Below are 280,755 nucleotides of genomic sequence, written 5' to 3'. Positions count from 1 at the left end.
TGGTCAGGACTGGGGCGGGGCCGGCGAGGGCAAGGAGTGGTCAGGACCCGGGTGGGGGGCCGGCAAGGGCGTGGTCAGGACCGGGGTGGGCGTGGTCAGTACCGGGGCGGGGCCGACGAGGACGTGGTCAGGATCAGGTCGGGGAGGGCGTGGTCAGGACGGGCAGGGGGTGGTCAGGACCCGGGTGGGGGCCGGCGAGGGCGTGGTCAGGGTCGGGGCGGGGCCTGCGAGGGCGTGGCCAGGACGGGGGCGGGGCAGGCGAGGGCGTGGTCAGGACCTGGGCGGGGCCGGCGAGTGCAGGGCGTGGTCGGACGCGGGTGGGGGCCGGCGAGGGCGTGGTCAGGACGGGGTCGGGGCCGGCGAGTGCAGGGGCGTGGTCAGGACCCGGGGGGCTGGCGAGGGCGTGGTCAGGACGGGGCGGGGGCGGGGCCGGCGAGGACAACGCTGGCGGATTCGGGGCGTGGCCACGCGAGTGGGCGTGGCTGTGGCGGGGCGGGGCCTTGCGGCGGGGCGGGGCCTGTGAGGCTGGGCTAGCGGGGATTTCGGGTGTAATGTTGCTACGCTTCTCTCTTAGGAGTGTAAATCAGCCTTTTCCATTACTTGAGGGACCCCCGGGTTCCTCTCATGTCCTTAGTGACGTTTGGTACCTTTGCCGAATGTCGGGAGTTCCGTGCGCAGCCGGCGTTGTCATCCCGGCTTCTCAGGAGGCTGGAGGGGAAGAGCTGAGGCCGAGCACTGGAGCCCGAGTCCAACCCTGCACAAAAGGAGAAAAGAGGCGATGGCAAACAGAGCTCTGTGGCCATTGGGAGAGTGGGATGAAACCTGAAACCACTTCTCTGGAGTGGGGATTTCATGTCTCGCCTCAATTCCGCACCTTTGCTTCTGGGACACAGTTCTGCAGTCCTGTGTGTCCCCTCCTGTGTTGTCCTATGGTGCAGCCCCAGCCTCTCTCGCCCTGCTCCTGCCAGGTCCGTCCCTTGGTGTGTATTTCTCTGTCTGGACGGCTGGCATTCCATTCTGGCCTGTACACAGAGACGAGCACAGCATCTTTTCCCAAATGATCTTTGAGGCACATTTCCTTTAACAAAGAAAGCATTTTCTCTTACCAAGGGTTTTTTTTTATCTCTCACTTCTTTCATAGAGTTGTTCTGTTTGTGATTTTGTCTTGAGGGGGGCCGGAGTCCTGGGGCTTGAACCTGGCCTGGGCACTGTCCTTGGACACCTTTTGCTCAAGGCCAGCGCTCCACCGCTTGATCCACAACACCACTTTCAGCCTTTTCTGAGCACCTGGCACCCAGGAATTAAACGCAGGGATTCGTGCATGCTAGGCGAGCGTTCTACCACTAGGCCACACTACCAGCCCCTACCCCTGAGCTTCTTTTGCTTAAGGCTCGCACTCTGCCACTTGAGCCACAGGGCCACTTCTGGCTCTTTCTGTGTCTGTGGTACTGAGGAATGGAACCCAGGGCTTCATGCATGCTAGGCAAGCACTCTACCACTAGGCCACATTTCCAGCCTCACTTCCTAGAACCTCTGAGAGCCGACTTTAAGCTAACCAATGTGACCCCCCCCATTACGTCCCCACAAATGGCTAGGCTCCAGGATGGACAGTGGAACTCTTTGCAGGGACCCTCAGGGACTGCCTGGCCTACAAGACTTTCTGTTGTTTAAGCCAAACGGTATTTCTGGACACTGCAAAGAGAAAGGCACTTACAGAGTTCCTAATCTTTTGTCTTTTATTTTATAATTTCTCACTAAATTGGAGTTCCCTAAGCAGGTGCTCTAACAGACGGTAATTCCTTCGGGAAGGCCAGAGAGATGTACCATTCAACTATTAATGATGACAGCCACACCATGGAATCCTTACGTAGCTGACAAGAACATTTCAAGGGAGATCTGGATTCTTTTTAAAGTGTAAATACCTGCTTAGAAAAGAATCATCTCAGGGGCATCAATGTGTGAGAAGTAATGCACCTACTACCTGGCAAATGTAACTGTAACCCTTCTAGACATCACCCCGACAATAAAAAAGAAAAGAATTCTCCCTGTTTGATTGCCTATATGATCCCTTATTAGTACTTGTGACTTGTATTTGGCATAAACATTAAGTTGGAGAGCTTTAGGTAATAAATTTCTAGAGAAAATCTAGTCTATGATTTCAAACTTTCTGAAACCACAAAACCTCCAACTGGTATTTTTCTTCTCTCAAAAAAAAAACTCACTAGAGCTAGATGCTACAGGCTCATACCTGTTATCCTGCCTACTTGGGAGACTAAGATCTGAGGATCACTCTACGAAGACAGCCAGTAAAGCAAAGGGAGAGAGTAACGTCTGTGAGACTCTTGTCTCCAATTAACTGCCCCAAATGCCCGAAGTGGAGCTGTAGTTCAAATGGTAGAGCACTAGCCTTGAGCAAAAGCAGCCAAGGGACAGTGCCCAGGCCCTGAGTTCAAGCTCCAGGATCAGAAAAAGAAAAGAAATGAAGGGCCAGGAGTTTGGCCTTAGTGGTAGAGTGTTCGCCTAGCATGCAAGAAGATCCAGGTTCAATTCCTTGGCACCACATTCACAGGAAAAGCTGGAAGTGGTGCTGTGGCTCAAGTGGCAGAGCTCTAGCCTTGAGAAAGTCCAAGGACAGTGCTCAGGCCCTGAGTTCAAGACACAGTACTGACAAAAAAAGAAATAAAGAAAGAAAAAGAAATGAAAAGATATTCATCAGAAGCCAATCAAAGGCAACCAGATGTGGAAAGCATGGTGGAAGTTTCTTGTGCTGTGAACTCTAGGTTTAATACTCAGATCACCCTCAGGACACTGAGAGTCTTTAGTGTGGGTGACAGTTTCATGGCCATGTTTCTGCATCTCACTGGAGTGTCTTTCTCTGAGAACTCCAGCCTATATAATTAATGTGTGCCTAGAATTTCCAAATTAATTGCAGAAGGTCTAGGGGTGGGAGAGTCATTTGTTTTATATTACATCAGATATTAAACTCATATTTCATCTATATAGTCCTTTGGGTTTAGAGGCAATTTCTCAGAGACATCTGGCTCGTGGGTATAAAACAGTCTTCCAGGGCCGGGAGTTTGGCCTAGGGGTAGAGTGTTTGCCTGGCATGCAGGAAGCCCTGGGTTCAATGCCTCAGAACCACATATATAGAAATAGCTGTAAGTGGTGCTGTGGCTCAAGCGGTAGAGCTCCAGCCTTGAGAAAGTCCAAGGACTGTGCTCAGGCCCTGAGTTCAAGCCCCAGGACTGGCAAAAACAAAACAACGGTGTTCCAGTTACATCTCTATTCCTGTTTGAGAATCTAATAATATCTGGGGGGAGGAATTTTAAGTTATTCTGTATTTTCCAGTTGATCTTATTTCCAATTTTTGCCCGTGGTAGAAGAGCATCAGATCCCTCACCAGGCACCCATGCTGGTACACAGAAAGTCACTTCTGGGATCCCAGCCCAGCAGCTTGGGAGGCAGAAACACAGGAGATGGCCACCAGAGGTCAGTCCAGCATACCGAAACCCAGTGAGAACTGTGGGATGGCGCAGGAGAGGGAGGGATTCAGAAACAACTGGCTCATGCCTGCCCTGCTAGCTATTGAGGAGGCTGAGATCCAAGGATCAAGGTTCAAAGTCCGTGAGCCTCCTATCTCGTGAGCCACGAGAAAGACAGAAGTGGTGCTATAGCTCGTTGTGGTAGAGTGCCAGACTGGAGCAAAAGCAGCTCAGGGACTACTCCCAGGACCAGCAAAAAAATAAAATTAAATAATAAAGTAAAATAAAATCAGCAAATGAGCAATTTAAACAGTAGACCTTAAAAACTTGCTTTTTACTGATTTTCTCTTATTTATTGGTGGGTCATGGGGCTTGAATTCTGGGCCTGGGCGTTGTCCCTGAGCTCTTCGGCTCAAGGCTACCACCCTACCTCTTGAGCCACAGCCCCACTTTCCTTTTTCTAGTGATTAATTGGAGGTAAGAGTCTCAAGATCTTTAGTGCCTGGGCTGGCTTAGAACCTCGATCGTCAGATCTCAGCCTCCTGAGTAGCTAGGATGACAGGCGTGAGCCACCACGCCCCCTCGTTTTTACTTTCTAGCCAGGGTCTCAGGTTTTTTGGCCTGGGACTGGACTCAAGCCGTAATCTTCCCACCGATTCCTCCAGTGTAGCTGCGACGTCCAGCACACACCACCACTTTCAACCAGCCCTTGAACTGAAACCCTCCTGCCAGCTACCTTCTGAGTGACTGGAGTCGTAGCTGTGAGCTGCCTGGCACAGTGCAGGCCTCACCCTGCATGCAGTTCAACTTATGATCGCCAGATGTGGCTCAAGGAACAGCTTTTAGAAGCACCACGTCTAGAGTTGATTCTTGGCCAAAGCAAAACAAAACAACAAGAAATTTTCTAATTTTCCTGCATGGAAATTAGAACATTCTTGTTGTGGCGTGTCAGGAAACATACCAGCAAAAGCCCTGCAGATGGACAAAAACGTTCACTCATGCATCTAGACTCTCAGTCTTAAATATGTTCCATTTCCAAAACCTTAAGCTAAATGGAAGAATCCTTTCCTCATGAAAACTGTTACGATGTTTTTTTGCTGAGATGTGGTCTCGCTCTCTGGTGCTGGCTGGCCAGAACTCACTGTGTGGCCCTGTCTTACCTGTCCCTCCCGATAATAATTACACTTTGATATGACCCATAGGGCTTTTCATTTGTTTGTATGGCTCTGTGTGCGTGTGTGCGTGTTTGTGTTTGTGTGTGTGTGTGTGTGTGTGTGTGTGTGCTAGATCAGGGGCTTGAATTCAAGGCCTGGTGTTCTTGCTTGGCTTTTCCATTCACAGCTGGTGCTCTATGCCAGATCACCACTTCTGGCATCGGCTAGTTGACTGGTAAGAAAGAGTCTCATGGACTTCGTTGCCTGAGCTGGATTCCAACTGCGATCCTCAGACTCCAGCCTCATACAGAGATGTAGCTCTTACCCACCATTGGCCTGGGAACAGATTTTCATCTCTTGCTTGTTTTTAGGTCTGAGAGCAGGACTCGAATTCGGTCCCAGTCACTTTCCTTCCCTGGCTAGCACTCCATCCAGGAAGCCACACATTCTACTCCCGGATTCTCATCTTCCGTTCATCTGGAAGAGTCAGGTTTCCACTGAACCCAGAAAGAAGACAACTTACTCAACAGGTTGACATGTCTTCGTGACAATCTTCCAGCAAGCAGGGCTCAGAGGGATCTCTTGGAAATTTTATTTATGTGAGAGGCAGATGTAGCGCTGCTGGCTATGACCTAATTTAGTCCGATGTTTCTGATCTAAAAGAAAAAAAGTCCAGTGACCTACAAAGCAATCATTTCCTTCAGTTTCTAGGGAAACGAGGTCACTATTTCTAGCACTTATTTTATTCCTGATCTCTTAGCTTTGAGCTGTGTCATGGATTTCTTTGGAGAAGATAGCTGGGTGATTTGGAGGAAAAAGCCGGAAATGGAAGTCAAGCCCCACGGGATGAGTCTATTTCCGCCCCATGGGCTGCTATCTTAGGATCAAAAGTGAAGCTGGGCACGGTGGCTCACGCCCGTCACCCCAGCTACTCGGGAGGCTGAGAGCCGAGGAAAGTCGGTGAGATGCTTATCTCCTGTGATGCACCAGAAAGCCACAAGTGGAGCTGTGGCTCAAGGGGTAGAGCGCTAGCCTTGAGCACATAAGCTCAGAGACAGCACTCGGGCCTTGAGTTCAAGCTCCAGGACTGGCATAAAAACAAGAACAACATGGCACCTTTTCACAGCCACAGAACACAAGTCAGTCATTTTAGTAAACGTCTCAGGAGAGTTTCTGCAAAGGTGGCCATCTTGTGACGACCTCTGTTCTTTCTGCCTGCTGTCAGGCCCCACTGTGCTCTGTGACTGACCCCTTCAACAAGGCTTGGTTCCCCAGGGTAGCGGAGCAGGGGGCTGGGAGGAGAGACAGGGGAGGGGGAGGTAAACAGCCTTCAGAAGGCTTGATCGGTTTCTAAAAGGGTAGGATTGATTCCTCAGTGCGTTTGGGCCGCTGCATCGAACCAAAATTAATAGCAAAAAAGAATAAATGGAATAGAAATAACAGAAGTATAAAACAATAAGTAGTCATGATGGAAAAATAACTGCATAAAATTCGATAGGTCTGACAATATCGACTTTTCCTTTTTCTTTCAAGGGACGATTACGAAATCAACCGTCACAGAATGACAAAGTCTAATGATTCTTTTGAAACTCTGTTCCGGTAACCAGTGGGACTGGCCTCTGTACGTGACACCACACACGCACACACACACACCCCTGCACACGTTCATACAGTTCATGCAGACAGCAAAGGTAGTAGGGGTGAGCCCACCTTGACCTTTGTGGCTTTTCAATTTTACTTTTTAGCCAACTCCATAAGAGCGTCTAGTTCCCACGCTTAGACTAGAAACAAATGGAAGGCTGCTTTGATTTCTAGAATGACAGGCGTTCTGGAACACGCACAGAGTATCTGCAGTGAGAAATGATGCCTCTCGGATGCCATCCCCGGGTGGATTTTAAGTTTTAAAATAGTTCCTGGCATGGCTGTGACAGCAGACCCACAGCTTTCAAGAAAGACAGCAGATAAAGAGATCAGGAAGTTCTTTTTAAAGAGAAAAATCAAGAAGTCGAGGAGTTAAAGCTTGGAAGCAGAGGAGACACCCTGTGAGGAGGCAGTGTCGTCCTTACAGTTTTCCAGGACACAGAGGCCAGTGGTGATGTCTGTCCCTCTGGCAGCCAGGAATGGGCACCAACTCACTTGTGTCGGGGCCTGAGTTTGACAGCTATGGGGGAGGGGGCTTTCCATACAGCCTCTGTCCAGCTGGGACAAAGGGGACCAGAGGGGACACCGTGGGGGCTGTGATTGAGTGTGTGCTCACCACAGTCCTGGCATTGACTGAGGGCCAAACACTGGGGAGACAGGAGAGAGGAGACCTAAGAGGGGGAGAGGAGAGAAGAGAGAGCAGAGATTGTGGTGCTATCATTCAGAAATTATTGATGCTACCATTCCATCAGAGCCAGAAAGAGACACTTTGTATTACTTTATCTCCCTTATTTATACTTATTTTAACTATTTCCTCTGTGTTATAATTGGTGCTTCAACCCTCAAACATAATTTGGAACCTCAAGAAGAAAAGGCTCTATTCTTTTTTTTTTTTGATCAGTCCTGGGGCTTGAACCCTGGGCCTGAGCTCTTCAGCTCAAGGCTACCGCCCTACCCCTGGAGCCACGCCTTACTTCCTGTTTTCTAGTGGTTAATGGGAGATAAGAGTCTTTTGGCTGTGCCCAGGCTGGCTTTGAACCATGAGCCTCAGATCCCAGCCTCCTGGGACCCCAGCTAAGATGACAGGCCAGAGCCTGTTACCTGAGAGAACTTTCCCATCTGCCATTTGTGAATTTTCTCAGGAGGAGTCAGCGATGCCAGGCTTTCCCCTGCCAGTCTCCACCTGTTTGTTCAGGTCCCCCGCAGCTTCTGAGGAGGCGAGTGTGTCCTCACAGCGTGGAGCCTGTGACCCTGAGGAAGTAGCTCTTTCTGCTTGATGCCTTACCGTGACTCGGGGATGGAATTCCAGGTCAGGCACTTGGTAATGATGAGTAGGCCTTGGAGATGCAGCTCCAGGTTTCTGCCCTCAGTCCTCCGCCTGCCAGCTGATAGACCGAGGGGACAGGTACATCCAGCCTGCGTGGAAAAGCTGCAGAGGCTCAGCCAGCATGGGAGAGACAAGACAGACAGATGCCGGACAGCCCTGTGCAGAGTGGGGAAGGAAGGGAGAGGTGTGGATGGAATTCACAGTTGTTTCATAGTTTGGAGACGAATCGCAAACAGCGCCTGCTTCGTTTAAAAAATGTAGGAGCCGGGCACAGGGGCTCACACCTGTCACCCTAGCTACTCAGGAGGTTGAGATCTGAGGATGGAGGTTTAAAGCCAGCCTGGGCACAAAAGAACCTGAGACTTTTATCTCCAATTAATCACCAGAAAATGGGAAGCGGGGCTCTGGCTCAAGGTAGGGCGGTAGCCTTGAGCTGAAGAGCTCAGGGACAACGCCCAGGCCCAGAGTTCAAGCCCCATGACTGACAAAAAGAAAAGAAAATGTCGTAGGACTGCTCAGGCCCCTGGTGTGTGTGGCCCACCCGTGGTGGAATCCCAGCAGCCGAGGGGAAGGCCTCCCCTCCTCCTGCCAAGACGTACGAGGGACCAGGGTGGCATCGGCCACCAGTGTGTCAGAGAACAACGGCCGGCACCCATCAGCTTCTTCCTTCCTGGTTCTTTCTGGAAGTTACTGGCCCACCGTCAGCCTGGTTTAGAACCCACGGAGAACTTGAGGCATCAATTCTTCCCAAGGCCACCTTCAACGCCAGACGCCGGTGGCTCACGCTTGTGATCCTAACTACTCAGGAGGATCACGGTTCAAAGCCAGCCTGGGAAGGAACGTTTGTGAGACTCTTACAATCAATAACCTACCGAAAACCTGGAAGTGAAGTGGTACAGCGCCAGTCATGAACAAGAAAAGCTCAGGGACAGCACTCAGGCCTTGAGGTCAAGCCCCCGGGGCTGGCACCAGAAGCAAAACAAAACAAAACAAAAAGTGGACTCGGAAAAGAACACCACCTTTTGGTTTTGTGTTTTGGAATGTTGCCTTCTTCCTTGATTTAATGCTTCCCTTCCTTTAAACACAGGGAGCTTAATTAGGTGTGCTTTTTTTTTTTTTTGGAAGCCCAGCTCAAAATAGGAGCAATTAAATCCATTAAGTCTATTTGAGGCGAGCCCTACACCTTATGGAAAATCCTACAGCGCCCGAAACCTGGTTCCCAGCAACCTCAGCGGCACTGCCAGGGTCTGCCCACCCCGACTTTCTGCCTTCTTGAAGGGCTTATCCTCCCCCTCCCTCCCGCATTTCCCTGCAAAGCAAGGATGGAGACAGACGAAAGCAATAGACAGACATACAGATGGATAATGACCAACAGATGACAGCAGGTAGAATAGATGAAAAATGACAATAGATAATGAACATATGGTGATAGATCACAGACACATGAACAGAGACCGATGATAGACAGACAGAGGAACTGACAGTCAACAAATGGAGATGGTATATATCTTTTTCCCAAGTAATATTTTTGCCTTAAACTTTACTTTCTAACATTAACATAAAAGCAGCAGCTTTCAGCTAATACATGCACGTTTGGTGGATGGATTTCATTTGTCGCCAACCTTCTGGGTTCTTTCTATGTCACTTTTGCCTTTTATCAGCAGCACAGGATTGATTTAGCCTTAGCGTAACTGCTGATAGGTTTGCATCTGGTTTGCCGTTTCATTCTTTTCTTGTTTTGAGTTGTCTTCCTGGCTCACAGTTTTGTTTCCTTCCTTTTCTTTATTTATTTTGAATTGAGTACAATTTCGGGTTAGGTATTTGTCCTATTTTGGGTTAGGTATTTGTCCTATTTTGGGTTAGTGGTTTGCCTGTGCAGATTTTTCTTTTCTTTTTGCCAGTCCTGGGGCTTGAACTCAGGCCTGAGCACTGTCCTTGGGCTTTCCTCAAGGTTAGAGCTTGAGCCACAGCACCACTTCCAGCTTTTTCTTGTGATACTGAGGAACGGAACCCGGGTTTTCATGCGTGCTACACAAACACTCTACCACGAGGCCAAACTCCTGGCCCCAGCTTCAGCTTTTTCTGAGTAGTTTATTAGAGATAAAAGTCTCACAGACTTTCTGCCTGGGCTGGCTTTGAACTGTGATCCTCAGATCTCAGCTTCCTGAGTAGCTAGGATTATAGGCATGAGCCACCAGCACCCATCTTGTATAGATTTTTTAAAATATTATTATTCTATAGGTAGTAGAATAATAATGACAATAAATAACATGTAAGTATATGTTATAAATATTAATTATATATAAATATAGCAAATAATAAAAACGTACTGCAGTCCAGGGTGGTTGTTATTCTGTTACTGCTTTTCAGAGGTTGACCTTGGCACACTTCAAATGTGTCTAGCCTCCTCCTATCTTCTGCTACAGTTTCGTATCTTATTCCTTCACCCATTCTAGATTTCACAAAGCATTTTTAAGCAGAGACAATGTTCATGTACTCATGCCCTCCAGTTCCCCCTTGCATTTCTATGTTTCCGTGAGTTTGTATGAACTAATTTCCCCTTAGCCTGCCTAGTTCAGTCTACTGGTGACAGAGTCTCTCATACGTCACTTGAGGCCTTCGTGGCCTTCTGACGGTCAACGTATCTTTAAATAATTAATCATTCTGTCGTGTTATTGTTCCATGTTTTTTTTTCAGTCCTGGGGTTTGAACCCATGGCTTCAAGCTTGCTGAACAGTCCTCTACCACCTGACCTATACCCTCAGTCCTTTTTTTTTTTTTTTTTGCTTTAAGCTGTTTTTCTCAAAGTCTCTTGTAATCCCAAGTATCGGGGAGTCCAGCAGTGAGCTACCATGCCTGGTCACTGTTGTTTTCCTTTCTCCCTTCCTCCCCCTCTCCCTCCTGCTCCCTCCTCCCTCCCTCTCTCCCTCCCTTCCCCTTCCTCCACTGCCCTTCCCCGAGGTGTTTCACTTGGTGCCTGTGAACAGGGATGGTGTATCTTTTTATGGGAGGCTAAGGGCTCACGGAGTGCTAACTGCAGTCAGGTCAAGGATCATTTTCACTTTTTCACAGCATTCTGCTTTTCTTAGGTTGTCCTCGTCCTTTTCTCCTCTCTTTCTCTGTCACGTTTCTCCCTGTGTATGGGAAATTGCTTCCCCCCTGACCTTGCTGCTATTTGATTTCACTTCACACTGTGCTTGGAGTGTATTTTGTGATGGAGCAAATATTTTACATGAATACCAAAGATTAGAAGGTAAATTTTATCTGTTCCGGACTATGTGAAACAGACCACTTGACTTTTAATTTAACAGGGATTGAATAAATATTTTAACTGTAGACCACCTGAACAGTTTGCATTCATAAACTGTAAGTCACAGGCCAGACTGGAGGCCCAGAAACAAAGAATAATCCAGAATAATATTTCTTTTTGTTAGTTTTTTTGTGCCTGACCTGGGGGTTGAACTCAGGGCCTGAGCGCTGTTCCTGAGCTTTTGTGCTCAATGCCAGCACTCTACCACTTGAGCCACAGCGCCACGTCTAGCTGTTGTCTTAGTGCCTTGGAGGGTTTTCCTGCTCAGGGCTGGCTTTGAACTGTGATCCTCCTACCTCAGCCTCCTGGGTAGTTAGGATTGCAGGGCTGAACCACTGCTGTCTGGCACTCGTGGATACGCAAACACTGCAAAGCCCCTGCCAGGTCCCATGGTGGAGAGACCGAGACTTGACAGCTCGTGGCGGGTTTGATTTCATGCATTTGATTTGTTCCTGCTCCTTTCCTAATTTCCCATCATCTTTCTAATGAGAAAAAAAAAATCCCCTTTGAAAGAAAAGAAAAAAAAAACTCACCAAGTAACAGTCTTTACTGAGCCAAAAAACAATCTCACCGCATAGCCCTGATTGATTAAATCCTCTGAATGCTACATTTACTAAGTTACCTCTGGGAAGCAGCCAGACCGGGGTGGAGGGAGAGAAAGAGAGAGAATAATATACATGGTTATTAAGCGCTGTGACAGATGGCTGCAGAAGTAGGCTTCACTTTTCCCCCCATGGCTCTGCCTCTGCTTTTTGGGGAATTCATATTCTCATTCTCTCTCTCTCTTCTCTAGCTGTCTGCAGACCCTAAAAGGATATTCTGGAAGCATTCCAATGCAGCAAAAAGCAAAGCAGGCCTGGTTGTACTCCCAGGAAGAGACCTCAAGCCATCCATTTCTGCAGCCAGGTACCACGGACGTCATTCTGGAACCCTGTCAGGGCAATCCTAAAGCGATGCAGGCATAAAGGTCTGAGGAACTGCTTTGCAATGCCATGTCCGATTTGTGCTTTGAGGCTGTGCTGTTTCCTTTCCCGCATGCACCTGACTCAGGTAGCCCCATGTTGCCTTTTACAGGATGGATCTAATGTCATTGTTAGCTCCTTCCACGTGTATCCTGATGCCGCCCCATGCCAGGAAGGGGAATGGGAGTTTGAACATGACGCCGCAACGACGGGGATATGAATAGCTGTGCTTTGCCTCTGGGCCACCAGCTGTTCATTCTGCCCAAGCCCAAGACTGGCAAACAAACAAACAAACAAACAACAACAACAAAAAAGAAAAAAATGAAAGAAAAAAAAGGGGCTAGTGGTAGAGTGCTTGCCTAGCATGCATAAAGACCCGGGTTCGATTCCTCAGTACCATATACATAGAAAAAATCCATAACTGGTGTTGAGGCTCAAGTGGTAGAGCTCTAGCCTTGAGAAAGACCAAGCCTTGCTCAGGCTCTGAGCTCAAGCCCAGGGCTGGCAAAAAAAAAAAAAAAAAAAAAGTAAAGAAAAAAAAATTTAAAAGGAAACAGGTTTCTCCCCCACTCCCAAGGAGATTTTTCTATATCCTGGCACAAAAACTGCTCATTTCTAACAAAAATCAAGAGAAAGAGAGAGAGAGAGAGAGAGAGAGAGAGAGAGAGAGAGAGAGAGAGAGAGAGGGACTCTCTTCCACTGTAAACACAGACTTCTGCTAACTTATTTTCTTCTCATTCCAGCTTACACAGAAACCAACTTGCTGAATCAATTTTTTAAAAATACCTCAGTGGAGGCTGCTAAGAAATGGGATTCGTGTCTATCTCCTAAGGTGGAAGACTTGGCTAATCATGCCACAGCCCACAGTACTTAGTACCCCCTGAGAATTTGTCCCCAGGCCAGCCAACCAATCAGGGGCTGGAATGGGCTTCAGGAAGAGGATCGACCCTTGTCAGAGACTAGCCCATGGGGCCGGGAGTTTGGCCTAGTGGTTTAGCTTAGCATGCACAAAGACCGGGGTTTGATTCCTCGGTACCGCATACATAGAAAGAAGCCAGAAGTGGTGCTGAGGCTCAAGTGGTAGAGCTCTAGCCTTGAGAAAGCCCAAGGACAGTGCCCAGGCCCTGAGTTCAAGCCCAGGACTGGTGAGTGCGCACACACACACACAAAATCCAGCCTAGGAGGGGACGCGGCCATGGACACACCCCCAGGCCAGCTTCTGGAGTGAGGTGGGGCTAGACTCTGGTATCCTTTAAATCTGTACAGCTGCATGGAGAAAAGACGGGCACTGAGATCGCCACACCCTTCTACATGAACGGGTGAACGGATTCAAAGAGCTGTCTGTCTGTGTTCAGGCATCTTGTGGAATTCCCATTTTCTGAAGGTCAATAACCTGAGCGTGGCCACCAGAAATAGAAGCATGAGTCAGAGCACACTAGTTCCCTCTTGCACCAGCCAAGTAAGACATCACCAAATGTGGTTGTACAAAGGGTACGTTGCCATGGCCAAAGACAGAGGCCCTGGAGAGCAGGGAGCCCGGCCTACACCCCGAGGGGGAAGTGGCATCTCCTGCGTGTATAGCTTGTACACTTCCTGGTGTACTTCACTGTTGAGAAGTCCAGGACTGACACCGAGGCAGGGGAGACCCTGCCAGGGTGGACAAAGCCTGGGTCTTATTACAGAACAGCTGCGATTTCACGAACGACGTCAAAGGGTCTTATATTTAGAAGCGGTGCATGAGTCTCTGCTGGCAGCCTCCAGAGGAGTGAGGGCTCCGTGGCACAGTGTGCCCACCAGGGGTACACACTGGTAACGCCAGCCACCCCGGAGGCTGAGATCTGAGGACTGAAGTTTGAAGGCTGCCCAGGTAGAAAAGTCTCTGTGATTTTTACCTCCAAGGAGCCCGCAAAAAAGCCAGAAATAGAGCTGTGGTTCAAGTGGAACAGGGCCAGCCTTGAGTAGAAAAAAAAAAAAAACCCAAAGCCAGCGAGAACAGGCATCCCAGAACTGGCATAAAAACAAACAAACTTGAAAATATCTACCCACTACTGCCTGGCCCAATACTGTACATAAAAAGAATTAGGAATGTGCAGGCTATGTTGACTCTAAGCTGAAATGAATGCTGCTGGAGGTGTGGCCAAAAGAATAAAAACCCTAAAACACCAAAGGAGGAGGAGGAGGAGGAGGAGGAGGAGGAGGAGGAGGAGGAGGAGGAGGAAAGAAGAAGAGAAAAGAAATCAGTCTCTTTCCCCTCAACTCCAAAGCAAGATTCCCTACACTTGACTTTTAGAAAAACCTCTGAGGTGTGTGTGCTGCTGTTGGGGCTTGAACTCAGGGTCTGGGTGATGCCCCCTTAGCTTTCTCACTTGAGCCATGTCTCCATGTCCAGATTTTGCTGGTTAAAGAGAAAAGGAACACCAAAGGAAGAGATTAAAAGTCAGGAGAGTGGTAAACAAAGGCAGCCGTGGTTCTCTCTGGAGACCACGGGGAAATGAACTCTACAATGTGTGGGTTGTAATGGAAGGGGAGAACACGGAGAGAGTGAGGAAGGGGTGACACTGACCCAAAAGGGGTGACAATTGACTTTTGTACCTGTAACACCTATACATCACCTTTATAATAATTTTTTAAAAACCAAAAGAGAATGTTGGGCGCCAGTGGCTCCCGCCTGCTGTCCCAGCTACACAGGAGGCTGAGACCTGAGGATCGAGGTTCAAAGCCAGCCCAGGCACTAAAGTCCGTGAGACACATCTCCAATTAACCACCAGAAAATCAGAAGTGGCACTGTGGATCAAGAGGTAGGGTGGTAGCCTTGAGCTGAAGAGCTCAGGGACAGCGCCAAAGCCCAAAGTTCAAGTCCCATAACCGACAAAAATCAATTCACAGATTATCTAGGCGTGTGTGTGTGTGTGTGTGTGTGTGTGTGTGTGTGTGTGTGTGAGAGAGAGAGAGAGAGAGAGAGAGAGAGAGAGAGAGAGAGAGAGAGAGAGAGAGAGAGAGGTAACAGTGAATGTTGGTGTATCACTGGGAGAGCAATCAGCCAATTAGGAACCACAAGTCTTCAGTTGGTATGTAATTGACAATGGATGTGTTTACACTAATGTGCTCATCATGATAAAAAAAATCAGCAATAGCAATTTTAAAATAGACCTAATGAGAACTTAAAAAAAATCTGGCCCAGGAGTTAGACCTAGTGGTAGAATGTTTGCCGAGCATGCGTGAAGACCCAGCCAGGTTCGATTCCTCGGTACCATGTACATACAAGAAGCCAGAAATGGTGCTGTGGCTCAAGTGGCAGAGTGCTAGCCTTGAGAAAAAAGCCCAAGGACAGTGTTCAGGCCCTGAGTTCAAGCCCCAAGACTGGCAAAAAAAAAAACCCAAAACACACAAACAAAAAAAAACCCTCTTAGTCTGACCAAGTTATATCTTTAGCCATCGGGAAACTTCAAATGGAAAACAGTTCTGAGATTCTATAGTGAATGTGGACAGAGCTCCACTTCCACTCTGGGCTAGCAGGGAGATTTACCAGGGTGTATGTGGGGCGGGGGAGGTGAGAGGATTTGGTCTCAAGAGTCTGCAGAGCAGAAGGGAGCTTGGTGGGGGCAGAGGGGCCACAGCCCATTTGAACACGTGCTACCCATTGGTCAGGAGGGTGTGTTGGTATCAGAGCTAGGGAGAAATAGAAGGGGGGTGTTTAGAGGACAGGCCGAGGGAGAGCAGGGTCGAGGGGTGATTTCTACTCCAGGAGGAGAGAAAGGCCTTGGCAGGCTGGCCTGTTAGGTATAGGAGTCATGACCCTAAAAGACACCAAAGGTGGGCTTCTTTATTAAGCAAGTAAAATCCCCGTGATGCAAAATATGGTTTCAAATAGTAGCATCGTGTTCTTAATTTTCTATCAGCCATCCCTGTACCATCCAAACCTGATGCATTCCAGGCTGGAACTCTTTCGAGTGTGACAAGAAGAAGGAATGCATGACTATTTCTAAGATCTGAAATAGCTGAGGCTGTTTCTTAAAAATCTGCGAAATTAGAACAGCATTCCTCTTCTGCCCCCACAAAGCACAAATACAGAAAGTAGGTTTCTGTCTCAAAATCTTTTCCTCTGGAAATAGCTTCCTCTCTGGCTTATCATGCTAACTTTTTTAATTTTATTTTTTGCACATCTTTTTTTTTTTTCTAGAAATGAGGTGACAGCAGAATGGATCGCAAAGGAAGGAGGATAAGAGACTGGAGATCCACTAGATTCTAGATAGCTCCAGCCCAGAAGATGCAGGGCTGGCGTTGTCAAACTCTACGCCAATGAACTGTTTTGATGACCAGTGAGGTAAATTAAACCTACATCAACTCTGTTTAAAAACAAAACAAAAAGCTGGGTGACCGTGGCTCACGCTGTCACCCCAGCTACTCAGGAGGCTGAGATCTGAGCGTCGTGGTGGAAGCAAAGAAGTCCCTGTGTGACTCTTACCTCCAGTGAACCACCAGAAAACCAGAGGTGGTGCTGTGGTTCAAGTGGTAGAGCGCCAGCCTCGAGCTCAAAGGCCCAGGGACAGCGCCCAGGCCTGGAGTTCAAGCCTCGTACCTGACAGTGGTCTTGAGCTGCGTGGAACCCAGCTCTGTTCCGTCACGCCGGAATTGTGTAATGATGGCTCCGGGGCACTTCTGCTTCCTGGGGAGGTGGACGCCCCACGTGGGGCCGCCTCATCCCCACCAGACCACGAATCCACTGCTCAGGCGGGGGCCACGGCCGCACAGTCCTCCTGCCACGCCCACCAGCTCTTCCACACCGCACACCAGGCTGACTCACGGAGAAGAACAGGGAACTGCATGGTGGCAGGACAGCCTGGCACACAGCCACACCCCTTCACACTCACACACACACACACACACACACACACACACACACACACACTCCTCCGCTGCCATGGTAAACAAACCTGAGGAACAAGGCTATCAAGATGGGGGCAGCAAGCTGGGCGCCTGTCATCCTAGCTACTCAGGAGGCTGAGATCTGAGGATCTTGGTTCAAAGCCAAGCCGGGCTCTAAAGTCCATGAGACTCTTATCTCCAATTAACCTCTAGAAGATGGGAAGTGGCGCTGTGGCTCCAGGGAGAAGGTGGTAGCCTTGAGCTGAAGAGCTCAGGGACAGCACCCAGGCCCAGAGTTCAAGTCCTACCACTACGAAAAAAAGAAAAAAGATGAGGGCAACAAACAAAAGCAAATATTTCAACAGGGAGAGATAAGGGACAATAAAAGAAAGTCATTTATGGCTTGATGGCTCTGGTAACACCCTCATGAACTCGGGCCGCAGGCATGCTGGGCAGGCCCTCTGCCACTTGCACACCCTAACTGGCTCTGTTTGCGATATCATTTCATTCCATGCCTGAGCCAGCACGGACTGTGATCCACCTATACGCTACTCCAAGCTGCTGGAGCACAGGTGACTGTGCTTGTACAGGTCACTGGAATGGCAGGCAGGTGCCACCACTCAGTCACTGGTTGAGATGGGCTCTCCCGACCTTTGTGGGCTGGCCGGCCTTGAACCTGGATCCTCCCATCTCCATCTCCCCAGGAGCTAGGATTGCAGGTATGAGCCACCGCGGTGGACAGCCTTGCGTTACTCTTTCCGGGATTCATCACTTGCCACTATGCCGACGTGAGTTTCCTCCGTCGTTCCACAGCAGTCCCTTCTGGTCCCAGTGGCTGAAGGTCACCTCTGCGGGGAATGCTGTTCTGAAGTGGAAACACCCGGGGAGCTTCTCTCCTGAAGCTCCTGAGGGCCCGGGAACAGTGTCACCGCTCCGGCCATCTGCTCCGGCACGGCTTGGCACGCTGCCCCCGGAGCTGCAGGATGAGCCCAAAATAGACCTTGGCAGCCATGTGAAGCTCCCGGCCCCGGGCCAACGCCCCGTCCGAGCACCTGTGCCCTGCACCACGGGCGAGACTCAGGCCCCCGGCTCAGGCCCCTTGATGCCTTCCGAACGCCGTGTGCGAGCAGAACTACAGAGTCAAGCCTAGAGATGGACAGAATCCCCGGGGAGGGGAGGCCTCCAGTGTCCCTTCTCCTCTGATCTTGCCACAGACCCCAGGAAGACAGGCTTCTGTGAGGCTCAGAGCTCAGGGGGCAGAGAGAGGACCCCAGAGAGGACCAGTAGCACCTTTATTATTGGAACTGCCTCAACTACTGCAGACCAGAAGCCATACTACACGCTAAATACCAAGACAGTGACAGGAGGAAAACACCGGGAGAGAGAAAGGGAAGGGAAATACTGTCCAAAAGAAATGCCCTCTTTTTTTTTTTTTTTTGGCCAGTCTTGAGTCTTGAACTCGGGGCCTGAACACTGTCCTTGGTCTTTCTCAAGGTTAGAGCTCCACCACTTGAGCCACAGCACCATTTCTGGCTTTTTCCTATGTATGTGGTACCAAGGAATCGAACCTGGGTCTTCGTGCATGCTAGGCAAGCACTCTACCACTAGGCCAAACTCCCAGCCCCAAGAAATGCCCTCTTTACTATGCTGGGGTTGTGTGCAGAATTGGCCACAGACAGCGAAGCCATTAGCTCTGTGTGTGTGTGTGTGTGTGTGTGTGTGTGTGTGTGTGTGTGTGTGTGTGTGTGTGTGATTTAACCCAGTACAGTATCTTTGTGTCAGGGAGTGAAAAGCCAAACTCAAGCATAGCCAGGAATTAGAAGGGTCAGATCCCTCTCTTCACCCATGTAAAAACCAATTGAAAGGGCATCACAGACCTTAACTCTGAACAGGAGCCCAGTTGCTCAAGAAATGAGGGCAAAATTTGACAAATGGAACCGCATTGAATTAAAAAGCTTCCGCCCAGCAAAGGGAACCATGAAGCAACATTATAGAAAAGGCAAGGGGGAGGCTTGCCAGCCATGCATCAGACAGAGGATTCATAGTTCAATATCCAGAATACAGGAGAGCTCAACGAACAGCGCCAGAAGAAGGAATTACACGATGAGTAAACGAGGACGTTAATGGAACCGATATTTCACAAAAAGTGGCAGATATGAACACTCATCCTCAGTCATGCTGAAAGGCAAATGGAAATGAGATTCCATCTCACCCCCAGCGAGAACAGCCATGGTGCAGAAAATAAACAACAAATGCTGGTGAAACAGGTGGAGGGCAAGAGGAGGAGGAGGAGGAGGAGGAGGAGGAGGAGGAGGAGGAGGAGGAGGAGGAGGAGGAGAAGTCGTCCTGGCACTTGGTTAAGGGAATGTAAATTAATGCAGCCACTATGGAAATCGGTATGGAAGATCTCAGATGACCCCGCTCCTGGGCTTGAATCGGAACCAATGCTAATCAGAGAACAATAGCAGATCTGCACAGCCATGGGTAAAGCTGCACTCGTCAGAGCATCTAAATTTTGGGAGCATCCCAAGTGCCCATCAACCGATGAAGGGAAGATGAAAATTTGGTGTGTGTGCGTGTGCGCACATGAAAACACACACACACACACACACACACACACACACACACACACACACACACACACACGAGCCACACCGCGCCACAGGGAAGAATGAAATGACCTCATTTCAGGAAAACCAATGGAGCAGGCAATCGTCAGGTCAAGCAAAGGAAGAGTTAGAGACAAATCTGCATGTTTGCTCTCACGTGCAAAATCTGGACCTAAACATGAACAAGCAGAAACAAATAAAAGCAGATGGCATACCTTTATAACAACAACAAAATGCATGAAAAAGAAAACCAGAAGGCATGAGGAGGAAAGGTGAAAAGGAGAAGGTATTAGGGGCAAATACGACTGATGTACTTTATACAAGAAAATAGAATAAGGAAGCCCATTAAAAATGGGGGGGGACGGTTTGGGGAGGGGCAAGAGATAAGAAAGACTAATGGAGGGGTGTTTCTTTTGGCCAGTCATAGGGCTTGCCCTTGGGGCCTGGGTGCTGCCCAGAGCTCTTTTGCTTAAGACTAGTGCTCTATCGCTTTATGACACAGCACCACTTCAAGTTTTCTGGTAGAGATGAGAGTTTCAGGGACTCTCCTGCCCAGGCTGGTTTTGAACCACGAGCCTCCTGAGGAGCTGGGATTACAGGGCACCACCAGGGCCTGGTGAGGGGGTGGATTTAATCAGAGCATTTTATATGCATACTAAAATTCAATACCTTTGTGTGATTAACATGTGCTAATAAAATACCATAACCAATAGACATAGGAGAGGAAAATTACTGAAAACCTATTATATTCTTACTAGTAAAAAATTTACTTAAAATAATATTCTTAAAAATTTTTTTTCCTGTCCTAGGGCTTGAACTCAGAGCCTGGGGCTTTTTCAAGGTTAGAGCTCTACCACTTGAGCCTCAATACCACTTCCAGCTTTTTCTGTGTATGTGGTACCCAGGAATCAAACCCAGGGCTTCATGCGTGTTAGGCAAGCACTCTACCACTAGGCCAAACTCCCGGCCTCAAAATAATATTCTTGCTATATACCACTGACTCATGTCTAGCTACGCGGGAGGCCGAGAGCTGAGGACCAGGGTTTTAAAGCCAGCCCAGGCGGAACAGGTCTGTGAGACTCTTATCACCAAGTAACCATCAGAAAACCACAAGCGGAGCTGTGTGTGGTGAGAGTGGTAGAGCGACAGCCTTGAGGGAGAAAGCTCCATGGTCAAGCCCTAGGACCAGCACCAAAACTTGCTACTTAGAAAGAAAGAAATCAGGGGAGGTGGCCTAGTGGTAGAGGGCTCACCTAGCATGCGCGGAGCCCTGGGTTCGATTCCTTAGTACCACATGCACAGAAAAAGCTGGAAGTGGTGCTGAGGCTCAAGTGGTAGAGCTCTAGCCTTGAGGAAAAGCAGCTCAGGGGCAGCACCCAGCTCAGGGACAGCGCCCAGGCACTGAGTTCAAGCCCCCAGACTGGTGATAGATAGATAGATAGATAGATAGATAGATAGATAGATAGATAGATAAACAAACTACTTAGAATGCAAATCAAAGTTCCCGTGTGACTTTCTTCCTCCGTGTCTGCCAAGGGGAGCCAGTGTTGGGGCGACAGCTCTCCCCGTCCCGACGCTCAGCAGGCTGGAGTGAGGCCTGGCCACATTCTCTCGTCTGTCCAGGGGTGTCAGGAGTGTCCTGAGTCTCAGCAAGTTGGGGTTCCGGGGTCACCTGCAGGATGGTTCTCGGCTGGTTTCCCCCCTCAGGAGCCTGCAGCAGTTGCTGGGCTCGTCTCAGTCCCTGCCTGTCTCCTCCTCCCAGTTCCAGTCCCCGGTTCCAGGACTGCCCCCCAACCCACTGCACACAGCCCCCTGCCAACCCCGGTGCCCCCAGCACCCCCGCCAAAGCCTTGCCAGCTTAGATGGCTCCTCTCTAATTATTCTCATTAAGTTATCACCACACCTCCTACCTCCCTCTGTGCCCCACTGCACGGTGTGGGTCCTGGGGTCTGCACCGCGTGGGTCCTGCTCCCCCCCCTTCTCGAGGTTGCTCAGGAAGGCACATGGCTAGCCCTGTCGGGGAGCTTGTGTCTGAGCTCACACCTCTGCAAGGCTGTCAAATAATCAGGACTTTCTGTGCTTGCTTCTGTTTCATTTGGACCAAAACAGAAGTTTGGGCTGTCAATCAAGACACAATGAAGTTTTATTCCCTTGGGCTGAGTGGCTACATTATGTGTTGTTTTTTTAATCCTAGGGGTTGTTTGTTGTTGTTTATTTTTTGGTCCCGGGGATTGCACCCCGGGGCTTTGAGCATTTTACACAGGGCTCCACCACTTGAGCCCTCCCTCTTCCCAGCCCTGGGGTTTTCCATCTTGTGTAGGAAGACAGGGTCTCCCCACAGCTGGCTGGGAGCATAGGGTCTGACTGCGAGCCGACTCGGGAAGGGATGGAGTCGCCTTTCCCGTCCAGACACTGCTCTCTCCATCACCGAGGCGTCCCTGCTTAACTGTGCAATTACTCTTCCACACTAACCCTCGCCTGGGGCCCTGCCTCTGCACGCTGCGTGGAGGAAATTAATATCTTCCCAGTGGCTTACCCTTTGCCTGAACTTTCTGCCTTCCAGAAATAGAGCCTGGCTCTGGCCAGCTCAGTCCGTGCGCAGCCACGGCGCACAGGGCCCAGCCAGAGCCTGCTGGAAGCACATGCGGGGCCAGAGCTCAGGCCAGCACCCAGCACAGAGTCCTGGGCCAGGGAGCCCTGCAAGCCAGTAGTGAACAGAGCGGGAATGCGGGGCACAGCCAGCTCGGTGGGGAGCTACGGCTCTGATTTAGGGGTGCTGGCTCAGCCTTCCACCATCCCCTCAGCAAGCTTCCACGCACCAAGTCCACCTCACCATGTGTGGGTGTACACAGGGATGTGACCACAACGAGACCAAACCACTGCTACGTCAGAGCTTAGGCAAAGGCCAGCGACATACCAAAGACCAACAAATTCAGTGCCAGAAAAAAAAATGGCTATTTACAAGAAAGGCCAAGGGGAGAGGGGGGGCCTAGCTCATTCATGCAGAAGTAAGCTTGTAAGCTGATGTGAGATAGGCCAGGATCGACCTGGGACCTGGGCACAGAGGCGGAGGAGAGTATTTCCCAGTCTTTGTGTTCCAATCTGCAAGAGTATCCGATGGGTTTTACAGAGACTTTTCTGCTATGACAGGTGCACACAGAAGCTCAGGGTGGGCTACCAGCTTCCCACTTAGTTGGATAATACAGAGAAACACCAGAACATGTCCACTTCAGAAAACGAGCCCGGCCTCAGTGGCTCACGCCTGCAGTGCCAGCTGTTCAAGAGGCTGAGATCTGAGGATCAAGGTTTGAAGCCAGCATGGACAGGAAAGGCTGAGAGACTCTTAATCCCCAACAAACCAGCACACACACACACACAGAACACAGAACACAGAGAGAAAAGCAGTGTTTCACAGGTTAGCCAATCATTTACTCCTGCTGTCTGTGAGAACACAGCCACCATGCTGTTATTTAGAATCAGTTGGTCCTGTCACCTCCCCTCCCCTCCCCTCCCCCCCCCCCCCCCCCCCCCCCGTGGATCTGTAAGGACGCAGAGTCACTGGAAATGTCCATGGATATAAACAGACTTTAGTGCCTTCTCCATCCAACCACTAGGTGAAGGGTCTCTGTTTATATAGCTGTGGCTTCACCTAAGCCTCCAGCTGACATGAAACACCCCATAAATGATTCACCCAGCAATGATTTGAGGGCAGTTCACAAAGCCATGGTTGTGGAAAATAAACTAGTGTGCCAAGATTCTGCTGACAAAAGAAGTAAGACTCCCCTTTCTGCATAAAATACACACACTCCTTGAGCACACTTCTGGAACATTCTCTACCGAGAAGGGTTTTATATCCTGATGACTAATGAGCTTATTCACTGTACTCATAAATTGATTTGTTGGATTGAAGCCACTCTCTTTAGACAACTACTTACAGGCGATAAAAAAAAGAGAAACACTTTTAAAAAAGAAAAAAGAAAAAGATCTGACAGTGTGGGACTTCTGATTCCCACTCTAGTTTACCTTTCTCTTTCAGTTCTGGCTTTGATGCCATTGGTATTTTAAAAAGATTAAAATCAGTAGAAGTTAAAATGATGGTTCACCCCTCATCCTCCCACGGAATCAGAATTTTAAAAATCAACACAATTACATCGTCAATTAGTACAACCTGACCTGGTACCCTTGAGTTCTATATCCGTGGATTCAAAATATTTTTTTAACATATGACACATCAGCACATATTTTTCCTTTTTCCTTGTTGATGTTTCTCAACAACACAATGTGATAATTATTTACATAGCACTTATGTTTGTCATACGCTAGAAATGATACAGAGATCATTTAGAGTACACAGGAGGATGCAAAGAGTTTATATGCAGATTCTGTACCATTTTTATTAGCCAGTCCTGGGCTTGAGCTCAGGGCCCGAGCACTGTCCTTGGGTTTTCTCAAGGCCAGAGCTCTACCACTTGAGCCTCAGCACCACTTGTGGCTTTTTCTGTGTATGTGGTTCTGAGGAATTGAACCCGGGTCTTGGTGCATGCTAGGCAAGCACTCTACCACTAGGCCATGCTCCCCACCCTACCCTGCCACTTTTGGGGAGGTTCTTACACACCACTGCACTTCCATCTGTTGGGAGGGGTTCCTGGAACCATTCTCATGCACACCAAGGGATGGTGATGAGAAAGGCAACAGGCAGACCACTGTGGCTCAGGTCTGCCATCCCAGCTACAGCCAAGACTGAGGTGTGAGGATTGGGAAGGAAGCCAGCCCAAACAGACAAACCCCAAACACCCTTCTCTTCAACTAACCAGCAAAAAGCCAGAAATGGAGATGTGGCTCTCGAGGTTGAGCAGCAGCCACGAGGGGAAAAAGCTAAGAAAGAGCTGGAGGCTCTTGAGTTGAAGCTCCAGTAGTGGCACGCGTGTACACGCATGTGCATGTGACACCTGCTACCGACACAATCGTGACGCCGAGCAAATCTCTGTGCCCCTGAATACCGTTTTCCGTATCCGTCGTCAGGTTGGTAGTTCTCTCCCATCTGTGGCATTCTGAAAGCCCCGACTCACCCTTAGCTGCATACTGAACACAGCTGGAGAGCTTTACAAAAACCACCCTGATTTCTAGGCCCCTGCCCCAGGGGTGATGAGATTCTAACATATGCTTCCAGCTTCTCCAAGAGATTCCGGTGTATGGCCAAGGTGAGAAGCCCTCTTCTAGACCATTCCACGGTCTTCTTGAAGAGCTGTGGCCACCAGCGGCACCAAGGCAAACACCTCGCTGGCTGCCATGAGAAAGGAGATTTTCTCACTGGTGTTCCCCCTCCATCTGGCACTTGACATATTACCAGGAAAGCTGCCGCTGCTCGGGCCATAATATTTTTGGTACCGAATTCTCACCGCCAATGAGTTGCCTGAAATCAGTTCAGCCATTTTATTAATTATCTATTTTATTTTTATTATCATTATTTCTTGTTTTGAGATGTTCAACACTGTACGTAAAGAAGTGGGGAAGGAGAGGCACTCAGGCGCTGGCTCAATCATCTCTCTCTCTCCTTATGTAAGAACCCATTCTTCTGTTCAACGAGCACATGTGCTCTCACACCAAACGCACTGCAGAGCAGAGGGGAATGGAACCTTAGTGATGAACTGATTTTGAAATAAAAGCCATTATCGGCTGAACTTTCTATGGCTTGATAAATCTAAGCAGTGTTTGTGGCACTTTTGATGGTTAAGTTGGCCTGTCTCTTTGAACCTTTTTATTCGGGGAGAAGGGGGGCTTTGTGGTGGAATTCCGTGATTCACAACCCAGGCCTCCTGTCACCTAATCACACACCCTGTGCCAGCCCTCCTCTCCCGGGCCAGGGCGTTGCTTCTCACCTTGCTTACGTCTCCCTACTTGCCTTTCGCTGTGTGAGCTCTGACACAGAACCAACCATGGCTGAGGTCTCCGAAAGTTATTTTGCTTCTCCCTGCCAACTTCCACTCATCACAGGCTTCTAAAAATACATACCAGTAGAATTCAAAAGCGGGACAGAAATGAAGCCATGGACGTTGAACTGCTTCACTCCTCTTTTCCTCCAGGCATTTCAAAATTAGGATTACATTTCAAAAAGACTAAGAAAATATTTCCTGATGAACCAAACTAAAGGAGACCTTCATTCTCTTCAGAGACGTATTTTCCTGTATCTGCTCAGAGGGCCCTTAGTGTAAAGGAGAAGCAGGAGGAGAAGGAGGAGGAGGGAGAGAGGGGAGAAGAGGAGAGAGAGGGGGGAGAGAGAGAGAGAGAGAGAGAGAGAGAGAGAGAGAGAGAGAGAGAGAGAGAGAGAGAGAGAGAGAGATCTATTCTAAATGGCTCTACACCCCATATTTTGTGTCTATTCTTTTTTTTTTTTTTTTTTTTGCCAGTCCTGGGCTTGAGCTCAGGGCCTGAGCACTGTCCTTGGACTTTCTCAAGGCTAGAGCTCTACCACTTGAGCCTCAGCACCACTTCCGGCTTTTTTCTATGTATGTGGTACCGAGGAATCGAACCCGGGTCTCTGTTCATGCTAGGCAAGCACTCTACCACTGGGCCACACTCCCGGCCATTTTGTGTCTATTCTAAATGGCTTCCCACCCCGTATTTCCTACACATGGTTGTATATTATCCTTCTTGACTCTGAGCCAAGTCAACCTTTCCTGCAAGCTCTTCCTGTAGTAATTTCCCACAGTAATGTGGGTTTGGATGGCTCTCAGTTAATCCCATGACTGGATAACACGGGCTTCCTACCCCCTCTGGCCTCGGTGACACTGGCCCGGGGTTGGGAAGAAGCCACCGTTATCAAGGTCCTGGCTGGCGGTGTCTTCCCAGGGTCAGTCGCCAGCTCTTCTCTGGGGCTTTATTTCCCCTCTAGGACTCAGGCTTTGTGAAGCCCCTGGCAGCAGGGACTGGCCGGGCTTTCCAGAGTGAATGGAGTGATGCACACGTGTGTGTGTGTGTGTGTGTGTGTGTGTGTGCGTGTCTGTGGGGATGGCTGAGGGAGGCCGGCCTGCAGGCTTGTCTTGCAGCTGTGTACAAGCGAGGCACAGCGAGGCAGTGGCTTGTGGGTTATGGTCTTAAGACAATTTCCTTCTACTCCGGGAAATTCTCGTCTTTGCTCTTGAGCCCTGGGCTCACACTTGAGGTGTGGCTGTCTGCTTTGTGGCTACCACGTGGTGACCTCTTCTACTGCGGATTTCCATTGTGAGCCCAAAGCATCCGGGCTGAGCAACCACGGATGGAAACTTCTAGAACCATGAGCAAAAACCAAACCTTTTCCCTCCCCATGTTGATTATCTTTGAGTATTGAATCACCATAGCCCAATGCTCACACAAACACATCTTTAACAATCCTCTAAAGCTTTTAAATACGTTTCTTTTTGGTTTAGTTTTTCAACCTTTAATAATAAATACACACACAAATCTGGCTTTCCAATATCTCTGGAAAAACAACATTTAACAAGGGGAGATTCACAGGCTGACCTGGAACACAACGATCTGGTTGAGTCACGCTTGCCACCCTCCTTGTTCCCCCCCAGCCCCCTCCCTTATTCCCCCCCACCCCCCCTCCCAGTCTAAGGGATTGAACTCAGGGCCTGGACACTGTCCTCGAGTGCTTTACCACTTGAGCCACAGCACCACTTCCAGCTTTTTCTGTGTATGTGGTACCAAGGAATCGAACCTAGAGCTTCACGCACGTGAGGCGAGCACTCTACCACTAGGCCACGCTCCCAGCCCAACCTCCCTAGTTCTTCCAAGCACTGGAGCCAGGAATCCCTGAGCCAACCCAGTCGTCTGCACCCTGACCCTGACCCCTGCCTGCCAGGCATCTCTTCCACTCCTCATGGGACTCCATCTCCATATACTTGATAACAGACACTGGGGTTCGTCTGGCTCCGCCCATGACCTCAAATCTGAGTCACGCATGCATGCATCACTGGGGTCTACTCTGGGGCAGTGGGAGTCTGCAGAGGCCCCCCTGCAGGGCAGCCTGTGAGGCTCTGGGCAGCTGCTGCTGTGGCCACAGAATAACCCACGCTCACCATCCTGCCAGACTCAGCTTCAACGTCCAGTGCCCACCGGCGCTAACCACAGGAGTCCAGCCCACAGGAGTCCAGCTGCCATCAGCAACCATCAGGGAGAGGTACGCCAGCCTCCTGAGCGGGACGTCACGTCTCCAAGCCAGGCGGTATGACAGGGGGATCGCTGTCCCTCTCTGGTCATGCCTCCCGCCCTCTATTGATTAGGAGTCTAAGCTGCATTCTAGACCAACTTTCCTTAGGACCCCATATTGAAAGTCTGTCACCCGGGCCTGGGCCGCCCCACCCACACAACAAGGTTCAGCAGCCTCAGATATTAGAGGACTAAAACCACGTTAGCAGACTGACGAACGCAATTAAAATAGGCCACGAAACCTCTGGTCCAGCTACAAGTTCTACTGAGAGAGGGGTGCAAACGCGGGCACAAAAGTCACACTCTGTTCCGTGTGGGGGTGACCAGCCACAACCAGAGGACCTGGTGAGGAAGGAGGGAGGGAGGAGTCCCTGACGTACCGCACAGGAACAGGCCTGGGGTCCGGCTGGACTAGGTAATGCTCGTCCTGCTTCTCTTTTCTTTCTTTTTGACTGTTTTCGCTTCCTGGCACCTGAGCCAGTTTTGTCTATGAGATTAGGGTTCTGTCGGGGCTCTGGGTGGCCCCTCGGCTTGTGAGTTGGGGTTTCCAAGGCAAGCCCACACTCAGTTTGTGCCAGGTTTTAAACAGGGCATTGCCAGCCAGAGTGGCACGCGCCACGGCAGGGCGTGAAGCGTCTGACTCGCCCCATATGGCTGCAGCTATAAGGGGTTTGTCATTTACTAAATTGGGCCAAGTTGGAAACCTTCAAACCTGAGTTCTAATTCTAGCCTTTCTTCTAAATAGCTCCCTTCCACACCCGGGCCTCCGCAGGCTCAGCTGGGAGAGGCTGAGCGCATCCCCCACTCCAGCACTGCTCAGCCCCTGGTTTGTTTCAGAGGAGACGACAGAAGCAAAGGAGGAGTCACTGGTGTTTCCAGGACTCGCTGGGCCCAGGAGCCAGTGCTTGCCTCACATGCATGAAGGCCCAGGCTTGAGTCCTCTGTACCATATACACAGAAAACCCAGAAGTGAGGCTGTGGTGGTAGAGATCTAGCCTTGAGAAAAGTCAAGGACAGTGCTCAGGCCCTGAGTTCAAGACCCCGGACGGGCAAAAGAAAAAAAACAACAAGGCAAGCGAGAGCCAGGGCCTGGTGAAGCAAAGACCCTGGGCAGAAATCCAGGCCTGCCTCTAACTTGTCCCCAGCACTCTTAGTGAGCATGCTCAGAGCCTTCTCCAGCAGCGGGCCCGGGCCAGGCAGCGCCTGTCCTGGTCATCTCGTTATCTACCCATCCCTGCCTCCGCCTCCCCGCACTCCATCCTAATTCTGATGTGGTTAGAGTAAACTGCAGGCTACAGGATGCTTCCCCAAGCACGTCAGTCTGTCACTCGCTCACTTGCTCCTGCCCAATAGTTGCTTATCTATCTTTCTACTGCTCCAGCCACGGCCTATGGCAGACACATACCTGGGCAACCCAGATCCCTGTCAAGAGCCACGGCATCTCCACGCCCCAGGGGCAGCCATAGGCCTGCCAGCTGACCTTGAACCAGACCTTACCACTTCATCCATGCCTCCAGTCCCAAGACCTTTAGCTTTGATCCTAGGATATCCCAAACTTTGGTGGTCACTGACACCCCTCCACCACCGACACACACACACACTTTTATTTTCCTGATTTATCTTGGGTCCCTAGAGGTGTAGCACAGATACAAGAGGAAATTTATATTGAGTGAATGACCTTTCCAAAATAGGAACTATTTGGGGCGCTGTGTATGCAAATGACCCCCTGTCTGACAGAGATGTGGGAAAGAGAAAGTCCCGTCATCCATGCCTGGGGGACCAGGGCTTGGCAGCTTGCGTGGCCTGGGCAAACACCAGCTGCCATCATTCGGTCCTGTTTCTGCCACCTTGGTAAGGCCTTCTTCAGCTAGTGTCCAGTGAGCTGTGACGCAGAGTGGTGGGGGTTGCATGGCTCGTCCTGGGTCAGAAGCTCTTAAAAATGGACACTGCAGGGGCTGGGAGTTTGGCCTAGTGCTTGCCTAGCATGCACAAAGACCCAGGTTCGATTCCTTGGTGCCACATACAAGAAAAAAGCCAGAGGTGGTGCTGAGGCTCAAGTGGTAGAGCTCTAGCCTTGAGAAAGTCCAAAGAAAGTGCTCAGGCCTGGAGCCCAAGCCCAGGACTGGCAAAAAAAAAAAAAGGACACTGCAAACACTTGGACGGGAGGCCCCAGGGCCTCAGAGGACCACTGAGATTCTCAGGGTCTAACCCCATTGTTGCTTCTCCTTCAAAAGAATCGTTCTCATGGAGACCATTTTGGAAGGCAGCTGTTTTGGAAGCCAGGCCCTGCTTCTTCCTCAGCCCCACAGAGACTGTTTCAGCTGCACCGAGGCTCAAGGTACGATGTGAAACGGCGCTTGCCCACAGCTTCCCCTTTCCTGAGCAGACATGACTGAATTAAGAAAAGGTTGTGGCGAAAGAAATAAAGAGAAGTCAGCAAAGCTTTCCCAGGAAAGCTCCTTCCTGCAATCTGCCCCTTCTCCTCTGACAGGCTCCCAGGCCTTCTCTTCAGAGGATGGCAGTGGAAACAGCAAAGGAAAGGGACTGGGAAAGGAAGAACGGAAGAGAGGCTGAAGCCCAGCCCAGCTCACCTGGGCAGGCCTTGGAAAACCCAGGAATGGAAGGGCGAGAGACAAGTCAAGAGACTTTTTGGAGTGGGTTGATGCTATCATGGATGGAACAAATAAAAGTACCAGAAGAAATTTTCTTAGAAGGAAATGACATCTTCAACACTTGATTCATGGAAAGAACCAAGAGTTCAGTTCAAATGGAAATGCCTGAAACCAACTAACAAAAGTCAGTTTTTTGGCCAAGTATGTGGTTCAGGCCCGAGAGCACTTGGGAGGCAGAGACAGGAGGGGCATTAGTTTGAGGTCCACCTCAAAGGCAACCCAGTGCGGACGTGAACATGGACCCCCTCTTGCCATGATAACCCACACCCAAGACATCTCAGCCTCCATCACCTGGGCCTTCCGTCTCTTCACGGCAGCCGAGGGGACCTGTGGAACACATCCAGGGCCACCAAAGGGCCACGTCACTCCCTGGCTCCCATAAAACTTCCATCGTGACCTTCAACTTTTGCTCACTTCCTCCACTTCTACCTGTTCTCTCTCCTCTCCTCACATCATCAACACGATGTCACTTCCTGCCTCCAGCCAACAAGCCCTCGCTCGATGAGTGACAAGCCGCTGAGCCACAGAACGCGCCCTACCCCACGGATCTGGTTCTAATCCAATATCCCGGGACACACTGATGTGTCCTCCTCCCACAAGGCACAGTTTCCTCACAAATGAGGGCTACACCGTCCTCCCCTCATCAGATTTCAAACACCTCCAGAGCCCAGGACCATGTCCACCTTCTGTCTTCTCTAGAATGGCCTGCACGACGCCTTACATAGAGCTTTAATGCAGCTGTTGACTCTGCTTTGCTGTTCCTACACTGTTAAACTGCATCTTTGTATTCCCACACCAGCAAGGGAGAGAGTGGGATGGGGCCAGAGAAAAGTTAAAGAAAAGAAAGGGAAGATGAAATGGGAAACCATGGAGGGGACAGGAAACAAGAGGTAGTAAGAAATGGAATGACAACCTTACGTTAAGCTCAATGAAAAGGATTTAAAGCCCCAGTTATTTAAAACTGGTTTAATTGTTTTTTCTCTGCCCTTTTCTCTCCACTGTAAATCGCATTTGGTGACTTCTGTTTAGAAGTGTCTTGCTAAAAGCCGCTGGGTCTAACAGTGTGTCCTTTAGCCAGGTGTGTTCTCAGGGTATGTGGATGGCTTTTGCTCCTCTCTCCAGTGGGTATGCTGTTTCTGTCCATTAACTGGTATCGACGATCCATCATCATTCTATTCTACCTGACTCAGAGCATAAGCAGACTTCCAACCTGTGTACCGAGAAATACTCAGCTCAACCAAATGATGCTGACTTGGTAAGTGGAGAATAGCTGGGTCTGAGACAGATACACCTATCTCAGGTAGAAATGAGGAAAGCACGGGTGCCTGGGGGCAGAGGGAACCACAGCCTCAAGGAAGGTAAATTTGTAGGAGGGGTGAGAGTGAAGAAAGGCCCGCAGGGAAATACCTACTTTCTGAAATGTGGAAATATGGGCCTGGTATTCCCTCAGTCAGAGATCAGTGTGCAGGAGTGGGACTGAATTCCCACCGTGGCCCTCTGTGTCCTAAGAGATCCCTTCCTGTCGAGACAAGGTCCTTGGGTCCATGCTCAGCACTCAATCATTTCTCCTCAAGTGCTCTAACACAGACGAGATCCTCTCAGTGGGACCTGAGGAACAGAATTCTGCTTCCCAGACTAGAAACTGCCACGCTCTGTCCTTTCTTCTTGTTGATCTTCGTCTGGGCACCCCACTAATTCAGAACAAGAAGTCTTCCTTGGCCGTGTGGCAGCTATTTAAATACTTAAAAGCCATCCTCCTGGCCTTTGCTTTCCAACTTGGACCCAGCCACTTCCTCTCACTGTGTACACCACAGGCAGGTAACACAACACATACCCTTCTTGTCAAGGCGGGCCACTCTCCCGCTAATCAGGGTCCATCTTAAAAATGGATCCCAAACCTAGCCTGGATCTACTTGCTGCGGTCTGAGTTTCTCTTCTGACAATGGGGGAGGTCGGTTTACAATAGCTATTCTCAAGCCAGGCACTAGTGGCTCACACCTAAAATCCCAGCTAGCAGGAGGCTGAGATCTGAGGATCAAGGTTTGAAAGTAGCAGAGAAATCTGAGACTCTTATCTCTAACTACCTACCAAAAAGCTGGAAGTAGAGCTGTGGCTCAAGCAGTACCGCGCCAGCCTTGATCAAACAAGCTCAGGGAGTTTGAGCAATATCTATAGCTCATCTCCCCCAACCCGGGCACTCTGAATAAGTGACAAAGCACAACCAGTGATAGTTGTTGAACAAACTGATGACTCAGATTTTTAACTTTGTTCCACACACACACACAAAGTACTCACATGGCGCAACCCAGAGATATCAGTTCTGTTTTTTCCAGTTGCTACGCCTTCTGCCGGTTGCTTCATTCAGTCAGTGTGGCCTGGGTCATCCCCAGCTCTCCTGCTTTATCTCTACAATGTAGCCATCTGTTCCAAAACTCCCACAGCATAACCACAGAAAGATTAGACCTTCTCTGGGGTGTTCTTTTTTTCCTCAAAGTATCTCCTTGTGGCAAGGCTCTAACAACCTCTCAGCCCAGACCCATTCCCAGGTCTCGCAGAGCAGGGCGACAATGGCTGGACCACTGCTGACACATCTTGCCCTGGAATTCTGGTGTAGCAATAGGGGTCCATGCTTTCGTCCTCTGCTTTACACCTGTTCCAGGCCATTACTGGCCTCCAATCAACTTCTACGTCTAAGGGAGGAAGACAAAGAACTCTCTCTGTTGTTGGATGACAAATATGTTTTTTGTATTTTGTTTTGTCAGTCCTGGGTCTTGAACTCAGGGCCTGAGCACTGTCCTTGAGCTTTCTCAAGGCTGGAGCTCTACCACTTGAGCCACAGCACCACTTCCGGCTTTTTCTATGTATGTGGCACCAAGGAATCGAACCCAGGGCTTCGTGCATGCTAGGGGAGCACTTTAACCACTAGGCCACACTCGGGGCCCCACGTTTGTCTTTATTAGTATGCTGTTTAAAAATGCAGTGTCAGGAAACTGGTTGGGTGGATGACTCTATGAAGACCCATCAGGGCGCAGAGAAGAGGCTACCCTCTGGAGGAAAGCAGTGTCTCAGGTCGGTCTGCAATGGGCCTATTTAATCTGAATGATGCCAAGGAGGACCTCATGTCTGTCTTCCACTTAGTTGTGGGTAGACCTTAGTCGTTTCAAACTCTGTTCAAAACAGTCAAGGAAACCTCACTATTAGTTTTATTGCAAGTGTTTTTTAAAAAAAAGTTCAGAGCCAGGCGTGGTGACTCACGCCTGTCATCCTAGCTACTCAGGAGGCTGAGATCTGAGGATCCAGGTTCAAAGCCAGCCCGGGCACAAAAGGACCTGAGACTTTTACCTCCAATTAACCTCTAGAAAACGGGAAGTGGGACTTGGCTCAAGGGTGGGGTGGTAGCCTTGAGCTAAAGAGCTCAGGGACAGCGCCCAGGCTGAGTTCAAGCCCCATGACCCACAACAATAACAAAAGTTCAGTTAAAGGTTGGCACTTCCAATGAACCCCTTCGAGCTGTAATTTCCTCAAATTCTAAAACAGAGGAGATTCAAGTACCCAGCCTCGCGGGCTGTGGTGAGGACTAAGCAATGAGAAGACCAATACCCAGGCTGCCCGGTACTACCGCGATGAGTACAACAGGAAGCACTCACTCTACCCACCACAGCGAGGACAGTGCTAACAGCCCCGCTGTGCCAGCCTTCTTGCAGTGCTGTGTGACAGGACCAAAGCCCTGAGACGGAGCTGCTTCCCGCCTGGGAGCTCCAGGGGACAAGGCAGGGTGTCACCACAACCAGGCAGTCAAGGATCTTGCTTCTGCCTTCACTCTGAGCAAGTGAGCTGCTTCCCAAGTCTGGCTGTCCACTCCTGGTACAGGATGGCTGTCCGTGCCAGACAGAGGAAAAGGAAATCGTTCTTCCTTAAAAAAAGGAAAATACTTTACCTACAAACCTTCCAATTTCCCTTTGTGTCGGTCCTGAGGCTAGAATTCGGAGCCGAGTGCTGTCACTTGAGCTACACAGCTCCTCTTCCAGCTTTTTTGCTGGTTCACTGGAGCGGCTCCTGGACTTCTCTGCCCCGGGCCAGCTTCAAACCTCGATCCTCAGATCTCAGCCTCCTGAGTAGCTAGAGAACAGGGTGAGACACCAGGACCCATCTTAAGAATGTGGATTCTTGGGACCGGGAGTTTGGCCTAGTGGTTAAAGTGCTTGCCTAGCATGCATGAAGACCCAGGTTCGATTCCTCGGTACCACATACGTAGAAAAAAGCCGGATGTGGTGCTGAGGCTCAAGTGGCAGAGCTCTAACCTTGAGAAAGTCCAAGGACAGTGCTCAGGCCCTGAGCTCAAGCCCAGGACTGGCAAAAAAAAAAGGTGGATTCTTAAAATTCCATATGTGCCTCATATTAACCATTTTCTCCAAAAGAAACCTAACTCTGGTGCATTTGCCTTTCATCTCTGCATAGCAGGAAAACCTGGAAATGAAAGTCAGACAGGGGTAGGAGAGGGGTGGCCCAGGGTTCACTTTGTCAACACTGTCAGATGTAGTCCTGGCAATGCAGTGGGACAGGCCATTGTTTTTCTCCAGGTTTGTCAGGTAGAGACACCTTGACTGAAGCTGTTAGTTTTCTATTGGGGTCACTTTAATTTCACACATGGCCTGTATTCCCTGGTACTTGGGTTAATTTGTAAGATTGCCCTACATTTCCTTTCAGAGAGCAGCTATTTGAAGGTACTTTGTCACCAGGGCACAAATACCTTCTCCGCTAATTAAGGAAGACTTGAAGACAGGAAGGAGCCAGGAGGGCAGCCTCTGAGTCACCCCAACACAACCGACCCTGGGGATCCAAAGGAAGAGAGAAGATAAAAGTCAGGCTGCCTCCAAGCTGTAGGAAAGCATTGGAACATGGCTTCTGTCTGACCCCAAAATAAGTTTTTCTACAAATGAAATATGTTCACTCACAGGAAAAAAAACCCAAGCACCTCTGAGCTTTTTTCTTTCCCCAAATGCCTGTGGTGTCACAGCAAATCTCGGCTCTCATGCCCCAAAACACCTCTTCCCGTTGGCAAAGAAAGACCAAAGCTAGCTAACTTTAGGGTCTAACCGTTGGCATGCAATTAAAACTATATTTATGATGGACCTTGGAGGAGAGTAATTTATTGATGGCTCAATTACAATCATTGCAAACACACACCTGTTTCCACAGATTGGGAACTGGCTGTGTTCAACCAGGGACCATGGAACCCCACCACCTGGTACAACCACTTTCAAAATCCATCACACAAGATGACGCAGCTTGCTAGCTCTTCAGCATTAGTCCAAAATGCTCTGGGCTTCCATACATTAGCGTGGGTACTGAGGGGAGGTTATTTGATCAATGGAAGCCATGAGTGAGAATGGCTTATCTTCTTAAAAGGATAACAACTCTACCGGGGTTCTCGTTCAGCCTGAGTATTTTTGGTTTGCTTTGCTTTGGGTTTCTTGCAGTCTAGAACAGAGGGGAGTCCACCCAGGCTGGTTGATTTTTCTGCCGTGGCTTTTCTGGAATACAGTAGAGGAAAGCCTGCCTGGTGTTTAAATACTGACAGAAGAGACTTCCGTGAGGTGGCTGCAGGGACAGGTGCCATTGGCCCCAGGAAAACAGGGGGCAATGACTGCCAAATTGGTCTTGTCTGTACTTTCCTCTACCCTTTTCCAACCTAGTCAGAGTAAATCCCCTCCACCAACACACACACACACACACACACACACACACACACACACACACACACACAACTAAAAGCATGTTTTGCAGCCAGCTCTATTTCAACATTGCATGTGGATGGCACTTTTTTCCTCTTAAACTTTTTGTTCTGATGTAGGAAAAAGATCAGAAAACCTACTACTAGAATGCAGTGGTAGAGTGCTTGCCTAGCCTGCATGAATCCCTGGGTTCCATTCCTCAGTACCACACATACATAAAAGGCTGGAAGTGGTGCTGTGGCTCAAGGGGCAGAGCTCTAGCCTTGAGCAAAAGCAGCTCAGGGGCAGTACCTAGGTACGGAGTTCAAGCTCTGGGACTGGAGCGGGGGGAGAAAGAGAGAGGAAACAGAAAGGAGAGAGGAAGAGAGAGGGAGGTAGAGAGGGATGGAGGGAGGGAGGGAAGATGCAGTGCTTAATATTCGTTTCTATTGCACCTGAATCATGTCTTTGCAGTTTGAGACAACCTGTGGCTGTGTTGACATCTTTCTTCTTCTGCTTCTTGCCTTCACCACACAGCACAAGCACAAAAGGACACACACGGGACTTCCAACCCCAGAGGTTGGACCCATCCCTCGGGAGGGAACGTGGATGGCTAGACCCTGAGCACCCATCCTGAACACACACAGGCACCCTCGGCCTCCATCTTCCCTACCCACTGTCTCACTCCCCACTACGTGACAGCATCCACTGCCTGACTGCTTTGCTTGTTTGGAAATGTCTTCATGTCCAGGTCACAACGTAACCACACTTTCAGAAAAACAGGGCTGGGGTTAGGACCAAGCTTTGGTATAAAAAGGGATGTATCACGTGGGGTCAAAACTGGAGCGAAACGCCTGGCCCTTCCAAATTCAGTGTGTCTACACAAGCTGATATTTGCGTTGGTGTTTGGAAATGGGCCTCAGATCTATTTATGTCTGTTGACCTAAATGAAGCCTGGGTTCCCACATGGACAGACAGACAGCCACAAGGGCTCCGGCAAAAGCCAGGCTCTTGGCTCAGAGGACGTCTGGAGCAGACTAGCAGTTCTAGGAGACCTAGGGACAGCTTACTGGATGGGGGGAAGTGATTTTGGAGAAGGGGTGTATCAATATACACCCAACCGCCCAGGGAGGTATCTGTGTCCCAGGACCTGCAAAGCTACCCCTAACCCAGGAATGTTGTCACCTGGAAACGGTCCCCAGGAGTGCAGTATTTCTAGGCTCCCTTCCTGATCCCCTTTCCCTACTCTCTGTCCTCTAACTCTGCGTTCTCTCTGTAATGTGAACTGTGGGTCTCAACCAGTTGGCCCTGCACAAAACATCTACCACTGGCTTGCTGGCGTGGAATCCTGAGACTCTCCCATACAGAAGTGGTGGTCTCCACAACTCTGCCCAGTCGGGTACCAGACGAAGCTGCTGTCTTGGGTCTGTCCAGGCTCTGGCTCTGGCCTGACATGGGTTGCTACTGTAGGAGGGCAGAATGCATGGAGAAGGCACTGGCGCCCAGGCAGGCAGGCCAGCATGGGCTCCACCAGGTCTGCCACCCTGCTGTACTGTGAGGCTGGGGGCTGCATCAGAGGACCCTCGGTGTCCACGCAAGGCCTGGGGAGTGGGCACTCCCTCGGACAGCTTTGTGGAATTGATGCCACACAATAGCATTCTGTCCCTGCCTCCCTGGTCAGAATGGCTGCCATTCATTGTTCTCGTCATCAAGAAAACAAACAAGGTCCAGCAAGGATGCGGACATTAACGTGGAGGCTCCCCACAAAGCTGAAAGTCAACCGCCACAGGCCTGCCTGCCTCTCCTGGGCACACCCCAGAGGAACGCACGCAGCCCACAAGAGGAGACACCCACAGGCCCGTGCTTACAGATGAACCACGAAAACCAGCCTTGACAGAATCAACTGCTGAACACACAAAGTAATGTGGTGTACGGGCACCACAGGGACTGTTCAGCCAAGCAGGAGAATCAACACAACGGGAGACCATCCCGCTGGACAGAACAAGCCAGGCTCGGACCAATGTCCCACCGAATCTCTCACAGGCACAAGCAGGGGCCAGCATGGCTCACGCTTTCAATCCAGCTACTCGGGAGGCTGAGATCGGAGGGTTGGGGTCCCACGGCAGGGAAAAGTCTACAAGACTCTCATGTCCAATGAACCAGCAAAAAGTTAGACGTGGAGCTAAGGCTCAAGTGGTCGAGCACCAACCTTGAATGAAAAAGCTAGGAAAGAACTCCAAGGCCCCGAGTTCAAGCCCCAAGGTGGGCACACACATCAGAAGGAAAGAATGGTAGCATTAGAGAGCGGCTTGTCTGGGGGTGGGTAACAGGAGAGGGCACGGGGTTAACACCAAGTACCCCATACTCGTAGATGAAAACAGGATAAGGAAACCTGCTCAAACTGGTGCAAGGGAATGAGTGCGTGACCAGGGTACACGGAATGGATAACGTAAGCAGCACCACGACACGACCCACTGGTTACAACCAATCCACACCAATGAAAACAGAAACAAAGATAACGAAGCGACTGGCCAAAATGCAGGTCAGCTCCCTGGCTAGAAAGCAGGGGTCTAGGCCACGGGAGCTTCACTGGCCACGGCATTGCCTCCAGCTCACCTTGCTTTCGTCGGTGTGACGCTCCCCCATCCCACCCTTCCACAGAATTTGGTGGCACATCAGTTAATGATCTCTCATACCATTTAGCAGCTCTCCAGGGGCTCTGTCTGCCTTCTACGCCTCCGAGGCTGTCTTTGCTTCCGTTTTAGGGTCTTCTTTTCCACCACACTGGATGCAGTAGGCTCGTTGGTCCACGGCACAACACTGGAAGCGCTCGTGGGCAGTCGGGAAAGAAGAGCCCGGTGCCATTCCTTCTCCTCCTCCACACACACACTTGTTCCTTTCAGCCCAAGGCAGAGAAAGCTCTCAGGAACAGGAGCAACGCAAACCGTGTTTCTTCGGGGAAAGCCACAGAAGTGACCCACCACTCAACAGATGCCTCGCCATCGCCTACACACTCAGCACATGCTGTCCTGCCAGTCTTTTGTTTAAACAGAGGTTTTTATTAAAATCAGGGCTTCTGAGGAACACACAAACGGCACCTGGACTCAGCTGGGATTCTTCATTTGCAAGCAACAGAAGCTGGCATGAGCTACCTTAGGAGGAAAGAGGGATGGGGTAGGGGATACTGGCAGGGGAACAGCTGGAGAATGGATTCTCCTGCTTACACTTCCCTGTAGTCGGGGTGGCACTTTTTATTGATCGAGGACCTCACAAATACTTGGCCGGGGCTGGCTTTGAACCACAAGCCTCCTGCTCTCGGCTGCCAGATTAGAAAGGAGCCGATATTTGTCTAGAGTCCCTGACTCCCCCGACTCATCAGCGCACTCGCCCATGGCCTGTTTCCCTGTCCAGTTTCCTCTCCTGAGAGCTGTGCAGGGCCCCCCAGGCAGCTCCCAGAAGTTTCAGTAACAGAACATGTCGTCAATAGCCAGAGCTCCCCTGCTTTCCTTCCCCTCACCCAGGATGCAGACCCCACACCTCCTTGCAGCCAGCCAGGCCTGGCAGCACCCTTGCCAGTCCCAGAGCCACCCTGGCATAGCGCAGGCGCCCTCGCCAGTCTCGGAGCCGCCCTGGAGTTCCGACTCTGCTGCCCACCCTGGGCCTCCAAAAGCCCACAAGGCTGCTCCTTCCTGCCCCTGGGCCTGGAGTCATCGCCCTGCTGCTGCACCCCCACGCTGCGCCAGCGTACACTGCAGCTCCTCCCTGGGAGATCTGCGCCACCGGGAGGGCACTGGGACGCCGCCGACTCTAGCACTCTCTCCACCAAGTCTTGTGGAACGCGCTTTGCTGCTTCTGAAGGCAGTGTGTGCTCTTCCGAGCTAGTCATCACACAGGAAGTTGATGTGAAAATCGACAATGTGCCGCTCACACTTGCAGTCCTAGCTCAGTTACTCAGGGGGCTGAGATCTCAGGGTCCTGGTTCAAAGCCAGCCTGGGCAGACAAATCCGAGATACTCTTTGCTTCAGTTAACCAACCAAAAAGCTCAAGTGGTAGAGCGTGAAAAAGTTAAGGACAACACCCAGGGCCCCGAGTTCAAGCCCCAGCCCTAATGTGCATACACACACACATATATTTTACAAGTCTTGGTCACCTGACAATGTCCTCAAGGTCTGGCAGTGGTGAGCAAGCACCCGCTCTCCAGCCATCGAGGCCTGCCTGAGTGTCCAGCCTGCACGTGGGTGCATGGCCTTGGCCCCTCCCCTTGGCATGGGTGTGCCTGGCCTCCAGGCTGGCCTGCTTGGGCGAAGTAGCCAGAGCCCCGCACGTGGGCAGAGGAAGCACGGAGCACCGATGTTCCTGGCAGGTTTCTGGTCAGCTACCCTGTCCTGCCATCTTCAAGGCAGGAGGCTTTCCCATCATGGCCTCACTGCTGTGCTGGGAAAAGGGCATGGACTTACCTGCAAGTGCAAGGGGCACGAACTTGGTTGTTAGTGTGCTGTCACATTTCAAACACCGTACACCCCATCTTCTGAACATCAAACGCAGACGATGACTGGACTGGTCTTGTGCACTTCGAGAGCATCGAGGGCAGCGGGAGGAGTTGCAGCAATAAAACCAGAAGCTGCTCTCGGGAGGATCAGGGATTCTGTTCTGTGGAAACACGCTTCCCACAGGCAGCAAGAGACAGAATCGGCTTCCCTGGGCAGCCGTGGAGAGACCCCCCCAGGGTGAAGTTTGGGAGGCTGCACACAGCCCTCAGCCAGGGCATGCTATTTCAGGACTGGTCCTAAACGGTATTACAGAATTATTAGGATCTTATGGCCTGGCTGGGCATGATTCCGAATTCCAAAGGAAGCTTTTCCAATTCTAAGTTCATCTTTCCAAGTCTTTCAGGAAAGTGTGTCAACTTTGTTTCAAATACCAGAAGTACTTTTCCTTTTTATAATCTAGATTTCAGAAAATAAACATTTAACTTTCTTTCTTTTTTCTTTTGCCGGTCCTGGGGCATGAACCTATAGGCCTGCGTGCTGTCCTTGAACCTCTTTGTGCTCAAGGGTAGAGCTCTACTCTTTGAGCCCTGGCTCTACTTCTGGCTTTTTCTGAGTAGTTTATTGGAGATGAAGCGTCTCAGGATCTTTCCTGCCCTGGCTGGCTTCAAACAGTGATCCTTCAGGCCTCAGCCTCCTGAGTAGCTAGGATTACAGGCATGAGCCACCAGCGTCTGGCAACATTTTTGATTAAGTATAAAATAATCTCATTGTAGATAAAAGTTCATGTAAAGGTTAAAAGCCAAATAAATCTAGTGTTGAAAGTATTTTAATGATCTATTTTTTTACCACCAAAGATAATAGCTTCTATATTTATTAGGAAATTGTGTTCTGTCTACTCTCCATAGCCCTAAAGTGTTTTATTTATGCTTCATAAAAGTCTCATGAGAGAAATGTCCTCATTAATTATGAAATTGTAGCTTAGCAAAGTTAACTAGCTCAAGGGGCTGAAGGCAAGGCTCAGGTAGTAGAGCACCAGCCAGTAAGCTGGTATTAACAGTCAGCCAAAAGAAAACCCATCTCTATTCCCTGACATTCCATCTGTCAGTTCCCTCTTCTAAAGCCAAATATTTTTGTGCTGTGTTCTCAACACTCCCTTTGACCTCATTTATTACATCTAATTGAATGAACCAATAAAAACACGCGTGCAACTTCAGAATTCTAGGGAAAAAAGCCCACCACAGTGTTCACGAGTTGCCTGAGGAAAGTCAAAAGACATCAGCACTTAGTCCTTCAATCCCAGCTCACTGGCAAGGTCATGCTGACTGAACTCAAGGACGGTGGAGAGGAAGCACGGACTGGGGTTCTGAACAGGTAAGTGATCACCACAGCCAAACCATTCGCCAGCCATGGGATAACCAGGGGCATTGACCCCATGTGTGTCACGCCCGTGTTGCTAGGCAACTGGTGAACCAAACAAATGCGATCACAATTATTTAAAGTGTGCTACCATCTGACCGGTCTAATTTGAGCAGCTTCCAAGGGCTATGACTAGAAAATGGTTTTACCATTGAAATTTCATTTCATTAAACACGAGTGCTCTATGCTTTTGGGCTCAGCCAATCAGGTAAATAATAGTATCTTCGGAAGAGCCTCTCTCTCCTCCTCTCTACAAAAATGTCCATACATAAATTAGCATATATAACAAATGCAATGTTTGTGCAGGCCACTGTATAGTATGTATCAAATGGTGGCATAGGACTGAAAGAGAAATTAAACACACATTTCCTTTAGCTACTTTGTGATATCAGACCATTCCTAGAGACAGGTGTTATCTTGAAAGCCATTGAATATAAAGTCCTATACACAGAAGTGAATAAAAACCATAAAAGGTGGACTTTGACCAGGAATACAACCCAAGTGGATTTTCCTAGTAATGGGAGGAATTATGCAAAGTCTTACTTACCTCACTCTACCCTGGGCCATCCAGGATGGTTTATTTGAGCTCCCACAGCAATTCATCACAAACACTCTGCTCTGTTGTGCAAAAGAAAGACAATGTCACACCCCACTGACTACCACAGGAGTGCCTCGGTCACCTCTGAGTCTCAGGACAACTGTAAAGCTACACTTTTTTTCTTTCTTTCTTTCTTTTCTTTTTTTTGGTGCTAGTCCTGGGGCTTGAAGTCAGGACCTGGGCACTGTCTCTGAGCCACAGCTCCACTTCTGACTTTTCTGGTACTTAATTGGAGGTAAAGAGTCTGGCGGACTTCTCTACCTGGCTTTGAACTGCAATCCCCAGATCTCTGCCTGCTGAGTCACAGAGATTATGGGCTGAGTCACTGGAGCCTAACAAAGCTATACTTTTCTAATCTGTTAATAAAGCATAACAGAATTATAGGAAGAATAACCATGCAAGATAACCTCGGATCAGCTCTCATTCATAAAATCAGAGCTATCTTACATTTTGGTAGTGGGACCAAAGCACAGCTTAAAATGAGAAAGACAGACCACTGTCCCATTTCAAACATACACCAATGCTGGATAAAAATACAAGGTAGAAAAATGAATGGCACAGCTGAGCATGAAAGAAAAGAAAATCCCCTTAAGTTCCAAAAAGGGAAAGGGAATTCGATGCCTGAGAAGAACCCAGTGTTTGAGGAGGGTGGGGGGAATGATGTCTTCCTGGCGGGAGCTGTGTGTGCATCTAGCACCTTGAGACCCCGTTCGACACGAGTGATCTCAGGACCCCTGCAAAGACTGGTCTTTGCGGCCAGCTTTGCTAAGCCAGGTTCTTAAGATCCTGTCTCAAAACAAACCCCCAAAAGGTTGGGACCTGAGTCAAGTGGTAGAGCCCCTCCAACGTGAGACCGTGAGTTCAGGCCCAGTACTGGAGTGGGAACCACTGTACCCTAGAAGACAATACACTTACAGGAGTACTAAGTTAACACCCTGGAAGCTATTTTATAAGGCAAAATAGGAAGAAGTATATTGTAGCGATGGGAAGTTAGGTTTCTCATTGGCAGAGAGAAGTAAAACAGCTCAGGCGACAAGGTCACTAGCTGACAGGCCAGTAGCAACTAGGTAAGCCAGGCAGAGGAAATACAGGATGAGCCCAGAGCACCTGGTATTGGGGTGGAGCCACAAACAAAAGGCAAATAACCCAGGGCCCTTCACCTGCTAACTGCATATGCTCTTCTGCGCCTGTCCCGCGCTCAGTCAGTGGACAGCGTCAGGACCTGACCAGACCACGAGGCTAGACAGACTGGTGTGGACCCAGCTTTTTTGGTACTTCACTGAGGAGTCTTGGACTGAAGATAAGAGTCTCAGGCTGGCTTTGAACCAGGACCCTCAGATCTCAGCCTCCTGAATAACTAGGATTTGACCAAATTTTCAACTTTTTAAGGCAGGAAGTTTATTGCTTACCTTTTGGAATCAAACATAAACTGAACATATGAGGAATATCAACTAAACTGATACAATGACATAAAGCTGGGAAAATCTTACTTTCACAATAATCATCTATAATAAACATATAAAGTAACATGAACAGCCTGGAATCAATGATCCATTATTTCACTTCCCCTCCAAAGCCTCAAATTTCTCAACCATCACCATTCTATCCAACCGCTGGGGGAGGGGGAGAGGGGCGACCTACTTGGAGAAATGAAGCTCCCTGAGGGCCATTTTCTTGTTCAGACCCTTAGTATAATATGCCTTTCCTTATGGGATTGGTAGGCCAAGTATCTGTAGTGGTGGTGGGACGAGGACCCCACCCCCACCCCCACCCCCACCCCCATCCCCTCAGCCAGCCCTCAACACAAAAGGTCAGCACAAAGACAGATGCAAACTCACCAGGGAAACTCAAATACTTGATTTACAAGTACTAGCAACGATGATATAAAACTTACCTTCACCAGAATGCACTTATTATTACACAGCTCTGAAAGCCCAACATTAAAAAGATGGCAGCAGCTATCCCATCTTCAGTTCCTATGGTGTTTATCAGGAGAACAATATTAAATCATAAACAAGCCAGATCCCCCCAACCGCCCACCCCCAGTACTAGGGTTTGAACTTGGGGCCTGGGCACTGTCCCTGAACCTCTTTGTGTTCAAGGGTGGCGCTCTACCACCCGAGCCACAGCTTTTACTTCCAGTTTTTTCAAAGTAGTTTGTTGGAGATAAGAGACTCGACTTTCCTGCCCGGCTGGCTTCAAATCACAACCCTCAGCTCTTAGCCTCCTGAGGAGCTAGGATTACAGGTGTGAGGCACTAGCACCCAGCTAAACCAGATCTTCTTACTAACAAATGTTCTCTTAAAGCCTATTTGGCTAGAAGTTTTCAAATAGGTAACTTCTTTTAAAAGGCATCAAAAAGTTCACTATTTAAAATTACATTGACCGAGTTCATAGAAATGGAGGACAAATGTAACAGAGGTGCTCACGGGACAGTGTGGAAAATAAACTCTAAGTCCTGAGTGGAAAAGGGGAGGGAAAAACTGAGCACAAAGAAAGAAGTGACGCTGCACCTTTACCTAATTTTTGTGACCATAATCTCTCTGCACATCAGCTTTGTAATAATAATTAAAAAACACAAAAGAAAAGTAAGAATACACTTAAATTTGATGCAAATTTACTTTTATTAAACCTTACAATGAATGTTGTGGCATATCACTTTCCATTGTGTGACAATTTCTTGGCTGGCATCTGAATACAGTACTTCTTGAAATACACACAATGGGAACTGACAACAGGGAGAGAAACTAGGTGCTTAGTGATACATGGGGGGAGGGGAAGGGGAAGGAAAAAAAAGACAAGAGGAAAAAAAAGAAAAAGATGACCGCCAATTAAAGTTCCTCAGTATCTAGCTCCAAAATTGTTAGTGCTGCTGTTACTGCGTAGTAGAAGAATATGTCATTTAGCCCCTGCAATTCCGAGGAAAGGAGTTCTGAGGGGTAGCCCGCCTATCGATCCAGCCTAGGGCTTTTGCTGAGCAAAAGGTTCTGCAGGGCTACTTTTCCTAGTACAACCTAAACCATTTTCCCAAGTAACCGTAAGTGGGGGTTCTAAAATATGACAAGTGAAGGCAAACGGATGAAATTATCTTTGCTGATTTGGGCTTACTTTGGGGCAGATGTAAGGGAAAGGAAAATGAACATATTTGAATCTATAATCCATGTGGTCTTTAGAAAGCACATGGGCATTTGGATGGCATGACCCATTTCCTTTACAGAAATGATCAAGACTGTGGAACACGTGCCATCCAGAGAGGCCCAGACATGACTTTTATTTATTTTTTTGTAGAAATGCAATCAAAACGTTCACAGTAACTCTAGCCAATCCTCCCATGCTAGGATGAACAGTTTGAGCTCAAGTGAGTATAATCAGCTCATCTAATTGACTCATGTTTGGCTTCTAAAAACACTGAAGTGTCTCCAATTCTGAGAGAACTTTCCAAGGAAGGACCAAAGAGCATCTGGTGTCCCAATTATTAATCAACTTCCTCTAACATAAACCACGGGTGATTCTGAGCTACTGATCTGGCTGATTTCCCATGGGCTCCCACCCGATGGCATCTGTGGATAGGGCAGATGACAGGAAGAACCCGACCCCGTTAGACCTCCAGCACTGCAGGGGTCAAGCTGAGGACTAGCCCTTCTGATTTTCTGCTGAGTGATGGGAAAATGCTATGGAGAGAAATCCTTACTGGAGGTTCTAAAACTGCATGCTTCAAGTTTCCCTGTGGATCAGGTAAAAAGGAAGGGCGAGTGTTAACTCACTGACAAACGCCACCGTCACCTTGCACCCTCGAGCTGAGATCAACCCAGGTGAACTTTAATTAAAAAAAAAAAAAAAAGTAGCTCATGCGTATGTAACTCTTAGACCACCAAGTTAGAGGCAGATAACTTAAAACAGTCATGTTTGATGTTTCTAGAGTAGAGTATATGTCTAAATTGCAAATTAAAGTACTCAATATATGTAAGAGATGAAATCATTTAATTTGCCCATAGCAAAATCTTTTCATCAGAAGGTTGGAAAGCACCCACCGGTAAAGTAATCCATTTTATTCCAACGGTGAAATGCATAACCTAGTAAAATGAGGAAGGACACCTTTTAAAAGTTCAGTTACTTAAGCAAAAAGTCTGCTGTTGAGTATTTACTGCTCTTCATCACAATTCCACATGACTCTGTCGCAGCCAAGACTTGAACTGGCTCGACAGCAACCTCAGAACAAAAGCCAACACAAACCCAGTGAGCTCCAGACTGCCACCCTCGCTGGGGCCCAGGGAGTGTGCACGGGGCTGTGTCCTCACAAGTCCAGCAAGACATCGCAGGGCAAACATGCCACCACAACGGAAGTTCTGAAGAACAATAAAGTGTTGCATGACAACTACCTGACTTTTTTTTTTTTTTTTTTTGGTACTGTTCAGTTATCTTTTCCTAAGTTAAAAGAGCCCTTTCTGTGGCATTAGCAAATATGTGAAGGGAGAAAAGGGATGGGAGGAGGGAGTCAAGAGGAGGAGGGAGAGAGGGCAGGAAAACAGGAAAAGAAGCTCTCAGTACAAGAACAGAAAGCGCGGTGTTTAACTAGGGCGACAATAACTGAGACCAAAGTAATTCATGCAAGTACCTCAAAGGTATAGGTCAGCTCGGAGAGGGAGAGAGCACTGCGTGGGCACTGCTGTGTGCCATGGCGGGCGGGGACACCTGGCGTGGTTCCAGAGACTGGGCCACCGACACGCTTCAGCAATTTTCCTAACTAAAACTGAGCAGCCGTCCAAAGACCGAGTATTTCAACGTGGCTCTGTGATGTAAGCTGTGTGACAGGTAACTCTGAGGTTAAATTGAAGCAAGCTCTCTACACCTAACCACTCGGCGGGTGATCACAAGAAGACAGGCGCTGGCGGCTGCCGCTGCCACCAGAGCAGCCCATCCGGGGGTAGGCATTCCTTCCCCACCCCAGACCACCAGGACAGATCTGCTCTGCACCCGGGCCAGTGAGTTACCATGCTTTCCCAAATTTAGCACACAAACATTTCTATAGGTTTAGAAAAAGAAATCTCATATGTAGGGGGAAATTAAAACACTGGGGGGAAAAATAAAAGGCTTGAGCTCAGATAAGCAAATCCTCATGTTCGAAGAGTACTTTCACGGTGAGAACTTCGTAAGGAACGCAAGAAACCAGGGGTTCCAGTGAAGCTGACAACTGCTGCATAGGGATTATGCTAACACACAACAGTCAAGTTTAAGCCAGTGCATAGAAAAGATAAAGCACTTACGGTAACTGCAAATGGTAATGAGTTCATAAAGTTTCTATGAGCTAGCACGGGTCTGCACAGGGAAACCGTGGTAGAAATGGTGAGGAAACAAAGTAGAAACGGGCGAAGCTTGGAGAAGAGAAGGAATAAGCAGGGAGAAAAGGACTTTCAATCTGTATAAAATTCACAAACTTGTAGAGTATAAAGACACCACTTAAACCCAGTGAACTCTGTCCCAAATACCAACCACGAACAAAACCAGAATGGATGAAGCCTTTGGCAGACAGTTTTAGAAATCTGAATAGGACGTTACATTTTTCAATAATTCACAAACAATATATTATAGGGTGTATTTATATTAAATACTGGGAAGCCAATCCTGTGAGTGTGACGCTTGCGACGCGTTGACCAGTGAGAGCACAGCGCTCTTCGTGGCCCAGTGAATGCTGGTATCGCCCCTCCGCGCCGCCCCCTCCGCACCCCCCCCCCCCCCCCCCCGGCACTATCATCTGTGAAGCGAAACAAAGGTCTCGAGCTTCTCCGGGATGTGCCCTTTGTAGTATATCCTGTGGTTCACGATGACGCGCGCGGCCAGGCACTGCAGCGTGGTGTGGTTGATGGGCTGGATCAGGTTCTTGGCCATCTCCTTCTCGTCCAGCAGGTCGCTGGCCGTCTGCTTGTGCAGGTTGGTGGCGTCGAAGTGTGCACCCGACTTGATGAGGAGGTTCATGATGTCCGGGTGGTTGTTGCTGGCGGCGATGTGCAGGGGACTGTTGTCGTCGGAGTCCCGGACGTTCACGTCGGCACCACACTCGATCAGGATGGCCGTCACCTGCAGCGACGGGAACTTGCACACAGGGTACCGCCCCACGCACGTGGTGTTCTTGTCCACAGCCAGGTGGAGAGGGCTGAAGCTGTTCTTTCCCCGGGGGTGCAGCTTGAGGAACCTGTAGATGGTCTGCTTCTTGAAGTGGTCCTGCTCCAGGGTGCAGGGGACCTTGTCCAGCAGGCAGATGAGGTGCAGGATGATGGACAGGGCCTTGTTCAGCTGCAGAGGGTCGGCCGGGCACTGAGTCTGCTTGATGGCACGCTCAATCTCCAGGACGCTCTTGCACAGGATGCCCATGAGGTCGTCAAAGGTGACCGTGGTGCCCAGCAGGCCCTTGGCCCTGTCCTGCAGCATGAAGGAGAAGAGCTCGGCGAACGACAGCAGGCTGCTGGCCGTCATGGGGCTCAGCGGGTCCAGGTTGCTCTGCTGCATGTCCAGGGCGTACTTCCACAGGTTGATGCACCGCTTGAAGTTCCCCGAGTCGGCGTACACGGCGCCCCGGTACCTGATGTAGTAGGAGGTGTCGGGGTGCGAGGGCCCCAGGATGCGCTCCCGGATGAGCAGCGCCTGCATCCGCATCTCGTCGGGGTCGGCGATGAGGCCCTCCAGCTCCTCGGCGGTGCTCACCTCCTTGGCGTAGTCGTAGGCCATGATCAGTGTCGGCGGCGCGGGCTTGCTGATGACGTTAGTCCTGTCGCTGTAGCGCATGGCCATGGCCTTCTTCCAGTACTTCAGGGCCCCCAGGAGGTCTCTCTTCTTGTCCACAAACGTGGCTCCCAGGAGCTCCAGGGCGTTGATCCGCTCCGTCTTGCTCGTCTGGGCGTGGTGTGTCAGGAAGTCCACGATGTTCGTGTGGCCGGTCACGCTCGCCGAGAGGAGGGGGGTCATGCCGTAGCCGTCCTTCTCCATCTTGGCACAGTACATGAGAAGCATCTTCATGATGTCCAAGCTTCCCGACTCTGCACAGTCGTGCAACGCAGTATTACCTTAGAGAGAGGGGAGAGAGCAGACACGGTGAGAGCTCCCACAAGAAGGACGAATGTGACAAACACGTGGGTGGCTCTGTATGACATGTCCTTTCACAACCACCCTCTGCCCCCCCCCCAGCCACTCCACGTTCCTGCGCCCTGTCCTGCGCCCCCCACGGCAGGGCTGGCTGCCCTGGAGCACAGGGAGATGGCGTTTCAGCTCCATGAATGACCAGCACGTCACTGCCTGTGGGCAGAGAACCACGCCGCCTCTGAGAGCTACACGTCTGGGGCCTGCTTCCACAGCGAGTGTTTTGGACACGGTGGTGGAGAAGCATTAACGGGGCAGGCCGACCCTGGCTGGGGACCTGGAGCACACACTCAGGGTACCGGGGTAAATGGAAGTCCTGAAAGGACAGGAGGCGGATGGCAGTCCACAGCAACAGAGCCCACCAGGGCAGAAACTCCCCACGCACTGTGAACCTGCACACCAGGAAGGCTCATGGCCGGGCTGGGAGAACCACGGTGGTGGCTCTGGGGTGGTGGCTCAACAGAGCTGTGTGCCAACACACTTCCAACCCAACTGCTCCAAACAAACCTACTTTATCCAGCTCTGCCATATCTACAAGGCCATTATGGCTATTCTCAATGCTAGTCTCACCTAGAGTTTCAAAGATCAAGGCAAAGCAGTATATAAGATACCCAAGCCAGGGACCGGGAGTGTGGCCTAGTGGTAGAGGGCTTGCCTAGCATGCACAAAGACCCGGGTTCAATTCTTTGGTACCACATATATAGAAAAAATGCCAGACGTGGTGCTGAGGCTCAAGTGATAGAGCCTTGAGAAAGCCCATGGACAGTGCTCAGGCCCTGAGTTCAAGCCCCAGGAAAAGGCAAAAAGGAAAAAAAAAAAAAAGAAGCTATCCAAGCCAGAATGTCACTGATGTCACCTGTTCACAGCCATCTTGATTAACAACCACACCAAGTGTATTTTAAAACCAGTTTGAATCAAGACTCTCACTGCTACCATTTTCTCTACATGTATTCTTTTCAGAGTAACAAAATCCAGCAAAAGAATGCAACAGATGTCAATTTTAAGATTCATTCAATTTCTGATTCTCTTGAGAAAAGGAATATGTGTATCCTGAATAAATCCACAGATGGGGGCTGGGGTGAAGACCTTCACACCCAGCAATGACAAGCCTAAAATAAACGCCCTCCAACAACAACCAGGCAAGTTGGGTGTGGCGGCTCACAGCGAAGGCCTCACACTCAAGAGGCCGGGCCTGGAGGAAGGGCCACTTTGAATTTAGCCCTGGACATGTTAAGGCCGTCACAAAAAATAAGCAATTTTACTAAGTACACTGGCTCATGCCTACAAGTTCTGCTACTAAAGAGGTAGAAATTAGAAGGATTATGGCTCAAGGTCAGCCCAGACAAAAGGCATGAGACGTCATGTCATGTCATGTCATGTCATGTTATGTCATCTCAAGCAATGAGCTGGGTGTGGTGGTACACGCCTGCGATCCCACTCATCCTGGAGGCACAGGAGGAAGAAAAACACAACAAACTCTACAAGCAATCACTAACACAAAGAAGGGTTTGGGGCAGGGCTCATGTGGTAGAGTGTCTGCTAACCAAGTGTAAAGCCCTGCGTTCAAACAGAAGCAAATATATCTCCATACTTCTCTTTTTTGTGTTGTTGTTGATGGTTGTGGGACTTGAACTCTGGGCCTGGGTGCTGTCTCTGGGCAATTCAGCTCAAGGCTAGAGCTCTACCCCTTGAGTCACAGTGCTTGGCTTCTTTTTTCTGTCAGGCCAGTTCTCAGGGCATGGGCACTGTCCTTGAGCTTTCTCAAGGCTAGAGCTCTACCACTTGACCCTCAGCACTACTTCCAGCTTTTTTCTATATGTGGTACCAAGGAATCGAACCGGGTCTTCATACATGCTCACTCAAATCACAGGAGGAGCTGTGACTGTCACCCTCTCACATCACAGCAGGGGCTGTGACTGTCACCCACTCACATCACAGCAGGGGCTGTGACCGTCACCCTCTCACATCACAGCAGGGGCTGTGACCGTCACCCACTCACATCACAGCAGGGGCTGTGACCGTCACCCACTCACATCACAGCAGGGGCTGTGACCGTCACCCACTCACATCACAGCAGGGGCTGTGACTGTCACCCACTCACATCACAGCAGGGGCTCTGTCACCCACTCACATCACAGCAGGGGCTGTGACCGTCACCCACTCACAGCACAGCAGGGGCTGTGACCGTTACCCACACATCACAGCAGGGGCTGTGACCGTCACCCTCTCACATCACAGCAGGGGCTCTGACTGTCACCCACTCACATCACAGCAGGGGCTCTGACTGTCACCCACTCACATCACAGCAGGGGCTGTGACTGTCACCCACTCACATCACAGCAGGGGCTGTGACTGTCACCCACTCACATCACAGCAGGGGCTGTGACTGTCACCCACTCACATCACAGCAGGGGCTGTGACTGTCACCCACTCACATCACAGCAGGGGCTGTGACTGTCACCCACACATCACAGCAGGGGCTGTGACTGTCACCCTCTCACATCACAGCAGGGGCTGTGACTGTCACCCACTCACATCACAGCAGGGGCTGTGACTGTCACCCACTCACATCACAGCAGGGGCTGTGGCTGTCACCCACTCACATCATAGCAGGGGCTCTGACTGTCACCCACTCACATCACAGCAGGGGCTGTGACTGTCACCCTCTCACATCACAGCAGGGGCTGTGACTGTCACCCACTTACATCAGAGGGGCTGTGACTGTCACCCACTCACATCACAGCAGGGGCTGTGACTGTCACCCATTCACATCACAGCAGGGGCTGTGACTGTCACCCACTCACATCACAGCAGGGGCTGTGACTGTCACCCATTCACATCACAGCAGGGGCTGTGACTGTCACAAACACACACAAGCACATCACAGCAGGAGGCTGCGACTGTCACACGTATCACAGAAGGACCTTCAACATAGCACTGTGAGTAGATGGACCTGGCAAAGTGGCTAAAACCAACCAGGAACAAGTTTAAGTTCTTAAAAGCCCTCAGCACACAGGGAATTATCTGATCATTTCAATAAAACAAAAATGTCTTCATAAGGACCATAAAACACCGGTTATAATTTGTTTTCCGAGCAATAAAATGTCAACAGATTTTGCTCTATAGAAACTCTTCCCATTGTGTGCCTGTTTTGTCTAAGTCTATTAAAGCTGTGTCTCTCAAACTTTCCTGCAGGAGAATCACCAAGGGATCAAGGTAAAATGAGGGCTCTTCTGACTTGGCTTCGTGGGGTATTCCAATTGATGTCTGTCTGACGCTGATCTCCAACAAACAAGAGGAAAAATTGGTCTCGTTTGTCACACAAATGTACACTGCAAGCTAACATGACTAATTACAGCATCAAGTGACGTAAAGCCAAGTTCACAGGGCGGTCACAGCCCCGCCACATACAATCCAGCGGTGAAACGCCACCACTTCCCTTTCCTCTAGGTTTAAACACATGCCAAAGCAGGGACAGGGTGTGCATTACAAACTACATATAGTTTCAGCCATGGAAAACTCACATAGTAAATGTTATTAGTCAATCTCATTGCTTGTTCTTAACTATGTTAGTATTGTAACATTTGATTATTGTAATAAATAAGTGATCTATAGCCAATATGAAATCCAATCAGCCTGCTAAATAAAATCCAAACTACTATCACCCATACTGTGCAAGCAAAAACCAATCCTGGCATGGAATATATCATATATCTGATAAAGGACCTATATTCTGAATATATGGGCAAGGTTTTATTATTATTATTATTTTTGCGAGTCTTGAGGCTTGAATTCGGAGCCTGGGCTCTGCTTCTGAGCAACTTCTGCTCAAGGCTAGCACACTACCATTTGAGGCACAGTGCCACTTTCGGCCTTTTCTGAGTAGTTTATTGGAAATAAAGAGTCTCAAGGACTTGGCTGCCAAGGCTGGCTTTGAACTATGATGCTCAAATCTCAGCCACCTGAGTAGCTAGGATTATAGGCCTTGAGCCTCTGGTGCCCAGCTGTAAGTTTGTTTTAAAAAAGAAAAAATGTGGGCTGGGATGTAGCTCAGTGACAAAGTGCTTGTCAAGCAAATGAAATGTCCTGTATTCAATCCCCAGTACCAAAAAAGTAAAGACAATGAAGAAAGAAAGAAAGAAAGAAAGAAAGAAAGAAAGAAAGAAAGAAAGAAAGGAAGGAAGGAAGAAAGACAATGTCTCAAACACACAAATGGCCATTAAGTTCATGAGTTAAAGTACATGAACGTATGCTAAAATAATGAGCCACTGGAGAAACAAGAATAAGCAGTACAATGAGGGCCGGGAGTGTGGCCTAGTGATAGAAGTGCTGGCCTAGCCTGCACAAAGCCCTGGGTTTGATTCCTCAGTACCACATACACAGAAAAAGCTGGAAGTGGTGCAGTGGCTCAAGTGGAGGGTGCTAGGCTTGAGAAAGCTCAAGGATAGTGCCCAGGCCCTGAGTTCAAGCACCAGGACTGGTAAAAAGAAGAAAAGGAGGAGGAGAAAGCAGCTCATTGAGATGGCCAGCACAGCATACACTTCCTAAGATGACCAGATGGAAAAGAATGAGTGCTGACCAGGAGAAGCGGGGACACTCCTGTCCCACTGGCACCAATGCAGGTGTACAGCTGCAGTGCAAGCTTGGTGGTTACCACGTGACTCAGCAAAACTCCACGCCTGGACTGACCGCACTGATGGATAGACATGTATGTCTAAGAGGAAAGCATGCATCTCCAGAATTTTCATGTTCAAGGCCACAACAGCATTACTCCTAGAAGCTAAAAAGGAGAAGCTGTCGAACCCATCAGCTGCTGAGTATATAAAAGTAGAACATCCACACAAAGAAATTCAACAATAAAGGGGATACAGGCTACCACTGAATGCACCCCGACACCCTGCGTGAGTATCATGGCCATTTAGAATGTGGTGCTCATGTCCAGAGACCAGGCTGCAGGGCCAGATCTGCTCTGGACACCGATCTGGACTAGGGAGGAGGAAGATGTCAAGTCTCCTCGCACTCGCCTTTCTTGGCCACTATTACTCAGAGACCCAAAGGAGGAGAAGGCAGGTGTTGGAGTCTGACTGACATGGTGGCTGCTTTCCTGAGGGTCTCCCGCCAGCTCGCGCGCCAGCGTCCCTCAGGAGCAGACTCACGAGGGCGCCAGGGGTTCCTCCTTCTTTCTGACCAAGAAGTGTAATAAGCCACTGAACTCAGTGAGAGAGGCCCACAGGCACTGAATGGTCAGTAAAGAAGGCTAAACTTCTATCTTAAGGTCCAGTACCCAAGTACCACTACTCACCCTAGCAGCTCAGCCGAGAGGACGCACAGCGTGGACTCCCAGGGAGAGAGAGGAGCGACTGACTGCCTTAGCCACAGTTAAGTTAGTTACCATTCTGCTACTGCTTACCTTACCAATCAACTATAGCCAGAGTCCATGAGGATGAGGACACAGGAATATGCCAGAAGATACAAGAAGAAAAAGAGCACAGGAGCAACTCCAATCAATTCAATTAGTCATCTACTTAAGCATTTTTTTTTTCTTTTTTTTTTGCCAGTCCTGGGCTTGAGCTCAGGGCCTGAGTCCCTTCCTTGGACTTTCTCAAAGCTAGAGCTCTACCACTTGAGCCTCAGCACCACTTCCAGCTTTTTCTGTGTATGTGGAACCGAGGAATTGAACCCAGGTCTTCGTGCATGCCAGGCGAGCACTCTACCACTAAGTTTTAATGACCTTTATTTCTTTTGTTGTTATGTTCCTTATGTGGTACCAAGGAAGTGAAGGCAGGGAGGGCCTCATCTCATGCGTGATAGACAGCATTCCATCACTGAGCCACCACACTCCCAGCTGCTGGTGAAGCAGTACTCAATCAATGTATCAGGTCTACCAGATCCATCCCGAAGGACGCCAGATAGGAAGCCCCTCCTCCTTCTCTTCACTCTCACCCAGGCAGAGTACTTAATGCTGAGAAATGTCCTCAAGTCCTCTTCCCACCCCCACCTTGATTCATTATCTTCATAACAACAGGTCCTACATTTGAGAAACTGAAATATACCCATCTCTTAAAATGCCTGTACTGTAGAAGAGAAATATCAGCACGCCTTTTGCTCTGGGCTCTGGATCACTTGAAAAAAAAAAAAAAATCAAAAGGAAGCCAGGAGTTTGGCCTAGTGGTAGAGTGCTTGCCTAGCATGCACAAAAACCCAGATTCAATTCCTTGGTACCACATACATAGAAAAGGCCAGAAGTGGTGCTGTGGCTCAAGAGGTAGAGTGCTAGCCTTAAGAAAGCCCAAGCTCAAGCCCCAGGACAGGCAAAAAAAAGAAAAAAAATCAAAAGGAGGGGTGAAAGCTGATTTCACCATTTGGCAGGTTATAAAAATTGAATAGACAATTCTCTACAGTTACATACATTTGAAAATTTCCATAACAAAAAGGTAAAAACAACTGCCCTGATCAGCTGTCATTCAAATCTTTTTAATGTTAACTACTCCTGTCACAAACCTACACAAGATTTTTCTGAACCCCTACAAAGTTCAACCCAAAATTCTACTCATTTTTTGACAATTTGTATCTTGTTATTTCAAATCTTGATCTATCTATTGCTAGAGAAAAGACTACAAAGCAGAGTGATTGGCATCAAGGAGCTAAGGAGCTTAGAACCATTTTTCTGACAGTGAATTCATTCTTCCAACAAGCTCAGTTACTAAAGGCCACTGAGGGCCAGTACACTTCCCAGTGCAAAGGGCAAACACCAGACCCCCTGGCCTCAGAGATCAGTGAGGTACAAGGCAGATGAGTTTCTCCAAAGAAAAAAAAGGCGGGGCCAGGCATGGCGGCTCATATCTGTCATCCTAGCTACTCAGGAGGCTTGAATCTGAGGATCACAGTTCAAAGCCAGCCCAGGCACTAAAGTCTGTGAGACTCTTATCTTCAATGAACCACCAGAAAACTGGAAGTGGTGCTGGAGCACTAGCCTAGAGCTGAAGAGCTCAGGGATAGCACCCAAGCCTAGATAGAGTTCAAGCCCCATGACTGACCAAAACAAAACCAAAACCAAAAACCCATTAAAGGCCAGTTACTGTTCTGGTGAAAAATGTTGCTGGCTTCCCACTGCCCGGCGAATAAAGTTAAAATTATTTTCCCTATAATTCAACAACCTTTGCAGTGCACCCTGACTGCCCTCTGGTCCTCATGTGCCTACTCACCACTCCTGGACTGCCAAGAATCACTTCCCGTGCACTTCCCGCAGAGCCATTCCCTAAGCCCACAAAGCCTGTCAGTTGGACCTTTCTGCAGGTCCAACTCCAATACTCCTTTCAAGAAACACTTTCCTTAGCCTGGCTCACGCCTGTCATCCTAGCTACTCAGGAGGCTGAGATCTGAGGAGCCCGGGCACAAAAGGACCTGAGACTCCTATCTCCATCTAACCTCTAGAAAACGGGAAGTGCGGCTTGGCTCAAGGGTAGGGTGGTAGGTAGCCTTGCGCTGAAGAGCTCAGGGACTGTGCCCAGGCTGTACAAGCCCCATGACCCACAAAAAAGAAAAGAAAAGAAGAAACACTTTCCACTTCCTCCATGAAGCATTCCTAGGCTGTCCACCCCCTGATGTCCTTCCTTGAGCAGTAGCTGTCAATGCAACCCCCTGTGCCTCCTGCTCCCCAAAGCATTCAACACCAGGGCCGCCGAGAATGACAGCATTCATTACTTCATTGCTTGGAATCTCTGACTGACCTGTGCAGCATCACAGAATGTCTCCTAGGCCCAATCTCTTGATCCCAGCCCAGAAAGCTGATGGCCTTAAGCTACAGACAGACCCATGGGAAGCCAGCCAGCTTCAGAGCTCCCAGCAGCAGGTAGGCGCGAGGGATGAAGGCTTCGTCAACTTCATGGCAGCCCTGACCTGCAAAGTCCAATATAGAACCTCCACAAACCACCGAAGAATCAGGGGTGATGTGACCCTGGGGTGCTGGGGCTTCCCGTCTAAACAGGAGTCAACACTGACCTCACAAAGCAAGTGCTATGCTAAACCAGAGAAAGTTTTCTTGCACATCTCAAGGATATTCTCCCTTTCTGGAAAGCTTCGGGAAGGCAGAAAGCCATTGTCATCTTACACAGTATGCGGTGAAGGACAAAGTATTCCCAGTACCAAGCAGAAGAAAGCACTATTGTTGCACTTATCCTAAAAGCATCTACTTATAAACCCGTCTCTTGTCTTACTCATCTTTGTCTATCTCACAGCCTGGCATGCCGAAGGACTCAGGAAATGCTCTCAATTAATGAATGAATTCCACTCTAGGTTAAGACATGTTCGAAATGCCTTTGTCCTGTTAAAAAGTAATGGGAAGAGGTTAAATAGTATGTTCAATTATCAACTGGTGTTAAAAAGTAATGGAATATAGAAGTTACATGCATTTTACACTTAAACAGACCATGCAAAATCCACAGGCACTTCTTTCAGGACCATTTATTTCAATGGATGACACAGAAGACACCTTAAGAGGGGCCAAGAGTGTGGCGTAGGTGTAGAGTGCTTGCCCAGCACACGCAAAGACCCGGGTTCGATTCCTTGGTACCACATACATAGAAAAAGCCGGAAGTGGTGATGTGGCTCAAGTGGCAGAGCATTAGCCTTAAGCAAAAAGTATCTAAGGACAGTGCCCATGCCCTGCGTTCAAGCCCCAAGGACTGGCAAAAAAAAAAAAAGGATGAAAAAAAATCTTGTTTGCTGCAATATTAGATACTTTTTCTGCCCCAGTTTCAAAGGCTTCTTGATTACTCCACACCGCCTCCTCCAAAGATCCCCAAGGTCAATCATATAACCATCATCCAAGAATCAAGGCTAAGATCAGAGTGGAGGAGTGCACAAGGACTTGAACCGGCCCCAACATTCACAAAAGGCACTGGTACTGCACAAACCACGCGTCCAGAGCATCTGTGCACAGAGACCTCCAACACCAAAGCGTGAGGACAATTTGTACTCTACGCGTACTTGTTTTTGTGAAAGACGTACGTGAGACACCGATAAGGAGGAAATAGAACTAGGACCTGGAACCGGCAGGCCATTTGGCAGGGGGAGTACCGACACCAGGGCTAAGATGAGGGTGGTGAGGACGACAGTCCTCCGGGCAGCTAAAGGTCATCACCGTAGTGCAGGCTCTTAGGGGAGCGCTGACACGACAGCTACGGCTCCCACTGTCTGCTCACAGAGCTCACACTGCACAGCTCTGGAAAACAGAAGGGAAGCAGTACCACTGGTCATTCCTCCAGTGACCTAAAAGTTTAAAACATACTCCAGGTTGTGGTATCAGGAGTGTGGCCTAGTGGTAGAGTGCTTGCCCAGCATGCACGAAGACTCAGGTTCGATTCCTCAGTGCCACAGACATTGAAAAAGCCGGAAGTGGTGCTGAGGCTCAAGAGGTAGAGCTCTAGCCTTGAGAAAACCCAAGGACAGTGCTCAGGCCCTGAGCTCAAGCCCCGAGACTGGCCAAGAAAAAAACAAAAACAACAACAACAAAAAAAGCATACCCCCTGTTTCACTCCAACACGTGAATTTATCAACACTGTAGGCTCAAGTGGTAGTGTACTAGCTTTAAACAAAAAAGTCCAGGGATGAGGCCCAAGCACTGAGTTCAAGGGACAGGCCCAGCAAAACAAAAAACAAGCAAAAAAACACAACAAAACTAAAAGTATGCAGCTGGGTACAAAAGTCCATAAGACCCCTATCTCCAATGAACGACCAGAAAACCGGAAGTGGCACTGTGGCTCAAAGTGGTAGAGCAGTACACTTGAGCTGGAGAACTCAGGGACAGCGCCCAGGTCCAGAGTTCAAAGCCCATGACCGACCAAAACAACAAAACACTAACTTCAGTACATATGCTAAATACAAAAGCGCCTCATACTGTGTGGTTGACTCTGAACAGCAGATATGTATCACTTTGATTCATCAACTCCAAATACAGCCACTCTCATGCAAGTGTGCAGTTCACACATCAAGAACATTCACAAGAGGCACCCGTGGCTCACGCCTCTATCCTAGTTACTCAGGAGGCTGAGATCTGAGGATCAGGGTTCAAAGCCAGCCCCAGCTCCAAGGACCATGAGACTCATCTCTCTCCAATTAATCACTACACGCCAGAAGTGGCACCGTGGCTCAAAGTGACAGAGTGCTAGCCTTGAGCTGAAGAGCTTAGAGACAGCATCCTGGCCCATAGTTCAAGCCCTATAACCAACAAGAAAGAATTAAGAATGTCCACAGCTGCACTGAGTCCATCAACAGAGGCTAGATAACTGTACACTCCCGGAGACACCGCACAGCCACACAAGAATGAGGCAGCAATTGCACCAGGGCTGAGAAACACCCGCAAAAGTTAGGAATGAAAAAACAGGACAGCTGGGCACCCGTGGCTAGGTGGCAGTTACTCAGGAGGCTGAGATCTAAGAATCGTGGTTCTAAGCCAGCCAGAACGGAATGTCTGGGAGACTTTTACCTGCAGTTAGCTACTTTTTTTTTTTTGGGGGGGGGGGGGTCATACGGCTTGAACTTTGCCTGGGCGCAGCTCTGTCCCTGAGCTCTTCAGCTCAAGGCTACCGCCCAACCTTGACCCAAGCCCCACTTCCCATTTTCTAGAGGTTAACTGGAGATAAGAGTCTGAGGTCCTTGTATGCCTGGGCTGGCTTTGAACCTTGATCCTCAGATCTAGGATGATAGGTGTGAGTCATCTCGCTGGCTCAGCCCACTTAACTATTTTTTTTAAAAGAAAGAAGCCAGTAGAGGTGGCTCACACCTGTAATCCTAGCTATTCAGGAGGTGAGAGCCAGCCCAGCACTAAGACACTAAAGTCTGTGAGACTCACAAATTAACCACCAGAAAACTGGAAGTGGAGCTCTGGCTCAAGGGGCAGAGCTACAGCCTTGAGCTGTAGCTCAAGGACACAGTGTCCAGGCCCATAGTTCAAGTCCGACCAACAACAACAAAAAAAGTAAAATAAAAAGAAGGAAGGAAGGAGTGAAAGAGCTGAAATGGAGCTGCTGTGGCTCAAGTGACAGAAGAGTGCCAGCCTTGAGCAAAAAAAGTTCAGAGACAGTACCCAAGCCCTAAACTAAGTTCAAGCCCCAGGACGTACACCAAAAAAGTTTACAAAAATAAAGCCGGGTGCGGTGGCTCACACCTGTAATCCTAGCTACTCAGGAGGCTGAGATCTAAGGCTCAAGGTTCAAAACCAGCCTGGGCACAAAAGGACCCAAGACTCTCATCTCCAATTAACCTCTAGAAAATGGGAAGTGGGGCTTGGCTCAAGGGTAGAGCTGAAGAGCTCAGGGACAGCGTCTAGGCAGAGTACAAGCCCCATGACCCACACAAAAAATAAATAAATAAAAAATAAAAATAAAACACAACAGGATACATCAGAAAACAGGGAGGGAGAGAAGGGGATGCAACACCCGTGCATATATCTGTAGATTATGAGGACAACAGAGAGGTCCCGTGATCTAAAAACTTAAGAGTCAAAAGGCTTATTATTTGTGGCCAGGAATGTGGTGAGGTGGTAGAGTGCTTGCCAAGCATGCACAAAGCCCTGAGTTTGATTCCTCAGTACTATATACACATAAAAAGCCGGAAATGGTCCTGTTGCTCAAGTGGTAGACCTGTAGCCTTGAGAAAGTCCAAGGACAGTGCTCAAGCCCCGAGTTTAAGCCCTAGGACTGGGCAAAAAAAAAAAAGGGGGGGGGGGCGTATTTTCATTGTAAAAACATAAACCAATTCATAACACAATTATAGGCCAAGCTCTTGTTGATTAAAAAGTCTTTACACTGTTTCCAGTCAACAAACCCACAATGACTTTACTAGTCTTTGTTTGGTTCTGCAGATTTGAAGCAGTTTTTACAAATCTGTTTTCTGTCTTGCTACAGTTAGTTGGTACAGGTTCTACATAAAAGGATTTTCTTTCTATTGGCCACAAAAATGAGGACTCAGGGACCAGATGTGGTCCTTTCCAGTGGCATGAAATCCTTTACAGCCAGTTGGGTCCACCCTTCCCTCACAGAGTGACAGAACGAGACAGTGACTCACTGAACAGAGTAGTTCTATTCCACAGCTGTTCTTAAACAAAAGAAAAAGAAACTTAAGAAAAATGTATACATAGGGCTGAGAATGTGGCCTAGTGTTAGTGCTTGCCTAGCCTGCAGGAAGCCTTGAGTTCGATTCCTCTCTACCACATTAGCAGAAAAAGCCAGAAGTGGTGCTGCAGCTTGAACGCTAGCAAAAGAAGCTCAAGGACAGCACCCAGGCCCTGAGTTCAAACCCCAGACTTGGGGGGTGGGGGTGGGGAGAAGAGATGAAAACATTTCATTGTATTCTGTACTCTCAGATGGATTAAATGATACCCCAAAGGTTCAGATCAACAACTACCAGCAAGACTCTGGAAATTGGGGAATGAATTCCCAGGAGTCTGAAGTTGCTCTGAATAAGAGAGAAAATGGAGGCTTATGAGGGTCTTTTGAGCATCAATGAGTCACAGAGAAACTGGAGCAGTTACCTTGTCAGAACACTCTATCATAGCCAATATTCTCGCGTACCCATCTTCCTGAAGGTAAGTGGTGGTCACTTTGTTTTTTTTTTTTTAAAAAAAAATGAGAAAGCAAGCAGCCAAACTCACCTTTAACACTTTTCCTATTCACATCTGCCCCCTTTTCTAGTAAATACTGGGCGATCTCCTTATGTCCCTTGTAACACGAAATCATCAGGCATGTGTGCCCATGCCGGTTTGACACTTCCAGATCGGCTTTGTGCTCTACCAGGTACTTGACGATCTCCAGGTGGCCGTCGAAGCAGGCGGCCCGGAGGGGAGTGGAGTTGGTGAGGGTCGTGTTGTTGACGGCCGCCCCGTGGTTCAGCAGGGACTGGACCACCTTCAGGTGTCCGGCGGCGGAGGCGGCCCACAGCGGCGGCGCGCCCTCGATGGTCTCCCCGTCGAAGTTGACGGAGCCCCCGATCTCGATGGCGGCGCTGCACTGCTCCAGCAGGAACTCCACCATGTCCAGGTGGCCGTACCTGGCGGCCATCAGCAGGGGCGTGGCCCCGTTGGTCTTCTCCGAGATCAGGGAGGAAACCTCCTCCTTGGACCTGCTGGCCAGCAGCTTGGTGAGGAGCCGGAGCTTGCCATCCCGCGCGGCGTTGAACACGGCGGTCTTCAGATCCATGGAGGGCCGGTTCCCAGGCGCTGCTGGAGGAGCTGCCCTTCGAGACGAGGCGTCGCGCGCGACCCCCCGGAGCCGAGGTCCCTCGCTGGTCAGTCCCCGCGCCCCGAGACGGTCATCCAAGCACGGAGAGCGGGTCGCGTCCTAGCGCATGCCGGCAGCCGAGCTGGAGGGAGGAGGGCCGGGTCAGGGCCGCGCACGCGGGCCGGGGGGCCGGGGCGGGGGTCCGCGGGGCCGGGGGGACGGAGACGGGGTCCGCGGAGACCGGGACGGGGCCGGGGACGGGGCCGGGGACCCGGCCGGGGTCCGCGGGGATGGGGACGGGGCCGGGGTCCGCGGGGATGGGGACGGGGCCGGGGTCCGCGGAGGCCGGGGCTGGGGCCGGGGTCCGCGGGTCCGGGGCCCCACCGCCGCCGCCGCCGCCGCCGAGCACCGGGACGGCGGGAGGCTGAGCCGCCAGGCCGGGGGCCGCCCGCGCTCCTGGCCGCAGCTTTGTTCCGGGGCCGGGGGAGACGGCGCGGCCCGGGACGCGAGGCGGCCGGGAACAAAAAGGTCGCAGGCCTCGGGGTCCCCGCCGCCCGCCCGCGGCTGCCCGCGGCTGCCCGGAAGCCGAGCCGCGGCCTTCGCCCCGCCGCCGGCTCCTGGCCCGGGCCCCGGCCCTCAGCCGCCGCCCGCCCGCCGCCCGCCCCAGGCCCGGCCCGCCCCGGCCGCCGCCCGCCCGCCCCGGCCGCCCCGCCACCCCGAGCCGCCGCCCGGGCCCCCGGACGCCCCTACCTGCCCGGGTCCGGTCTTCCCGCCGCCGCCGCCGCCTCAAATGGAAGCCGGGGTCGCCGCCGCCGCCGCCCGGGCCGCGCCGCTCCGCCCGCCGCGCCGCGCCGCCATGCCCCGCGCCCACCGGAATGGAGCCGCCGGCCGCTCGCCCCGCCCCGCCCCGCCGAGCTGACTCCCCGCCCTCCCAGTCGGCTCGGGCTGCAGCGGCCGCCGCGCCGGATGGTGTAATGGGCTGCGGGCCGGGGGCCGGACCAGCCAGAGCGCCGCTTCACATCACTGACGCGGCAGCCGCGCCATTGGGCCGGGGCAGGGCGGCGGCCGCCGCGAGCAACCGCCTAGGGGCGGGACGGACGCCGGGGCCGGGGCGGGGCGCGGAGGAGGGGCGGGGCCGCGCCGCGCCTGCCACCACGCGCCTGCGTGCGGCGGGCAGGGGGGCGGGGCGCCGTGGGAGGGGCGGGGCCGCGCCTGCCCAAACGTGCGCCAGCGTGCGGCGGGCAGGGGGGCGGGGCGCCGTGGGAGGGGCGGGGCCGCGCCGCGCCTGCCCAAACGTGCGCCAGCGTGCGGCGGGCAGGGGGGGCGGGGCGCCGTGGGAGGGGCGGGGCCGCGCCGCGCGCCGAGGAGAACGCGCCTGCGCGGGAAGGGGGGTGGGCGGAGTCTCGGCTAGCCCTGGGCGGGGCCGGAGGCTGCGGGGTCTCAGCCCGGAGCCCGACGCTCCCGCCCTCCACGCGTGCTCGGGTCGACACCGCGGGAGAAGCCGGGCCCGGGGCCGGCCCTGGGCCTCCTCCCGAGTGGTTCACTGGAGACCAGAGACTCACGGGCGTCCCCGCCCGGGCTGGCTTCGAACCCGGGGCCTCGGATCTCAGCCTCCCCCGCGGCCTGCGCCGCTGAACCTGGCTTACAGTCAGCCTCCGAGGTTACTGAGAGCAGGGGGAGGCCCTGGCCCTCCCGGAGCCTGGAGGAGGGGGGCGAGGCCCTGCCCATCGGGGAGGAGGGGGGGAGGCCCTGCCCATCGGGGAGGAGGGGGGAGGCCCTGCCCATGGGGAGGAGAGGGGGGAGGCCCTGCCCATGGGGAGGAGAGGGGGGAGGCCCTGCCCATGGAGAGGAGAGGGGGGAGGCCCTGCCCATGGAGAGGAGAGGGGGGAGGCCCTGCCCATCGGGGAGGAGGGGGGAGGCCCTGCCCATGGGGAGGAGAGGGGGGAGGCCCTGCCCATGGAGAGGAGAGGGGGGAGGCCCTGCCCATGGGGAGGAGAGGGGGGAGGCCCTGCCCATGGGGAGGAGAGGGGGGAGGCCCTGCCCATGGAGAGGAGAGGGTGGAGGCCCTGCCCATGGAGAGGAGAGGGGGGAGGCCCTGCCCATCGGGGAGGAGGGGGGAGGCCCTGCCCATGGAGAGGAGAGGGGGGAGGCCCTGCCCATGGAGAGGAGAGGGGGGAGGCCCTGCCCATGGGGAGGAGAGGGGGGAGGCCCTGCCCATCGGGGAGGAGGGGGGAGGCCCTGCCCATGGAGAGGAGAGGGGGGAGGCCCTGCCCATGGAGAGGAGAGGGGGGAGGCCCTGCCCATGGAGAGGAGAGGGGGGAGGCCCTGCCCATCGGGGAGGAGGGGGGAGGCCCTGCCCATGGAGAGGAGAGGGGGGAGGCCCTGCCCATGGGGAGGAGAGGGGGGAGGCCCTGCCCATGGGGAGGAGGGGGGAGGAGGGGGAGGAAGAGGAAGAAGAAGATGGGGGGAAGGAGAGGGAGATGGGAGGGAGATGGGGGAGGGACAGGAAGGAGGAAGGGGGGAGAGGGAGACGGGCAGTGCACAGGAAAACCAGCCCTAGGCCCTGACCTGGGACCCGGTAATGTCTTCTTCACAGGGCTCCACCTCAGGCCCTTTCTGGAGGTTAAGGACAGGCGAAGGTCCCCCAGGACCTGGATTCAAAGCACACACCCCGTCCCCGCTTCTGCTGCTTCTGCTCAGGACTAGAGCTCTGCCGCCTGAGCCACAGCACCACTTCCGGCATGTTCCACCCGTGTGCCAGGCACCCAGGCCTTCGTGCAGGCTGGGCCGGGCCCACTACGGAGTTGGGAGAATTGCTTGAGGAAGTTTACTAACCTGGTTGCAGCCCAGTGCGTCTCAAGGTGAATGAGGGACTCTGGTCTGAGGTTTCTGAGCTCCATCCAGCTGGAGAAGGGAGCAACGGGAGGCTTCTAATCCACCTGGCAGCCTGAACTGAGAGGGGAATGCCCACTGCCCACCTTGCTGGGAACTAGGGCATTTCTAGGCCTCACCCGACCTTGGGCAGAGGCCCTCAGACACCACGGCAAAGCTGATGTTAGGTAGCAAGACCTAAACACCAGAGTGCTCTTCTGGGGCTTGGCCCTGCGGGGAGCTTTCTTTGGTTGCCTTCCCTGTCCACATCAGTCCCTTGCAAAGCTGCTGTCGGGCAAAGGGATATAAGGATCTAGCACTGTCCTGGCATGGGTAAGACCATGGGTTCAGTCCCCAGCACTGGAAACTAAACTAACAAAACACAAGGCTGCCATCCCACACACCCAACACAACTGTGTCCACTCCAGAGCTCCAGCCACTGCCGCCCTCCTCCTCAGATGGAGCTGTGTCCGCACCTTTCAGGTGTTCATGGCGGTAGAATCCTCAAGGCATCCATCCTCCATCCATCCTTCATCCTCCATTCTCTTGGAGGAACCCACTGGGCCCTGGCACCCTAGAGTCCTAGCCCCAGCTTCACCTCCTTTCCAGTGTCACCCAAGGACTATGTTAGCTGACTCCTGCTTTCCCCATTGGTCAGCTCTTCCGATGTTTTCAGGCCCCACCTGCTACTGTGGCTTCCTCCAGAAACCACTTCCCTCATCAGGCCCCCCACTCCAATCCCGGCTGCTTCTCCTGGCTTCTTTTCTCCTGCCCCCATTGGGGTCTTCTGGCTTAGCTTGTCCTTGGACCCAGGTGGGAGGGATCACCCTCATGACTTCCTTGCCAGAGTCAACCATAAGCATGGTCCCCATAAACATGTTCCCTGGAACCCTGCACTTCTTGTGCCTGAAGTGGCTCTGCAGCTGGCATTATTCTCTGTAACTCGGGTACTAAAGTCATATGACGAGTTCCAGCCTCTCTTCCTGCCACACACACCCAGTGGCCTGCCATCCTGACAATGCAGTCACGAGTTGTAGTGATTAGTTGATGGGGAGGAGCCCTGAGGGTCACTGATGAGTTCAGGACTCGTGTGGAACGGCTGACTGGGGCACGCAGTCTCTGCTGTAGATGCCAGGGCCTGTGAGAGGCTGAGATTGGATCATCTCAGGAGCAGCTGGCAGATGGGAACTTGAAGCTGAGCACCTCTCTGGGTCTGTACTGTATGGCCTCAGTACAGTATGCTAAGACATTTTATTTGGACCAACTCGGTGTATTATTTTAATTCACTTTATCAAGTGTTTTACTATACCCTTTAGAAATCCAGTCCCTGGGCACTGGAAAGATTCCCATCTTGTCTAAATCTCTACTGAAAGTAGCCCTCTGATTGGTCATTCATTCCTGAGACATCTTTTGTCTCCAGATAACCTCTAGAAAATGGAAACTGAGGCTTGGCTCAAGGGTAGGGCAGTAGCCTTGAGCTGAAGAGCTCAGGGACAGCACCTAGACCCAGAACTCAAGCCCTGTGACCCACAAAAAGAAAGAAAGAAATCCATACTAGATGTATAGCATAACACTGTGGCAATGTGCATACATGAATGAAATGTCACCCCAACTTTTAGGCATGATGACCTGTGGGTTTACGACCTGGTCCCTCGGTGATGACTGTTGTTATTCTTGATGAGGTGATGATCACCTCTGTGACGACGTATGGAGAAGGTAAAGAATGAAGAAGAGTCCTCCACAGATGCCGCAAACAAAACCCATCCCCCTTCCTCCCTGCCAAGGTTTGTTTAGAATTATAGAATCTCACCAATAAGAAAAGGCCAGCCAGGTCTCACCCCCACCTAGGTTATTTTTATTTAGTTGTTTTGCTGGTCCTGAGGCTTGATCTCGGGGTCTGAGCACTGTCCTCGAGCCTCTCTGTGCTCAGGGCTAGCGCTCTACCACTTGAGCCACACAGCACCACTTCTGGCTTTTTCTGAGTAATTTATCAGAGATAGGAGTCTCGCAAACTTTTTTGCCTGGGCTGGCTTTGAACCACAGTCCTCAGATCTCAGCCTCCTGAGTAGCTAGGATGACAGGTCTGCGCCACCAGTGCCTGGCTAGGTAATCTCTTAATATTAGAAACCCAGGCTATAGAAGAGACCTAATGTGGGCACACTGTCTACCCCATGAGAGATGCCCTAGAGGAATCTGGCAATGGCAGCTGCATTGTTGACACCTTGGAGATCACTTTCCCCACACACTCTCCTAAGAGGGGAGCCGGGGTCAAGGTCAAGGTATGTAATAGGCAGGAGGAATTGCCTTTATTCTTGTGAACTGTAGCAAACAGGGGCCTTGACTGAAGAGAGAGATTCATTCACGTTGTTATCCCCCCCACTGGCCAGAGATAACGTTGGTAACAAAGGAGAAAAGGGTGGTGAGATGAGGACCGGGGAGACACTTCCAGAGTTCCCGTGGACTTTCTGCTCAGGGCAGGGTCACACGTCTTGCAGTGAGCACACAGTGTTCCCTTCTTACCCACTGGGTCCCGTGGATGCAGTGGTGGCGGCAGTCACTGCAGGGAAAGGGAGAGTCCAGCATGCCAGTGAGAATCCCACCGGGGTAGCCACACAGAAGGAGCCACAAGTCCAGTTTCCGGCCCCAGGAGATAAGGGGTGGATACCATTTATCCAAAGCCTCCTGTGTGGGAGACACCACCCGTGTGTTTGTACAAATGTTGTCTCACTGCGCTCTCAAGGCGAATCATTTGGCTGGAGGATCTTGCGGCTCTGTTTTGAAGTGGACGAAACAGGATTGTCAACAGTTCCAAGGAGACGTGCCCCAGCTGAAGCTTTCTGTGTCAGTCCTTGGTCTGTGAAAACAGGGTGTCACTTGCAGGGCTTCTGGAAAATGTATTACGATTGGCTAGGTGGTCTCTTTTAAAATCAATAATCTTTCTTATAGTAGCCTTTAAGACAACCTCAAATTTATTCAGATGCAAGAGATACCACCACCATTCCTTTTGGTACTGGCCACACCTGTCATTCTAGCTCCTCAGGAGGCTGAGCTACGTGAGGACCATGGGTTCAAAGCCAGCCCAGGTAGGAAAATCCATGAGGTTCTTATTTCCAATTAATCAGCAAAAGGTAGGAGGTGGAGGTGCGGCCTCAACAGTAGAGCAAAAACGTCAAGGCAAGTCCCACGACCGACAAAAAGAAAAAAGAAAATGCCAAGGGAAGAGGGTGAGGTCCCGAGCCCACACTCACACCGCAATTTTACTCTCTCGTGCATCATGGGCTTCTCCAAGAGCACATTCTCTTCCGGTTACATCTTTCCTCAACCTTGTCCTTCTCCATGGCAGATAACCCAGTGGCTAACACACCAGGAGTGAGCACACGGATCCTCTCAGGCAGAACACTGTCTCGGAAGTGCGTTTCTTGTCTCCTTCCATATAGACTGTTGTGTCTTATACACAGAGTCCTTAAAGATCCTTTCTACTTGCGTGGAGAAGCCGCTGCTCTCTTCCTCTAAGGCATTGATGGTCTGCAGTGCCAGGGGCGTCCGGGCACGGGGCAGCGCTTTGTTGAGGGGACGCATGGGTATGACCGAGTTGTACTTGTGCTGCCGGTTCACCGAGTTCATCAGGGACGTGTAGAACTGGAAGTTGCACCACGTATCCCTTAAAAAGTTCTCTGTCAACAGCAGGATGGTCCACGCGGACCCGTTCACCGCATCGTCCAGATTCTGCAGGTGCTGGCGGCCACAGGGCATCTCGGCGAAGATGATGCCAGGCTTGATGCCAAAGTCATTCTGTAGCAGCTCCAGGACCCGGAGGGCCTCGTCTGTGTCGTCCTCTGCGTGCAAGATCACGAACTTGAGGAACACGTCGGCGTCCTCTGCTTCCTCTTCTGGCACCTTCTCCTTTGCTGCCTCCACTCCATCCTGTTCTCTAGTGAGCCCCTCTGTCTGACTGCCACACCCTGCGCCATCGCCCAAGGAGACAGCTTCACCTCTCCCGGATTCTGACTGGTGATGGCCTCCTGTGGTCTCCACACTGTGGCTTTTATGCCAAGACAGAGAAAGAGGGCAGGCATCTATTTTAGACTTTCCAACACCCATTGTAAGCATCCAGAGGCACAAGAAGGAGGCTTTATCTGCTTCTCAGCAGTTCCTTTCCAATCTAAAAAGGCGAAATCACAACAGAGGAGAATCTTGTTAATAATCAAAACATCGAGAATGAAACCTCAGCCCAGTGCTGGTAGCTCGCGCCTGCCATCCTAGCCACTCAGGAAGCTGAGATCTGAGCACCAGACTTGGGAGCCAGCCCGGCAGGGGAGTCTATGAGACTCATCTCCAATTAAGCTGTGGCTCAAAGTGCTAGAGAGCTAGCTTTGAGCACAAAAACTCAGCGACAGTGCACAGGCTCTGAGTTCAAGCCCTAGACTTCCCCATTTCTGGCCCCCTCCTGCAAAATTAAACCTTACTGGTAAGCAGGGATGGGAGAGGAAAACTCTCTATGCATGTGGATATGTAGATATAATTTTCCCATCAAATGGCTAGCACAGAAACGGAAGATAGGAAAGGTCACATGGTGTCTAGGATTCGTTGGCTCAGAGTTGCTGGTTTGTCTGGGGTCAGGTCAGCTGTTGGGGGAACCAATCTAGAAGAAAGTATAGTTAGTATGTGAGAATAATGAGAAATGCTTTTTTTAAAAAAAAAAAACTGGTCATCTTAGAAATACTGAAGGAAATATATGTATTCATCTGGAAGAGAATCTGACATGCTGAGTTTAGAAGCAAAATCTAGAAAGCAAGACTTCATTTTCTCTAGTAAAACCAGTGAAGAGTGCAGTCATCTCCTTTCATTCTTGTGGGGGTTTTTTGTTGTCTTTGTCAGTTGTGGGGCTTGACAACTGGGTCTGGGTGCTATCCCTGAGCTCTTTTGCTCAAAGCTATCACACGACCATTTTGAGCCACAGTGCCACTTCTGGTTTGTGAGTGGCTGATTGGAGAGAAAAGAGTCTCCCAAGGACTTTTCTGTCCTGGCTAGCTTCGAGCCTCGATCCTCAGATCTCAGCCTCCTGAGTAGTTTTGATGACAGGCATGAACCACCGATGCCTGGCACATCATTCTCCCCCCCCCCCAAGTCCTGGGGCTTGAACTCAGGGCCTGAGCACTGTCCTTGGGCTTTCTTCAAGGCTAGCACTCTACCATTTGAGCTACAACACCATTTCTGACTTTTCTATGTATGTGGTACTGAGGAATCAAACCTAGACAAGCACTCTACCACTAGAAATCCTAAATTTAGACTAGAAGGATTAGAGTTCAGCTACAAAAGTATTCCACGGGACCGGGAGTTTGGCCTAGTGGTTAAAGTGCCTGCCTAGCATTCATGAAGACCCGGGTTCGATTCCTCGGTACCACAGACATAGAAAAAAAAAAAGCCGGAAGTGGTGCTGAGGCTCAAGTGGTAGAGCTCTAGCCTTGAGAAAGTCCAAGGACAGTGCTCAGGCCCTGGGCTCAAGCCCAGGACTGGCAAAAAAAAAAAAAAAAAAAAAAAAAGTATTCCACATGAAATTAATTTAACTAATTTCAGTATTACTAATAATTCCTTCCCAATAGCTACTTTCAAGGGAAAATGTTTTCATCAAATGATAGAAAAGCTGTAATATCGATTTCATATGTTCAAATATGGGCCAGTATTATGTTAGTGTTTTATTCACTAGCCAGTGGTCTTGCTTTCCACACCGTATCCAGTACTTCTCAGTTAAACTGGTGTGTCAAGCTAGACTAAGCCAACTTTTTCTTGGTGGTACTGGGATTGGAACTCAGGGCCTCATGCTGGCTTGGCTGGTTCACTATTGCTTGAGCCATTACTACAGCCTGACTTTTTTTGGGGGGGGGGGGGCTGGTTATTATGGAGATGGAGTCTTTGGGGATTTGTTTTTTTCGGCCTGGGTTGGCTTTGAACCAAGGTCATCTTTCCTGTCTGATCACCACCCTCTGGTGACAGATGTCTGTAAAATCAACAATCGCTTCCTGGTATTTTTGCTGTCTTTGGTTGTTGTTCCTAACTAGGGCTTGCTGGGAAGTTGTGCTACAAGACAAGCAGCTGGCTTTAATGCTGTAAAGGAGGTGATTCATGGATGGTTAGGTGCATGGATGGTGCAGGTGCTTTGTTCAGAATGTCAGGTGACTCTGGAAGCCTCTGATGGGCCCTGTGCAGCGGGGAGCACTTTACATTCGCAGGTGTGGGGGAGTGGCGTAATTTCCAAAGACATCCAGATATCAGAGAGAGGAAACTTGTTAGGATTGCTTTGCACTGGGCATAAACACCAGCAGGCAGTGAGGAAGTGGCTGAAATGTTTTGGTCTAAGCCTGGGGACACAAGCTAACAGTTGCAAGAAGTACAAGAAACACAGAAACATCACAGCCCCCTACCTAGTCCTTCTCGTGTGTGTGTGTGTGTGTGTGTGTGTGTGTGTGTGTGTGTGTGTGTGTGTGCCGGTCCTAGGGCCTGACTGTCATCAAGGTCAGCACTCTACCACTTAGAGCCACAGCGCCACTTCCAGTTTTCTGGTAGTGAAATGGAGATAAGAGTCTCATGGATTTACAGCCCAGGCTGGTTTTGAACCACAATCCTCAGATCCCAGGCTCCTGAGCAGCTAGGATGACAGTGTGAGCCACCAGTGTCCAGCTGTTCATTTCTTATATTTCATTTACAAGTGAAAGCTCTATCACGGTATGGAGGCACAGGAATCCACGGAAGATCTGTGCACACAGGGTCCAGGAGGGTGCATGCATATACTGGGGAGTCCACGGGAGGCCTCAAGATGCAGCCCCCACAGACCAAGGTCTCCTGAACTGTAGAGCAGCTGTGAGGCCCACGAGCAGAAGGGAGGTCAAGACAGGACAGTAAGTAACTCCAGAGACGGAAGGTTTGGCTTTCATGACTCTGATGAGAAGCCACCAGGTTCCAAAGGAGACAGAAAGCCTGGATGTGGCAGAGGGAAAAAACCAAAAAAACAACACCATTATTTCAAGGAAAGATGGGGAGGGGAAAGGGTTCTCTCTCCATCCACATAATTTGTATGTGTGTACGGGTTGTGCTGGGACTTGAACTCGGGCCTACAGGCTGTCCTTGAGCTTCTTTGGCTCAAGGCTAGTGCTCTATCACTTGACTCACATTCTCCACTTCCAGATTCGGTAGTTTATTGGAGCCATTTGGTAGCTGAGAACCCTGACCTGAGCCCCAGGAGAAGGCGGTACAAGAGAATCTGGTAACCTGGGAGTGAAGAGAAGGAAGAAGAGCAGAGGGACAATGGGGAAGCCCTCAGGTGTGGGAGATGCTTAGGAAAGGCGAGCTGTGTACGTGGACTCGAGTCACAGTGGAGAGGCTCGGAGGCTGGTGTTTCAAAGAGCTTTGTAAAAAAACATAGCAAAGGAACTGGGGAGGGGGCCTGTGGGTAATGGACGTCCCTTCGGGGGGCTAAAGGGGATATGCATATATTTAAAAATTATTATTAGTTGGTTTTGGGGGCAGGTAGGTCACGGCCTGGGCTGTCCTGGAGCTCTTCAGCTCAAGGCTAGCTCTCTACCTCTTTGAGCCACAGCTCTACTTCCAGTTGTAGGTGCTTAATTGAAGAACCTCATGAACTTTCCTGCTTGGGCTGGCTTCGAACTGCCATCCTCAGATCTCAGCCTACTGAGTAGGTAGGATTACAGGCGTGAGCCACGGGTGCCCTACTTAAAAGGTGATATTTAATAGCACGTATTTGTAAAAATACTGTGAGAAATTTGTTAACTGTTTGTGAGAAATACTATGAGGAACAGGTGACCACAGATGAGAATCGTGACTTGTATTTCCAACCCCACTTCGAACGTAACAGTAACGTTGGCGTGCTTCAAATGTCTTTAAGTTATTACGTCTTTTGTCCTTGCTCAGCTGGTTTTTTTTTGTAGGCGAGACATAAAATGGAATTGCTCGACTATCATCACATCTGACATCCTTGAGTGTTCAAAATGCAGGAATTGCCAGGTGCCATCCTCGCTACTCAGGAGGCTGAGATGATGGATCAAAGCTTGAAGACAGCTCAGGTCAGAATGTCCTGAGACTCATATCTCTAATTCATTACCCAAACACCAAGAGTGGAGCTGTGGCTCAAGAGGTAGAGTAATAGTGTTGAGCAAAAAATGTCAGGGACAGCTGCCACACCTGAGTTCAAGCCCCCAAGACCAGCACCCACACAGGAAAATAATAATGGCCTAGTGGCAGAATGCTCGCCTAGCATGTATGAAGCCCTGGGTTCGATTCTCCAATACTGTGTACACAGAAAAAGCCGGAAGTGTTGCTATGGCTCAAGTGGTAGAACACTGGCCTTGAGTAAAAATGTCCAAGGACAGTGCCCGGGCCCTAAGTTAAAGCCCCAGATCTGGCAAAATAATAATGATGATGATGATGATGGGGGCTGGGAGTTTGGCCTAGTGGTAGAGTGCTTGCCTAGCATGCACGAAGACCCGGGTTCGATTCCTCGGTACCACATATATAGAAAAAAGCCAGAATTGGTGCTGAGGCTCAAGTGGTAGAGCTCTAGCCTTGAGAAAATCCAAGGACAGTGCTCAGGCCCTGAGCTCAAGCCCAGGACTGGCAAAAAATAAATAAATAAATAATAATAATAATAATAATGATGATGATGATGAAACTGGAGATGTCCTAATACCAAAATGTACCTCATGGCTGCCAGCAAAGGTTATTTTTCTATCCAAATTAGCTTTGGACAAGAAGCCAAACGGAAGTCAAAGCAAAACCACCAAGCCTGCCCCATGCCGGGGCTGGGAGCCATTAAGACCTTGGGGTGTGTGGTGAGGGTTGGCTTTCCAGCGCTTTGGGGAGCTGAGGAAGGTGGGGAGGCAGAGCTGGCCTGGGCCTCAGAAAAAGAAAAAAGCAAAGGAAAAGGAAGGCAACCATCCTCATCATCATCATATCCTCAACCCCATATCTGAAAAGGAACTAGCCTCCCACTTAGAACGGGGGCAGTGCCAGGCTCCACACGCACAGCCAGGGTAAGGCACCAGGCGAGGCCTGGCCCCAGGCTGGTGGATTTGGGGCTCTGGGCCCGGGGCTGGCACCCAGCCCTCCCCACCCCCCTTCCCCAGCTTGCCTGGCTTCAGCCCGGGCCTGTCTTCCGTCTAGGGCTCCAGGCCTCCCACCACGAGTCTGGTGTCCAGAGTCAGGTGTCCAGAGCAAGGACGGCGCTGGCCGCCTGGTCCCCAGCGTGGGGGCCTAGCAGTGTCCCCTGGGGACCCTACCGCGTGGCACAGTGGCACAGGCCTGGTACAGGAGGAAGCCTGGCCCAGGCCTGGGGGCGGGGAGCGGGTTTGGGGAACCTGAGCAGGCCTCCCAGGCCTCACTTCCCCCTTTTGACTTCCCTCCCTCCCCACCGGGGGGCTCTCCACCTCCAGGCCCTGCTCCCTCCCGCCAAATCCACACTGGAAGTGAAACCGAGGCAGGCTGAGAATCACAAAGACAGCCAAGGCTGGAGCGCGGCCTAGTGGTAGAGTGCTTGCCTAGCATGCACCAAGACGCAGGTTCGATTCCTCAGTACCACATACATAGAAAAGCTGGAAGTGGTGCTGAGGCTCAAATGGTAGAGCTTCAAAGTCCAAAGTCCAAGGACAGCGCCCAGGCCCTGAGCTCAGTACTGGTTAAAAAAAAAAAAAATGTAGTGGTGATCATTAGTAATTGCCAGCACCATGGCAGACCACGGTCACTTCTAAATTGCTGTTTTCCCACTAAATGGAAAAACAAGGACTGAAAAATCCTTGTATGTTCCTCTAGAATTTGGAGTCTTGAAGCAATCCAGGAGATAAAAATGCCACCTTTGCTCTTAAAAGGACTTTTTTTTTTCCTGACTATTCTGGGGATTGCAAGGCAAATACTGTATCATTTGAGTCGGCCCAAGAATGTGCTTTTCAACTTCGGGTAAGAGGTAAGGAGACCCGTCTCCCTGAACCAGTGACTTAGCCACTCACTGGCCCAGCCTTGGTGTCACAGATCTGCAAACACCCTGGACACTTGTCCATTGGGTTTCAACATCTGTGCTCTGTTATTCTCTCACAGCGCTGTCCTGTCTCCTCCTCCTCCTGGGGTCAGCATGGGATTATATTAGTACATCCTCCCGTCCCTGTCTGTGTCACTAACAGTTTTAAGAACCACATGAACGGAAGACCCAGTGAGAACCTGAACACTGAAGGACGATCAAGAGACGAGAAAGGGGACTGATAAGAAGTACAGCAATTCAATGCTCACATATGAGGCACGAATCCTAAGGGTTGTATCAACATTTCACCCATTACACTAGGGTTGCCTTGGTGTGGAAATAGCTAAGCAAGTCTTTTGTGCAAGGTCACGCAAGCACGGTTTAACGTAGCAGAACTCCAAGTCAGAGCACTGAACCAGCTCAGACACAGGTCTTCCCTTGAAGGAGACAGCTCAGCTGTGAACGTTTGTGTTCAAGCTCTGCTAGCTGCTGTCCACCTTGGGAAGAACTCTGGGGACTCGGGGCTTGCCCAGCACCTCGCCCAGGAGAGGAGGTATCCGATACATCCGTGCACTCCTGCCAGCTCCCTGCCACTTCTGCAGAGCTGTGTCCGGGAACCAGACCGTCTCACCAACTGAGCTGTGAAACGGAAGGAAAAGGTGACTCAGTCAGTACCACACCAGCCACAAAGTTAACCTATTTGAGAATGTAGAGGCCTGGGGGCGGGCGTGGGGGGGAACAGGTCTGCCCTTCCACTTGTTCTCTGCATCACTCAGATCACACCCCTCCCCTCACAGAACCCTAGGAATGCCCAACAACCCAGGCCCCACAGAGACGAGGGAGGTCAGTCTGCGCAAAGATTCTGTGTTTATTCTTCAAGAAATTGATCGGTGCAAACCCGTGGAACCAGCTTTTTGAAGGGAAATTTCCTTTTCTTTCAAAATTAAGTAAAAAAAGAAATTCCTTGAGTTGTTTATATATTAATTTGTTTAATTTCTGAAAACAAGTCATAGGGTCTGCTTTGTCCTATATAACTACAAATGTTACATTTACAAACAGAAACAAAAAACGGAGAGTGCAGATTGAATGGTTAAAGAATAAAATTCCTTCTCAGTCCTGTTGTTTCAAGCTGATCAATAAGCCTGGCTGAAAGTTGTGAACCACAAACCATTTCTTCAATAGAAAAAAAAGAATAGATTATTCGCAAAGTAATGCCTCAAAACTTACCACCACCAGGTTGAAATTTTAGTATAAACTTGGATATCAAGTCACTTTCCATTATTTTCTCTACCTTAAAAATATATACAACTATGGTATTCAAACATGTATGCTAGGTCATTGTGTCCAGGCATAAATACCTGGGAAATTCACACTTCTGCAACAAGTTATGGAAGGATAACAGAAACAGAAACTGCCTGAGACCCTGTAGCTTAGCACTGATGTGCACATAGCTGCTTTCCAATCTGTGTGGACACGGAGGAGGAGTGGCCTGTCCACGTGTGACCAAAGCTTCCACACCTCAACACGCTCCTCACTATTATTGAAATAGTCTAATGTCATGAAGTTTTTAGAGGCACAGTAAGATATGGGCACTGTCTCGACCAACTCAGCTCTTTAATGATAGAAGTATGTCACCACAGTGGAGTCTGTAGGCAACCAGAAAAGAACCTTTTACAAATCCCTTGTCTGTCAATCACATGGATGCCAGGATTTTAAACTTCCTCATCTATCACATAAGGCCTCTCAGAAAGCTGCAGGGCAATTTCAATACAGGAGTCCCAGAGATAAAACCTACAATATCTTACTCTGTTCTTCATGACCCATTAACAAAGGGTGGTTAAGGAACAGCTCTTTGAAAGCGGTGAAAACATATTTGTTCACCCTTGCATCCTGGGACATCTCAAATTAGCAAGCATGACAATTTCAATTCATTCTGCTCTACCATGCAAAGGGGTGTAGGGGTGTGTGTGTGTATAACACAGCCTAGAACTGAGAGTTAACTTCTAGTCAGTAGAGTTCAGTGACTAGAATTGCTGCTCAAATGATATCGACTTCCATCGTCTCATATTCTATTCTGGAGTATCTAGAACAAGATCTTGTCTCAATCAAGTCAATTTGCACCAGCTGTTAACATACAAACAGTCTAAACCCTACAGGGTACAGAATATGAACTATTTCATACTCACTCAGTGAAGTACAATGAGATTATCAAATAGGTAAACATACACACAGCATTCTAACTTCTGGAAAAAAATCACTTTAGGCTGCAGAAACGAAATGAGCAAACACAGAAAACCAACTGAATGTTCAGTGCCTCCCAGCCACACCAAAGTGTGGCACTTTCCAGACCAATGTCACAATCACTGACTCGAGTAAATGACAAGAGCAAGAGCCGGCAAAATGACATGCCACACTCCTTTTCTTTGCAAAATCACCGGACACATCCTGAGTGTGATTAACCCAGAAAAACTTAATCGGTATACTTGCTATAAGAGTCTGAGAATTAAGGTCTATATAAACTCTACGAAGCTATTTTCTGTGTGGTAAGAATGCTTGTATAAAAGACAAACAAAATCCCAAACACGCTGCTAGTTACAAATTATAGAGTAAACCCCAACAAAGATTGGGCATTTTCTAAAGTACTGAGAAATAAATTATAACATGATATATCAATTAATATTGTATCAATATCAGTGAACATTTCTATGGTAAATTCTTCTCTCCCATTAAAAATAAGCAGTGAAGACTAGGGCTTGGGCTAGTTAGATCACATTTGCTTTTCTTAAAAACACAACTTTATTCACTATAAACCATTAAAAGGCAGATTTCTTCCTCCATAACACATGTAGACATCTAAGGCTTTCAAAATAGCAACTACCTATAAGAAAAGTATGTTTAAATGGTTAAAAGGAATCAGAAGATCAAAGTGTAGTGTGTGAAGAGCGGATATAAACAACCAAGAAAAAAGCAGACCCTGCTGTGGCGCACTCAACGTGAAGAGTCCCGTCAGGTCCCAGAGTGCTTCCCCCGCCCCGAGTTAGAGAGGTGTCCTCCTCCACGCGTGGGACTCCGGGCTGCCATCTCCCCGGAGGAGGGTGGGTCTGAATGCTGCCGCCAGTGTCAGATTGGAGGACAGCCTCTCACCATGGCCACGGCCTCCCCGCCCGCTCTGAGTTAGGATCCCACGCGGGTGGTGGTGGTTCTCTTGTCGGAGAAAAAGCTTTTGAGCAGGAACACCTGCCCGACGCTGACCACCAGCAGGACGAGGGCCTCTCCCACTGACCAGCAGGCCACTCGCGTGTTCAGATCCTCCGCTCGGCTTCGGCCCTGGGCCTCCCTCAGTCGGAAATGAGTCTGGTAGTCGGTGACAGACTTCAGAGCTTCATGAATGGAGACACAGGCCGACTCCATCTAAGCAGGAACGCCAAAGTCAGTGTGCTTGCTACTTCACGCGGCCCCTATCGAGCCGCTCACCTTCTCATTTGACCTCACTCACCCACGCCAGCTCTCCTGCAGGGCAATCACGCCCTTCCCACCCAGAGAAACCCACGAAGGCTCAGGCTCGGGTGAACTTATACACAACAGCCCGCTAACAGAGGGTGGATCTGACCAAAGCACGCACGCATATATAAGCACACGTGGACCTATGACGACAGCACCTCTTTGGAGAATTAATACGTGCTAACATTTAAAAGGGAAAGGATAATAGCCTGAAGGAAAAACCGTCTCACAAAGTAAAATGTGGTCACCCAACACTCTAAAGACAACATTTTTAAAAACAAGAGCAATTAGGGGCCCAGGAGCGTGGCCTAGTGGCAGAGTGCTGGCCTAGCATGCACAAAGACCTGGGTTTAGTTTCTCAGTACCACAGACACAGAAAAAGCATGCTGTGACTCAAATGGTAGACCTCTAGCTTTGATAAAGATCAAAGACAGTGCCCAGGTCCTGAGTTCAAGCCCCAGGACTGGAAAAAACAAAACACTACAAAAAAACAAAAACAACAACAACAACAACAAAAAAACCCACAAAAGCAACTAAATACACCCTGCTAATGCCTACATTTCAATTCAGGCACATGAGTTGAGGCTGCTATATATTCTTTGTGTGTGTGGGGGGGGTGGGGGTCGTGGTGCTTGAACTCGGCCTGGGCACTGTCCCTGAGCTCTTCAGCTCAAGGTTACCACTCTACCCTTGAGCCAAGCCCCACTTCCCATTTTCTAGAGGTTAACTGGAGATAAGAGTCTCAGGTCCTTTTTGTGCCTGGGCTGTCTTTGAACCTGGATCCTCAGATCTCAGCCTCCTGAGTAGCTGGGATGACAGGCGTGAGCCCGTGCCAGTGAGGCTGCTACACATTCTTAAAATGCCTCTAACATCTGGACCTTAGCCAAGAGACAGCTGGAAACTGGAAACACTGACGGCTGTAGGAAGTAGGTGACAATTTCTTTAAAAGCATGGTTTGCGTATCTTTTAGATATGATCCTAGGAATTCTTGGTATTAAGGGCTGTATTTGGACTGGAAATAAAGCAGCCCTTCTTATCATTTGAGCAGTTCATGCTCAGAGGTTGTAAAGTTCTTTTTCTTTTTAACCTTTCCTCAAAATCAAACTCAATTTACCTTCTACAACTCTTTCCACTGGGTGACTTACTACTACTCTTCAATACTTTACCTGTAGTTAGAGCCAGTTACTCAAACAGTGCAAGCAAGACCACAGTGCACAAGCTCACAGCAATTCGGGCATGCCGTGGCCGGGGACGCCCACCACCAATGTCCTAACGAAGTCAGCGGCATCCGGGCATCCCAGAAACCCTTCACCACACTCCAACTCTGAGCCCTCCTAAGCTTCTCAAAAACACCACCAACATTTCTATCTGGTCACCACTGTGTCCCCTGCTGGAGCCTGCAGGGACAGGGTCTGGGGAAGGAGGGGCAAGGCCACTGGGAACAGGAGAAGTTGATTAACAATGATCTCCTCTTACACTCCTGTGCACTCAGAAGGACACACAATGCTTTCTTTCCCTTCCCTTTAATACATCAAAACACAAACCTAACCCACTTTATTTACCTACTTACCTGGGTAAGAGCATTGGCTTGGTTTTCATTGGGAAATAAAGGTGGGTCTTCTCCAACTTGGAAGTCAAAATATACAGTTTTGTGTGTGAAAGTAGAGAACTCATTGCTGAAGCAAAACTTGTACGTCCCATTTCTGGAGGCTGTGAAGGTAAAGCTATCGTACTGTTTCTTCATCTCCTTGTACAACACTTTGCCATCGGGGTCTTCCAGTCGACAGTCTACATCATAGTGACCACCAGTGATGACCTGTGAGGGGGAGATTGCTGGATCTCACTGTGTGAGAAGACAACCAAAGTTCCCATGACTACAGCAAAGAAGCTGTGGACATAAGCCTTTACCCATCACACTTCCACATTTTTTTGATGTTCTGATTTCAGCTTAACTTAAGCCTTTATAAAACTGGGGCACCTTTCTCCTGACAGGAGACGGGGCTGTTCACTCACTTCAAAACAATGGATGTGGGAAGTGGCACTGTGGCTCCATGGGTAGGGCTGTAGCTTTGAGCTGAAGAGCTCAGGGACAACACCCAGCCCCATGACCAAACCAAACCAAACCAAACAAAAACCAACAAAAGCCACCCAAAACAAATAGTTAATTCTATCACTTAGTGTAGAAAGTTAATATAATATTGACTCTGCATCTATTAGTAGAACAAAAAGCTGAACTTTGGACATCAAAGGAAGAGTTGTTACTTATGTGACCTTTTGTCACTTTGAGGGAGGTGACTGAGCTATGTTACAAGATCACTTCAATGATTAAATGAAATGTAATTGCAGGCCTGGAGAACTGTATAATTATGGAAACCCACGCAAATGTTGGCATTCCTGGGGACTGAGTGCTCTTCCAGAATCAACTCAGACATCAAAGCCTCTGCTGGCTAAATCTCCTGCGGTGACCCCTCCCTGCTGTGCACTTAACATTATATGACCCTGTCTGGGAAAGGTCCCTGGGGTCAAAGTCTTACTTTAAGGGAGGCAGGAAGGAGTTAAACTCAGGACTTCATGCTGAATCTGCTGCTCTTCAGTATGGTGGCTTGGGGTCTAACCTATGAAAGCCCGCTTCACCAGTACAAGAGGAATAAAAACTCTACTTCACAGGAACTTTTCTGACAACAGTTGAAACATTTGGTATACTGTATGTACACAGCAGATACCTTTTTTTTTTTTAGCACAATGCCTCACATGTAAGAATTCAAATGTTTACTAAATGCAACAAAGAAAGATTGATTTATGTGGTACATGAAGATTTGTGCATGTCCTAACCATGAACTTACGCAACCCAACTTAGCTTCCTTCCCTTGTCAGCCAGTTTTAGCCCAATCAACACCAAACCCTGCTTTTACCTAGCACAGTCTCCAATCCTTCCTTTTGTCCCTTCCCTACTGATACCATTCTAGTGTAAACCACTAGACCTCCTGCAGGGACACCAAAGCAGTCTTCTCTACTCAAGTCCTCCATACACCCTCAGGGCACTCTGTCCACCCTCTACCTACATAAATCACCATCAATCCAGAATATTCTTGCGCTCACTCCCACCGTGGGCGCCTCCCGGCTCCACTACCAAGGTGCTTACAATTCATCCTTGAAAGTCCAATTGAAAATGAACCAGGGGCTCATGCCTGGGAATGAGACCTGAGGACTGTGGCTCAAAGGCAACCTGGGCACAGTCTATACACTGTTATTTCCAATGAACAAGCAAAAACCCAGAAATGGAGCTGTGGCTCAAGTGGCAGAGCACTAGCCAGGGACAGTGCCCAGGCCCCAGGACCAACACAAAATAAAAAATCATCGACATTTAAAGAGAGTTCATAGTTCCCTCAGATGAGATCACATCCCCTGGTACTAGTCACAGCACAGCTCTCATGCCTGAGTAGGTACTAGTCAACAGTCAAGTACATCAGCAGTGGACGGGTGGGGATGGGATCTGGGTTGAGAAGATGGCACCCTTCCCCACTTCCATCACTTCCGGTCACCAGCACCCAAGGGACACAGTCATGCTAAATGCACAAGAAAACGGAAAATCCACATTCTGAAGATGATGATGACGACTTTTTTTTTTTAAGACAATGCCCAAATTGAGAGAACTTCCTTCATTTGCCAGAACTTTAACTCTACCAACCATCAGAAAACTTGAAGGTGAGCTGATGGAGAATGGTCACGATCCACTGCACTTATAAACTGACACACTGAAAACGCCTTTCTAGGAATACTTACAAAACACAAAGTTTAGAGAAATGGAAACGTAATGTAGTAACACTTCTATCTGATTACAGCACAGGCACGGTTCACAGTACAAAGAGCTCCGCCCTGAGCACAGCCGACCAGGAAGGAAGACGGAAAATGGAAAGAAAAACTGAGATGGCGCTAGCTAGACAGCGTGGTCGGATTATCGTGGTCACAGGTGTGGGTTACAGTCCTGAAGGGCTGGGCTGGGCCTGGCCATCGAGCAGGAGCAACTTTTGGAAGACTCTCGTGTTTCCTTAAAACTTAATAGGCTTTCAAATGAAAGGAGAGAACTAACGCGCCTGCCCTAAGGGCTAGGTCTGCGGAAAACCTAGCCTGTCCCGGTGGATGGCTGCTGCCTCCAGGGGATTCTCCAGTCAGCCCCTCCGACCCGGCCCCAGCCATCAGTCCCCGCCCCCGTCCCAGGCCCCGCCCCTCCCTGAGTCCGAACCCTAGGCCCCTCCCCTCCCGGAGCCTCAGGCCCCTCCCCTCTCGGAGCCCCCAGCCCCTCCCCTGCTGGAGCCCCAGGCCCCGCCCCCGCCCCAGGCCCCTCCCCTCCCGGAGCCCCCAGGCCCCGCCCCCGTCCCAGGCTCCGCCCCTTCCCTGAGCGCGAGCCCCAGGCCCCGCCCCCGTCCCAGGCCCCGCCCCTCGCACCGTCCGGCCCTTCATCCCTCCCCCCGTTTCCCCCCCCTGCCCCCGGCCCTCACTCAGCCCCGCCGCCCGCAGGCACCTGGAACTCCAGCGTGCACTTGGTGCCCTGGACCACGTCCTCGTAGAAGCACTGCTTGGCGTTGTCCGGCAGCTCGAAGGTGATCTCGGAGGCGCCGCCGGGGCCCGGCAGCAGCAGCGGCAGCAGCAGCAGCAGCAGCAGCAGCGGCGGCGCGAGCGGCCCGCAGCCCCAACGGCTCCCGGCGGGCGCCCCGCGCGGCGCCGCCCCAGGCCTCGGCATTCCCGGGCGGCGGCGGCCTCCACCGGGCGGCGCGGGGTCACCGCAGGCCTCGGTCGCCGGCGAGGTCGCACGCGACGGCCGCCCCGAGCCTCGCGGGGGTGCGGCAGAGAGCGAGGCGCCCCGAGCCCCCGGACAGGGCCTCCCCGAGGCCAGCGTCCAGGAAGCAGCGGCCGCGGAGCCGAGGCAGCGCCGGCTGAGGAGCCGCGGAGCGAGCCGAGCGGCCGGAAGTAGGGGTGAGCGCTGGCACGGAAGGGGCGGGGCCTGGGGCACCTGCTCCAGTCACCCGGATGTGGACTTCCCAAGGTGGGGGGGGAGGCGTCGGAGTGAGTACGTGGAAGCTCGGGAGGCGTCGGCTGAGCGGGGACCTCAGGGGGCGCCAGAGGCGTGGCTGGCGTGATGGCGTGGGGCGGGGCCCTGGAGGGGGCGGGGCTTCTCCGACTTCCCCGGGCCGGCGAGATGGCGTGGGCGGGGCGGGGCCCGAGGTCTGCGGGCTGGGCGGGGCCGGGCCCGGAGTTCTGTGGGGTGGGCGGGGCGCGGTGGGGCGGGGCCTTGCGGGGCGGGGCCCGGAGCCTGTGGAGTGGGCGGAGCTGGAGTCCTGTGGGAGGGGCGGGGCCTAGTGAGGCGGGGCCCGGAGTCCTACGGTGGGGCGAGGCCTGACGGGGCGGGGCCCGGAGTCCCATGGGCGGGGCCCGGGGTCGTGTGGGCGGGGCCTGGTGGGGCGAGGTCCGGAGTCCCGCGAGTTGGGCGGGGCCCGAGTCCTGTGGGAGGGGCGGGGCCTAGTGAGGCAGGCCCCGGAGTCCTGCGGTGGGGCGGGGCCTGGCGGGGCCCGGAGTCCTGTAGGCGGGGCGGGGCCTGCGGGGCGGGGCCGGAGTCTTGGGTCGGGGCGGGGCCGAGTCCTGTGGGAGGGGCGGGGCCTAGTGAGGCAGGCCCCGGAGTCCTGCGGTGGGGCGGGGCCTGGCGGGGCCCGGAGTCCTGTAGGCGGGGCGGGGCCTGCGGGGCGGGGCCGAGTCCTGTGGGAGGGGCGGGGCCTAGTGAGGCGGGGCCTGGAGTACTGCGGTGGGGCGGGGCCTGGTGGGGCGGGGCCCGAGTCCTGTGGGCGGGGCGGGGTCCGAGTTCTGAGGGCGGGGCCTGGCGGGGCGGGGCGGGGCGCCGTGGGGTTCGCCAGCCGGTGGGGCCTGTGGAAGCTTGGAGTTTGAGAGGAGAGCTCATTTTACCGGGAGAATGAGTCCCGGGTAGCCGGGCTTGGCCGGCACTGCCATGTGCACACTCACGGGTTCTGGGAGCAGGCTTCGGGGGTTCTAATCCCCGCTCTACCACTCGCTGGCCCGGGACTGGCCTGGAAGTGAGGGTAGATCCGACCCGCGCCCGGTGTCGTTATCTGGAGCAGCACCTCGAGCCAGTGGCCGGTGGCAGGCGTCCCCTGCGCTCCTCCTATGAAAACGAGCACCTGAGCCGGGCGCCGTGGCTCCCGCCCGTTACCCCGGCTGCTCGAGATCCGAGGGTCGCGGCTCGAGGCCGGCGTGCGGTCCTCGGGTGATTGAAGAAGAAACCCCGGAACGTTGGGATACGTGGCATGCTGGATGTTGCCGTGTCCCCGCAGCCGTCTTCCTCGGCGGGAACGTGTCCAGTGGGCGTGTCGGCCCCTGCCCTGCCGCCCCCCGAGATCTGCGCGTGCCTGCAGGAAGTCGAGCACCCCACCCCACCCACCCGACCCTGGCTGCTCACTCGAGGAGACCACAGAAGGTCCGGAGCCACCTCCCAGGGGCCCGTCCGGAACTCTGGGAGTAAGTCGTGGGATGGCGGCTTTGGTCAGCCTGCTCATCTCTGGTCATTATGGAGTTGAGTCCAGGATATAGGTCTGGTATCCTAGGGTAGGGTTTGGGGAGTGTGTTTTTAAATTGTTTATTTATTTATTTTCCCAGTCCTGGGCTTGAGCTCAGGGCCTGAGCACTGTCCTTGGACTTTCTCAAGGCTAGAGCTCTACCACTTGAGCCTCAGCACCACTTCCGGCTTTTTTCTATGTATGTGGTACCAAGGAATCCAACCTGGGCCTTTATGCATGCTAGGCAAGCACTCTACCACCTACTAGGCCAAACTCCCGGCCCCTTAATTTTATTTTTTTTTGTTTTTTTGTTTGTTTTCTTTTTGGTCATGGGTCTTGAAGTCTGGGTGAAATCTGCTTTTTTGCTCAAGACTGGCCCTCTACCACTTTGAGTCACAGCTCCACTTTTGGCTTCTTGGTGGTTAACTGGAGATAAGAGTCTCAGGGTCTTTTCTACTTGGGTCGATTTTGAACCTCGATCCTCAGATCTCAGCCTCCTGAGTAGCTAGGATGACAGACATGAGCCACCAGTGCCCAGTGTGTGAGGTGATGTTTTAAACCTACATTTGGGGGCGGGGGGAGCCTTCATGTTTTACAAAAAGGAAATTTAAGATGGTAACGGCAAACACCTCCATTCCTCAGAAGAACCTCTCCTACCCCGGGGGAGCTCAGAGGAGGAGGTCAGCCAGCAGGAGGCCTTGGGCACAGCTTAGGCTCTCACCTAGCCTGCTGTCTCCTCTCCCTCTCCACCCTGATACCAGGTGACCACCAGGTGGTGCTATTCTCCTTGTAATGTGTCTGTGCGGGTTGCAGAAATTCCCATGTGTCCCTGAGGGAGGCTTGGTTAGCCTGGAGCAGGAAGAGAAGGTGATGGATCCTAAGTGCATGCTGACAGCTGTACCAGCGGGAAATCACATTCAGGAGTCTGTACTTAGGCAAGGCAGAGCCTCTGAAGAATCTTTTGGGTTTTTTGCCAGTCCTGGGGCTTGAACTCAGGGCCTGAGCACTGTCCTTGGGCTTTCCTCAAGGCTAATGATCTACCACTTGAGCCACAGCACTTCCAGCCTTTTTTTTTCTATGTCTGTGGCACTGAGGAATAGAACTGGGTCTTCAGGCATGCTAGGCAAGCACGCTACCACTAGGCCAAACTCCTGGCCCCCTCTGAAGAATCTCAACAGTGGAAGAGCCTACTTGGCATTCTGCAGTGGAAAGAGGCCTCTGACAGCCCAAAGAAGGCCAAGAGAGAGAAGAGCCAGTATGGAATCGAGGAGATCGGAGGAAAACCATTACACTGACTCACATAAGCGGTAGTGGTGTCCAGAAATAAAGATGCTTGGCTGGAGTGCAATCCTCAGATCTCAAACTCCTGAGTCGCTAGGACGACAGAGGTGGGGGCACTGGCACCTGCCTCCATTGCCTTTTATAATGATCAGGTCTACATTTATTAGGGAACGTTCTTGGCGATACTCGCAGCTCCACTAAATTCCACTCAAGGCAGCAGGAAGCCAGGTTTTATTCAGTCATCGCCACAAGTGCTCCTCAACCACCTGAACCACGTCTCTTCTTCCATCTTACTAAGGACAGGTATGTTTTAACTGCACAGGAAAGTCGCAACACCTGTGTCCAAACATCATGTGGTTTGAAAACATTTTCCTCCTCCACCAAGAACGTTCAGAATCCATTTCCATTCGCATCCTCTGTGTTGTGTGGTGTGAGTTAGTCAATTCCTGCGGTCCTTTGTGTTGTTCGCCTTCCCTACCCCGGCCCTGTATTTCACTCCATTAGTGTTCACATCCTGCTTCCTCTCCAAGCCGACCTGAAGTGTACAGCACGGCTCTCAGCACTCTTCAGAAGAGACAGACAGACTCTCAAAAGCCAGGGAGTAGTCAAGGCCTCGTCGTGGATTTCATGTTCTCTGGTTCTCCAGGACTGAAACGAGTCCTCACATCACCCTTGCCTTGTCAGCCTTCTAATTTGTCCCAGTTGCTGTTCCAGGCCTGCATGTGCGCAGGCGATCCAGGAATTAAGTCTGGGTTGGATTCTTAGCAGCCACGGACGGGGCTTGGAACTACATGCTGTGTTTTGAGGAGAGAAGCGTGAAGATCTGAATGTGCCTGCATGTCACGTTATCATCCGGTGCTGCTATAGCTTGGGTCTGGAATACCCTCAGTGATTCCCCAGGTTGGTGCTATCAGAAGGTGGTAGAATCCTGAAGAGTGAGGCCTTTTGGGGTGGAAGAGGAAAGACATAACAGGTCGTCTTTAGCCACTGGGGGCTGAAGTGGAAGGGCATAGCGGCAGACATTTAGGTAATTAGAAGGTGAAGAGGTGAGGAGAGGAGAGGTCTTTAGGTCATTGAGGAGGTGAAGAGGAAAGGTATAAGGAAAGGTCTTTAGGTCATTGAGGTGAAGTGGTGAGGAGAGGAGAGGTCTTTAGGTCATTGAGGAGGTGGAGAGGAGAGGAGAGGTCTTTAGGTCATTGAGGAGGTGGAGAGGAGAGGAGAGGTCTTTAGGTCATTGAGGAGGTGAAGAGGAGAGGAGAGGTCTTTAGGTCATTGAGGAGGTGAAGAGGAGAGGAGAGGTCTTTGGGTCACTAAGGGCTGCCTTTGCAGGAGAGCGAGCACCTCCTTCCTCTTCCTTAGTCCTCCCCTTTCTGACCATCAAGGGAATGGTGTTTCTCTATGGTGTGCTTCTGCCATATTGTTTTTGCTCACCGCAGTCTCAGAACAGTAGACCCAACACTCTCAGGCTGGACTTGCCAAAGCAGATCTTTTCCTCTCTGTAAGGTGATTGGAGACAGAAACTAGAAGGGCAGCTCTCCTGCCTCCCTCTCCTGGAGATCACGGTGGGCGGCCACAGACAGGAGGTGGGCTATGTGACCATTTCCTGCCGTGGGCTGAGGGCCTTACGTCCTGGGGTTTGAACACAATTTCCCTCCCCTTGAATCATTTGACAGCACTTTTTCTTTTCTTTTTTAATTACAGTGTTTCTAGAACATTGTAACCTGCCACTGGAAGAGTCAGATTTCTTTGGTTGCAAGTAACAGAAACTCTGATTCCTTCAAATTGGCACTCAAGATTCAATTTCAAATTATCCAGAGCAGAAACAGTAGCCAGAAAGTATGTCCCAAGTGGTGAAGTGCCTTCCTCGCAAGTGTTAAGCCCTGAATTGAAACCCTTGGTACCTTAAAAAAAAAGATACGCTCTCAGAATTGATCCCACTGTACACATTTGCTTTGAGAATTCCCATTAGAAACTGGAAAAGAAGGAAGTGGTGCTGTGGCTCAAGGGGTAGGGGGGTGGCTTTGAGCTGAAGAACTCAGGGACAGCACCCAGGCCCAGAGTTCAAGTCCCATGACTCACAAAAAAGAAACAAACAAACAAACTGGAAAAGAGGCAAAAGTAGATAAAAAGAAAACAGAGAGATCATGCTTAAAGGGGAAAATGGGAAAGAGTGATCTCACGAGCACTCTCAAAACAGAAACCCTGCGTGTTCTCTTCATGGAACTCTGGTCTAGAAAATGGTATGTGGCATTTGGCATTACTTTGCTTTCCCTAAGCCCTCACATAAGGATACTTTATACTTGCTTATGAAAAGAACCTTTCTGAGGCCGAAATGTAAGAAAAAACTGCAGTAGGGTGCAGAAAATCAAGTTCTTTTTAAGGAACTAGGCCACAGTATGAAGTCCTGTCACAAACTATGACAGGAGCTGCAGAAACAGCAGTGGAAAATAATTCACATTTCTTTTACAACACTATATATATAGTATGTAGTATATGGTATGGTATCTAGTATGATATCTACCAGTATAATTCTGTATATTTCACATTTGTGTTTATACTTGAGCTCTAATATCTGCGTATGAGAGAGAAACATGAACTTTGTTTTCCTCAGCCTGACTTAGTTTACTTACTATGATGATTTCCAGGTCTGTCTATTTTCCTACAAATGATATAATACTTTTTTTTTTTTTTTGCCAGTCCTGTGGCTTGAGCTCAGGGCCTGAGCACTGTCCTTGGGCTTTCTCAAGGCAGGCACTCTACCACTTGAGCCACAGCACCACTTCTGGCTTTTTATATGTATGTGGGGTGCTGAGAAATCGAACCCAGGTCTTCGTGCATGCTAGGCAAGCACTCTTAACACTAGGCCAAACTCCCAGCCCCAACATCTAAGTTTTTGATTTTAAATATTTGTACAGCCGGGCAGGCATGATGGCTCATGCCTGTAATCCTAAGTATTGGGGAGGTGGAGATCTGAGGATCAAGATTCAAAGCCAGCTTGGGCAATAAAGTCCGTGAGACCTGAAGTGGGAATGTGGCTCAGGGGGTAGGGCAGTAGCCTTGAGCTGAAGGGCTCAGGGACAGCACCCAGGCCCAGAGTTCAAGTCCCACAACCAAAACAAGAAAAAAAAAGAACGGAGATGGTTGTGTAACCATCTATGTGCCAAAACAAGTATTTCTTTTGGCACCACAGAACTGCATTACCACTGTCTCCTAAAAGTAGCCTGTGGCTCTGTGTGACTCAAACTGAGGGTCTCTGGAAGGACAGCACCAGAACACAGGGCAGTGAGGCATGCACAGTGGTGGGGTCCGAGCTTCCTGGCGCCCCTCTGCCCCTCCTCATTGGCAGCAGGAAGGCAGCACAGGAAATGCAAGAACAGAAGTGGGTGAGGGGAGATGAGCTGAGGCTGGGCCCAGGAGAGGCAGGCCAGATGCAGGGGACATCTGTTGTGTAATCACCACCCCTGCCCCCGGCGGGGCTGTGTGTGTCCCCATGCCAGGTTGCACAAGGGGCGGTCTCCAGCCTGTTTTCACATGTGCCATGTCAGTAAACACACAGCCCACGGGGACACAGCCGGCGGGCCACTCAGCCGGAGCTCATGAGCGCAGTCCCAGCCCTTCCCTCTCAGGGCCTGAATTGGCAGCAACTCCCAGGGCGTGACACTTGTCACACCCCAGACAGGCCCCTCAGGGGACAAAAAAAAGTTAGGCTGGGAGCAAGCAGGGTAAAGGACTGTCAGGATGTGGATACCAAAAGCCCAGCAGTGGGGTTGGAGGCGTGGCTCAGCTGGTAGAACGCCAGCCAATGAGTGGAAGCATCAGGAACCGAGTTCAAGTACCGGCCTCAGACAAAAAAATAAAAAGGAAAGCACACTGCCAACTGTCGGAAAGGGTGACGTGCTTTTGAGATTTGTCTCCTGACCATGGCTCCCTTTGGTCATATTTATCCATAATTAAGCAATCTACCAAACATACTCAGTGTGGTGGATAGTCTGGGAAGAATTATCTGGGAACCTGTGAGAAATGGGTAGTCTTTCTTTTTAAATTTTCATGCATATATATGTATGTATATATTACATACATGTGAGTGTGTATATCTATCTATCTATATCTATATCTATACACATATACACATATAGCCAGTCCTGGGCTTGAAGTCAGTGTGTGAGCACTGTCCTTGGACTTTCTCAAGGCTAGAGCCCTACCACGTGAACCACAGCACCACTTCTGGCTTTCTCTACGTATGTGGTACTGAGGAATGGAACCCAGGTCTTGGTGAATGACAGGCAAGTACTCTACCACTAGGCCACACTCCCGGCCCCCGTTTTCCTCTTTTTAAAAGTAATATTTTTTTTATTATGTTTAAGTAGCTGTACAGAGGAGTTGCTGTTCAGCCAAGCAGTTTATGAATACGTCTTGATCTGTGTCACCCTTTCATTCTCAATTCTCTAACCCCAAATTATACTTGCTAAATCAGAACCTTGGGGTTGGAGCCCAGGCATCTGTGGGTGTGGCTTTGTTTTGCAGCACCAGGGGTTGAGTCCAGAGCTTTGGACTTGCCAGGCCAGCGCCGGCCCACGTGAGCCATGCTGATCCTTCTCCCTGGTTTTCCAGGGTGGTCTCGAAGTTTGCCTATGATTGGCCTCGTACTGGGATCCTCCTGCCTCTGCCTCCCGAAGATCTGGAGCGTGGTGAGCGTGTTTTAGCAAGCCTTCCAGATGACTCTTGGCCATACCTAGCCACCCCCTGTCATCTGTTCTTCTGAGCCAGGGTGACGTGGTGGCCCTGGAGAGAGCGGCCGTGAGACGCGGTGTCTGGGCAGTGACCAGAGGTCCTCAGGCAGCAGAGCTGAGCGGCGTTCGTGGGCATGCACACGGAGGGTGGAAAGCACTGGCCGTGCTCTCGTCTCTCACGTGTGTGATCCATGCCTGGGCATTTGCTGGGAAACTGTACACCAGGGAAGAGATGGAGTGGTTCACATAACCGAGCCAGAACAAGTTGTTTGTGGTGGGGGGGGAGCGGGGCTGAATCCCTTCCCTGGTGGCAGACCACTGTCTCACTCCGAATATTTTGAGAGCTCACACTGGCTCTTACTCATGCTCTGTTACAGGCGCTTGGCTCTGGGTCTGCTTTATTATAACTGACACGAATGTTTGGAGAATGAGAAAATGAATGAAACAGTTTCTCCCCCCCCCGCCCCCCTTGAGCTGTGTATAGCTGTGTATATTAGGTTTACACCACTCCAGGAGAAAATCCATGCTTCTCCCTGACAGCCAGCGAGAGATTCCAATCCTGCTGCTGCATCTCTCTGTCGTGTACATGTGTGTGTGTGTGTGTGTGTGTGTGTGTGTTGATCCTGATCCTGGAACTTGAACTCAGGACCTGCGCACTTCCCTAACACGCTACCACGTGAGCCACCAGCTCCACTTCTGACTCACTGGTGGTGAGTTGAAGGTCAGAGTCTCCGACTTTTCTGCCCTAGCTGGCTCCAAACTGGTCCTCATGTCTCAGCCTCCTGAGTGTCTCCTCATACGAATTTACAGAATGCCCACCACGCCTGCCAAATCTCTTCTGCCTGTGTTGTGCCAAGATTGTTCCATGTTCTGGGAATGACCCCCTCCCCGCCTTGTTTAGGGCCCATGGACTTGAACCCCAGGTGGTAACAGCTTGGTGCTCAGTGGTTAGACATCTGAGCTCTGATTCGACCAGTGGTTTGAGTTAAATAGCCAATTAGGTAATTGTACTTTCCCTATAAAAGCAGTGTAAAGTTCTTGCTCAGGGCCTTTTCAGCGTTGCCGGCTGCTGGTACACGGATGCCCGAGTCTAGACTCGTAAATAAAACGACCCCTGCTTTTTAGCTTTGACTGTGGCCTCTGGTGGTCTTTTCGGGGTTCTAGGAATTCGGGTACAACACCTGTAAGGGAACCTATTTACACATTATGGCAATTTGGCCTTTTTTTCTCCCTTTCATATGCTATCATACAAAATAATCTTTGGCAGGAAGCATGGCCGAGTGGTAGAGTGCCTGCCTAGCATGCATGAAGCCGAGGGTTCGATTCCTTGGTAGCACATACACAGAAAAAGGCAGAAGTGGTGCTGTGGCTCAAGTGGTAGAGCCGTAGCCTTGAGAAAGCCCAAGGACAGTGCTCAGGCCCTGAGCTCAAGCCCAAGAACTGGCAAAAGAAAAAAAAAAGTAATCTTAGCCAGCGTGGTGTCTCGCGTCTGTCATCCTAGCTACTCAGGAGGCTGAGGTCTAAGGATCAAGGTTCAAAGCCAGCCCAGGCACAAAAGGACCTGAGACTCTTGATCTTCAATTAACCTCTAGAAAATGGGAAGCGGGGCTTGGCTCAAGGTTAGAGTAGTAGCCTTGAGCTGAAGAGTTTAAGGACAGCGCCCAGGCCCCGGGGTAAGGTAGTCTCCTTGAGCTGAAGAGCTCAGGAACTACGCCCCAGGCCAAGTTCAAGCCCCATGACCCACAAAAGAAACCAACAAACAAGAAAGTACTCTTAAAAGGCTGTGAGCACCAGAGATGAAGTTGGAGAGCGGAGTCACTATTCTTGTGGGATGTGTTGTAACAAGGTCTTAACACCCAGAAGCAGCTCTTTGAGAGATGCCGGGGTTTCTCCAACATCTGTTTCCCATCCCAGTCTGTCACACACAGAGCGTTTGGTAGAAGAGTCCCCATTCTCCCCCTCCCACTGGGACGTCACAGAGGTCGTTAGTGACTGCAGACCCTGTTCTGTGCCCTCAACTTCCCTCATGCACTCAGTAAAGTGTGGGCTCGAACCGGTGGAGGCAGGAAGACCTTGAGTTTATTTCAGCAGCCTGTTGAGGGCGGTGACAGCACAGCTGCCATTCTGTCCCCGACAGGACCCAGCAGGGACTGACTGTTTTCTGGCTGAATTGGAAAAGGCTTCTTTCACAATCAGATCTCAAGCTGTTAAGGACAGGACCTGGGGAAAAAAATCAAACAGCTTGGAGATGAAGCAAACCCATCGGCCTGTTGGTTAAGCCTGACAGAGGAGGAGCTTTAGAGAAGAGCACTGGATGGTTTGTTTTTTTAATCCTTTAAACACCAGAGAAACAAGATGATTAGTTGTGAGGACTAGAAAGAGAGTCCCTCACTTGTAAGTGAAATCCCATCGTACCAGGAGAGCATGCAACCTTGCTAAGTGGTCAGCTCACCCGTCAAGAGTAAGAACTCTTGAATCATGAGTTATTTTGCCTCTCCTTTGAACATTTGAACCACTCCTCATCTGGGTTTATAATCCGCGTTCCATGATTCGTTATATAATAAATACATACTGAATATTTGCTGTCGTCATGCTCAGTACGGAGGTGAAGAAGGAATTCCAAGTTTAGCTACAGACTGCGACACACCAACCAGCAATCATAACAGGATGTAAACCGTGCTCTCTTCTCCCCTTTTTTTTGGGGGGGGTGGTCATGGGGCTTGAACTAGGCTAGGGCGCTGTCCCTGAGCTCTTTATCTCAAGGCCAGCGCCCAGTTCCCTACTCTCACTTTTATCTTTATGCTGGGCAAACATGGCTGCTGTCCTTTCCTTTATTAAATAACTGCCCCATGAGCTGGACATAGCCCAGTGGCAAAGCGCTTGCCTAGCAAGTGCAGTATCTTGGGTTTGTTCCTCAGTACCAAAAAAGAGAACACACACACACACACACACACACACACACACACACACACCAGTGTTTTTTGTTTGTTTGTTTTGTCTAGAACGAACAGAATTTTTTGAGCCAGGCACCTGTCGCTAATGCCGTAATCCCAGCTACTCCTGGGTCTGAGATCTGAAAGTCATGGTTCAAAGCCAGCCTGGCAGGAAAATCCCCACAAGACTCTTACCCACAATGAACCACCAGAAAACCAGAAGTGGCACTGTGGCTCAACATGGTAAAGCACTAGCTGAAGAACTCGGGGACGGCACCCAGGCCCAGTTCAAGTCCCATGACTGACAAAAGACATAAATGAATAAACAGAGATCTGTGGGAGGATTGACTACCCGTGAAGTCATGGAGAAGGGACAGGAATCTCATGTTAGGTTGGGAAACGGCAAAAGATACAGCCAGAGGGCATGGTAAGAGCTTAGTGATAATGGACACGGGATTTGAGTTTGTCTGCAGGAAAAGCAGCGCGTGCAGAGTTCTTGTGCCTCCCTGCATGGCATCCTGTGGCTGGGGGTTAATCTACCTTATCTGTAGAAAGTCAAACTTGATCTGTGGTTCAGTAGCAGTGGACTGATAATTGAATTATTTTCCCAAGAGTAACCAAAGACAGTGGTTCGCAGATAAGCAAAAACCAAACAAGGGACAAAACAGGCCAATTGCTTTTCTTTTTCCTTGGAGATTACCAAATTGCTTAAGAATAAAATACCTTCCCAAAACACCACTGCGCCTGCATCTACCAACTTTTTACTCTGTCCTGGAGTCTCCTTATCCCTGGGCTCCTAAAGAAACATTGTAACCACGATAATTTGAAGGCCTGGGACTTTTAAACCTAAGCGGTAGTAGGCCGTTCCTCTCCTACCCAATCTCCGCTGGTGTGAGTTTGTTGGCGTTGGCAATCGTCCCCAGTGATTTTCCAGAAATGCCACCACAGCCTTTTAACGATTTGCCAAGGATGGATGCCAAGACCAAAAGCTCAACTGTGGCAAGGGCCAACTGATGCACATGTTTTCCCTTCACGACTCCCCAGCCATTACAAGAAGAGGTGCAGTCAAAACTCACAGGCACTCGTCAACCACAGAACTGTGAGGGTACAAAGGGTGTCGTCATTTCCATCACACGAGCACAGGCGGGGAGCACTTCTCCGCGAGTCTCATCTCTGGTGGGACCTCTGCCAGTGTGTCCATTTGTGAGGCATTCCACAGACATGTCCCAGTTGTCCCCATCCCCATCTTGGCGGTTTTGAGATCTCCCATTTCAGCTAGATGGGGACAGTGGTAGAATGCTTCTAAACAGAAGCCCTGTTGCTCCCATGTGAGTTTCTTTTTACTTCCTCCCCCACCCCCCCTTTTTTTTTTCAAAAGGTCTACGTTACAGTTTGAATGGGTCTCCCAAAACCCATGTGTGGGAAACTTAATCCATGAATAGAACACTGTTCTATTGGTGTGTGTGTGTGTGTGTGTGTGTGTGTGTGTGTGTGTGTGTGTGTGTGTGTGTGTGTCTATGCCACTCCTAGAGCTTAAACTTGGCCTGGACGCTGTCCCTGAGTTTTTTCCCTCAAGGCTAGCACTCTACACTTAAGCTACCTCTCCATTTCTGCCGATTTTCATGGTTTGTTGGAGATGAGAGTCTCTTAGACTTTCTTGCCTAGCCTGCCTTTGAACCAGGATGCTCAGATTTCAGATCTCTGCCTCCTGAGTAGCTAGGATGACAGGCGTGAGCCAGCCAGCTTAGGCGGGACCCTGAAAACGAGCTTTCTATCCCCAGGGCTCTGTCCGTACCTGTGTACCTAGTATCAAAGTACCCATGGGTACCTGCCACGATCCCCACCCATGTGGACTGTTTTCCAGACCAAAAGGATGAATTTGAGCCTCTTCCTCAAAGTCTCTTGCTCTCCACACAAAAGTTCTCGCGTTGATCCCGCCTCCAGAAGGGTGAGGAGTAAATTCCCTCCTTTTTATAATTTACTCAGCCTGTGGTAGCCTGCTGGAAAATAAATTACCAATGAAGACCACATCTGTCCAGCCTTTAAAGGAACTCCTGGAGACCCTTGATCAAATAATTCTCTGGTCCTCAGTCTGTGCCCTGCTGCTCTTGACTTGAGCAGAATTTTTGTTTTTTACTCCACAACAGAGGAGAATTAATTCCTTGGGTTTCTTCCAGATTGTTCTGTCCGCTCAACCAGCATTAGCCAACTCATTTTCCAAGAAGAAGCTGTTTTAACATCCCCTCGCCAGCATGTGGAGCCATTGCCAGTCTCTTTCAGTGCCTAAATATTGGTCGTTGATAAGTAATGATTTAAAAAAAAAAAATGACAGAGTTCTTTCAAAGCCTGTTACCAGAGGCTCACGCCTGTCATTCTAGCTATTCACGAGGCTGAAATCTGAGGACCACCCAGCCCAGGTGGGAAAGTTTGTGAGGCTCTTGTCTCCACTAAACTATCAAAAAAGGCCAGAAATGGCTCTGTGGCTCAAGTGGTAGAGTGCTTAGCCTTGAGCAAAAGCAGCTCTGAGTTCAAGCCCCAATACTGGCACACACACACACACACACACACACAAGGCTCTTTCAAATGATACGTGAAATTTGTGAAACCCGAAGTTACCATATGTACTTACTATATGTACTTACTTTGTAAGTAAAGAGTATGTGCTGGAGGCAGATTCTGTAGTCTCTCTGTTCCACAGATCGGAAAAGATTACCTTGGTGATGAGATCCTTGAAGAAATAGCTGTGGGCTTGGTTTTTAAAGAATTTTTTTTTCCAGCCTGATATTTCTAGTTTCTAATCCAGTGCCTTGGCACAAGGATTAAGGTTTAATAAGAAACAGCTATGTGGGAGGTTCTGCTTTGTGCACATTCACAGCCTTCCTAGAGGGCTTTCATGTACCAGGCCCTGGTCTAGGTGCTGCAGGGCAGTGTCTCAGCCTCCCTATTTCTTTCTGTCTTTCTTTCTTTCTTGCCAGACCTGGGCTTGAGCTCAGGGCCTGGACACTGTCCTTGGGCTTTCTCAAGGCTAGAGCACTTGAGCCACAGCACCGCTTCCTGCTTTCTCTATGTATGTGGTACCGAGGAATTGACCCCGGGTCTTTGTGCATGCTAGGCAAGCACTCTACCGCTAGGCCATGCTCCCAGCTTGTCTCAGCCCCTTTTTATAACTTGACACCCAACAGAAATGACGTAGCGAATAAAGGGAGGTTTGTTTCGGCTCCGTTATGGAGTTTCCATCTAGAATCAGGTCCCCTGGGTTTGGACCGCATGGCAGAGTGTGTGTTGAATGAATGCCTCCATGTCGACCCAGAAAGCACAGGGGGGACTGGCAGGGGTCCCTTGGACCTCTCCTGGCCTCGGTCTTCCGACGGCCCAAGATCTTTCTTCACAACCCACTTTCTTTTGATTTCTTTTGTGCCAGTCCTGAGGCTTGAACTCAGGACCTGGGCACTGGCCCTGGGTGTTTTGGGTTTTTTTGCTTTTACTCATGGCTAGTGCTCTAACACTTAAGCCACAGCTCCTCTTTAGATTTTCTGGTGGTTCATTGGAGATAAATCTCACAGACTTTCCTGCCTGGCTGGCTTTGAACCGGGATCCTCTGATCTCGGCCTCCTGGGATAACAGGCGTGAGCCACCAGTGCTACACCACCCCACCTGTATTAATCCATGGCACCTCCCAATGTCAGCAGCTGGAGATGAAACCACAGCATACAGACCTGTGGGGTCAGTACCCCACATTCAAACCAAGGCCTGCCTCCGCTCGCTGGAAAACATGTCTTACGGGTGTAAGGCATGGATGATGTTACAATCCATATTTTGCAGATGACAAAACTGAAGTCTCAGGAATCTTTAGTAATTTACTCAAGGTCTTACTGCAAGGAATAAAAATCAGTGTCAGATGTTATTGCTTTTAATGTCTTTCAATATAACTGCATGCCAGTCAAGTACTAGTATCTCATTCCTATCATACGAGTGCCTCGGGAAGCTGAGATCTGGGGATTGTGGTTCAAAGCCATCCTGGCAGAAAAGTCCATGAGACTCTTATCTCCAATTATCTGCTAAAAATGTCTGGGAATAAAGTTGTGGCATAAGTGGTAGAGCACTGGCTGTGAGCACAAAGGCTCAGGGATAGCACCCAGGCTCTAGGTTCAAGCCCTAGGGCCAGTACAAAAGAAAAATATCAGAAACACGTGACACTGTGGGTATAAACCACCAGTTCTAAGCTGAAGTTATTTCCACAGTGTACTTTTCTTGTTTTTGAGAGGATGAAGGATTCTGAAGGATTCGATGTGTCTTTTTTTTTTTTTTGCCAGTCCTGGGCTTGAGCTCAGGGCCTGAGCACTGTCCTTGGACTTTCTCAAGGCTAGAGCTCTACCACTTGAGCCTCAGCACCACTTCTGGCTTTTTTCTATGTATGTGGTACCGAGGAATCGAACCTGAGTCTTTGTGCATGCTAGGCAGGCACTCTACCACTAGGCCAAACTCCCGGCCCTCGATGTGTCATTTCTTGAAGGATACTTGATGTGACATCGGTTACTTTTCTGGCTGAAAGGCTGTGGCCACACTGTGAGGTCTGGGATGGAAGAAAAATCAGGCCGAGCATTATTCTGCGGGTGTGAGGATGAAAATTCATCGGTGAAGGTCAGAAAGGCAAAGCAGAGGGAGATGGAGGCAGAGGCTGGGCTGGGCTAGCCAAGACCACTGACTCCCCACAGTGCAGCTGGGCACAGCCGGCCACACAGTGGCGTCGAGGGAAACAGCCTGCCGTGAGCAGCCACAGAGCAATCGAGAAAGACAAACATGTGCATCGTGGACAAACAAGCCAGGGCGAAACGTGGCCCCTGCTCAGAGAACAAACACTGCAGAGACAGATGGCTTCCAGCTGGGGCAAGCAGGAAATGCCAGCCTCCGAACTGGCCGTGTTGTCACCCGGAGATTAGGAGGAAGCTCTTGTCTTCGTGGAGGAGACTGTGGAGACGCAGGGATTGCACTGGCACTTCTTCCCAGTCCATTAAACACGGGCTCCCCGCTGGCCGGCGGGGGGCCCATCTGCATTTGGCCGGAACATGACTGCAATTGTACAAGCAGCAAATGTGACAGGCAAATGCCCCGAGGGAGGACGTGGGCTCTATGTGACCATCGTCCCCGTCTGACTCCCCTGTGTATGCCACGCAGCTTCTCGCATATTACCTAATGCCATCGAGCCATCCGAGAGGCTGTATCACCATCCGCACGTGGAAGATGAGGAGGGCGAGGCACTGAACCAGAGTTACATCCTGCTCAGGTATCGTTCCCAGCGCTGTGGAGGTTGGAGGAGGTGAAGTTGGAAGAACTCTGTGTTCTGTTGTGCAAAGGAAAAAAAATCTCCCTCCCTGGGCTGAGGCCTGGGAGTGTGGCCTAGTGCTAGGGTGCTTGCCTAGCATGCACAAAGATCCAGGTTCGATTCCTCGGTACCAAATAAATACATGAAACGGGGGGATTGTAAGTCAAACATTGTACACATCACACAGTGCCCGGTAGAGGGGCAGAACACAGAACGTTCTTCCTTCGCTCCTGTCCCTCTGAGAGGCTGGGCACACAGGCCGGGCCTGTGCACGTCGAGTTCAGATGCGTCTTTCATTTGAGGTTTGCTGAGTCCACACAGAGAGAACCCACAAGTTTAGATGGCCGATAACGTGATTATCAATGGCCACCCGTTAACGCTTCCTTGTAAAAGTCTTACATGGCTTTTCTTTTTTCTGTGATCTTTAAGTAGTGGTGCAAACACTGGCTAGCATCCATAACCAGAGCTCTCACCTGGTACACTTCAGGCACGTGCAGACAGGTATGGCAGTCTCTTAGCCAGATGGTTTGCTCACCACATGGGGGGAATGCACTCCACGGATTGGCCGGGAAGGCCTGGATTCTGGACCCCAGTGACAAGTGGTGTTTGTTTTAGTTGCTCGAAGCATTGGAAGCATTGGAATTATTATTATTTTTTTAAGACCTCACCCTCCTGCTCTCCACAGTTTCTTTCAACCAGACCAACAGAACTCTTTTTGTTGTTGTTTTAAAGTAAAACTCAGTTCTGGACCGCTCAGTACATGATTTTCTTTCATCTCAGCCAAAGTTTGTGGTAATGATCCTTTACCAGAGTTTGAAACCCCACCTATCTGCTGGCACAGATGGGAGACTGGAATTTTCCACAGAGTGAGGAGTCAGCAGTGTTTTGCAGAGGAAGAATCCCTGGTGGTTCAGGGCACCCACCAGGTCTCTCCACGTGCACCATTCATTCCCCAGGCCAGGCCAGGTTGTCATGGCAACCATCTCTCACACCTCCACACCGCAGAAGGATGTTTGCTTGCTTAAGTTTTACAAATATTTTACACTGAAACCCAAGTAGAGGAGAGTGAAGATTTCTCAATTTCACTTACATTTAAAAAAAAAAAGAAAGAAATCGCAAGTATGGCATTGCATCAAACCAGTTTTGTTGTGTTTTAGACATGGCTGTGAGTACCAGGCTCTGGGGAGATAGGACTTGAGTGTGTGTTTGATAAACAGCATGAGGTATGGCTGTGTTTCAATCAACTGTCTGCATTTATTTGCACGAGATTAAAGAAAACCTCAAACCCTGCCCAGGGCACAGAGGATTTTATGTTTTACTTGTATTTCACAATCAGTTAAAGTAAAAAAAAAATTAATGTTCTTTAAAGGGAGGGGATTTATTTCCAATCTTAGCTCCAAGTAGGTATGGGACAGCTGAGATTTCATGTTGATAATAATAATAAAAACAGATCTTTTTTTACCCACTTAAAAACAAATTCTCAAGGAATCACTAGATTATTTATATCATTTGAGCATTAAAGTCACACAATTTGGAAGAAAACTTATTGGGATGTTCCTAAGAAAATTTATGAAGCAGGAGAAATTTCTCTTTGGTGTACCCCAAAAATAAACAGATAAATCTCTCCTTTCTGTCCTCCTCCTTCACCTTAAGCAGGTTACCCTGTCCTCTGTACACTGCCTGCTTACCTGAAACCAAACACTCTTCCCTACAGAACTAAACATGGACCAGTCATAACACAGGCAGCTCAGGCTCAAAGATGATTCCTGATTTTAAGAGTGAGGAAAAAAAGCCGCCTGTCACCCCAGCTACTCAGGAGGCTGAGATATGAGAATCACAGTTCACAGCCAGCAGAAAAGGCCACGAGACTTCTCCAGTGAACCACCAGAAAGCCATAAATTGTGCTGTCTGTGGCTTAGAGTGGTAGAGTGCTAGCCTTGAGTGAAAGAGCTCAGGACAGCGCCCAGGTCCTAAATTCAAACCAAGAGAGGGGGGGGGGGGGAAGGGAGGAGAGGGGGGAGGGGGAGGAAAGGAGAGAAGGACGGAGGTTAAGGAAAGGATGTGTCTCCTTTTTACAAGCCTTTGTGATGTCTTTCCTCATTGAAATAGTTTGGGGATTGTGTGTGTGTGTGTGTGTGTGTGTGTGTGTGTGTGGTTTTCTTTGGGATGTCAAAAAAAACTAAGCAGCGCTGGCCTGCAGGCTTGTGGGCCTGACACGTCTCCTAGAGGACCGACTCCCCAGACGTGTACCCCAACTATTCTGAAAAACCCCTTCGTGGGGGACTGTCGCCAGGTCCGCTTTTCCACCCATACCTGTGGCCTTCAGCAAATACTGCTCCAAACCACGCCTGCCAACGTTTGTGTAGACATGGTTCACCTAGGGGAGAAGTTGGGTATAGACAAACTCCATTGGCAGGGCTCTGAAAACAGGGCCTGAGCACTGTCCTGGGACTTTCTCAAGGCTAGAGCTCTACCACTTGAGCCTCAGCACCACTTCTGGCTTTTTTCTATGTATGTGGTACTGAGGAATCGAACCTGGGTCTTCATGCATGCTAGGCAAGCACTTTAACCACTAGGCCACACTCCCGGCCCCTCTTTTTGTCTTTTTAATAGCCAAGCTATCCTTTACCATAATTGGTCTTCCTGTGTCCCTTTTTGGGAATTCTCTCGTTCAAGTGTGCCTCCCAGCACCAGCGTCCCCTTTGAGGCGGCCCTTCATGTGAGGGCCCCGACTCGGTGACCCTCAGGACCTCCGCTTCCAGTCTTGCTGTGCATTTCTTCCCGCCCTGCCCCTCCGGAGACTCCTGTCCTCCCACAGTGTCCAAACGCGGGTTTCCAGAGCGATCGTCTCTTCCATTCCCCTTCCAAACCCCGGCTCGCCACGCATTATCTCGCCCTGGAAATGCTTCTCTGAAACCTCACCAGGTTTTGGTCCTGTCTTGCTTTTAGGTCCAAGTTCACCACGGTGAACGCCATCATCTAGGCTCACTGGCTGCCGCTCGACCACCCGAGCCACGCCCCCCCCCCCCCCCCCCCCCCGACTTCACCGGTTTCACACGGGGGCTGAGAGCTGACTGGTTCCTCGCCAGTGTCTCTGTGGACGGTCTGGTGGTGTTTCCAGCCTCACGGGCTCACGACCTCCTTGGCATCGGTCACTGAGCTCCACGCCAGAAGCCTGGAAGGTTGGCTACCTCGAGGTTTGTGGCATGCTCACATCCTGATGATGTGCTAGACCTAGGAGGGGACTGCAAGGTCTCAATAGCTAGATGCATCAAACCCTACAAAGGGATGCTCATGGAAATGAACAAGATGGAAGAAAAGAGGTTTTTTTATTGTACGGTTTATGGTTCTTTTTCTCCCCCCCCACTTTGATTTATTCCTTTCTATCCATGTTTTTGATTTCCGTACCCTTGGTCTGGTGTCTAAGTGTATCTGGTCTGGGGAGGGGAGGGGAAAGCACAGAAATGGTGAACCAGGTCAGCAGGGAGACCCACTCACGCTACAGTGCTGGAAGTGAACTATCCTGTCATCCTTCCGTGTTTTCTCCCCACACGGCGTGGACAGTCAGCCAGTGTGGAAGGAGAAAGGGGAGGGAGGACAGCCAGTCTAATTGGTGATCAAGTCAGATTTCCCCCACCAGTTTCTCTGGAGCCAACCCCTGCCCTTCTGTGTCCTGGGCTCTGCAGACAGTGCTCAGGAGCACAGGCCTGAACAAGACGGAGGCACAGCCTGCAGGAGTGCACAGAAGAACAGTGAGACACAAACCGTCCTGCAGTCAGATCAGAACCACAAGCTTCAAATGCCCGCAAAGGTTTTCTCTGCCAGCTTCGGGGATAATAATGTTAGGGCAGGAATAAAACAAATGAGAACACCACGTCCCGGTGGTGAATCTCAGTCCAGAAATCCAAGCGGAAGGGCGCCTCCGTCACACGGGATATCCAGGGGTTAGTGAGATACTGGGTAGCTTTCTGTGACCTTCAGGGTCATATTTTACCTGCTGGCTGGCTAGGGCAGAAATCATGTCGTCTAGAAACGTGGCTAAGCCAGGCACTGGTGGTTCACGCCTGGAATCCTAGCTACGCAGGAGGCTGAGTTCTGAGGATTGTGATTCAAAGCCAGCCAGGGAAGGAAAGTCCACGAGGCTCTCATCTCCAGTGAACCACCAGAAAACTGTAAGTGGTACTGTGGTTCAAAACAGTAGAGTGTTAGCCTTGAGCAAAAGAACTCAGAGACAGGGGCCAGGGGAGCGTGGCCTAGTGGTAGAGTGCTTGTCTAGCATGCATGAAGACCTGGGTTCGATTCCTTGGTATCACATACTCAGAAAAGGCTGGAAATGGCACTGGGGCTCAAGTGGCAGAGCGCTAGCCTTGAGCAAAATGTGTCCAAGGCCAGTGCCCAGGCCCTGAGTTCAAGCCCCAGTACAAAAACAAAAGGACACCAGAGTTGCATGCTCCTGTCACCAGAGGACTGCCCACTGCAGAGAACTGAATCTCCACCCAGCTGTGCTCTTGTTTATCTCCCAGGAAAGGCTGACCCCAAAGGCACCTCCTCAGACGAAGTAGCGCGGGGGGGAGGGATTGCAGCTACCCACCCAGAGTGTCGCCATATGACCTCTCACGCCTTCACAGCTACTTCTCCTGCTCTCTGACACCCGAATGGCCACCATGACTGGAATACAAGGGAGGGAGAAGCTTCGGGAAGGCTGGTTGTCTCAGCAGACAACATCGGATGCAAACAGGATCTGGGTGATTCCTGGCAGGCAGGAAGCTCACTGGCGGTGGCCGGCTCATCTCTAAGCTCCCTTCATTCCTGTTGAAGCTTGCTGGGGATTACAGCCCCAAGCTCCTTTCATTCTCCAGAGCGGTCCACGGATGTTTCTCACCCCCGGCACCCACGGGGGGATTTCCATGGAGGAGCCGTTTCGCGGTGCCGTTGAGCCACAGAGCCACTTCTGGCTTTCTGATGACTAATTGGAGATAAGAGTTTCACAGACTCTTCTGCCCAAGTTAGCTTCGAACCCCAATCTTCAGATCGCAGCGTCCAGAGTAACTAAAATTGCAGGCTTGAGCCACTAGCGCCAGCTGGACTAAAGGTTTTAAGTGTCTTGATTTACCAGAGTGCTATGTTCAGTGATCCTTTCGGGGAAAAAGGGGTGGGGGATGGACTAATGGTAGAGTGCTTGCCTAGCACACTCGAAGACCTGGGTTCAATTCCTCAGAACCACATACATAGAAAGAAAAAGCCAGAAGTGGTGCTGAGGCTCCAGTGGTAGAGCTCTAGCCTTGAGAAAGTCCAAGGACAGTGCTCAGGCCCTGAGTTCAAGGCCAGGACTCAGGGGTGGGGGGTGGGGAGAGACTCTCATCTCCAATTAATCAGTGAAATGGTCAGGGACAGCAGCTAGGTCATGAGTTCAAGCCCCAGGACCAGAACACCCCCCCCCCCCAAGAAAAAGCTACTGAGATCCCAGCCTTCCTCCACCTCCTTTGGCCTCACAGTCACCATGAGAGGAACAGAACCCCAACACTGGCTCCCACTGGGACGACCTGGGCTGCCAGTGCCCGGGTGACCCACCCAGCAACCTCGGGCTGAGGCCTGTAGCCGTGAGCCCAAATCAACCTTTCCACCCCGTGGGTTGGGTGTCAGGGGATGAGAAGCCAAGACTCCACGCATACGCGCACCCGTCCCTCCCCCCACTCAGTGCCCACGAAGCTTCGATGGCACCGACTTCAAAGCCTTGGGCGCTGGACAGGGCAGTGCCCTCCCCCGAGGTCCACTTCCGTGTCTGTGCCCCTGCACTTATGTGTCCATGTGTGCTGGTCTCATTTCACCTCGGGGAACCCTGGTGTGAGCCCAGGTCTTTCACAATCCATGTCCAGAAGGCCTCTTGTGAACTCTTGCTGGCATTGCTGCAGACCTGAGGGGCGTCAGGGGTCACTCAGACTCCTCATGGCTCAGGGGCTTCTTTGCCTGAGGCCTGGGAAATCCAACACCTGGCCCTGAAAAAGGACCACAGCTCCAAAAAAAGGGAGTAAGCTTTCCTCTTTACTGTAGTGTGTGTGTGTGTGTGTGTGTGTGTGTGTGTGTGTGTGTGTGTGTGTGTGTGTTTGCGATCCCAGGAACCTATGATCCCATTCACAATTGACAACTAGAACACAAGAACCCCAGCGTGGGAGAGGCTGAGACAGGAGGATTGCAAATCGCAGGCCAGACTGCCTTAGCCACAGAATTTCCTTTACACTTTTCTGAGTCCTCTGGATTTTTGTCTTTTTCAGGCCTGTCCTCGTATTCAGAGAGAAGGTAAGGTAAGGCGAGGCTTCAATGTCCTGTGTAAAGGGACCGGGGCAGCCCCCCCCCCACCCGCACACCCTGGAGTCCCCTGGGCGCCTGTCAGGTCTCAGGCTGATATCTGTTATCCATCAATCCTCTCCAGTGGAGTTGCCCTTTTGCGTTTCCTTTCTATCCTCCTGCTTTAACCAGAAAGGAAAGATAAGAAGTAAATGGAGATTCCTTTCCCAAACCAGCTCTGCAGCTTGCCCTCTGTCTCTGGGCACAGAACAAGGACCCCGGGCTCCTCTGTCTCTGGGACTCTCCCTGCAAGGCCCTGCCAGGAAGCTAGAAGGATCCCTGTGGGCAGACGCTGGGGCCGGCCCTGTGGAGGTCCCCAAGGCAGCTTAGGGAAGCGGCTCGAGTCCAAGCTCATCACAGACCGTGCACCACCCTCCCCTGTGTACAGCAGTGGCTCCAGTGGTAAAAGGGCCTGCCTGCTAAGCCTAAGGCCCTGAGTTCAAATCCTCTGCGCACCAGTGGATGTCCTGGGAATGTATAACGAAAAGTCAGTAGATACTTGAATGGATGCACTTTATTCTATACAACATATACCTCAACAACAGAAAAAAAATGAAATATTGGTAATACTGACAGGGAAATTGAAGTTCTAGACTTTCTGAAAACCAGCAGTGTCTGGTTTATAGGCTCACATGCCCAAAGCTGGGCATGGTGACATAAGCCTGATGCCCCAGGCCTTAGGAAACCTGAAGAAGTGGAATCACAAGTTCAAGGCCAACCTGGACCAAAGCAATAACAAGAACAAACACACACTACGCTCGTCCCTGCTTCTTATTCTTCAGCCAGCACGCATCCACTTACCTGTCACTTAATGAGAACCTAACACATGGCTGGCTTCTTCTAGACACTGCAAATACGGCTGGGACTAAATAGGCAAAAAACGCCTATGAAACAAGATCCCCTGAACTCTTCGTCTTCGTAAGATTGGGGAAAGACAGATACAAAGCAACCTAACTAGTTCATCAAATGGGAGAAAAATCAGAAGGAATGGGCCGGAGGCAAGGTTCAAGTAGTGGAGCAAGAGAGCCGCGTTGAAGAGTGCAAGGCCTTCCCTGAGATCGAGTCCCAGTAATGGCAAAAAAAAAAAAAAATGAGCCTGGATGGGGCCGGGAGTTTGGCTTAGTGGTAGAGTGCTTGCCTAGCATGCGTGAAGATGCATTAATAAAGGTGAAATACAGTGAGGCCAGGTCATGAGCACTTTTTTGTGCTTGAACTCGGGGCCTGGGCGCGGTCCCCGAGCTCTTTAGCTCAAGGCTACAGCTTTACCACTCTGAGCCACAGCGCCACTTCCTGTTTTCTGGTGGTTCATTAGAGACAGAAGTCTCCTGGACTTTCCTGCCCAGGCTGGCTTTGAACCGTGATCCTCAGATCTCAGCCTCCCGAGCACATGTCTTTTTGGACAGTGTGGTCCCTTTCCCTGTACTCTCCCCGGTTTTCCCTTCCCGTCCCTACCCATGAGTTGTACAGTTCATTTTCCACAGTGAGTGCCACTGCTGCATTTACCCTTTGTCCCTCCGTTTCTGTGTCCCCAGGGAAGTGACTTTTGAGGAGAAGTGGGTGAGAGGGTGAGCTATGCATATATCCCAGAAAAAGCCGGTGAAATCGGAGAGCAGATGGAAATGTTCCAACGAGGGAGGTTTCCCAGTCTCCTGTCAGCAACCAGGAGGCCAAAGCTGGTCAAGGGCAGAGCCTGGAGACAAGAGAGGGGAGAGGGGACTGTAAGGGTGGGGTGGGGTCTCGTGGAAAGCCACTGAGGGTTATATTAATTACAGTTGAGCTAGAGGGACTGACTTTCTTTACTGGAGAACTAAGAAGAGGGCAGAAAAAATTGTGTGTATTTGTGCAATCTATGTCATCACTGTGGCCCCTGTAGACAATCTGAGTTTGCAATTCTTGTCATAGTTTACCCGAATGTCACAATGCAGAATAAAATATTTGCCTGTTTCTACCCAGTTAGGCAAGTCCAACCACGTAAGCTCACCTGCGGTCATCTTAGTTGACTTTCTGTCCTAGCAGCAAAATTTCCGTCACACGAACGCTTTCATCCATGTTCATTAGCTTCATTAGAGACAGAGAGAGAAAATAAAGGTTTACACTCAGCCAAGAGGCTAAGGAAGTCTCGTTAGCTCAGTGACACGGATGTAGCCTGAAGAGTTTGATATTTGATTTGGGAAAGAAAAGAACACTGGGCCAGAAATAAGTCTGGCAGGTGCAGTTTGAACCAAAGCAAACGAAACAAGGTAGAATCACCTAAAGCCAGTCAGTCTAAGTTGGCTTCAAAATGAATTTTCCTACTCTCCAGTAGTAACAACAACTGGCATTGGTGTGACTCGTTTGGAGAGCTAGCTGAGGTTGAGATCCATGTGCCATCTTGGATATAGGCCTTCTGGAATTCATGGCGCTTTGAAATACCTGGAGTGGGCGATGGTTTGGCCCCCAAAAGTCTAAAGAACGTGATCCAGAAGACTCAGATCTTTCTGTTCCTTCCTCTGGAAGTAGGAAGAAGGTATGCAAGACATTTTATTATAAAGTGAACATTAATAGGAGCTCACTCTGAAACCAGCAGATAGAACATTCAGGGGCAGGCTGGGAGGGGGGGAGGCATCTGGATTTTCTGAAGTTTTGAGAGATTCTGGATTATAATTTCTTGAGACCGGGCCCTGTAGAAACACCAGTGGGCACAGACAGAAATCAGCCAAGGGCATCAAGGAAATATCAGGTCAGCCAGGTAGGAAACATTAGATAATAACTACCTCGCCTCAGCCAGTTCCACAAGGAGAAATAAGCATAGGCACATGTTTATACCCCACATGTCCAGAAAAACCCCAAATCACTTCTGATTCCAAACCCCAGGAATTATAAACATCTCACCTTGTCAAAAACACTCCAGACTGTTCATAAGCAGGACATTGGAGAATCACACAATTCAGGTACCTCTGCTACCAAGTTTAGAAAAACCCTCAGCCGGGCTCTCAAGAGGCTGAGATCTGAGGATTGTGGTTCAAAGCCAGTGTGGGCAGGAAAGTCCGGGAGACGCTTATCTCCATTGAACCACCACAAAACTGGACTTGTCTCTGTGGCTTAAGTGGTAAGAGTGCTAGCCTTGAGCTGAAGAGTCAGGGACAGGGTCCAGGCCCAAGGGCCTGCAAAACAATTATTAAAAATAAAATAAAATACTGTTTCTTCCAGTAATGCAATGAATAGTAAATTATCTTTTGTGTGTGGGGGGGGAGGTGGATAATACTCTTTAGAGAAAGCAAATAGAACTCTCCACATTCTAGGACAGGCTTTGTGATGCTCTCTGCACCCCTCTCTTCCCAGTACCCCAAAGGGTCAACCCTCGTCTTCGGAGTGGTGGTGTCCAGGGGGCTAATACTGAATTCTTCCAGAAAATGAACCCAGACTCCCCAGAGAGGGCACGGGGCCAGCAGTGAGAGGCCCCGCGGGGTTGGGGCATGTGCCTGTCCTCAGAGGAGTGAGCCTTCTATTAATTACAATAAAAATATATGAAGAAAAAGAACGGTAAGACATATTGAAATGCTGGAGTGTGTGTGACCTGGGACTTGAACTTAGAGCCTCATGCACTTGCTCTTCTTTTTCTTGCTCAAGCTGGCACTGTACCACTGGAGTCACATCTCAGGTTCTAGATTTTTGTCCATTAAACAGAGATGAGTCTTGAGTTTGTTTACCTGGGATCTTCAGCGCTCAGCCTCCTGTGTTGTCAGGATTACAGGCCTGAGCTGTCAGACCTACCTGGTGTTTGTGTGTGTGTGTGTGTGTGTGTGTGTGTGTGTGTGTGTGTGTGTGTGTGTCTGCACACTGGTACTGGGACTTAAATTCTGGGCCTGGTACTCTTGTTTGCTTTTTTTTGTGCAAGGCTGGCACTCTACCCCTTGCCCACATATGATTTCCTCTCTCCAGTTTCATATTTCTTAGCAGCACTTACGTGATGCATTGATCTTGGGGGGCCAGGGGGAGGGGTGGGGACTTTGACCTTCTTACTCATTCCTCCTTCTCCACGCCAGCACCTGATGCTTAGCAACAACTATGTGTGGAATAAATGAAGGGAAAAGGAAAACAAGGACAGACAAATACAGTTGCAGAACATTCCATGAGTCTAAGAAGGAAATAACAACTTTTGGTTTAAAAAAAAAACCCACAAAACCCGGTGAAAGAAAATGGAAATGTCAAAATCCTTCAATAATATTTTTTTAAAAGAAGATTTATCTCCTCATTGACTGTGAGTAGTCAGGGTCAGTCATTAAAGTCATTTGCCGTCTCTTATTTCCTGTGCTTAACATTGCATGTAGGGTTAAGGAGATATTTAACAGACACATGTTGAATAAAAGACGGATGAATAATGAATGAATAGATCAATGTGAGAGTCCCTGATAAACCCCAGCTGAGAACAAAGAGGCTTTTAGACATTCAATTTGCCCAAGATAAAATAGAAAGCAAGGAGGAAAACAACAACAAACAACCCCCCCCCTTTTTTTTGCCAGTCCTGGGCTTGAGCTCAGGGCCTGAGCACTGTCCTTGGGCTTTCTCAAGGCTAGAACTCTACCACTTGAGCCTCAGCACCACTTCCGGCTTTTTTCTATGTATGTGGTACCAAGGAATCGAACCCGGGTCTTCATGCATGCTAGGCAAGCACTCTACCACTGGCCCATGTTCCTGGCCCCAGAAATCCATTTGGATTCCAAAAATGTACCCTTCAAAGACCAAGTTGTTTTGATACAGAGGTATTGTGCATGCCCATACATCTTTGCTTCGATAGTTTTCAGACTCGGGTAGAGAATGAACAGAATGATGTCCTGAGCTGTTCCACGAGTTTTCACTGGTTTTTATGAGAGCCATCACTGCCAACTCTTGAGTGGACAAAGCTCCCCCCACATCCTGTCCCTCTCTTGCTCCCCCACCCCCGCTCCCTCAAGAGCCCAGGGGTTTCCTTGCTCACCTGGAAACAGGGTTCAGATACACCACTGGTCAAGCTCTTTAGAGATGAGTATGGATTTATTGTAAAAATAACCATCATAAATTCAGTACCCATGGTTGCATTTTGGTGGTAGTGGCTGTGGGGCTTGAACTCAAGGCCTGGGGACTGTCTCTGAGCTTTTGTGTGCTCTACCACAGCTCCACTTTCAGATAAGAGTCTCATAGACTCCCTGCCCAGGCTGTCTTTTAACTGTGCTCACCAGATCTCAGCCTCCCGAGTAGCTAGGATGTCGGGTGTGAGCAGCCAGAGCTGGCTTATGTACAATTTAAAAAAAAAATATGTCCTTAACTGTAAAATAACTACAATAAATTCACTACCTGTTACTCCATCTTTCAGTGCACTTGTCAATGTCTTGTGTAAGAACCACTAGGTTCGAGATTTGAAGCCAGCTCAGGCAGAAAATCCATGAGATTTCCTCTCCCATTAACTAGCAAAACACAGTGGTGGAGTCACAGCTCAAGCAGCAAAGCACCAGCCAAGCAAATTCCAGTAGCACCAAAAATCAATGAATAAGAACAGGCCCTCAGCCGGCAGCCTGGGAGAATCCTGGCTGGTCAGCTCCAGGCCAGCTTGTTTGGCGAAGCACACAGTCCTGGACAAAGAGAAGGCCAGCCAGGGCTGGGGGTGGGGGGTCATCTTATCTTGCCAGAAGTTGAAGCCACACATCTCAGAATGCACTGTACCTTTCAAGTGCTCGGAATGTTCTGGAGTGTTCCGTGTTCCGGAGAAAGCCTGTTGTTTCCATCCATACCACAGTTTTGGAGGTGACCAGAGACTGCACTGGGGGGGTGTGGGGAGGGAGAAGTAATTCTTTTGGTGGAAAGAGGAAAAAAGGATAGGTGAATGGATGACGAGGTATTGTTCTGTGATCATTAGGCCGTGTGTGTGTGTGTGTGTGTGTGTGTGTCTGTGTGTGTGTGTGTGTATGGGTCTGTGTCTGTGTGTTTATCTATGTGGCTGTGTGCGCGTGTATGTGTGTGTCCTGGGGCTTGAACTCGGGGTGGCACTGTCCCTGCTTTTGCTCAAAGCTAGCACTCTACCAGTTGAGCCACAGCTCCACGTCTGGATTTGTTGTTTCTGGTAGTTGTAGTGAAGAGTCTCGTAGACTCTCCAGGCTGGCTTTGAACTGTGATTCTCAGCCAGCAGCCTCCGGAGTCTCTAGGTCTTAAAGGTGGGAGCCCCCAGTCTCTCACTGACCCTTGAGGGGCTTTCTCCTTCCCTCACATCCACCCCTCCTGGCTCTGCCCTTCACACCGCCTGCTCTCCACAGTAAAGGCCAAACGAGAACCTGGCCTCCATAGGCTGGGGTGAGATGGGGAAGTCCCACCAAGGAGCTGTGCCAGTTTCTAGAACTGAAGCCGCAATGGACGAAGACGTCTGAATGGATGGACTTCAGAGCACGCCACTTGTATTTGCCACGCTCGTGGTTCTGGATCACCGTCCCGGCAGAGAACCTGCACACACAGTTGAGAACATCTTGTTGCAAGGTGAGATACACGGAACCACGAGTTGAGAGGCCGAATAGGAAAGGCCATACTGGAAAGCCAGGGAGAGCATGGACTCCAGTCACAAAGACCCGAAGCTTCGCAAATACACTGAGCACTGTTAGAAAACTCAGCCACGAGAGAGCAAGAGAAAAGACGAGAAAAACAACACCAACAACTCAGATCACCCCCACGGAGAGCTGAAGTGGGACGCCACGTTGACGAGAGGAGAGCCAGGGGCCAGGAGACACAGCACAGAAGGCCTGGAATAATGGCGTCTGAGCTCATCTGACCCCAGAATAATAGAGTCAGCGCAGGGGTCAGGGTCAAAGAAACTGGAGAGTCTCCCAAGTTCAAGGCACAAGACTGACAGGTCCAGTAACCTGTCAATCCAAGCCCCTGCCCGGCCTCTAGCAGTTCTCTAGCTCTCTACCCCTTGAGCCACAGCACCACTTCCCGTTTTCTGGTGGTTAATTGGAGACAAGAGTCTCAGAGACTTTTTGTGCCCGGGCTGGCTTTGAAACACGATCCTCGGGTCTCAGCCTCCTGAGCAGCTAGGATTATAGGTGTGAGCTACCTGCACCTGGCTTACTTTCATTTCTCTAGGAAGAGATTCCTTTCCCCTTTCCAGATTACACAGGAAATGAGGAAGCACCGGAGATGCTGAGAAAGTGATCCTCTTTGTGCTGGATTTGCCCTTGGTAGGTAGTCATGGGTGCATGGCTTCAGTCTGCCTGGTCTGGGAAAGGATCCTGCATGATGCAGATGCTGGAGGCCCTGAGGTCGGGAGACCAGCCTCCCAGTCTTTCCAACTGCTGCTAGGAGGTAAAGAGCCAGTCACACTCCACCCCCAGCCAAAGAAAAACTACGTCTTTCCTCCTTAATCACCATCCGCAAATGCATCTAGAAGCTTGCCTCTGTTCTCAACTCCGCAATCAGAAAACCAAACCAGAAACAAGACCTGGCAGAAGCTGTGTCCTAGAGCAGCTAACTTTACCCCTGAGGCAAAAGAACACCACGAACTTCTCAGAACATCTGAATTCCTGTGGGGGAAACACTACAAAGAGAACCCAAGTTCAAAGCAGAAACAAGACATAAATGAGTATCTTCTTTTTTTTCTCGTTAATTGCCCTGCTACAAACTCAGTAGAGCAAGGGTTGGGAGGGACCCAAGGACTTAAAGAGCTGTGGAGTATATACAACTAGTCCTTGCAAAGAGAATGTGGGCCTGGTTCACACCTGCCATCCGAGCTACTCAGAAGCTGAGGCTTGAGACTCCGTGGTGGAGTGCTACCTTTGAGCCCAAAAGCTTAGGGACAGCCACACAGGCCCTGAGTTCAAGCCCCAGGACAGGCATGCATGCAAGTATGCAAGTACACACACACACACACACACACACAAAACCTGTGAATGCTTTGGAGTTCTTACCAGCGGAGGCAACAGGCTCTGGGTTGAGCCTCTGGCTCTTCAAACCACACCTGTCACATAATCTATGCACGCAGAAGAAACTACGATTTATTTGGTGTTTTATCGTATTCCTCAGAGAGACAATTTCAAATTGTGTTCAAATCCAGGTTTATTAAAATCACGTATTTGGCAATTTTGGCAGCAGTAAACAGTTTTTGATGGTGGAATATATACCAGATGTGAGTCTACATTTTGGTTTGCAGGAGATTTGGTTCCGTGTAACATTTCTCACGACCAAGTAGCAAATCACCTCAAGTTTCTCTACTCAGCGTAGTGGAAGAACTTGTAACATAAGGTTAGTAAAATAAAAATAAAAATTAAAAAAGCACAGTTGCAAAAAAAAAAGCCTCTTCAAATATTAAGAACATACAAAGTACATTAAAGACATTTAGTCCTCTGGGTATCAGAACAGGCATTTGATGTCTGCGGGTTTTTATTTTTAATTATTGCTAATTACAGTTCATTGAAATCCCCAATATTGTTCCAATAGAATTAAAGGGCAGAACAAGGAGAGATACTCTGTGTGTATTGGGGGGCGGGTTGCTTAAAAATCCCAGGTTTTTGTCCTCAGTGGAATGGGCTCTGCTTGCACACTTAGCACCTTCCATGAGCATTGGTGCTGGATCCACGCACTGGCTGATTGAAATGTCTTCTCGGACAGTCCACGGCTGGAGGTCAGCAAGCCTGAGTGCAGAAGCTGGCAGGGAGGCAGGGAGGTTGGTGTCTTTCAGTTGTTCTCCAGTGAGCCTGAAGTTTGCTGGAAGGAAAAAAAAAAAAGGAAGAAAGCCGGGTGAGAATGTTCAGCTCAAGGTATTTCAGCGTGTTCTCGGCCGTCTTATCTAGCACGTGTGAGAAGAGATCCCCAAATAACATCCAGCCTGGAGCCTCACACCTGCCATCCTAGCTACTCAGGAGGCTGAGGGCTAAGGACCATGATTCCAAGCCAGCCTGGAGAAGAAAGTCTGCGAGTCTCTAATTAACCAGCAGAAAGAGCCAGGGATGTGCTGTCATTCAAGTGGTAAACATCAGCCTTGAGCAAGAGAGCTGAGACAGGCCCTGAGTTCAAGTCCCAGGACCGGCGTGCATGCGCGCACACACACACGCGCACATATACACACACAATTCAAATATCTAGAACAATAAAATTCACGTAACACAAAAGCAATGCATGCAGGGTGATGCTGCCAGTCTGCAAGATAGTTACACCCGGGGGAGAAATACGAGAACTCACAAAGCGGGTCCTGACTCCGAACTTGCTGTGGAAAGTCATGGTGACTCTGTTTCTGTGTCCGGTTCTTTGGTCAAAGGCGTGGCAGGTGTCGAAGGGGGGGCTGTACAGGTGGAGGCTCACGGCCGGCTCGGTGTGGCTGACGTTTTCCACGCGGTGCAGGCCAATGGAATCTGCACAGGGATGGAGGTGGAGGACACGCGTGTGCCTTCCCCACACGGAATCAACACCCGCGCGAGGAGGAAGTGAACAAATTAAACGCCAGCCGGGCCCTGGCATCCCTGCTACACTTGAAGTTGAGATCTAAGGATGGAGGTTCAAAGCCACCCCAAGCAAGAAAGTCCTAAGTCGCCTCCTGTCTTATCTCCAGCGAACCAGCAAAAAGCCGGAAGGGGGGATGTGGCTCAAGTGGTATAACGCCTACAGTGAGTGAAAAAGCTGGGGAACAGCCCCCCCTTCGGGTCCAGAGAGTTCAAGTCCCAGTCCTGGCACAGAAAACAAACACCAAAACAACAACTGAAAACCTTCAGAAGAAGAGCTTCAAACCCCTCTCATTCGTCTCCCCTTTCTCCTAGGGAGAATGAGACAGGTGAAAACAAGGCGAAACAGCAGGAAGGTACCCGCCAATGACAAGGTTCATCTCCCCCCGTCCTTTAGTTACAACCAGAGCTCCTTCCTCCAGGCAGGAGCGGGAAGCGGGATTTTTATCAGCTCCAGAAAAAAAAAAAGATTCCCAGAGATATTGTCATTGAAAAAAAATCCGCCATGGAAGGGCTTTCTTTGTCCCACCAGACAGACGGGGGTTTGAACTCAGGGTCTGGATGCTGACCCCGAGCTTTGTTGGTCAAGACTAGTGCTGTGTCACGTGAGCCACAGCTCCGTGTCCAGCTTTTTTTTTTAGGTTGTTCACTGGAGATAAGAGTTCTCCCGGGGCTGGCTTTGAACTGTGCCTCCTGAGTAGCTGGGATGACAGGCCCCCGTGTCGCAGGGGATGCCCCAAGGGAGGGCTCTGTCTGACGGTCACCAACCTCACGGGCCCTTTCTGGCCAGCCACATGTTTGTCCCTGGATTTCACACATTATCCTGGCCAAGGCAGTGGAGCCTTCCAGATAAGATGAACAGGGCCAGGAGTGTGGCCTAGTGGTAGAGTGCTTGCCTAGCATGCATGAAGACCCAGGTTCGATTCCTCCGTACCACATATGTAGAAAAAAGCCAGAAGTGGTGCTGAGGCTCAAGTAGTAGAGCTCTAGCCTTAAGAAAGTCCAAGAACAGTGCTCAGGCCCTGAGTTCAAGTCCAGGACTGGCAAAAAAAAAAAAAAAAAAAAGAAAAATGGCAGCGCCACCTTGGAAAAGAGACTGGGGCACAGGCATTGCAGAAGACGTTAGAAACCTATGGTGAACAGCACATACAGAGAGAGAGAGAGAGAGAGAGAGGGAGAGGGAGAGAGAGAGAGAGACAGAGAGAGAGAGAGACAGAGAGAGAGAGAGGGAGAGAGAGAGCGCACAACCAAAGGGACCAGAACATCAAAAGCACATTTAGAAAATAAAAACCTACAAACAGAAGGGCAGAAAAAGCGGAGGCGAAGTGGACAACCAAAGTACAAACAAAGAACCAGGAAAGGGGAGGGGAAACAAAATCTCAAAGAGTGATTGTTCAGGAAGCTGGATGTGTAAACAACCCTAAAGGATAACCCAGGACGATTCCCCTGGATTGAAGCTCACAGCTGTCCGGGCAGAAAGAAGTCACCAAGGGCAGCGCCCGTGGGTCAATCCCCAACGGGCCACAGCACTCAGGCACGGCCCGGGGAAGGATAAAGGGGCCCCAGAAATGACAATTATAGGAAGAAAAAAATAGCATTCAGAGAAAGGTTTAAGAGTCAGGGAGGCGGTGGACTTGCACTAAGAACAATGGGACAGGACGAGGTGGCTCACGCCTGTCGTCATCCCAGGAGGCTGAGCGCTGAGGATGGCAGTTCAAGGCCAGCCTGAGCAGGAAAGTCCGTGGAATACCGATCTCCAATGAACCACCAGAAAACCAGAAACCTCTCCTTCCCCTCGCTCCCCACCTCCCTCCCTCCTTTCCTGGCGAGTCTCAAACTCCTATCCCAGCAGGAGGAAGCAAAGGGGAAGAAGGCGTGGAGAGAATGGAGTAAAGCCCTGGTTTAGAGATTAAACCAGTCTCAAGGAAGCCGTCAGGAGGGTCGGGGATAGCTGGGTGCCTATGGCTCACACCCGTCAACCTAACCACTCAGGAAGCTGAGATCTGAGGCTCCTGGGTTCGAAGCCAACCTGGGCAGGAAAGTCTGTCAAACTCTTATCTCCACTAAACTACAGAAGAAAAAAAAAAAGTTGGAAGTGGAGCTGTGGCTCCAGCCCAGGCTGTGAGTTCAAGCCTCAGTGCTAGAAGAATAAGGAGGGAGGTGGGGAATGTGCTTACTTCTCAAGAAAGACTGACTCCAGCTGGAAGTCATTGTTCTAAACACTTGCTGGCTGTCCTGTGTATGGTACAGACGACAAACCTGTCCTGGTAAACTTGCTATGCCTTGTATAGAATAACCGTCAAATATTTGAGAAAATGGATTACATTCCCCGCTGCATACGAAGCGAACAGCCTTGCCTTATGCTAATGGAGGAGAAGAAAAATCTTCTATACAATCTGACCTTTGTAAGTGTCTTGCATTCCTAAACTAATAACCCAGTGAATGGAGGCCACGCATTCAGGCCAATACTAGAGTGGAAGGTATAGGAAGGAACGTATTTCTCAGGCTTTGCCAGACAAAGCTCAGCAATACTTTATATTTTATTTAAGCCAGCTAACATCCTGATTAAGAGCGTGTGTGCACAGCCACGTGGTCAAGTTCAAGTGCTGGATGGCACTGAAAACCTTGGACAGGTTACTCATTTTCCCTCCATGTTGGCCGGCTCATCTGCCAATGAGAAGTGAGGCTGCTTTATCTTCCTATGTTACAATGAGACTTTCTGGAAAGTTCTGTGCCTTTTAGAAATATAGAATTGAATTCCTTGCCTCTCCTGGGGGTGGACTTGGCTGTCTTGCAATGCATTTAGGAGAAAGAACAAATTCTTGGAACAAAATCTACACTTCACCGTCCAACCATAGACTGTAAATTCCCCTTGAGAAAAGTTGTAGGTCTGCCGTATGCATCTCAGAAAAACCAGTGCTAGCTAATCATTTATTTCTAGAACATTCCTTTCCATGTTCTCATGTTTCCACCATCTTTCTGCTGGCAGATGACTCAGTGAGGGACATTCTTACTCTTTCTGACTGTTCTAAGTTTTGACCGGTACAGGACTTTTTAATTTGTACCAATCCAAGGGCTTGCACTCAAGGGCCTGGCTGCTATTTACTGAGCTTTTATTATTATTATTATTATTATCATCATCATCATCATCATCATCCTGGAGGCTAATGCTATATCACTTAAGCCACAGCTCTGGCGATAAGAATCTCATGGTCTTTCCTACCCGGGCTGGCTTTGAACCTCAATCCTCAGATCTCAGCCTCCTGAGTAGCCAGGATGACAGGCGTGGGACTTTCTAAGGAGATGATCACTTATGTGCATACGTTTTCAGTCAGGGACCCCCAACCCAGCTATAAGGACTTCCCAAGCCAACCTCCCACTGCCCCTCCATCACAAGGCCCCTTCGGCCATTCCAGACCACCCAGAGAGTAAGCAGCGTCTCTAATATTCCTCCCCCACACAGGACCGGCTCCTACCATTGATGTAGGCGCACTGGTTTTCCCTCAGCGTTCTCTCGGACTTCTTGGTCATCTCATTGGACTTTTTGTCAGGCCAGGCGAATAACGTCTCCTTGAGATTTCCCTGCAGCATCTTCAGGAAGCAGTGGGAGTCCGTGTGGTCATGGATGCTGCTGTACACACAAACACACACGACAGCCAGGGGGCGTCAGTGGTCATCTCAACACCTGACACCCGGACAAGGTCAACCCCTCCTGCCCCACCCTGCCCCCTCCCAGACCTAGATCTGTTTCTGATGGATTAAAAAAAATATCAGTGGGGCCGGGAGTTTGGCCTAGTGGTTAAAGTGCTTGCCTAGCATGCATGAAGACCCGGGTTCGATTCCTCGGTACCACATACCTAGAAAAAAGCCGGAAATGGTGCTGAGGCTCAAGTGGTAGAGCTCTAGCCTTGAGAAAGTCCAAGGACAGTGCTCAGGCCCTGAGCTCAAGCCCAGGACTGGCAAAAAAAAAAATCAGTTTACAATTGAACACTGTCCAGGAAACAGCAATAGAAGACTCCATCACTGGTATTGAGGCATAGCTGGAAGGGGCAGAGAGGGGTGGTGTATAGCTAGAATCCAGGCTCTCAGAGGGGGAGGCAGGAAGACCCAGACTTCAAGGACAACCTGTGCTACAAAGGGAGACCGGACGGAGAAAGCGGAAAACCCTGAATCTGGGTGCCGGTGGCTCTTGTCTGTTGTCATACCTATTACTCAGGAGGCTGAGATCTGAGGATCAGGGTTTGAAGCCAGCCTGGGCAAGAAAGTACCTGAGACACTTAGCTCTATTTAAGAACCAAAAAAGAAAAAAAAAAGTTGGAGGTGAAGCTGTGGCTAAAGCACTAGCCTTGAGCCAGAAAGCCCAGGGACAGTGCTCAACCCTGAGTTCAAGACCCAGGACTCGGAAAAAAAGAAAAAGTCTAAAACCAGGTTCCAGTGACTCACGTCTGGGACCTTAGCAACCCCGTAGGATAAGATCTGAGGACCGAGGCTCAAATCCAGTCCAGGCAGTGAAGTCCTCAAGACTCAAAACCCAAAACCCAAAAGCTGGGTCTGTAATCCTAGCTCCTCAAGAGACTGAGATTTGAAGATAGAGGTTCAAAGCCAGCCAGGGTAGGAAAAGTCTGTGAGGCTCTTATATCCAACAAATCTCCAGAACACCTGAAGTGGCACTGGAGCTCTGCGTGGTAGAGTGCTAGCCTTGGCCAATAGAGCTCAGGGATGGTGCCCAGGCCCTGAATTCAAGCCCCACAACTGTCAATACACACAAAGGAAGTAATACTAGCATTTAAAAAAAATCGCCATTCTCAAGAAGGAAGAAAGATCTGATTAAAAAAAAAAGAAATAACCATATTCATTTGGTAACAAGACATGAAACTGATATGTGAAGAATCAGTACGGGGCTAAGTGCCTTCCAGGTAAAGAAGCTGAACAACTTGAAGCAGAAACCATTTTTCTTTTGAATTTGTGAAGTGTTTTTCCAGCTCCCAGTCCTGCTGGGTTGTTCTTTGGTCTCACAACTGTTTACACACCTCATACCACAGAGGTCGGGTTGAAGCACTATTAAAACACAAAGTTTAACCTCAGATCAACAGGTTAAAGGAAGGTGGTTTCTTGATTTAGCACTCCCTTTCAGGCTTGGTGTTATTTAATTTTTTCCATATATTTTTGTTGTAATAGAAGGGTTACATTATATTCACCTGATGGAAGGTGTATTACTTCACATACATTGATACCCTTTCTCATGTCTTGGTCCCCATTTCCTTCTCCCCACCCTCGCCCCTCATCTTGTCTTTCCCCCCTTCCCTATCTGATTTCAAATACGCATATATACGATATATCAGATAACAAGGTGGAATGCTGTAACAATATGAGATAGCCAAGGGACAGAAAAAGAGATGACATAGTACATTAAGGACAACTTTTGTTTCTATATCCTGGAGGTCCTTTCATTTAGCATCTATCTGGCCTTATGTATCTAGGTTTTGTTCTATTGTAAATCTCTGCTAGGAGAGTCCAAGGTTTCTACTGATTATGACGAATGAGAGAAACCATTGAGCCTATGTTCCTTTGAGTCTGGCTTACTTCACTTAATATGATTTTTTTCTAAGTCTTTCCATTTCCTCACAAATGGGGCACAGGCTTGGTTTTAAGACACCAGTTCATGCCCGAAACCCCTATACTGGGATTACAGGGACAGTGTGACTAAAGTATTGTAAACTGTGATTGGTTGGTCTTTGCAAGATTAAGACGTTTGTCTTTTGCTGACTCTGGTACTCTACCCAGTACCTGAATGGGGCTTGGAGCATTTCTCAGTTGTGGGCTCCTTGGTCCCAGGTTTGATTCCAAAACAAAACAAAATGCAACAACAACAATAAAAAAATCAAAAGAAATATTTTGAGTGAACAGATATTTTACCTTCCATGCCCTTCACCCCAACACAGAATCATCAGATTAAATTTCCCATTTCCTTGATCCACAAGATTTCGGGTATACCTAAACAAACAAAAAAGCAAAAATATACCACATATACAACATATTCAGTAGGCTGAATCTAACTAAAAACAGAATTGCTAAAAAAAAAAAGAGTGTTACAAAGTACCACTTATATGTGAATGTTAATATTTCTACCTCTAAGCCACTTTGGATGTGGTTTTCTAAGTAGAAATCTAGCCCTAATATAAACAATTTCTCCCAGTTGATTTTTGACCCTTCTGAATTTTCTGGCTGTTTTGTTTTGTTTGCTGATCTCTGACAGATGACAAACTCTTTCTCTGTTCAATTCTCTACCATTATAAAAGTCCACTGCTCGGTTTTAATTAATGGCCTGGAAAGGTAACAGAAATCAAAACAAACTCTAGTTCTTCATGTTCATCAATCTCAGGCTGATAAAAAAAAGTAACTTTCTTACAGATGATATTTTTTAAGTAAATGACTGCCCTTGTAGAAGAATGTTGCTATTGTTGAGGGCTTTTTTTTTTTTTTCTCCTTTTCCTTCCAAGAGCTAAAGTAGGACTTGAGAAACCAGATTTCACCAAATAGCTGCTTTAGAGGTCTTCATTTTTACCACTACAGCTTCAGCACAGCGCATTCAGAGTGACTGGCACTGAAAAGTTCCACACAAACAAGCTGGAGGTTAGCCTGAGTACTGGAACAAAGACGAATCAGACCGGAATGCTAAACCTGCCCCTGCAGGGACCAATCATTGAAAAACTACACAAAAACCCCAAAGCAAAACAACCACCCAAACTTGGGGAAAGAGTGCATGTGCGTGTGTGCGAGTGTGTGCATGTGTGATCACTTCAAAAGGTTAACTGCTCTCATGTGTGGAAGTCTGGTCATGCTAATACCATCTTAGACTTCCTGTGCAAGGACAGCGGACCCAAGGCACTCTGCAATGCTCCTCCATTTTGGCCACCTGGGCAGGGCATCTGGCTTGTCCCTTCCCTCCCCGTCCCCCCCGCCTCTCGCCCCCAGGCTCAGGGCCAAGGGCCTGGGGGAGCGTGACTCTTGAGAGACTTGCTTAGTAAGTCCTTTTCAGCGATTAGATTAGTCGATTAGTCTTCCTACCTCTGCAGTTCTTTGTGACCTCGCCAGGGGCTAGCCACACAGCCTTGTAAATCACAGTACAGGGGTATCTCCGCCAGGAGCCTATGGCTTGCTTTTTAGCCTGGTCTTGCACACTGCTAAGCACCTACTGGGTGCCCCAACTGGGAACAGAATTCATCCCTGCACACTCCTTCTCCCCCCAATGCTTGACTCAGGACCAGACTTCCACTTGCTTGGAAAAGAGACTGAGTCTGTTAAGGAAGAAGAATTCAAGGTCCCTGGAAATGCTTATTGTGAAGATGAGTCTACGTGGCTCCTTTCCCTGGGCCAAGGCCTAGCGCAGTCAGAGGTAGCACTATGACAAACTCTCAAGTGGTGACACTTTGGGGTGGCACCCCACCTCGCCTCTCTGTCCATCTACTTGTGAAACGCAGAGGATGGAGGCGCTGGGAGGTAGGCACACCAGGGTCCCAGCTGATCAGGAGGCTCAGGTCTGAGGATCATGTGTGGTTAGAAGTTAGCCAAGGAGGAAGTTCACTGGAGACTGTCATCTCCAATTCCTCGGTAAAAAGCTGGAACTGGAGCCGAGGCTCCATGATCCAGCGTCAGTCTTGAGTGAAGAAGCTAAAGCACATCACTCAGGCTTGGAGTTCAAGCTCCAGGACTGGGACACACACACAGACACACAGACATATAGACACAGACATACACAGACACACATGCATGCACGTAGACACAGACAGACACACACACATGCACATAAACACAGACACACAGACACACACAACATATGGACACCTACACACAGAGACACACACGCATGCACATCGACACAGACACACACACATGCATGCACATAGACACACGCACAGACACACAGACACAGACACACAGACATGCATGCACATAGACACACACATGGACACAGCCACACACGGACACACGCACATGCATGCACATAGACACACAGACACAGACAGATACACATGCATGCACGCAGACACACACATAGACACAGACACACACATGCATGCACATAGACACACTCACAGACACAGACACACATGCATGCACGCAGACACACAGACACAGGCTCACAGACATGGACACACACATAGACACAGACGCACACACACTAGGCACATCAGCAAGCCTGCAAGCTGGCGTGGCTTCACCGACAGCCACGGGGACAGGGTGGGGACCTGGACAGCGAGCCCAGGCAGATCCTGGGGCGGGGTGGGGGCCCCGCGGGGTCCGGGCCGGATCCCCCCTCCCCCCCCCCGGCCCCGCCGACACGTCCCCCGCCCGGCTCCGCCCCGGCGCGGGCCCCTCCGGGCGGGGAGCCAGGGTGGTGGGGGTAGGGGGTCGGGGAGCGGGTACGGGGAGGAGCGGGGCCGGAGATTGGAGCCGGGGAGCGGGGCTGGGGAGCGGGGCCGGGGTAGGGGGGGAGCGGGGCCGGGGAGGAGCGGGGCCGGGAGCGGGGCCGGGGGGTAGCGGGGCCGGGGAGGAGCGGGGCCCCCGCCGCCCCGCCGCACCTGTACGGGTCGAAGGCGGCGTAGGGCGCCCACTCGGCGGGGTCGCCCTCGTAGGCCTCCAGCACGGCCTGCACCTCCTCCACGTTGACCTCGTCGCCCGCGAAGAGCCGGTGCAGGGCGCCCACCAGCTCGGCCAGCGTGCGCGGCTTGCGCTCCGCCGTGCGCTCCATCCCCGCGCGCCCCGAGGACGCGCAGCCGCCGCTCGCTCGCCGCGGCGGCCGGGACAGCGGCGCGGCGCCCGCCCGGCTCTATTTAAGCCGGCCGCGCCGGGGGCGGCGGGGGCCGGGGGCCGGGGACAGGGGCCGGGGCGGGGCGGGGGCCGGGGACAGGGGCGGGGGCCGGGGCAGAGGAGGGGGCCGGGGCCGAGGGCGGGGCGGGGGCCTGGTCCGCGCGTGGCCCCGCCCGCTTCGCGGGCCCCGCCGCCCCCGGATCCCGAGCCGCCCGCCGGGCCCCGCTCCCACGGCGCGTGCCCGCTGCCCCTGCCTAGGTCCCGGCGCGTCCGCACGGGGCGACGAGGGGACGCACGGAACGGGGGCTGAGGAGGGGACTCCTCCTCCAGGAGCCTGCGGGGCTGCAACCACCACCCACCGTGCCGCCGAGAACCGCGCACGCGGGAACAAAGGGGCCTCGAGCGGGCTCCACGCGAGCACCCGCGGCCCCGCCCCCCGCCGGCCCGGCCCCGCCTCCTGCCCCGCCCCCAAGAGACCGCACGCCCGCAGCCCCGGACAGGCCCCGCCCCCAAGAGACCGCACGCCCGCAGCCCCGGACAGGCCCCGCCCCCCGGCCCCGCCCCCAAGAGACCGCACGCCCGCAGCCCCGGACAGGCCCCGCCCCCCGGCCCCGCCCCCAAGAGGCCGCACGCCCGCGCCCCCCGACAGGCCCCGCCCCCCGGCCCGGCCCCGCCCCCAAGAGGCCGCACGCCCGCAGCCCCGGACCAGGCCCCGCCCGGCGTCCCCAGCCCTCCACTGAACAGGGTTCCCGCGCCCGCCCCGCGCCCGCAGGTCAGGCGGCAGCGGGAGCTTCGTTCAGTCCCGCCTGCCGCCTTGGCCCGAGGGAGCCCGGGAAGGCCGGGAGGACGAGGCCCCCAGGCGCGGGCCGCCTGCCGGGCGTGGCCTCCCTCCCTCTTCTCCAGCCTGCAGACTCGCATGGCCCCTGGAGGCTCGTGCGGAGCCAAGCCGGGAGCTAAGTGGCTTGCAGTGTTATGTGTGCACACGCGCACACTCGTGTGCGCCCTCGTGCACACACGGACACACACGCACAGAGGCACAGGCACACAGACACACACACGCTACGCCAGGGTGTCCTTCTGAAGTCGCTTTGCTTCCAGTATTTGGATTTCATCCCGAGTTCCCAAAAAGGCAATGCTGTGGCCTTTGTGTCCTACTCATCCTGCTCTTTCTGCCTATTATCACGGTGGTGGTGACTGTTTTCTCCTTGGACAGCAGTCCCCCTACCCACAGGGCTGGGACGGCCGGCCGGCGTGCCCTCTGCTTGTGCTGCTGAGCATGAGAACTTGTGCGATCTTGCAGAACACCGAGCCGGGCTGGCGCTCTGTCTTCTGACAATTCATGTTCTGCTTCAGTCCCTCCGCGTGCTCCTCAAACATCTTCGAGTCGGCCATATGCATCGTGTTGGCTTTTGCTCTCGGCCTGTTCCCCAGGCCGCATTTCCTCCGTCATCTCTGTAGATGTGCTTCCACCTCTCTCCCACGTCACATGCCAAGCTCGGCCTCTCCCGGCTATTGCACCCCCAGCACAGTGCTTCAGGAACGTCTCGGGCACATAGTTCAAGCCCTAGAGGTCCTGTGCCTGCAGGGCGCTCCCCCCTCCCCAGAACTCTCTTAACCAAGTGCCAGCTGATAGGTCTGCCCCCTTTGCCTTTTTCTTATTCTCACTGCGCCTCCTCCACTTCTCCAAGCCTTCCTACTGTGGCTGGATGGCTTCGCTGGCTTCCTTCTCTGGACTCCATGGCTCCAGCTTTTTTCCAGCCAAAGCATTCGACTACTTTTCCCTCGCCACCAATTTTCACTAATTCTGATTTCTCTACTCAGCAGGGTTTTGTCAGCTTGGTAATAAAGTTGCCTGAGTTTCGGATCTAAGCTACTTAATTTAAAAAGTCATCCTTTACTACTTGCCACGTTGAATGCATCACTTTTTATTTTCTGCACACCACATCTATTCTTTTGCTTCAGCAAAATGTTGCCTTCCGCTACGATTCTAGGTCATTTCAGTGTGTGGCTTTCCTCTTAGAGGAGCAGTGCCTATTGCCAAAGCTTTTTGAGCAGCAATGACTATCTCTCACTAAGTTACTCACTGTCTTCTCACAAGGCACTGGCAGTGCTCATGTGAATCACCCTGCCAGGCAGAACTTCTGGAACAGGCTCCATTTAATTTCAGAGTCTGGGGGTGTCTCGCTGGTGTTGCCTAGGTGGCTTTGAACTCTGCTTACCTTGGCCTCGCCAGTGGCTGAGATGGCCAGATATGGGCCACTGTGCTAGCTGTCATTTCCATCCCTGCCTAGCACAGAGTGCTTTGTGCTTGCCAGGAACTCACGCTATCTTTCTTTCTTTTTGTGGGTCATGAATTCGGCCTGGATGCTGTCCCTGAGCTCTTCAGCCCTACCCCTGGGCCTGGCCATTGTCCTCTTCAGCTCAAGGCTACCGCCTTATCCTTGAGCTCCACTTTTTGTTTTCTAGAGGTTAACTGGAGGTAAGAGTCTTAGGTGCTTTTGTGCTCCCCAGCTGGCTTTGAACCTTGATCTCAGATTTCTGCCTCCTGAGTATCTAGGATTACAGGCATGAGCCACCATGCCCCGCCAGGCTACTTCTTTTAATTAATCTTTTTTTTTTTTTTTTTTTTTTGCTAGTTCTAGGGCTTGAACCCAGGGGCTGGGCACTATCCTTGGACACTTTTTTAAAAAAATTTATTTACATTGATTTTTTACATCATATTTCAAATGTCATGTTTAACCAACAGGTAGTCAAGAAGGGTTTCTTGGCCGGGAGTTTGGCCTAGTGGTTAAAGTGCTTGCCTAGCATGCACGAAGACCCAGGTTAAATTCCTGGGTACCACATACATACAAAAAAAAAGCCGGAAGTGGTGCTGAGGCTCAAGTGGTAGAGCTCTAGCCTTGAGAAAGTCCAAGGACAGTGCTCAGGCCCTGAGCTCAAGCCCAGGACTGGCAAAAAAAAAAAAAAAAGAAAAAAAAGGTTTCTCTATGTACAATCACATAGATTTTGGATCTAATAAACATATATTAAGGATACCATGCGCCTTTTGTTCCTTAGGTCTTGACTTGTCTCACTCAACATGATTCGCTCTAGATTCATCCACTTCCCTGCAAATGCCATTATTTTATCTTGTCTGTTGGCTATGTAGAAGTCCACTGTGTATATAGACCACATTTTCTGTATCCATTCATCTGCAGCAGGGCATCTGGATTGTTTCCATCGCCTGGCTATTGTGAATAGTGCAGAGATGAACATAGCTGAGCAGGTGTCTTTATCATATCCTGGGTCATGCTGTTCAGGATAGATGCCCAGAAGTGGTATGGCAGGACCATAGGGAAGGTCTATTTTCAGTTCTTTAAGGAACCTCCACACTGCTTTCCAGAGTGACTGATCTAGTTTACAATCCCACCAGCAGTGCAGTAGGGTTCCTTTTTCTCCACAACCCCGCCAGCATTTGTCGTTGTCTGAGTTCAGAATGTTGGCCATTCTAATTGGGGTAAGGTGGTATCTTAGGGTTGTTTTTATTTACATTTCCTTCATGATCATGGATGATGAGCATTTTCTCATGTCTGTCTGCCATTTTAACCTCTTCTTTGGCAAAGTCTCTCTTTAGCTCCCTTGCCCATTTAGTGAGTGGTTTGTTGGGTTTTGGGGGGATTAGTTTGAGTTCCCTGTAGATATGGCTATTAAGCATTTGCCTGATATATTATTGGTAAATATCTTTCTCCAGCTGGTTGGCTGCCTTGGATACTTCTTGCTCAAGGGTGGTAGCACGTTTAACTTTTTCTGTGTATGTGGTACTGAGGACTCCAACCCAGAGTTTCATGCATGCTAGACAAGCACACTACCACCAGGCTAAATTCCTGACCCCCAGGACACATTTTTTTGTTATTGTTGTTGGTCATGGGGCTTGAGCTCTGTCCCTGGGCTCTTCAGTTCAAGGTTACCACCCTAACCCTTGAGCCACAGTGCCACTTCTGCTTTTCTTGGTGGTTAATTGGAGATAAGTCTCATGGATTTTAGTTGCCCGGGTTTGAACTGCGATCCTCAGATCTCAGCTTCCTGAGTAGCTAGGATTACAGGTGTGAGCCACCACGCCTGGCCCAGGACACATTTGTTAAGAGCACTATACTATGAGCCAGAAACTGCGCACACAATTGAGTTCCCCAAGGTTTTAAGTCATTGTCCTCAGGTTGCAGTCTGTTTGGGGCAGGCTGGGATAAGTCTGGCATTCTATGCCACACACATGCCGACTGTATACAACAAGCAAGGAAGAAATGCAAAGCAGAGGAAGGTGGGAGAGGAGGTTATTTCAGAGGAGCTCAGCAGGCACCTTCTGCAAGTCATGTCTGCGCAGAGACTGGGTGTTGACGGAGCATTCCCGGGTCCCTTTATCTTTGAGTCAGAGAACAGCTCGACATGGATGTACTGGCAGCGTGTGAAGTGGGAACAGGGTATGGCTCAGCTCTAGCAGATAAGCAGGACTGGTTTTACTCTCACCTGCAGAATGCTGGCATGCGTTGTTAGTCAGACTCGCCTCCACCCTCAGTGTGTGTGCATGCCTGGCTGGGGCGGTGTTAATGTAGTGGGGTTGCTGCAGGAATCCCCAGGACGGAGTTAGCCCACGGACACAGGTAAGCTGAGGAAGGAACATGGTGTGGACTGGGAAATACAACTGTCAGAACTAGGCCAGGTGAAGTCTTTGAGTGTCTTTCTCTGTTTCTGCCTGGCTGGTCAAAGCCTTAGCACAGCTATAATCCCCAAGCAATGAAGCAGCTGCAGCAAAGACTCATTTTTCTTCTCCTTCAACATCTAATGCTTTCTTACTTTGGGTTACACCTAAGTAAATCAGTGCCAATGGCTACATAATCTAAGGCATACATTTAGTTCTGTCATCTGATAAGAAAAAGTGACATACAAAGTCCATTTAGGGTTAAACAAGCCCTAGAAATCAGACTCCACTAGCTCTAATCTTATCTTGATCACAGATAAACACTCTTAACTTACTGTATGCCTAAAATCTGGTGAGGCCTTGATGAAATCTTTACATACTTTTTAAAGCCAGGAGTAGGATCTCCTGTGCTGTAGAAGTAGGATCTTTACATAGAGTAAGGGAAAACATGACATTACTGACATCAAGGCTATTAGGGAAAGAAATCAGGTATACGTATTTAGTTAACCAGACTTAATAAGCTACTAAGTTGTTAAGATGAGCATAATGAGTTTTTGATTGTGCAGAGATGGTGAAAATTCTACTATTAAAATATTAGTTCCTGGGGCCTGGAATTTGGCCTAGCATGCACAAAGACCCTGGTTTGACTCCTCGTACCACATACATAGAAAAAACTCCAGAGGCGGTGTTGTGGCTCAAGTGGTAGAGCTCTAGCCTTGAGAATGCCCCACGACAGTGCCCAGGCCCTGCGTTCAAGGCTCAGGACTGGCAAAAAAAAAAAAAAATTAGCTCCAAACATAAATTCAACCTAGATCCAAGTCTTCTCCCCCCCCCCCCCCCCCGTAATTGCTATTTGACTTTTTCTGTGCTGGTTGTGGGGCTTCAACTCCTGAGATCAAGGCGCTGTCCGTCAGCTTTTCTGCTCAAGGCAAGTCGTCGACCACTTGAACCACAGCTTCATTTCTGGCTTTTTTTTTTTTTTTGCCAGTCCTGGGGCTTGAGCTCAGGGCCTGAGCAGTCCTTGGGTTTTCTCAAAGTTAGAGCCCTACCACTTAAACCACAGGCCCACTTCTAGCTTTTTGTGTATGTGGTACTGTGGAATCAAACCTGGGTCTCAGTGAACGCTAGGCAGACACCCGACCTCTAGCTAAACTTTGGGCCCTATTTCTGGCTTTTATAGTGGTTAAGTGGGGACAAGGAGGTTCATGGACTTTTCTGTCTGGCCTGGCTTTGAACTGCGATCCTCAGGTCTCAGCCCCCTGAGTAGCTCACACCCAGTGGTACCCAGCAACTTATTTTTGTTGACCTAATACTGAACCATTGAGTCAGTCAATATTAGTCTGCTGGCTCTGTTAACTGAACACCCAGGGACACAGACAGAAATTGCACGCAACAGCCATTGCTTGAATGTGAAGTTTCACTGGGCGTCTTCCAGTGCTAACTCAGCAGTGAAGACCAGTCACAAGGCCCACTCCAGGTCAAAGGAATGGGAGTCTGGTTCTAGTCCTCAACTGGTGAATTCTACTGCATGCCTCTGACCCTGTGTGGACATTCCATTCAATTGACGGGAATGCGTTTTTCTGTTTATGGTGGCAGGGTCTTGCTACGTAGCCAAGGGTGTCCTCAAACTCTGAATCTTCCTGACACAAGCCTTCCAAGGGCTGACATGACAGGCATGGAGAGGCTTCCTAAAAGGTACAGCGGAAGGAATACACCACAGATGCAAGCATCAGTGAAAATGCTGTCAGCGGGACATCAGTTGTAGAAGTCTTCTCTTACCAAACGGCCAAGCCTTTCCCGTGGGCTGTGCTGCCCCCTACTGGGCTATGTGAGGGACTGAGCCAGCAGAGGCCAACACAACTTGTTCACACAGGGAACAATAAACCCTCATGCTCCACAAATCAAAGTTCTAACAAACGCGCCAGTAAGTAAACATTTAGTAGGAACAACAACAAAAAAGCCCAATAGGATACTAACCGTGCCATTCTGAGCACTGATTAGACCTTGCTGCAGGTTCCCTGTTGTAATTAACCTGAGGCATCTGGTTCAGCAGTGGTGACGGGGAGGGAGACGGGGCTAACTGGAGAGCCAGTCCTTTGCAATCAGTGCACCAGCATCTAAGTGGAAGCCTTGGCAGATGCGTGTGAGTGCTTCCTATCCATCCGGTCTCTCACAGGCATGGAAACATTCTGGAGCCATTTTCTCTGAAAACCATCTCAAGGTTGCAGCAAGTAGCTTCACCCCCACGCCTGAGACTTGCAGTAGTGCAGAACCAGTTTGCCGTCACTGCCGAAACACTGCAAGAAGAAAGACTCAATACGTTAAACTCACCTTTGTTATTCTTTAGGAAGTCAGTATTTCCTACTTCTGGATCCTATGAAGAAATGCCCCGTGCCCCAAGTACTTGTGTAGATAGAATGCCCATGTTGTAAGGCCACTTCTGCAAAACCTGTCCGTTTCTTTTAATTTTTGTTTTTGATTATGTTTAACTAGTTGCGCAAAGGTACAAAGCAGTTTAGATCCATCTTGACTGGCATTCATGCCTTTCAACTTCTTATCCAGTACATGCCTGTTTCTGCCACATGCTATCAGTTATTTCAGTGCTGACTTTAACTAGACTTGGGTATGAGTGGCTGGCTGGTTCTGACCACAGTGTAGGTCACAACAGAGCTCTGGCCATTTGCACACCCTACTGACTGCTGCCAGGAAGGCACAGAGGGTAGAATCAAGTTCTCTGAATGTAGTTTCCCTCAATTTTGTCGAGGCAGATCTGCAATGCAGACAGGAACAGCGCAGAGAAACACAGAGGGGAAGAAAACTACTCTCTGAGAATTACACTTTGCTTCTTCGATCACAATAGAATTTAAGTTCCTGCTATGTTCAGCAGGCTTGAGATACAGCTGTGGCCTTGCCCACAGCTGTGACAATCAAGCTCTTAAGTGACAATTGACTACACACCAGTCCCCACACTGCTCAGATCTGCACCCCTAGGGCAATCACCGTTGTTGCTCACCTCATACAGGGTTCCAACTTCCTGGTCTGGGGAAGGAGCGAAGGACTGATTCACATAAATAAACTACAAGAAAGAAAAACAAAACAAGGGGGCTCATTTTTAACAGTAACCAATGAATTTTCATTTTCTGGGTGCCAATTCTGCAATTTCGAACTCTTAGCTTTGGGATGAGTTTCCATTTGTTGCTCCTCACAGAAAAAAAGGATGCCTAACACATTCCCCCTTGCAGATGAGTTCACTGTCTGTCCTGGGTTTTTGCTTGCTGCAAGATGCAGAAATGATGTCCGAAATGGTGACCCATCTGCTGGTGGAAGCCAGCCATCAAAGGGACCTGAACACGCTGGCGCTCTCAAAATATACCACAACACACCCACATCTGTTCGGCAAGTTTTCTCTCTTACGTTCACCCAACAGAATCAGTCAGAGCAAGTTCCTGTTGTTTAATGGTACATGACTATGTGAGCTTTCAAGCTCCTGTAGTCAAATGCCAGAAGCCAGGCTACAGGCACTCAGAATCTTAACCCTTATGACACAGCTGCCTTGGAGTGTTTCCCATTTACTCCAACACTGAGTGCGAGGCGCACTCTCACATCTCTGGCAGAACTGCCCACCTCAGGACCAATGGATCAAAGGCCAAGGCTGAAGGTGGGCGCTAGTGCCTCACACCTGTGATCCTGGCTACTCAGGGGCTGAGATGAGAGGACTGAGGTTGTTCAAAGCCAGTTACCGCCAATGAAGCACCAGAAAACCGGAAATAGGGCTGTGGCTCAAAGTGGCAGAGGGCGAGCCTTGAGCCGAAGAGCTCAGGGACAGCGCCCAGGCCCTGAGTTCAGACTTCAAGCCCTACCCCCCCCACACCCACACGTGGGAACTGCAGTCAATCAAAGCCACATTTGGGGCAGTTTTTAGCAGGGTGCACCTCCATTTCCCCACTGCGAGACAGGAAGGGCCCAACAGGGTGTCTTTCTGCCCCTGACAGCTGCCGGGAGTGCCCTGGCGGGGCCATCACCACCGGTTCTGCACCCACTGTGTAGGCTCCCCATTAGGTACTGGTTTCCGCCGGTCACTCCTCCTCTCCGGGGAGCACGGCTGTCGCCCCGGGGTCGTACCAGCTGTTCCGAAGCCACGAGTTTAAGGAACTTTTTGATAAAGTCGGTGAGGCCCTGAACCGTCCGGGTTCGCTCCACCGCCCACTTCTTGGTTTTCATTATCGGGGTGTCACCCACAGCCTTCAGCAGGACGTCAACTGCGACAGGGAGAAATCACTGGCGGCGTGATCTTGTGTGGACGCATCTCCACGAGGCGTGTTTACAGACTCGGACAGACCATCAGGGCCCAGATAACCACGGGACCCGGCCCGGGGGTGACCGGGGACCCAGCCAACCCCCCCCCCCCCCCGCGAGCAGCCGGGCGGCCCGAGGCACACGTGGGGCTCCGCGACCTGCCGGCCGCCGCCCGGGACGCTCCCGCCCTGCTCCGCCCCGCTCCGCCGCGCTCCCGGCTCCGCCCCGGCCCCGCTCACTCTTCTTCTTGGCGTCGCCCATCGGCTCCTCCGTCCCTGGGGAGACGGCCGCGGAGGAAGGGGGGTCCGGGGTGGCCGGCTCCGGGGAGACCTCGGCGGGGCCCTCGCCGCCCGCCGCCGCGGCGGGGGGAAGCAGCGGCAGCACCCTCTGCGGCTCTCCAGCCATCTTGCCGGCAGCCGGAAGTCGGGGCGGAAGTGGCGGCAGGGGGCGGGCTTTCGCGCGAGGGAGCGTCGCCCGGAAGCGGCAGCGGCGGTGGGAGGGCGGCCCCGAGCGGCCGGGTCCGATCTGTCCCGCCCCGCGGAACGTCGGCAGGACGAGCAGGGTCCGCGCCGCGTGTGCGGGACGGCTCCCCTCACACTCGGGAGGGTGGGCTAGGCCGGGGAGTGTCTCCCTCCGGCTTCCGCGTCGGGCCCTCCCAGGCTCCGCCCCTTGGCTCGGGACCGCGCACGTGCGTGCGTCCTGCCGGCTGCGTGCGCGCGCGCGCGCGCGCGGGGCCGGCGTCGGAGCCTCGCTAGGGCGAGATGCCGCGGCCCGCCCCGCCCCTCGGCTCGGGGCCGCGCGCGTGCGTGCGTGCGTGAGCGTGCGTGCGTGCGCGCGCGTGCGCGAGGGGGCGGGCGGGGAAGGCTCGCCGGCGACGTCCCGAGGCCCGGCCCGCGCCGTCCCCGCCCCGGCCCCCCCAGGCCGGCCAGACCCAGCCATGATCAAGGCGATCCTCATCTTCAACAACCACGGCAAGCCGCGGCTCTCCAAGTTCTACCAGCCCTACGTGAGTGCCGGGGGCCGCGGCGGGCCGGGGCCGCCCGCGCCCGAGGGCCGCGGGGCTTCCTCACGCCGCCCGCCCGCCCCGCCGGCCGCGCCCGCCCCGCGCCGCCCGCCCCGCCTCGCTCCCGGCTGTCCCGGGACCCGGCGGGGCCCGGCGGACTCCCAGAGTTGGGGCTCTGGCTTCCGGCTCGGGGGCTCCCCGCTCCTCCCCCGGCCCTCAGCCGTGGCTCGCCCTCTCCCCGGGGCTGCGCTCCCCGCCCCGGCGGACCGCAGCAGGGGGAGCCGTTTTGACAGGTGGCGGAGCCCAGCTCGCAGGCCTCCCCCGGGCACCCGCGAGGACGGGTTCGGGGGCCGGGGTCTGGGGATTGGGGTCTGGGGCCGGGATCTGGGGACCTGGGTCTGGGGGCCGGGGCCGGGGTCTGGGGATCGGGGTCTGGGGTCGGGGTCTGGGGACCTGGGTCTGGGGGCCGGGGCCGGGGTCTGGGGATCGGGGTCTGGGGTCGGGGTCTGGGGACCTGGGTCTGGGGGCCGGGGCCGGGGTCTGGGGATCGGGGTCTGGGTCTGGGGGCCGGGGTCTGGGGATCGGGGTCTGGGGGCCGGGGTCGGGGTCTGGGGGCCGGGGTCTGGGGATCGGGGTCTGGGGGCCGGGGTCGGGGTCTGGGGATCGGGGTCTGGGGGCCGGGGTTGGGGTCGGGGTCTGGGGGCCGAGGTCTGGGTGTGGAGGCCGGGGTCGGGGTCTGGGGGCAGGGGTCGGGGTCTGGGGACCTGGGTCTGGGGATCGGGGTCTGGGTCTGGGGGCCGGGGCCGGGGTCTGGGGATCGGGGTCTGGGGGCCGGGGTTGGGGTCGGGGTCTGGGGATCGGGGTCTGGGTCTGGGGGCCGGGGCCGGGGTCTGGGGATCGGGGTCTGGGGGCCGGGGTTGGGGTCGGGGTCTGGGGATCGGGGTCTGGGGGCCGAGGTCTGGGTGTGGAGGCCGGGGTCGGGGTCTGGGGACCTGGGTCTGGGGATCGGGATCTGGGGGCCGAGGTCTGGGTCTGGAGATCGGGGTCGGGGTCTGGGGACCTGGGTCTGGGGACCGGGGTCGGGGTCTGGGGACCTGGGTCTGGGGATCGGGATCTGGGGGCCGAGGTCTGGGTCTGGAGATCGGGGTCGGGGTCTGGGGACCTGGGTCTGGGGACCGGGGTCGGGGTCTGGGGACCTGGGTCTGGGGATCGGGGTCTGGGGGCCGAGGTCTGGGTCTGGAGGTCGGGGTCGGGGTCTGGGGACCTGGGTCTGGGGGCCGGGGTCGGGGTCTGGGGACCTGGGTCTGGGGGCCGGGGTCGGGGTCTGGGGACCTGGGTCTGGGGGCCAGGGCTGGACCTCCCGAGACAACGGCTCGGCCCCTCCCCAGACTCACACCGGCCCCAGTTGGTCCCCAGATGCACATTTAGAAATTAGGCGAGGAAAATGTCACTGACAGAACCGAGAATGTGGTCCCTGTGCAAGGCGTTGGTTAAGGAGAGAGCCCTTTCAGTTCTGGAAGATTTCACGGACAAGGACGTCTCATTGTGCCATTCCCACACTTTGCATGTGGTAAAGCGCAGTCAGACTCACCCCTCCAGCTCTCTCACGACTGTTTGCAGGTCTCCTCCTCCTCCTTTCACACCTGCATGTGGAATCAGAAGTGAATAATCTCCGGCTAATTGACCTCTTCTTGTTTGGTTTCCTTTGTGGAGACTGTCATACCACTAGTGCAGAGCTTTTGTTTAGCATAAACACTCATGTTGTGCTGAAAATTCCGCATCATTCCTACTTCAGACTAAAATTAGTTGATTTTTTTTTTTTTTTTTTGGTGGGTCATGGGGCTTGAACTCAGCCTAGGCGCTATCTCTGAGCTCTTCAACTCAAGACTGACGCCCTACCCTTAAGCTAAGCCCCACTTCCCATTTTCTAGAGGTTAATTGGAGGTAAGAGTCTCAGGTCCTTTGGTGCCTGGGCTGGCTTTGAACCTTGGTCCTCAGATGTCAGCTCCCTGAGTAGCTAGGATGACGGGAGTGAGCCTCCATGCCCAGCTAGTTGATTCGTGTGTGTGTGTGTGTGTGTGTGTGTGTGTGCGCGCGCGCGCGCGTGTGTGCGCACACATATGCCAGTACTAGGATTTGAACTCGGCCTCGACACTGTCCCATAACTTTAACTCAAAGCTGGTGCTCTACATCTTTTGGCTGATTTTGCTGGTTAATTGGACTTTTCTGCCTAGACTGGTTTTGAACCTCAATCCTTAGATCACAGACTCCTGAGTAGCTAGGATTTAAGAGGTGGAGTCACTGTAGCTAGGACTTGAGAGGTGGAGTCACTCTATCCGGGTAGTTGATTTTTTTTTTTTTTTGCAATGAAAAATTAATGCCATTAACATTACATTGCCTGCCCGTTTGCTTAAACTATGTTACCTGCCTTTTAAATTTTTTCTAGTGGTCATTTTCCTAGCCAGACAAATTTATGTCTAGCAGTGAAATAAAAATTTGAAGATTCATTTTCTTACATCTAAATTGAGTAAACAGACACCCCGAATAGAAGGTTTCTTAGAATATAACACTATCAGTCTTGTGTAGCTTTTAACTCTCTAGTGCATTAGGGGTTTACTTTGGAAATCTAGAATATCTTTGTCCTGTCAGACAGTGGGGGCAGAAGTAGCTTTTGCGTCCAGCCTCAGTAACAGGTCAGGTCGGGAGCAGGCCTGCCTGATGGTCCCTGGCATGGAATGAGAAGGTACAGAAAGAAGGGGTGCCTGGCTGTGTCTGTGTGTGTCCACTGGATGGTTCTACTACCTGTCCCTCAGGAATAATTGCATGAGGGCTGCTGTCCCTTTGTCACTTGGTCTGTGTGTTTCCTTCCTGACCCCCCCCTCCCCAGGTGCTGGCTGGGGGGCCCAAATGCCCCCTCCTGCTCTTGTGGCAGGAAGGAGTGGTCACCACAGATGAGGGTCGTAGGACAGTAGAGCATACTGGTCGTTAGTTGTAAATGTGGGAAAATAAGGCAGGGCCATAAGGAGTGAGGGTGACACTTGAAAATAGAGGGCAGTCACCTGTCAACCGGAGTGAAGTGAGACTGTCCAGGAGGAGCCATGCTGGCAGAGAGATCTGTGCACCTGGAAAGCACTGGCGGCCGGCCCGTAGAGCTTTGGGCTGTGGGAAAGAGGGCGGAGTGAGGTCTGCAGAGATCATCCAACGTCATCTTTTGTCTTGGCTGCCCCTTTCCCTTTCTATGCTTATCCTTTCACAGTGTGTGGCTCCCCAGCTTGAGGGAAGGTGTAATTTAGGCATATTGTGGCCCCCCAGCCATCGGCAGACAGTGTTGAATGGAGAATACTGTTTAAGGAGTCCCTGCCCAGTGCGTTTATTTAGGATCTGGACTTCCTCACGTTCCTTCTGTCAGTTAGAATTCCCTTTCACCCCCACCGGCTGGGCGGAGGTACAGGAAGGAAGCTGCTGCTGGAGCGGCTTCTCTCCTTCCTTGAGGGAAGCCCAGCATGCCACGTCTGCTCTCAGCACGAGGGACAGCTCCGAGGCTCACTGATGACGCAATACGGAAGGGTGTGGCTGGCCTGGCAGGATGCTGAGGTTTGAGTCCAGCGGTAGGGTAGCTGTAGGGTAGCAGCTGGCGCTGGCAAATACGGAGGGCTCTGTTCTCAGCAGGTTTCCCTTCCTGCTCGGTTTTCATTTGAATTTGTCCTCCACCTGCCGTGCATATGCTTGTCTCTGTCCTCTAATAACACAGGCCTTCGTTTCATGTCCTGAGGGGCCTGTGCCCCCTAGCTGTGATCACGTGTGAGATAAGGGACTCAACTACACTGAAGTCTGGTGGGCCAGGCTCAGTGACTCATGCTTGTCATCCTGGGTGTTTGGGATGCTGCAATTCAAGGCCAACACGAGTGACAGGTTAGCGTGGCTACCATCTCCAGGTGCCTACCTGGGGTCTCAGCTCTGGTAGGCCACTGTCCAGGCTGGACCAGGACCCTGAAGGATAGCCTAGAAGTCGAGAAGGGCTGGAGGTCTGGCTCAGGCAGCAGCCAAGTGCGAGGCCCCCACTTCAAACCTCAAGAGGCCCAAAACTAGGAAAACAAAAAGGATTTGTAGCTGGAGGGACTCTGTGAGCCCCGGCCTGGCCTTCCATGTCCTTGAACTCTCATTGCAGAGTGCAAGTACCTTTCAGTTGAGGCTTAGCCACAGCAACTTGGCACCAGTAATCTTCTTTTAATGTTTTCCTGGCAATATTTGTATATTATTGAGACATTTTGTAAGTCACATCCTTTTTTATATGGCTGCCAAATAAGAAAGCAAACCCTTGGGTTATATTTTCTGTGTAATTAGTGGACTCTAACCTGTACTTGGGTGAGTCACTGTAATAAAGGGGAAATGTTCATTTTATATGACCTTAGTTCTTTCCGAAGATAGAAAATGTTCTGTGTATATGCATGCATGCAGATGCTCCACATGTATATAAAATGTGGGCAGGAAAATTTCCAAGCTGTAAAATACGTTTGTTTCCTCACTTTCCATAGACACTGTGTCTGCTTATTAAGTTTTTTGGTCAACCCTAGGAAGCAAGCCCTAGGCAGACTCTTGACATTGTTCTTTACGTAAAAATAAATTTGGGCATAAAGCCAGACACTGGCGGCCTGTGCTTGTAATCCTAGCTACTCAGGAGACTGAGATCTGAGGAGAGAGGGTCTACGCCAGACCAGACAGGAAATTCTGTGAGACTCCTGTCTCCCATTAACCAGCAAAAAAGCGAAAAAGCGGAATTGTGGCTCACACTGTATAGCACTAGTCTTGAGCACAAAAGCTAAAGGGTAATGCTCAGGCCCAAGTTGAAGTCCCAGGATGGGTATACTCTCTATCGCCCCCCCCCCCCGCCCCCGGTTCCATCCACCCATGTAGTTTCCCAGGTCTTCAGGCTCTAGCACTCAGGGAAAGGATTGCACTTGGTGTCTGGGGACGGTGGCACAGTGCTGGAAGAGCCTGGAGGAGCTGTGCCGTGGCTCATGTCTCTCAGTAATGTGCTTTTTTTTTTAGTAATGTCTGAGGCTCCCCGGCCCACCTCTGTTACTGGACCCTCCTTGCTGCAGCCAGATGGCTGCACAAGCCCCGAGCTATCTCTGTGTTCTCTTTGGACGCGCTGTGTCCTCTGGGTCAGGAGGAAAAGACTTTTCCAGTGTTCCAGGCCCCTGGATTGTGCCAGCTCAGGGGCCAGTGTATCCCCAATGCTCAGATCTTCCCATCTCCTGCCACCATGGGTACGGTGGCACTGAGGTCATGGATTCTTTCCAAGTCCCCAGCAGCAGCTCTGTGACACGGACCTTCTCCCCGGTCCCCACCAGGCAGCTTTCCAGCAGGGGACAGAAGGACCTGAGTACACAGACGGAGAGGAGATTGGCTCCTGGCCTCGTTGACCTTGGGGTGTGGCGAGTGGAGCACTGTGCTGGGGAGCAAAGGCAGGGCTGGGCCCCAGCATTACCATCACTTCCCCAGAGCCCCGCTTCCTGAATGCTTTGTCCCCTCCAGTCCCACCCTGGGAGTCAGATTGCACCAGGGAGCTGTCCTGCATCAGCAGACTTGACTTTCTCAGTCTTCCTTTGATTAAAAGTGTGAGGTCCTCTTCCCATATCGATTTTCATTTGTTCTTAAATGTAACATCATTATTATTACGTGCCTTACAGCGAGCTTACCATTTCACAAGTCAGGTAATGAGGACAATTCTTTCTGGACAAGCTCACCCCTTCGTTTGCTTTGACTTTCATTTTTAAGTGTATTTTTATGCTTCTGTCTGTGGGGTTCAGTCTGATGTTTTGATCTGTTACCTTTACATTCAGTCAGGCTGGTGAGCATCTCTGTCAGCTGACCGATTCTCTGTTGCCATCCTCACAGCCTGTCCTTCCCTCGCGTCTTCAGCTCTGGTTCTGTCCATCGCAGCACGCGAGGCTGGATTGATCTGCCAGTGCTACAAGGTTTCTCGTGGGAAATAACTTCCCCGAGCACTCCTGGAAGCCACTTTTCCTTTGACGTTTTATTTTGGTAGATTAGAATTTTTTCTTTTCTTTCTTTTTTTAATTAACCACTCATTTACTACTTTGCTGACTGTCTAAAGTATTTCACTGCCTTCTACCATTTTACGTTGCCTTCCTGAAAGAGTGGTTTCTAGAGTCATGAGTAGAACAGTGGTAGCCAGCTCCACAGCCTGTTCTCTGGGCTTGTTTCGGTGGAACCAGAAACTCCTTGAGAAAAAGTCACGGGAGGTGGATTTCACAAGACTCTGCATATCTGAGAAGCCTTGTCACTTAAGGCATTGATTGCTTTACAGAATTCAAGGTCAGAAATAAATGGTGTATATGATTCATCAATTTTTGAGGGGCGGGAGCTTGAGTTTTGTAAAGTAGAAATAATTAACTTATTGTCATGGCAACATGTTGTTTTTCCCCCTCCCCTTTTAATGAAAAACGTTGGGCTTTGCTTCGTGGTTTGAGTCCCTTCTCCACAGGCTCCGTCTGCTAGATGGCGTGCACTTCACTTCGTGTTATTTCCAGGAGTCGGGGCTGCCGGGGCCTTGGTAACGTCTCTGCACCACTCCTTTCCTCCACAGAGTGAAGACACACAGCAGCAGATCATCAGGGAGACCTTCCATCTGGTGTCCAAGAGAGACGAGAATGTCTGCAATTTCCTGGAAGGAGGCCTGTAAGTGAGCCTTCCCTGCACACCATGCGGCCCCTGGAGCAGGTGCCGCGAGGGCCACCCACCAGCAAACAGTTTTTACATCTGCGCAGTCTCTCTAGAAGTGCGGTGCAAACCAGATGTTACAGGAAAGAGTGAGGTGCCAGGGCGTCTGCCTTTCAAAACCAGCCCTTAGTCCTTCCCTTTCCTTCTAGAAATTCATTTGTGGGCCGGGAGTTTGGCCTAGTGGTAAGAGTGCCTGCCTAGCATGCATGAAGACCCAGGTTCGATTCCTCTGTACCGCATACATAGAAAAAGCCAGAAGTGGTGCGGTGGCTCAGGGTAGAACACTAGCCTTGAGGAAAGCCCAAGGACAGTGCTCAGGCCCTGAGCTCAAACCCAGTACTGGCAAAAAAAAAAAAAAAAAGAAAATTCATTTGCATTTACTAGCATAGAAAAGGTATAACCTGAAATATTGCTGATGAGATCACCCTTTGTGTTGTGGCATGTCACTTATTATTATTATTATTATTATTATTATTATTATTATTTTGGTGTGAGGGGGCTGCCGTGGGGCTTGAACTCTGGGCCTGGGTGTTGTCCCTGAGCTCTTCAGCTCAGGACTGCAGCCCTACCCTTTGAGCCATAGGGCCTCTTCTGGTTTTGATTTTCTGATGATTAATTGGAGATAAGAGTCCCATGGACTTTAGTGCCTTTAGTACTAGGCTGGCTTTGAGCCATGATCCTCAGATCTCAGCCTCCTGAGTAGCTAGGATGACAGGCGTGAGCCACCACGCCTGGCTTTGCCCACCATTTCAAACAGCCTTACCGATAGGCACATCTGAAGCCACCTCATTCTTCAGAATAACTGAGTGGTATTCACTAGTGTGAATGTTCATAAAAATTCAGATCATGTAATTTGAACTATAAAGTGAGAAATATCTGAAATTCCAATTTTTGACAGCTAATAAAACTCAAAAAAAGAGAAAAAAAATTCAGATCATGTGCTTTTTTTTTTTTTTTGGCCAGTCCTGTGGCTTGAGCTCAGGGCCTGAGCACTGTTGTTGGGCTTTCTCAAGGCAGGCCCTCTACCACTTGAGCCACAGCACCACTTCTGGCTTTTTATATGTATGTGGGGTGCTGAGGAATCGAACCCGGGTCTTCGTGCATGCTAGGCAAGCACTCTTACCACTAGGCCAAACTCCCAGCCCCTCGTGTCCTTTATTTTATTATTACAAATATGGCTTACCTGATTTATAAATGTATTATCAATCAGGATTCAGCTTATAGCTTGTTATTTTTTTGCGTGCCAGTTCTGGAACTTGCACTCAGGGCCTAACTGCTGTCCTTGAGCTTCTTTTTGCTCATGGCTAGCTCTCTTCTACTTGAACTACAGTTTCATTTCTTACTTTTTTGGTGGTTAATTGGAGATAAGAGTCTCATGGACTTTCTGCCCAGGCTAGCTTTGAACCTTGATCCTCAGATCTCGGCCTCCTGAGCAGCTAGGCTAGGGTGGCAGGTGTGAGCCACCAGTGGCTGGCAGCTTTTTCTATTTTTAAAGTGAATACATAAGATTATCTGTAATTAGTTTGCCAGGTAGGAGAAAAACTTTTAAATTAATGGTTTTAGCTGAAGCAAGTTTGTTTTCTAATGTTTTCATAAATTTCCCCATTTATGTAGTCAATATACTCAATAAGACATATCCTTAGAGGAAATTCAAACTAAATATTAGCTACACTTTGTGACTAATCACAGGTCAGTCAGAGAACCCTAGACTTGCTGTATTCTAATGTCTGTGATGCTCATTATGAATTTCACTGACCATAGGTTTCTTTGTTTGTGTAGAAATTTCACTTGCAGTTTTTCCCTTTGATTGGCAATGCTGGGGCTTGAACTTACAGCCTTAGACTTGCTAGGCAGGTGCTCCTCCATTACTTGAGTTTGTTTACATTCTTTTAGTAACATTCAGGACTACTTGGCAGTCGTTAGTTGTTAGAAGCTTAGTCTCTTCTTCCTTGGGATTTGAACTTCGTGCACTTGCTGGGCAGTTTTTTTTTTTTTTTTTTTTTTACCCCTTTAGCCCCGCTCCTGGCTTCCTCTAGTTTGTTTTTCAGTAGGACTTGCACTAGACCCTGCTTAGCCTTAGACTCTGGTCTTTTTACTTCTGGAAAACTGGGATGCTGGGTTTGTAAGCATGTGCCACCACACCACCGCTTTTTCTTTTTCCTTTCCTTTTTTTTTTTTTTAATGAAAGCAAAAAATACAAATGTAAATCACTGTTTGGAGGAAGTGAAATCTGTTGTTTGTTCCATTTCAGGAAACAATTGTATCTGTAGTCATAAACATAACCTCTTTGAAAAGTGCACACAGGCGCTTTTCGAGGAAAGCCTCTTCTAGAAGTGTCTGGCATAGCAGGAGTTCTTAATCTTTATTTTTTTTTTTGCTTTTGCTCTTAGATGACGTAGAGTAGTGTACATTTAGAGAAATTGTTTCTGCAGAACTTGTAAGTTGAGCATTGTGCTTACTGCATAAGAAATGTTGTACATAGTTCAAGGGCTAGAATGCCAGCCACAAGAAAACACATCCAGTATGGCCACGCATAAGCCCTGTACCAGTGCAGAGGGCAGGTCGGGGAGAGGGGTACTGTTTGGATTATTTAAGTAGCCCTCATATTAAATTATGTTAGTTAGCATTAAGGAATCTTAGGAGGAGGTGAATTTGTTATCTGTAAACTTAATTATGATATGCCTAAACTTCATTTAGGAAACGAGATGTCGGAAATGATTCCTAAGTTACTGTTTTCAAATGTTGAAATCCAGTCAGCATGAAGTATTTCACGAATGAGTTGACCATCAGTGCAGCTTTCTTTTTGTTTGAGTTGCAAAATGATGTGCTTTTGCAGGAGACCTCCATTGTGAATTTATCGAAAACTTAAGAAATATCCTTTTTTCTTTTCTTTTTCTAGTTGGTAATCAGTGTTAAGCTGTGTCACTTTGTGTGGCCTGTGGAGTTTACACCCAGTAAGCGCTTATGACACCTGTGACCTGACTTCTGCCTGTTTCTCTGACTGTTTACTAATCTTCCCTTGTTCACTGGCCTTTCTTTTCCTTGAAAGTTTGTACTTGTTCGTGATTGGTTGTTATATTAACCAGACGTGCCCTCTTAAGTTTTCCCACTTCTTAGACACGCATCCGAGTCCCATCCTTTCTTACGTGCCGTTGAAGTGGCCGGCCTTTCAAGGGGTTCCTGTCCTGGTCTGATCCTCTGTAGCACATTTCACCACCTGGTAATCCACTAGTTTGTGTGCTCCGTGCTCCTTAGACACTGTCAGTGCTGGGACATAGTAGTCACTCAGTGAACAACTAGTGAGTAAGTGAACTACGCTGCGTGCTTGCTGTGTTGTGATCTGCGTTGCGTGGCAGGTTGGCTCACCGAGCACTTTGCCTTCACACGTTAACATTTGTCTGGTGAGGGGTTTTGAACATGCTGGGCGTTTACTTGAGCCAGTGCGTATGTTTTCTGTTCCCAGTGACGTTCCAGTGGCTTTGTTTTGTCACGTAGGTTAATTGGAGGCTCTGACAACAAGCTGATATACAGACACTATGCAACGCTGTATTTTGTCTTCTGTGTGGATTCCTCAGAAAGCGAACTTGGCATTCTAGACCTCATTCAGGTAAGTGAACGTCACTTATTATCTTTTGCAGTGATTATCATTATTATTTTTGAACGTTTATGTCTTAAGTGTTTCTCTCTGTCTTACGGTCTCTGTCTGTCTGTCTGTCTCTCTTGATATTGCTAGGGATAGAGTTTAGGCTTGACCTTACTAGGAAAATATTCTGTCACTTGAGCCAGGCCACTACACCTGAAATTTTCTAACGTGCTGTCAGTTCCTTGGTACTACACACACAGAAAAGGCTGGAAGTGGCACTGTGGCGCAGGAGGTAAAGCACTAGCCTTGAGGAAGCCTAAGGACAGTGCCCAGGACCTGAGTTCAAGCCTTAGGACTGGCCCCCCCAAAAAAGAACCCAGTGTCCCATAGGAGATTAGAGGGGTGTTTAGGTAGCATTCCATGGCTGCGATGAAATACCCGACACGGGTCAGGTTACGTGGGGCCCTGTGGCTCATCCTGGCAGGAGGGCATGGCAGACAAGGTCCCTCTCTGGGAGGAGTCTGGCGGTTGGGAGACCTGTCCCCAGCAGCCTGCTTCTTCCCACAGTCCCCACATCTTAGTTTCCTAGCAACCCGGCCGTGTATATCTGTACGCCTGGGGACTGTAGGAAGGGAGACTCCTGGAGATGTGTGCTTTGGGGTATTGGTGTGAGTCACTGTGAGAGTGCATGGAGCCTCATGAGCGTGTCAGTGCTCACGTCCACACCTGAGCAGGCCTCTCTCTTTCCCGAAGAGCTTTCATGATGTTCCTTGGCCTCTAGGTCAGCAATCAGGACAGTTTTCATCTTCCGTTTTCCTTTTTTTGGGGGGGGATGGGCATAGTGCCACTTCCAATTTTCTAGTGGTTAATTGGACATAAGAGTCTCTCTCAGTCTTCAGTGCCTGGGCTGGCTTTGAACCGCGATTCTCATCATTTTAGTTTCCCCAACTCCCAACCTCCACTTATCCCTGAACGTCTTCCCTGTCTACAGCTCAGCTGCTAGGCGATTCTATCTAAATATTGCCCGTGTATTGACGACACTCAGCCCAGACCTCCGCTCTGTATTGCTTATCTGATGACCTTGCTGGACATTTCCACTTAGTGTCTGTGTCCAGAGACCTCAGCCGGAAGGGGTGCCAGCTGAAAGTCGGGCATCTGTCGAACAGCTCACGTGGGGCCTTGGTCCCTGCCTGTCCCTTCTGCTGCTGTTTCATCAGGCAGCTGTCAGACTCTAGTGAGGGCTGATTTTCTTGATTCATTCATCCTCTGGTTATGAGACAGACAACTTTTATGTAAAAAGTGAAAGTGGAAAGTTAACAATGAAGAATTTAGATCAAAACTTTCTGGTCTTTTATCTTCTTCGGAGAATAGACCAAGAAAACATCAACAGTTATTTAGTACATAATTTTGATATTTTAAGTAAGAAAACTGATACCACTCACAGTAACTGACTGCTTACGTATTCATGAAATGATTTAGTGTTCCCAAAGCAAGATTTTGTATCTTGTGTTAACTCTGGGAAAAGCATTATTAGTAAATTCTATGTGTTATCCAGTTGAATAATCTGCTTTTGTTTTTTTTTCTTTTCTTTTTGGTCTGTTGTCGGACTTGAACTCAGGATCTAGGCTCTGTCTCCTGGGTTTTCTCTTGGTTTAAGGCTAGCACTCTACCACATGAGCCACAACAACACCTCTGTTCCCCCCCCCCCCCCGCCCCCAGTCCTGGGGCCTGAGCACTGTCCTTGGGCTTTCTCAAGGCTAGAGCTCTACCACTTGAGCCTCAGCACCACTTCCGGCTTTTTTATATGTGTGTGGTACCAAGGAATCGAACCCGGGTCTTCGTGCATGCTAGGCAGGCACTCTACCACTAGGCCACACTCCCGGTCCCACCTGGCCTCTTTCTTTCATTTGCTGTGTTGGGGTGGTAGAGGCTCAGAGCAAATATAAAAGCTAGCTTCTTAGAGTAGTCCTTCCTGTTGAAGCATGCCCTTGTTGGAAGTGTTCAAATATTTACAGAGTAAAACAAGCAGCTCATTAGCCATTGATGTTGGGCTGTGTGAGTTATTTATGAGCAATCGTATCACTCTTGGTGGGTTCATTATGCCACACGAATAGTGGAGGCATAAAGGTTTGCTGGGAATTTTCAAAGCTGTTAGAGTTTTTGCCACCACTTAATGAGAAAAGAGACCTCACGTTGTGTTAGCATGGATAAACGAAACTCCCTCCATCAGTGTTGGACAAGTTCTGTGAGAGTGGATGCTGTCCACTTCAGTGCAGTACCAACCAGGTCATTTCATCTTCTAGGGACCTGTGATTTTTTTCACGTGTGAAGTATGTGTGTTTCGTACACACTACCTGTGGCTCTCATGAGGTTGTTAGAAAGTCCAGGGAACTACAGCACCGTAGTATCTTGTAGTTAAAACTGTCCAGGCTAATCTGGGCACGGTGACTCATGCCTGTCGTCCTAGCTACTCAGGAGGCTTAGATCTGAGGATCAAGGTTCAAAACCAGCCAGGGCACAAAAGGACCTGAGACTCCTATCTCCGTTTAACCTCTGGAAAATGGGAAGTGGGGCTTGGCTCAAGGGTAGGGTGGTAGCCTAGAGCTGAAGAGCTCAGGGACAATGCCCAGGCCCAGAATTCAAGCCCCATGACCCACAAAAACAAAAGAAAGAAGAGAAAACAGGGCCATCTAGGCTCTGCGTGTACCAGGCCTATGACTCTGCCACTGGGAGAGCAGTTGTGAACATTAGTGAACGACGTGCAGCCGGGTGCCCACTGCCTCTCTTGCCACCCTGTCTAGGCAGATCTGGAATGACATGGTTGAGGCTAGACCAGGCAGGAAATCTCTCTAGGCTCTTCCAAAATACCCAGCAGAAAGCATGGCTGGAGGTGTGACTGAAGGGGGGTAAGAGTGCCAGCTTAGCAAGCTCCAAGTCCTGAATTCACACCCCCGTCTTCTTCCCCATCAAAAGAAATGACGTTGTACGTGACCCCGTGACTGAGTCCTTGACACGCTGCACTGGATAAAGAAGTCCTTGTGTCTTGCTAACTAATTTTTAGACGCCTGTGCATCTTCTACTTTCTCGTGTGCTGACTTGGGATAGACTGTATGCCGTGACAGGTGCGTGCGATAGGAAGTCGATTTAATGGGGGAGAGCGTAAAGGCTAGGAAGAGCTGTACAGGAGAAAAGAATACTGAAGTGCTCTCCTTTGTGGCCCAGGAGCATGTGGTGCGCTCTAGGGGACGTGCCATGGCGCTGGGTGGCAGGTGAGGCCACGTGAGGCCACGTGAAGTGAGGAGTGGACTTGGATGTGTGTGTGTTTTCTTATTCTTGTGTTTGTTTTTGTGCCACTATCGGAAATGGAACTCAGGGCTTTGCACTGTTTGGATTTTTTTGCTCAAGACTGGTGCTGTACCCCGTAAGCCACCCTTCAACATTAATTAATTAAGTTTTGGTTTGTGCCTTTTTATTCATTCATACAGTCACTTGTCTTCCGGTTTGTTGAAACAGTACGTTAGACAACACTTGCCACAATCATGTGGCAAGCAAACTCCAGCCCCACATTCATCGGAAGGGCACTCTTGCCGAAGACGACTAATTCTGCCATTTTCATCCACCTCGTAGTATTTCAAGACAGCCAGTTTACCCTTCTTTCTCTTCTGCTTGTTCTTCTTGGGAGTGGTGTAAGACTTGTTCTTCCTTTTCTTAGCACCACCCCAAAGTCTCAACACTAAATGAAGAGTGGACTCCTTTTGAATGTTGTAATCAGATAAGGTCGCCCATCTTCCAGCCGCTTACCAGCAAAGATCAGGAGGAATTCCATGCTTATCTTGGATCTTGGCCTTTCCATTTTCTGTAGAGTCCAAGGGCCTCGAGTACGCGGGTCTTCCCCAAAGGGGTTTTGATAAAGATCTGCATTCTGGCGGTGGGCCCACCGCTGGTGGAGGGTCGGAAACAAAGCTACTCTCCCTCTCCATATTTTATTTTGAAGTACTTGCATTGATAAGACTTTCTCAAATTCTAACTTTTCTCTCAAATTAATAAAAGAAAGTTCAAGGATCATGGTAACTTGTAAGTTTTCTTAAGCTATTCAGACACCTTTATCCGCGTCGTCTGTGTTCTTTCTTGCACTGTCATGGACGCTGAGTGTTGCTGTGGGGCTCTGAATGTGTGTATGTCTCACACGCCACCAGCTCCTGGCAGAGAACACAGGCCTCATTTGCGCAGCTCATCTTGGTGGCAGCTCGTCTCCCTCAGCTCTGCTGGTGTAGCCCGTCAGTAAGTTTCCATTGTTGGTTTGAGCTGAAGCGCGGTGACTCCAGAACGTCTTGCTGGTAACTCAACATACATTTTAGGTCTCTTGGAATATTATTCATCATCTTAAGTTATGTACTGAAGACCCATCCTGTTTTACCCCTTCTGAATCCACTGACCGGTACACATTCCTGGACACCAAGCTTGACTTGTCCTGAGCTTTAATACAAGTTCCTAAAGCATTCTTTTGGCTCCTCCCACAGGGAAGGAGTCCTGTTTATATGTACAGGTGGCACTTTTCTGATTCCCTGTATACTTATTTTTTGAATAGTCATACACTTTGATAATTATTAAATGATTTTAGCGAGTTAAATGTCATTTATTTCCCACTAGGCTTCGAATCTTGAAGCTGGAGATGAAATCATTAGGCTTATAGCCTTGTTAGTTCCTCAAGTAGGCACTAGTGACCAGGTCACTTAGGTTAGAGTTGGTTTTTTACGTGAAGCACAGAGGGTGCTGTTTGCACATTGCACCCAGGTCTTGTCTTTCTCTTTGGAACATTATGATAGTCTTAGTGGGCTTCATGTTAATTACCATTTGTGGTTCAGATTAGGGTGGGAGGCCATGACTGCAGACAGCGTACAACACACAGAGCTGTTAAAGGCCTGGCATTGTTAGGTGTTTCTCCAGTGCCTTCCCGGATTGGCATGGCCTGCACGTTTTCACTTTAGCAGACAGGGCGATTACTTGTAGGTGTTGGGGTTGACACTCATGGAAATTACCGCACACACCGTCAGAGTATGTACTGTGCTGAGGTTCACCTGGTGCATGTGTGTGTGCAGCCCATGCAGGCCGGCGGTACGAGCTCCCCCAGCCCACGAGCGCCCTTCCCAGCCGGGTGGGTGCTCAGGCAGGGGACGATGCCGTGAGTGCTTCTCAGGCTGCTGCCCCCTTTTCCACGAATCACGTTTAGGGTATTCAGTATGTATTGGCTGCCTCACATGTACTGAGGCTTGAATTCAAGGTAGCCTATTCTTTTTTTTTTTTTTGCCAGTCCTGGGCTTGAGCTCAGGGCCTGAGCACTGTCCTTGGACTTTCTCAAGGCTAGAGCTCTACCTCCTGAGCCTCAGCACCACTTCTGGCTTTTTTCTATGTATGTGGTACCAAGGAATCAAACCTGGGTCTTCGTGCATGCTAGGCAAGCACTCTACCACTAGGCCAAACTCCTGGCCAGATATCCTATTCTTGAGTGGCTTTCTTGCTTATAGCGGATGCTCCATCACTTGAGCCATGCCTCCAGTCTGGTTTTTTTTGGGCCAGTCCTGGGGGTTGAACTCAGGGCCTGAGCCACTGTCCTTGAGCTTCTCAAGCACTCTACTACTTCTCCCACCACTTCTGGCTTTTTCTGTGTATATGGTACCAAGGAATCAAACCTGGAGCTTCACGCATGCTAGGGAAGTACTCCAGCCCTGAGCCACGCTTCTAGCCCCCTGTATTTTTTTTTAATAAATAATAGTACTAATAAGACTTTCTAGTCTTAGTTGTTTGTTTTATAGACTTACAAATTTAAAAGTAGTTTCTGGGGACCGGGAGTTTGGCCTAGTGGTAGAGTGCTTGCCTAGCATGCATGAAGACCCGGGTTCGATTCCTCGGTACCACATACATAGCAAAAAGCCAGAAGTGGTGCTGAGGCTCAAGTGGTAGAGTGCTAGCCTTGAGAAAATCTAAGGACAGTGCTCAGGCCCTGAGCTCAAGCCCAGGACTGGCAAAAAAAAAAAAAAAAAAAAAAAAGTAGTTTCTGCTCATTCTTTTTGCGTTTCTAATTTGGTTTTTAAGCAGGTAATGCAATAGGGAAGGTTCGATACAGTTAACACTTAGCTGACTTTAAATAGTAAATTAGAATGTACTCACACGGGCCTCATAAGCATTTTCTTGTCCTTTCTTTCCCCAGGTGTTTGTGGAGACATTGGACAAGTGTTTTGAGAACGTGTGCGAGCTGGACTTGATATTCCATGTGGACAAGGTATGGTTTCCATATTGTCTCATCGTGTGAGCCTCTTTCAGAGGAAACACTAGTTTGTACTTGTCCGAGCAGCGAAGGCCTTCCTCAGTCCTGGCCCTTTGCTCCTTCTATATGGCTGAAAGCGCACTCTGCCGTCCAGCGCGGCGGGGGCGCTGGCCCAGGAGAGGGCTCTGGGGAGGGGTCCTGGGGAAGGGGCGTGGGGAGGATCCGAGGCTAGTTCACAGTAAGAAAAGGGCGGCCCTGGTGACAGATGCAGAGTAGAGTCGCATTGTTGAAGTGTCCTGGCGTGGAGGAGCACTGGGCCCTGGGCTCAACGGGGAAGCAGTCCCCCTGTTTCCCCTGCCAGCAGTCCCGAGGAGAAGGCCTCCTGTGTCTCTGCTTCTCAGCCGTTGACCTGGGCCTCCAAGGCTGACTTAGACCAAGCAGTACCTGAGACAGAAACGTGGCAGACCTCACGACACAGCCATGGCAGTGAACTCCCCTCTGTGTGTGTCTGTGTGTGTGTGTGCTTCTTCCTCAGGTTCACAACATTCTTGCCGAGATGGTGATGGGGGGGATGGTGCTGGAGACCAACATGAACGAGATTGTCACGCAGATCGACGCGCAGAACAAACTGGAGAAGTCGGAGGTGAGCAGGGCAGGGCTCCGGGTCGGGGCGGCCCTCTCGTGACATGCAGCTCTCACTGTTGGTCCTCCAGAGTCACCGTCCACTTTACGTCCTAGACTGCGCACCCTTAGCCTGACTGAGCCCCGTGGCTACTGCCCTCCAGGTGGTACTTGTGCACGATTCTCCATCAGCCGCCACCACCCCGCCCTCAGCAGCCGCAGTGCTGGCCCGCAAGCCTCCCTAGAGTAGAAGCAGCCAGGTAGAGAGCCTGGATCCCTCATCCAGGAATACTCTTGTATTTGGTATTGGAAGTCATAGTGCAGATCAGGAAACGATGCGTATAATTACCAGGGCAGACTCGGGACATTCGGTTGGTCTAAGGTAAAGACAGCTCTAAAAGGACCCAGTATTAACTCACAGCAGGTGAGCTCCGAAAACGTGTCATTCTGTGGAGGCTCACAGGGTCGGTGTGACACAGTTTCAGGCTATGGCTCATTCTGTGATCGGGGCGCGAGAGAGTCAGAGTCACAGGAAGACACTTTGCCGTTTTGTGTTTTAAAGTAAAGCGGCCCTGCTGTTCTCCCTGGCTGGATTTGCTGTTAATTTCCCACAGGGGGGGCTTGTAGCGGTGCTGAGCCTAAACGCAGGACTTGTGAAAGCAGTGTGTATGTCTTCTATGCCCTAGAGCCCATTCTTAGAAATCATAAAGTAGGTCTGCAGAGAAAATTGCACAGGGCAAGGAAAAGGCCTCGGCATATTGTGTAGTATCGTGACTTGCAGAATGCCATTTAGCTAGTGAAAAATACAGTTCTCGCAGTCTTAAAAACAGTGCTTTAGAATGTGTGTGGATTGTTCAACATTCCACTACAAAACTGTGTGGTTATAGGTTATTATTACTGTTTTTTTTTTTTTTGCCAGTCCTGGGGCTTGAACTCAGGGCCTGAGCACTGTCCTTGGGCTTTTTCAAGGCTAGAGCTCTACCACTTGAGCCACAGCACCATTTCTGGCTTTTTTTCTATGTATGTGGTACCAAGGAACTGAACCCAGAGCTTCACATGCCTCTACCACTAGGCCACACTCCTGGCCCCTAGGTTTTGTTTTGTCGTTGTTGTTGTTTTTTAAGCAAAGGGATAAATAGTGACATAAGTAGTAATACCTGGCGAAAATGTGTGCGTGGCCCTTGCTAATCATCTGTGAAGTCTTCTGATCATAGGCTCAGATTTACCAGGTTCCCAAACCTGGCCTCTGTGCTTTAGTGGCCTTCTTTCCTGTTTGCTACTCAGCATGGCTCTTTTGCGGAAGTCGGGAGAGGCCTAGAACAAATGCATTGCCTCCATTTCCTTTTTGATGGTCCAATAAAACTGGACTTACCAGATACGTTTTCTTAGCTATAAAAAGAGTTATATAAAATTGTCATAACATAAAAAGGCCTTTCCCAGCCGGGTGCTGGTGGCTCACACTTGTAATCCTAGCTACTCAGGAGGCTGAGATCTGAGGATCACATTTCAAAGCCAGCCGGGGCAGGAAAGTCCTTGTGAGAGACTGAGACTCTTCTCTCTAATGAACCACCAGGAGACCAGAAGCAGCGCTGTGGCCCAAAGTGGTAGAGCATGTTAGCCTTGAGTGAAAGAGCTCAGGAATAGTGCCCAGGCAGGCCCTGAGTTCAAGCCCTATGACTGACCAAAACAAAAAGTCCTTTCACTTTCATAGAAATAATCCTGCCAAAATCATTTACTGGTTAGAGTAATGGTCACCCACTGGTCATCTTTTAACTTATAAAGATAGTTACTATCTGTGAAATCGGAGGCATTTTTCTATGTGTTCTTGATCTGTATAGGTATATTTTAATCCTGATCAGAACACACAATTATATGTGTATCATCCAGGATTCCGTACCTGTGGTATGTCCGAGTATTTGAATTAGGAGGTAGGATTTGAGTCAAGAGTGAAGCCATCTAGTCCTCCTCACAGTTGAAGAAGCAATATGGAATGGTTTTTTTTGACTTCCTGTAAAATTTTAGCTTTCTTTTTGTATTTTATATATGTTTGGAAGGCGACCAGCTTCTAAACACAGTGAAGTGTGTTAAGTTGCCATTTACTTCTGATTTCTAAGTTACATTAGCTAGTTCAGTCTGTTAGGTCTGATTTGATTCTGTGGGCTAATCCAGAATTATTTGAGAGTGAAGTGTAAACTAAATTTCAGTTGAACTTTATTGTAAAGCAAACACTTCACAGAAATTAATAAAATTATGCCAGTCACTGTAATCCTACTCAGAAGGCTGAGATGAGGGTAATAGCTTAAAGCCACCCTGGCAGGAAGGTCTGATAGATGCTTATATCCAGTCTGGAGGCGTGGTGTAAGCGCAGAATAGTACTGTGAGTGAAAAAGGCTGAGCAAGAGCCCAGGGCCCTGACTTTTAAGCCCTGGTACCAGGAATAATAATAATAATAATAATAATAATAATAATAATTGTGATTGTGACGGTAGGTGAAAAGAACTGCTGATGTTATTTTTAAATTCACCTAAGCATTGTTTTAGAAGTAACATTTATCTTATTAAAATATAAGCCTGAATAGAGTTAAAGCCTGAGTGTAACTAGATGGTAGTGTTGGCTTACAGACAGTAAGTACATAGACACTGAAGCTAGGTGGACACGTGAGGACCCACCTGCCAGGCTGTGAAAGGGAGGAGGGGCCGTGCTATGCTCTGTCTGTTCTGATAGAACATGGTTTGTGGTAACCCTGGGAGAGGAGGGTTGGAGCGGGGAGGAGGGTGGGCGTAGGGGAAGAGGGAAGGGGTGTGGGGGGAGGGGCTGGCTGGAGGCTGTCTGATGTGTGTATCTCATTTTGTTCTTAAGATGACTTTAGCCTGGGTGTAGTGACTACTGTTTCAGTCCTTTTTGTTCCTGAAATCCTGATCTTTCTAGCTCTTTCCGTTCTTCTCTCTTACAGACCTTTATCTTTCAGTCTCCCAGACAGGACAGGTAGACAAGGTATTGCTGACTTTGAGACAAATGTACTTTAACAAAGGGAAAGCAAAATGATGTCAAAGGCAATTAATTATTTAGGCCAGACTCAAAAATTCTTTGTGTTCCTGACCCATTATAGTCCCTGTAGCCTCTTTTCCATTCTAGTTCCTCCTTGTAGCTCCTCCATGTTCTATTGGACTTAGTGTACCTTACCAGTGTGCCATTGACGCCATGTTTGTTCTGTTTTGTCTGCCTGCATTGTAAAAGGGAAGTTCAGTTTTTTTGTTTTTGTTTTGTTTTGTTTTTACAAAAAATCATTGTCTACAAATTTCATTTGTAGAAATGACAATTTACTTTGTAAACAAAAATCGAAAGTTTGAGCTTCACATCCCAAAACTATTCTCAACTTTGAACTCTCATAAATCTTTTCCCTTCATGTCTAAGTTAGAATTCTAACATGACATTGCTTGCTAAGTTTTAAAAATTAAAAGCTAAATGTTTTATTAGAGTTTCATGCACAAAACAGGAAGCAGTGAGGATTTAGAATATTTCTAGTGCAATTCCAAAGTCTTAACAGACTCATTCAACATTTTTGGCCTTAGGTGTCTTTAAACGGTCTTTACCAACAGCTAAAATCTCTACAACTCAAGCGTGAACACAGTGCTCTGAACATAGAAGTGATTACATTTCCCTGGCCAGCCTTCCAGTCGTTAAATGTGTCATAACCGCAATGCGGTATTACGCATGGCCAAGCATGCTGGCAAATAGTGAAAGTGTATTCAGTCGACTCCTAGATTTGCAAAACTAAGTTTTATTTGTTGATTTTTGCCACATTTTTCACACCATAAAATTAGTAGCAAATTCTTCTTTAGTGTCAGGTAGATGAAATTATTTCAGGAATGAAAGAAAAGGCCTCTAAGCCTCCTATTGAAAATGGCCAGATGAACATAATTTATTGAGTACACAAACAAACGAACATGCTTTTAAAGGCAGCCGGAGGGCGCCCTGGCCAGAAGTGCCACTCCTGGTGGCACTACGGAAATAGTGTTATTCTCTCAGTGCTGGAGAAGTAACAACCCAGGAAACTTCCAGTAACTTATTCTGACGTTACGGGGAACAGATGTAGCCAGCGAGCCACTTGTGGTCCCCGTTTCCTTGCTCTCTGGTTCTCTTGCTTGAGCTCTGCGGTTTCTGTGTCCCAGCATTCATATGAAACTGCTGTCTGGGAGCAAAGAAACCAGCGGGCACGTGGGTTTTTCAACTCCATTCCTAAAAGTCTTAATTGGCTTTAGACAGCCACTGCTGTCACCACGACAGTGATTTCCTGTGTATTTCCACAGGAAAAGGGGCCCTGAGGTTTGGACACGGGGTGGCTGTCCTCTGAGATGTGCACACTCACTGTGTGTGGCTGGGGTCACCGTAATGCCCAAAACTTGGTGTTACACATTTGTAAATATTGTCTCCTTCTGTATCATCTACCCAGGCAGACTGTACTAGAAATCAACAGTCTAAATAGTCTATAAAATCAACCCGTTATTTGACATTCTGATTTTGGTAAAATGGCTTATAAAATACTACAGTTCTCACTCACCGAGACTTCTATCTCCCTTTCCATTGGGTTTATAATTGTAGCCACAAAGCACTGTTTTAAAGCTGAGACCTCTGCCCCCCCAGCCCCCACTATCAAGCTCAGGTGAGCTTCCAGTCCTCCTGAGTTCTGGGATTACAGGCGTGTGTCCCCACACGTGACCTAAACCTCCAGACCAAAAGTTAGGCTGCCTCACATTCAGAAACTGTCTTACTAAAAACCATACATTTAAAACCTGCCATTATTTTGTTAATGATTTTGAGTCTGAACCCATTCGATACTGTGTTTCCTAAATGTTGCTATTATTTCACTTCGCTGTCAGGTCAAAATTCTGAATGTGCAGATAGCACCTTCCAGCAGGAAGGATGGAGGAAGGTTTTAGTTTGCACAAATCATTTCCACTACCATCTTACGCTGTACAGTCAGGCGTGAGGACACACTTGAAGATGGTAGGAGATTCTCTGTCCCGGGGTGGGGGGTGAATGCCGCCATGACAGACGCCCGTCTCTCTGGGGGAAGAAGCCACTGCATGAGGAAAGGACCAGGGTCTTGTAGCGGTGCCGCTGCTTCAGTTTTGCCTGCACATATTTCGTTTATTTTTGGGTCTGGCAACTTAAAAACAAAATCCAAAACAAATCATATCCATCCATTACTATCCTTGTGATTCAAGTGCTTGGAATTTCCGAGAGTATGTCTGTAGAAGTCTTCTATCTGTTTGGCCTCATTTGGTCCTTCAGACTTCATTTTGTTTTCTTTCTCTTAATTCTGTTCGTTTAATCTCATGGGAGAGAAAACATGACCATCCTTTACCAGCCGTGCTCCATTCTCACGTAGGCCACCCTCCCTGCTTTGGGCCCGCGGGTCTGTTTTTGCGGGCGGAGTCGCTGCAGTCTAGCTGCGAGGTGGTGATGAGTCTTCTGTAGATGGAAACAAGTTATTTCTCCAGTGGACTTCCGGTCTCAGCCACGCGAACACACCACGAACCTTTGGGAACTAACTAAGCTGTAGTGCCAGGCATGTCTTGGTGTTACATTTGGGAGTTGTGTAAGCACAGCTAACTCTCATTTCTATACATTTTAGTAGAAAAAGTTTTCTTTTTAACTTTTTTAGTAAAAATGAGCTTTTTGTTTTACATATCTCATACTGAAAAAAAAAACCTGTGGAAAGCATTTTATACCTCTCTATGAACGAACAGATTTCCTAATGGCAAAATCATAGAAGTGTTTCAGACTTTATTGAAAATCTGGAAGTGAAATCAGTGAACCGTTCTGCTGTGGACTGCCTGAGTAACATCCAGTCTTTTTTATTTTTTTAAGCCATAATTTTTCTGTGTGCACATCGATAATTCATCCAAGCAGCTGCTTACTGACCAGTAAATTTTATACTGTTTTTTTTTTTAATATTCTACAGAATCTGACTTCTCACAATGTCAGCTTCACTAAAACTCCAAATGCATATCTTAATTTGTGAATTCCTCCTCCCTGACACAAAAGCCTGGCCCGAGCTTGAGAAATAATTTGCTTCCCCACTCCCCCTGCGTGCTAAGCATCTCTGCCCTGCATGTCTGTGCTTGCTGCGTGTGCTTAGGAGGCCGTAGATTGTCGCCCCAGAGCTTCTGCATCGACACAGGCTCACCGCGTGGTTGGCGCACACACGCGGCTTCAGTCAGCGGCCCTGTCGTTGACTTCGTGTGTCTTTGTTAGCAGCCGCAGTCAACACCATCCATGGACACAGACCCTAATCTAGTGAGCGTTCACAGGGGGCGTTTTCATTCCCCCTCGCTTTCTTTAGTTGAGTCTCACTACGTGTGGTACAGAGAATTTAATCTCATGGAGGATAAAACGTGACTCCACGGCATTTAGTTTAAAATGACGTTAACTCTCTAAATGTCAACCATAGAACCCAGCAGGACAGAAACATGATTCTCTCAATAATAAAATTCTTGAAGAGTTTGTGGATTTTAAGGTAATGGTACTTCCCTGTGTCCACTTGTGGTCTGTACCCTCTGTGGAGATTCCAAGGTGAAAGCAGTGTCCCAGTCTTCTGGTAAACGAGCCGAACCACCACTCCCCGCTCCTCCGCCAGCATGGTGCTGGGCCCAGGCTGTCTGCCTTGGGTGAGATAACGTGGGTTCACCAGGCAGACAGCAGGCTCTCTGGAGAAAGGTGGCAGCTCTTTGCACTCCATCCTCTGCTCCTTAGCCACCCTAAAGTTTGGTAGCCAGAACGTTAACTTGCAGTGATCAAATTGCAGATCCTTTGAACAACACTCAGGCTACACTGAATCACACATTGACTGTTGCTTCACTAAAACTCCACGTGGGTTGTCACTTCTGTGTCTTCCAGGGGAGTGGCGGGGAGGCGGGGCCCAGCATAAGCTCCGTGGCTCCGGGTAGCTGACACTGTCAGGTCAATTCACAGACAGCCCTAGCCGGGTCTGGAGTGCTCTGTCCATGGTCATCCTTCCGTGGTCACCCTTTCTCTTGCCTGTGGGGACCATGCCTAATATTAATCCTGTTCTACTAATTTCTGTTTCCAATTCTGAATTGATAACCCATGGCTCTTATTTCATTGCTTAACAATGTTTGTGTCCTTTATTCAGCAAATAGTTTACACTGGCCTATTTTGTATCAGTCAAGATTTTTCTCAGGTAACAGCTTTATTATTATTATTATTATTATTATTATTATTATTTCAATGAAAGAGTAGAGTTACTTAAGAGGAAAGACAAATGATCAAAAGGGACTTTAAAAACTTATTAGTTCTAATTTCATGGATATTTACCTGGGTATATGTAATTTTGAGCAGAGTGGAAGGGTTGTTTTTATTACCTGTCCACTTTTATGCATGATGAAGCCACTGAGCCCAGAAGTGTTGATTGGCTTTGCTTTTAGTGTACAACCTGAATGAACTCTGTGAATCCCATTAGCCAGTGAATAAGACCGTAAGCCTGAAGGCCATTGATGAAACTCAGAAAAATGACGTGTGAATTTTTTTTTTTTTTGCCAGTCCTGGGCTTGAGCTCAGGGCCTGAGCACTGTCCTTGGACTTTCTCAAGGCTAGAGCTCTACCACTTGAGCCTCAGCACCACTTCCGGCTTTTTTCTATGCATGTGGTACCGAGGAATCGAACCAAGGTCCTCGTGCATGCTAGGCAAGCACTCTACCACTAGGCCAAACTCCCGGGCCTTTACTTTGTACAATCTAATTTGAATATATCTTGCTGAGTCTACTTTATGTAGCAAACATTTTTAGTCATTAGATTTTTTTACTACTGCCCCAAAGAGTTGGAATGATCTTAAAGGTTCATCTGTAGGCAAAATTCTCCTTGTTCAGTTGTGGCTTCATTTAAAACCGTTTTGCTTTCTTGTTTTTGTTTTTTAATATTCTAGAAGTGTCTGAGAAAACTTTAGTAGAGCCCCTTTAATACTGACAGTAGTTGGTTTGTTTGGAAATGTCTTAAGAGGCGAGCCCTGAATAAAGAAACTGAACATTACTTTTAATTTGCATATCAATACATATTAAAAAGAAATGCCATTGCAAAATTAACAGTCGTCATGATTATTGCAAGAGATGTTTCATAAGGAAGCTAATCTACATTATGTCAGCTAAATTAAGATACAGGTAAACGTTGAGCTCTGAATATGACATGTTGAAGCTACACATTAATTTGTACTTAAACCTTGGCATTGTTTTCCTTGCATGTGTTCACTGTATTTTTTTAATGTCAGCCGTTTTCCCTTCATAGAATAGTATTTCAAAGTAGCCATCACATCCAAGTAGCAAATCACCCCTGACCCCTGAGTTTGTCCTGTCTTGGTCCTTGTTTTCCACTGTGTGTTTTCTTGATGATGGATGGCCTGAGTTGTGCATTGTCTTTTTCTCTCGTTTACTTTTGCATACAGGCTGGCTTGGCGGGTGCTCCAGCCCGTGCCGTATCTGCTGTAAAGAACATGAATCTTCCAGAGATCCCGAGAAACATTAACATTGGTGACATCAGTATAAAAGTGCCAAACCTGCCCTCTTTTAAATAAAATATTAAAAAGACCACTCCCAGGTAAAACCCAGGGGAAAAGTCATCTAAGTTTACCATGCAGTTGTTTACCAAAAATAGAGGAGGCGAGTCTTAACTTTTGCTCTTGGATTTAAGTCAAGGTACTGTATAGAAGTTGTGTAAAATCAGTATGGAAGTTCATTGTTGGTTTTCTTGCTCAGTGATTTTAAAGAAACTGAATAGTTAGTGTGTGTGTGTGTGTGTGTGTGTGTGTGTGTGTGTGTGTGTGTGATTTCTTTCTTTAGAAAATACTGCATTTCTATGCCCACCTACGGCATGCCCATATGTATCGGCTATTACAGTGTTTCCAAAAGTGAGATACTACTTTAATATATACAACCCAGAACGTTGGTGTTTTGTATGGATCACAGGTAGAGCAGTCTCTTAATTCTTTCTACCATTTGTCACAATTGTTATTTAAAGAACCAAGTCTGTATTGCATGAAAACATTATGACCTTTTCCTCTTAGTTGAAATAAACTCCAAGATAACTGGACTTTGGAGACATCTTTCTGTTGCCCCAAGATCTTCGTTAGCAATAAGTTTTTTTTTTTATAACCCTCTGATTCAACAAAGTAAATAAAAGTCTATTTTATCGCTGTTAGGCAGCCGTTATTGTTGATTTATTTAATTTATATTCGTGCTTTTCACTCATTCTGAAGTTCAGTTAGGTCTGTTGTATCGTACGATCTCTGCAATGGGCAAGGAAATACCCCTTCCGGAAATGTATGGGAAGGAAGGTTAAGGTCTTTCTAGTCTTTATGTCAGCGGCAAGTTTGTACCTGATAGTTGGAGTAGGAGACATTCTGGGGAGGAAGGGGTTGCATTGCCAGATGGGTATTCTGCTCAGGCCACACATGGGGTCCCTTTGGCTCTGGTTACTTTGGAGGCGGGGTTCCTTTTGTTTCAAGGGCTGGTTCTGCCTGGACTCCGTGTCCTTCTGAACATTCCCTTCACACACTGGAACTGTTGAAGCTCTTGAGCTGTGGGTTGTACGACGACCCCTCAGCACGGCTCACACCTCCTCCGTGGCCGAGCCAGCTCTGCATGTTGTTATGTGGACATGAGAGTCATGATAGTTTCCATGGAAAAGCTGTTTCAGTTTCTGGAGGCAGGACTCGTAGTCATTATGTTTATAGCCCCCTTTGTAGTGTATCTTCTACTTCCTGGAGTTTATTTTTACGGGTGCTTTCATGTTCCTTTGAGAGTAGAGGGGGCGCCATGGCCCCCTCAGCACTGTTGATCGGAATTGGTACAAATATGTCAAACTTGGTTTCACGCATGTACACATGATTTTCACACGCTGTCCCTTGGCCTAACCCCACCTCTCCATCTCAGTGCCTTCCATTACCCACCCCATCCCCAGGGCCTGGCCCTACATGTGAGGCCTGGCCTTCCCCACCCCCCATGGAACCCCTCCTGTGGGACGTCCAGAATCAGGGATGCCAGTTACACTGCGTGTTAGAGGGGAAAGAACTGAACAGCTGTTGAATGTGGAAAGACCTTGCCTTTTCCGAGAGCCTTTGAACTTAGTTCAGTCGGCCCTCACGTGTACATTAAATCGGGTGGCCGTGGAGTTAGACCTGGAGTAGGCCTTGAGACAGCAGAGCTTAGCAACTGTGCAGTTTTGGATGTTGGATGTCGAATGGCTCAAATGGGAGAGCCCTGGTCTCTTTAAGTTCAATCCTCAGGACGACCAGAAGAAAAGGAAGGAGGCAACTTTGTGCAAAACAATTCCAAGCTATGTTTTCATAGAAGCAGGTGAAGTCACTTCCCAGCCCTGAAGAACAAGCTACACAGCGCCTCTGAGCAGAGGCGCTACTGATGAGACAGTAGCAGTAGGGGAACTGAGTGTTTATAAGTATTTTTGCAACTTTTCTGTACATTTAAAATGAATTATAAAAGTTTTAAAACATTTTAAGGGAAACTTTGTTTTGTTGTGGTACTGGATATTGAACAAGGACTTTCATGTACTGGCTCATGCCCCTCTCCTGAGCTACACCCACTACCCCCAATTTTAAAATATTTAAAAATTAGAATAAAATACATGTGTATAGTATGAATTTCTTCTTATTGCCGTCTATCCATACCTCCAACTCTCCTACCCATTTATCTCTCTCTATATATACTATGCATAAAGAAATAGCAGTAATTCTCTCCTCCTTTTAATGCATTGTTAAGACAGTGCGATTTGTGATGAGTTTTTTGAACTGCTGGAATGACTTTTAATGTGGGATTTCTATCAACATGTTAAACTTATTGTGTTACTTAAACAAGGAACTTGGAAGGAGACACCAGCCATCAAGAATAAATTTACTAGTTATAAGAACCAGCCTCCTGTTGGATTTTATACAGACATGCAGGGCTCAACAAAGGTGTTTGCAAAATGACAGCAATCCATCAGAACATCTCAGTGCAGTGATAACGTGCGTTGTGTATATTACGATGACCCAGTGCACACAGAGTGCCTCAGTTGTGTGATTGGCAATCTCTCGACACAGCCCTCACCGGGAAGAGGGTACACCATTGCTCTTCACAAAACAGCAGAGCCCAGTTTGTAACCTCTGAGAGGACCCCCTAACAAATGAGTGAGGGAAACAAACAGGAAGACTGGCTCCCCGGAATGAAACACCAGGGGCTGGGGTGTGGAGACCATGCCAGGTGCCAGCAATGTATTCTTGTTTCTTTTCAAGCTAATAAAATTTTCATTCCCATGTTGTGGCATTTATAACTGATCGAAGTAATCATCTCAAGAGGCCTTGCACTAAGTATTTTTCCCCAAGAGAGGGGAGGGTCAGCTTTGTGTTCTCTTTCCTGAATCCGTCTAGGGCTCTGCCCTGGCCTGGCAGAGGTCGAGAACTCTACATGAACGTATGAGCCCCCTGGGCCACGCGATATGGCTGTTGGTCCTAGCTTGGTTTTCAGCCCTGAATTCTCTCCTGCCACCTGTCGTCTTCCTCCCGCTGACCTTCCTTCCTGACCGCACAGGAGCTCCCATCTCCCCAGACACCACGTCTCCGGGATTTGTCAAGGGCCCCTCGGCTGGCCCGGCTTCTGGACAACTGTCCTTCCACTTTCATCCTCACGCACAGGTGTTCAGGCACTGACACTTGGCAGATTCTTGCTGTTATTGCTCTTTAAGGCCCTTTCAGGATAAGGGCTGGGCAAGCTTGCAATTTAAACCTTATGGATTTGACTAGCTGGCTTATGAACTTAAGTCTTTGGGTGATGACTGCTGTCCAAACGCAGCTTCCTGCCCGCAGAAAAAGAAGTTTCCAGAAACATTCAGACATCCATCCACAAAATAGCACACTGTTGACGATCCAGGGGAGAGACCAAGAAACGTGTGGATTATACTTCCTTCTGCATGGATTTTCTTCACACAGTTCAGAGATGGCACAGCATTGATTGAAGTATTGGGAGAAAGGCAGAAAACCAGCCCTGCTTTCAGGGGTCTCCAACCTTGGGCAGGAGGAAGATGCACTGTGCAGAAGACACACTACCTTGACCACTCATCTGTGGACACCGGCCTGGAGTCTACATGCATCAGCTACCCGCTGCTACCACGTCCGGCCTCAGGCCCAAAGCAACAGCGACAGCACTTGTGGGCTCTAAGCTTATTATCTCGTGTGTGTTGCAGTGAGAAAGAGAACTGACACAACCATTGACACCCACCAACGGGAAGACGGTTTTCCTGCTTTGGGATTTGGGGCATAAACAAAAGGTGTATTTCCTGGAGCTGATACAGCAGCTGACCCGGAAAGTTTATTAGACGTGAATGATGCCAACCCAGGGACAAGGAATTCCGGTGCAGTGATTCAGGTGTGAGCAGTCCGGTGGATGAGAGAGGTCTTGAATGAGTTATCGTGAGTTATTGTGCTGCTGTAGGCCAGGAATGATCTTGGATCTTGGCCTGACTGGGTGTGGGGTCCATTTAGGAGCACTGGGGAGAGAGAATATTAGAGATTTTGGCGGTAAAGCTGATAAAACTTGGCAATTGATTCAATGTTGCTCAGAGCAACTCCTCTAATGAGTGTCTAGAAAATGAGGCCAAGAAAGGCGTGTCTGCAGAGAAGAGCCAGAGAAGGAGCCGAGGAGGGCCGAGTCCCCGATCTGACAGGACCAGTCCCTCAGAGGCGTGGGGCACAGCAAGACGTTGACTCGAGGGTGTCACACCACAGGGCGGCTTGAATGGCAATGACAAGAAAACAGACAAATAGTTGGGCACAGGAGGACGTGAGACCCTTTATTTTCTGCAAGTACAGACCTGAGCATGCCTGATGGGAAGGCAGGTTACACAGGAGGAGAGGGAAGAGTCCGATTGGTGAGTACTCTTGAGAGGTGCAGGAAAACGTGAGAGAACAAGAACCATGCTGTAAATCAGAAGGATCTGGAAATGATGGGCCTGGAAAGTCGACTTGGCTCGCGTCCCGGCTGTGGTGTTCTCTGGCCTTCTGCCGGTTTAGTGGTGATAGGAGCCACACTGATTCAGACCTCGGTCCTCAGATCTCAGCCTCCTGGAGTGGCAGGGATTCTAGTGTGAGACACTGGCTCCACGCTGGGCATGTCCTTTTCTTGAGTTTAGAACAGGAGATCAGAAAAATGTGCTTTTGGAATAATGGCAGGGAAAGAGAGAAAGCACTTAGGGTGTATATGAAACTCACAGTGCTGTTTTTATAAAAAGAGGTCTTACCACGACTTTGAACCAGTGGCTTCTCCACCCTGGCATTTTGTTAGATGCATTTTCCTAATGAGCTTTCTTCCCTTGAATGCGTTGTTGTTTTTTAATGTTGAAAATGGTCTATATTTTTATCAACATGTGTACACACAGTTTAAAAAAAAAATCAAACAAGGGGCTGGGAGTCTGGCCTAGCGGTAGAGTCCTTGCCTAGCATGCCTGAAGACCCAGGTTCAATTCCTTGGTACCACATACATAGAAAAAAGCCGGAAGTGGTGCTGAGGCTCAAGTGGTAGAGCTCTAGCCTTGAGAAAGTCCAAGGTCAGTGCTCAGGCCTTGAGTTCAAGCCCCAGGACTGGCAATAAAAGAAGAGAGAGAGAGAGAGAGAGAGAGAGAGAGAGAGAGAGAGAGAGAGAGAGAGAGAAATCAAACTAAAAAGCTTATAATAGAAAACAGACATTCCCCACAATACCCAGTCTGTGTGGTTTTTTTTCTTCTTCTTCTATTTCTTCTGGTTGTAATTTTATTTTCTCAACTGTATGTGTATTTATGCTATTTTTTATTTGTCAAGTGTTTCCCTTACAGTTCCCTTTTATGCCACCATGTTTAATTGCACACCATTCACTGCTAAGTGAACAGAATAACCATGTTTCTGTTCTTTACATTAAATTATGGTTATTGGTTGCCTTGTTTTTTTTCCCATTTGTTTGTATTCGTTTTGTAATTTTCTTCAATGGCTCCAGGAGGGCTTTCAGAGTCACAGCAGTTCAGCAGAATGGATAATCTACCACCAGGCCAGGGCTTCATTTTAATAAATGAAATGCATACATACTCTTATTAATCTCCATCCATTGAATAAGTCTCATTATTCTACCTTTATATATCCACATCATATTTACCCTCATTCCCTGTGAAGTTTCTTACACACTCTTGTCCTTATTCATCCTTGTGGGATCTTGTTTTTAATTTGTTTCCATCGTTGCTATTATGTTGTTATGGGTCAACCAGAGTTTCTCGACATATCTCAAAGGTGGACTTGAACTCATGATCCTCTTGCACATTCCATTAATATCATAACTCAGAGCAGAATCCAAACAATCTTGTGGCTGGATGGAAATGAAACTCTTAAAACGCATGCACAGCTTTTCCTTTCTCCTGGGGTTACCAAATCACCTTGTTTTTAAATTTAATTAATTATAAACAAAAGCATGGCATTCTGTAATCCTTAATCACCCTTCTAAATAAACAGGTGACCAAAGTGTTTTTATTAAAAGTCAAAGCGATTCCTTTGAGTTTATGTCACTAAGTGTAGAGTTACAAGAAGAAACGAGTTGATGTTTTCTAAACGACTACCTAGAGAAGCTTGCTTTCTTGCATTTTTCTTTCAATTTTTTTAATAAGTGCTTTTCATACATGTGATTCCCATGCCAGATTGTGTGCAGAATACCACAGGGGAGAAAACACTCGTGGCCTTAGATTCTTTTTTTTAAAAACTGTTTTGATCATACCTGTGCATGCACCGCCAAACTCTTCCGTATTGATTTACAGAGTTGATTTTCACTGTAAGCACATTTGCAGGCTGACACAAATCAGGTGACACACCACGGGGCATTGCAGGGGAATCATTTTAACTCCATTGCCCACCGCAGAGGCCCCGGCTGGACCTCACGGGGCTGTGAGGAAGCTGGACTCGTGGCTGCTGGGCCCCGTGTGTCTTGTATAAAACTGCACGCTGAGCTCCCAGTGAAAATTGCTGGCCTGTCACTCAGCGTGGAGAGGGGTGAAAATGAGGACTAAGCACCAAGCACTGATGGTGCTAGAGGAGTTCTAGAGCCCGTGGCGTCCATGGGTGGAATCCACACAGGCTGTACATGGAAGCCAGCACAAAGCCCTCCACTTCTGCTGCCTCCTGCAGTCAGAGGCAGAGCCACTCTCCCTGGAGCCCAATGGCTTCCCTGCATCATGGCTGTAGAGAAAGGAGCCCTGGCCAGGTCCTGTGTGGAGAGACAGAGACAGCAACAGAGGGTGAGCCAGGGGCCGGCGGCTCGCGCCTGTCATCCTAGCTACTCAGGAGGCTGAGATCCGAGGACTGCAGTTCAAAGCCAGCCTGGATGGGAAAGTCCATGAGACCCTGATCTCCAGTTAACCACCAGAAAACCAGAAGTGGTGCTGTGGCTCAAAGGGTAGAGCGCTAGCCTTGAGCTGGGGAGCTCAGGGACAACGCCCAGGCCCTGAGTTCAAGCCCCACAAACAGTCATTAAAAACATAAGCCTAACTTTCTCTAACTGGAAAAGAGCTCAAATGACAAACCTCAGAAGAACTCAAGATGTTTTAATACAAATAAAACCCTCAAGGGCAAAACGCATAGGCTTAAACAGATCCCAGCCACAAATGTGATTTGTGAGGATGGAAGGAAATGTGAGAATGGGCAAGAAATACATCCAGACAGACACGTAACCATCTTGAGACACAACCTTTCCCATAGTGCCTTCAAAGGCCACTGCGTGAGTGAAAGATTGACTGGAGGCCGAGGGCAGGGAGTGAAAATGTGCTTAACCTAACCGCAAATCAGGAAATAGAAATGAAAACCTGAATTCAGTCTCGCCCAGACTCTCCGCCATGATGTCAAATAGCAATGAAAGCTGGCAGACTGGCTCTTCTTCTTGCAGGGAAAGTTTTCAGTTTTTCACTGTTGAATCTGATGTGAAATGTGGGGTTTTCATCAGTATCTGTGGACATATATATGTTAAGGAAGTCAAAATGGATAGAAGTAAATATATATATATATATATATGCATATATGACAACCAAGGTTGGTTGTCATTGTTGTTGATGGTTGTCTTTTTTTTCTACGCCTCTGGGTCTTTAAGAAAGGGCTGTGTGTGTGTGTGTGTGTGTGTGTGTGTGTGTGTGTGTGTGTGTGTGTGTTGATGTGTCTTTCAGAACTCTACCACGAAGAAGCTAAGAGTGTCAGCCTCCAGGATCAGCTGTGCTGGGAGTGAACCCTCGGGCCTTCTGTCTCCCTCAGTCCGCCTCCCCTCGAGTGGGCGCCCTCTGGAAGCTGCCGTGTTACACGCTTGCCTCTGGGCCTGCAGAGAGACAGGTGACAGACAGGTCAGGTGACAGTTCAGTTAAATAGCCACAAAGCTCACTGTCCCCCCCCCCAAAAAAAACACAAACACAGAAACTGAAAACTGTTTTCTTGAACAACCATTCCTTGGATCGCTGCCCGATCCGGGCTAATTTCCACAATTATGAAATGGGTTCTTTCTGGACATTTTTTTTCCTCCCCAGTGTTCACATTAATTCTCTGGAAACAAAACAAAAACCCCTCCGAGGTCCTGCCAGGTGGTGGCGGCTGGTGGCTGGACTGGGTGGGGGGGGCTGGTGAGGGCTGGCCGCTCCCTGGGCCCCTGCTCTGGGTTTTTTCTAGTTTTTGGTTTTTCTCTGATTTTGTGGAACTGGACTTGATTACTTCCTGAGGGCCTAAGTCCTCCTCCCAGCCTCCTCCTCCTCTTCCCAGTCCTCCTCCCAGCCTCCTCCTCCTCCCAGTCCTCCTCTTTCCAGCCATCCTCCTCCCAGTCCTCCTTCTCCTCCCAGCCTCCTCCTCCCAGTCCTCCTCCTCTTCCTCCCAGTCCTCCTCCTCCCAGCCATCCGACACAGGGGAGGGGACACAGGAAGGATCACAGGGTGGACAAGGAGAGGGGACACAGGAGGACTCGGAGGGGCCAAGGGGAGGACACGGGGACATGGAAGGGGACACGGGAGGGGACTTGGGGAGGACCAAAGCTCAGGAGCAGCGCTCAGGCCCCAAGTCCGGGCCCCAGGCCCCACCCCAACAAACAAAAACTGCAGTAGAGGCGTATGCTCAAGAGAATTGTCCAGTGTACAGGAAAATTGCTTTGTATGACATTTCTGCTGAAGAAATAAGAGGCAGTAAGGACTTCTGTTGCTGTGGGGTACTACTGTTCTCTTAGCACCGTGATGCTTTTTAAGTTTTGATCAGTTGCAGGGATTGAACTCTGGGCCTGTCCCTGTCCCTGAGTTCTTCAGCTCAAGGCTACCACCCTACCCTTGAGCCAGAGCCCCACTTCCGGTTTTCTGGTGGTTAATTGAAGAGTCTTAAGATCTTTAGTGCCCAGGCTGGCTTTGAACCTTGATCCTCAGATCTCAGCCTCCTGAGTAGCTAGGATTTCAGGCGTGAGCCCCACGCCAGGCTTGATGGATACTGTTTAGTATTCCACTGGGATATTTTCCTTGCCCAGTTTCCTGACCTTTACCTCGTTTGCTCATGATGCTGAGTCTCTTGCAGTTGTTCTGTGATTAGGCCAGCAGAATCCCGTTCTGATCACCTTGACACCAAACCCTGGCCAAAGGATAAGATTAAAAAAAAAGATCTCCAGCCCTTTGAGTTTTATTTCTATTTTGTATATGATTTGTGTATATTATATTTATGCATTTATATTTTATATATTATTTATATTTATTATATTTTTGAGTTTGTCAACCCATAACTGGGAAGATGGAGTCATCCTTTTATTTTTTTGGTGGTAATACTTACTAGTGTTTAAACTCGGAGCTTTGTGCTCACTGGATGGGCACTCTGCCAGCTGAGCCACACCCCAGTGGTTAAGCAAAATGTAGTGAAAAATACAGCAGGAGCTGTAAAAAAAAAGATAAGTTTATATATGTGTGTATGTCTGCTTTATTTAAAGCTACTTTAAGGTTTTACAGCCAGATGGGCTGTGAACTCCTTGGATCCACTATTTTCTTCTTCCCTTGTTTGTTGCAGCAAAACAATTAGGAACAAAAAGGTGGCTTCTGCCCTTTCGTTTACAAACGAACAAGGCTGTTCTCCCACCAGAGAAGGTGAAATCACGGAAAGCCCTCAGGAAAGAGCTCCATGGAGGACAGTGCCTCTGGACTGGAAGATTTCTTCCATGGCTTTCTTAGGCACGGCTTGGGAGCAGGGTTTAGTTTTCCTGGAACAACACAGATTTTTTTTTTTCCTTTCATGATTTGTAGCCACAAATCGGTGTGTAGTGTAATGATAGCACTGAAGTGTCCAAACTAGCCCAGGGGACAATTTTGTGTTAATGTTAGGTCCTGAGCTAGACTCCAAGCTTCACCCTGAGGTAACCACTCACGCCTCTCAGAGGGACCCATTTCACAGGACTCCACATTGCCTGGGTGGACTTGTGAGTGGACACGGACAGCACCCACCCTGGGCCCACTCTGTCCCCCCTCCCTCCTCCTCCTCCTCCCCCTCCTCCCCCCCTTCCATCCACTCCACCTCCAGGCTCCGTTACAGAAGCTTTACCAGGTAAAACACCTCTGAGACCTTGCAGGTTTTCCCTCGAGGAATCTATGGTTTCTGAACAAAACAAAGAAAAAGCAAGCAGCTCCGCGTCCCTCTCTCCTCCCTCCTGCACTTTCCTTCTGGTTTTCCTCCACACACAGGTACGTGCCCTTCCCTTTCCTCCTTCTAGTACTTTCCCTGTCCTTGTCCCCTCCCCTGCCTGGCTGCTTCCACCAGGCAGGCCTCCTGGAGAGCAGGGAGCCAGGACCGTGTGGGAGCTATTGGAATGGCTGAACTGTACACATGGGGCTTGGTAAAGCCGCCGCCCTCGGAGCTGGTGGGGAAGAGTTTGGGGAGGCCAGCGGCAGAGCAGGGACTGGGTTGACACTTGGGGGGTTCTGATTCTGAGATCAGAATGAAAACTAAGGAACAGGCTTGCAGGGGCCGGGGAGGGGGTCCCAGGGAAAGCATCCGTGCTTTCTACTTGGGCTGTCACTTGTGCGGTGGATTTCTCCAGATGAGGCTGTGAGGGCCCAGTCCTGGGGTCTCCCCAACAAGCCTTCCCTCTTCCACGCCCGCCTCGGGACTCTGTCCTGTATGATCTTTAAAGTCGCTAGGAAGAATCTGACCTCCTCACCAGTGGGCAGACGACGAGAGGGAACTGACCCAGAGGGGCACACACACTCCCTTCACAGGTAAAGAACGCGATTGTGTGGTCCTGTCGTGTTCTGCAGGTGACCAGCTCCTCTCAGGCCGCCCTCCACCTTTACACTATTTTGTTTTGTGTCACCTCCGTGCATGCGTGTGTTTCTGAAAGACTCAACTAATTGCTGGCACAGGGGACTCTCTCACCTGTAATTGAAGCCACACAGGAGGCTGAGATCCGGGGATTGTTATTCAAACCCAGCCTGGGTAAGAAAGTCTGTGAGACTCTTATCTCCAGTGAACCCCCAAAAGCCAGAAGTGATGGCTCAGTGGTAGAGTACTAGCTTGGGTACTGTGCCCAGGCACCCCCCCCCTCTCTCTGCCAATATTTGGGCCAGAATACATTTCTTGCTTTCACAATTTTCTACTGACCTTAGAAATAGAGAGGAAAAAAAAAATCACACCATCAATGGCACATGCCACGGCACCCTAAAGCAGTGACCAGTGGTGACCCCAGGGTAAAGACAGACAGCTGACCTGGCCTGGAGTCCTCTGGAGCCATGGAACTTGCTGGGGATTGTGGTTCTCTCTGTGCGGGGCCACATGCATGTGCCAGGAAAAGAGCCCAGAGGTTGTAGCAAGATGGTGCCAGTGGCCCCATCAGAGCCCTGGTCACAGTCAAGTCAGCTGGCATCTTGATTCTCAGCCGTCCCAGCTTCTGGAACTGCGGACCTCCGTGTCTGACTTTGAGCCACCCGTTGATTGTCCTTTACTATGGCAGTTCCCTTCCAAGCCTCCCTTCTGGAAAAGTCTCTGTGTGGCAGGTACTCTTTCCATCACCACGAAGCTAAGCATGGAAGCAGTGTCACCCTCAAAAAGCACAGTGTCCCCGGCTACACCAACCTGAGCTGTGAATCCCACACAACCTTCCAGTAATAGCAGGACCTAACCGCTTACCTCTGTGTCTCAGTTTCCTCATCTGTAAAACAGAAAAAAGAAGTGATCTCTAGTTCAGAGCCTGGTGAGAGTTCAAGGAAGGAACTTCTGGAGGGTGTGTAGAAGGGGTCTGTGACTCCAATGCCTCATGGTCGAGCCTGTCAATCTTCCTCTCGCTCTTTATAGCGTGAACCATGTTGGCTGGCAGTGACATTGATTCTGTGTCTCAAAAGGATATTCTTCATCAGACGAAAGAAATCCCTGTGGCTGGGAGCGTGGCCTAGGGGTAGAGGGCTCGCCTAGCACGCACGAAGCCCTGGGTTCCATTCCTCTGTACCACACACACAGAAAAAGCCAGAGTTGGTGCTGTGGCTCAAGTGGCAGAGTGCTAGCCTTGAGCAAAAGAAAGGGCCAGGGACAAAGCCTTGAGTTCAAGCCCCAGGACTGGCAAGAAGAAAGGAAGAAAGAAAGAAAGAAAGAAAGAAAGAAAGAAAGAAAGAAAGAAAGAAAGAAAGAAAGAAAGAAGGGAAGGAAGAAGGGAAGGAAGGAAGGAGGAAAAGAAGGAAGAAGGAAAAGGAAGGAAGGAGAAAAAAGAAAGGATGGGAGGAAGGAAAAGATAAAGAAAACGAAGGAAGAGAAAGAAAGAGAAAAAAGAAAAGGCGGAATGAAAGAAAGTCCTTACAATTACAGAGGAACGAGTTAGACTAAAAGGCACCTGTTGGGCCGGGAGCGGCCTGGTGGTCGAGTGCTCGCCTAGCAGAGGCAGCATCTGAGACGAAGTGAGCTCCGGGGAGACAGGTGCGGTTTCCAGGAGTCTGGCTGTGAACAAGAGTGAGATGTCCGTGAGAGGCTGGGGTCGGGGGATGGGTTCAGCGACAAGAAGCTAGGGGTGGTGTGACCGCCTTTCCCTCCTTCCCCTTTCCCCTCGCAGTGACTGGACATGAGTGACACATCTCGTAAGCGCAGCTCTGCCGGGGACGGACGCACAGACCAGGGCTCCCCCGAGAAAAGCAGCCAGATTGGACAGAAGCAACTGGTAGGGCACGGGAATCCTGTCACTGCCCAGCCCTGGGGCTTTTTCACCTGGGAATGTGTGAGCCATGGGTGGGCTTGGGGCCTGGGGGGGGGGTCTCCCCTCCTCAGCCAGCACTGCCTCCCCTGGCTTCCTCTTCGCTTCTTAGATTTCTTTGGCCTTCACCACAGTGTTTTTTTTTTTTATTATTTTTCCAGCCCTGGGGCTTGAACTCAGGGCCTGGGCGCTGTTCCTGAGCTCCTGTGGTGCTAAGGAATGGAACCCAGGGCTTCGGGCAGACTAGGCGAGCACTCTTCCACTAGGCCACCTTCCCAGACTCACCGCAGTGCTCTGTGGAACAAAATCTTACTCCTGGAGTTGAATATTGAAAAGAAAGCACATGTGTGTGGTGTTTATTTCGCTTTATACTATGTCATGGTTTGAAAACTGTGAATTCATCAACTGATCGAATTCATTTTACAAAAAAGAGAAACTTGGGCTTCAAGAAGAAGAAATGTGCCCAGTGTCTGGGCTCACGCCCGTCCTCTTAGCCACCCAGGAGGCTGAGGTCTGAGGACTCTGGTTTCAAGCCAGCCAGGGCAGGGACATTCCCATGAAATTCTCGTCTCCAATTAACTACCAATAAACTGGAAGTGGAGCTGAGGCTCAGGTGGTAGAGCTTCGAGGGAAAAAGCTCAGGGACAGCAATGAGTCCCTGAGCTCAAGCCTCAGTACTGGCACAAAAAGAAAGGACAGATGTAATTTAAGAAAATTTTCATCACTATTTTTTTTATTTCTCTGTGCAAAACCAATGTCTTTATAAAAGCTCCAGGCTAAAATAACATAGAATGAATAACACTTTTTTTTTTTTTGCCAGTCCTGGGCTTGAGCTCAGGGCCTGAGCACTGTCCTTGGACTTTCTCAAGGCTAGAGCTCTACCACTTGAGCCTCAGCACCACTTCTGGCTTTTTTCTATGTATGTGGTACCGAGGAATCAAACCCGGGTCTTTGTGCATGCTAGGCAAGCACTTTAACCACTAGGCCACACTCCCGGCCCCACATGGTTTTTATTATTAAAACTTTCTGATCACTTTTTCCTGTCTACAGCAACAAATAGAGCGCCAGCTCAAGTGCTTAGCCTTCCAAAACCCAGGCCCCCAGGTGGCAGACTTCAACCCCGAAACTCGGCAGCTGAAGAAGAAAGCCCGCATGTCAAAGATGAACGAATACTTTGCCGTGAAGTACAAGTAAGATCACAACTTATTATATCTGATGTTGCTGCCTTCCAACAGACATCCGTTTCTTGCGTTTTCAAGCCAAGTAATTGTAGATTTCTTCTTCCTAAGACCTCCATATACCTCTTTTGAAATAAAACAGCCCCCCATGTGAAAGTTAGCAACTTTAAGAAATAGCCTCACCTGGGCACTGGTGGCTCACGCCTGTCATCCTAGCTACTCAGGGGGCTGAGATCTGAGGATGGTGGTTCAAAGCCAGTACTGGCAGAAAAGTCCCCGTGTGAGACTCTTATCTCCTATGAACCACCAGAAAACTGGAAGCGGTGCGGTGGCTCAAAATGGTAGAGCATTAGACTTGAGCTGAAGAGCTCAGGGACAGCGCCCAGGCCTTGAGTTCAAGCCCCAAGACTGGGAAAAGAAGAAGAAAATAGAAACAGGCTAGCTTCCCACACTAGGAATTGAATCGAAAGAAAGAAAGGTCCCCTCTGGTTTTGAGTACTAGCTTTTCAGTGAGTGTAATCAAGATGTGTCATTAGAAAGAGAACTAACCTGGCAAGGAAGTTGAACATTCAGCGAGCCCTGCATTTTCAAGTGGTGCTCGTCAGAAGCTCCTGCTAAAGCAGTGAAAGACAACGAAAAAGTGACACCACTCAGTCCTGAAGGACGACTTCCAAATGGATTGCTTTTGAAGCAGTGGTGTAACTCGTGTGTGTCTTTTTGTACCCCAAGACACGTTGTAGAGGAGGACAGACAAAGCGGGGGCTCCGAAGAAAGGTCTAGACTCTGGTGGGGGTCTCTGGCCTGGAGTATTTACCATCACTCAGCGTTCACAAGGTCCTTGCCTGTGTCCCCCCAACACACTGGTGACACGCAGACACAAAGGACAGAAGGGCCACCTCAGACTTAGCAAAACTTCCCTCCCTCCCTCCCTCCCTCCCTCCTTTCCTTTTCTTGATCATGGGGTTTGAACTCAGGGCCTGGGCTCTGTCCCTGAGCTCTTCAGCTCGAGGCCAGCATCAACGCCTTGTGCCACAGCTCCAGGTGCAGCTTTTCTGTGGTTCACTGGAGGTGAGCCCCGCGGGCGGGCGTCGTCCTCAGATGCCAGCCTCCAGAGCAGCCAGCCTGGCCTGTGTCTCTCCTGTGTCGTAGCTGTTTTTATTGTTATTGGAGGGTGGCGGCCCACCCAGGCGTGGGGAGGGGAGGCCAGCCGGTCCTTCTGGTGGTCTCACTGCCGTCCTTGGCGTGGCAGGGTGCTGAGGAAGTACGACAAGGGCGGGCGGCTGGTGTGCAACGCGGAGGACCTGTGCGACTGCCTGGAGAGGAGTTGCCTGGGATGCTTCTACCCCTGCCCCCGCTGCAACTCCACCAAGTGCGGCCCCGAGTGCCGCTGCAGCCGCCGCTGGGTGTACGACGCCATCGTCACCGAGGCCGGCCAGGTCATCAGTGCCCTGCCCTTCCCTGTGCCCGACTAGGCCCGGCGTGTGGCTCCAGGTGGACCCAGGGACCCTGGTCCCAGCTGTGTGTGAGGGGCGTGGGGGTGGATTTCTAGAACTGGGGGGGGCAGAAGGGTTTTTCTTTCATGGTTGGGAGGCCCTGGAAGGGTGTGGTGGGGCTGAACTCCAGGCTGGATAGCCGGGTGCTCTACCCCTTGAGCCACGTCACTAGCCAGGAGCTTTTTCTTCTGTAGAACAGGGAACAGGCAGTGAGTCTTCCAATGGGAGCCGTGTCTAGCACCAAGGCAGAACTGCAATTTGATTAAAATGCAAACAACCTTGTGACTTGGCGGTGTGTATCCTTGGCTTCAACTCCGTGTGTGTGTGTGTGTGTGTGTGTGTGTGTGTGTGTGTGTGTGTGTGTGTGTGCATGCGCTGGTCTTGGGACTTGACCGCCTTGAATTCAGGCATACTGGGTGCTGTCTGTTGCTGAGCTCAGTCTCCGGCACTCAACTTGTTTCTTTGGAGCCAAACTGTGTGCTCGGGGTCTCGGGTTCAAGGCTTTTAGCCATCGCCTGGTCTCGGGCACTCTGTCCTCAAGTCTTCAGTCCAAGGGCAGCACAGCGTGTGGCCCCATCGCCTGTCCACCTCCCTGCCGCTTGCGGTCTTCAGGGCATTGTTTGTTTTGTTCCATCCACAACCACCTAGCTCCGCCTCTGAACTAGTGCAAACGCTCGCACTGTCCCTTCCACACCCTGTGTAGTGTTAAACGCACAGAAATACAGTTACCGTTCGTTGGTCTTGTGTCCTGCTCTTGTGTTGAACCAAACTCTCAATTCTAGAAGTATTTTTGCAGATCACTGGAACTTTTTCCCCCATAGGTGAAATAAATCTCTTGCAAATAGGAACAGGCTGACGTTTTCCTTCCAGCCTGAACGCCTCCTGTGTCCTTTATTCCCCGGATGGCAATGCGAGGTTCTTGAAAGGGGAGTGAAACCTAGAAGCCTCAGTGAATTCGCTCTCCAGCTCCGGGAGAAGCTAAAGGAGGCAGTGGTGGTTGGACTCAGCCATCACAGTGAATGCTCGCTCGCTCGCGTGTAGAAATGGGGCCAGGTAACTTGAAGGGCTGGGTGGGATTGGGTGAGATGGAGGAAAATGAAGGAAGGGGTGATGCGGATTGAGGCACAGTGTCCTTTAAAAAAAATGGGGGTTTTGGGGCCTGGAGCATGGCCTCGTGGTAGAGTGCTCACCCAGCATGCACAAAGCCCTGGGTTCGACTCCTCAGTACCACATACACGAAAAAGCTGGAAGTGGCGCTGTGGCTCAAGTGGCACAGCACTAGCCTTCAGCAAAATGTGTCCAAGGACAGTGCCTGGACCCTCAGTTCAAGGCCCAGGGCTGGCCTAAATAAATAAATAAATGGACATGTTGAATTGAAACCCCTTTGTGCAACTACTTAAAGATAATTAAAAAAACAAACAAATTTAACACATACATTCCCCAGTTCACTCAGAAAGCAGAGAGGCATCTGGGGATAATTGCAGCAAATGGATTTCCAGCTGACTGCCCCAGGAGCGCGTCTCTACCCAGTGCAGCCCCTGAGAGGGAAACGGAACGCCACCTCGTACCATTTGTAGTTGAAATGGCTTTGCCTTGTGGGGAAGAAGGGCAGACAAATCCCAGAGAGAAGAAAGACGAGCGAGCGAGCGAGCGGGCAAAGTGAGGCAGCCATGCCTGGCTCCAGATCCAGAATCCCACTGAATGATTTCCCATCAAGAACGGGGCAGCTGACTGGCAGGAACGTCTCATTTGTGCAAGATTTCTACACATGCCTGAAAGACGATGCAATGACCTGCTCTCCTAGAACCGGCCTAGCCAGGGAAGTGCATGGTTCTGTTGCCTCCTGCTGGCCATTTGTGTGTATTTTAGGTCTTGCACAGGACAACACAACCAATTTTCAAATAGATTAAAGAGAAAAACAAACATCCACAAACCCACCACCCAGGAGGTCCTGAGTTCAAAACATGGTATTGAAATATAAAAGAGATAACACAATGAGACCCCCGCCCTTGTTTGGAATAGTTTCTCAAAACGTCACGTCCCTATTTTGAGTCAGTTTGTGACAGAATTTTCGATGCAGTAAGTAAAGGTGCTTTTGTTTTGGCTGTCTTTTGAACATCAACACGGCAACTTAAAAGATACATTAACCTAGGGCTCAAGCCTGTCACCCTAGCTGCTCAGGAAGTTTGAGATCTGAGGTTTGTGGTTCAAAGCCATCTGGAGCAATAAGAGACTCTCTTCTCCAGTGAAGAACCACCACAAAACAGGAAGAGGTGTTGTGGCTCAAGTGGTAGAGCGCTAGCCTTGAGTGGAAGAGGTCAGGGACAGTGCCCAAAACCAGAGTTCAAGCCCCACCACCAACCACGGGGGGGGGGGGGGAGAAAGATACGCTTAGCTTAGAAATAACATTTATAGGGGCCAGGAATGTGGCCTAGTGGTAGAGTGCTTGCCTAGCATGCACGAAGACCCGGGTTTGATTCCAAGGATCTGAGTTCAAGGCCCAGGACAGGCAAAAAAAAAAAAATTAAAAAATAGAAACCGAAGACATAAAACATATAAAAAGGCATATGCAGATAGACATATATCCAGATGGAATGTCCGGCTTGGACGGTGGCTGTTGGTCTGTCCGTGGTGAAGGAACCCAGCTTGGGATATTTCACATCCCCACAGCAAAGCTTCCCATCCAGACAGGTCCCCAGACCCTCTGCTCACCTGTCTCCCTGTGTATGTGCATGTGTGTGTGTGTGCATATGGGTGTGCATGCATGTCTCCCTGTGTATGTGCATGTGTGTGCATATGGGTGTGCATGCATGTCTCCCTGTGTATGTGCACGTGTGTGTGTGTGCATATGGGTGTGCATGCATGTTTCCCTGTGTATGTGCACGTGTGTGTGCATATGGGTGTGCATGCATGTCTCCTGTGTATGTGCATGTGTGTATGTGTGCATATGGGTGTGCATGCATGTTTCCCTGTGTATGTGCACGTGTGTGTGCATATGGGTGTGCATGCATGTCTCCCTGTGTATGTGCATATGTGTGTGTGCATATGGGTGTGCATGCATGTCTCCTGTGTATGTGCCCGTGTGTGTGTGCATATGGGTGTGCATGCATGTCTCCTGTGTATGTGCATGTGTGTGTGTGTGCATATGGGTGTGCATGCATGTCTTCCTGTGTATGTGCACGCGTGTGTGTGCATATGGGTGTGCATGCATGTCTTCCTGTGTATGTGCACGCGTGTGTGTGCATATGGGTGTGCATGCATGTTTCCCTGTGTATGTGCACGTGTGTGTGTGCATATGGGTGTGCATGCATGTCTCCTGTGTATGTGCACGCGTGTGTGTGCATATGGGTGTGCATGCATGTCTCCCTGTGTATGTGCACGTGTGTGTGTGCATATGGGTGTGCATGCATGTCTTCCTGTGTATGTGCACGCGTGTGTGTGCATATGGGTGTGCATGCATGTCTCCCTGTGTATGTGCACGCGTGTGTGCATATGGGTGTGCATGCATGTCTCCTGTGTATGTGCACGTGTGTGTGTGCATATGGGTGTGCATGCATGTCTCCTGTGTATGTGCATGTGTGTGTGCCTATGGGTGTGCATGCATGTTTGCATGTAGACGTGTGCACACACACACACACACACACACACACTCCAAGCCGCTCACGCCGCTCTTTCCACTCAAGGCTGGCGACTTCCAGCTTCTCGGAGGTCCATGGGAGGAAAGAGCCCGTCTGAGCGCCCCGCCCAGCTGGGATCAACCCGGGGTCCTCAGCTCCGCGGGGCGGGGCCGCCGCGCCGCCTCAGGGGCCTTCGTGGGCTCGTGGCGCGGGCGGCGGACGCGGGCTCCGGACGGGCGCCGGGCGGAAGCTCACCGTCCGCGCGGCCCGCGCTTCCGGGCGCGGCGGGGCCGCTCCGCACCGGGCGGAACGCTTGGCGGCCGGAACGCGCGGAGGCCGGAACGCTGGGCGGCCGGAACGCTGGGCGGCCGGAACGCGCGGAGGCCGGAACGCTGGGCGGCCGGAACGCGCGGAGGCCGGAACGCTGAGCGGCCGGAACGCTGGGCGGCCGGAACGCTGGGCGGCCGGAACGCGCGGAGGCCGGAACGCTGGGCGGCCGGAACGCGCGGCAGCCGGAACGCTGGGCGGCGGAACGCGCGGAGGCCGGAACGCTGGGCGGCGGAACGCGCGGAGGCCGGAACGCTGGGCGGCCGGAACGCGTCGCGTCCACAGCGCGCGCTGGGCCTCGCGGGCTTCCGTCGCCGCGGCCGCGCTGGGCGGGGCGAAGGCGGAGCTTCGAGATGGCGGCGCCCGCGGCCCCGGTGCTGAGGGAGAGCGTCAGGTAGGGAAGCGTCAGGTGGGGAAGCGTCAGGTGGGGAAGCGTCAGGTGGGGAAGCGTCAGGTGGGGAAGCGTCAGGTGGCGGCGGACCCGGGGGGCGGACGGCGGGGCGGGCCGAGCTGACCGTCCAGCCCGGCCGCCCGCGGACCCAGCACAGCCCGGGCCCGGCCTGGGGAGGAGCCCGGGGCGGAGCGACGCGAGCGCGGGGTCGTTATCGCTGAGTGGACCTTCCGCTCCTCCTCCCCTCTTCCTCCCCTCTTCCTCCTCTCCTTCTCCTCCTCCCCCCTCCTTCTCCCCCTTCTCCTCCTCCTCCCCTCCTCCTCCTCCTCCTCCCCCTCCTCCTCCCCCTCCTCCTCCCCCTCCTCCTCCCCCTCCTCCTTCTTCTCCTCCCCTTTCCCTCCTCCTCTCCTCCTCCTCCCCTTCTCCTCCTCCTCCTCCTCTCCTCCTTCTTCTCTTCTCCTCCTTCCCTCCTCCTCCTCCTCTTCTCCTCCTCCTTCTCCTCCTCCTCCTCCTCTTCTCCTCCTCCTCCTCCTCCTCTTCTCCTCCTCCTCCTCCCCTTTCCCTCCTTCTCCTCCTCCCTTTTCCCTCCTCCTCCTCCTCCTCCTCCTCCTCCCCCCCCTCCTCCTTCTCCTCCTCCTCCTCCTCCCCTTTCCCTCCTCCTCCCCTCCTCCTCCTCCTCTCCTCCTCCATCTCTTCCTCCCCCCCTTCTCCCCTCCATCTCCTCCTCCTCCTCTTCCTCCTCTTCCCCCTCCCCCCTTCCTCTTCCTCCTCCTTCTCTTCCCCCTCCTCCTCCCCTCGTTGTTGTTGTTATGTTCATCTTCTTGCTATTCTGGCTATTATTCTCGTGTCTGGGCTTGAACTTGAACTCAGGTCCTGGGCCCTGGCTCAAGGTCCACCACCCGTGCCCCGGGCCACTGAGGGCCTCCCTCCGCCGCTGCTGCCGCCGCCACCGGGCCTTTGCTCTTCCATCCAACACCAGAGACGAGTTCCCCCAGCCTGTTGACCTGAGTGCTTTAGTGCAGGAAATTCTGAGGCGACCGGGTTCTTTCTTCTGCTCTCCGCGGAGCAGCTAGACTGACTCCAGACTCACCCAGAACAAGTGCAAAGCTGATTTTACAGCGCCGTCTTTCCCGTTTGTCTAGCATGAAGAGAGCAGTGTCGCTGATAAATGAAATCGACATAGGAAGATTTCCACGGCTGCTTACCCGAATTCTGCAAAAACTTCACCTGAAGGTTGGTATCTTTGCGTCCCTGTTGTTGGTCACAGTTCCTTCTGACTTCTCTGAAATCTTGGACGATTGGGTAATGTCCCCCGGTCTTAACCCCACCAGCCTCAGAGCAAATGTGTGTGTGTGTGACCGTTTGCTTGTCTGCCAAGAAAATCTTGAGAAAAAGATTTTCTCTCCTGACCTCTGTTGGAGAGGGGGTGGGAGGAGAGGCTTTTCAGGCCTGCAGTGGATGTCGGGTACCCACCCAGCCTGTGCTCTCTGTCTGTCGGGTTGTCTCCTCAGGACAAGCAGAGCCCATGGCACCTGCGGTAGGCAGATTGGTGAAGAAGAAAGAATGTGGCCGTCACACTCTGCGCCACCAGCTCAGTGCTTTGATTTTGCCAAATTTGATCAATTAGAGGCACAGGGTGTCTGTTTTTGTCTGAACTGTTGCTTGTAGTTCCTGGTGGGACTCAACAGAAAAAAATGAGCAGCTTAGGCTGAGTATACGCGTGGCGTCCTCTGAGCTGCTTCTTCCTGGCTGACTTGCTGTGGTAATGATTTTTTTTGTTGTGTGTGTGTGTGCACGTGTGCACATGTACGCTTTGATTGCTGCTGGCATGTAATACCCAGGGTTTTTTTTTTAAGTGGCCTGAATTGTCTTACCAAAAATGGAGGGGGCTTAGACCGACTCCATAGCGGAGAACCTAGAAGCGAGTGACTGCTGTTAAGGCACAGGCAGCCAGAGTGCCTCTGTGCCTAGCTCCAGAGAGGAGAAAGTCCTGCACCCAAGGTTTGCAGGCGATGTGTCCACGTGTCCCCGTAAGTCTGGCCTTACCACGGCAGACTAGATGAAGGTGGGGATGGAAGGGAAGAATTAGGAAATTCAGACTCAACAGACACAGATTTTAAAAATGAAGGTGAGGGGCCGGGTGTTTGGCCTCGTGGTAGAGTGCTTGCCTAGCATCCGTGAACATCTAGGTTTGATTCCTTAGCAGCACATACTTAGAAAAAGCCAGAAGTGGTGCTGGGGCTCAAGTGGTAGAGCTCTAGTCTTGAGAAAGCCCAAAGTTAGTGCCCAAGCCCTGAGATCAAGCCCAGGACTGGCAAATAAAATAAAATAAAAAAATAAAAATGAAGGTGAAAAAAACCATTGGCGTGTTGGTATTTTCCCAGGGTGCAGCAGCTCAGACCTCAGGAGAAGGCATCATGGGAAACCAGCTGGGTGCAGTTTGGAATGCAGGCCATGCCTTTTAGAATCATATCAACACTTCCCTTTTGTCACCATGGAGTCAGCTTTCCCTTCACGTTCTCATGTCCTTTACCACTGGCCCCGTTTTCGCCAAGGGTTTACGGCGGGTACCCGGGCGGGCGCTGATGTGCTGCTCTTTGTGATTGCAGGCCGAGAGCAGCTTTAGCGAGGAGGAGGAGGAAAAGCTGCAAGCTGCGTTTTCTCTCGAGAAGCAAGATCTTCACCTGGTTCTTGAAACGATAGCATTTATTTTAGAGCAGGTATTTTTATGGCCTCAACTTTCCCGACTGTGGTTTGTCACATGTTGTGTTGGTATGGTACCATTAGCACGGTGGTTTTGAGTGTGGAATAGAGGCTGTGACTCCATTTTTATGAAGATTCTCAGCATAGTAAAACATTCACATACATCATTTTTTTTTGCTCATTATTGGATTCTGCAAAAAAGGCAGTTAGTAAAGATTTGACCTTATGATCTGACACTTCGACACGGGACCGTCGTGAGTTCATTGGCAGAAACACATTTTGTAGACGAGATCGAGGCAGCGGTTTGGGTGGAGTATCTTACTAGGAGAGGTGATAAGCTGTCCCAGTCCTTAGTTACTGACTGTCCCTCTGCATCTTCTCTCTCCTCACACCAAGGCCATGGGAGGCCCCAGCCTTGGCTGTGCCTGGGCTCCCTGCGTGGCTGCCACCCTCAGCCCTCAGCGTGGGAGATGTAGACTCAGCAGGGGTGGTTGCTGCAGGGCAAGACAGCCTGTGAACGTAGCCAGGGGACGTCATCCCGAGCTTCCCTTTGGACGTAGCTTGTTGGGCAGGTGTGTGGGTCACCAGAGTCACGCTCCCGGCACGTTAGTAAACGCCAGTCTTCATCAGATAACGCAAGTGTTACAGAGGCTTTCAGAATTTTAAGAATTTTCAGAATTTTCCTAAGCCATGTACACCGGCCATCCAGTGATTATGGTTGTCGTTTTCTTTTCTGCAGGGTGTCTAAAGTCCCACCAGTTCACCCCAGCACGTTTTTTTGCGTTAGTTATTTTTCAGGTAGAGTCTCACACTTAGAAAAGTGGGCGGCTGGCCTTGAGCCACAATCCTCCGGCCTCCATCTCCTCCGTAGCTGGGGTGATAGTCCCCTGAACTATAATAATGCCGGACTTGTGTGCTGAGACGAAGTCTCCCAGCCGTTTTCCCCAGCTGCCCTCCAGCTGCATTCTTCCTCCTCCTCCCCGCAGCCTTCCGTAGCCTCTCACACCTGGCACCTCACGGTGTGATGAGGACTGAGTTCTTACCTTCTTTCTGCTTCAGTAGAGACACCAGGTAACGAGACAGGCCACACCCTGCAGGTGGGACTTACGGGGAAGCTGGTTTAGAAGGAGCAGGTATCGTGGTTAATTCTTTTGACTTTTTAAACATTTTTTTTTTTTAATGAATGACAGGATATTGGCAAATGAAGGTAAACTGCTTAGAATTGGTTAGTTGAACAACATAACCACTGTAAATGTTGTATAATGAAGTGAAATAAATGAAATTTTAATGAGTAATTTACATGGAATAAGAAAGAAAAATTTCTGGTTATTAGCTGAATTTAGCATTGTTTAAATCACAGGCAAAAATGAAAAAGCTGAACTTGAATGACTTAGGCCTTTTTACAGTATCTTGGGCTAAGGGTTGCACTGGAGCTTGAACTCAGCTCCTGGACTTTGTCCATTTTTTTTTTTTTTTTGGCAGTCCTGGGGCTTGAATTCAGGGCTGGGCCCTGTCCTTGGACACTTTTTGCTCAAGGCTAGTGCTCTGCCACTTGAGCCGCAGTGCCACTTTGGGCTTTTTTTTTTTTTTTTTTTTCCTGAGTATGTGGTATGGAGGAATCAAACCCAGGGCTTCATGCACACTAGGGGAACACTCTACCACAAGGCCACGCTCCCAGCCTCCCTTTGGTTTTTCACTCAACTCTGGTGCTCTCCTACTTGGACCACAAATACATGTCTACCTTTTTTTTTTGGCGCTCAATTGGTGGTAAGAGTCCCATGGACCTTTCTGCCCTGGCTGGCTTTGAACCTCAGTCCTCAGATCTCAGCCTCCCGACCAGCTAGGACGATGGCAGAGCCACCAGCACCGGGGTTTAATAGTATCTTGTAATCCTTGGTTGTGTCTGTCGTGAGTTTTAAGGCAGCAAACGTGTGGCTTTGGTAAGGTGCAGTGTTGTTCGTCTCTGCCAGGCGGTGTACCACCACATGAAGCCGGCCGCCCTCCAACAGCATTTGCACGGCATCCACCTGGCGCAGGACAAAGTCGAAGCCTTCCTCAGTGTCTGGTCATCTCTGGGTCAGGAGACGGTGGAAAAGTTCAGGCAGAGGAGTCTGGCTCCCCACAAGGTACTGCAGCACAGCATTCTACCTGCAGGGTTCTGTGGTTGTTGCTTTTGGTGCCAGTCGCGGGGCTTGAACTTGGGGCCTCATGCTCTCTTACCGTTTCTGCCCAAGGCTGGTGCTCTACCATTTGAGTCACAGCTCCACCTCTAGCAGTTTTGGTAGTTTCTTGGAGATAAGAGTCGCACGGATTTTCTGCCTGGGCTGGCTTTGAACTGCGATCCTCAGATCTCAGCCTCCTGAGTCACTAGGATGGCAGGTGTGGGCCACCATTCCCAGTTTTCTCTTACGGTTTTCAGACTAGACTTCAAGCTGTGCACTTGACGTCCGTTTTTCTGATGCCAGACGGGCTGGTCACCTTGGCCACCATGTCAATTGTCTGGGAAACGCCCGTTGAGTGTAAGGAATTGAAGAGTTCTTTGTATCTTTTTTTTTTTCCTTCTTCAGAATCTCCACCTTTTATTTCTCTCCCCATCTCATTCAGATAGAATGGGGCTATTTTCAAGATTCATCCCTGGGAAACTCTTCAGAGTTAGATGGCTCTGATCAGTCCAGCCCAGTGGTGATAAAAGAAAGTCTTTCAATCGAAATAGTGGAAAAGGAGTTACAACAACACAAAACCCAAGGCTGTGGCCAGTAGCTGTCGCTCGTGTTCTGTAGGCTGCCTTTTAATTTTGTTGAGCTTCCCCGTTCTTCAATGTGTGGCTTGCCTGCGCTTCTGGTTGCATTTCTGGGCATTGTCAGGAGCTTTTTCCCCAGCTGCTTTTTTTCCAGTTTCACGGTTTCCCTCTGTACCTTTAAGTCTTTCAAGTTAACCCTCGTATGTGGTTGAGATAAGGGTCTGGTTTTCCTCTGTGATGTGTAAATAGTTTCCCCAGCACTGTTTGTGGGAGAGACCATTTTCTCCCACGTGTATTCTTGGCATCTTTGTCTACCTTTAATTGAAAACGCCTCTTTCTGTGTTTTATTATTTAGATCTAATGACTGGGAAAGTCAGATAGAAGCTTGGTTGCTTTTTTTCCAACTTACGTTTGAAAGGATTTTTCAATTTTATCTCTTTCTACTTAAAAAAACAACAACAACAAACTACTTTATCTTGGTCTCTTTGGAGATTTGAGGCTAACATGTCACCACCACCCATTAGGATTTATAGCCTCTCTTTTGTCAGTGTTCTGCTGACTGTGAGCAGTGGTCTGCCCACAGGTTACACAGCTCATTTTCCACGTGGAGTAGACCAAACAGCGTTTCTTTACCTGTTCCCCCTCCCTTTCCGTGCCTCCCACAAAAACCTCCTCCAAACCAAACACCCCTACCACCACCATCAGAAAGCACCCACATTTCCATTCCCAGACTTCACTGCAATAAATGGTGTTGTGAGTGTTGGGAGGACTCACACCTTTGGCCCGCCTCCAGGGCAGCATCCTTCAGACTGTGTGTGCATGCCTGGAGCCTGCATAGGTCCTCCTGTCCAGTGCTGTCTTATCCCTAGCTTCCATATGAAGGAGCTTGGCCGACCTCACTCAGCATAATTTATTTCCTTGTAAATGACGTGTTATTCTAATACAAGAGTGACTTTCCACCGTGTGTGAGTTCCACATCTTATTGATCCTCTCATCTACTGCAGGGCATCTGGGCTGTTTCCAGAACTTGTCTCTTGTGAACAGCGCAGCAGTGAACGTGGGTGTGCAGGTGTCTTTGGTATCCCGTCTTGAGATGCTCTGGGTAGGAGCCCAGGAGGGGTGTGGCCGGGTGGCAGGGAAGGCCTGTGCTTAGTGTTTTGAGGAGCCTGCAGACTGCTGTCCAGCGTGGTCGTACCAGGTTGCAGCCCCACCAGCAGTGCAGTGGGCCCTTGATGTCCTGCTGACTGGTCCATTCTTAATGTAGGTTATTGATTTGTCGTTTTATTCTATTGCGTTTGCTATTCAAGTTGAGTTTCTATTAACTTCTGCCAGCATATTTTTTTTTTTTTTTTTTTTTTTGTGGTCGTGGGGCTTGAACTCTGGGGCCGGGGTATTGTCCCTGAGCTCTTCAGCTCAAGGCTAGCACTCTACTACTTGAGCCACAGCACCATTTCTGGTTTTCTGCTGGTTCATTGGAGATCAGAGTCTCACAGACTTTCGTGCCCAGGCTGGCTTTGAACCATGATCCTCCGATCTCAGCCTCCTGAGTAGCCAGGATGACAGGCGTGAGCCGCCGTGCCCAGCTACTCCCAGCTTTTACATTATTTCCAAGTTATCAAAAAATATTAGGTTTAGAGGTTATCATTGTTACCTTTAAGGAGGATAGAGTGATGTCAGCTACGCCTTAACCATGATTAGATGAGAAATCCCAAACTGCTGGCCTCTTTTAAAATTGCAAGTCTACCAGTCGTTTTCTGTTAGTGAGGATGGAAGTCCGAGCGTTCTGCCTGGTACCTGGCGGCTCGCCAGTGTGCTGACCTTCACTTGTGAATAGCCTCCCCCGGCTCTCTCTGAACACACCTCTGATGTGGTTCCCTTTAAAGCTCTTTCCCTGGATGCCATATGGCTGTCTTCCCGCCTTCTTTAGAGCTTCGTTTCGTGTGACATTTACCTGGGCGCCCTCTCCCTCCTCTGTCTCTTAAAAGTGCCCCCACACCTAAGGTACTTTCCTGCCTCACCTTGCTTCATTTTCTGTATTCATTTACCTGGCCCACTCGCTCTGTGTTTTGTTTTTGTTTTTGTTTTTCTTACCTGGTTGCTCTTTATTTCACGTCCATATCACTAAATGTGAGTCCACTAAGACAGGCATGTCGGTATGTTCTCTGCCGTATTTTCCTTACTGCAGTGGCCTCTTGGAGATGGTGGAATCTTAATAAATGGTAGTTGTATGAGTAAGTATACACCATCCCTGCTTTGCAAATAGTGCTATTTTGAAATTCATTCTGTTTGGTTTTCTTCTAGGCAGGAATATTCTGCTTATTGGTCCAAAAAATAACAAGGGAGGAAGATGTGAACAGTATTTTGTATTTCCTAATGTTGTTTTGTTTTCATTTTTTTGTATACTTTATTCTTTTAAAAGTTTTCAATGGTTCATTTATTTTATGTGCTCGGAAATTTACTAGACTAGTAGCTTCCAGTCATATGAAATTTTTCCTCTTTAAATGTGGGAGGATAGAGTGAGTTGCTTTAGAAATAGATTGGAAAAAGCGATGGATTGAGTTGTTGATACAGCAATCAATTTAAAGAGCTTTAGATCTAAGAGACCTTTAATCAGTCTCATTGAAACAGAAATGCATTCTGAATTCTGTAAGTAATTGGCTGAATCCAGCACCATTAACAAATTGAATGAAGATTTTACTAATGCTCAAGAACTGTGCTGTTAGCGGAATTAGTCCTATTATGTCCCAGCATTCGAGGGTGTGTGCTGGCTAAACAGACTCCATGTCCTTCCTCCGAGCACTGCCAGTTTTGACAGTTCCTTGTCCTCATGGGATCTGGTGTGCAGGGGTAGCAAGCAGTGTGAAAGAAGACTCCCTGGTGGTTCCAGACAACTCCCTACCACTTGGACCTAGGCTTAGGCTGCAGAGCAGGAAGTGTTCATGACTAGTCACCCCACAGGGCAGTCTTTTGTGGCATTTCCATCTCTTCACTGAAAGGAGACTCATGACCTGACCTGGTGACCTGTGGCTCTGTGTCTGCTGGCCCTCGAGGACGCTGCATAGCGTGCGGTGTGCTGAGTAGACGTATTTGTCCCTCTGTACAAGGTGGTTTCTCACATCCTGTGGTATGTGTGGTAGTGTATTCATTCCTGTGGAGCATGGACACCACACAGCATCAGCTTGGCCGAGATTCTCAGACTGTCAGGGAACACGCTCTCTCTGCGGGAGGCAGGCAGTAGTACATCCTGGTCTTTGGTGAATTATCACTTCCTAGTCTTGGCAAAGAGTAATTGATTGCAGACAACTAAAATATTCCCCAGTTCCATCTATTCACTGCTTTGTGACAGCTTTATATCTTTTAAAAATAGAGTTTGAAAATTAAAATTTGTATAGTGTAGACTGAGTCCTTCTGCAGTATCAGGTCTATGAGTTTTGATAGATGTGTACTTATAAAATGACCCTGGGCGTTTTCGCTGCCCTCAGAAATTGCCTTTCCCCTTTGTGAGTTCTCTTCTCCCCTCCCTCGCACTGGCAGCTGCTCTTTCTCATTTGAAGGGCTTTATATGTCACGTAAACCTATATGAAATCACACACACACACACACACACACACACACACACACACACACACACACTTTTTTTTTTTTTTGGCAGTCCTGGCAGGGCCTGGGCACTGTCCTTGGGCTTTCTCAGGACTAGAGTTCTACCACTTGAGCCACATACCACTTCAGCTTTATCTGTATATGTGGTACTGAGGAATCAAGCCCAGGGCATTGTGCATGCTAGACAAGTACTCTACCACTAGACCAGGCCCCACACCTGGACCTGCCTTCCCCAAGCCCACCCATGGCTCACACATTCCCAGGTGAAAAAGCCCCAGGGTTGGGCAGTGACAGCATGCCCGTGTCCTACCAGTTGCTTCTGTCCAATCTGGCAGCTTTTCTCAGGGGAGCCCTCGTCTATGTGTCCGTCCCCAGCAGAGCTAGCATCCATCCATCCTTCCCTCCCTCCATCCTTCCCTCCCTCCCTCCCTCCCTCCCTCCCTCCCTCCCTTCCTTCCTTTCTTTCCCTCCCTCCTTTCTTCCTTCCCTCCCTTCCTTCCTTCATGTCCTGGGGCTTGAACTCAGGGCCTGAGCACTGTCCTTGGACATTCTTTGCTCAAGGCTAGAGCTCTACCACTTGAGCCACAACACCACTTCCAGTTTTTTCTGTGTATATGGTACTGAGGAATCAAGCCTAGAGCTTTGTGCGTGCTGGGTGAGCACTCTACCACGAGGCCATGCTCCCTGCCCTCTCTCTTTTTCTTTTTTAGGGTTATGCTTTTAGTATACTGTTCCAAGATCATAAAGATTATTTTGTGTGTTTTTTAGAAATTTGGTAACTGTACTTCTACATTTAATCTGTGAATATATTTTGAGGTTTCTTTTCTTTCTTTCTTTTTTGGTGCCAGTTTTGGGGCTTGAACTCAGGGGCTGGGCACTGTCCCTGAGCTTTTTTGCTCAAGGCTAGTGCTCTACCATTTGAGCTACTACTCCACTTCCAGACTTTTTTTTTTTTTTGGTAAAAGTCATGGACTTTTCTGCTTGTCTGGCTGGCTTCCAGCTGTGACCCTCAGATCTCAGCGTCCTGTGTAACTAGGATGACGACAAGAGTGAGCTACCAGCACCTGGGTTTGACTTGAGTTTAGTTTTGTGTTGGTATGACAAGCCCTTTTTTTTTTTTTCCCGCTTGTGGGGCTTGAACTCTGGGCCTGGCTGCTGTCTCTGAGCTCTTCCGTTCAAGGCTACTGCCCTATCCTTAGAGACTCAGCCCCACTTCTGGATTTCTAGTGGTTAATTGGAGATAAGTGTCTTACAGACTTTTGTCTGGGCTGGCTTTGACCAGCGATCCTCAGATCTCAGCCTCTTGAGTAGCCAGGATGACAGGCGTGAGCCACCGTGCCCAGCCATTCCACATTTTCTTGATTGCTGTCAGTATTAACATTGGGAGTATAACTTGTCCAGACTTAGAAAAAATAACTTCATCTCTCTTGCAATTTAGCCTGTCAGTTACATTTAACAAATACCTACTGGGAACGTACTTTAGGTCACACTAAGTCTGTAGACTACTTCAGGGAGCGTTGGGGTCTTAGAAACACTTTCAGATCTTAAGTACCATACATCAGTCAACTTAACTCCTGCCATATCAACATATTCCAATTATTCTTGTAGTTTTTCATTGTATTTCATTGTCTTGCATATTTTTTTTCAGTTTATCACTGTGAATCCAATTCATTAACTATATAAATAGAATTTAGTTTGTACTATCTTTCCTGCTTTCCAAGATGTTGAAATACTGATTAATCTTGTTCGCAGTAGCCTTCCTAAAATCTCCGTCACTGTTGGTAACTTCTGATACATCACATCAAAATTGTTTTCCTGAGTGCTCTCTGCTACTGCAGCTGGAACACTTGGGCAGAGGTGGTACACTAGAGTCAAGTCAGTCCACAGTCTTCTGCCTCCCTGACCCCCTCTTTTTCCTTTCTGGCTGCTACTTTTTACTCACTTTTTTTCAATGTCAGGACACAACCTTTCTGTTGTTTTTTTTCCCCCCCTTCCCCCCTCTCCCTCCCTCTCTTCCTCCTTCCTCTCTTTTGTCTCTATGTTCTTATTCACCTGGGTAATTTTTTTTTATTGTCGGGATAATGTATAGGGGGTTACAGTTACATTGTCAGGTAGTAGGTGCATTACTTCTCACACATTGATACCCCTTCTCATGTTTTTGTCCCCATTTCCCTCTCCTCACCCCCTCCTAATCATCTTGTTTCCCCTCCCTTCCCTTTTTTAATTCAAATAAATAAGTAAACGTATATACAATATGCCAGGTAACAAAGTCAGGTAACAATATGAGATTGACCAAAGGGCAAAAGAAGAGAAGAGAAATAACCTAGTACCTGAAGAACAACAGTCGCTTTCATATCCATCCATTTAGTCTCATCCTGTACGACCTTATGTACCTAAGTTTGGAGTCCTCTGCTAGGAGAGCCCTAGGTTCCACCTGGTAATTTCTCTAATCCTCAGCCGTTCGGGTATCGTTTTTTCCCTCTGGCCCAGGCCTGCCTACTTGGTAAGTTCATTGGCTTGTCATAGTGACCTCAAGCTTAACATTGCAGAAGGGTCCTTCACATTTTCTTTATTTAAACAAAAGGTAAGATTTGGAGTGTAAGAAAAATGATTGAAAGATACACTAGAAGAAAGTGAACCAGAACACCTTGTATTTATAATGTATTAAAATTTCCAGCACTTCACATACGCAGTTTACTTGCATCCCATTACTAACTTAGAAGAGCAGATCGATCATGTAGATTTACTTCAAGTTATATGAAGACATTGAGATCCTGAAAGGCTAAGCCTTAGCCAGCGACAAATCACTAGTGACAGAGTGATAGCTTATGCATGAACCAACCGTAACTTTACCTTTCAGGTACATGCTGTCTTACCCCGCCCCTCCCCAATTTATGCAGTGTCTAAGCAACTGTTAATGAATGCTAGGAATAGCTGCTCTTAAATGAGATCGTCCATATCAGTGCTAGAAGCCGCCTTTTCAACCAAGGCATGGTGTCAAAATGCTTTTGGGTGTGGGAGTAGACATGGCGTGTTTATTAGCAGGATGGCTGGTGTGACTGTTGAAAATGGTGGTAGGCTGGTAGCAGAGACAGTGCTTAATGGATCCGTGTGAAAGATCCGTAGACTAGAGCCTTAAATTGAGCTTTTACTTACTAGGGATTATGGATTGTGTTCCCCCCGTCCCCCGTAACTTCCCAACATGCCAGAGAGCACAGAACTAAGAGCTTTATTTTCTCATCACATCCGCTCCCACATAGATAGCACTTTCATTGTTCTCTTTCCAGCTTGGCTTTGAGTCATGGCTGTGGTTCTAGCTGCTGAGCAGTCTTTCAAGTGAGGTGATTAGAATTCTGGTGCCGTGGGAATTGGTGTGAGGCTGGCAGTCTCTCCCCGGGCAGCCACGGCCGTTCTGCTAACCCGTTCTCAGGGTCATGTCAGAGGCCTGCCACAGCTCCACTTCACGAAACTTTCCTAGCTAGCACTCTACAATACACTCACGCCATTCAGGTTCGCAAATTTATGCTGTTTAAAACAAACTGGCATAGTCTGTCTTTCCTAATTCTGTGCTCAAGTTGTGCTGCTAGTCAATTCAGAGGAGATATTCTCGTGACTTACAGTCACACCTGGAGCTCTCTGGTGTGCCAGGACCTGGACGAGCATGATGGTCGGTGACACACCAGCACCTCTGCGGCCAGTGGCTGTCTGAGCGTAGGACGGGGAGAAGGGAAGAGACTCTGACCTGTTTTACCTACATGTGGAAAGATAATGAGAAGTTGTTAAAAGATGTTCAGCAATGCATTCAACCTACTTGTTGAAATTTGCACCCAATTAATATTAATTTTAAAATAATGGTTATCAATTAAAAAAATTAAAGTGGTATACTTTGTAAAAAACCATTGGCTCCTCCCTGCTTAGAGTTGTTATTTTTAGCATAGAGCATATTGAAGGACCACACGCACTGTTGAACAGGACAGGCGTGGCCACAGGCCAGTCTAATGAGTGCAGAGGGAAGATGTGCGGAGCATGCCGGGGAAAGGAGTTCTGGAGCTGACTTTCTGTGGAGGGTAGGCCATTCCTGCTGATGGCTGCTGATGGAAATTTGCTTAAAGTGAACTCTTCTCTTCCTTCTGTACCGTCTGACCACAATCTACCCTTGTCTTTTACAGCTAGAGACAGTTGGATGGCAGCTTAACCTTCAGATGGCTCACTCTGCTCAAGCCAAGCTCAAATCTCCACAGGCTGTGCTGCAGCTGGGCGTGCGCAGTGAAGACTCGAAGGTAAGCTGTGCTGCCCCTGCAGGCTCGCTTGGGGTCCGTAGGCCACACACTCTGGGTCACACAGTCTCCAGCCTCCAGCCCTGAAATGCCAACACAAATCTGATACATGCAAAGAACTACCTCAGTGGGTCTGTATTTCTGACAAGTTTTTTTTTTTTTTTTTTTTTTGCCAGTCCTGGGCTTGAGCTCAGGGCCTGAGCACTGTCCTTGGACTTTCTCAAGGCTAGAGCTCTACCACTTGAGCCTCAGCACCACTTCTGGCTTTTTTCTATGTATGTGGTACTGAGGAATCGAACCCGGGTCTTCATGCATGCTAGGCAAGCACTTTAACCGCTAGGCCAAACTCCCGGCCCCTTCTGACAAGTTTTAATGCGAGATTTTAAATATCACTGTTAGGTGTTTATCTGAAGAGAAAGCTTATCTTGTAAGGTACCTTTCTTGTAAGAACACTTTATCGTATTGTTTAAATTTTGCAAGGAAGAAACTTGGTACACAGAATCGGTGTTTTACAGTTTTAGGCATTTATGGACAACGCTTGAGTCTTTTGTGTTTTAAGCTGCATACGTATAGCAGAGGGACTCTTTAGCTATTGTTCACCTGCAGATGCTTGCAGGTGGTGGTAGCCTGAGTTGTGTTTTTTGTATGTAGAGTGGTTGTGGGGTGTGAGTGTGTGTGTGAGTGTGTGGTGGCTTAAATCCTAGCTCACACAAGATAGAAATTTAGATTCGCTTTGCATCACATGGTGATTTCTCCATTATTAACTTTATAATAACATGCATGTGCTTATGAAAGATAAAGCGCTGTTATGGAATAACAAATATTTTTTCAGGTATAATGAGAACCATCTGTCATAGTTTGGATTATAGTTGATTATCTTTTTAAGATCAGAAAGGGAGAATGATGACAGGACTTACGTGTCATTTAAGGAGGAACAGAGCAGAGTTGAGAATGGGGTAGGACGGCAGGCTCGGAGGAACGAGATCGCCGTGGCTGAGCCTGCTCCGTCCGCCACTGTTTTATCACGGGCACTGGATGGAAACAGCGCTTTCTTGTGCCACGCTCACAGTGCATCACAGGTATTTTTTGCTTTTTTTTTTTGGCCAGTCCTGGGGCTTGAACTTATGGCCTGGGCACTGTCCTTGGACACTTTTTGCCAAAGGCTGTCGCTCTGCTGCTTGAGCCACAGCGTCACTTCTGGCTTTTTCTGTGTATGTGGTACCGAGGAATCCAACCCAGGGCTTCATGCATGCTAGGCGAGCATCCACCACTAGGCCAAACTCCCAGCCCCAGACCTTTTTTTTTTTTTTTTAAGTACTAGGAGTTGTAGGTATCCTGTTATATGTGAAATGTATTTCCTTGTATTAGTTTTGTACAGTGTTTCAGAAGAAGTCATCTCATTTTCCCCAAAAGATAATATAAACTCAGTAGCTAAGGGTCACGCTCACAGATAAAATGTACGCGCTCTGTAGTTTAGTAGTGCTGCAGTGTGGTGCTCAGTCTTTCCAAGTCTCAGGCTCTTCACTTGCAAGATGGCAGCAGTGTCTGTCTCGGAGGATTTTTGTGAGGCTTAATACTGAGGATATGGAAAATGCCTAGTTAGTGGCTGCTCTTGGGGGTCAGGTGCTGGCTCTGCCGACTTTTGGGGACTTGAATCAATTAATCCTGTTTTCTTTTAGGCCAGTTCTCACTGAATTTATTTCCTAATGGAATTATTGCCTGTTTCTTTCCCCTTTGTATATACTCTCTTTCTGGTGTGTGTGTGTGTTGCGGGGGGAGGTGTCTTTTTTTTTTTTTTTTTTTTTTGGCCACTCCTGGGGTTGGGGCCTGGGCACTGTCCTTGGACACTTTTTGCCCAAGGCTAGAGCTCTACCACTTGAATCACAGTGCCACTTCTGTCTTTTTCTGTGTATGTGGTATCAAGGAATCCAACCAGGGCTTCGTGCATGCTAGGTGAACGCTCTACCACTAAGCTATGCTCCCGGCCCTATTATTTTTAGTATTTATGCTAACAGGGAACCCAGGAGGGAGAGAATGGTATAGAAAGTCCCCCTTTTTCCCTGTCAGCCAAGGAAGACATTCCGTAGGGTTAGGAGAATGACGTGGAACTCACTGGTGTAGTAGATGCATGCGTATATACACATACATGGTACACGTAGTACAGACACACACACACACACATGCACAGGTATGCATGCCCATGTACACACACACTTACATACTCCTGGTCGCCCACTTACGGCTGCTGAATGTCAATGAAGTTGTGTAGTCGACGTTGTGCATGGGTTCCGTGCTGTGGACTGAATGTGCCTTAGCCATCCACTTGTCATGACGTCGCTGGGGCTTGACCTCGGGAGGCTCTTCTCCTCTCAGCTCCTTTGTCACGGCTGCACGGTGTGTCCGGGTGTCTCTGTCTCACGCTTTCAACGCTCTGGTAAGAGGCCCATGTTTGAACATTGTCTTTTTCAAGAAGGCAATACAGATGTGAAATCAACTGCGTGTGTAGATGTGGGCTCGAGCGTGTGGATGTTTTTCTATGTGATACCGAGTTGAAATTTTAAATGGTGATGACAAGTGCACATTATTTAGCTTACGGCTTGCACACCTCGAGCACCGCTGTTATTGATAGACGGAAGAGCGGCAGCACCCGAATGTAAAGGACAGGGCCTTTTCATCTTGTACGCAGACTTCCTGTCTGCCTTCCTCCTTCTTGTGTGGATTTGGTTCCAGCTGCTCGTATCTCCCTCACCGAGGCCACCTCATGGAGCCTGGACAAAGCACACCGAGACTCCTGCTGAGGGCGCTGCCTGTAGGGAAGCAGCTCCCTCAGAGACGCCCCTCCTGCCAGCCGCTCCCCACTGTGAGAGCTGCTGCTGCTCTTCCTTTGCTCACATTTGCCTGTTTTTATGACCCAGTATTCTGGTCTTTGTACTTTCTTACCTCATCTGAATGTACAGTGTTGATTCTTATGTAACCGAAGTTACATAAAAATTCACATACTTTCCCTTGAGGATTTACTCTGTGCTGAAACGGGAACTCAGAAATTATTGACAGGTAGAGATGGTAAAAGAAGGAGCAAGGGCATCATGTTTTGAAGTTGAAGTTTATTAAAAGAGGTGTTTTTTTTTTTTAAATTAAAAAGTAGCTTAGCAACTACGACTGCTTAGTTGATGATGCAGAGTTGCATGAAGCACCGTCATGAACAGATGCAGGTAACGCCTTGAAAAGGCTTGAAACAGCTTGCGGTAACATTGTTTTAAATGTGTATCTGAAAAAGAAGCACCCCCTGAAGTCTTCCTGAGAGGATCAGTCAGGGCATATTTTGAGAGGCTATTTTGACAGTGTTGCCGGTGAGCTTTTGGACTGAGAACACTGTAATTTACTCAAGAGCATGGTTTCTAAGGAGCAGGTTTTCTTTTTTTCTTCCAACATACACATGAGAAAAGTAGCCTGCGGTGACGTTTTAATTTGCTATCACTAGATAACATTGTTTGACTCTGGTATCTTTTCTCACATAGCATTTCTGTCTCCGGGCTTTCCTGTGTTGCTTCTAATTTTATCACAGAACTAGGTGGTTATAGCTTTTTGGTACCACTTGGTTGCATTATTCTGATTGCTTTCAGTCATTTGTCTTAGTGTTGTGTGCTGTGTTTTGCAAGGTAAAATTATTTTCCTTTTCCACAAAACTTCAGTTTTCTGATTTATTGGGTCTTTTTTCGGTAGGGGGCAGTAGAGCTCTTTACTTACCTGGCCATTTCTTGCATTCAGTATTGAAATAGCGTTCAGAATTGTTTGTGAAGTCAGTAGTTATGGGAAATACTGTTTACATTCCTAATCTGTATATAACAATAGAGTCTTGTTTCCATCAACAAATTATTCCTATTAATCAGATATGTATAGAACAAATAAATGAAATCATCATGATTTAGCTTTTGTTCATTTATATGCCATCACTTGCCAAAATTAAATTTATTTAAAAAAAAAACCCCAACAACTATCCACACTGTTGACTTAAGTTGTAGCCTGACACATTAATTTCTTTACAAGGAATAAAACAATCCCCAAGATAACAGAGTGGCTCCAGTAGTTGTAGTTTAACCAGTCCCGGGCTAAGTGTAGACTGTTGGAAATGGTTCATGGCTGGAGTGTAGCAGATTGTGTCACCAGTGCTTTCATTGTGAATTTAGGCAATATCAGAAGTGTAATATCATTTTCTGAGGTAGAGATCTTATTCTTGTTTCCAAAATAAGCGAGTTCTATTTAAAGTAAGAATTTTTACTGTTGTTGTTGCTTCTTACAGGCATGATGTTTAAAACATCTTCTGCTGGAATGAATTGTTATCGGTTCTATTTTATCAGTAGATGGAGACATGGTGTACAGAGAGGTTGAATAATTTTCCCAGGCCATAACCCTAGTAGACATATACCTAAAATTTGAGGAGGAGTTGTTGTTAATGCTCTCCCTCCCGCTCCGGCTCCTCCTCCTCCTCTCCTCCTCCTCCTTTTCCATTGGCACTGGGACTTGAACTCAGAACATGCTCTTGTGCAGCCCTTTCTCTCATGGTTGGTGTTTTACCACTTGAGCCATGCCTCCCATTCCCAGATGTAGGATTAGAAATCAGGCAGTTTTTATTTCAGAATTCTAGAATAGAATTCATTTTGCTTATTTAGTATTTTAGTAGTTGATCTTCTATGCATCTGGTTTAAGATGTTGAATGCCATCTAAAACGCAAGGTTCTGTGGTTCTTTTTCTTTTTGATTATACTCATACAGGTTTATTTCACTAAACTGAGACAGTTTTATGTTTCTAGCCAGTTAGTGATAACTTATGTGCTTTTATCTGGTCTATGAAGTCACATGTGGTATCAGTGACTTTAACAGAGCTGCATTATTAGCAAATCTTCTTTAAGGACTGTGTTTTATGGCACTGAGCTGGATGTCTTTATGACTGTAAAACACATCCTCCAGTTTATTTGGGATAGGTACCTTACAATCAAATCATGAAATTTGAAATACCTTCATCTCCTTAAAGCTGATGCTAATACGGATTGACTTAGAAGGACCTTTGGATTTTTCTGCGCTGTTCTCATGAACAAGTCTGAATTTTCTAGATGCAGTCTGTTTATGAACATAAATCACATACTGTATTTATTGGCATAACTCACACTGATAAGTACTTTTCACCCTAGCCACACAAATAAGGTGATCCAGTTGGTACATAGTTGTCCTCTCATCTGTCACATTTTGACTGTGTGTGTGTACAGTGTGCATCCTGATGTTTGATATAAATACACAAAACAAAAGGAATACTGCAGTTGAGTAAATTAACATGTTCACGAATCTCCATAGTTAACATCTAAAGGCTATTAGCAAAATCGTAGTTTACTGTATATTACCTGGAGTCGTGCTGTGCAGCAGATCTGTAGACTAGCTGCGAGTTTCTGCTCTGACTTACCTTGCCATTCCTTCTCTCTGCCTGCCTGCTAGGCTAGTGTGTGTGCACGCATGCGCCCGCCTGCACACGCGCGTGCTGCTCCTAGGGCTTGAACGTCAGGGCTTGAATGCTTTTTGGTGGTTTCTGCTAGGGCTGGCTGCAGCCTGCAGACTGTGACTCTGCGGTCTCCGCTCCTGAGTAACTGAGATCACAGGTGTGAGCCCCGGATGCTTGGTTATCTTTGTAGTTTTCACTTCCATGAATCTGCCAAGTTTGAGAGCCCAAAGATGTTCAGAATTAATCTTTGTAGTAAAGTATTAGTTTGTCTGTCAGACGTGTCCTTTCCTCCCCCGAGGGCCCATTTTGTTGGCACACACTTCTGCCATCTTTGACAAATAACAGGTGTGAACATCTTTCAGTCTTGTTGTGGGAATAGAGGTTCTAGGTCATTGTGTTCATTAATTAAGTACAGGAGATTTTATTTCTCCTGTGGCTAATCATTTTCTTTTGGCATTCATCAGTCATCTGTGTCTCGGGTTCTCTGCTTTCCTCTTTGTCCTCTGCAGCGTTTAGTGTTACACAGCAGTGCAATTTGCAAATAGAATGCAGACAGTGTTATTTCTTTGTGTGTCTAAAGTTTCCTTCCCTTATAATCGAAAACCCAGAAGTTGTTAGCCTGCTCCCTCGGGAGCTGTGTGATCTAAGGCCACACTGCCCAGTTGACCAGTTTTCTCTCCTGCTCCCTCTGCTGTCACAATGGAAGTTGCCTGTGCTTTCTTCGGAACTGCTGCTGCCCCAGGGCCTTTGCACTTTCTCTTTTTGCTGTTTTGGAAATCGTCTCTCCCAACTATCCACGGGGATTATGTTTTTCTGTCCAATAAGCCTCCACTCCAGTGCTGTCCCACCACATTTAATTAGGAAGTAATGGAGAATGTGGTTGCTTATGAGTGACAGTGCATTGGCCACATCTCTTCAAGTGCAGTGTGGGCACACAGTCCCTGGACATTGGTGTTATCTGGGTCCCCAAGGGGAGGCCCCAGAGAGGAGGATGTGTTTGCTTGAGGCCTTACAAAGGTGGTCTGGGTGAAAGAGAAAAGGAAGGTACAGACAGCAACTAGATTCAGTACGATTAACATACAGGCTGCCCGGAAAAAATGCTTAATTAAGTGAATTCGTCTCCTCGTTGGGAGTCTAAGCATTTCAGTTACAATGTGAATAGATTGTGACAAACTCACAGATAGTTAGGTTGAAAAGATCTTTGCCATAGATCTTTATATCACATCCAGTAGATCAGGCAGGATGTTTAATCCTTAAAGAATTTGCAGGAGTGTTGGCCTAAAAGTTACCTCGTGAAACGTGAAGTGTTGAAGCTTAGAGTGTCCAGAAGAAATGCTTTGTTCCTCAGGCCTGGGGACAGATGAGGATGGATGAGAGACGGGGCAGACGTCGAGGGCCCTGCTGTGGTACACGCAGGCAGGCCGGCTGCTGCTCAGTGGTATGAGCCATCGAGGTTGGCGCCGCGTGCCTTCTCCCGTGTGCCAGGTCCCACCTCCGCCCTGAAGTGGATAAAACTGAGAGTGGAACTGTGCCACACTGCATGGTATTTTGTTGTTGTTGGTCATGGGACTTGAACTCAGGGCCTAGGTGCCATTCCCTGAGCCTTTTTGGGCTCAAGGCTAGCGCTCCACCACCTGAGCCACAGTGCCATTCATAGTTTTCGAGTGGTTAATTGGAGATAAGAGTCTCACGGGGACTTTTCTGCCTGGACTGGCTTTGAACTCATCCTCAAAGTAGCTGGAATGACAGGTGTGAGCCACCTATGCCTGTCTTCTAGAGTATTTAGATACACGTGGCTCGGAATTGCTAGACCTTTGGCTGCGGGTCACGTTTTGTGGACAAACTGTGAATTAAAATAGAAACTCAGAAAAGCTTGTATGAGTTTATTAATACTTTGGTTCTGACCTTGGCGGTGAGCTAAGCTTTTGTCTGTTTCTGCTAAGGAGTAACTTACAGTCAAAGTGCAAGGGAGATCTTTACCCTTTTGAGTTGCCTGTGGTAGGAAAGGCTAGAAAGAAGAGAAAGCAGTAGTGACCCAGAGCCATGAAGTGCAAGGGTGCACAGAAAGAAAGAAAGAAAATCCCACAGACCTGCTGCTAGGAAATGCAAATCAGAATGAGAAGGAGCTACTGCAGCGGCTTCTTTAGCATTTATCTGTCTGTCTGTCTGTCTGTCTGTCTGTCTGTCTATCTATCTATCTATCTATCTATCTATCTATTTTTTGCCAGTCTTGGGGCTTGAACTCAGGGTCTGGGCACTGACCTTGGGCTTTCTCTACCACTTGAGCCACAGCACCACTTCTGTGTTTCCTGTGTTCGTGGTACCAAGGAATCGAACCCCGGTCTTGTGGTGTGCTAGGCCACACTCCCGGCCCTAGCTTGTGTTTTGAAGTTCCTATTTTCTTTGCCCTCAGAACCGAGCGGTAGAAACCTCCAGGAGGTCCATGGCTGTAGTCCGGGGAACACGCGCTCTCCTCACCTCGCAGCGCGGTGACGTTGGGCAGGCACGTGGGTCTGGAGTGTGCGTCTTCTTGGGGGGCCCAGTGCGTGCAGGAGGAGGCCCCTGCTGTCCTGAGCTGTGGTGGGGAGCAGCGGCACGCTGGCTCCTTACTTTGCATGGTGATGGTGGACAGCAAGCTGCCTCGGCTTAGAAAACAGAAGGTTGGCATTTCCATTAAGTCCATTAGTCCCGTGCATGTGTGTGTGTGTGTGTGTGCATGTGTGTGTGCGTGTGTGTGTGTGTGTGTGTGTGTGTGTGTGTGTGTGTGTGTGTGAGCGCGCGCGCGCATGCACGGTGTGAAATGTCTGTTTACATCTGTGGCGTCTGCAGGGTGAGACTTCAGGTTGGGGAACCCCGGGCCTTGGGTTCAGCAGACCTGGTTTAAGCTCACTTTCTGTCTTTGCAGTGGGGTGGGGACGCTCCCCTGCTTGGGGTCTTGCGCATGGATTGGCACGGTGCCCTTCTTCCTTTCGGTCATCCTCGTCGTCGGGGTACAGTTTCATGTCGTGGAGCACAGACTTGGGGAAAGCAGAAAAGTTGCTGGCAGCTGCAGTCGAGGCAGCAGCCTCGCCAGGGCCTGGGTGCTCATTCCAGGTGGCCCTAAGTTCTCCGTGAGGAAATGCTCGAATCGCAGAGCAGAGATAACTCAGATGTGCAGATAAGGTAGATGAGATTTCATGTCTGTAAAAGGAATTAGTGCAGTGAACAAAATATCTTGGTGGTGAACCCACCATTCCAGACGGAGTCATTTAGCCGAGGATCGGCGGCCGTCTCCCCGTCTCGTTCCCTGCCTTAGCCCCGTGAGCACATGGGTTCTTCACATGCCGGGCTGGGGCGGCGTCTACGCGGCTGTGATGCCTGCTGCGTGTCCAATCATTTCTATTTTGCAAGTCTTTTTCCTTTCTTTTTGTTGTCGGGATAATGTATAGAGGGGCTACAGTTACATTTGTCAGGTAGTAGTGCATTACTTCTCACACATTTATGCCCCTTCTCATGTTTTGGTCCCCTTTTCCCTCCCAATTACCCTGGTTTCCCTCCTTCCCTTCCTTATTTAAAATAAACAAATAAACATATGTGCAATATATCAGGTAACAAAGTCAGATACAGTAATAATACGAGATTAACCATAAGGGCAAAAAAAGAGAGAGAAATAACCTAGTACATTAAGAACAATAGTCACACAAGATAAAGCTCTTGTTTCCATATCCTAGAGATCCTTTCATTTAGTCTGATCCTATATGGCCTTATGTATCTAGGTTTTTGAGCTATTGTAATCCTCTGCTAGGAGAGTCCAAGGTTTCTACTGATTATGACAAAGGAGGGAAACCATTGAGCCTAAGTTCCTTTGAGTCTGGCTTGCTTCACTTAATATGATTTTTTTCCCAGTTTTTCCATTTCCTTACAAATGGGGTGATGTCGTTCTTTCTGATGGCATCATGGAATTCCGTGGTGTATGTAAGTACGATAATTACTTATTTACTTATTTTTGCTAATGTTTGTGACCCAGGCAGTTTGGTTGGGGCTACGGCATCTTAAGTATTTTCTTTTCTTTTTTTTTTTTTAAGTTTTCATTTTTTTTTTTTGGCCCCCTTCTCTTTCTGGCCCCGCTCGCTCCGGCCCCGCTCGCTCCGGCCCCGCTCGCTCCGGCCCCGCTCGCTCCCGCACGCTCCGGCCACCACTCGGTTGGGCTTTTTTTTTGTTCACTTCAGCTCAGCTCGCTTCTTTTGCTCTCTGTCGCCGTCGCAGTCTTGTCTCTGCCACTTCCGGCTTGGTTGTGTATGTGGGATACCGAGGAATCGAACCCGGGTCTTTGTGCATGCTAGGCAAGCACTTTAACCGCTAGGCCAAACTCCCAGGCCCCCTTAAGTATTTTCTTTCTTGCTTCCTATGAACTATTTTAATCTTTGTTGGTAAAATGAGAGTTTAGAAAGGTTGTGTTAATTACCTCATGCAGAATATACCTAATCATTCAACTCCTCGTTGGCAACCAGTTGCAGCTGAAAGTGTGGTTGCTTTGGCAGTTGGATAAAATTATTGTTGGTGCGGATAGTTGGAAAAGGTATAGATGCTTTCTTGTAGGTTTATTACTAGCAGAGTATGTTTTTTTTCAAATTACTTATTTAATCTAAACACATGGCGATTTCCATATAAAGAAACTCAGCTGGACAAAATGTGCGCAGACCATTCCCACTTATAAACGCAGACTTGTCCAACACTGGACAGGGGCATGTGTGTAGGCATTTTAACCAGGGACCGGCTGTATCTTCTAGTTGCCCTCGTCTGTTTCTTACTGTCAGGCTGGGTTGTGGTCTGTCCCAGTCTTCCATGGAACAGTGTATGCGTTGGATGTGGGCAGTGTCCAGTCCATAGCAGACCAGGTAGATTTTGTACATTTCCTCATAACTGAACCTGCTAATACAGAATGCAGATGGTTTTGGTGTATAGATAGCATTGTAATGAACAACAAAGTATATGCTTTGGTGTCTGAAAGGACAGTTTGTATACTGTTGGATTTTTGACATGAACGTGAACAACTGTGCCAGTCTTTTGGAGAGATTCTGGCAAAGTGTCTTTCCATCTCTCTGTTTGATTAGCACATAGAACATCTTTCAGTCTCCTCCTGAGAGCAGTGACTTCAGAACCATTGTAAATGTAGCACTCATCTCCATCCCATATGCAGACTCTTGGTGTATGGCTGGCAAAAATGGAGCAGCTCTCTTTGGGTAAATGACAGTTGGCATTGGTCATCCTCTCGATTTCTGGAGGCCGGTCTGACACCTTTAGAGCTCTTTATGACTTATTTTAGAGGGTCATATAAGACTAGAGGAACCTTGACTTTTTTTTTTTTTTGCCAGTCCTGGGCTTGAGCTCAGGGCCCGAGCACTGTTCTTGGACTTTCTCAAGGCTAGAGCTCTACCACTTGAGCCCCAGCACCACTTCCAGCTTTTTTCTATGTATGTAGTACCGAGGAATCGAACCCGGGTCTTCATGCATGCTAGGCAAGCACTTTAACCACTAGGCCAAACTCCCGGCCCGAACCTTGACTTTTTAAAGAATAAGCTTACCAGCCGGTTGTGATGGCTCACCTTGGGAAGCTGAGATCTGAGGATTGCAGTTCAAAGCCAGCCCAGGCACAGAAGTCCGTGAGACTCTTATCTCCAGTGACCCACCAGAAAGCCAGAAGTGGTGCCTGTAGCTCAAGTGGTAGAGCACTAACCTTGAGCTGAAGAGCTCAGGGACAGCGCCCAGGCTCAGAGTTCAAGTCCCATGGCTAACAATGACAAAAAAGGAAGAAAGAAAAAAAATAAAAACAAGGAGCTTACCTTAATGAGCACAGTGTAAGTAAAGCAGCAGTTAATTAAGTGGTTCTGTGCAGTTAATTTTGACCTAAAAAGTTAATGCATGTCTCTTGGTGTCAGCAGTCGTGGTGGCTACTCCACTGAGTTGGTATAAGGGAAAGAACTGCACACGATAACGTTAGCTGCCCTCCTTTGTAGCGATGTACGGCATTATTTTATTACTGTTTGCTAAGCTTTAAGACTTGGATCTGAATCTTCTGGTTCTAAGTTTAAGACTCTCTACATAAATGGCCAGGCATGCCCTTTCCCCAGAATAAGTGTAATGCTTTGTGGCGAAGGCTCTCTGGGGAAAGTTCCAGCAACTTTATTATTTGTCCCACCTCCTGGAAAGAAACCTCGTGTACGATCATGTTTAACTCAGCTGTGGGCACTGGTGTTGAAAGCAAATGATTTTTGCCTAATGGCATGTCTGGAGCTTGCAGAGTGGCTCAAGACTGGAAACTACAGCTTTCTGCCCGGCTGCTTCATGTATCACACATTGACAAGTATGCCCAGTGTTCAGGAACACCCGCCCCGCAGGGGCTTTCCAGCCAGCATTTAGAGACTGAACATGTGATCTGGATGGAGAGGAGTGAGGAAGAAGACCTGGACGATCTGAGGAGAGGATGGGGTGGACCCCTCCTGCATCAAGGCGTAGACAGAAGGTGAGAGAGAGGGCTCAGAGGAAGAGCAGACACTGACCCAGATAGTGGTTTGCAGGAATATTGACTGCTGCCTCTTTTTCATGTGGCAGCTGAATGGCCAAGGACCTTCCTCTCTGCATCTGTGCAGAGGCAGCAGCGCAGCCACTGGGATCAGCGCCGTGGCTTCCCTGGCTGTGGCCTTATGCTCTCTGCCCTGGGAAGGAGTAAGCAAGTGCTTTATCTTCAGTGTCCTAGAAAACTGGGTTCCCTTTTGGACCAGGAAGAAAAGGAGCACAGGATCTGTACCCCCAAGTTTGACTGTATGCATGTAGGCTAAATTAGAACAAAAATACTCACCAGCCTTAACATTTGAAATAACAAGGAACAAGGATTTGACATGCCAACTCTGTGTTTTTAATATTTTTAAAACATTGACTTCAGTGATGTTTCAGCAGTGATTTCCGTATAAAAACTTGAGTCAACAGGGCCTGAATTAATGCGAGAAGACATCTTTAGTATTTTTATGTCATGTAATCAGATCTTTGACTTTTGCCTTTGTAAAGTTTCTGAAAGTTAAACTACTTAAAATTATGGCAATATTATAGTCTACGTAGAGGTTTTTAATAACGTAAGTGAATAATACAACTTTGTGTACATCTTTTCCTTTTTTTTTTTTGCTAGTCCTGAGGCTTGAACTCAGAGTCTGGGCTCTGTCCCTGAGCCTCTCCTCTCTGTGCTCAAGCTAGCACTCTACCACTTGAGCCACAGCTCCATTTCTGGCCTTTTCTGTGTATGTGGCACTGAGGAATCAAACCCAGGGCTTCATGCATGCTAGGCAAGAACTCTACCACTAAGCCACATTCCCAGCCTGTACATGTTTTCTTTCAAGATGTGTTAAAATATTTAGGTAATGTTAAGGTCAAGGAATATTAATTCATCTAACAGTTGTCTCCTGCTTCTTCCTCTTTGTATTTTAAAGTAGCTTGCAAATGAAAAAAGCCATTAATGCCATTAAACTTCATTTCTTAGAAATCAGGAAATTCTTAAATTATACTTCCTCTAGCAGGCATATTGCAGCAGTCTATGAGTATAGTAATTTTTAATTTTCCTGTTCTATATACCTTTAACATGTTATGTAAGCTAACTTAATACTAGAATAAGAGTATAAACTTTGGAATTTCCTGGCTTTTAGCGTGTTAGCTTTCTGTTTTGCTTTGGTGGGCAGGATCGTGCAATTTAATTTATCCAATTTGCATAAATGCATTTCCATGAAATGAGCCAGAGGTTATCTAAGGTCAGGCAGAAGCTCAGCTGTCCTGTGAGAGAACTGGGACAAGGAAGGCACCAGCCAAGATGATTAAAAAATTACTGCCACATTGCAGGAAGAATCTGCAGAGGAGCAGCTTGGCTGCTGAGAAATTTAGAATATTCCTTGGATAGTAATAAAATTTAGGGAAACACAGTACTGTGTGCAGTCAGCAAGGTTATCAAGGATTATGAGGAAAGCAATCATTTTAGGGGATTTGAAGAAATATTGACAGCCATAAATATTAATGATAGAAAGCCAAGTTGATAGGGAATAAAATATATGACATGATAAGAGGCAGATTGTCAAGAAGGTGAATGAAAATAATAGATGAATACATAGTCATAAAGATACTATCGATGGGAGAGGTAATTTGCTCCTCAGAGAATATAGAAATGAATTGATTACCATAGACACCTAATACCTAACAGGACGTTGAAATATGATATTAGTATTCTTTGGGGAGACAAAAGGACAGTTTTCAGAATTGGAAGAAAAAGCCGTTTCTAGAGCATCTCAGCCATAAAGAGCTTAGCAAACTCCTTGAGAATGAATTTAAATGCTTGAAGTAGTTTCGAAAAATCTCAGTTTAGCTGGCTCATATCGTAGAATTTCAATGATTATGTAGAATAGTAATTCATTAAAATAGAAGTCTTTTTTTTCATTCTTAATGTGATATTTTCCCCTTTTCCAAGAGACTGTGCTTGTGGAATGGAAAGGAATTGCAGGGCTCCTTGAAGATACAAAGGGTACAGACTTTTTGAGTAGTATTAATTTAAATTCGTGATTTTTTTGATATTGTCTGTCTTCCCATTTGAAAGAAATAGAATATTTCTGTTTTGCTTACTAATATGTTCATTGCACTTAGCATAATTCTAGCCCCATAGTAAACATTTAATAAATACTTACTGAATAAATGAATAACTATGAATTTCACAATTAGTTCTGGATTCTCTGGAAAGCTGAAAATTTACAAAGCAGTTTATTTGTGGTGCCTTAGGAGATCTATCTTTTCACTGAACTCAAGTGTAATGGCAGCTATACTTGAGTAATATTAGTCTTTATTAGAAATGCAGTAGAATGTTTCTGAGTGCAGAGAACATATTGGTGTTATTTTAGACCAAATATAAATGACTTTTAGATTATTTATGTTGACTTCAAGTTATTTGGGTCATTTTCCTCTTCCAGCAGAAATAATCACCACTGACAATGTTGTTGCTAAATCCTACATATTAAAGTCTTGGGTTCCTGATGCTTTGGTAAATAAATATTGCTAATACTGTGAAAGCTGTTTTATACATCTCAGGTGGGTCCCCTGCTTCCCTCCCACCCTCCCTCCCTCCCTCCTTCCCTCCCTCCCTCCCTCCCTCCCTCCCTCCCTCCCTCCCTCCCTCTCTCCCTCTCTCCATCCCTCCCCTCTCCCCTTTTCTGTTTACTTTGATCCATTCCTGTGGTCCTGTAGGTGTATTGATTACTGTAGTCACACACATGTGGAAGAGGGAGAGATTTCTGTTCGGTGCAGAGGCCTGGTTTGGTTTGTGGCATGTCGGTACCTTTGCACTCACCCCCTGCTTACACTGCTGTGGCTTATCCTTCTTTAACCGTGCCTGATGTCCCTTTGTCCTCTGGAACTCTCACTGAGCTTATCGTTACTCTGCAGTGCACAGAGCTGGGTGGGGCCTCCCCTCCTGCGGCTCTTCCCATCGTTCCTGTCACCGTGGCAGCCTCCCTTTGAGGCCAGTGTGGCCTGTGCCCAGTGAGGTGCCCACGTAGTGAGGCCGGGTGGTGAGCGTGGGGCCCTGTGGACGGCTGACCCCTGGATCTGCCCCCGGGATCTGCTGGAGGGAGGCCACCACGAGCGACTCTCGGGCTGGGCCTCTTCTGTCAGGACTCAGGTGGGGTGGCGGCCCAGGCATGGTTGTGGCAGTGGTGAGCGTGGCAGGGGTGGATATAACAGGTCTGGGGCTTTGCGGCCAGGTGCTTTGGACTCTGTGACTGTGGACGAGCTCCTTGACCTGTCTGGCCCATCTCTTCCTGTTTTGCAGAGTGGGAAGAAGAATATTTCCTGACAAGAATTTTGAAAGAATTATATGCACTTACAAAATGACTAAGGAAAATTTGGCACACATAGTGTTTTTGTTTTTTTTTTTATAGACAATTCTGAGTAAAACGACTTTTTTTTTTTTTTTTTTGTGGTTCATTGGGCTTGAACTCAGCCTGGACATTGTCCCTGAGCTTTTCAGCTCAAGGCTACTGCCCTACCCTTGAGCCAAGCCCTCTTCCCTGTTTCCTAGAGGTTACTTGGAGATAAGAGTCTCAGGTCCTCTTGTGCCCGGGCTGGCTTTGAACCTTGATCCTCAGATCCCAGCCTCCTGAGTAGCTAGATGACAGGTGTGCACCATCGCGCCTGGCTAAAATGTCTTCTCTGTTTGCTGGAGCTTTGTGCACCTGGATTTCTATGGCGTCTCACCTGAGGCTCCACGTGAGCTCAGCCAGGCAACGTTGGGTGAAACCGTGGCACTTCCTCATGGTGGGGGCTCACCTTGAATGGAGGGTCAGCTGTGGCGAGATGCCATGTGGCTGTAGATGGGGGTGGGCGTGGAGCCAGCAGGCGGGCCCCGGTGTTGAACAGACACCAGGAACTACTCAGTTCCAGGCTACCAGTTGTCTTTCCATGGAAAGTATGGAGTGAATCAAGGAAAAGTTTGAAGGAAGCTTGCTCAAGTGGTCTGTTCCTTTGCTTTCCTTTGTCTTGGGTCTTGCCACTCTCACTCCTTGGCTTTCAATATTTGTGAGGTTAGAGTGGGACGAACATAGGGGAAAATTTCAATCTTTATTGCCTGAAAAGCTCAGAGAATAAAGGTCCTACCAGAGGCCGACAGTCTAATGCAAAGAAGCGTCTGAAGAGAGCACGTCTTAGTCCTAGCATTGATGTCTGCCTCAATAAACAGCCACATTCAGAACTTTTCTGTGAAATTGTTAATGAATATGTATGGCTATCTTGCTCTGGATTACTCCCTCCTAATGTGCAAGACGTATAGGTGAATATTACTTTATAATCAAAGTGTTTGTACAAAGGGCTTCAATTCAGCCTGTCAGTGTATGAATACAGTGCGTTTTCCCAAAACAGTTCTTATTGCAAGAACATAGACGATCATATTACAACTCTATTAAAGCCTCTCTTGCTATATCCACTGCCTTGCCCTCAGTGAGAGTAAGCTCACTTCTGAGTAGTCTGAAGCATACGGGGTGGCAGCCACAACTTCCTGAGTAGGATAAAGACCTCTGCGCCCGCTTTGGTTAGCGTAAGTTTCTCCTGTGGCATGGAAGAGACATGGCTGTGGAGTGGGTACTGGAATGGCTTACTTCTAAGAAAACACTTGCTATTTATGGGTGTAGACAGTGTGTGTTTATGTTTAAACACTCCTCATGCTGTTCATCACAGAAACACCAAATCTGGATATATGAATGACTTGTCAGAATCTGTTTGGAAAAATAGCTAGTCTACTATATTCTATATGATGCATCCTTATCTTCGCCTATCAGGATAGCTTTTTACTAATTTTCAAGTTGATCTGGAAAACATGAAGCAAAACCTAAAAAAAGAAAAAAAAACAAATGATTTACCAAATAAAAGTTCAGAAGCTTGGCTATACCCGCATTCTTGATTTTCAATGGATGTTTACCTGAAAAAAACCCTTGTAAGTATTTTTCTTCTATAGCTTGTCAGTAATTCATATCAGAAGTATAAGATCAGGAAAGCATCGTCTTTAATGTTTTCTGCAGTAAATACTTCTGGCATTTTTACCATGTCTTCCTCATCTCACCTAGTCAGGTTCACAGTCATAGACTCCAGTTTTGGAAGAGAATGCAAAGTTCATTCATTCTCGAAGCTTCAGTGGTAATGTGCTCTGAAGACTTAATAAGAAATTAACACCTAGCCCGGCTTTCTTACTTGACAAAATGTCATGCATTTCATGTAAATGGTACATGAAATTATGCCACTCTTTCTGTTTCTTGCCAATAAGAGTTACAAGTAGTGACAGAATTTTATTTTTGTATTTATAGAAAATTTGTAGAAATCTACTATTTCGCATTTCTGAAAGTGCAAACGGCTGTATAGTTTGTTGTGTGTATGGATGGCAGAGCGAGTTTAAGGCAACCCAAGCTACGTATCAAGATCTGCCTCAAAACCCAAGCGCCGGGAATGCGCTGAGAAGTTAGTTTAAAAAGTAACAGGTGCTCGCTGTGCCCCGGGTTGTGTCTGTTTTCTCTTGTGTCACCTTCCCTGTTCTGCACTGAAGGCTGCGTGCTGTCCAGCTGTCCCAGCACAGTGCACTGACGCGGCTCTCCTTTTCTCCTTCCCACGTCACACGACTGTGTGTCCGTAGAGCTGCTCTGCTCTTCTCTTCTGTGGACTGCTCTGCAAGTGGGCATCATTTCATGATGGCCATAGGGCTTGAGAAATGTGTCCTTAGGTGGTGGCTGGGCACACAGGATAGACTGTCCGCACACAGAATTGTCATCTTGGTGTAGCCTCTGGATGCAACCATAAAGCACAGGAAGCAGGAAAGGTGCGTGCTGTTGCCAAGTAACACGGCAGACAGTTCCACAGTGAGCAGTTTGTGTAAGTAGGGGAAGTGTGCAATGAGGATAAGAAGCACACTAGGTAATACAGAACCACGACCCTAGTCGTTTATTCTCATTAGCAAACGTTGTGTGTTTTACTGGATTACGGAGGTTGGTTCTGATACGAGGATCACCACAGACTCTGCACGTTGTAACAGCTAGGTCCCCGTGTGACAGCCGTGTATACCCACGTATTATGTCTAACTGTCTACTTTGCTGCTATGTGGAAGAAAGCAGAAGGTTTTGTGTGTTCATCACCTTCTCTACATAATGGCGACCTTGATTTTGGTGTGAGAGTAATGCAGACCTCGTCAAACAGTCCTCCGCGTCTTTCTGGAAGAAATTGTAGAGAAATAAAGTGATTTCCTCCCTCCATGCTGGGGGAATAAACCTGTAAGGAAGGGTTTTCATTTGGATTCAGGTACAGGCCTATTCGGAGTGGGGGGTGTGTGTGTGTAGTGTGTGTGTAGTGTGTGTGTAGTGTGTGTGTGTGTGTGGTGTGTAGTGTGTGTGTGTTGTCAGGGCTTGGGCTCAGGGCCTGAGCACTGTCCTTGGATTTTCTCATGGCTAATGCCCTACCACTTGAGCCACAGCACCACTTCTGGCTTTTTTCTGTGTATGTGGTACTGAGGAATTGAACCTGGGTCCCAGGTCTTCGTGCATGCTAGGCAAGCACTCTACCACTAGGCCAAACTCCCGGCCCCATTGTGTTGGTTTTTTTTTTTTCCTCAAGGTATTCGCAGACATTCTCTATTCAATTGCACAGCATGATGAGTTATATGCTGTGCCATGTCCTGATTAAAATTATATTTTTGTGTGTGTGGTGTGATGGTGGGGGGATTGTGAGGGTTGTAATCTCAATTTCATTGATTTCTGTGCTGAGTTTTATTATTTTTTTATTCATATTGGATTTAACTTGCTCTTCTTTATATAGCCTCTTACCCTGGAAGCTTAGATTAATTTTAGGCCTTTCTTTTCTGGTGCATAACTTTCCATTAAAAGGGTATTAAATAACTTGTAAAAGTAATTTAGTAGTAAATTGTTTAGTGTTTTAGATGCTTCCATCTGGGAAGAAATACTTTTTAAGTGTTAGGCCTTTTGAAAGTAACATTTCCTTTTACAAAATTTTATTGCATTCACTTGGGTGAGCTATATTTTCCTTTTCATTTGGTTCAGAGTATTTTAAATTTCTCTTGTTTCATTTGTGTATTGTATGTAATTGACTGTTAACCTCTACTGTTTTGGAATTTTCTGGCTATCATAACTAATTCCATTGCTGCTTGGAAACAGATATTGTATGATGACTGTCTTTTAATTTTCTGAAATTACTTTTTGTGTCCACACGTAGCCTCTGTTAGTGAACGCTTTACGTGAGCTTGAAAAGAGTGCCTTCGGCGTTGGTGGACTGGAGTTTTTACATGGGTAGCGGTCAGTCACATCTTCCTGAGGGGAGGGGAGGCATTCTCTGAGTTTACGCTGCTCCTCACCCGCTCTCTGCTGCTGTATCTCCCTTATTTCAGAGGAGTAGACTTGGGATCAGCTTCTCTTTCTGTTGTACCCCTCAGTTCCACTTTCTTGAACACTAAACAGGAATGATTCTTATCTAGAAACCTTGTCATGTCAGTGTTTCTGTATTCATCTTTATCTTGGAGTCCTCTCACCTCTTCTGTGCCTTATTTAATATTCTTTCTGTTTGATCTGGTTTCTGGTGGTGATGAATTTCAAGGTATACCTGCCATTTGGGGAACAAAATATCTCATATCCCAATTCTGTTTCAAATCTTAAGGTACAAGACAGTAAGTGGAACACAAACCTATTCCTTTATTTACATTTGAGTTTATAGAGTGCGTTAAAATCAGTTGTAATGTGCAAAACATACTGTGAAAGTACTCAATGCTAAATAAGATTTCAGCCCCACGATTACGTTGGGGAGTATAATAACATCACGATGCAATATTTTAATGTTAATCCTTGCTCATACTTAAAATGGATGTCTGCATGAGAATTGTTTATTTTCTAGGTGGTTGTGGGTAGGGTATTTAAAGAGACATCTGACCAGAGCTCATTTTTCTGGGGCTCCCAGGTTCCCATAGCAATTTTCATCACACATGCTGTTTTACTGCAAGAGTAACTACAGGATGTAGTCGAATTCCACCCTACCTCCCATGGCAAACCTTCTGTTTGCTTTGTGGATTTGGTAGTTAAAGGTGAGCTGCGAAAGTTCCATCTCTGTCAGATGCTGCTACATCAGGCACTAATAAAAGGGCTCCAAGCTCCATTGGCTCCTCTTTTTATTCCATTAGACCTCGATTTCCTCAATGGTCATGGCAGCTGGTTTGTCCAGAACTTCTTACTCTGAAAGTACTAAAATCTACAACATTAAATGTAAATTCCAAATGAAAGAGAGTGGGGGGAGGGAGAAGACCCCCCCCTCCTAAGTGAAAACATTTCTCAAATAAATGGAAGACAGTGGAATTTTCCCTAGAAATATATTTTCACTTTCCTTTAACCATTATGTGATTTCCTTAACACCATAAAGCAATTCCCTGCCGTCCCTCCCCATTTAATTATTGAAGCAGAAAAGTACATTAAATCTTAATTAGCTCTACTATCTATAGTAGCATCTGGTGTTGCTGAATTTTGCCTGCATCTCGCAGTAGTGCGTTAATCATTCCTTACCTGCAGGAACGAATTCTAGCCTTCTGTTTGGTTAGATAACTTTTCCCTTCTCTCTGTTATAGAATTTGTTTAAAACTATCTGATAAGCATATGCAGTAATACTCATGTATATCTGTACATGGGCCTGGATTTGCACATTTGCACATGCCTTTCTGGCTTGTACTCTGTTTTATACCATGGAAGAATATTTTTAAAAATATTGAAACATTCTGCAGTTTGTTTAGATGCCTTTGATGGTTTAATGAGTTTTCTTTTGTTTTCTTGGCACGCTTGGCTTTATATTTTTCCTATCTATAATCAGCAGAGTTTATTGTCCTGCAGCACCAAGTTCCCCCACATTGATTCTTCTCTCTCCTTTGTTCCTTTGCATCATCGCTGATATGATAGAATCCCGGGGTAAAAATGTAAGTTAGATGGGTTGAAAGCAGTCTCATCACACTTGAGTTTGAACGTTCTTTCCCTGAGATTCCCAGCTCTTCGGCGAATTGTCTTCATGTCCACATGAGTTGTAGCCCCCAGGAGCCTCACGCTGACTTTATACTTGGTTTCTAGGGTAGGTGGCCCTACATCCAGGTTCTGAGCCAGGGAAGTGACCATCCCCCGTGTCACAGCAGGGCGGGAAGAAGGCCAGGGGCCTTGCTCCCTCAAGAGCATAAAGTGGATGGAGCCCTTTCCTGGGTCAGCCGTTCCACCCTCCAGCTCTCCGGCAGCTCCAGCAGCGGGCTTATGAGAGGCGCAGGTACTGTTTCCCTGGTGGTTACGATTCCTTACATCAGGCTTAGGGAAAGTTTGGCTGCAGGTCCTCAGTTTCTAAGTCTTTGTTTCCCTTTTCCTTTGTGTTATGTCTTTCGTGTGCTTCATGCACGCCTGAGTCCTTTCCACTAGTGAACTAATTTTTTTTCCAAGTTTCACCCTAAAGCTTTTCTCAGCTGCACAGTTATTGGCCACTCTTGACTAAATCAGCTCTTTGTAACATTTTATAGTTTGCACTTTATGTGCTCTAGTTTGACTCATTTAATACATACTCCTCCCCCCCCCCTTCTGGTATTTCTTTCTGGTTTTAACTTTTATTTGGCTTTCCTCTGACCTTTCTGGGCAGGAGGAGGAGAGTTAAGTAACATTTTCTAATAAGTGCAGATATGCCAACACAACGCCTTTGTAAGCCCTGCTCATTGTTTTACAAGAGGAAAGGTTATCAGCGCTGACCACAAGCCTCATAAGTTGCCAGTTTCGTACACCAAATCGGTCTGTTGAGAAAACATGGTTTCTTAAAAACACAGCAAATCAAACCCAAAGAGTACTTACTTAGCTCCCTGGCTCTCAGTGCTAAAGAAGTCCCTGGAAGAATTGCTGTTACCATTCTTGAAGGGAACAAAGGAGAAGAGATTTCTTTGTCCATCTACATGGCTGACATGGTTGGTTTTTTTTTTTTTTGAACTGAAATTCATAGTACTTCCTGCTTAAAATTAAAACACTAAGAAAACAGTCAACATCGAAAATCCAATAGCAATTCATAATAATATACTAGAGTGACATGTTATCTTTAGTCCTAGTAATCCTTGTGGAAGCATTTTAAATTAATTGTCTTAAATCATCTGTTAAAAACAGTATGTGTCTATGTGTTTAACAAGTTTGGGTTTTTTTTTTTTAGGCACAGATATATTTGGCAGTCTTCTTTGAGATATTGTTAGCAACTCACAGAAATGGTGACATACAAATTAAAAATAGCTTTAGTTATCTCTTGTCAAACCTAAGCATTTGATTCGATTAACGTATTTGTTAATGACTATAAGAATGACAACAGGGGACGATTTGAAATGAAATACTTCGAAATTTGCCCATAGATCAGGATGTGTTTGCTGTAATAGATCCTGTCACAAACTTATTTATTTAGTGGGTCATGGGGCTCTGGGCCTGTCCCTGAGCTCTTCAGCTCGAGGCTATCATCCTACTCTCTGAGCCACAGCTCCACTTCCTGTTTTCTTGTGGGTAATTGGAGATAGAGTCTCACGGACTTTCGTGCCCTGGCTGGCTTTGAAGCTTGATCCTCAGATCTCAGCCTCCTGAGTGGCTAGGATGGATGACAGGCGTGAGCCACCACACCTGACAGGAAGTGCTTATTTCTATGTATGGTTATGAGTAGTCTGCTAGGATCGGGTGTGTACATCTCCCCTCCCCTCACTGAGCAAGTCCTGTCTTCTCTCCTTTGATGATCCACGCTGCCTACAACTGTGTCTCTCCTTCACAGCATTCCTCATGCGGGCTCTCCCCTCACCCAGCAGAGCTGCCTCCCCTGTGCAGCCCTCATTCCCCTCACGCTCCCATCCCTGTTAGATTCAGTGTTTAATTGTACTGTGTTTTTTGTTTTTTAAAGCTATGCCTATTGAATTTGCACTTCCTGTGTTTATATTTGTGTCCCCATTGGAATGAAAGCGTCATGGATGGGTGCTTCACCTTTCTTACACAGGCGATCTCTGCTCTCCAAAGGTAGAGGATACCTGGCCTGCTGGAGGCACACGACGAAAGACAGGAGTGCTGGGCAGACAGGGACGTGGTGCTGACTGGCCTGGGCTAGTGTCAGGAAATAGGGCAGCCACTGTTTTTGATACCAGTCAAAAATAGTACCTTCGCCTCCTCCTGTAAATCCTAGCGACTCGGGAGTCGGAGATCTGAGGGGCAGGGTTAAAAGGTAACACAGACAGGAAAGTCCGCGAGACTCTCGTCTCCAATTAAACACCAAAAACCCAGAAGTGGAGATGTGGCTCAGGCGGTAGGGTACCAGGCTTGAGACAGCAAGTTTAGTGATGACACTGCCTAGCCATGATTTCATGCTCCCCTCCCCACACTAGCACCTTCACACACTTTGGTTTAATGTATTTTTTAATTGAGGAAGGAAGGATAGTGCAGAAGTTTGGCTTTAATAGTCTATTTTGGAAACTTCTGACAGTATATACTTAGATGCATCACTCAGAAATTCCACTTGTAGGTAATGAGCCCAAGGGAAATGGACACATATGTTCATTCAGATGCCCTGACCAGAAGCTCCAGGGAAGCAGAAATATCCAAGTACTGGAAACGAGCCCATCAGCTGTGGAATTAGGTGCATAGTGTGGTGCAGGCATGCAGCGAAATACCAAATCCTGATGTGAGCATAGCAACGGTACCTTAAAGCCCGTGCATGAATCACCCTGTGCAGTGTGAAGCAGAAGAAGCCAGATGTCTTCGAGATGGGTAGTGTGAGGTTTCACTGGTATAAAGTTCAAGGTTGTTAGGTGTCACGGCACCCTTGAGGGATGTGGCGAGGGACATGTAGGCTGTTGGCGTGCTTTGTACTTAAGACAGCACAGACAGTAATCCCTGCCTTGAAAGCCCGGATTCAGCCATGTGTCAGGAGCGTTGAGGGAACTGGGAAAGGAACCGTACACAGAAAGAATCCTCAGTAAGTGCAGTGCCTTTAAGGGTTGCCTTTTGTCATATGGACCAGATGCTGCTAGAGGACGAAGATCAGCCTTTTTAATTTTTTAATTTTTATTTTGCCAGTCCTGGGCTTGAGCTCAGGGCCTGAGCACTGTCCTTGGACTTTCTCAAGGCTAGAGCTCTACCACTTGAGCCTCAGCACCACTTCTGGCTTTTTTCTATGTATGTGGTACCGAGGAATCGAACCCGGGTCTTCATGCATGCTAGGCAAGCACTCCACCACTAGGCCAAACTCCTGCCCCCCCCCCCTTTTTTTTACAAGATTTTTTTTTTCAACTTTGAGATTATAATGAACATGGTCATACCACAAGTAGTCAGAAGAAGGACAGCATGCTCTGAAGGCTGGTTTGGTCATCCGAGAGCATTAAAAATGGCTGACCCCTAACAATATGCACAAAAATATAACATGGCAATAAAAGACGTGAACAGATTTTCCTTTTTAAAGTACTTTTAAGAAAAAAAGCAGGGCCTTGGAAGTGTTGGTATTTTCCTTCCCTGCTGCGGATTGTCGTGGAGGTTGTGGTGGGGTGGTGGAGAGCTTGGTGGTGCTGCCCGCTGAGGGCGGGGCCTCTACTGGAAGGTGAGCACGCTTAGATTCTGAGACGGGAGGTGGAGGGCGACTAGGTCACGGCGGCCTTCTTAGTTACCTTTTCCTTTTTCGCTGTCCAGTCACTCATCAGTCTTCTGCTTCTGGGTACCCACGTCACCATCCTCTTCATCTTCAGCTGCCCGTGTGCCTGGAGCTGCCTCTGCCTCCTCCTCTCCATCACCTTCTTCCTCCTCCTCTTCCCCATCTACCTCATCAGCTTCCTGCTCCCCATTTTCCTCGTTAGCATTCCCATTGGCAGGGGATGCTTCCATTCTCTGCTCCTCCACACTTCCTTCTTCTCCTTCCAGTCCTTGGTGGTGATCTCGGAGCTGGTGTCCACGGCCGAGTCTGATATGGTGGGGGCACGCCGGCAATCCGGTGCAGCGAGGGAAAAAGGAAGTGAGAGTTGGAGGACTCGGGCGAGAAGGCTGCCAGAGCCCAGGGTGGCTGAGTCGGCGCTCGGCAGAGGAGGCTGCAACGAGCAGGACCCAGGAACAATGCAAAGGTGGCTCTTCAGAGCAGCCAGTGGGGCAGTTCTGGTAATTTTATGATGAGGAGGCGGGGTAGCTTTATTTTGTGCTAGTACCAGGGCTTGAACTCAGCACCTCAGTTCGTGCCGTTGTTTTGCTCCGGTGGTGGTGGTAGCAGAGGTAACAGGGAGGAGGGAGAAGGCCTGGGGTCAGTGTCAGGCGTGAGGAGTCGGGCCCGAGCGGCACATGAGCAGAACTTCGGGTTTAAAAATGCAGAGCCTAGCCGGGCACCAGTGGCTCTGGGCAGGCAATTCTGGGAGATGGTTGTCTTCAATTAAGCACCAAAAAGCCAGAAGTGATAGAGTGTAGCCTTGAGCAAAAAAAGTGGAGAGAGAGTCCCCAGGCCTTGAGTACAAGCCTTAGTACCAGTGTGTGCATGCTCACACACAGACACACAACACACACACACACACACACACAGCCCAGAACGTGGACTGAAGCCTTGGCTAAAGTACGGAGTCCTGGTCCTGAGCCAGCAAGCTGAGGGCCTGAATTGAGGCCCTGGTTATCCACCACCACCACCACCAAAACTAAACGAATAAATACAGGAGATACGTCTTGAGTAAAAACAGAGAACTTGTAAGCTATATGTCATTAAAGAAGTTACCCCTCGTTGAAACTACATAATGAATTCACCATATTTTATCATTCTAACCTTATTTAGTGTAAGAAAACCAGCCGGAGGTTTAGTGGTGTGCTTTAATATGATGGTGGTGTTGTATATTTTAGCATGTAGCCGAGCTGGCCTGAGACTGGTGAGTGATCTTCTCGCCTCAGCCTTCTGAGTGCTGGGATCTCAAGCAGGCACCATGGTGCCTGATTTTCCCTTCCAAAGGTAGAGGTGACAGTACCCACTTGACTGTGATGTCACAGCTCCTGGGAAAGGAAAGCCTTATCGCTGGCAGAGCTGATACAGAGGGGACCAGGCCCCGAGCACATCGATAATGCCTACAGTGACGGGAACTGGGGCTTTCGTTCTTTAAACAGGTTCACTGCCGGATAGTTTTGGCACAGTGCTTTAGATACAAAAGAAACATTTTTTAACATCAAGGAAGTTCTTTTTCCTTTGATTTTTACTATTGGGAGAAAAATAAGATAGCAACCGCTCACATTTTACATCAAGGAAAAATCTTGAACTTGTACAGAGTTCTGATGAGAACTATTTCCTGTTAAGTTTCTGTTACTCACTTGTTGCTTACTGGTGTTGAGAGGAAATGGGGCCAGCTGACACGTGTGTGCAGCTCATGTACGTGGACTGCACATGTGTGCATGGAAACCGTGGCTCTGCTTGCTTGCAGAGTGGAGGACATGTCACATCTCTATAGAAATGCTCAGACTCACTGGGCTGTGCTCTTATGACCCCATATCTCACGGAAACTATCACAGACCACGTAATTGCTAGTAAATATTTTATATGTTTAAATCGTTTATATATATTATATGTATAAGGTATGTCTAGCATAAATATTAGGAATATCAGTCCTAAATTTCTGTTGTTCTAAAGTTTCTAGTTTCTTCTTTAGTACTGCTGTGTCTTTAGTACTTCAGTATCTTTAGGGTGTAGATTTAGAAAGATGTGGGTTTGTTTTTTTTTTGCCAGTCCTGGGCTTGAGCTCAGGGCCTGAGCACTGTCCTTGGACTTTCTCAAGGCTAGAGCTCTACCACTTGAGCCTCAGCACCACTTCTGGCTTTGTTCTATGTATGTGGTACGGAGGAATCGAACCCGGGTCTTCGTGCATGCTAGGCAAGCACTCTACCACTAGGCCAAACTCCCGGCCCCAATGTATTTTTTTTTTTCTTTTTGAAGAGAGAATAGATTTAAATAGCTACTTTTGAATGTCCATTTGAGGAAAATAGTCATTGAATTGGCTTTTAACAAAAAGTAGTTTAGTATTTGTGTAAAAGGATGTTTAATTTCTAAGTAACAGGTGGTCATTAGGGAAGAGTGAGTGTACCTGAGTCTAGGAAGCGGAAAGCAACCGCAGATGGATCCACTTGTTGATCTAGGAGAGAGGGGGCGAGCCCATGTGCCAGGACCACGCAGGCTCTGGAGGCCGCCTGGAGGCAAGAAAGGAGACGCCCGGGAGAACCCTGGAGGACAATCTGAGGACGTGAAGGAACTCAGGTTTACTTTCACACATCTAGACAGTTCTAGCGTAGGGCTCGCTCTACCCCTACCTGAGTATTCCTACAGTGTAGTCTTCTTAGATTGAGTCTCTGATTCTCCATGTGACTGTATCTGGAGATGAGGCCTTGAAGGCAGGTGAGGTGAATGAGCCTGCAGGAGGGAGGTCCTGATGCAGTGTGATTGGTGTATACTGCCCCGGGACCTCAGCCCTGGGCCACTGGGCCTCGTGGGCTTAGTGGACAGACCAAGGACAGAGGCCTCAGGACCTCAGCCCTGGGCCATGGGGCCGTGCTATTGTGTCATGACAGCCCCATCACACCAGCACAGAAAGGAAAAGTCTCTTCCCTTTCTTCCCTTGCCTCCATATACCAGGTTCTACCCCATGGACTCTGACTGTGGCTTAAAAAGGAAAGGGACGTTCTGTTTGATCACAGACCCTGACCAGGGTGACAAGAGTAAGATTGGCATCACGGTGTGGGGTTGTGGAGCTCTGTGTCAGGGACCCCGTGAACAGCACTGGTCCAGGGCACCAGTCTCCCGAGGCGGGGGAGATGGCAGCCCTGCCGATGCCAAGGTTTTGCCCCCATAAACCTGGCTTTGGACTTTGTGGGTTAGGAGATTTCTGCCGTCAGGTGTGTGGCGATTTGTCCTAGCAGCCACAGAAGTGGATATAGATCCCGAACGTCACAGCCGTCAGCGTCCATTGACGCCCTCTTGTGCTTCTGAATCATGATCTTTGCCTGCTCATTTGTGATGAATCCAGGCTGATTATTTTTCTGTTTTTGAGCCATCATCTTATTCTTGTACTGATTTAGATTTAAAGTACTGATTTAGATTTCTTAACTAGTGACTGGAGTGTCACTAGAAAGTAGTCTTTCACTAAATTTATTTGAATATACAGTGAGAGCCCAGGTTATGCTGCCGGGTGATGGACAGACACCAGTGCAGAACCCTGCCACGAGTGAAGTTGAGGGCTATTTTTTATGATATGTAATAGTTTATCAGAGTCATTGTCAATTACCCGTGGAGTATAATCAGGCGACGGCTGCTGAATTTCCTAAGCCATTCCAGTCCACTCTTGTTCTCCATGAGACTGCGTCATGGGGAATTGGGTCAGAAAGCAGAGGGAGAGTGTTACAGAATGATGCAAGGTGGTGAATGTGTCTGTACCTGTGATCCTGTTCTCCCTACCCCACGCTTGAAAACGTGAACGTTATCCACTCAGTGTGCAGGCTGGCCCTACAGAGGGTCTCAGCTAGTGGCCTCCGACTTTGTGAGAGAGACTAGAGCCATGGCCCTACAGGGGCAGCACAGCCAGTTAAATGCCAAAAAATAATAAAACCCACACCTATCATTCTAGGCTTTCAAATACACTTACTTAGAACTCACCAAGTAGAAAGTAACGTTTCTGAATTTGTGGTATCTTTAATCATTAATGTTTTCTGCCAACAAATACCAACTTCTGCCTGCTGGAAGGGAGTGTCTGTCTTCTCAGCACGCATCGTGGTTATGTAGTGTCTCCTTTGCCAGTCAGTCCTGTATCTCCAGGGAGAGCCTCTGGTTTCCACATCACTTTGAAGTGCTTTGTAAAAACGCTCTTAGGTTCCTAACACTGACTGCAGGTGTTTACTTGAAAAAGTATAGGTGCTTCCATTTTCTCGTTGTGAATTTACACAGGTTGAAGGTTGTTATTGCTGCTTTTTCAGTGTTGGTGGACAGCTTCTGTTTATTATCAAAGTGTTCTTAAATTTAAACTTTTGGTATTTCAGTTTGGCAACCTACTTGTGAGATACCCACCACACTCCTGTAATTCAGGCACTGATCTTTATTTACCTGGTAGAATAAGGTAGATTTAGGAGTTCTTCATTTACTACCCAAGAGAAAAATAACTGCATGGATGGATATGTAGATTGATAGATTGATGTTAGATTGGTAGATGGATAGATGATAGGTAGATAGATAGATAGGTAGGTAGATAGATAGATAGATAGACAGATTGACTGACTGACTGACCAGTAGACCATCCAGCCCAGAAAACAAAAAATCTAACCCCCCAGAAACCTGTATTGGAGACTTAGGAGAAGATAAGCGAAGTTAACTGGTCTGTACCTCTCCTTTAGTAAACAAGAGGTGTGGGCAGGAGAGCCTGGGCATGGAGCCGCACCCCTGCCAACAAGGACGATGGAGACGGAGCACTCACGTTGCCTGGGTGTGGCGTAGTTACAGGGGGCACAGAACACATGTAGGTTGAAACTGTAACACCCTGCTCCTCGTACTGAGAGTTAAATCCATTTTAAGCCTGTGATTTCTGTTCTCATTAAAGTAGTCCCTAGAGTTGAAGAAAGTAAATAGCCAGTCCATACGGAGCTTGAAAAAAGTTAGTTTTAACTGTTGGCATTAAATTTTAATAGTTTAATTTGGAAAGCTATTCATCCTGAAATCTCACTTGCTGAAGATATAGATTCTTGCTCAAATGTTTTGGTCAACAATTATAGTTTCTGTGCCCCCTAAGGTAGCAAACTCTTACAGCTCAAGTGACATTAAATTCACACACTGACTTACCTAGTTAAATGGAAACATGCTTTTAGAAGCAAAAGATTCTACTTGTAGCCTTGGTTCATACATTCTTTTCTTTTCTTCATTTATTTTTGGTTGGTCATGGCTTGAGGTCAGGGCCTGCGCTCTGTCCCTGAGCTCTTCTGCTCCAGGCTAGTGCTCTACCACTTGAGCCGCAGTGCCACTGCTCACTTTCTGATGATTAATTGGAAATAAGAGACTCACAGGGACTTTTCCTGCCTGGGCTGGCTTTGAACTGCAATCCTCAGATCTCACCCTCCTGAGAAGCTAGGTTATAGGTGTGAGCCACTGGCACCTGACTAGACGATACTTGAATTTAATATTTTATTTAGGAATATGAGGCTGGACAGAATGATAATCTTAGAAGAAATTATCTCAGTTCCTCATTTTGACCCTTGGTTCACAGAAGAAACTGAAAATCAAAAGAAAATATTTAGTAAGAGTTGGGGTTTTAGGATTTTTTTCTTGTTTTGTTTTTGTTTTGTTTTTTGGGCTAGTCCTCAGGGTTGAACTCAAGGCCTGGTGCTCACTGTCCCTGAGCTTTGTCACTCGAGGCTAATGCTTTACTACCCAAGCCACAGCACCATTTCTGGCTTTTTTTTTTATTAAAGAATTTATTAACATTGATTTTTACATCATATTTCAAATTACATGTTTAACAAATAAGTGTTCAAGAAGGGACTCTCTGTATATAATACAATCACTGGCACTTAGTTTTTAGAACATAATCAAAATTAGGCTAAGGGTTTGTATATCATAGATACATACTAATTTATGAAATAAAACATTACGTCTATAGAGTCATAGGTTTTTATGTCTATGTAGTTACGTTTATATTTCCATTACCATGTCCATATCATTGGGAATGCAAATGTTAAGTCCTTGCCACATGTTAAGGATACCATGCGCCTTTTGTTCCTTAGGTCTTGACTTGTCTCACTCAACATGATTTGCTCTAGATTCATCCACTTCCCTGCGAATGCCATTATTTTATCTCGTCTGTTGGCTATGTAGAATTCCATTGTGTATATAGACCACATTTTCTGTATCCATTCATCTGCAGTAGGGCATCTGGGTTGTTTCCATCGCCTGGCTGTTGTGAATAGTGCAGAGATGAACATGGCTGAGCAGGTGTCCTTATCATATCCTGGGTTAAGTTGCTCAGGATAGATGGCTAGGAGTGGTATGGCTGGATCGGAGGGAAGGTCAATTTTCAGTTCCTTAAAGAACTGAAAATTGACAACTGCTTTCCAGAGTGGCTGAACTTGCTTACAATCCCACCAGCACTGCAGTAGGGTTCCTTTTTCTCCACAACCCCACCTACTTCTGGCTTTTTTGATGCTTCATTGGAGGTAAGACTCTCATTGACTTTCCTACCCTCAGATCTCAGCCTCTGAGTAGCTGGAATTGCAGGCGTGAGCCACTTGCCTGGCCATTTAGCAGTTTTCATATTATGATTGTTTTAGTTGATTAGTATCTTCAGATTGCTCTTGATTAGGATGTATAAATAGTATTTCGTACTTCTTTAATTTGCTTGTCCTTTTAAAATATCTTCTACTGCCTTTCCTATTCATACATTATTGTTTAATCTATATGTGGGAATCAGATTGTTCTATAGTAAAAAGGTATTTTTCTTGTGAGATAGAAAAGGAAATAAAAATCGAATCATTATTTTAGAAAAATGAATGTAAACTTCAGTTTGAAAAGGGAAAAGAGCTTTCAGTGCATCGTAAAATGTGGGGCAGGATAGGATGGGGCATTTAGCTATGCATAGCTTGGATATCATTTATTTAACAAATATTTATTGAGTTCCAAAGTTGGTACTCCAGTCTTTCTTTGGCTCACATACTGATGCATCCATCATGCATTCCATATATACTTAGACAATTTAGGAGTTCTAACAAGGAAAGCTCATGGTTTCCTGAAGTTCCTGAAACCTGGTCTCCTCTTGTAACACCGGGCCTGGTGGTGCTCAGCTGTCCTCCCAGCCCTGGGGAAGTTTAAAAAGGACGGATCATGGTCCAGCCACACTCAGCATGAAAGCAAAAACGACCAAAGCAAAACAGGCCGAGGGCCTGGCTTGAGTGACCAGAGTATCTGCCCAGCAAGCACAGGGACCTGAGTTCAAACCCCACTACCACCAAGAATCAAAACCAAAAATACCCACAGAGACGGCTGCACTGTTGTATGAGGTTCTTTGAAAAGACCCGCAATTACTTGACTGGAGGCAGTAAAATGAGGTGAAGACAGAGTGATTCAAAGCCCACACTGTGGGCTTTATGGGAGGAAAATAAGAGGCTCATTCTTAGTGAGAATGAAGGTGTTCTTACAGCTCTCCTTGCCAGTTTGTTTAATTTCCTTAGTTTCTGAATGGCTAACCTTGTCAGACTGAAGGATTGCTATTCACATTTCTTGTAATTGGGGTTTAATTGCAATCTATTCTCTTAATTTTGTGTTTTCTAAATATGTCTTTATTTTATTATTGAAGGATGGCCTCACTAAAATGGAATTCTTGTTTGCACTTGGAATGTATCATTCCAGTCACTTTGACTCCCATTAGACTCTGATGAGAATTCAGGTGTCAGGCTCATCATTTTCCCTTTTGTGGAAAGAATATCAGCTTTTCCTGACCCCACTGAAGAGCTAAATGTGCTCTCTATTCATACCTAGAACACACTTTCCTTCTATTTATACTTGTTAAATTGTGTTGAATTTCTCATCAATCGAGACAGTTTCAGCTACTGTTTTTTCTTCTTCCTCTGTGTTATTTGTTCTAAGGGTGCATATATCAGATAATTTCATTTATCTCACAGGTCTCTGATACTTCAGATTACTTAAGCCTAAATTCCCACTTTTGCCTTGGGTTTATTTTCCTCTTTAGCTTGATCAGTTCTGCTATTAATAACTTTTTTCTGTGTCCACTTAGCCAATATTCTATTTCATTTTTACTTTTCAGATACAGAGTTTTTACTTTATTAGCTTGTTTTCTTTGGACATTTCATGATGTTCACCCCCAGATAGTAAATTATCCCTCTATTCTTTAAATGTATTTATATTATTTCATCCTGTGGAGTTACTTTATGTGACAAATCCAGCATATGATCCCACTTAGAGTTATTTGCATTGATTTGCATTTCCAACTGTGAATATGCAGCATGTTTTCGTTGCATATGTAGAAATCTTGGTTGAAAACGCGGAGAGAGACTGAGTTTTCTTGTGGTTTTCGTAGCCAGTCAGTTTGCCTGGCTTGAAAGGGCAAAGTTTGTGTCCTGTGAATTGTGGGAGTTTCTACTGCTCCTCCTCCATCACATCTCCTGCAGGCCTGCCCTGTACCTCGTGTCTGCATAATTCAGCGGTCGGCACGGAAAGTGTTGGCAGAGACATTGCTCACCCCTCTGCAGGGCCTTGGCTCCTCAGCACTCGGCTCTAATTGACAGCTGTGTGCTGGCTCTTGGTTCTGTGCTCTGACGTATCAAACCTGCCCAGATCCATCTTTCTCCCACTCAAGCCGCACATGATTGATGGATTTGCTCCAGTTAATAAAAGAACCACAAAATTAAAAAGTCTGTGTTTCCCTTCCCTGCTTTCTCACTAGACTTCTTATATAAGCTTCCTGTCCTCCAGTTTGTGTGGTGGATTTGGGTTTTGTGCCGTCTGATGTTGGCTTGGTGCCAAGACTTCCCCTTTAAATTCTCCCTTGCTTTTTTAGCTCTCCATCGCAACACCATTAGCCAGGATGGCTTTATTCCTTTCTTCCTCCACTTTTTTGTTGGCTGTGGAGTTGAGTCTATACTTAAGAGCAAGGATGCCATGAACTTTCCTCCCCGCGCCCCCTCCTCTTCCTCCTCCTCCTCTTTGGTTGGTCATGGGGCTTGAATTGGGGGTCTAAGCTCTGTCACTGAGCTCTCTTGCTCAAGGCTAGCACTCTACCAGTTTAATGACAGTGCCGAGTCTTATGGGGACTTTCCTGCCCTGGCTGGCTTTGAACCTCCATCCTCAGATCTCAGCCTTCTGAGTAGCTTGGATGACAGACAGTCAAGAGCCATTGGTGCCTAGCTGAACTCTATTCTTAATTGTCTACTTCCAGTTTTCAAATCTGAACGTCCTCCCGCAATATGTCTGCTTGTGCAAACTCTATTACTATCTATAACATGTTTATCTCTACCTGGTATTTCAGCATTTTTATCTCCAGGATTTTGTAAGAACATCTCTCAACTGTGAGCCACTTGGCTCAAATATATATTCTTATATCCCAAGATGAAAAAAATCCCCAAAGAGTCTTAAGAGTAAAAGACCCAAAGTTACTAACACCAGAAAATGAGTCAAATTGACATGTGGTTTCTCACCAACAATGCTGAATTCCAGGTCACAGTGTCAAAAGTTGTGTCAATCAGGGAAAGATTTTTTTCAGTCTCTCAGTCACACAGTCAAATTATCCACAGCGTAAATGCAAACAAAAATGAAAACATTCTGGAAGTTTATCTCCATTTTTCCTTTTTTGTGGACGTTTTCTTTAGGATCTATTCCAATTAAATGAGAGAGAAAACGACTACAGATGAAGAAATTTGCACCAAGTAACTGTGAATCTAATCCAGAATTAGTATAGGAAAGTGAAGTACCTGCATGTGGAATTGTCAGTTTTGCAGTTGTCTAAGACAAGTGACTGGTCTTGGAAGTAAAAATGTAACAAGCTGAGATCAGTCTTCAGATTACAGCTAAAGAAAGAAGTTGGCTACGTGGCTGTATAATTATGAGTCCACAGGACTAAAGCCACTCTGCAGAGAATTAAAAAGTATTCACTGTTAACCTGTTCTCTGATGGATCTTTTTTTTTAATTTTTTTGGCCAGTTCTGGCATTTGAGGCCTACCTGGGCAAAGTTAGTGAGTGAGGCCTTCTCTCAACAGCATATACAGACAAAGGGATTGGGGGCATGACCCGAGTGGTGGAGCCCAGCATGCTTTTGAAGACTTGGGCTCCCTCCCTAGTACTAAAAAAACCAACACATTGCACCTGTCCTGTAGGGCGAAAGGATGTATAAATGGCATGGGCCGAGAGCTGTGTGGGTGATGAGTTCGTGTCTTCTCTCTGGAGTAGCTTTACGTTTGAAGAAGTGCCTGCCCCTCCCTGTGGCCTGCAGCCCCGCCTTTCCATGGCCATTCCTCTGCTGGCCGATTTCCCCCTGAAATCAGTACTCCTTAACCGTAGAGATGAAATCGCCCTCCCAGGTACGTTTCTGGACCTCCTACGGTTAGCCAGGTCGTTCTTCATCCATCCACATGTTAATTATGTCTAGGTGAAGGATGGCCTGTCCAGCCAGATCGTCGCGTTTAAATGCGTGTTACTGGACACTTGGATGGCATGCCCATTTGAACACTGAATTTCACTTCATTTCGAACACATTTACATAAGCAGTCTATAGCATTCCTGATTCGCCCGTTGTATTGGGTTAATCACTTTACCCATCTTCAGAAGCATATACATTGGATTATTGTCAGCTTGAGGGTTTCTGTGTGAACTACGACTGCTCTTCCTGTGTGGCACTGCAGAATTGAGATTGTGTTTGTTCTTACCGTTGAGCATGTGTGAGTTGGCCTGGCAGTCCTGGTGCCCTGGCGTAGCTGGCACTCTGCGTTCTCCCTCCCCCTGCCAGCACCTCAGCTCCGGTCCCATCCGACTTGAGTGCTGGTGTGAGTTCTTTCTGCATCGCTTCTTCTCCACTGTGGCTGGCTGGCTGGCTCACACCCAGTCTTCCCAGGTCCAGTGCCACTGGCGGCTTCAGCCACCCCTCCTCCCGCCTGTCCCTGACCCTCACACTTCAGCATCACTGGCTCTGGCTTCCTTTTTTGTGTGCATTTTTCTTTGCTTTCTGTGCAAATTCCTCCAGGGGCTCTTGTCACCCCTAGTTCCCCTTCCATCTTCTCACCCTGCTGCCTGCCCTGCTACACAGCCTCTGGGGAGTCTTGGCAGTCGCTTCCTCCAGCCGCAGAGTCCCGAGCACCTCAGGGAGGAAGGAAGGGTTTCCCACTCCTCCAGCCCGCCTCCTGTCCAGCTCAACAGTTGAACATACTGTATGTTCTACCTGAGTACCCACAGACCATGCCATGCCCAGCTTGTTGGTTTTAACAGGGTCTCTCACTGGGCCTGGGTGTTGTCCCTGAGCTCTTCAGCTCAAGGCTACCGCCCTACCCCTTGAGCCACGGCGCCACTGTGGGCTTTCTGTCTCACAGGCTTTAGTGCCCAGTCTGGCTTTGAACTGTGATCCTCAGATCTCAGCCTCCAGAGTATCTAGGGTGACAGGTGGGAGCCACCGTGCCTGGCATTCACTTTTTGTCCAGGCCGATCTTGTACTTCGCCCCCCCAACCTCCACCATCCAGGTAGCTGGGGTTACAGATGTGTGCCACCACCCCTGGCTTGCCAGATACATTTACCGTGGTCGTTCCTGTTAGAGCCACAGGCCACAGCTGATTGGCCTGGCTTGGCAGTGGACACACACACTGACTTTTAAAGCAGCACTAAAATAATGATCATCAAAAATCTGTCATCAGAGGCAAAGTAGGTATGCTAGTTATTTTTTGGGTCCTGAAATGAACTAAAAAGATGAAATGGAAGACCCACTGGAAATACAGTTTCTCAGTATTGGAATTGGCATGATTTGAAATAAAACAATATTAATTTATTGACATCTTCTTTGAGCATTTCTAAAACTGAGGAGTAAGTAAATAAGCCAAGGAACTGTGGAACACCTGTTGGTTGTGATTTTGTTATGTTACATGTCAATTCTGTATTATTTGTAGTGAAAGAGGATAGGTAAGGGGTTTGCTCTAGACCCTAGCTACTCACCTTAGTCTTTCTTTACAACCAAATGTTGTGTCCTCTGAGGTTGGGACCATTTCGGATAACTACATGATTAGAATTCTGTTTGTTTGTTTGTTTGTTTTTAGAGATAAAATTATCTTTGTTTGCAGCTGGCATGGTTATTATTATGTAGCAATACATAGTAATATCTGCACAAATGCTGTAGAATTAGAGTCCTTCATGGAGTCTCTAGCTACATATCCAGGACACCAAACTCGGTTGTACTTTCCTATAAAGTCCTGGTGATGAGCAGTGTGAATTTCAAAGCCAGGAAAAATATGAGTAGAGTACCTAGGAAAAGAGCTTGACAGAATATTGGTACAATCCATCCTCTATTATAAAACATTTCAGAGTAACCAAATAGGATCCCTATATCAAGTTTGGTTTTAATTGGAATATTGTACATTATTCCAGTGATTACTGTAGATTGTGTTTTCCTCTTTTAAATCTCAGGCATCTGACTATGGGAAAGCACAAGTCGAGCTTTTGCCATACATTTGTCTCAGTGTAGAATTTGAATTCAAAACCCTTTCTGTGGCATCACAATGATTTTGAAGTTACTGTGATACTGAAAAGGAACCCTCACTTTGAACAGTGCTGCGAAATGGACTCGAGAATCTAGAAATGAAGAGATGGCTGGGGCCCGTTCCAGCCTTCCTCTTCTCCATGCCTGGCACATAAGATTTCACTTCTGAAAGCTAATCCTGGAACAGGTGAGGTGTTGATGCATCCTTGTCCAAAAAACAAAAACAACAAACTGTGCCATCCTGTTCTTCAAGGACTGTTTTTCTATTGCCAGTTAAGACCTTGAGAGTATGTAATCGAGGTCAGCCCTGGGTTGCCAGCATGTGGCTTGTGCTTCCTGGAGTATTTCTGGTTTAGAGGAAGTACTTGGCAAGAGCCCAGGTCCACATCTGATTTTATAAAATGTAACCGAAATGAAACAATGGCAGTCAAATAGTAGATCACCATAATGATTCAGTCAGCTGTGATGCCCACAAATCACTGAACAGTGCCATAAATTTAATATCGAGAGCTTTCCAAGTTTGTAAGACTGTTGTTTTTCTCTCCGAATACGATTTAATGAGTTGTGATCATTTATATGTTCTGTCAACTTCCATATACCTAGTTGATCTTTTCTATTGTCGTGGTGATGTGCCATCCACTGTCCAGAGACGAACATGACCGTGGCCTTCAATCCACGCGCTATGTACATGGGTGAAAGCTGGGATTGTGTGGATTCATGTAGGTCCTAGTGGAAGGCTAGTTGTCGTACAGGTCAGCAGGTGAGACTCTTTTTACAGACACCAGATAAAAGTAGTCTGGTTGGCAAAGGAGGGAAAAAGTTAAGATTGAGGACTGAGCACCCATGCAGATCACTAAAATCCAAGCACACGTGAGTGAACAGACCCCCTGGCAGAGGGGATCCTTGTAAGCAAGGCTCAGGAAAAGTGGAGAAGAAGAGTTGCCAGCGAGTTGGTGGGTGAAGCAGGCTGGGAGGGGGCTTGCCAGCCGATCTGGACCAGTCTGGAATGAGTAAGGAAGGCAGGAAGAAAGTACCGAGCATGGCGGGAGAGTTCATGAAGGTCTGAGTCCAGTCAGGGCAGCTGGCTCCCCCACCAGGCTGATTGGGAAGAAAGGCAATGAGCCGTGGGGTGGGGCTGGGGCTGAGGGGGAGGGAGACGGAGGGAGGGCTCTTGGTGACCCTAACCAAGTCCCACTGCTGGCTTCCTACCAGCCTGTGGAAGTGCCTGCCATGCTCCACGGCTCCTCGTGACACACTGCACGCAGTCAAGAAGACACTAGCTACGTAGCCACCAGGCTGTTTGCCGTGGCTCTTTGCTTGTGTGTGTGTGTGCCCAGTGCACAGCGTGATCACGTCCTGAAGCCAACACCTTGACATTTCAAATTGTTTTTATAAAGGTGTGATGTCCCTTACATGAGTCAGGCAAAGTACACTTCTTTCTGGACAGTGTCACCGCCCCCTGCTCTCCGCCCAGCCTTCCCTTCCTTTCCTGAAGCTGTGTGGTGACTCTTGAGGACCACTGCTGCCCTAGTTCACCCGGCTCCTTGCTGCTGTGCCCCCCTGCCCTCCCAGAGACAGGCAAACCAACAGCCATACAAAGAAAGCAGAATGGCAGCAAGGGAAAATACCTCTAGGAGTTCATTTCTATAAACATTATTTTATGTAAGAGATGTACGTGGGCATTGTGCCTTTGTGTTCTTCTCCTAATTCTATCCTCCTTTTGTCTCACTGTGTGTAAGTGCTTAGAGTCCCAGTGTATTTTGTTTATTTTTTTTGTTGTTGGTTTGGGGACTTGAACTCTGGGCCTGGGCACTGCCCCTGAGATCCTCAACTCAAGGCTAGTGCTCTACCACTTTGAGCCACAGCGCCTCTTCTGGCTTTCTGGTAGTTCAGTGGAGATAAGAGTCCCTTGGTCTTTCATGCTCAGACTGGCTTTGAACCGTGATCCTTAGACCTCAGCCTTCCAAGTAGCTAGGATGACAGGTGTGAGCCACTGCACCTGGCTTCCCAGGGTATTCTATATTTAGATTCCTTTTAGGAGAAAAACCATGTGCCATTTGATGTCTCTGCACCTCATTTAACAGGATTTGTTCTAGTGCCATCCATTTCCCTGCAAATGACATTGTTTTATTCCAGTGGCAATGTAAAATTCCACCGTGTGTGAGTTCCACGTCTTATTGATCCTCTCATCTACTGCAGGGCATCTGGGCTGTTTCCAGAACTTGTCTCCTGTGAACAGCGCAGCAGTGAGCGTGGGTGTGCAGGTGTCTTTGGTATCCCGTCTTGAGATGCTGTGGGTAGGAGCCCAGGAGGGGTGTGGCCGGGTGGCAGGGAAGGCCTGTGCTTAGTGTTTTGAGGAGCCTGCAGACTGCTGTCCAGAGTGGTCGTACCAGGTTGCAGCCCCACCAGCAGTGCTGTGGGGTTCCTTTCCCCCCCACATCCCCGCCAGCATTTGTCGTTGCTCAGATTCACAGTGTTGACCAATCTGCCTGAGGTGAGATGAACCCCAGAGTTGCTGTGATTTGCATTTCCTTTATGGCCAAGGATGCTGAGCCTTTCCTCGTGTGTTTCCTTACTGGTCTTACCTTTTCTTCCTTAGCTCCCCTGCTCGTTGAGGGATTGGTTTGTTAGCTCTGGGAGCTACTTGTGTGTGTTGGATGTGAGGCCTTTGTGGGATGTGTGCCTGGTGGGGTTTCCTCCCCATCTGTTGGCTGTCTTTCTAGTCTAGAAACAACCTTTGCTGTGAGGAGACTTTGTCAGGTCTCTCGCCTATCTGCTGCACCCCGAGAGTCTTTTCACAATGCTTCTGCCTGTGCCTGTGCGTGCTAATGTTTCTCCTACTCCTTCTCCAGTAGTTTCAAAGTCACGGGTTTGACCCACTTTGAGTTGATGTTTGTGTATGGTGAGAAACAGTGATCTACAGTTAGCTTTTCCTATATGGATGCCCACTGGAAGCCAATTCTTTTTTTATTAAAGAGTTTATTAACATTGATTTTTACATCATATTTCAAATGACGTGTTTAACAAACAAGTATTCAAGAAGGGAATCTCTGTATACAACCACTGGCACTTAGATTTTAGAATATAATCAAAATTAGGCTGAGGGTTTGTATGTCATAGATACATATTAATCTACGTAATAAAACATTATGTCTATAGAGTCATACATTTTTATGTCCATGTAGTTGTGTTTATATTTCACTTTTTGGTAGCTTAGCCTTAGGACTCTACCATTAACACTTTATTTTTTCCCCATTCTGATATCTTACTAGCTACTATGTTGGTAGAGTGTAATTCAGAAATAACTGATCTTTACACTTTAAAATCTTAGTTTGCATTTAATAATATAAGCCAATTGAAACTTAATAATGTATCTCTATGCTAACTGCGCATTGGTTGCTTTACTCTCTTGGGTTGTATCATTTTTGCTTGTGAGAAACACTAAATGCCTTATTACAACATTGAGAAATGCTGATCTTATTAAGTCAAAGAGAACAAATTTCTTGTGTAAATCATTTATGGAATGTGAATTGAATGTACCATTCAGAAAGATTTCAGTTGGGCCCATTCTGAACTTTTCTCATTTAAAATTTCATGGATATGCATTTGAACTATTTCTGTGTTTAATCTCTGCTAAAGAAATGAGCTGACAGATATGCATGACAAATCGTCTTCTGTAAAGATTTCCCAGAGCATTCGCTGAGTGCCCCTGGCTTTGGGCGGGTGTTGACTGGAAGAAAAGAGCCCAGCATGCCGTGATTGTCAAGCATGCAGTGGCACCGCTTCGCACTGCGTGGTCAGTATCAGAAGCGCTGATACTGCCCATTATGCTGAAGTCTAAATCTGTAATAGACTTTGGAGTATGTAGAAATTTCTTCTTAGGTTAAGACCTAAAGTCTTCATTACTGGTCCTTGGATATAGTCTTAAGACGGCAGATAGACACTTTTCCTGTCTTTCTCACTCTCACATTTGGAGTGTGGGACAAACAGGTCTTCTAGGTCTTGCAAAAGATACTTTAAAGACATCGTTTAACATTCACATAGATAGAGTGATACATAGTTTACCTACTGAGTTGAAACATTAACTTTTCCCTTAAGTTAGTATTTCAAGCTTTTGTATTCTGTGATCAGATGCTTCATCCCATAGACATGTTTATTTTCATCTGAAATTCATGGAAGGAAAAGGCGCCGGTGGGAAGTTGAACGAGACGCCAAAAGAAAGTGGTGCTGGCTGCCTCTTTCTTGTGAGCACACAGAAAGAGAAAGCTCCAGGAGACTCAGAGTTCTCAGCAGGTCTCTTCCTATGGCCATAGGAAGTACAGCTTCCTTCCAAAAACTAGGCAGATTCCTCAGAAAGAAATATAAGAAGGCCACTCAGGAGGCTGAGATCGGAGGATTGCGCTTCACAGCCAGCCAGGCTCTAAAAGAACTTGAGACTCATCTCCAGTTATTCACTTGAAAATGGGAAGTGGGGCTGTGGCTCACGGATAGGGCTGTAGCCTTGAGCTGAAGAGCTCAGGGACAGTGCTCAGGCCCACACCCACAAAAGAGAAGGAAAGTAAGATGGCACAGGTATTTTCAGAGCACAGTCGGTGGTGCTTGTGAGATTGCTTCTGTCCAGTATGGCGTCAAGCTGGAGATTCTGTGTATATTTAATCTCATTGACGGCTGGTTAGGTTTGACCTGGTTTTTTATGGTAAATGACTTTGGAACTTAGTAGATACTCTTTTGTTATTTATTGCCAACAAGTGTGCTGATGTCAGTATAATTGTTGCGTCTTTGTGGATTTCCTGTGTCTGCCCCTTTTCCCCCTGGGGGGAGGGAGACTTGGGGGGAGGAGTGTGGTATTGGCCTTGAAGGGGGCAGTGGACCCCTCTACTCCTCTAGCCTTGGTTTTAGTTTGGAATAGTCTTGCACTTTTTGCCTGGGTCCCTCCGCCTAAGCCTCCTAAGTGGCTGGAATCACCAAACCTGTGTTTTGCGATTTTTATCTGCAGCTTTAATGCTCTCTAGGATGTGATTGAATTTCGTCATTCATTAGCTGCCTCGTGTGCCTGTCCCCTCCAGTATAGCTGATGCCCGCTCCTGACTGGCCTCTGCCACATGACCACACTGTCTGCTCACGTAGATAGGAGGCGCCTGGGCTAGCTGAGACTCTGGAGGCCTAGATCTCTGCCTCCTGAGTGGCAGGAGTAGAGGACAGAGCCACTGGTGCCTGGTTTTTTCTTTTATCTCTGATTTTTTTCCCATTCAGTTCTCTTTGCTTTAGGTCTTCTTAATCTACCTTCTATGCCTTATTATTATTATTATTATCATTATTACTATATTATTATTATTTGCTTTGCAGGAGGTTCTGGAGATTCTCATAACCAGCTCAGTAGTCTGCTCCTTAATTGGGTCCTTTCAGTTTTTAGCTCTTGTGATAGCATTCATAGTATTTATAATATTTATAATATCGCTATAATATTCTTTTATTTTTTCGTTTTTTATTTTTTTTGCCATTCCTGGGCCTGGAACTTGGGACCTGGGCACTGTCCTTGGGCTTTCTCAAGGCTAGAGCTCTACCACTTGAGCCACAGCACCATTTCTGCCTTTTTTCTAAGTATGTGGTACTGAGGGATCGAACCCGAGTCTTCATACATGCTAGGCAAGCACTCTACCACTAGGGCAAACTCCCAGGCCTATCATTCTTTTATTATGTCTTAATTTTGCTGTTTCTTTTTGCTAATCTGAGATCCATACAGATGTTGAAATTAAGAGAAGGTAAAAAGATCAAATATTGTGAAGGAGTCTTATCAACCTGTTTGCAAAGAAGGACAGTCTGCTGTGTAATTTATAGAGGCCATTTATTTATCATTAACCTCTAGCACAACCCCATTTTGTTATCCAAGAGAAGTCAGCATTACTGGTTTTTACTGCAGGTTCTTGGGCAAGGCTTTCTGCTTGTCGTCCTGTTGAGAGGAGGAGGACTTGCTGAAAATGCTCCTGACACGTTTTAGTAAGGAGGCAGGTGTTTTTCCAAAGTTTCAGGGCAGATCAGCATTTTGGTTAGAAAATGTTAAATTACCAGTATAAAAGAAATAAATCATTATGTATTTCAATGGAAATTCAAAACAAACCCTCCCCTTTTTTCTCTAAGGTTGTTTCAGTATACAGAAAAATATCAAGTATTATATTAATGGTATGCAAAGCAGCAGACAAGCTGCACAAGCAAATTAACTGTCTGCTCACATGGACAGAGGTTTGTTTAAGCCTCATTCTAATTAAATATGTTTTTAGAAAATGAATGCAATTTAAAATTAGACCCCAGGTTTGAATTTGTTTTATTTTTCACAATTATATTTTGAAACAGTTTGCTGCTAGATGTTTAGAAGAAAATAGAAGATTTTTGTTTACATAATCCAGGCTTATTTATAGAACAAACATAATATGGTTGTCATTAAAATGCTTCAAAAAAGGAAGAAGTTTTGAGACAGCCTGTGCTTCTTATGGAGATTGGTAATTATTAACTAATCAGTAAGATTGCCTTTTGTATGTGTTACTGCCTGATGGAGACTTACAACATTTGATTTCATTTTTCTCATTTACTTTTTTTTTTTCCTAGCCAGTTTCTACTCTAGAGATCGGTAGCCTGTGAAAATTCGTTACTTTTAATTTAAAGATGCACCTGCATCCCAAACTGATTAAAAGCATAGTTTTAAAAGAAAAACGACCATAATGAACTGCATTTGCTCCGTACTACCTCATTTGCCAATATGACTAGTTCTGATGAAAAGGAAGCTGATTACAATGTTCAGAACTGTTTATTGAGCAGAAAGGATGAATGCAATCAGAAATCAGAGATGCACCCATAGATCTGAGCGTCCTGATGTGACTCTTCTCTTTAAAGTTTTGCTGATCCTGCCGCCGTACAGCGGCGTCCCTCTTCTGGGGGTGTCTGCGGGGCTCCCTCTGGGGTGCGGGGCGGGCTCTGACCTGCAGGGCACATCTCCACAGTGGGCGTCGTGACTAGAGGGCGTTCAGCTGCCTGTGCTCGCCATCTTCCATCACGCCTGACTCCTGCCTCTTCTCCCCTTTCATCCATCTCCCAGCTCACCCTGCATTCTTTTGTATATATAAAAGCCTCTTGCTTCCTCGCTCCTGTCACCTAGCCTTCTTCCATCCAAATCCAACTACAGCTCTGTCTTTACGTGGACTTAATTGTTCTTAAGACTCAGAGCAGCTGAAGACACACTTTTATGTAGACGTACTTGAGCGCCCCGTGGTTGAGACTCTGGTCACTCTGTACAGACGTGCAGTGGCTAATGAGCCTCTCCATCTTACCGCCTGGAGACCCATGCTCCAGGCTCTTCAGCCTCAGCTCTGACTGGCCAGTCTCGCCTCCTTCCTGTCTGACCTGAAGAAACGGTCTCTTTGGGTTGGGAGTTTGGCCCTGTGGCAGAATGCTTGCCTAGCATGCACAAAGACTAGGGTTCGATTCCTTGTTACCTCATGCATAGAAAAAGCTGAGAGTGCTGCTGTGGCTCATGTGGTAGAGCGCTCACTTTGAGGAAAGCCCAAGGATAGCGCTCAGGCCCTGAGTCCAAGCCCCAGGACTGGCAAAAACCCCCAAGCAACCAAACAAACAAAAAATGGTCTCCTTCCTTTGGCTTTATAGTAACACTAATTCATATTTTTTGAGGACTTAACTTTGTGTCGTTTATTATTTGAACATGGGTCATAATCTTCACCACAGCCTCTGAGATAAGTTGCTGTCTTCGTTGTTGTTGTTTAAGGCAGAACCTGCTGTAGGCGTTGATGGCCTGTAATTACAACTACTCAGGAGGGGCAGGTCAAACCTCAGAAATCAATGTCTGTTGTGGCCTGCCAGTTAGAATGGCTGCTGCAAAAAATCTGGCAAGAAGGTGGCAAAAAGGGAACTCTAAAATATTACTGGTGTGAGGAACGTGAACTAGTTCAGCCATGGCTAGAATAGTTCTGGAAATTTCTCCAAGAAGTAAGTATAGAAAGGAAGCACCGATGAGCCCTGTGATTTCACGGCTGCCTTCTCTGTTTCCGGGGAGGGGCTTTGTGTGGTGACGGGAACCTCTGTGAGCTGGCATGGCGCTTGGCCTGGTGTGGTCACGGGGGCAACGTTGATTCTTCCGGGCCACGAGCGTGGGGGTCGGCAGTGTTTTCTCACTTTCACTGAGGAGGCCTTCGCTTCATCCCTCACTCTACAATATTATTTTTGCAGCTATTGGAAATTGCTTCCTTAATTTCTTTTTCAGCAAATTCATTGCTGCTGTATAAAATTAAAAAATGTCATGGTTTTTCATAGGCTGAACTTAAATTGAATTAACTTATAAGTTTTAACGATTTTGATGTGTTTAGACTGTATTGTGTGTGTGTGTGTGTATATATATATATATATATATATATATATATGTATATGCAGAGAGCAGGGTGGGAAATAGCCAGGTCCTGCTGGCTCATGTCTACAATCCTACTGCAGAGGCAGAGATCTGGAGGATTTAGGTTCAAAGCCAGCTTGGGCAAAATAGTCTCTGAAGTTCCGTCTCTAAAATAACCAGCAAAACAAGCGGGGCTGGAGGTATGGCTCAAGTGGTAGAATGCTAGTTAAACAAGCAAGCTGAGCAAGCACACGGCCCAGGGTTCAAAGCCCTTCACTTACCCTGCTGTGAGGGTGGGAGGGGAAGCAGATACTATTTCACAGGTTTGACCAGATGTCATTCAGGCCCAGTTTTGACTGTATGCATTGCAGCCATAGTGTTGTATAGTATTGTAGTTGGTTCTCTTTTGTAACTACAGTTACTAGTCAAGATACCCTTTCTGCAGTTTGAGAGTTCATTCCCCAGTGTCAGACTTCACTGTTACTCTTCAGCATAGACCGCACTGACTGCAAAAAAAGAAAAAAAAAAAAAAGTATTTTCTATGACTCTCAGTCTCCTGGTTCATTTGTCCGAAGGGGAGAGACGGTTGTGGACAGAGCCCGATGGGACAGGAATAGCAGCCAGCCCCTGGTGTCCACACAGGAGCAGCGCTGCCACCTCTGCAGTGACGCCTGCCCCAGCCATCCACACGGCCCTGCTTCTCACTCGCTTTGCTGAAAGTGTGTTTTTCCTCGTCGGGAGCTTGATGAGGGAGTTACCACCGTCAGAGTTATTATACATAATGTCTCAAGCTCCTTGAAAAATAAGAGTCATCTAAATGCAAAATACGGTTCGTCCTTTTCATCTGAGACATCATCCGAGTTTTTTTTTTTTAAAGTCTGTACTATGTAAAGGACATAGATTCGTAGAAGTTACTCCTAAATTTTACTTCCTGAAAGTGTCAGACACTGGCTATGTTCAAAGTGGTTGGCATCTCCTTTTTTTTTTTTTTAATGTGGTCATTGAAAAGGGCAGGGAAACTTGTTGTAATATTAATGCTATGGCTTAATTTCTGGATCCCATCACCAGTGAAATGAATTTCATAGGCTCGTTTTATTGCACACAGGTTTTTTTACGGCCCACATTTTTACTGCTTCCAAAACAATAACATAATTCTGCATTTTTGCTGGTCTGCATTCCAGAGGCATTTCACCTAACTGTAGCCGGCAGTTGCATTTCAACACAACGTAATGTTTGCTGGAGAAGGAGACCAACCCTACATGCTCTCTCTGCAGCAGGCTTGTTCCACTTTGTCCCAGATCAGGCTTTCCTTGCACTTCCGATTCTGCTGGGAGCGACCTCAGTTGGATACATAAATGTCCCTCCAACACCCACCCATGCGTTTATAAAGCCATCGACTCTTCAGCTCTACAACAATTTGATAAACAATTCATCAAACTCTGTTTTTATATTTGGTAACCCAGACCCCAAATCCTTTCTGGGTTAAGGAGATTTAACCTGTCCACCCACCCTGGCCTCTTGGGCAAACTAGACCCCTGGTGAGATTCAGTGTGTGTCTACATTGAATCCCAGCCATATGTGTGGAGCGTTCTGCCTTCTTTGCCTTGTCCCGCCCTCTGTAACTGTGTTTCAGCCATATGTGGCCTGTAATCAAGAAGCGATGTTGGATAAGTGCACTCACCAGTGGGTCCTTTCTGAGGTCCAGATAGGAAGTGCCTCTGAAATGTCTTCTTCTAGCATTGTGGCAAGAGTCCCTCAAGCAGCTTCAGATCCAACATTCTTACTAGAACTTCTTAATGGGGTATTTAAAGGTTTGTTTTATTAACTTGGCCCAGGTCAGAAAACTCATTAATATTCCTGATTAGACTAGAAAAGCACTTAGCCTCTAATCATGAGCAGATACAAAACATGAAGCCAGATTGTGAGGCTGTGCCATGCTCTGCGTCACTGCAGTCAAAGACCACATGTACTGTGCAGACGTGGCGTGGCCTGTTTGTGAGGTTTTCCCATCCAAGCCTGCAGCTTCTTACTTCTCTATGTAGGTAGACTGGCATTCTAAAACGAACACGCCAATAAATTTTTATTGAATTCATGTGAATGCATGAAATACTTGGAGCTAAGCAGTCATGGTTCAGAACACACACTAATAAATTATAGAGAAGAGACAAAACTTAGGAGCATAATTTTCTCTCAAAAGTAACGCTCTAGCCAGGCGCCTGGTGCCTCCCGCTGAAAAAGTTTAGCTATGCAGAGGCTCATTGTTCCAAGCCAGCAAGGGCAGAGAAGTCAGTGACATTCCGTCTCCAAAATAACCAGCTAATGGTTGAGCTGGAGGCATGGCTCAAATGGTAGAATGCCAGCCAACAAGGCTGAGGCCCTGAGTTCAAACCCTAGTACAGGGGGAACAATAACCAAAAAAATCAGTCTTAAAATTACACGTCTTTTCTTCTAAAGAAGCTGACGTGATGGAAGCCATTATTAAAGATTGTGACATTTATGCAAATGTAAACGGCCAGTGATGGACCCTTCATCCCAGACCCGTGGTGTAGCGGTCACTCTCGGCAAGTGTCCTGGCTGGTCTGTCCGTGGGAGCCGAGTGTTAGACTGCCGCGAGGGAGGCCTGGCATTCCCACCCTTAGAGGAGCAGTTACAGCTGGTTTATATTCTTGGGCTTGCATTGTGTGACCCTGGCCCGGGAGCAGTGAGGTCACTTTTGGTAAATAGAATGAATATTAGAAGATACCTGTTTACAGAAGTGGCTGGCAAACTTGCTTTTATAAAAGGCCACACGGCTTTGGCTTGCAGACTGCACATCTCTGTATAAAAGCAGCCACAGGTCCTCTGTGAATGAATGAATGAACGAACGAATGAATGACCAAGTGAACATGGTTCTCTTTCAGTAAACCTTTGTTTAGGAAACCTGACAGCAGGTCACATTTGGCCTCTGGGCTGCAGCTTCCCAGCTGGTGGTCGCTTGATGTTTGCGCCTGGTATTCCAGTCTTCCCTGCCTGCCGCTAAAGACACTTGTGCCTGTAACTTTGTCCTTGTCCTTGAATCCAAATAAAATCCCACTCTCCTTTCTCGAAGTGGGCTTCTTGGGAGCTGTTGACACCACCATCACTCTTTCCTTCCTGGAGTTCTCTCCCTTCAGGGCTGCGAGAGCACTTCCTCTAGTTTTTATCCGGCCTCCCCAGGCACCCCTTTAATTATAAGTGTGCTTTGGGGATGTCTTTGGGATCTCCTTGGCAGTGTGCTGCCATCACTGGGGCTGCTGAGGGCTCCCTGCCTGAGGAACCTCCCGCTGCTATCTGTCTGCAGCCAGATCTCTCCCCAAAAGGCTTGTGGAGCCAGAGGCCTGCTGCTTTCTTTGCTCCATCATCCAGCCGTACCTTCTAATTCAAATCGCATGCCTAGTGTAATTCCCACCCCCACCCCGTCCCGCCCTAGGCTTGCACCCCAAGAGTCTCACTTGGGCCTGCTCCTTCATCCCTCTTACACACTCACCTCACCGAGCCCCCTGGGTCCCAGCCCATGCACGCGTGTTCAGGTTCCATCCCCTGTGCGCTGGTAGGCGTCCCCTCCAGTCTCTCTGACTAGTAGGAGTGGCCCTCTCTCTGGGCCCGCCCCCGATTAATTGTCTTTCAGCACCCAGATCAGCTCCTACTCCTCCTGGGAGGGCCTCGTCCATCTGTATTCTGCACTTTGCTCATTGTGGCACCGACGCTTCTTGGTACTCCGTGTGCTGGTCTCCAAGCTCAGGGAAGGAGAAGGTCATGGGCGTTGTCTGTGTCACTGCTGCGGTCCTAGGCAGCTTTCCACCTTACTAGTAAGTGAGTGCTGAGAGCCCTGAACTGGCCCCAGTGTCCTCAGACACACCGTGTTGTCTACAGAGCGAGGCAGCAACACATGCCTGGTGAGCTGAGCTTGCAAGGTCAGATCATGGAGGTGTGTACTCAGAAAGGCGAGTGAGTGGGTGAGCGGGTGAGCGGGTGAGCGAGCAAGCGAGCAGGCTGGCCATCCGTCCCATGGCTGCTTCCTGCAGGGCGCCAGTCCCGAGTCTCACTGTGGCAGCAGAGTGCTGCTGACCAGGGGCGTCGCATGCATGTGGACTGGCAACCCTTGGTACCAGTCAAGTGCCACTTACAGAGGCGCCCAGCCGTACTCAGTCACAGCTGAGTGCCTGCACCGGCAGCCACACGCGCCCAGGAGTGTGCGGAGATCCCTCTGCCCACGCCGCCTTCTAACCAAACCCTGCCTCCTACAGGGAAAGCTAGAAAATAAACGGGACGTGATGGGCTCCTGGAAGGCTGGCTGCTGCTTTCAGGTGGTTTTTTTTTCCATGAATTCTTTCTGGAGGTAGTTTTGCAAAAGCAGAGTGAGCACCATCCCCTTCTCAGTTTCTCTTAGAGCCTACAAGTGTTCTCAGAATGGATAGGTAATGTCGATAGCTTAATCCTTTGAATGGTCTTCCACAAGCACGCTGTTAATTTAGGCGTGTTCAAAGCAGTAGTTTAGTAATGAAAATTACACACATCTCCGTTAGCATCAGCCTTGTAAACAAAATGCCCTACAATGGTGTAACGCTCTACTCTCAGCTCAAATACTCTCTCTTAAAGAGTTATCACCGGCCTCATTTCTGCTGGGTGTATCACCTTGAAACATGCGTACAGTGGTGGAAAAGTAGGGCTGCTGATGTTTCTGGCAGCTGAGAACTTGCAGTGTCATTACAGAGTATATGTCTTATAAAGAAAATAAAGGAAAATGCTAACCATGATTGAGGTGAGACCTGCTACATCTAAAGCATGGTTTGATAGCCTCAGAGTCCTTCAAATGTGGCATTCGTCCCTTGTTTTTAGCCATATTACTAAATATATATATTCTAGTGTGCTGAGTGAAATTGGATACCATTTTCACTAAACCCAGTCGCACAGGGATTACGATTGCTCTCTACTAATAGAAGAAGCTAAAGATCTGAGAAGCCTGGGGATGGGTTTAAGTTGGGTCTCTCTGGCTGGAGAATGTTTGGTCCCCACAGTGTCCCTGAAATCTCACACACATGAGGGAGCATGCATGAGTGCAGGTTTCACGGGAGGTCCACTACCTGATTAGAATTCCGGCTCTGTCCCCGGCTGCTGCAGGAGCTGAGGTTACCTCATCTCTGAGCTTCAGACCCCTCATCTTAATGGAGATGATAATCACACTTAATGGGCTAGATGCGAGAATTCAATTAGTTAATAGGTACAAAGCACTTAGAGTAGTGGCTGGCCCATGGTAAGTGATATGTTTGCTATTATTACTTAAATTATTATTTCTGCTTGGTTCTGTATGGAGTCTTCCCCCCACCCCCTCATCACTTGAGCTGGTGAAACATTAAACCTTAGAAGCGTCTGTCATAATGTCTCAAGAGTATCTAATAGACAAAAATGAACAGATGTTTTTCCTCGTTCAAGAAATGTAGATGGAAGGGGCTTGGGTATGGTTCATGGGTAGAGTGCATTGTTAGCATGTGACAGACCCCTGGGTCCAGTCCGCGGCAGCCTGAGCCCCAGGCAGAGAGGAGGGAGGGGGAGGGCGTGTGCCGAAAGCCTCCTGTGTCCACTGTGTCGGTGTTGTACCTTAGAGAGTGGCCATGATAGGTGTAGGCTCAGGTGTGGCACTACCCTGGAGCTCAACGAACACGTGTTACGGCTTGAACACCTCTGTAGTAGGTCGGCATAGGGACTAAAAAGGTCTGTTCCCTGTGCCTTAGGTAGGTCAATGAACACCTGGCTTCCAGGAGGAGGTGGCATTCCAGGAGTCATTATCAGAAAGAAGAAGGAAATTATAATACATTATTACTTCTTCAACAAAGCATGAATCCAGAAGCATTTTCTTCCCTGTCAAAGATGTTAGCACTGCTTATTATATGTTGTGTTTGGGCATCGTGGGTTCATGCCTGGTTTTCTTTTAACTCAGTTTTAAAATCTTTTAATGGTTCAGGTGCTTAAATTGGGGCCTGTCTTGGGCTTAGTGGAAGTTTCGCTGTTGAATACTACAAAAGGTAAACCTTTGAGCATAGTGAATGAGTAAACTTAGTCACGAAGACCACATTGTGTGGTTGCACTTAAAACTGAGGTTGTTTTAAGAAAAGACAACAAATTAGATTGCCATCTGTCAGGGCTGGAGGCGGGACCAGACGAATGGATGGGGATGGTAGCAAATGGTAGTAGTTAAGAAGGCATGAGGCCTCTTTTGGAGGCCGTGAAAGTATCTAAAGTTAATTCAACCAGTGTTACTGTCCAGCACAGTGTCACTGTCACAGCTAACCCTCAGAGTCCAGGCTGAACTGCCTGCCCTTGCTCCCGCAGCTCAGGTCACAGTGCTGTGCCACGGACACCGTCTTACACAAAGCGCAGGCCTCGTTCCTTACCTCCTGATACGCGAAGGGTCATGGAGACACCTCAGTTTGTATCATCAGTTCCCGATGACGTGAACGTTGCAAATCGTGCTTGCAGGGCTCTCACCTGGACAGGAAGATGGCTCAGTTGCCGTCTGTCGTACGGGAACATTGCCAGTAGAGGTTAACTGTGTTCCCTGTGGACAGACAGTGCCTCAAACTAACCCGGTCCCTCTGTCACAAGTATTGGGAGTAAAATAGGTATTTTCTATTACCTTCCAATTAAGAGTGGGCTGTTGTATGATTATGTAATATAATAAACATAATAATACGAAGCATTTTCATTTTAATGAGATAGAGCTTCCAAGTAGCTAATAACAAGTGTAAATTGTCACTAAATTGTGGAATTAACACTTTCTTAGGTGTATGCTCTATTCTTCTGTCCTTGAAGACAGCACAAGATAGAAAGGGTTAAGCCAGCATATGTTTTTAATTACCTTTCTCTTACACTCTGAATCACACTAGGTTATTTAATTTTGATGAAGTGGCTCCCGAAAGTACAAATGAATCATACAAGGAAATTCAATAAAGTGATGTTATGAAGAAGAAAGAAGCCCAAATTGTGTACTGAGCTCACAGTCATTAAAATTGCACACTGGGAAAAAAACCCAGGATTTTAATTTGGTATTTGTAATTTACCTAATATCTCTCAGGATACTAAGACATGTTTTGTGAAGTAATGCAGCTATTCCAAATGAAGATACTTCAGTGGCAGATAAGTACTCTTAATTATAAATTAAAATATCTGGAAAAATACAGCATCACCAACAGGCTCATTTTTAACAACCATTGTTCCTAACATAATTTCTTACCATGTAAGGAGTGTCGTGAAATCATATTCAGAACCTGTTATCTTGCTGATTATATTCAGCAACCATAGCTAAATATTTCAGGACCAAGGCTGAAAATCATGATGGCATATGGGCACACACAGTGAATTGCAGTTGGCGAGTGCTATAGGAGGTGCGTTCTGATTGGCTTCGAGGTCGCGATCTCTGCTCATGCATAGCATGGTATGTTTTAAAGAAGGAAATATTTTATCTGTGCAAGAGCAAAGCAATCCTTTAGCTAGAATGAAGACCATATGCAGATGCAAGTGAATTCTACCAGTCAAAATAAGTGTGTTTGTTAAACGCTTAGTGAATACTCTTTTCACGTGTACTCTTATGCAGTTTTGGGGGATCCTGATTTTTGATCAAAAAGAAAAAAAGATGAGCCGGGAGTTTGGCTTACTGGTGGAGTGCTTGCCTAGCATGCACGACGATCCGAGTTCAGATCCTCAGTACCACATACATAGTAAAAAGCCAGAAGTGGTGCTGAGGCTCAAGTGATAGAGCTCTAGCCTTGAGAAAGCCCAAGGACAGTGCTCAGACCCTGAGCTCAAGCCCAGGACTGGCAACAAAAAAGAAAAAGAAAGAAAAGAAAAAATATTTGTTCTGGTGACAGCCAAAAAAAAAAATACATTTTCTTCTTTATGTAAAACCCCAGATCTCTAGTTTAAACCCGTCTTTATGTGTAGAGAATCAAAACTTAGAGCTTAAGTACTCAACGCCCTCGCAGTGCCAGCAACGGCCCCGGGGCCTACAGAGAGCAGAGCTACCGGGCCTGGGTGCCAGCACTGGGCCTCATTGGGTCTGTTGAGTGGCTTTGGGGAGTGGTGGCTTTGGGGAGTGCTCTGTGCCGTTTCTAGCCCACGTATTGAGGCAGGCGTCCTCTCCCGACCTTCCTTCCCTTTGCCCAGGCCTCCACGCTTCCCTCACCTACCGAGAGCAGGGCAAGCGGGGAGAGGGGCGCATGACGGAGTGGGCCTGGTCACTGGCTGACACTCACTCACTCGGAACTAGAATTGCGAATTAGGCAGTCATCACATCATGGGCATTTGGATGACTTTTCCCCGTGTCTTGTGATGTGTTGGTTTTGTTTTGCTTTTATTCATGTAATCAAGGCCAAAAATATCCCACAAAACTTTATTTCTTTCAGAATATTTTTGAGAAATTCAAGAGTTCAGCCTCACATGACACCAGCTATAGTCACCAAAAGTTTGGCCCTCAGCACAGCCTGTATTTACACGTCGCTTAAGCTGTGGGACGGAAGGGACTGTGCTCGCATGGGTAGTATTTTCTGGGTTCCCCTGGTCAGCAGGTGGGAGCGCTCAGGACCTGTCCACCTCTGACCCTGGTCAGCCCCCGACCAGCCCCGTGATGGCTTAGTCTGCCCATGTTGTGTGCCCTTGTTCAGGAGACCAGGTGGCCCCACCAAAGGTGCACGTATCCTCCCCCACAGAGCTGATCCTCCCTCATTCCCCCAAGTTAGGGTCTCGGTAGCAAAGGGCAACCCCCTCCCTCCCGCCTTAGGATTGCTGTTCTCCTACACACAGCACAGCCCGCTTCTCCTTAATGGGTTATGGAAAGGCTAAACATGTCCCCGTCTCATGGCTTACTAGGTCTGGTGGGGATTGAACTAAGTGAAGACCATCAATAAATACTCATGTAGAATGCACAGAAATCTATGTGTGAAATGTATGTGTATAGGAATGATATGTATAGGCGTAGTCCCTTAATAAATAATGTCTAGGTATTTTTGTTTTCTAAATCTAGTAAGACTTGACGTGTTATTTTTCCTAAAAGGAAAAAAAAAGTCTTCACCTATCATTTCTACAACCTAAAAGGAAACTTCCTCTTTAAGTCTTACTAGGTTCACCTAGGCAAGAGATTAGTACTGTTTCTTTTTCTGGAATATTTTACTGCCTGATTTTCTAGGTGAAAGGGTAATTGTAGCATTTCTAATTCTGATACACAGTTGAAATTTAAAAGCTAAGTGATATAATTTTGGGGTCAATTCTTATCTAGTTTATATTTGCATTATTTAGAAGATATTTCTGCTTGGATAGTTTGTAACAAGGTTAGTGCATTTCTGTCTTGAAAAATGTATTTGTGCTTCTAATTCCTAACTAATGGGAAAGCAAAAAGTGTTTTCAGTGTCAGATTCCATCAAGTTGAGCCTTTCTGAAGACCTGAGTCGATTCTATTTCCATGGAATGTTGCTAATGGGTCTGTGCAACTCTTTGTAGGATTACAAATTTTAAAATAAAGGGGAATACATGAACAAGTACATTTTCTTTCTTAAGACTTGAGCAGAATCTTAGTCATTGCGCTTTCATTCTCACTTTGCCATGTTTTTAGATCAGCTACGTAAGTGTGCGTTGGGCATTAGTAAGATTGGCTTAGATGTTACCGGAGTGACTATTCTGAGTTGGAATTTGTAATCTTACGCTAATGAGTCTTCCTGCCTGGGTGATTTCGAGGAGTTGTACAGGACAGTGGAAGACTGAAGGCATATTTTAACATACGTTTCATTCTTGCACTAACATCCACTGTACGTTTCAGCATGCTATACAGAAAACACGTGTGAGCCTGAACATGTGTTCTGTGGACCCACTTGCTTGCCCTACCTGTTGGAGTGGTACAGGCCCGGTCTTGGGCTCCTTCTCTCACCTGTACTCCTGTCGTGGGCAGTGCCATCCACCACCCCCAAAGGCATCTCCCAAACACATGAAGCTCATGGTGCCTTGCCATGCCCAGAACTTGGGATGAACTGAGGTCTTCTATTGCCCTTCTCTAGCAGAGAGGAAAGGCAGTATGTAGTATTTCTAGATTGTGCTGGTTAAACCTTAGTGGTGTGTGCCAATTAGCCAATTTGTCTTTCTCATGCAATTTATACTTTGAATAATTTTATAATTCCTTAGGGGCGAGGCCAGTTCTATAAGACGTAAAGACTTAGGTTAGTGTCGGGGGAAAATGAGCAGCTGTTCGCTTGATTCTGGGATCGGGCTTCCTGAAGAAGGGGGATGGTATTTCTTAGTTTAGCCCCAGTGGGCTTTCCTGCTTTCAATACAAATGGAAATGGATTAAACAGAAGTGTCCACACATGAATGCCTTGTTGGGCACAGGCTAGCTCTTCTGCTCCCTGGCCCTCCGTGTGTCCTGGGGCACAGCGGGCGGCGGTCTGTATGAACTCTCCCCTCCCCGAGGGGCCCGGAATAGAATGAACGCCTTCCCGTGATCCTTAGAGATGAATCCACCAAAGGCTGTGTGGTCGTTAGGTGGCCTTCGTTTAGGGTTGCGTGTGAGGACACCATGCTACTTCACCACCACACATGCCACACAGGGCCACATCATCAGAAACACACACAGGCTAGCACACGTGGATCTGTCTACAATACACATTTCTCCAGTGCGCGGGCCGTCAACTGGGGGAAGAAGGTCTTTCCATCCTGGCTTTGAAGCCGTTGTGCTCCAGGTTCCCTTCTGCTGAGGGTGGACTTTGGGAGGCCCGCGATCTCAGCATGCTCACATCATAACTGGCGGGTGGCAGCCAGGCCTTAATGGCAGAGTGAATTCTATCAGATAGGCCGCCTCCAGTGTCTCTGTGTAATGATCTTTACTAGATTTCAAATGGACTGCTGAGGAAGAGGAAATATAATCTCCTGTATTATCTTTCTTGAGAAAGAGGCAACAGTGAAATTGTTCTCCTCCTGGAGTCTAGGTCATTAACCCTTGTGGAGCCAGCTCGAGCAACACATGACCCTAGCACAGAGACCTCGTTGACGTGGGGTGTTGCTAAGTGAGCTTGTGTGGTTCCAGAATCCGGGGATTGAGTAGAACTGGTAAATGTTTTCAAAGAAAAACAATCCCACTCAATAGCATTAGAGCATTGTTGGGAGAAGAAAGTTGTACATTTTGTGCAACTAAGTTCTTTCTTTGCTTTGCTTTTTTACAGGAACTGGATAAAGTTCTTGTGGAATTCAGTCACAAAGAGTTGCTCGATTTCTATAACAAGGTTTGTATTGTTAAATAACTTTCTGTGTGTAGTCGTTTCTTCATACTTTTGATTTTTAAAAATGTTCCTAAATGCCATATTATGGAGCTGGTTCTTTAAACCTCTCTATAAACACCTTGCATCACACAGCAGGAATCATAGCTGAGATGAAGAGAATCTGAAAACAAAATGAGGAAGAAAATTAAAATGGCTTTAATTAAAGCAAAAGCTCTAGTGCATCTCTGCGTGACACCTAGCCACTGTGACACTCTCTGTCATGAGCATGGGAAATACTTTAGTTTCTGGGCCCAGGGGTAAAGGAAACATGGAAAGGGAGAGGCCGGATTTGTAGAGATTTGTCTGGAGTGTATTTTGTGTCTCTTTCTGAGTGCATTTCCCCTTCCCCCGACATTAAAATCTCATCATGTACTTATAACCTAAAATACAATAGCTGGGTGTGCTTAAAACAGTAGTTCTTAGAAGTCTTCCTCTCTGGCAGACCCAAAGAATAAATGGCAAGCATCAATGCTATCTTTTCATAGAAAGAAAAATACTCTAGGTGCTGTTTTCATTGCTGTGTGAGTGGATTTAATAATATGCATAGTTAGCAGTGCCATTCTCTCCCCTTTATTTGCATGTTTCTTCACAATACTTCCTGTGTGCACTTGCCTCTCCCTTCACCCGCGTCTCTCTGTGGTCTTGTGAATAGCTGGAGACCATACAAGCACAGCTGGACGCCCTCACATGACGCCTGGAAGACCGGGTCTCCATCACATTCCTGCCGCTTCACTATTCTGCACTGAAGAGAAATTGCCTGGCTCTATTTTCTGGAGGTTTCAGTGACATTCCCCCAACAAATTAGATGGCCCGCCACCTTCTAAACCAGTTAGCAGCCGGCGGGAGCACTGCTGGGAGCACTTTGTCTACTTTTGTGAGCCGGTAGCAGTGGTCAGACAGACGTCAGAAGCGAACGGCGTGGCTGTTGTGTTGGTGCTTACTGTCTCTCCTGCTTATCCTGTACCTGCCCGACGCCGTGCAGCGGAATGTACAACTGCGCCTCCACCATCAAATACATCGAGTACATTTTCCTGTGATAAGTGTACTTGCTTGATAAGTAACACAGGAAAGAGATTTACAATAGATCTAGCAGTGTGGGTTCGTTCTCAGATGGGCTTCTCTGTACACTTGAATCTTTCTCTCTGAGCTTAATGAGTTAATCATAGCTTAGGTTTTGTGTGCTTTTCTTTGAACTGCCAATTAATGATTCACTTTATAACATGGGTGACAGATTCAGATCATGAATAAAAGTAATTGCAGCGAGTCCTCAGTAGATATGCTTTTTAAGTTGTTGTGTTTTTTTTTTCTGTGAATATTAAGTGGCGTGGGATTATTGGAACTGGCGTCCAGCATTTCTCACACATGTCCTATTTTAAGATGTGTGTGTAATACATAGGATAATCTTTGTAAAGAATCAGCTGTGTTTTCTTGGTATTAAATGCCTGTCTCATACTGTTTCCAGGGGAGGAGGAAGGGGAAGAAGAGTTGAAACAGACTTCACATGAAGACATTTGAGTTCAGGAAATAAATCCATTACAATTCAGACAAAGCACAGTTGTCATATGAGGTATCCAGATAATACACTATGTTGTACGTCTTCAAATAAATATAGAATTTATACCCACGCTTGTTTATACACGTATTTGTATGCCATTGCTTAGAAAACTTGGAAGTGTGGGTTCAGAAGCGAATATTGCTGCAAGTAGTTGATGGATTTTTGAAGTTTTTAAAGTCCACCTTCCATTGTTAGCATGTCTCTAGGCACGGGCATAATGGAACTCGACTCGTTTCCTGTGTGATTTAGGGGTCCAGTCCTCTTCCCGTCCTTGTTTTCTTCTTCAGATCCTCCTCTCTCCTTCTCCCCCGTCCCCCAGTAACTGGGTCTACACGCTTGCACCCCCCCTTACCTGGCCTTCTCTTTCTCAGCTTTCTTCTGCCAGTTCCCAGAGGTAGCTACCTGAGGCCACAGAGGTAACACTTGGTAAGTATTTCACACCTCCTGATTTGTGATCGTTCGAGAGGTGTGACTCCCAAGGTGAGTTTGTTAGCCCCTCCTGGCAGTGGCCGCAGAGACACAGAAGCATTTTTGTTGGCTTAAGGGCCAGTGTAAGTATCCTAAGTTGTGTGTGATTTTTCAGATGCATTCTGTGTTGTTTGTGCAATGATGAATCACCTTGTGATGCATTTCTCAGAACGCGTTCTCATCTACCAGTAAGCAAAGTGTGCCCCTTGTCTTTTGTCTGAAGACTTACAAGTTGCTCATTGGACATAGGAATCATCATATTTACTGCAAATACTGGTAATTCTTCTCCTATTATATGTGATTATGAGATTTGTTATTTCCCAGTTTAAATAAACAGTCTAAATTTTAGTGTAAGTCCCATTATCCATAAATGGCCATTGATGGCATTTTAGTAGAATTTTGGAGTTTTTTTTCCTACCTACAGACTTACTCATTTTCCTACGTTTTCTAGCAAATGAAAGTTTTGCTGCTTGGAACGTGCCAGGTAAACCTTGTAGCGGTCAAGGTCAAGTAAGGAAGAGCCGTGTGCCGTGAGCTCCGGAAGCTGAGCGAGAGTTCCACCAGCAAGAAGCTGGTGGACGTGAAGAAACATGTCCTGCACACAGCCGCAGTGGCCTGCAAGTAATTCTTGCCCCACTCAGGCTTCCGGCTGAGAACCGAGCCCAGCCCATACCTTCAGGGCAGCCTTGTGACATGGTAAACAAAAGGAGCGACTAAGCTGTACCACGCTGTCCTTAGATGCTTTGCCCGTGGTGGTCAGGAAAGAATACATACATGTTTCAAGCCTTACTATGTAGTTTTTTTTTTCTAAGCTGTAGTAGAGAGCTAAAACAACAGATATGCTCATGTGTTTATATGTAAATTTGTACATAATGATAAAATTTGCTACTCAATCCATTGTCGAAAATGTGCTTGCTTTAGGCTGTGTTTCCTGAACTGGGACATTCCTTCCTACAGAATGTGAACTAGTCAGCGGTGGATAGAAAAAGCCCTGAGATGCAGATAGTGTGTTTTTCTACAGCTACAAGGCAACCCTGATCTTTGTCAGGCCAGTAGTCTCCCCCTAGGAAGTAGATTTCCCAAGCTCTTTGGCAGCTACTTTAGTCTCCCTGGGGAATTCCAACTGAAATGTGGACGTGGATTTGGGTCTGCTCTGTCTGAGCAGGTATGGATTTTCTCGTGCCTTGAGGAATGGCAGCAATAAAGAGTAGGAGGCCTGGTCCCAGCTTATTATGGAACACAACTGCAGAAGTGCCCTTGACATCTAGACTGTCACACGAGAGCTAAACCTCCTGGTTTGAACAACTACATTTGCAGTTAGATTACACTATAAGCAGTTTAGCCTCGAGCCCAGCCAATATGGTGATTCAGTGATTGTAAACGAGCAGTCATTTAGAGTATTTGTGTTTAGAGACGGCTTAAAACCTTTAGCTCCGAGGTGAACTACATGTACGTATTTAAAAGAAAACAGGAAAATTGCTTAAAATCCACCACTTTATACGAACTCTCAACTACTTAGATTCCTCATATTTTAAAAGAAGAACATGAGAATCCCTTTGAAATCTTCACTTTTTTTTTTTTTTCCTGTTTGAAGAAGAGAGGACGGTTCTGACTTGTTCAGGCTCCTCTAGAAGCTTCTCAGCAATTTAAGTTCATATCAATCAAGTTTGCTTCCTTAAAACTTTGATTTTTTTTTGCTATCATTATGCAAATAGTCTACTCAGTAGACCAGCCTCATTTAATACTAAAATTAGAAACACATTAATTTGAAGAATTTTGTAGTAAAGTTATATGCATTAATGGCATTTATAATTTAGGGGAATTTGAGGGATTTTTCTCATTGTTGCCCTGTCTCAGACACTGAAATCTTTTTGGAAGCTGTTCTATCTCTGAGGTATAAGAATGTCCCAGGGGATATGGAGTATAACACCTTAACTCCGCATGCCTGCTTTGTCTTACTTAAGATGGAAAATTACAAGTTTTATTTCAGAAGGAATCATCTGCCAAGTTAAAGTCCAGTCTGGGCTGGGAGCATGGCCTAATGGTAGAGTGCTTACCTAGCATGCACAAAGACCCAGATGCACAGAAAAAGCTGGAAATGGTGCTATGGCTCAAGTAGTAGAGCTCTAATCTTGAGAAAGTCCAAAGACAGTGCTCAGGCCCTGAGTTCAAGCCCCGGGACTGGCAAAAAACCAAAACCCAGTCTATAAATCAGTAAGGAAGAGGATGCCACAAGAATTACAGAGACTATTTCAGTCTCTGTACATGCATGTACATGCATGTATATGTACACACACACACACACACATACACACACACACATCCTCCCTAGCAAAAGCAGACTTTTTTTTTTTTTGCTAGGCCTAGGGTTTGAACTCAGGGCCTGGACACTGTCCTTGCACACACTTTTGCTCAAGGCTAGTGCTCTGCCACTTGAGCTACAGCGCCACTTATGGCGTTTTCTGAGTATGTGGTACCGAGGTATTGACCCATAACCAGATTTTTTAATGACTTGATTTTTAAAATATTTTTCCCCCAGAAGAAATCTAAATCAAGGAAAACAGTAGATGAGTAGATTTAATAGCTGCTTTTTTTAAAAACCCTTTTTCCCCCCTCAGGTGGGGGACTTGATATTTTATTTGACAAATAAAAATTGCATGTGCATTTATTCTTGAAATTGAGTCTTGAGGAACACAGTACATCTTGTGTGGATTGTTGATGGAAAAATCAACAGTTTTTCTCATCTGTAATAAATGTAGCTATGCCGGGAGACACAAAGTGCAGTGATGTATCTCAAGGCCTTTCTCCTTTTGAGATCTCGAGTGTTCCTTGTGTCCTCTTTCTAGTGCCCACAACATGTGGATTCTTCCTGCTTGTTCAGCCACACTACCTGCTGACCGAGCAGACAGCTGTCCCCGTGGAAGCTCCAGCCTCCTTCCTCACACGTGGAGAGTGGTTATGCTCTGGCAGAGGAGTGCAGTGATTTTCCAAATGACTGGAGAAAGAGACGGATGCAGCCCAGGCCGTGTGAGCTCCGTCGTGCCCCTGCCTCCGTCTGACGTGCTGACGTAAGTAGTGTGTGGACACCAGCGTGCTTAACAAACGTTGGCTGAGCGGCTTAAGGGAGTACACAAAATGCCTTTTATTCTCCATCTCTCCCCCCGTATGCCCACAGTACTCTGCATTCTTAGAGCTACCGAATTACTACAGACCTCAAGTTGAACAATTGTAGTTCTCAGACTGCGTAAGCCCAGCACTTTGGTAATTCCGTGAAGGAATCCTTCCAAGCCACCCATCCCTGTCTCCCTCCACAGGGGATGGACGTGTGGAGAACAAAGCCCCAGAACCGGCGGGAGATGCAGATTCCTGCCACCCGCAAGGCTGGAGCAGATTGTCGCACTGCCATGAAGGTTCAGGAGAGTCATGAGGTGGACCGAGGCATGTTTCTTGGCTGTGATGCCTCAGAGATGAAAACAATGGCCAGTGGAGTGTGGCCGCCGTCTGGCGACATTCCTTCAGCGACTTGGGGACAATGTGCCAGGCAGTTCTGATTTCATTCTCAGGAACCACGCCTCATGCAGTTGCCTTGGACCTATAGATAGATAGATAGATAGATAGATAGATAGATAGATAGATAGATAGATAGATAGATAGATGGATGGATGGATAGATAATAGAAGAGAGGTATTAACAATCATTGCTACTCCTCATGTTTTTGTCTCCTTTTCCCTCCCCGGCCTTGGACCCTTTTCCTTGGGCTAATGCTAGTCCCATAAATGCATCTTCCACTTTTGGATTAGTGTATACCTAAGGGTGTACTTTCAGTAGCATATATACTCAAGAAAGTCTGAAAACTTGTTATATGGTCAGTCATGGGGCCTGAACTCTGGGCCTGAGCGCTGTCCCTGAGCTCTTCAGGTCAAGGCTACTGCCCTACCCCTTGAACCACAGCCCCACTTCCCGTTTCCTCGTGGTTAATGGGAGAGAAGAGTCTCACAAACTTTAGTGCCAGGGCTGGGTTTGAACCCGGATCCTCAGATTTCAGCCTCCTGATAGCTAGGAGGACAGACGTGCGCCACTGGAGCCCAGCTGAAAACATTTTAATTCTTGTATTTTTAGCTCTCAAGATTTATTATTGATGTTGGGGGACAAAGGGTTGCAAACAAGTCTGCCACCAGTCAACTTGTCTTTCCATAGAAACTGTGTGTGTGTGTGTGTGTGTGTGTGTGTGAGAGAGAGAGAGAGAGAGATACCTAAAATTCCACCATTGTGTATTTCACGGCTTTCCGAGACTAGGTGTTCTCTTTAGGAAGCCACCTCTCCGCCGTGGGCTGTGTTGTGTGCGTGAACTAGAACACTGGGTCGGGGAGAGGATGTCTGCCTCTCCCCTTGCTTCCCTTTTTCCCTCTTTCTAGCGCCTTCAGATCCTGTTCTGTGTGGTCGGTCATCACGTACCAGTTGTCTGTGTTTCCTGGGGGGCAGAGCAGCCGGAACCCTGAGCAGGGGGTGTGCTGCTTCCACTCGGGGTGGGAGGTGCCGGCCACCCAGGAGTCACGGGGTCTCCAGCCAAGCCTTGCCTTCGTGCCCGTGCTTAGCAGAAATGAGACATGGTGCAGGTTCCCTGGAACCGAGGCTGTAGAGAGGCGTTACCTTTCCAAGCCTGGCCAGCGAGCCATGGGCTCCAGCCCAACTCTCCGAAGCCCCGAAAGGTAATGAAACGCCACCCCAGTTGCATTTGCTGTCACACGCAAACTGATTGTTTCAGGGGTGTCAAAGTCTGAGGCGTGATTAGCAGGACAAGCTTTAGACATTTGAAAGTTCTCAAGTCAAGTACTACTGGCGCAACAATGCCTTTCTGCCCGCACAGCACTTCTTAGCAGATCGTAGGTCTTCTCCATGGCGGAGGAGGACTCAGGATGAGCCTAAGGGCCTGGTGCTTAGGTAAGTGCTTTCCACACTTGAGCCATCACACAGGGAGCTTCAGAGCCTGTGAGATTCCTTTTTTCTTTTTCATTTTTTATTTATTTTTATTGTGAAGATGAAAGAAGGGTGACAGTTTCATACGTAAGGGAATTTCTTTTGGATTGTAACCACGTATAGAGAGCCATGGGCTGTCCTATCTTTGGCAAAAATCAACATCTTTGACTCACTTCTAACCTTCCACCTGAAATGGGCCACATTTTCTCACCTCTCTAAAAGCAGAGGAAAGACATTTCTGGGTGAGTCTCAGAGGCTCCTGGAGGGTAAGAGTGTGGTAGAGTACTTACTTAGCATGCACGAAGACCCAGATGAACAGAAAAAGCTGGAAATGGTGCTATGGCTCAAGTGGTAGAGCCTTGAGAAGGTTAGAACCTTGAGAAAGCCCAAGACAGTGCCCTGAGTGTAAGCCCTGGGACTGGCAAAAAACAAAACCCAGTCTATAAATCAGTAAGGAAGAGGATGCCACAGGATTACAGAGACTATTTCAGTCTCCAAGGTGGGGTGGGGGTGGGGAATATATATATATATATATCTCCTCCCTAGCAAAAGCAGATTTTTTTTCTATGTATGTGGTACCGAGGAATCAAACCTGGGTCTTCATGCATGCTAGGCAAGCACTCTACCACTAGGCGAAACTCTCAGCCAAGTTGTTCCTGTCTCAAACAGTGTACTGCCATGCCTGAATCTATGCTAAGCTTCTCCACAGAACTAATCATAAGCGGAATTACGAAAATAAATGAATTGTGGTCGTGATGTTCAGCTTAGAAGACCAGGCAACGTGTCCGTTCCCTCCAGGGGGCTCTGAAATACCCTAGGATAGGTCTTAGAGTCGTTAAACCTGTTTGCTTCTTTAAGAGGGCCACGGTGGGGGAGGAGAGCCAGATGGCAGGAGACTCTGCCCCAGGCCAATCAGCACAGCCTAAGTCTAGTCTAAGTCTTGCCACCGCATTCCTTTCTTCCTCTACTGTGGCTCAGGCTGGGGCGGTGACCCACGCGCCAGCCCTCAACACACAGCTCTGCTTCCCTAACTCTAGAGAGTTCATTTCTGGGACCCAGGAAATTCTCTTGGATGCCATTGCCTTCTAACTACGTTGAGTCTGGGGTTCAATCCCCCTCAAGGGAGTCAGTCACCTGTTAAACCACGGCACCCCATTTTTTTTGCCAGTCCTGGGGCTTGAGCTCAGGGCCTGAGCACTGTCCTTGGACTTTCTCCAGGCTAGAACTCTACCACTGGAGCCTCAGCACCACTTCCAGATTCTTCCATATATGTGGTGCCAAGGAATTGAACCCGGGTTTTCGTGCATGCTAGGCAAGCACTCTACCACTAGGCCACACACCTGGCCCCAGCCCCATTCTCTTTTAAGGCAAAGCTGCTGCCCTTCAGGGTACCGCTCTGCACTGCCTTCCACACCTGCAGTTTCTGCCTGGGTGGTGTGGGTTTGCTTTAGCAGGACACTGTGGATGGCAAGGTGTGCAATCCTTTGTGGAAGCAAGGGCTGCTGGGTCCAGGGGACCCGGGCCTGACTGCGCCTGCCCTGCCAGGGCCCGCTCTGCAAGGCCGTCCAGCCGACTAGGAGCTGCGTGCCCGGGGCCAGCCTTGACTGGAATGTGAACGTCTCGATGGGATTGCAGGCGCATGGGAAATAAAACACCCCTCACTAGGAAATCTGCCACGGCAAAAATGGCTTTATTTACTTGGCCCAGAGGAACCCTTGGTGGGTAATTAGGCATTGCACGTCCTTACTGGGGCTGGCTCTACCACCCAGGATGAGACATTTTCTGCTCTGATGGTTTTCCACAGAGCCTCTGTTTTCTCACTGTCTTCCCTCCCGACGCAGAGTGTAAGGCTTTCTCTGGATGGACGGTGTGAGACTTTGGTTATCTGAAACCACGTCCTTCTCTCTTAAGTCGACTTGAGAACTTGCAGGGACTGGTTTGAGAGGGGCCCACTCCCCGAGTTCTGCCCCAGTGGCTGGCTGGCTGGAGCGCAGATCTCAGAACACCACAGCTTGCTGTTTGGCTGTGAACCCTGCTTGGTGTTGAAACCCCAGCTGTCTGTCTGAAAACTATTAAACACACACGTGCGCGCGCGCACGCACACACACACACACACACACACACACAGGGTTTATTTTTGTGTCAAGTTGAGATTTAATTTACATATAATCAGATATATCATTTTAATTACATGCTTGGATAAGTTTTGACAGATGAGTGCACAGATCTGTGCAGCCATCGCTGAGGTAGGGATAGCGTATCTGCCAGCCTCAGAGATGGCACGCCTTCCGCTGCCACCTACCTCCTCCACTTGGCCCTGGTGGCCCTGGCGTGCTGTCGATACAGACGATTCTGTCTACCCTGAGCCCCGCGTGCATGAGAAGCAGGCTCCGTGGACCCTTGTGTGTCTGTCTCCCCTGCACACTTTTATATGTGCCCTGCTTCCCTCCGCTGCCAGCCCTGTCCCACTCCAGGCTCTTCGGATGGGTTTGGCATGGCTTCCCAGTTTGGTGCTGCCATGGAGAAAGTTGCAAGTTCCTGGAACTTGGGAGATAGTGTATTTTCATTTCTCCTGTGGAAAGGGCTAGGTGGAAACGGAGGGGGTGACATAGGAAGCACTTTCTGGAACACTCAGGCCGTGCGAGAGCCCCGCCCCTTCCTGTGAGGACATCCTCACGGTACTCCCTATCAGGGTTGCAGTTCCACCACGCCTGTGGATATTGAACAACTCTTCGTGTGCTTACCAGTCGTCCGTGTGTTTTCTCCTCAGATACTGTGCTCATTTCAAAGTTATGTCATCTTTCTTATTGCTGAGCTATAAAAGTTGTTTGTATTTTCTGGGAACAACTCCTTCTGTCAGATTTATTTGAAATATTTTCCTTCTTCATTGTCTTGTCTTCAAAATGCAGAGTGCTCTATTTCTCAACTCTGCTCATCAACTTTTTCTTTTATATTTGGGCATTCTCTGTTGCAAGAAATATTTGACTTCTGCCAACTCATAAATGTTTATTAAGTTGTCTTGTTTTAACTTTTAAGTTTAGATAATTAATTTTAAGGTAATTTTAACAAATGATTTGAAAGAGAGCCAAGACTCTAAATAGATACCCTAAATATTTCTAAACAGATAACCTAGTCTTACGGCTTTCTTTGTTTAACTATTTTTTGTTGTTTTTGTCAGTTGTGGGGCTTGAACTCGGGCCCTGGATGCTGTCCCCGGGCTCTTCAGCTAGAGAGTAGTGCTCTACCACTGAACCACAGCATCAGGCTCAGCTTTCTTTGTATAAAAGAATACCTTTTCTTCTTGAATTATCCTGGTACTTCCTATGTTTTTTTTCAGTGTTGTGAATGGTAAGCTAATCAAGCACTCTACCTCTGGCTTATTTTTTGCTTGGCACATTTGACTGTTGATTATATGAACTGTACCATTTTTGTATGGTAGATTACAATGACTGATTTTAAAATGTAAAACTTATATTCCTGAAATGAACTCAACTTTGTCACCAGGTGTTATGTAGGATTAGGGCTATTTTCATAACATTAGGAAAAAAACAACTGTAACACTGGTAGTTTTATTTACAGAAGACTGTTTAATAGTGCATTTAGTTTATTATATAGAAACTTTTTCTCCTTGAACCAGCTTTGGTACTTTCGCTACTTTCAAGGAATTATCCTGTTTCCGTTATCTTTTTAATTTATTGCCATAATATTGTTCCTAAAAGGTCCATTGGTTGCTTCTTAGTGTCTGTAGTTTTTGTAATAATAATCTTTTATCGGTAATATTGGTGATTTGTGCCTGTCTTTTTCCTTTATCATTCACAATAGACATTTATCAGTTTTACTGTTTTTTTTTTCTTTCAAAGAAAATTTTCTTTCTCTTTTTGTTTTGTTTTCAGTTTATTCTTCTCATTTTTCTCTTGTGTATTTGGGCTAAGTTGCTTCTTCTTCCCCTTTCCCTTTCCCTTTCCCTTTCCTTTTCCTCTTCCCCTTTCCCTTTCCCCTTCCCCTTTCCCTTTCCCCTTCCTTCTCCTCCTCTCCCCTCCCCTTCCTTCCCCTCCCTTACCTTGCCACATCCCTCCTTCCCTCCCTCTCTCCCTCCCTCCCTCCCTTCCCCTCTCTCTTTCTCTCTTCCTTTCTTTTTGGCCAGTACTAGGGCTTGACTTCAGGGCCTAGGCTCTGTCCGAGCCTCTGTGTGCTCAAGTCTAGCACTCTGTTTGAGCCACAGCAACACTTCTGGCTTTTTCTGAGTCTTATTATGAGATAAGAGTCTCATGGACTTTCCTGCCTGGACTCACTTTGAACTGTGATCCTTAGATTTCGGCCTTCTGAGTAGCTAAGATTACAGATGTGAGCTACTGGCGCCCAGCTCTAAATTGCTTCTTAAGATAGAATGTTACATGACCAATTTTAGATTTCCCTTTCCTAATTCATTTATGTATAGATATATATTTATTCATGTATACATTATATTTATTTATGCAGATAGATTCTCTGCTTTAGCCATATTACACAATTTAATTTTCATTTTTATTTAACTGAAAATACTGTTTTAATTTTCCTTAGGAATTTCTTGTTGACATGCATTATTTATAAGAACCTGAGAAATCTGGTTAATTTTGACTTATATGTGGATTTTCAAAAGGTACTTCTGGCTAGACATCAATGACTTATTCCTATAATCCTAGCTACTCAGGAGATCTGAGGATTGGGGGCCAGTGGCTCACATCTGTCATCCTAGCTACTCAGGAGGCTGAGATCTGAGGATCAAGGTTCAAAGCCAGCCCAGGCACAAAAGTCTCTAATTAACCACCAGAAAATGGAAAGTGGCTCAAAGTGCACTAGCCTTGAGCTGAAGCGCTCAGGCCTAGAGCTCAAGCTCCAGGACCAACCAAAAAAATAATAAAATTCTGTTAATTTCCTCTTATATTTCTTTATTTTTATTATCTAAGTAGTTATACAAAGAGGTTCATTTCTTTACCGAATTCTGACAAGAGCTCCAAATATACTCTGGACAATTTCTATTCTTTCATAATGATTCAAGTTTGTTTGTGGGCCATAGACTCGTCTGCCTTGGAAACGTATTTGCACCAATCCTGTTTTCTCTGCTGTTGATGGAGGGTCCGTTAATGTGAAATAGGCTAGCTGGCTGGTGAGCCATTCAGATCTGCTGTGTCCCCACAGCTCTTCATTTGTTCTGTTAGCTACTTTAAGGATCGCGCTGACATTCCCAGCTGTGATCCTGACTCCGTTTCTCCTTGCAGATGTCAGCATAGCTTGAGGAGCAGCGTGTGACTCTCAGGAGCGGGACAGGGCTGGGGCGAGAACCGTCCAGGCCCGGGCTTGCTCGTTGCTAGGTCCGTGTCCTTTATAGGAAGTGACTGACTTGAAGTTTTGAATTTGCAAGTCTCTTAATAGGCCTGCCATGAGCATATTTCCATGAGAACATTTGTTCTTGGCTGCCCCGCTCCATTTTCTTTTCTTTTTCTTTTTTCTTTTTGTGGGTCATGGGGCTTGAACTCTGGGCCTGGGCGTTGTTCCCGAGCTCTTCAGCTCAAGGCTACTGCCTTGAGCCAAGCCCCACTTCCCGTTTAATTAGAGACCGGAGTCTCAGGTCCTTTTGTGCCTGGGCTGGCTTTGAACCTCGATCCTCAGATCCCAGCCTCCTGAGTAGCTAGAATGACAGAGGTGAGCTACCTCGCCTGAGTTTTCTTTGGGTTTGTTGTCAGTGCCAATATTTATTTAGACTTGTTATGTCATCTTAAGTAATCATCGACCCTTTATCATCATTCAGGGTCCCTCCTTCCTACCCCCTGGTAACATTCCTTTTCTGAAGGCTACTTTTTCTGAAACTGTTTCTGTTCAGTGTTGTTTCATAGCTTTTGACTTGACTCCATATCTAAAGTAGGTTTCTTGCTGGTGGCACCGAGTTGGGCCCGAGGCAGCTCCTCCACTGTGGCTTTGGTGGGTCTCAGTTCACATTTCCTCTCTCTGAAGTTGGACTTGGGTGTTCTGAGACTTCTGCTGGTGCCCCTGCCCTCTGAGTTGCCCCTCTCCAGCCCCCGTGGCCCTCTGGTGGACTAGCACGGCGTGAAGCCTGCCCCCCCCCCGCCCCGGCAGTGGGCTCCACTCCCCTGGAGACGCGGAGCGTGGCTGCCATCGGCTGACGGGGGCTGCACTGGGAGGTGGGGAGCAGAGCCCCAAGGCAGCCCTGGCAGTGGACACACAGACTGCACCCCAGGCCAGTCCCCCAAACCCTGCTTCCTGTTAGGGCCCCGAGACTGGGATGGACTGAGATGGCCTCCCTCCCCTCCTCCAGCTCCCGCTGGCGGGGCCGTCTCCCTCGGGGACACTTCCATGCTCCCGTCACCCTTCCCATCTCAACCGCTTCTGTGTACTCTGGACAGTTCTGGGTGCAGTCTAGTCTTCCTTCCTTCCTTCTGAGTCCTCTCTAGAACCTCCCACAATCGAGGCTCTTTCTAACTAGCCTTCAGCCCCCTCTCATCTCAGCCTGGGACCCATTTCCAAAGCCACTTCCAGATCTCAGAGCCCCACCCTCAGCACCAGTCTTGAGTATCGGCCGTTCTCTGTGGAAGGGACCCCGGGGCCACTCCGGGCTGGGCAGTGGAGAAGGTCGTGAAGGAAGCAGAGGGTAAGCAGGCCCACGTGGAAGAGGGGAATGTGGTCAGGGCCAGGAGCACACTGCTTTCCCACGGCCTGACCCACGAGCCCCACCTTCCAGGGGACCAGCCCCCCTCGTGGCCGTCCACACCTGAACTGTGGGACCTGAACTGTAGGCTGCCACATCCCTTCCCCACCGGCCTTCTCTTTCTTGTAGCTATTTTCCTTACTGCAAAAGTGAGAAATGGGATTAGAGTCTTACTTGTCCATCGTGTCTTCCTCCTTTTCCGTGTTTATTGGAGCGTTTTAATCATCATTTTAGCTGCTCTACCAACTTACTGTTTGTGCTTCAAATTTTTGAGTGGTTTCCGGTAAGTTTTCAGCATGCGTTTTAAATGTCATCTGAATTTATATTCAGATAATATTTTACCACTGTATCATTATGGGTTTCGGTGTAATCTGAATTTTTCTCACTTCTCCCTTGTGCTGTTTTTAAAATATATTTACTGCTTGATATGCTGCGAATACATGGTTTCCACTTCGTTTTAAACGGCACATTACTTAGAGCAATTAGAAAAGCAAGGAGGTGATTTCATCATCTGATCTTCGTTTTTCCACCTCCATTTGTCTTTGTTTCTGCAGAAAGGATCCCAACACTTTAGGGTAGATCGGTGGTGATGAATTGGTACTGAGTCTTTGCTCTCCCCATTAAGAATGGATATTTTCACTTCATGTTCTCCTAGTTCCTGACAAACCTTTGGCTCTGATTTTCATTCTCTTCCTTGCGGTGCTGGCGTTCTTGTCACCCTGGCCGCCTCCGTGGCCACCCCCCTGCCTCTGGTTTTTTTTTTATATAATATTTATTGTAATTAATAGAAGGGTTACATGATATTCACCAGATAGAAGGTACATTACTTCACAAACATTGATACCCCATTTCCCTCCCCGCCTCCCCTGCCTCTGTTCTTATGTGAACCCTCGCCGTGTTCCCCGAGCTTGTCGGGGAACTCTCTCGCCGTTACAGCTCCAGGAGTTTCTCCCGTCCAGTGGAGCGTCCCAGGTGTCTGCAGCTCCTGGAGGTTTGCTCGGGACTCCCTCACAGGGGTTTGTCATGACAGTTGGTTTGCGTCCATCCCATCCATTCACCTGCCTTCTGCCACACAGATTCTTCTCTCAACTGTGTAAGCTATACACACTCTTGAGACTGCCACGGGCAACCTTTACTAGTACAGACTTTTACAGTTCCTTACGTTTTCATTCACTCTTTCTCGTAGTTTCTGTTTCTCTGTGGGTACCATCGACCTTTCCCATTGAGCTTCCAGTATTATTAGCTGTTTTAACTTCCTGGTAGTTCCAAAAGTCTGTAGTTGAATCTGGTCCTGGGAGTGGCTTTACCCCCTAGTGCAGTGTGAAAAGACATCACATGGTTTTGATGAATAAAACACGACTTCCATTTGGTTTAAATTCCAGTAAGACTCAGAATGGCACAGTAACTGATTCTGCCCGTGAAATTTAAAGTTTTGACTTTTTATGCACTGTAAACTTTGTCTTCATTTCCATTTTGATGGTCACATTAGACGTAGTTTGTCTTGATTCCTGTTGAGCCCAGCAGTTTACAGAAAGCAGAATTCTGTGCGCAAGAGTTGCCCCCGGTCCTTCCTTCCTAGCTCTTGGGTTGGTGCTGGCCAGGCATAAGCTCAGGATTTGGAGAAGTGCTGTGCTTGACACTGGCCTCAGAAGTCACTGTCCTATGCTAAATCCATTAATATCACTCTCAGAGTTCTGCCACTGGGTTGAAAAGTGGGGGGAAAGTCTCTTGTGGGGATTGTGATATCAACTACATCTAACCAGACTTTGTTTTGTTTTTTTTTTTTTTAACCATTGATAAGGTAAATGGAGAGATTGCCATGTATTTAATAGTTTCCATGTCTGAATAAAATGTGAATGCTATTTGGTAAGCAGAGATAAGAGAAATGTAAATTTTATCGTAAGAAACAATCCCAATAGTGTAGCCTAAAAAAAAAGTCTACTTGCAATTATTGTGGGAGTCTTAAAACTTAATTTCCCTTCCCCGGAGAAGTCTGTCAGAATGGTTCCTTCCATCCAAAATGATTCGGTCACTTAATCCCCTCAAAATTAGTGGGTTTTCACCATGGGATTTAGCCAGGTTTATTTTTTTCCAGCTCTGCTGATACCAACACTTAAAGTGATTATGTATAATCTATTCTTCATGCCACCATTTCACCTTAGCAAACTGTTCTGGTTTCTCTCCTCGGTGGAAAAGAGGTCAGGCCTGGGTGTGCCGTCAAGACTTAGCTCCCTGGCTTTCCCTGGGGAGGAAGACAGCCTGCAGAATCACGGCCAGGTCTCTTTGGCAGTAGACTCTCCTTCACAGCCTTGGCTACGCCCTGCCAGAGCTATTCCCAGGTCAGAGAAGGGCGGGGTGTTGGACTATGCATCTAAGAAGCCTTGCATAGCCCGGGAGACAGTTGTGGTGGTAGGCTGAGGTCTTTGCACTAATACCCTCTCTCTGAACATCTGAGGTCAAAGCAATAGGACAAAAAGAAGAGGCTGGGTGGGCACTGGCACTCTTCTTCCAACATTTTTCCCCCCAGTGGCATGGGGTAAAGAAATTGAAGTCCAGGCCCTGTTCACAAAGGGAAAGACTGCACAGTAGATCTACTCAGCCTTGATTAAGTGGGACCTCTAGTGTTCACAGGTACTAGCCCTCCTTGCTGTAGGTTCAGCAAGGATCTAGACAGCAGAAGTTGAGTTGGTTATAAAATAATTTTCATTTGGTTTTGAACTCTTTCTTTTCTTTTCCTTCCTTCCTTCCTTCCTTCCTTCCTTCTTTCCTTCCTTCCTTCCTTCCTTCCTTCCTTTCTTTCTTTCTTTCTCTTTCTCCTTCCTTCTTTCCTTCTTTCTTTCTTTCCTTCTTTCTTTCTTTCTTTCTTTCTGTCTTTCTGTCTTTCTGTCTTTCTGTCTTTCTTTCTTTCTGTTTGTTGGTTGTGGGGCTTGAACTCAGGGCCTGGGCCCTATCCCTGAGCTCTTTTCCCTCAAGGCTAGTACTCTCCCCTTTGAGCCACGGCACCACTTCTGGCTTTCTGGTGGTTCATTGAGAACTAAGAGTCTCAAGGACTTTACTGCCTGGGCTGGCCTTGAATTGCGATCCTCACATCTCAGCCTTCTGAGTACGATTGTAAGCGTGAGCCACTGGCATCTAACTTTAATGTCTTCCTTCTAAGAACTGTATATGTCTGTCTTCGTTCATTTTGTGCTTCTGTAACATAATATCTTGAGACTGGACAGTTTAAAAGAAGAAGAATGCAACAGGGATAAAAACAATTATATATATGCATGTACATACATATATAAATGCAAAAAATACAGTTCTTGGAGAAGAATATAAATAAAGGTAGAAATGGTGAAGATGTTGGAATTATCTGGAACAGATGTTAAAACAACTATTACAGATGTGTTTTGTGTTCAAGTAATTTTAAAGAAAACTATAAACAAGAAAGGAAGTAGAAGAAATACAAAGCAATTAAATGGAACCTGAGGCAGTGAGGGTATAATAATTGACATGAAAGTACACTGAGCAGATAAAGGGCGCATGAGACTAGAAAGAAAGGTAAGTGAACTTGAGGTTTTAGATATATAAATGATTCCCCATAAAACCTGAGAAAACATACGAAGAAAAATGAACCCAGTGAGTGAATTGTGCATCCATATTAAATAGTCAAACACATGAATAGCCTGAAGGAGAGACAGTAGGAATAACAACAACAACAAACCACGCACGTGTGCACACACACACAGAGAAATACGTATATGTGTGTATTGGAGGAAGTAATGGCCCAGATTTGCCTCATGTAACAAAAACTTTAAAACACCCAGATTGAAAAATCTGGTGAACTCCAAACACGAGAAACCTAACAAAGCCCATGGAGGCCGAGCGTAATCATTTGCTGGAATCTGTGGACGGGGGCGGGTGTGTGTGTGTGTGTGTGTGTGTGTGTGTGTGTGTGGAGTCTTCTTCAGATGTGGAGTATCTGTGTCCCGTGTGAGTGGTTCAGTGTCTGTCCCTCCGTCCTCACGGCTCTGCAGTCTGCCAGACAGGCAAGCAGGCTGCTTCCCCGTTGGTGGAAGCCCACATTTCAGAATGAAAACTCCAGGGGAGGACCAGCCTGAGTGTGATGTAAAAACGGAAGCCAGAAGAAGAACGAATGGCTTCACAAACATGTGTCTGCGAAACAGTGTGTTCACAAAGCGTGCCTGTGTGCGTGCGTGCCATGTTTACTTCTGTGGCCGTGGTGGGTCCTCTCTCTTCATTCTGGAGGCAGCACACAACGTTAAGGTCACATCTTTTTAAGGCACACTTCCCCTCTGTAACCCACCAAAGCATGCAACATGGAGTGTAATTAGTTTTAAATATTCTTCGAATCCATGGCTGTTGTACTAAAACCTGCCGTCTTGAAGCAGCAGGAGTATAAAACCCTAATCTATTACATGTTTTCATAGTTGGCCGATATTGAGAAACATAAGGAAGGAGTTTATATCATTCCACAGTTTTTGCATTTAGAACCCCTGCTCCCGGAAGTAAATGTTGGAAATTTGGAGTAAGTACATTTGAGAAATGTGAAAATCTAAAGAAACGTTGAGTTTTCACTCCATGTGCTCTGTTTGGGTCCCCACAGCGAATACGGGAGAGAAATACCCTCAAGATCCCAAGAAGGAGTGAGGAAAGCCACCACCTGATCTAAGCCAAAGCAGTTGTTCCTCAGAGGCCTGCCGTGTGGAGAAGCCAGTTTGCCGAATCTGTGGGGGTTTTCCCTCAGAGCCCACATTCAAGGGAAGGGAAGGGAATACAGAGCTCCAGCCTGCTCTCCCCATCACCCCTGTGTGAGCAGGCAGACTCCAAGAAGCCACCGTGAAACACCAAAGCAAGTCAGTTAGTCAAATGAATTGTGATTGACTGCTAATGGGATTCTCCTGGGAAAGGTAGGCAGGGAGCTGGAAATGGGAAGAAGGAAATGTCAAGGGTGGAAATCAGAAACACTGACAGAAGCCAAGAATGCTCTTGGTGGCCTCCTTAGCATGCTGGGGACAGCTGAGGAACGAACCCTGGAGCTTAGGACATGTCAGAACAAGCATTTGAGGTTAAAGAAGACGGAAAAGCACTGGAGCAGAAGAGCGGAGGAGAAAGAGGAAAGAACAGAGGAAATCGTGGAAGCAATTATGACAGAGGATTCCCTCAAATGAATGTCAGATCCCAAACCCCAGATGTAGGGAGCTCAGAGTACCAGGCAGGACAACATGCAGAGAAGCAAAGACACGAAGGACACTTAGACAAAGCTGTTCAAATGCAGACTATAAAAGATAAATTCCTGAGAGGAACAAGAAGAGAAGAGCATCTTATCTATAGAGAAGCAAAGATAAGAGTTATGTCTGACTTTTCAGAAACGAGGCAAGCACGAGAAGAGTACAATATAAATATAAACTATATAAATATGAAGTATAATAACTATATGCTATATATAATATAAATACTAAAAAAAAAACCCACATAGTCGGGCGTCTGTGGCTCACACCTGTAATCCCAGCTGCTCAGAAGGCTCAAAGCTGCAGAGGATTGAAATTCAAAGCCAGTCTGCGCAGGGAAGCCACAAGGTCCTATCTCCTGTTACTGCAGGGATCTGGGCTGGGGAATCGTACGTGGAGTGGTGACGTAGCATGCAAGTCCTGGGACCCGCAGAAGACAATGAAAGAAATGCTGGATGCTGTCCTGTGAAGATTCCCATCGACTGCAGTGCACAGCGATTTATTCACCAGCTTCCTGGCGTATCCCCTCGGGAAGACAGAGCACAGTGTTCCACCCTCACGGTCCCCTCACCTGCCCCCCGAAGCCACCACGGCCAAATGCCGTCCCCATGGGATCTGTGTTCCAGCGCGTGAGTATTAGGGGATCACCCACATTCCAACCATCTCATTCAAACCATATCAAAACTGGGGGAGAAATGAGGAGACCGGCCGCCCGCAGGCGTGGCTTGTAAGGAATAATGGAAGTTCTCAAAGAGGATGTAAGGAAAGTGACAGGAAACTGAGGCCTAGACGGATGCAGAGAACCGGAGGAGGAGGAGGAGGTGATGGTCACAGAGAAGGGAAGATGAGCATGGTGGCAGGCTGCTCTGGAGCCTGGCTGAGTGGTAGGGGCCGAGGGGAAAGGAGGGACGGGACGATGTCTGTGCAGAAATCTGCATCTGCATCTGCATCTGCATCTGCATCATTTACAGGGCTGGGTGTCGGGGGTTTTAGCACTCTTTGCCTCCTGACCAGCAGGAAGGGCAAAGAGAACACGCCCCGACTAAGACGAGACCGAGAAAGGATAGGGCCGGCCGGCCGCCTTCACCCAGCCCTCCCTTCTCCAGAGGGAAGACACAGACACGCCAGGGAGAATGTCACAGCAGACTCGTTTAATGGGAAAATACAAGTAAGAAGCAGGAGTCTATCAGCATAAAAGTAGGCAGGACAGAGGGAGGTAGGTGCGGTCAGAGAGGGCGGCGCGGCCAATCCATGGGTTCGAGGTAGCCTTATTTTACATCACACACCACAGCCAAACCTCCCAACCAGGAGACAGCATGGTTGGATCTCCAAAACCAGGAAGTGAGCACTGGGCCACGAGGTAGGCCTTTTACGTAACCTTGGTGTGACGTGCCCCACAGCTGGGTGCATGGCCTAGTGGTAGAGTGCTTGCCTAGCATGCACAGAGACCTGGGTTCAATTCCTCCGCATCACATACATAGAAAAAGCCAGAAGTGACACCGTGGCTCAAGTGGCAGTGCTCTAGCCTAGAGAAAAAAAAAAAAAAAAAACAAGGATAATGCTCAGGCCCTGAGTTCAAGTCCCAAGATGGGCAAAAAAAAAAATACATCATTTAGGAGAGATGAGGAAAATAAAGAGCTCCAGACAGAGGATAGGATTCCAGGCTACCAGATCTGTGCACAAAGGCGTTTTAAAGACCTTCATGTGGAAATGACAGAGCCCTGTGGAACTGAAAACACCCATGTGTGCACACACCCAGGCACACACAGGCAAACGTACTCATGTGTGCAGGCATGCCAACCATATGAGATCTGGGGGTGGTAAACACTCAGTGTAAAAGAAATACACCTCTCTTGTACAGTCTTGTAACTGTGCGGTGGGATGAGAACATAGGTGATAGTAAAATACGTCACAGCAGCAGCCCTCAGGGGAAGACAGACAGAAACAATATTGTGTGACTATCAATTTTTATATGAAGATAGACTGATGAATTATGCTGACATATGATAAGAACGGTTATACTTACATATGGTGAGAACACCCTAAGAAATAAATATAATAAAGAGACTGCTAAACAGAATTTTAATAGAATATTAAAATAATCCAAACTGTGGGATGAAGCAACAAAGGACAAGTGTGACAATTAGAAAAACAAACAACTATAGTAGATCACATAGATAATGATGTATGTTCAATGTAAATGATCTCAGTTCCCTCCCTCACAAAAGCCACAGGCAATATTATGAACTGGAATATGCAAGATTTTTGAGGGGGGAGAATATATTTGCATATTTTGGTGAACATGTGTGTAGCATGTTTTTGAAAGTATTCTTAAGAAGTATGAGTTCCCTTTAAGGGCATTTATTTCTTTAATTTGTACTTTGTGCAGTATTACTCATTGAACAGTGCAGTTTAAAGTTAACTCACAAGACAACAGTGTGTTGTAAGTTGTGTTGTACCCTGCTAATTGGCACACTGGGACTCATTTTTCTCAAAAGCTCTGTGACAAACGTCTTTACAGTTCTCATTCCTTACTCTGGCAGTTGCTGTTTTGGCATCTGAGAAACGAAGCAGAGATGAAAAGATGTAAATTGCCTATTCTGGTGTCAGTTCATATCAGTGAAAAATCGAAATCGCCTGGGTGTCCGTGGAACAGAAAGCACTGGGGGAGTGCGTCTCCTTCGCACAGGTTTAGTAATCCACGGCCGTTAGAATCCTGGCTGCTCTGGAGCCTGACGTCTGGAGGATCGCAGTTTGGAGCCAACCTGGGCAGACAAGGCCATCAGACTCTGCCTCTGACTAGCCAGTGAAACACCGGCCTGAGGTGGGGCCCGAGTGGTAGAACGCCAACCATGAGGAGACAAACTGAGCAAGAGTGACGGAGCCTGAGTCCAGCTGGAAGGCCAGCGGGGGTGAAAAGCCTTGGAAAGAGGGCCCTGGAGGAGGCGGGGAGCGGGGCCTCGAGGGGTCTGCGCCATCACTGGCTCACGGCAGGGTGGACAGGGCCTCTGGCTCGAGGGACCCCGCCCTGTGCCCACTTCACCGTGAGCTCATGCTGGCTTCCGTCTCACCGTCATTCGGCCTGATTTCCCTTTGTCCATCTGGCCTGAGCAGACAGACGCGCACCATTTCCCGGGGCTCCTCTCCCTCTGTTTCTGTCCTCTGTGATTGAAACAGGGCTGCGTGTTTTCCTCTCTCGAATCTGGTTTTTGGCGGTTGTTTCAGGTGTCCCGGCCGTGAGCCCAGGGGTGGCCCAGAAGCGATGCTCTTGGTCCAGAGTGCAGGCATGCTCAGTGTGCGAAGAGCGTTTTCGTCTATTGCAGGATCACTGCAGCTCACCGTGTTTCTGAGAGGACGTTGAGCGTCTCCTGGATGCCTCCTACAGTAGACACGCAAGTCAGCGGGAGGGAGGTGGACAAGAAAGAGAAACCCGTCCTTCACCAGGTTTTAAACACGTTCTCGTAAGCTCATTCCAGTCGGTCTTTGCATTATTACCAAGCAAAACACATGCAGCCGCAAAACAAATCTACACAGGCATCACCATTCGTGTGTCTGAAATGGCCCAAATGTGAAAAGTGGGAGTTCAGGGAGCGGAGAGCCCTGTGGTCAGAAGGTTAAACGTTGAGCCCGGCTCACAGCCTCTTCCTGTTGGATGTGTGCAGTGAGCACTGTCCCGAGAGTTTCTGCGGGGCCCTGCCTGGAACCCTCAGAGCTCCCCCTCCCCCCACCCCTCTTTACATAGCTCCCACGTGGCCGTGAGCATAGAGGGTGACAGGGACTGTGACTCTGTCCTGACTGTCACATGGCACCCACATTCCTATGCCGCATCCCTGATGGGACAGGAGTCCTTGCATCCCAGCAGTCAACATGTGCAGGTGTGTGTGTGTGTGTGTGTGTGTGTGTGTGTGTGTGTGTGTGTGTAACATGTTTAGGTTTTTTCTCACCTTTGCCCTCTTAAGGACGTTTCCCCTCCCCCTCACTTTTTTTTTTAAGTTTTAGATTTGGAAGAAGAAGGAGGAGGAGGAAGAGGAGGAAGAAGAAGAGGAGGAGGAGGAGGAGGAGGAGGAGGAGAAGAAGAAGAAGAAGAAGAAGAAGAAGAAGAAGAAGAAGAAGAAGAAGAAGAAGAAGGAGGGGGAGGGGGAGGGGGAGGAGATGACTGGCAAGATACAGGGAGAGATTTTGGAAGAGAAATGTCAAGGGGGAAATATAGGAGAAGCAGGAGAGAAGAGAGGCTGGGATTCTAAGAATGTTCTACAGTAAGTAGTAAACTGTCCTCATTGTGTTTAAGAAAGGATAAAGAAGGATAAAGGCAGGGAGAGAGAGAGGGAGGGAAGGAACCTTCTGTTGAAAATTCTGTTAGGGTCCACATTGAGGCTCATTCACCCTGACATGGTTCTGAGATGGTTGAGGGAGTGTGTGTGTGGGGAGGGGTTAGGAGCTCCTACACTCTTGAGTAGAAGATTCTTCGGCTTCTTCCGGGGGGGGGGGGCGGAGCAGGTCCTGTGATAATGCCAATCATGCATCTTCTTTGCTGGACTCATTGATGAGAGAGGAAGAAAACAAACTGGAGTGCCAAGAGGAGAAGTAAGAGGAGCAGTAACGTTAGTGTCTCTGTCGCTTTAATAACCGCATCTGAGGCTAGAAAGACTGAGCAGTCCCAAGCATAGACCGTTCTTTCCTGAAAAGGGGCACAGCCAGGTAGCCGAACTTGCCGTGAGATGCAGTGCTATCACGGGTACATCAGTGGACAGACACGTTAGAAACCAAGGGAAGTGAGGGTGGTCAAACCCTTCTGGAGGGTGAGCAAACAGAAATCTGAATGCATACACACACCCCAACGACCATTCCCTCCACAGAAGTGTTCTCTGAGGAGATAAGTACGCAGAGATGTGTGGTGAGGATTTTTAAAGTTATTTTTATATAATAACAAAAAACCTTGTGACTAATTTAATTATCCATCAGTAGGGGGCCTTGGTTTAACTAAACACAGTCCATACTCTAGTACCATGCATTAGATGGTGGCTCTGTAAATACAGGTTTTGGAGACCGTCTGTTGGGGTTTAAATCTGCTACTTCACTTGTGTCTCTGCTCACATTATTTAACATCATTGTGCTTAAATTTCCTAACCTACAAATGGTTTCACAACTCACAAAATCTATGAGGTGGCTTAATAATCTGTGAACTTTACTTTTTACAGAGTTGTTGCATAGAGTAAATTAGCTGGAAATTCATGCAGGTAGTAAGTGTTCAATAAATATTAGCTATTGAAAGTATTCTGAAAACGTTGGAAGGCAATTGCAGTCTCTATCCTGACATGAAAAATGGTCATGTTGCGTAAAAGTTATAGATCAGCTTGTTTTGTAGCTTTCCACTTATGTAGAGCAGAATGACTGATGTGTGATTGCATACATAGAAGTAATTCTAAAAATTACTGGAATTTTAGTCAAGTTTTTGATAGTACTGAGATTTGAACTCAGGCTGTGTTTGCTAGGCAGGCACTCTTAACACTTAAGCCATAACTTCAGCCCCCCTTCTCTTTTTAGTGTTTTTTTTTTTTTAATTAAAACTGAGTATTGGGGCCAGGAGTTTGGCCTAGTGGTAGAGTGCTCGCCTAGCATGCACAAAGTGTATGAAGATCTGGGTTCGATTCCTGGGTACCACATACGTAGGGGGAAGAAAAGCCAAAAATGATGCTGTGGCTCAAGTGGTAAAGTGCTAGCCTTGAGAAATCCCAAGGACAGTGCTCAGGCCCTGAGCTCAAGGCCAGCACTGGAGAAAATAAACAAACAAACAAACCTCACCAGTATTTACATCATACTTCAAAGGTCATGTTCTACGAACAAATATTCAAGGAAAAAAACTATATGCAATCACTGGCGTATGTCATATCTATATAACATTATGTTATATCCCATCAGAGATTTTTATGTCTATCTCCAAGACCATGTCCATAACCTTGGGTACCCACATACTGCGTCCTCGCTCTTGTGCTGTTTGGATCCAATATCCACATATGAAAAACCATGCACCTTTTGTTCCTTTGGTCTTGACTTTCTCACTCAGCATGAGTCACTCTAATTTCATCCACTTCCTAGCCATTATTTTATCTTGTCTGTTGGCTATGTAGAATTCCCTTGTGTGTGTGTGTGTGTGTGTGTGTGTGTGTGTGTGTGTGTGTGTGTATGCGCCACATTTTTTTTTGTATCCTTTCATCTGCAGTAGGGCATCTGGGTTGTTTCCATCACCTGGCTGTTGTGAATAGTGCAGAGATGAACATGGCTGAGCAGGTGTCCTTATCACATCCTGGGTGGTGATGCTCAGGGTGGATGCCCAGGAGTGGTGAGCCTTGCCTTCGGTGGCTGTCTGAGGCAGGACCTTGCTCTTGGCCGGCCAGCCTGGGCGGGGACCCTCCTAAGTACACTTCTGCTCTGGTCAGCATCCCGCTGAGCATGGCAGTTTCATCATGCCGCTGCCGCCAAGACCGAGTCTCCGTAACTCTGCCTGGCTGGGCCCACGCGTGTCCTCCAGATGGGCGGGGTTGGCTGTCTACTGGATAACGCATCTTCTTCTGCCTGCTTTTCTGGCCTGATCACTTGAACACGTGGTAACTCCTAAAGTGGTCGGCTAGAAAATCTAGACCCGATTTTCTGGTAAGGAACACTAAAATGCTCGATGAAATAGGAGAAAAAGAACGGTGACGGGCTGAGGGGCTTGTAGGCCGGGCCAGGCTCTCCAGAGAGAGAGCAGGGAGCCAGCCCAGGGTCCCTGCTGTGCTGCCCCTCCCTCAGGCAGGCTGGGGGGCTGGGGGCTCCTCGAGGCTCCTGACCCACAGGCGGATAGCGGAATGGAGGGTGCTGGCGGGCAGTGGGGGCAGGGCAGCCCCTCCTCACCTCCCCTCCTTACTCACCTCCTCACCTCCTCACATCACCATGGGGTGGAAAGGTGGGCGTGGACTGCCGGTGGCTCTCGGGATGCCCTGCCACTGACAGGCCGTGTGATTGTGGACTGCCAGAGAGTAGATCTCCATCTCAGCAGCACTGCCCACGGCCCAGAGCCGGCCGCCGTCCAGCTGTGGTCATCCCTCCAGCTCCAGGCCGCAGCCGTCCAGCTGTGGTCATCTCACCAGCTCCAGGCCGGCAGCCGTCCAGCTGTGGTCATCTCACCAGCTCCAGGCCGGCAGCCGTCCAGCTGGGGTCATCTCACCAGCTCCAGGCCGGCAGCCGTCCAGCTGGGGTCATCTCACCAGCTCCAGGCCGGCAGCCGTCCAGCTGGGGTCATCTCACCAGCTCCAGGCCGGCAGCCGTCCAGCTGTGGTCATCTCACCAGCTCCAGGCCGGCAGCCGTCCAGCTGTGGTCATCTCACCAGCTCCAGGCCGGCAGCCATCCAGCTGGGGTCATCTCACCAGCTCCAGGCCGCAGCCGTCCAGGTGTGGTCATCTCACCAGCTCCAGGCCGCAGCCGTCCAGCTGTGGTCATCTCACCAGCTCCAGGCCGGCAGCCATCCAGCTGTGGTCATCTCACCAGCTCCAGGCCGGCAGCCGTCCAGCTGTGGTCATCTCACCAGCTCCAGGCCGCAGCCGTCCAGCTGTGGTCATCTCACCAGCTCCAGGCCGCAGCCGTCCAGCTGGGGTCATCTCACCAGCTCCAGGCCGCAGCCGTCCAGCTGGGGTCATCTCACCAGCTCCAGGCCGGCAGCCGTCCAGCTGTGGTCATCCCTCCAGCTCAGGTGAAGGTGAAGGACGAGCAGGCTTGCCAGTTCAACCCCACCTGTGCCCAGGTGGCCAGGCACAGCAGTCAGGGCTTGCATTTCCCACGAGCATTTCCTCATGAGGTGGTGAATGCACGTGCGCCTTCCCTCCATTTCCTGTCTTCTCTCGTTGCCTTTTTAGGTAACATTTATAGATGTTTATGTCCTAACACGGTTACTCACTGTATATCACAGCACTTAAGTCACAGTGTGTCAGGGAGAAGAGTCAACACTGGAATTTACGCCTTCTTCTGGAGTACCGGCGAGTGCGGTTTTGTTGTGGTTGTGTTGGCTTTGTTTGGAGACGAGTGTGGGTTAAGACTGAGTTGACGAGGGGTAGACTCAGGGCAGATGGCTCTCTGTGTCGTTTCCGTGTCTGTGGGTGTGCAGTAGTTGGCTAAACATATCCTCATGTGTTGACGGGATGTCACTAGACGAGACTGGTGTTTGATTCAAGAGAGGTGGTGCAGCCGTCACCCGCCAGTCCACCGAGGGCCCAGGAGAACAGAACAGCAAGGCTGTGTCCTGGTTCCTAGCCTTCCAGCCACAGCTGGAATGCGTAGCTTGGCACCCAGGATTAGCTCGTGCGGGTCTCCGTCTCCCATAGCCACACTTCCAGGAATGTGACTCGCCAGCGAAGACCAACAGACATGACGGGAAACGGTACTCTAAGCCAAGGCACTCGTCTAGCCCGCGGGGCCAGCTAGCTCTCCACCATCCAGCCACGTAGACCTCAGCAAAGGCGAGAACTCACGAAGGTCGCTACACATTAGTAAAGGGAACGGCATATTGAGAAGAGATGGTTTTAAATATATACGCACCAAGCTTCCCTCTACTCTGTTTCATAAAACAAATGCAAGTTGACATCAAGGGACAGACAGGCCCGGTAGACAAAGTCAGTAACCCACTCTCACCAAAACGTAGCTCATCCAGACTTAAAAAAATCAGTGAAGTGGGCCGGGAGTGTGGCCTAGTGGTAGAGTGCTCGCCTAGCATGCATGAAGACCCGGGTTCAAATCCTCAGTACCACATGCATAGAAAAAAGCCAGAAATGGTGCTGAGGCACAAGTGGTAGAGCTCTAGCCTTGAGAAAGTCCAAGGACAGTGCTCAGGCCCTGAGCTCAAGGCCCAGGACTGGCAAAAAAAAAAAAATCAGTGAAGAAACTTCCATTACCCGATGTATGAATCGACTTAACAGACATCAACAGCCTGTTCCATCTAGCACTGCAGGAAATGCATTCTTTTAGGGCAGCACATGGAACTTTATTCAAAATAGATAATATTTTTAGGATATAAAGCAGTTCTTAACAAAAAAACATTGAAATAATCTCTTGCATTTTATCAGATCATGATGGAATGAAGCTAGAAATCAAATCAAGACACCGTATACAAACAAATGGAGATTGAAATGATACACTTGAATAATCAGTAGGTCATTGAAGAAATCAGAGGGGAATTTTACAGCCTCTTAGCATCAAATGGAAATAGAAAAGGAACGTGTCAGGATCTATGGGATATAGCAAAGGCATTTCTGAGAAGAAAGTTTATAGTTATGACTACATTATTTTTAAATCAGAGAGCTGAAATAATACATAACCTAGCAATGCACCTCAAGCTCTCAGAAAAATAAAAAGCTAAACGCGACACCAGTAGAATGAAAGAAAAATAAACTGCAGCTGAAATGAATAGAGTCTAAAAGAAGACAAAGAATCCGTGAAAGATGGGCTTCGTTCTCTGAAAAGACCTCCAAGGTTGACAAAGCCTTAGCCTAACAAAAGAGCAAGAAGACTAAATTAATAACATCCGGGATGCGGAGGAGGGCACGACAGGTACAACCCAAGTCCACGGGGCCATCGGGCGAGATGGTAATATCCCAGTGCTGCTTGAAGACACGGATACAGTTCCAGAGGACTGCGGCCGGCGGAAAGCATGGGTCAGCTGGCAGGAGGACGGCAGTTGGCTGGTTTGCTGTGTTGTTTCTTCCTAGAGCAATTCCTGTGCTAATAAGCCAGCAAGCTCACAGAGTCCCTTTTCATTGGTAAGAGGGTGTGGACGCTCGGCTGTCTGCCTTTCTCCCCCGAGGAGCTCTGTATCTTCGCACACCTCTCCTGACAGACTCGCCCTGCCTCCTCACCTCCGTTTCTGTGCATCTGGAGGTTCTTCTAATGAGCTGGGCACCAGACCACTGTTCATGAGGCCCTGACTGTGTGCGGGGCGTGCGTTCTGCCCGGCCGTGCCCACCACTCACCCGTCTCCTGGCTACCACGCGTGTCTCGTGTGCGGCCGAGAAGGAAGCAACCCCAGGGCTATCCAGCACCGTGCACTGGACCGCACCCAGGGCCCTGCAGGCGGAGGCCTCTCCACGCCGGCTCTGCGCTCTGGGCACCATGGAGGGGACCCAGCCTCGGCCCCCCTCGCAGGGCTGGACAATGGTTTTCAGCTTCGTGATCTGAAAGTAGCCACAGGCCCGGCTGCCTACCCACCCCTCTCCAGCCACAGCCACAGCTCCTGGCCGGGGCTGCAGGCCTGAGCCTAAGATAAGGAAGGAGCCGAGCCAGTTTTCTGGGCGCTTCTTGGCACCGAGCTTGTGTTTTTACAGCAGCCATGGGCCTACATCCTTCCTGGAGACTCCAGGATGGAGCCAAACAGATTCACCTCCTCCTGCTCCCCGGCCCTTGGTGCGGGGTGGGGCCTTCCGATCCGGAGGGAATGGTTTTGAGACGCCCCTTGGAACTGTGGACGTGGAGCCTGCCGGCCTCTCCAGCCCTCGTTTGCTCTCCTCGCCGAGCCTTCTTCCTCTGTGGTGCAGCTGGTGCCCATGTGGCAGGGGAGAAGGAGGAGGCTCACGAAGGCTTGGCAGGGGGCAGCGAGAAGTGAGCAGGGGAAGCCAGGCCCGGGGCCTGGGAGGGGCCGGCTGGGGCCTTTGCCTGGTGCCCACACTCAGTCTCTGTTCCTTGCACGTGGTTTCCATGTGGACAGAGGCCGAGCCTCCCAAGGAGGCCCCGGGCAGCCCTTCCAGGGGACTCGGAAACTGAGGCCCCTCTTGCTTAGCTCCAGTCCTGCAGGGCCCGGCTTTCTCCCTCAGAGCCGGTGACCGTCTGCAGGAGGCTGGGATGCCACGAGGGGTTGGCACAGCCCAGCGGGGCCCTCGCTGCCGGCTTCTACCCCCTCGCACGGCGTCCGGCCTTTGCGCAGGCGGTCAGCGAGGCCCGGGCCCCAGCTCTGCTGCCCTGGCTCAGCAGAGCAGGCACTTGGGGGGCCAGGGGTGGCCAGGACCCCCCAAACAGCTGCCGTCTGCTTCCTTACGGCTGCCAGGTGACACAAACAGGTGAACGCGGGGGAGCCCAGGAAAGCAGGCGGGCGGCAGCAGGGCCAGCTGGGGCATGGGCCGCCCTCTGTCCCCTCCTCCAGCCCCACTGGTGGCTCCGTGTCCTGATGCAGCCTGCTGCTGTCTCCCCATCGGCCCCAGCGTTGGGGGCCCCCGGGCTGCAGTGCCCCCCTCCCCTTGCGGAGAGCCCAGCCTCTCAACTGGGGGCCCAGCTGCCCCCAGGTGTGTGGCCACTGTCACCGGTTCAGGGCCAGGACAAGGATGCAGCTGGGTGGCCACTGCATGGACTGGACCCAGCCTCTGCTGGAAGGTGACCTGCGTCGATATTTGTTCCTGAGCACATGGGGTCAGGGGGAGCCCTCGGGAAGAAGGGGCCCCATGAAGGACAGACTTAGTCCACCCAGCTGTACCCCCACAGTAATGAAAG

At 48.6% G+C, this 280,755-nt stretch overlaps 8 protein-coding genes and 1 pseudogene across 16 annotated transcripts; 3 read left to right on the top strand and 6 right to left on the bottom strand.

Annotated features, from left to right (window-relative positions):
• Positions 1-48,172: 48,172 nt before the first annotated feature.
• Fem1c (fem-1 homolog C) lies at positions 48,173-63,849 on the bottom strand. Its single transcript, XM_090325517.1, has 3 exons — positions 63,531-63,849; positions 62,216-62,922; positions 48,173-49,490 (listed from the first exon to the last, which is right to left on the bottom strand). Exons 2-3 carry the CDS (start codon positions 62,757-62,759, stop codon positions 48,181-48,183), a joined length of 1,854 nt encoding a protein of 617 aa, XP_090181643.1. The 5' UTR covers positions 62,760-62,922; positions 63,531-63,849; the 3' UTR covers positions 48,173-48,180.
• Positions 63,850-67,925: 4,076 nt separating this feature from the next.
• Positions 67,926-69,830, bottom strand: Ticam2 (TIR domain containing adaptor molecule 2). The gene has a single exon (XM_090325518.1). The coding sequence runs from the start codon at positions 69,759-69,761 to the stop codon at positions 69,039-69,041; it is 723 nt and encodes a 240-aa protein (XP_090181644.1). The 5' UTR covers positions 69,762-69,830; the 3' UTR covers positions 67,926-69,038.
• Positions 69,831-75,937: 6,107 nt separating this feature from the next.
• Positions 75,938-84,122, bottom strand: Tmed7 (transmembrane p24 trafficking protein 7). 2 transcript variants are annotated; one of them, XM_090325521.1, is made up of 4 exons: positions 83,696-84,122; positions 80,744-80,989; positions 78,817-79,083; positions 75,938-76,311 (listed from the first exon to the last, which is right to left on the bottom strand). In XM_090325521.1, exons 1-3 carry the CDS (start codon positions 83,912-83,914, stop codon positions 78,847-78,849), a joined length of 702 nt encoding a protein of 233 aa, XP_090181647.1. In that variant the 5' UTR covers positions 83,915-84,122; the 3' UTR covers positions 75,938-76,311; positions 78,817-78,846. The 2 variants fall into 2 exon arrangements, with proteins under 2 accessions (XP_090181647.1, XP_090181645.1); XM_090325519.1 differs by lacking the exon at positions 75,938-76,311 and having other exon boundaries at positions 76,523-79,083.
• Positions 84,123-114,385: 30,263 nt separating this feature from the next.
• Cdo1 (cysteine dioxygenase type 1) lies at positions 114,386-124,591 on the bottom strand. 3 transcript variants are annotated; one of them, XM_090325557.1, is made up of 5 exons: positions 124,365-124,586; positions 121,699-121,776; positions 119,259-119,410; positions 115,526-115,695; positions 114,386-115,051 (listed from the first exon to the last, which is right to left on the bottom strand). In XM_090325557.1, exons 1-5 carry the CDS (start codon positions 124,532-124,534, stop codon positions 115,022-115,024), a joined length of 600 nt encoding a protein of 199 aa, XP_090181683.1. In that variant the 5' UTR covers positions 124,535-124,586; the 3' UTR covers positions 114,386-115,021. The 3 variants fall into 3 exon arrangements, with proteins under 3 accessions (XP_090181683.1, XP_090181682.1, XP_090181684.1); XM_090325556.1 differs by having other exon boundaries at positions 119,259-119,413; positions 124,365-124,584; XM_090325558.1 differs by lacking the exon at positions 114,386-115,051 and having other exon boundaries at positions 115,551-115,730; positions 119,259-119,413; positions 124,365-124,591.
• A 6,575-nt stretch (positions 124,592-131,166) lies between these two features.
• On the bottom strand, positions 131,167-134,013 carry Atg12 (autophagy related 12). 2 transcript variants are annotated; one of them, XM_090325401.1, is made up of 4 exons: positions 133,801-133,999; positions 133,388-133,524; positions 132,279-132,341; positions 131,167-131,562 (listed from the first exon to the last, which is right to left on the bottom strand). In XM_090325401.1, the coding sequence occupies exons 1-4, from the start codon at positions 133,964-133,966 to the stop codon at positions 131,503-131,505; spliced, it is 426 nt and encodes a 141-aa protein (XP_090181527.1). In that variant the 5' UTR covers positions 133,967-133,999; the 3' UTR covers positions 131,167-131,502. The 2 variants fall into 2 exon arrangements, with proteins under 2 accessions (XP_090181527.1, XP_090181530.1); XM_090325404.1 differs by lacking the exon at positions 133,388-133,524 and having other exon boundaries at positions 133,801-134,013.
• A 398-nt stretch (positions 134,014-134,411) lies between these two features.
• On the top strand, positions 134,412-160,997 carry Ap3s1 (adaptor related protein complex 3 subunit sigma 1). 4 transcript variants are annotated; one of them, XM_090325569.1, is made up of 7 exons: positions 134,412-134,567; positions 141,178-141,269; positions 144,807-144,918; positions 151,103-151,174; positions 151,695-151,802; positions 158,940-158,987; positions 160,242-160,997. In XM_090325569.1, the coding sequence occupies exons 1-7, from the start codon at positions 134,499-134,501 to the stop codon at positions 160,368-160,370; spliced, it is 630 nt and encodes a 209-aa protein (XP_090181695.1). In that variant the 5' UTR covers positions 134,412-134,498; the 3' UTR covers positions 160,371-160,997. The 4 variants fall into 4 exon arrangements, with proteins under 4 accessions (XP_090181695.1, XP_090181697.1, XP_090181698.1 ...); XM_090325571.1 differs by lacking the exon at positions 158,940-158,987 and adding an exon at positions 154,734-154,765; XM_090325572.1 differs by lacking the exon at positions 158,940-158,987 and adding an exon at positions 154,734-154,774 and having other exon boundaries at positions 160,242-160,322.
• On the bottom strand, positions 148,380-148,815 carry LOC150041805 (ubiquitin-ribosomal protein eS31 fusion protein pseudogene; annotated as a pseudogene).
• Positions 160,998-171,055: 10,058 nt separating the features above from the next.
• Positions 171,056-175,744, top strand: Arl14epl (ARF like GTPase 14 effector protein like). Of its 2 annotated transcripts, none has more exons than XM_090325465.1 (4): positions 171,056-171,278; positions 172,879-172,983; positions 174,067-174,206; positions 175,444-175,744. In XM_090325465.1, the coding sequence occupies exons 2-4, from the start codon at positions 172,888-172,890 to the stop codon at positions 175,664-175,666; spliced, it is 459 nt and encodes a 152-aa protein (XP_090181591.1). In that variant the 5' UTR covers positions 171,056-171,278; positions 172,879-172,887; the 3' UTR covers positions 175,667-175,744. The 2 variants fall into 2 exon arrangements, with proteins under 2 accessions (XP_090181591.1, XP_090181592.1); XM_090325466.1 differs by lacking the exon at positions 171,056-171,278 and adding an exon at positions 172,576-172,726.
• Positions 175,745-179,920: 4,176 nt separating this feature from the next.
• Commd10 (COMM domain containing 10) lies at positions 179,921-251,581 on the top strand. Its single transcript, XM_090325366.1, has 7 exons — positions 179,921-180,025; positions 181,165-181,255; positions 182,632-182,742; positions 184,696-184,851; positions 193,235-193,345; positions 250,220-250,279; positions 250,968-251,581. Exons 1-7 carry the CDS (start codon positions 179,985-179,987, stop codon positions 251,004-251,006), a joined length of 609 nt encoding a protein of 202 aa, XP_090181492.1. The 5' UTR covers positions 179,921-179,984; the 3' UTR covers positions 251,007-251,581.
• The last annotated feature ends 29,174 nt before the right edge of the window (positions 251,582-280,755 follow it).

This window comes from Megascapheus bottae, chromosome 38 (assembly GCF_031878675.1).
Source record: "Megascapheus bottae isolate mThoBot1 chromosome 38, mThoBot2.hap1, whole genome shotgun sequence".
Lineage (NCBI taxonomy): Eukaryota > Metazoa > Chordata > Mammalia > Rodentia > Geomyidae > Megascapheus > Megascapheus bottae.
The sequence above is the reverse complement of the archived record's forward strand: the minus strand, read 5'-3'. Positions and strand labels throughout refer to the sequence as shown.

Bases quoted from the DNA above. Each gene is read 5' to 3' on its own strand.
- Fem1c (XM_090325517.1), bottom strand. From the start codon at position 62,759: ATGGATCTGAAGACCGCCGTGTTCAACGCCGCGCGGGATGGCAAGCTC. The intron at 49,491-62,215 runs GTGAGTTTGGCT...CCTCTCTCTAAG, and splicing joins GAATAGGAAAAGTGTTAAAG to GTAATACTGCGTTGCACGAC.
- Ticam2 (XM_090325518.1), bottom strand. From the start codon at position 69,761: ATGCTTACAATGGGTGTTGGAAAGTCTAAAATAGATGCCTGCCCTCTT.
- Tmed7 (XM_090325521.1), bottom strand. From the start codon at position 83,914: ATGCCGAGGCCTGGGGCGGCGCCGCGCGGGGCGCCCGCCGGGAGCCGT. The intron at 80,990-83,695 runs GTGCCTGCGGGC...TCCCCCTCACAG, and splicing joins AGTGCACGCTGGAGTTCCAG to GTCATCACTGGTGGTCACTA. The intron at 79,084-80,743 runs GTAAGTAGGTAA...GTTCCTGCTTAG, and splicing joins AAGCCAATGCTCTTACCCAG to ATGGAGTCGGCCTGTGTCTC.
- Cdo1 (XM_090325556.1), bottom strand. From the start codon at position 124,534: ATGGAGCGCACGGCGGAGCGCAAGCCGCGCACGCTGGCCGAGCTGGTG. The intron at 121,777-124,364 runs GTGCGGCGGGGC...TTGTTTGTTTAG, and splicing joins GCCGCCTTCGACCCGTACAG to GTATACCCGAAATCTTGTGG. The intron at 115,052-115,525 runs GTGAGTTCTCGT...TTTTCCTTCCAG, and splicing joins TCGGAGTCAGGACCCGCTTT to CAAACTTCAGGCTCACTGGA.
- Atg12 (XM_090325401.1), bottom strand. From the start codon at position 133,966: ATGGCTGGAGAGCCGCAGAGGGTGCTGCCGCTGCTTCCCCCCGCCGCG. The intron at 132,342-133,387 runs GTACGACCCCGG...TCTTTCTTGTAG, and splicing joins TCGTGGCTTCGGAACAGCTG to TTTATTTATGTGAATCAGTC. The intron at 131,563-132,278 runs GTGAGCAACAAC...TTCTTCTTGCAG, and splicing joins AAGTTGGAACCCTGTATGAG to TGTTTCGGCAGTGACGGCAA.
- Ap3s1 (XM_090325569.1), top strand. From the start codon at position 134,499: ATGATCAAGGCGATCCTCATCTTCAACAACCACGGCAAGCCGCGGCTC. The intron at 134,568-141,177 runs GTGAGTGCCGGG...TTTCCTCCACAG, and splicing joins CCAAGTTCTACCAGCCCTAC to AGTGAAGACACACAGCAGCA. The intron at 158,988-160,241 runs GTAACAGCTTTA...TTTTGCATACAG, and splicing joins TCAGTCAAGATTTTTCTCAG to GCTGGCTTGGCGGGTGCTCC.
- Arl14epl (XM_090325465.1), top strand. From the start codon at position 172,888: ATGAGTGACACATCTCGTAAGCGCAGCTCTGCCGGGGACGGACGCACA. The intron at 172,984-174,066 runs GTAGGGCACGGG...TCCTGTCTACAG, and splicing joins AGATTGGACAGAAGCAACTG to CAACAAATAGAGCGCCAGCT. The intron at 174,207-175,443 runs GTAAGATCACAA...TTGGCGTGGCAG, and splicing joins TACTTTGCCGTGAAGTACAA to GGTGCTGAGGAAGTACGACA.
- Commd10 (XM_090325366.1), top strand. From the start codon at position 179,985: ATGGCGGCGCCCGCGGCCCCGGTGCTGAGGGAGAGCGTCAG. The intron at 193,346-250,219 runs GTAAGCTGTGCT...GCTTTTTTACAG, and splicing joins TGCGCAGTGAAGACTCGAAG to GAACTGGATAAAGTTCTTGT. The intron at 250,280-250,967 runs GTTTGTATTGTT...TCTTGTGAATAG, and splicing joins TGCTCGATTTCTATAACAAG to CTGGAGACCATACAAGCACA.